Source organism: Drosophila ficusphila, unplaced genomic scaffold, assembly GCF_018152265.1.
Source record: "Drosophila ficusphila isolate 14025-0441.05 unplaced genomic scaffold, ASM1815226v1 contig_198, whole genome shotgun sequence".
NCBI lineage: Eukaryota > Metazoa > Arthropoda > Insecta > Diptera > Drosophilidae > Drosophila > Drosophila ficusphila.
This window is the reverse complement of record NW_025064092.1, coordinates 12,198,817-12,472,964: the sequence shown is the minus strand read 5'-3', so window position 1 is coordinate 12,472,964 and position 274,148 is coordinate 12,198,817. Positions and strand designations below refer to the sequence as shown.

Here is a 274,148-nt window from a genome sequence, read left to right as displayed (position 1 = left end):
TTTGAGAACTCCTCTCATTTTCTCCTCGAAATAAAGGTGTGACGTGTCAGAGGCAGAGGGAAAAGGAAAAAGGGAAATTACCAGATGCACATGCAGACGACCACGTCTCCCATTTGTGAGACATCCGGCACTACATTATGGAGTTTCCTTTGTACTTCATTCCAATCAGGAAAAGTGAAATGTCCCCCGAGGAGACAGCAGGGTTAAAAATTTTGTTGTGCTGCAGCCGAATGCGAATGCAAAACTTTGTGGCAAGTTGCCATTTCAGCTTCCTGCGATGGCCCTTTATCAAAGGCCCTTTCACTCCACCCATGTTTGCTTAACCAAATTATAGTTTTTTTGGCAGGAAAGGAGGAACGTGTGGCCCCACCCCGCTTTGGTTTCCCCACCCTTTTATTCCCCATTTTTCCAGGCCGCAAGAGCCTTCTGCTTAATTAGTTGTAACCGAATTTGTATTCAATTTGCTGGCTCGCTCGGTGGTTGGGGCATTTCGGGGCTGCTCGTCCTGCTCCAGTTCTCAGTCCTCAGTCCTCAGTCCTCAGTCCTCGGTCCTCAGTTCCCATTTCCAGTTCCAGTTCCGCTTCCTGTTGGTTAAGCAACGAAGTACACCTCCATCGCATAACTTCGCTCGGGAGGCCATAAATTATGTTGCCTACGACTTGGCAATTAAGCCAAGAGAACGAAGAGCACTAGATGAAAATAAAACAAACAGGAAGCTAGCTTTGACGACCCAAAACTTGTACTATACCCTATGCCCAAAACTATACCCTTGCAGTTCGAACATAGGTCTATAAAAGGACTGGACTTATTACAAATCTATAATTAACTATTTTTTGATATTATTGGTCCGATCTTTACAAGATCTGCAATAAGGTGGACTTTATAGTCGTCCGATATTTAAGATATTTTTATCTCAATTTAAGAGTCCTTTGAAAACACCATATAATACAAATCAATGGCTTTATTATTTCTTTTTCGTTATTTTTTTCGAAATCTCTTTTAGGACATATATATATAACGTAGTCAAACAATAGGGTATATGTTCTACCTGCCCATATGTCTAGATCGACTCAGATAATGTCGCTGATCAAGAGTATACGTATTTTGTGGGGACTGGAGAAGTGTCTCCTTCACTTCGTTGCAAACTCCTGACTGAAACTATAATACCCTCTGCCACATCAGCCGAGCTAGTGGCGCGTGCCGAACCGGCAGAAATATAGTTTCGAGCCTCCGAAGTGGGATTTCTCCTCCGCTGAGCCCATTAAATTTACACCTAACAAACTTCATAACAAAGTCATAAAACCCACACACACAACCAGGACCATAAAAATGTTAAGGCCAAGAGCAAACAGGCCAAGAAGAGCAGTCGGCATTCAAAGGAAAGGTGTCTAGCGCTCGACATACCCTTTACCTCCACATGAAAAAAAATCTTTGCGCTAATTTAATCGGATTAGTTCGTTTAATATAATTTTAAAGGACCCAGTTTGAATCTTTCCGTCAGAAAATCTTTAACTTTGTTGGTTTGTTTAACAAAACTTTTAAACTGAAAGATACTTCTTATAAAAAATACCTATATGACCATGGGTATGAATAGATAGATTTTTTTTGTGAAAAAAAGATAAGATAATATTGGGGTTTCAGAGTGAAATTGTTGTTCTTCTGTTACTTTCTTTTTTTTGTGTGTAAAACCACAGGCGAAATTGAAAACGAAACTGCAAAAATTTACAAAAAGCAAAAGATGAGAGTTGGTAAAAGCAACAGTAGGAAAACGGAGGCGTTGTGTGGCCAGGAAAAAGGGGCGGGGCACTGGGGCACTTAAAGTGGCTCTTTAAGGAGCCTCTTTTTTCACTTCTCACCCAGGCGGCCCAGAAAATTGCTCACTTTTCGGGGTACGAGCTGAAAATATGCATATGAATATAAAACTATGCGGACAGGATGTGTGCTTACGGTTAAGGGTGTGTGTGTGTATGTGTGTGTGTGTGTGTGTGTGTGTGTTCAAAGTTTTGCCACCATCCTTGACCCCGCTCCCATTTCAGACCCTTCCTTTCAGACAGACAGTTTATGTTTGCATGTCACTGAGCCTGTAATGTATTCTAATTGAATGTTGAACTTGACCATCTCCACATATGCAACTAACTGAAACCGGAAAGGACCTCACACGTACACACCCATACAGCTGACAGCTGCACACAAGAAGCCTACACGGACAGCACACACAGAAAAACAGAGGAAGGAAGCCAACGAGGACAACAACTGAAGCTTGAAATACTGAAATACTCTCAGAAAGCGACCGAAATGGATGGAAATGGAGCCAGTGGTTCAGAGATTCAGCATTTCTGGTGTTTGTGTGCCTGACAGATCTGCACTTTAATTAAAGCCCAACAAATTATTAAAGGTAATTTATTAAATTTAATAATGAGATTCAATGAAAAGATCCAGCAAAATTTCTTTTTACGAAAATTTAAACTAAAAAATCCATGAACACAAGAGATAAGATCACTCTTTCCTTAGCGTATTGTTTAATCTATGAAGCATACTAAAGTATTTATAGGAACTCAGCTATATATTGCATTAGTTTAGAGCTGTAAGTGCTTTTTACAAATGCATACCACGATGCAATCATCGCGCCATCATCAAAAAATCGTCGGTATTCCCAATCCCCTGCTTTGCCTCTTCAGAAGTAGGGTACAAAAAATCGTCGCTACTGATGTCCCCATCAATACATTGCTTTTTAAACTGGAGCTCTGCATCGGTTGACTGCAGAAGTCTCTTCTTCTCAGCCCTTAAGTACTGATGATGTCCCCATACTGCGAGAAAGTCAACCGACAACTGTCTGCCAATCTTTTCAGAAGCTTCTGCATTTGATCGGGATGACGATGATTGGCCAAGGAAGTACTTTCGCTTTCATTTTTTCCAATTAGCTTTTCCATATAGGTAAAGTTAGTGGAGCGCACAGGAGTATTAGCGCAGCAACATTGGCGTTTCTCTCCTAGAACCTTTCCCACATTTTGGCAAAAGCTTCCGGTTCCTTCGGTTAGCAAATCGGCAGATTTCCCAAGGAAATGCGGTTGGCTGCCAGTTTGGGATCTTTGGTTATATAATAACCAACGGACGTTATTATGGTTATTGCGAAATTATTGCGGAATTTGTGCAAAACAAAAAGTGCGACCAAAAAGGGATTGCAATGAAATACCACACAGCCAGGGATGCTACTGAACTATGAGGGGAACAGTCACTCTCATAAATCAATAAAGTTTTTACTGATACTAAATATGTGGTATAATCGTATTAACAAACCATTTTGTTAGCTAGTGTTTATTGTACCAATTCTCTGGGTTTTACAGTTCAAAACGAACAATGCGCAAATCATTAGCATGAAAACAAAATTCGACTTCTGTTCGAAATGCCAATATGCACAATGTTTAACCAAATGGGATCCAGCGCTGCAATTTTATTAAAAATCATTGGCCACACCCTCCCGCTTCATGCTGATTGCATTTGTTTACGGCAAAAAAGCATAAAAGGCAACAATCAAACAAAGATACCCCACATCCGATAGAGATAGAATTTGCCAAGCAAAAATAAAAAAATTTATACGTACACACACGCCAAATGTAATTTCCATTTCAAATCAAATATTTTATGGCCCAAGCCAAATGGCAGCCGAAACATGTCGGCTTTAAAGCAAGCTAGGCCAAATTCAATTCTTCCCTATTGTTGGGAGGTAAAGTGGCGAGGTCCCTAAATCACTAAAATATACATATTGTTTGAATGTCCTTATCTATAGGTTGGTGTTTCGGGGTTGGCGGTGATTCCGCTGGGATCCTCAGAAAGGCAACAATTAAGGCATTTACTGAAAATAATATTTGCTAAATGTCCCAAACAGAATCGTCATAAATAAAACCACATTTCCAAGAGGAGTAAAAATAGAAGTTTGGGATACCCTGGGATGGGATTTAGAGAAGTTTCCTCTTTGAGCTTTTTTGAGTTCTAATATTTACTATTTTCTTACTGTCAATCAAATGTGGTTACCGAATATGTTGAATATCCAAATGTTTGAAATCTGACAACTTTATTTTGCTCAACACTTTAAAATTTGTTAAAACAATGCATATTCAATTAACTTAACCTCTTAGTGGAATTATAAGCAGTAATCGTTCGTCTTATATAATTTTAAGGAGGGTTAATCCCTTGGCAAAAACGATGGTCAATGTCTAAATCGATATCGAAAACTGAAAGAAATCTTTGCGAGAAACTGTGTAAAGTGCAAAAATGGATAACAGTAATGGGAAATATTCGAGACAGGTACTGTGAGTCCAATTGATGATGGTTGAATATGCAGTAAATATGTTGGCGGTTTTATTGGAATCGTACGAGTGAAAAGTTGCACATGTGTTACAGATAAAGATTAATAAAAAAAGTGACTGTAATTTCACAAACAAAATCGAGATGTAAGAAGAATTGTATTGATTCAAAACATTTATTGCGGCAAATGGATGCTAAAAATATTTTATTTGTTTAATTAAATCATAACAAGATTTTAACTCAATAAATGTTAGGGTTTTTCTTAAATGAAACTCAATATCCGTAATTCTTTTTGATAATTTAAGACGCTCAACTAAAATTTTACGTGCACAGATTTGTGATAGTGTACGCATACTTCTAATGGTTGTCTAATTGTTGTCTTTTACTTGTTTGTTTGCTGAAAGTTTTGTGCTTATGTTATTTGTTTTCATTTGGGGAAATGCTTTGAAAGATTTCCTTGCTTAACTTTTAACTAATGCAAACCCAAACCGTCAAGAGCATAATTTTCTTGAGTGCCCGATTTTAAAAATAAATATTTGCTCCAAAAATGGTAAAATGGTTTTTTCGCTGGACAACGAGTTTGTCTCTATCGTGTCGAAAATAATTTTTTGTTTATATTACACTTCGAAGCTTATTCACCACATTACATTTTTAGTGCCAACTCATGTATGTCTGTTTTTCTTTTTATATGTGTACGATGCGGCACAATGCGGAAAATGTGGCAAGAACATTTGCACAAAGCCCGCCGGCGACAGCAGCACCAAAAACCGAAACTAAAACTGCAGCAATTAACTGCCCGGGCAAGGCAATCGGCCAGCGGGCAGTAAGGGGTTAACACTGTGGCAGCTGTGGGTGTAGGGATTTGGGGATACAGGATGCAAAAACAAATCAGGCGAGGCTAAAACTTTGATGCACTTGTTTAAAACATTCAAAGAAGCGAAAAATCGTTTAAGTAAGCCGCACAACAAATACCACAGAACGCTTTCTAGGAAAGGCAGGGGAAGAATCCAAGGGGTCGGGGGTTAACAAAGGTTTAATGGGGGCGGTGGATTGAGTGTTTAGGAAAGGGTTGGGAAGGTTGGAGAAGGAGGTAGGTTGGTAGCGGGTTCTAAAGTTGTTTTTAAGCCTACGCAACACAGTGACCCACAAGCACACCTCTCCGCAGCAGATCGCAACCCCCAGGGAGGCAGTATGTTGTGGCAGCAGTGGGTTAAGCCGAACGGTCACTCCATAACCCATCACCCACCCACCGAGACGACGAAACCCTTTCCCACTTCCGTCCGACCCTCGTTGGGCGCCACGTTTTGGAAATGGGAAATGCAACAAAAACAAAACGCTAAACCACCAAACACCAAATGCTGTCGCTGTCAGACGCTCGCCGGAGGGCTAAGAAGGGGCGGCAATGGGTTAAGGGGTGTGTTAAGTGGGTGGGAGAACTGCAGAGCAGTCGGTAGCCGTTGGCTGGCAGCTGCTAAAGTTCACACGGACACTGCAAAAAAATACACACAAATAATCGTTTTATCTGCATAAGAATTATATATATATATTATATATACACCAGTAAGTGGAAAGAATCAATCGGGGGTCACTACAAATCGCCTGCAATTCAATCAACGACTTACTACCGTAGCCACCGGAGATATTTTAGTTTTAATCCCAACAAGTTCGACTGGTATCCCTTTTATCTTTTTCAGTGAACTTGTGAACAGAGAACCGGAGACCCAGTAGCCCCGAATCCCTCGCGCTGTTCATTTGCGCATCTAATGAAGCTCAGCTCTGCAAATGTGCGTGGGCGGTTAACGGCTGCGGGAAAGTCGGCGGCAGCGTCGTCAGCTGCCGCCATCAACAACGCATTTCGGTGGAAAAAGTTTTTCCGAGCAGAGGAGGAAGCGACGCCATAACATAACGTTTCATTAGAGATGAGCTGATAAACATGCAGGCCCAGGCGGTAACAAAGTCCAGCCGCCCACAAAAATTTTTAAAGCACAACGAATGAACCAATATTATCCCTTGAATTTCTATAAAGTTCGAAATGCAATGAACGTTGTAATAATTAGAACTTATGTTCATTAGGTGCATTGTGATTACCATAAAATCATCAAGATACAATAACAACCTGGTTTTTCGGCATTCAATTTTTGGATTGCAATTATTTGCTGTGTTAAATAATCTTTAGAGAGAGTATACGAATTGCATCCTTTCGTAAGCCGACACATTTGTCGCCTGTTTTACCACACATGTGAGCGTTGTTTTTCTGGCAGATGTTTCCGTTTTTATTTTGGCCATTGTTGTACTTACTTTTTCCTGTTGTTGGTCTGGACCAGCCTTTTGTTTTTCAGTGGTCCTAAAAAATTTCACAGTTTCTTGTTCAGCTGGCAGGGGGCGTGGCGTGGCAGGGGCAAAAGTGGGATGCTGCTGGAATGCCTCATGTGGTTGGAAGCACGACAACAACAGCGCTGAAATTCGAGTGGCCACCAAAAGTGGGGCGAGAGGAGGTGAGTGAGGAGCAAGTGTGGCAGAGGGAGACGGAGATAGTGGTATTTGGCCCGCCAATACAATAACAAATTAAAGGCACAAAGGACTTAACATGTGGCATGGCTTAACTCCTGCGGTAGACCCTCTCGTTTGCGCTCTTTCCTCTGCACTGCAAACAATTGTTGCATAGCATTAAATTTCAATTCGTATTTCCCTAACAGGGAAGATCTAAGACTAAGGGATTATCAAAACTAAATCAACATATGGGTTGCAAGCCTTAACTCCATAACCACTATGTTTTTTTTCGCAGGGTGTGCGTGCAAATCGCGCGGGAAGGCGAAAAGAAAACTAAAATTGCAAATGGGAGCGAAATGAAAATGGAAATGGAAATGATGGTGATGCAGGAGCAGAAGGAGCAGAAGGAACTAAGCCTTGAGCGAACATTACCGGCGATTACCCCGTTAGCGTTCACCGTTCACCGCTCACCGTTAGTGTGACGTTATTTGCCCCTCGAAACAAGCTTTTGCGGACGCGGATGCGGATGCGGATGCGAACATCCTCTTAAGCTCATCAAAGAACCAGAAACTGTAGTCGGAGAGCACCAGAACACAACAAAGTGGTGACAGACTAATTTCGGGGGAAAAAGACTCGGGGTTGGGCCCACAATTAAAAAAAAAGAAGTTTACAAAATACCAGCTTTAAGACAGTGTCACTAGATGAATTCCCTAGTTTAACGCACAGCACAGGAAAATCAATATCGCTGCAGATTCATTATGTATTCCTTGCCAACTTCTCGCAGTGGAGATGCCAATTAGAATGGAAACGCAGACAGCTTTGGGGAGCATTCGCAGGAGCGTGAAAAATCGTTGCCATTCGAATAAAATTTGATTATGCGACTTTAAAAAAGTTATCGCACAATCGAAGCGAACTGCCGTTTAAGTGATTAAGTGAGTAAGTTTCTAAACCATCCAATTACGCGCCAGTCAACTGGCCTGCTTGATTGCTTTACTGTTGATTGATTGATTGATTGACGCACCGACGTTGCGACAGGTGCGCTGAAGGATGGCTTTCAACCACTCTGCCCCACAACACCTCAAGAAACAGGCAACAGGTGACGGCAAAGTGGTAAAAGTTAAATGTAACACGCGATGGCACCTGCTATGCTTATAGTCCACGCATTAATTCGCTTACTCATTGGGAGCCTTAAATCCTTCCTCAAATCCGCCCTCCCGTTTTCCCCGTTGGCATTGTGTTTCGACTGGAGCACACACAGTACACAGGATCCCACTCAACCACACACCTGCTCCGGTGCAGGCTCCCAGGATTGTCGCTAACTGTTCGAGCGCGTTAAATGCAATAAATTGCATAAAACTTTGCACCTTCTGGGGGGATTCTAATTGGGGATGATGGCGTGAGGCGTTGTTATTCAATGTGGAATCCAGTTTGCGTTCGCGTTTGCCTTTGCAAGTATGGGTATGAATGGGGATTTATCACGTATGCAACCTGGTATCCTTGCTATCTTACAGAAAGTAACTATTTCAAAAAGCAATATTAAGTATACGTATACGTATATTAAGTATACGTATATATACCTCTGCAGTTGGAACTTAAATACTTTACTTACTTAGAACTTAAATACTTATACTTTATATTCACTGCGTTGCAATCTTCTGACTGAAATTATAATGCCCTCGAAAGGGTTTATAGAGGACGTCTTAAAATGCGAGCGCATTACGAGCTACTTGCAGCGAAACAATCGATTCTTTAAACTATTTTCATCTGGCAAAGCACGAACCACGGGAGCTAAGCTCATCTCTAATTTCCGCCCATTAACCCCGCAGAAGAACAGGAACAAGCTGGAAATGGGTGGAAGTGGGTGGAAAATGGGTGGAAATGGGTGGGTGGTGGTCATACATAAACTTAAAGCGCCAATGAGGGACATTACATTATTGAGTTGGCAATGGCCGTCGATGGTATGCGGTTCGGAGGATCCGGGAAGGTGCTGATGGAGATGGAAGTGCAGGTGGTGGACTCGTGGTGGTGGTGGCCTGGCGTCCTGGCGTCCTGACTCCTGCGGTGCGAGGCTTGGGCATTAGTTTGACATTTACTTGGGCACGTCGTTAGCAGCTGAGTGCCACATTCACCTACGCACGTGTGTGTGTTTGCGTCGCACTGCGAAACATCTACTGCAGTTCATTTCGCAGCACAGGTAATTATACTTATCAGTCCCATTGATACCTAAATTAAGTAAAATTGGTTAACCAAACCACTTTACTGATTTCCTTGCCACCCTTATCTGTTCTCATATTTTATAGCAAATAATTTCAAAAGCTCAACCTACTTAATTGTGCCGTCTTATCCCTCATCTTCCCATTGTGCCTGGCAGACAAATTATATTTATTCAGGGGGATTTCCTAGGCAAGATAATTTCTTTCGGTGTAACCAGGGAGCGTGTGTGCGCGAACGGCACTCTAATGCTCTTGCCATAGCTCGGCAATTCAAATAGTTGAAATTGTTTGAGCTTGATTTAGGCAGACACACCTCAACACACAAACGCACACACACACACACCTTGGACACAGCGTCAAGTTATTTGAAGCACTTTAGCAGTCAGCCCACCGCCCACCGCCCACCTCCTATCACATTCCACCCACCCAAAGCCACCCACTGAAAGCAGGCAGCCCTTACGCACTCGCTCATAATGTTTCCCCTGCCAGACCGAAAGCACAACAAATTAAGCCTTTTAACAAACACAAAGAAAAGTCCAATTTGTTGCGAAGTTGTGACGCTGTCCAAAATGCAAAGCCGTTAACTACAACACTCTACACAGGGAGAAATGTGAGTGAGACCGAATAAATGAATAAAGAAAATACCTTCTACATATATACCTTCTATTCGTATGCAAAGATTGCAACAGCAATTTCATTTCCTTGTTACTAGTCTCAGTTTTCGCTTTACTGTTGGTTTAACTTCCGTTAAAGCTAATTTTTAACAGTGTACCTCCCGCTCTGAACACACTTCGCACCCCACGGCAGTCGGAGGTGAAAAACTTTTGTCGCTCGCCCCGCCGGCTTCTGTTTGACTTAGATAATAGCGCAATGAAATTTGCGTACACCCCCAATAATTCCTCACGAATCTGTTTCGCCTTTTCGCATCCGCAGCTGATGAAATTAAACAAATTGTAGTGTGGAAAAATTTCAGTCTTGGCGAGCAGCTTTCGTCATGTCTTTTATGGCCACTGGGCATGGTCATGGCCCTCTGGGGAAAGTGCCCGGAACAGGCGGTGCGGTGCGGTTGGGGGAAAGGGGAAAGTCGAGGGGTTTGGATTGGCGGGGCAAAGCTTCTTTTGAATGAACGTCCTCCTTTAGCAGTTTAAATACTGCTTCTGCCTGACAAATTCTTCTTCATCTTAATTAAATACGGTAGAGCAGCATGAAAAAATCATTTCGTGCAAGTGCAAGACAATCCGGATTTCACAAAAGCCCTACAAGAATGTCTCTGGCAAAAGGGCTTTTGGCTTTTAAAATTTAATCAAAAGCAAATAGCACTGTTACAAATCATTTTTTAAAACATATTTAGGATGCTTTGAAAAGCATTTTATGCAAACGAAATGGTACTCAAAATTATTATAATTAAAAGCTATAAATGAAATTTTTGTGACTAATTGATATAATTTTGACTTTATATACAAACCAAAGAGAGTCATTAAAACAAGAACACATCAACTTAGGCAACAAATAGGGACAAATGCTTACGAAGCAAACTATGCTTTTCAAGAAACCTTCAACCGCTCAGATATTAGTCAACAGTACTTTATTCCTTAAAGTCGGCCTTAAGCTCCCGCTGGGGGCTTAGGCTTAGCCCCTACTAATTACTCGTTTTGCCAGATTCTTCCGCTCGAGGCCTGTATAATTTCTATAAAATCCTGATCTATGCCACACGAATCCCACGCGCCCCCACTGTGCCGGCCGAAATTCTGTGAAAATAAATCGCAGCACACGCCAAAAACCAAGCCAGACCAGAGCAACCCGACCAAACCAGACCAGACCACAGCACTAAGCTCCTACATGAGTAATCGTAATCCCAAAAAGTTCTGCAGGGAAACCAACTCATAACCCGTAATCATCGCAATTAGTTTAGCCCGATGACGACGACAATGGTTGCCAAGTCGGCAAATGAAAATGGGAATGGGAATGGAAATGGCGAGCCAGCGTAAATCACAGAGGTTCTGCCATGCCGTCATAGTTGCAAACCAGCCATCAAAACAGGTGCGAATTGAAAACCTGCGAATAGCGACTTTCAAATACCTCTAAACAAATGGATACAAAGTTTTCCAGAAGCTATTTTTGTATCAAAAGGTGTGCTTAGTTCTTAGTGTGATGATTGCTTACGAAACCACTAGGAGTTGTTCTTTCATTTTAAACGAAAGCGAAACTAAATGAAGGGAAGCATTTAGTGGTTCAACAAAATGGAAATATTTGGTGGTTCAACAAACTGAATATATTTAGAAGTTCAAGCAAACACTCCAACTTATTCAGGCATACAGACTTTCCAACAAATCAACACACCCAAAGGCGATTTCATTTAAGGGGAACGACAATCAGTAAACCGAATCACGGTAGGAACAAAGCCTCTCGTTCGCGTGGACAGTCGCAGGCGGAGTGATCACATATACGACGGGGGCCTGATGCTGTTGTTACTGTTGATGATGCGGGCGATAAGAAGCCCATAAACCGCTAAACAAACAGGGAGGCGTTTAATTGTTTTCATGCCTGCCCGAAAGCGGAGGGTCGATGGATGAAAGGCTAATTTCATGGGGTCAGCACTTACGAAGGGAGGCCTGAGACACTAATGAACTCCGCGCGAATATTTCGAGCTAACCATCAAGGCTGGAACTCAGTAGCTCCCCATGCACGTACCAATCGTAATACCTCAGCATGGCTTTTTTCCATTGACTCAAGGGCTGCAAGCAAGAGTGAACTGCTCTTTGATCGCTAATGGCTGCTGAACATACTGTAGGGTGGGGATTCCTGTGTAGGGTAGTCCCTAGTCGCTAGACAATCGAGATCTGCGTTGGCATCGTTGTTTTTCCCCAGTGATTGTCAAACATGAGATGATTTAAGGCCCCAGCGCCGTCCCAAAGATATAACGTATCCGCCCAACGCCTCAAGATCAGTAAGCAGGGGCAGTCCAAGCACTAAGCACTAAGCACGATGAGTGAATCCAGGGAGGCCGGTGAGCCCAAGTTGCCCAAGATCAAGGAGCAAGAGGAAGATCCTTCCCAGAAGGAGGCCGCCTCGGACTTTGAGACCGCCATCGATGCAGCTGGCTTCGGCATGTTCAACATCCTTCTGCTGTTCGCCGCCATTCCAGCGGCCATGGGCACCGTGTACGAAACCTCCACGATGTCCTACATCCTGCCCAGCGCCGAGTGTGACCTCAAGCTTAGCCTTCTGGACAAGGGTATCCTGAACGCCATCACCTATGCGGGCATGATCAGCTCGGCGGTGATGTGGGGCTACCTGGCCGACACGAAGGGCAGGAGGAATCTCCTCATCCTGGGCTACGCTGCGGATACGATATGCGTGTTAGGCGGTGCCTTCAGTCAAAACAGGATCCAGCTAATGATCTTCAAATACCTAGGGGGCTTCTGGTGAGTAGCTGTCTAATTGAAGATATCAATGACTGAACTTGGGGTTTGCAGCATGAGTGGTCCGTTTGCCGTGCTGATGACGTACCTGACGGAACTCCATGGACGGAAGCACCGTCAGCGCATCATGATGGTGGTGGGCATTATGTTCTCCATCGCGACGCTTACGTTGCCCGGACTGGCCATGTTGGTTTTACCCCAAACCTGGGACCTTCGATTCTGGACCTTGTCCCGTAAGTTCCGAGGGCGTGGTTTGAATCTAACTGTGATAAGGTCAGCGATAAGCGAAGATAGCTCCTAACTATAAACCAGATAGGCTACCAGAAAACAGCTGATGACAATGCAGGCCCCATCCCCCATTGTGCAATCAGTCAAACGTTACATGAACCCCACGCTTTTGCTGTTTTTTAAGCCATCTGTGTATATAGCTTTAATCATTCGGAACAGAAAATCAGTAACACAACAACCGATATGGATAAAGTATATGGGGTAGAGTAGTAGCATCAACTGTGTTTAAGATTAGGTTATAAACTTTATAACCAGATATCAAACAGGTGTTGTAGACACCAAAACAAATACTACAAATTACAGCTATTGGCTAAGAGGATCTTACTTAAAATCTCTTATCTATTTCAGTGACATCCTGGCAGGTTTTCGTGGCCATCACTGCACTGCCCAGTCTTTTGAGTTTTATGCTCTTCTTTTTTTCCCCGAAAGCCCGAAGTTTCTCATGTCCAAAGGACGGAATCAGGAGGCAATGGATGCTTTCAAGTTTATGTACTGTCTAAATTCGCGAAAACCCAAGGACTCTTTTCCAGTAAGTGAAAAGTTTACAAAATCGATTAAAGCAATTAAACTCTACTCAATTGACCCCCTAACAGATCAAACTGTTGGCCAATGAAGTTATTGTTCCGGTGAAAAAGCACAAGGAAGGAATTTCGGATTCCTCTGAAATAAAACTGCCCATCAGTAATGGTCAAACTCAGGACCCTGAGAGTCAGGGCTCCAAAAAGAGTTCGGGTTTCACTCAGCTCCGTCCACTGTTCACAAAGCCCTACTTGGGCCTATCTCTTTGGGTCTACCTCCTCAACTTTTGTGTGCTCTTGGGGTAAGACTTCCCACGCTACACAGATAAACATAAAACTAATAAACATATTTTATCGTTTTAGGCAGAACACTATGCGGTTGTGGCTGCCACAGCTTTTCGCATCGATCAACGAGTACGAACAGCTAGCGACCCGATCGGAATCGACGAGTATTTGCAGCATCCTGGAGTACAGTGTAAACCGGACCCAAATTCAGCTGGAAGCTGCCACTAGGAACGATCCCCAAGTGGAGTGCCATGTCAACATAACTGCGTCCACATACACCAACAATCTAATTGTGGCTGCAGCTGGTTTGGTTGCATACATGCTGGCTGGATTCCTAGTGAATTTAGTTGGCGTCAAACGAATCATGAGTAAGTTCTTGAGAACTATGTCGGTATTTAGGCTGTATATGCTTCAATAATGTGATTTATACTTCTTATTTTAGTCATGGGACTGTTTGCCGCCGGATGCTGTTCCATTGGAATGTACTGGTCCAATTCAGCGCTATCGACAGTGGCCCTTGCATCGCTTTTCGTGACCATGGGCAGCATATCGGCCACCTCGGTGATCAGTGCCTCGGTCAACCTGTTTCCCACCTCACTAAGGTGACTTTTGTGCCTTTCCGGCTTGGGTTTTCAAAGACATAATAATTTATTTATTACCTAGGACGATGATCGTCTCGCTGGAAATGATGTTTGGCCGGCTGGGCTCACTGTTGGGCAACATTTTCTTTCCGGCTTTGATGGGATTGGGTTGTGTGCCACCGTTTCTCATGATTAGTGCGTTCATGCTGGGTAAGTGGCTCGAAATTCGTCTGAACGGCGGACTAATCCTTCCTCTTTTTACAGCTGGCTGCCTGATGTCTGCTTTTCTGCCACTAAAGAACAAGGCTGCTTTGAAGTGAGCGCTAATGCCGCCGTCATCACAAGTTTCTTACCCAGTTTCCATTCCACTGCTGTACATAGTATTTAACTTAATTCTTAGTTTAGTTCACCGTGCCTACACTTTTACTCTCTTGCAGGAGTTACAATATTCAGGGAAAAATCTCATCTTCGGTGCAGTCCGATTACATAAAACACATAAAGTGTCCCTTGTGAACCTCTAATTATTTATTATTTAAATCATATTCGGCTTTGCCTTTGGTCGACCTGAATATTAATCGCGATTTCAGTCATTTCAATCTGCAAGGGTATTAAAAATGTGCGGCCAGTCAAAGTCTTCCCTGTTTCCAAGTTATCTCCATTTTTTTTTTTTCCTTTTTTTTTCGTTTGTTTGTATTGTCCTTTTCCCTTGGTTTAATTAACAGTTAATTTATTTTAGATTGGAAGTTTCTAGGATTAAGCAATTTGTATGCAATTTCGTTTTGCTTGTCAATTACACGAACTCCTCTCCATCAATTTCCATAAACCGCCGGCACTTATCAATGCATCCTTGGGTTGAAAAGAGGACTCCGGTTCTCTGATGTCCTGCCACTGACTTGACGTTAAAAGTGAGTGCACAAGAAGTCAAGCAGCAGGAAATGCAGACGGGGATCGGAGAAATTGGCAGCTCTGGCTTATCACGTTTGCCAGTATAACATTGCGACATTCCAGCCAGGATAAATTGAGTCCAATAGAAGGACTCGAGTGTGGCTGGAGTAACCTTTATTCATTGACGAAGAAAATGGAGACCAATGGCTCATTCATTCGCACACAAGCACTTGGCCTTTGTTTTCGGCAGGGTTATTAATTAAATCCATCAAACCCCTCAAAGCTTCTTTACTTAAATTGAAAATCAATCTTTTGCATCTTAAATTCGAGAACTTGAGTATCTCCGTTGAGCACTTAAATGCAATATAAACCTTATGGCAAACGATAGGATTTAAGAAAAATAACACATTTATGTGTCTTTGGACTTGCATTGCTTTGCGATTTAATTAATTAATCCACTCAGTCATAGATTTTGAGTAATTGCCGAACCAGAGAGAATCGCTTAACAAGAAAAACGATTAGTGCCAGAAATACCATCAAGAGCCCATGCCTTTTTAGGCGATGAAGTATATAAAAACAGTAAAGCTTCTTCAACCGACACGCAGTCCTAAGTTAACATGTCTTTAAGTCGAAATAAATAAAGTGAGCAAAGCAACTGCTTTATATCTGGTCATCTCAAACGGCCATTTATCTGCAGGGAACTGGGGGTTTGGGGTACGGAACCTCCACTGTACCATAATCGCCCCCAATGTCCTCCAGCTGGAGGAGACCCCGTCAGCCTTATCTTTGCTAGAAAGCGTTGATATACGAGTGCGCACTCAAGCCAAATGGAAATGCTAATTATCTAACAACGGAGCCGCTCAACTTGAAATCTGAATCTGAATGCGGCGGGGGCGTTTTGGAGGCCCGTCTTCTAGCAGCCGATATGCCATGATTTCACAAATGCCTGAAATCAGACAAGACCCACGGAAAGTTTTAATTAAAAACTTTTGGCTGTGACTTTTAAAAGCCAAGGCGAGGCGGCTGCTAATGCGATGCTAGAGCATCGATAAAGTCCCTCGGAGACCTGAGGTGAACCTCCACAGGTTGTTTTTCCTGAGAGCAACGAACGATTTGCGTCACGCTTACACTCTAAAAAATGACTGAGATTTATGGATTATGGAGATTTATCGTCAAAAATCAAAACCAAACCTTGAATGCAGTTTAAAACACAAACTATAGCAAAAGAGACTTAAAAAGTTTTACATCCCACCACAAATTGATTTACAATTATAACTACCTTCGTTTGCAAATAAATTTTTCCATGAAAATGGAAAACAAATAGTAAAGAAAACCTTGCAAAATGTATACTGCCCTTGGCAATCAACCTATTATTATATGTATTTGAAAAAAAATATAGACCAAAAACTATTGCCAAATACGAAATAATATTCACACTTCTTTTTTGAAGTGCAGATGTAATCTTATCGGAGGCGAGAGCGCACGTCCATAAATTCCGGCCCGCGCGAATTCCGGCTCCAGTGGTTCAAGATGAGTCTAAGCAACAAGGTGGTGATCGTGACAGGAGCTAGCAGCGGAATCGGTGCGGCAATCGCCCAGGTTCTGGCTCGTGAGGGTGCCACCTTGGCGCTGGTGGGTCGCAATGTGGCCAACCTGGAGGCCACGAAGAAGAACCTGAAGGGCGCACAGGCGGAGATTGTGGTGGCCGACGTGACCAAGGACGCGGACGCGATTGTACAACAAACGTTGGCCAAGTTTGGCCGCATCGATGTGCTGGTTAACAACGCCGGCATTCTCGGCAAGGGCGGCCTCATCGACTTGGACATCGCCGAGTTCGACTCGGTGCTGAATACCAATCTGCGCGGTGTTATCCTGCTGACCAAGGCGGTGCTGCCGCATCTCCTGAAAACAAAGGGAGCCGTCGTCAATGTGAGCAGCTGTGCCGGAATTCGGCCGTTTGCCGGTGCCCTAAGCTATGGCGTTTCCAAGGCGGCCCTCGACCAGTTCACCAAGATCGTGGCCCTCGAGATGGCGCCGCAGGGCGTGCGCGTCAACTCGGTGAATCCCGGCTTTGTGGTCACCAACATCCATCGCAGTATTGGCATCGTTGACGAGGAATACAACGGAGTGCTTCAGCGGGCCATCAACTCGCATCCCATGGGCCGCGTGGGCGATGTCACCGAAGTCGCCGAGGCCGTGGCCTTTTTGGCCAGCTCCAAGGCCAGTTTCACCACCGGCGCCCTGCTTCCCATCGACGGTGGCAAGCACAATCTGACGCCTCGTTAAGCGTGCCCTCCGTAATTACGTTTCCTCCATTATTTCCCTCACTTCTTTTTTTTTTTGTTGTAATAAATAAGTTGTAACCACACTGAACAAACTGAACAAAAGATGTGTATTACAAGTGGGGGCAGAAATTTTGCAGGTTAAAAAGTCTGAGTGGGTGAGTTCCCAGTTTAGAGCCAGCCAATTCACCTTAAAACTATAAGTAAGCGTTCAACCTATATATAGTATGCTTGTTTTATTTGAAATTGTGAAAAGCGTTACTGACCTTTCTATGAAAGGTGACCGCAACATTTCTCAGTAACTATGCTTAGTATCAAAAGCAACCTTTATTATTTATTTCTAGTATCAAAAGCTACCTTTATTATTTCTGTTTGGAAAAAGTAACCAATTTTGATTGTTTCCCTAATTGATGTTATATTTTGTTGAGTGCCTGAGTGGGTTTGTTTGCGGGGGTGACCCCAATGACCGCCATGGTTGCTGTGTCAGACACTTGACAGACTTATCGGACCTATCATCAGTCGGCTGTTGATAAGATACGGTGTCAGCAACAGAAGAACCAGACCGCAGAGCTGTTTGTTGCGGTTTAATCAACACCGCCTTCTTATCAAGAAGCACTCGAAGATAACTGGGGATTTCACTACGTATCCGAAGGCATGCAGGGGGTAAGCGCGTGTTCCCCACTGCGGTCAACGTTTTTGTACGTTGGTAATGTAGGTCATAATTGTCATTCACTCAACAGCCCGCGCCCCTTAGAAGAACGTAAGATACGGGACATTGGGACAACTTTGGGACGAGCTTTAAGGGGATTGGTGAAAAGTTCTTAAGCTCGGCAAGAAGATATTAAGCAAAAAAGACTTTTCCAGCAGCTTCTAAAAAATATTTAGTAAATATACCAGAATTAAGTTTTTAAGAATAAACATCGTAGGATATTTTCAACTTTATATAAGTGATTTTCCTGTTGTTTTCAATTCAATACCTTAACATAACTTTAAATTTAAAACCTTTTACCCAAAATTTTAACAAAATTTGTAGTCTTTAAAAAATTCTTTTAAGTGGACATATTTAAGGTAAATCAGAGAACGTCAAGATACGGATATTTCAGAACCTTTAAAACTTTAAAGCCCAGTTAGAAATCTTCTTCTTAAAAAGAAAGCACCAATAGCTTTGAAACGGAGCAAAAACTTAAAAAACTGAAACCTTTTACCTTTGTTAAAAAGCTGCTTTTGGGGTTGAAGGTATGCAAGTTCGAAGCTTTTTCAGCAATCAAGGATAGCAACCCAACCAGCTGCTCTAGAAAAACAGCTTAAAGCTACACTTTCCACCCCCAAACTGCCGGAAAATCCAAATGGAAATGCCTCAAATAGTCGAGAATCGGGAGAAACTAGCAGTGCGTCAGAAGCCGTAGTCGCGCGCTCATCGTTTCAGCCACACACCCCCAAGGAACCCAAAATTCTCAAAAGCTAAAAAGGAAGAGCAGAAAAGAGCAAGGGAGCTGGGCCAGCTGGCACAGAAAGCGGAACAAGCAACCGATTGATTTTTCTCGAGCAAGGGAAACACGGAAAGTCCGAGAAAAACAAGAGGTCAGGTTTCCACTAGCATTTCCATATGGAAATGAAAATGGCGGAGGCGCAGGAAGCCCAGGGGCCGAAGGACTCCTCCCTTACCGCCGAAGGACAGCTGCCAGCTGGATCTGTTTCCATCGAGGACGAGGAGGAAGAGGAAGTGGAGGCCGAACAAGAACAGCAGGAACTTCTGAGCGAGCGATGGTCGCCGCTAGGAGCCAACTACGATGATGCGAATAGCGCCAGTTCTGGCGTGGACTGCGAACTGGAACCGGGACCGAACAAGGTAGAAATGCGACGGGGCAGCACTGGCAGTGAACTGGCACGCTTGCGAAGTATCGAGGAGGAGCAGGAGTTGCTCACCAGTTCCCTGCTGGCGCTGACTTCCCACTTCGCCCACGTCCAGCTGAGAGTTCGCCAAATTGTCGAGGCGCCAGCCGAGGAGCGAGATCAACTGCTCCGCGACCTCGAGGATTTTGCCTTTCAAGGCATACCGGAGGCAGTGCAGCCCAAGGAGTCCCATCCGGAAAGCGACGCCACTGAGAGTGAAAACGAAGCTGTGCCTGCGAACGACAGCCAGCTCATCGAGCAACTGAAGTCCCAGCTCACAGAACTAGAACAAATTGCCTACGAGGCTGGGGAGCCCGGGATTCTGCCGCAGCATGTTATGCTTGAAAAGCAAAAGTTCATCCTGGACGAGCTGCGATCCAAGCTCAATCTCCAGGTGGAACAGCATGAGCTGCCGGCCCTCAGCACGGAGCAGTTGCGCCACCAGGTGGACAACGCCATCGGTGAGTTCGTGGGCCCGCTGAAAATGAAGGAGCAACTTGTGGCGCAACTCAAGACGCAGATCACCGACCTGGAGCGCTTCATTGCCTTTCTGCAGTGCGACGCGGTCGAGGGATCTGTTGGAGATCGCCTAAAGCTTCTGTCCGGAGCGTACAATAGCTACGCGGCCAAGCAGACAGCCCGAAGCTCACAGGCAGGGTCAATTGCTCCGGTTTCGGGGGTGCCCAACACTCCGGCCACAACAGCAGCTCCTCCTCAGTCCTTTGGATTGGGTTCGCACTCCAATTCAACCGGGGAAAGCCTGCACAGCAAGGCGCACGGATTGCTGGACAAAGCCTCGATCCTTATGCAAATGTTTGCCAGCACCCATATGACGAAACCACGCAGCCACGACGATTTCCAGCAAAACTCGCTGAAGAAGACGCACAAGGGCAACCACTGGGGGTAAGATCAACATACGAAATATTTCCTTTCTGTTTATACTAGAAGATTATTCACTGCTAGAAGCTGTTAGATATTTTTCAAACGGGCTTAGATTCAAAATCAGAGAGGTTTTCTTCGTAAAAATAAAAACCAAATCATTATACGTAGACTAGAATATCCCAACAATCTATCCCAACAAATTATAGAGAAAGAACCAACCTGACTGAATATTACACCCGTTTCAGCGACTTGCGGGCCCAGCTTGAGGTGGACATCCAAGAGGTGAGCGCCCTGGCCGCCACTTTGAGCTGTGATCGCGAGAAGTTGGCCAATATTAAGCGGGCTTTGCGTCAGCAGCAACAACGAGCTGTGCCCACTTCCACTTCTTCCTCTACCGCTGGTCATCCGGTTATTAATTCTCAAAATGGCGCTCTGACCACTTTGCCTCCACGCTGCCGGCGGGCGGTGCCAACTGGCCATGAACTGGCGCCATACGCGGCCGGTGGAGCCATATCCTCCGATTCCGACGAGGACATCAGCTACTCCAACTTCGAGTGGGAGAAGGAAGGGAAGAGCCGACGGGTGGCACACATGCGCGGTGACTCCATAGCAACAATTGGCAGAGAACTGGCCACAGTGGTGCGAAAGAACTTTGCTCGCACTCTGCAGCAGCTTATCCAACATGGACTACGCATCCCAGCCGAGTCGGCTGCTTCCAGTTTGATAGTTCCATTTATGAGGTGTCTACATCCTTCGCCTCCGATGGGTTCACCGACAGCTGGCGCAGACTCGCAGTATCTCGGCTTAGGCAGATCCATGCACGCCTGGGAATTGGTACTAGCCTATTATAGGTTGAAACACGGTGAGGAGTACAACAACACGCCTGCCCGCAAGTTGTCGCAGAGTTTTCAGTTGGACATCGTGGACGCCCAGGCGGTGACCGCCAAACAGAGTTTGCTCAGCACTGTGGGTATGATTTTGGCCATGCACCGACCGTACAAAAGGAGCAACAATGCCCACTTCAAGGCCTTCGTCTGCGCCGGACTCAAGTGAGTAGTATTTCGGCAAAGCTAAATTATGGGAAATCATAGGAAAGTTAGTAAAATACATGTTTATCGGAATTTAAAGATTGCTTAACTACCCTTAAACTATGCAACTGTTTTATTCATTCATTCATCACTCATTCAATTCAGTAGATTTCTGATTTTTCGTAATAATGCATAGAAATATTAAGACAAAGACAACTGCAAGAGCTCCACAAAATATGCCCTTCAAATAAATAGTTAAATTATCTTGAAGTCTACTTTTTCCATTTAAAGCATTACAAGGTACCAGACAAAGTTTTAAGCAGAAACCGAATATTTTTGTAAAGAACAGACATTTTCCACTTCAGTAAAAATTAAATTATAATCTTACTTCTCCCATTTGAACCGATTTTTTTCTTTAAAACAGCTCCCATTTGCTGGTGGAGTGGCTGAACCTGATTCTTAGCTGCAATGAGCTGGTGCACACGTACTACTCGGCAGACAGCTATGTGGCCCGAACGGGATTCCGGGACTCGCTCCGCTCCATTGACGCTCTGTCTCGATTCGACTTTGACCTGCCGGTGGACCTTGCCATCCGGCACTTCCGCAACATCTAGGCGTCTGACTTGTAAATTTTTTGGCTTAGACTAGATCACATTATTCAATGTCCAAAGTGGACTTTAGTCCAAATCGTATTCTCTCTCTCACTTATTGTATAAACTCGTGTATATAACTTTAGATATGTCCCATTAAATCAATTGCTAATCCTAACGAAACTGTGTGGTGTAGAACTCGTGCAGGCACTGGCTAATTTTTTCACCCAGCGGACGTCCCAGAGGACCACATGGGATGCCGGAGAGGAGAAGTCTGGCCTGTTTTGGCTCTGTACACTCTTCGTAGGCATCTAGCAGGCAGCGTGGTGTTGGGTATCGCTCCACGATGGCCATGGCTCGCTCGAGGGAGAGAGAATGCAGTTGCAGCAACTGTTGCACAAAGACCTCTCTCACTGTAAGCTGGGCGTTTTTAGCAGAATCCTCGTAGAGGGCTCGGAACTTGAGTAATCCCAACTGGGAATCCAAAAGTAGGCAAGACGATTTGTCTGTGCGATCTACGCTATACAGCCTTTTGCTGGCGAAGATCTGGCCCAGGGAGCGACCCATCCCAGCCAAATAACTCATGGATCGGTAGTGGTTCTCCGTGCGCACAACCTGGATACCAGTTTGAACCCTAGCGTTTGCCAGAGCCTGCTGCAAGGAGTCCAGGGGCAGACCCAGTTGCTCATTGTCTCCGTAATCCTCCACCAGGTAGACGATGTTTCTCAGGCCGCTCTGCTGCAGCCTGTGCTTCTGTTCGTGGAAGCGACCGTCGCGAATACTTGATGCCAGATCATCCATTCGCTTGCGCTCTATAATGTGGGGCAAGACGAGCTCGTTGCCCTTTTGATCCTGAGCTATCCAGAGAAAATCGCCAATGGTGAGACGACGCACTTCGTGACGAACGCCCAGCGACTCCAGGTAGTTTCTCGTTTGGTCTAGCACCCTCTTGTTTTTGCCACTCGTCTCCTGGGTGTCGACTAAAAGCAGTAACTTGAATTCACCTGGATTCATCTCCACCTGGCGCTCCCGCTCCTCAAGGGCCGCCAATTCCAACTGCTCCTTTTTTGTGGGCTTTTTGGGCTTGACCTTTTTATTCTGGACAACCAGTTGCTTCTCTTGTACCTGGCGGACGACCTCCTGCACTTGCTGCTCGTAGTGTTCTTGGACTTTGTCCTCCCGGGGCACCAACTGCAGGCCTCGATGCTGACGCAGCTCTTCGTCGATCAACTGGCAGAGTGAACCTCCAAATCCCCGCAAAATCGAGCAATCGCGCCCACTCGCCAAGGGAAGCGGATAGCTTTTCAGAGACTCTAGCGCCTGGCGGAGTTTGAACTGCGACTTCTGCTGACGCCTCTCCGCTTCTCGCAGCCAGCGTTCAAGCCAGCGGGTAAACAAGGCATTCGGCTCACGCAGGCGCACTTCCAAACGGGTTTCCATCTGCATTTAAACACTATTATTTAGCAATTTAGCAACAATGAAAATTCAAGTCCAACTAAAACTTTCGCGCGTCTTTTTTGTTTTATTTTGGTCTGGCAATGTCGGCTCTATTGATGGCAATTTCTTAACTATCGTCTGGTAATAATCGGAGGCTGGAGAGTTATCGATTGTTACCGCTAGCAGGCGCACGTTTGTTTTGCACCTTGATTCTATTTTGTTTTGTTTTGGCGTTGAAGCAAGATAAACCCTTGTCTACAATGTCTGCCGGAGTTGAGGATATTAAGCTGGAGTCGTTGTCCCTCGATGAGGGCATCCGCGAGTCGCCGGTCTGCATAATTGTGCTGGGAATGGCCGGCAGCGGCAAGACCACGTTTACCCGCAGTCTCATCCAGCATGCCCAGGACAAATTTAATCCTTACGTGGTCAACCTGGATCCGGCGTGCCGGGAGGTTCCGTATGCAGCCCATGTGGACATCCGGGACACGGTCAACTACCGCGAGGTGATGAAGCAGTATCAGCTGGGCCCAAACGGCGGCATTGTAACCGCCCTGAACATGTTCACCACCAAAATGGCCCAATTCGCTGAGCTAGTGCGTCGCGCCGGCCAGCGGGGACACAAATGGTGTGTGATCGACACTCCCGGACAGATTGAGGTGTTCACTTGGTCTGCATCCGGTAATATAATTACCGAAGGACTGGCCACCATGTTCCCTACCATCGTCATCTACGTGATGGACGTCGTGCGTAGCGCCTGTCCCACCACGTTCATGTCCAACATGCTCTACGCCTGCTCCATTCTGTACAAGACCCGGTTGCCCTTCCTGGTGGCGCTGAATAAGGTAGAGTTTCCCTCAGTATCCGTGGCCCGTAGGTAATCCTTTCATCCAATTCAGATCGACCTGCAAGACTGCAGCTTTGTGCTGGACTGGATGACGGATTTCGAGACCTTCCAGGAGGCTCTAGAACAGGAACAGAGCTTCGTGAGCAATCTCACTCGCACAATGTCGCTTACTCTGGACACTTTCTACGAAAACCTTAACACTTGTGGCGTTTCGGCTAAGACGGGCGTTGGTTTTTCCCAGCTGCTCGGAAAGATTCTCGATTGTGAGACTGAGTACCTGCGGGACTACAAACCGGTGTACGAAAAGATGCGCCAGGAGCGACTAGCGGAGCAGGCAGCAGGTCACAAACCAACTGAGAATGTAGAGGAGGCAGGCGTTGCTGTTCCCCTGGGATTGGGTCTTCAGGTGGGAAAACTATTTAAGCTGTTTGCAAACATACTCAATGGCTTTTAACTGTTTAAGGACCCACCCTCAAACTCTGCAAACAGCGTATTCCTAATGGCACCTGGTCTTGTGCCCCAAACCGCCGAGAATGAGCAAGAAGAGGATATAGAGGAGGACCCCAAGGGCACCATGGAGGACCAAAACTTCCAAAGCTTCGTACAGAATCACCTGAACATACAGCAAAGTAAGCGAGATAAACTGCAGCCGGGACAGTCGCAGCCCTAAAGTGATATGGAATAAGTTTTAGTTATAAGCGGTAAAGATCTGTTTTCGTTAATATAGATTCATATTCTAAGAAATGTATAATCGATTTTTTATATGAAAAACCAAGGGGAATTCCTTATCTAAAGATATTTTCCACTAATCCCTTATTATCGAAACATTTCGAACTTAATACCTCTTTTTTAGTTTATTTTTTAAATATTCACTTTAACAAGCAAAAACATTCAATATACTGTGTGTGTTTGTCATTTTCCGCCGGATATCTGTTTTGTATACATGGACTTAGTTTAGCTTTGCAAATTAGTGATAACATATACATATGGAGGATATATCCTGCTCGTAAATGTAAATGCAAGCCTTATACTTTGCGTTACATATTATTGTATATATATATATTCATATATATATATACTTATCTATAATTGTATATATATATTATGGGTGTGTATATGTTGAGCAAATCATTTTTGTGTTGCGAGTGACGCTATATAGTTGCTTCTCTGGATTTGTTTTGTTATTGGTTGTCGCTTTAAATATTACGCTTACAAAAATACAGATCTTCTCAAATACTTGTCAATGCTTCACAGTTATACACAGTTATATAGACATACATTAGTCCCCCGCTACGAACTTTATTCCCTCCTCGGTTTTACTGCCCCATCTGGATTTCCTTGGCAAGCTTTTAGAGTGCTCTTTGGTTACAAGCTGTGAAGGATCCTAGCCCGGATTCGAATCAAGATATAGATCCTTGCCCAGGCGTAAATGCATCCCTCAATAGTTTAGTGCTGGAAATCAATTATAGTCCTCACTTGATACATAATTAGAAGCACTGCTTGCGCAAAAAATATACTCGTTTCTGGACGTTTTCATTTGATTTGAGTGTGCTTTCCTAGGGTTCACACGATCTGGTGACATTTCTAGCTTATATATCTTACGAATTTTCCAAGTAAATTTTTAGCGGTACAATGCGATTTAGAGTTGCAAGGTAGTGTTCAAGGTGGTTTAAAAATTATTCTAATCGCTTTTTGGAGTAAAATGATGTTTAAAAAAGCTCGCTTAAGCTTAAAAAGTACATATTTTAGATGAATTTTGCATATTTGCATACATTTGTATATATATTTTACTAGGACCTTGAAACCCTGAAACGCACTGTACCTGTAGTTCGTTCACTTAACTTTTGTGATAAATGGAAAGTTTTCGTTCCTTAAAAATTTCTGATTTTCCAACTCAAATTATAGAGCTAGCTCATGCATATATTATGAATACTTTATATTTACTTTTATATCCTTATAGATCATGAAATTAAGCTTTCTTACGCACACACACACACATACACTCACACACACACTGAGACGCACACAACAATTGGGCAGGGGAAAAAAATACTTTCGAAAAAAGATTTATCAAAGCAGGAAACATTTTTTGGAAAACTATACAGATTAGCTCGCTTGTGATGTTGTTTCAGAAACAGTCTTCTTCATTTTTGGATTTCTTTTAGTTTTTTTTTTTTTGTTTCATTATCCGCTTGCTTTTTTGGAGAAAGGGATGAAGAAACATAACAGAGAAAGTTTTTGTGTTTCGGGACTGCGATCAGTTTTTTAGCATATATGCTTGGCTTTTTGGACAGCGCTGAGATCCAATATACATATTATAAATTGTGGGGCATTCTTAGCTTAAGATCTAGGTAAATACGTGCCTGTCTCAAAAACGAAAGTGAACAAAATTTCATCAAGCTTCGATCGCTTGAGCAGACCGAATAACAAAATGGTTAAATCGAAGATTAATTGGGAAAAATTTGGGAATCACCTAGACGAGCTTAAATTAATCGTCATCTGACATATTGGCGGTAGTAAGCAGAGTAGCGTTATCCTCGGCGCCCTGCTCCTCGATGTCCTGAAAGAATTGCATACATAATTGGTTAGTAAGGTTTAGTTTTTGTGGTGTTTGTGATTAATCTCAAATTAACTTCTAGACCCCTAGTTCAGTAAAATTCCCAAACTCTCAGTTCGTGTAAATAACCATAATTAATATTCATAACACAAAAAAATAAAATGTAGAAACGCAATATTTTCCTCACCTTCCAAATAAAACTCTCTGTAACCTTTACCAGTTTCTTATACAAAATATATATTTAGCAAATATTTTGTTTAATTCGGTACAATCTTGTTCTTTTTCATCTATTCCCTTTGTTAAGTTCTCTCTTTCTTTCGTTTTAATAAAAAATAGTTTTACATGCAAATAGGACGATCAAGGAAAAACAATTAAAAAACACAGGTTACAATAGTTTTTTTTGTATTTTTTTTTAATTTTTGTGTATATATAAAAATAAAAAAAATTGGTTTAAAAAAATGACGTTCACTTAAAATGAAATAAAACATTTAGGCTAAGAAATAGTTTCTTTTGTGTGTCGAGGAAGTAAATGCAGCAGAAATGTATACAGTAGTAGTTTTGAGCTTAACGAGATTTACAAAAACATGGAGCCGTGGTTTTTAATCGTGGCCATATATCTACTATATACTCAAGGCTCCTGTTATGGTGCTGCTCCATCTCTCATTTGTTTGGGATTGGAAGTGTGCGGAAGATTTTGTTGCTTTGTGTGTTCCCGAACTCTCACTTGAGTTTCTGCTTAATGGGACTTGGCGAAGTTTGGTCCGCCTCGGGCAGGTCGCTCTCCTTCTTGCGCTTGACCTTGTCCTTGGGCGTCTTGGCGGGTTTCTTAGTTTGCAGCGCCAGCTTGGCCTCCCGTTTGGCCTCCTTCTTGGCCTCCCGCTTAGCGCGCAGCTGCTCCGTAATGAAGGAGAACACCAAGTAGCCCTGCAGGGCAATCAGACCGCCCAAGGCTAGCAAGGATCTGACTCCACCAATGCCATAGTACAGGGTGAGCACTCCAATCACTGACGTAGCGAAGCGGATCAGAAAGAAGACGCCATTGTTAACCACTCGCAGCTTGGCCAGTCGCTCCTCGCGATCGAAGACGCCGATCAGCTGGAAGACATGCGACAACAGTTCACTGAAGTAGTGGAGCGTCAGCAAAACCAAAGCCAATCGCTGGAAACTCAGAGTATAGGCCAGGACAATCAAGGTGAAGCCGCTGACCGAGTGCACAATCTTGGGCTGCTGCTCCTCCTTGGTCTTGATCTTCTGGAAGTAAAGCTCCGGCAGCATGTGCAGATAGTAGGCCAGCTGCACAACAAAGTAGAATTTGTGCAGGAAACTCATCGGATGATCGGGAAAGCCCTCCCACAGCTGGGCTACCTGGCCGAGGTAGCCCTCCTTGAGCAAGACATGGGCGCCCCAGACGAAGGACAGTAAATAAAAGGCCACCAGTTGACCGGACTCGTTAAAGCGGGCCAGCTTAAACTTGGACAAATGCAGCTTTTTGCTGATTTTGTCCAGCACGAACTCCTGGATAATTGCGTGCATGATAATGCAGGTAAGGGTGTAGAAGAATATCGCACAGTAGTCCTTGATCCCGGCAATGTAGGTATAGGCCTTGCCATATGGCTGCTCTCTGCTGGGATCCTCGCCGCTGACATTATGATGCAGGGATATAAACGCACTCGCAAACGCTGCCGTCGATTCGTTCATCAGACCAACCACGAAAACCATGGCCACGCAAGATATAATGTCCGCATGGTTTTGGATAACGAACTCGTGGCTTAGGATAGGCGGATTTTTATTGCTGGTCTTGCGACCGAGTCCAGGTTTGATTGCCATCGCTCTGGCAGGTGAAATAACAGGTAATTCAGAAGCTTCTGAAACATGATTTAAATTGGTTAGAAATATAATACTAGTTTCGCACTTTTCGAGTCTCACATGTTCAAAAACTAAGGATCTAAACTAAGGAAAGCTAAGTACCTGAAATATTGTTTGTTATCTATAAGATGTACTGTTAACAGATACTACTGAAAACAGCTTTTACTAAGGATGGTACCTGTTCCATATAAACCATATCCAACAGTAGATACTTTAACTACTCAGCATAAGGTGTTAATAGTAACCGTATTGAACCTAATTTCCTTTTAGCGTATACTGTATTAGGATATTTTGTAATAAATCTGGTGTCAAGTGATATATAGTTGCTCCTATTCGAGTTGTGCCTTATCTTATAACCTACATCTTTTATATTGATATATCCTAGCACGATTAGTGTTAATTACCGCATTAAAATTGTTCCGATGCAACTAAGTTTCGGTCACACGTATTAAAAAAGGATCTTACATCTAACCCACCTTATTTTTTGGCTTGGGATACTGAAGGGATAACTACTGTATTAAAGATGCTCCTCCAACAACAAACACACAATTTGCCGTGTTGGCACTGCACACACATTCTCACAGTCAAGACAGCGCGCCCCCCACACACACACACAGAGACTCCAAAAGACACGCTGGCAAAATTGTTGTTGCATGTTTGCCATTTACTCACAGGATTTATCCGTTTTGGCCAAGACTTCAGGCCAACTGCTGGATTCACAACGTGATATTGCTGACGTAGGCGAGTTGTGCGTTGTGGCACACTGGGTCCGATTCGGGTCTTGATCTGGAACTGAATCGGACACAAACTGAAATGTCTGCTCTGGACGCTCTGCCACTGTTTGGGTTTCACTCCCCCAGGGATGGCGTATCGTGCTCCACATCAGCTCCACTTTTCACACGTTCCGGCACACAATTTATTGATTTTTTTTCATTTTTTATAAAGATTCAATACTGCAGCTTGACTTACACTGCGTTTCTTTGCTCTATTCAATAAAAAAAACCATTTTTTTATTTCACATATTCCAAGCAGATTCCGCTTATTCTAACTTTCGCGCAGCCCTGGAAAGAAATTGCCACGCAGCGAAACACTCTCTCTCCGCTCTCCACTGGTGCCGTCCTATTCGCACGCATGCCGGCTCCTAGCTTCTCGCTCTCGCAAGCGCCACATATGATGATGTGTACATCTAGCTAGGGCTGCAGGGACTGTGACGTTTGGTTGGCGCCAATTCGGTTTTTTTAAACTGATTTTTTTTAAAGAAGGTTCATCCACATATCACTGATTTTCACATAAGGCTTAAGAGTGTTTACTTTTCAGTCAAGATAAGCATTTTACCGAAACATATTTCACTTTATGTGCGTTCAGCCCTGGTTTGTTAGCATAAGACTTTCCATAACCAGGGCTGGCTACGAATCGCATTTTGGGCGCGATATTCAAACTTATTTCAATAACATAAAAAATGTAATATTTTAGGAACAGTCCCATTTTATCTAGGAAGATTGAATGCTAGGGGTAAAAAACGTTTTAACGTACTGAAATATAAAAAAAAAAAAAAATAAAAATTAAACAATTAAACACACTAAAATTAAATTAAAAGGAAACTAAATAAGCTACACAAGAACATAAACATAAACGAGTTTTACTTTTTTGACCGCGGTTTTTATAAAAATCTGCACGGGTATAATAACTAAAAGCATGGAAACGAGCTCAAGGTCACGCTACCCACCGCCCCAAACACCTGCTTCCGGTTCGTTGGCCAAGTTAATTGCATTTTGTACTCACATTGCGATTTCGCTTGCGAACGGAGGACACAATTGTGCGCTTGTTGCGTGCAACCAGGCAAACCGTTATGATCAGAATCACTCCGATGAGGGCGAAGCCCAAAAGAGCGGGCAACAGCACGCTATCCTCATCCTTGTAGCCCTATAAAAAAAAACCAGGTGTTTATAAAGACTGTAAGCGAATTCGCTACTGGGGGCACCCGTTACTCAATCATAAAAACGAATATTCTGGTTACATAAAATGGCCAGAACTAATTTAAATGCCTTTTAAGTTCATATTTTTGGGACTACTCCACCCAGTGAACCGTATGAGTATCGGATAACCCCAACCTCAAAAAATTGCGTGCCACTTACGTCCCACTGAAAGTAGGTTGAGGGATCGATGTAGGGCCAGTGCGTCTTTATCCAAGCGCTGTTGCTCTTCTCGTCATACTGCAGAGTTCCCGAGTCCTGACTCTTCCCATCCGCTTCTGATTGTACTTGCATCCTGGAGTTCTGAGCGGCTCCGTTCTGGATTTGTAGTCCTTGGGCTTTGGCCAGAACAGGTGGTATGATGGGTTTCTTGGCGGCGGATTTAAGCAAGGGGACCTGGATAATTCGCGTCGTGATAGTGGTGGCAGGTGGCATGTATTTTGGAATGGTCACTGCTGGCTCCCTGGTTGTGGTGGTGGTTACTGTTGTTTGAGTGGGAGCTGGCGTAGTTGTAGTGGTGGTGCTGCTGCTGGTTGAAGTGGCTGTCGTGGTAGTGGAGCTACTGGTGGTAATGGAATTCGGATTGGTTTTATTCAAGCGGAGCACAAACTGCTCCACTCCATTGCGGTTGACAATTTGCACATTTCTTCCCACATTCTGCTGCAGCTGAGGTGATCCTGTGGGTAATACGGGATTAGCTGCCGGTTCTCCACCACCTCCCGATCCGCCCCTTTGTGGGCTGTGGATCAGGGCCGCTTTGGTCTTCAAGAACCATTCCGTTGGGTTTGGTAGACATTCGGCAGAAACCAAAAAGGGTATAAGCACTGCTCCAATGATAACGGTGCACACGAAAATAAGGCCCAAGTAGGCAAAGAAGGATCGTCTGCGACGTTGACCCTTGACTTTGACAGATCCCGAAGAAGAGGAGGAAGAACCAGAGGACGAGGCTCCTCCCCCGCCGGAAGCTGAGCGTCCGGAACCGGAAAGTTTGCCCTCGATACGGAAGTCGTCATTCTGCGGTAGAATCGTATACTGCAGACTGTTTTCACCGTGCCTAATGGTCTTATACATGGTGTCCCGTTCTTTTAATCTGTTCCAGAGTCTTCCAGAGCTCCCCTGCTGTTCTGGAGCTTCCCTCACGTATTCTGTTGGATGTTTTTTTTTGTAATTCAGTTCCGTTATTCTATTTTCACTGCAGATCCTTTTTATGTTCGTTGCTTGGTCCTCTTTAGAGGTAATTCCACTTGCTTAGCTTTGCTAAAACAAACACACCAAATGATTTGCCAATGCAGTTTTCTCCTTTATCCCTTTCTCCTTCTTCTTTGTCTTCCTGATGTTATTCTTGTTTTGCTCCTAAAAATGCAACATCTTACACTTCTATTTCTCACTCCAACCTTCGCTCTTGTTTTCTCCCTTTACCTTTCAACGGGTAATACTCAATAATCGCTCACCTATGCTTTTCTGTAGGTCCCCAAGCCAAAAATTCAGTGTCCTTTTTCCACGATTTTGCTACAAATGAATGCTTCGTCCTCTGGTCCTTTACAAAATTTGCTGTGCCTTTTATTAACGTGTCTCGGAAATATTGTTTTTGTTCCTGTTCCTGCTGCTGATGCTCCTTGCGCACTAAATTTTATGTTTTTATTGATTAGGCGTTTGTTGTTTTTTGACGCAAGCGCAGTCTTAAGATTACGTGAAAGTGTTCGAAAGTGCGTAGCACAAAGGACCTTTTTAGTGTTGAGCAGTGAACGCCAGGATTCAAATCCTATTTTTTATTTGTATTAAAAACTTAATTAAGGTAATTGATTTTTAGAAAAACTACCTGAAACGGACTGCTTAAATTATCCCCAATTAATATTATTTGATCAGACATGTCATTAAGTTCAGATCCCTAACTAACAACTAACAGCTACTAGACTCTGCTTCTATTTAAGCAGACTTTGCACCAGAAGATAACAACAACACGATTGTCTAGAGATTGCCCACGATTACTTATAATGCATAGCGGTCCGTGCTAATGGATCAATCAAAAATTGCGTCCGCAGACAGAGCCAGATTTACGAGGTAGTCATATACCAACGGTCGTAAAGTTTCCGCCATTCCATCGATAAGCCAAGGGGGTCGGGATGGGGCTGGTGGTTTATCGGTAGCTTATCGGGGATCGATAAGCTGGGGCCTAAGCAGTTCCTCGCGCAACCTGCATTGGGTTTTCAGTCACGTTAAATAAGCAAAACGGTCAACAATATTTACTGGGAACCTTATATTTTTCTTTGAACCAAAGTACAAAGTTTTTAAAATGGTATTCATTCTGTTCCTTGGTCTGGTCCTTGGGATAATAATAGTGCTGGTGGTCTTGGTGCTGAAGCTACTGGGACTAAAACCTCCATTAATTTTCGATAAATACCCACTGAAAGGTATTTTTTATCGCGTTAAGTTCTGGCTCGCGTTATTGATCCTTCGACACCTGAGATATCGTATATATGAAAGGAATGAGGAGCTACTAGGCTCAACGGAACATCTGGCTAAGATCGACAGACCCCAAGAGCTCAGCAATGATCCAAAAAGCTACGACGTGGTCAGCTTTATGGCTGCCAATAATAAGGGTCAGAAACTGATGGTTACATTGGAGAGAAGAAGGCGGGGAGTTCTAAAAGCTGCCTTGTACCTATGGCTTCCAGAAAGGGGCTTGCTAAGCTCCCCAAATCTGCCCGATATGATTTATTTTACCACTAAAAACGGAGAGGAGAGCAGCGAGTTTCAAGGTGGAGGCTTCCATGTTTATCCGGAGGAATCAATGAAAGTTTGGCGGATTACATACAAAGGTGTGCTGAAGTGTCAAGTAGGAGAGGTGGTGGACAAAATTCCAGTTGACTTGGACCTTCGCTTCAACAGCTCCTCCGCAGAACACTTTGATTATAACAGGGACCTTAGTTCCTCTTTAATAGCTGACTCTGTAGCCAGAGAGGCCTGGAATGAAAAGTTCTACAGCCTGATTCGAGGGGTCAATCACATTGTGGAAAAGCGAGCCCACTATGAGCAGAATGGAGAACTGTCGGGAAAAGTTATCCTCGAGGGCAACGATCTTTTGCTAAAAATGCCTGCTCTTCGGGATCACAGCTTCGGAACAGAACGCTGTCTGAGCTCCATCCACCGATATGTGTACTTTGCCTTGTTCCTGGAGGATGGCACCAGCTTGGTGGTAGGAAATCTCAGCCAGCCCTCCTTTTTCCTCTCTTCCCTAAAGGTTGGCTACGTTTGTACTCCTTCGGGAAAATATCAACCGCTGACCTGGAGCAATTTCGAGCTTTACTCCTACGGCGAAAAGGGAATTCCACCGCAGCATCAGAATTTTATCGTACACACCGAGGACAAGGAGTATCTTATCCAGATTCAAGTGGAGGGATCAGCTTTGCGTTATGTTGGCGGAGATTGGGAGTCCAAAGTGTTCAACCAGTTCGTGTCCTGTGTGGTTAACGGAGTTTCCGGTCAAGGTCACGCCGAGTTCCTGTATAGCCACAAAGAAGGCAGGCCGGAAGATGTATCCTCTAAGGACCCAAGCTGGTACCAGAACATCAAGCGTTTCGAAAGGAACCTGACTTCGCTGGAGGAGGAGGACAGGGAATTTATATTTTAGTGTTTTTTTTTTTTGGTGTCATACGTATATTACAAGAATAAAGACTACGACTTTTTAGTAAACTGTCAACAGAAGTTTTCAAAAGCAAATTAGCTACGCTTATTAAGAAGCTGGAATATGCAATCTTAAAACCCATAAAGATTCAATAAAATATGAAAACAGGTTTATCAAGCGAAGGCCAATAGGTGCAGTTGAAATCAAACCTGTACGATAAGGGAGATTGGAAGACTAGTTGGGCAGTTGGACATTCCTGTGGAGATTCAGAGCACTTAAAACGTTCGGGAAACCCTCGAAAACCAGCAGAGTTAATCGTCAATAAATAAACATGCAGTGGCAAGATTAGTGAAATATTTCGGTTTTTTTTAATAAATAACGGCGTATCGATCGGGGTATATGGGCCTAAAAGACAACGGAGCTATCTTATCGGGTAGTAAAGCTATACAAAGCTAAGACCAGGTGTCACTTACAATCAGAGGTATGTATCTGATTTTAATTTATGGATTCCCTATTATGGACCAGAATATCAATGCCACAATGTCAATTAATGGTTTGCAGATAAGTCCCGGGCATTATGACCCCAGGTATGTCACATATCTGAGCATATACTGTCGATAAGGCAATCGCCAACAGATATTGATTATCGATTTACACAGAATTGGACCATATCGTGAGCTGTTTTTCGAATTAAATTTTAACAAAATCGGATAACTATATCATTTAATGATTTCTTGTCAGAAAATGCAATAAATAAATAGGTTAGGTTGTGACAAATTTCTGATTTCTAATTTCAGAAAAAAGCCTCAAATGCAGTAAATTCGGATTTTAATACTTTTTAAGTAGCTCCAAAGCCATTTGTCATTTTTGGGATTTATTAAAACAACAATATATTGTCGGGCTAACGGATCCTAAATTTCACAGTTGTTTTCATACCAAATTCCGTAATGTTTGAGGTTGAACAAAGTCCGTTGCCCCAGAGGGAAACTAAACCGGATCCGAAGGCAGATGGAATCAGTGAATGTGTGCGTTCTCTGGACACCCAAGCATCCGTTTACAATGCAACGGAATCTACGGAGCCGGCTTTGAGTCCTGCGGATCTGCCTGCCGGAACCCGAAAGGCCTTTCTCCGACACATGATCAGCCAATTGCCGGAATCCGTACAGAATCGAATTAAAGTACTTAAACAAAATCAGCTGCAACAGGTGCGTATTTCGGAGAAGTTTTTTCGAGAGGTCTACGATCTGGAACGGCGATACTACAGTCAGAGTTGCGTCCTTTTCGATACGAGGAGAGATATTTTGGATGGTGTGGTGGAGCCACCCGTCCAAACAGAAAGCTCTTGGCCCGAGGAACCGCAGGATACGTTGCCCCTGGACTTTGAGAACAACGAAGAGCTGCGTCAATTAAAATTGAAATTGACGCCAATAGTGCCAGATTCTTTGGGTATTCCACGCTTTTGGTTGACCGTCTTCCAGAATGTTCCCCTGCTTTCGGAACTGGTTCACGATCATGATGAACCGTTGCTGGAGTGCCTGATGGATGTGCGACTGGCATACGATCAGGATAGCTATACGGTTATCTTCCAGTTTCGACCTAACGGCTTTCTGCACGACTCTTCGCTGCTGCTGACGAAGCGCTATTTCCTGCAGCACTTGGCGGACCAGGACTATCCTTTCTTGTTCGAGGGCCCGGAAATAGTGCGATGCGAGGGTTGCCACATCCACTGGCGCGATGGTTCCAATCTGACTCTCCAAACGGTAGTGAGCCGACGAAGGAACAGAGCCCGCAGTGTCACTAAGGTGATGCCTCGTGAATCTTTCTTTCGTTTCTTTGCTCCGCCGCAGGCTTTGGATTTGTCCCTTGCAGATGAGAAAACCAAGCTGATTCTTGGTAACGACTTTGAAGTGGGTTTCCTGCTGCGTACGCAAATCGTCCCAAAAGCAATTCTCTTCTATACAGGCGATCTGGTGGAGAGCCTGAACGAACCGGATGCTCGCTCCTTGTCCTCCGAAGTGGAGCTGAGGCAGGTTTTGTGAATGCAACAAGTCTTACCATAAACCACTTGTTTACATGATTGTGGTTAGGTTAAATAGTTATCATCTATGATCAACAATATTCTATGGTTTGGGCAAAACCTATACAAATATACAACTTGTTTACAGGATTGTGGTTAGGTTAAATAGTTATCATCTATGATCAACAATATTCTATGGTTTGGGCAAAACCTATACAAATATAAGATAGTATACTTACGATTTTAAATCATGAATATAAAGTGACTTTAAATTTTTTGTCTTATCTTCTAATAGTTTTAATTTTTGATCAACAAAATTTTATAGTTGGACCAAATGCATTACAAACATATTGCTAACCTTAAGCTCAGGGCTACTTAAATATGCTTGTGTAGTATTCCTCCTCCAGGTCGTATAGATCCATTGCCATTTCGTCCCTTAATTTCATAAGCTTTTTATCGCACTCGCTTTGCGTGTTTCTAAACAGTTGGGAATTGTTCGTGATGGCTTCGTTAACCGAGTGAAAATCGTTGAGGATCAAGTACTGCTTAAGGTCTGCCACTAGTTTCATCAATGATTCACCGGCGCGAACTGGAATGAAGGACATATAACAAGAATAACGCTTCGCTTTTCAGGGAAAACTCACCCATATTAGCCGCACGGACCTGCATTTCTAAAGCATCCTGTTCGCATTGCGTAGTCTTCGAAATTTGACTGTGACTTTCCCGGCGTGCCAACTTAAGAATCTCTGGAGCGGATAAAGACATTTATTACTACGTTTTAAGGTGAATTTACAACATTTTTACCATCAAAGTTTTCCAACATGCTGCGAACGTCGTCCTTTAGACGCGCATTGTAAGACTTTAAGAGCGCCTCTTTCGATTGCGGCAATATCGTTGTTCTTGATCCGCTGGCCATTGTCCTGTTGCGCTAACTCTTTTGCCTTGCCTACCTTAAATGCACAGTTTACCAAAGAATTTGTTTATTTGTTAAGAAACCGGCGCCCCTTGTTTTGTTTTCGGTTGAGACACCAGTGGTGGCACCTCTTAAGTTATCGTCAGTGGTAGCACTACTCGTTATCGATAGTCATTTCACTTGCAGTGAATACCAAGCAACAAATATTAAAAAATAGGAAATAAACTCAGTAAGGAGTTTCTGTTAGCAGGACATGTTTTTTTTTAAACAATATGTTGGCTTTCGGTAAATTTATCCCCATTAGTCGAATTGGAATCGTTTTTTGAAGTAGGGCTGCGTGATTTTTGTACATTATCGATATGAAATGTATCGCTCTTGTAGAAACATGTCAAATTGATAAATAAATATTTAAAAACAAATACCTAGAAATTGAATTCCTCATAGCGCCATTAAAGAATTAATGCTACATTCTGATTAATCAAAAAGAAACAAGAACTATCTGGCGAAAAATATTTTTTCGTGTTAAAACTATCGATAGACATGATAGACACTGATATATTTTTCACATCCCTATCACACCTGGGCGAGCGGTTTTACGTATATTTTGTTCGCTTCGCCGTTTTCGACGGCCACAAAAGTGGACGCCTAGTAGTTTGCGTTGGCTCAAAAAAAAGGAGCGACAAGTCTTGCACGGTCTATGCCCCAACATCGGGAAATGACGAAACGCTGTTAACGTCTGAATCGCTGTTTTACGAAGTGTATTCGTGTGTTTGTGTGTGTAAGCTTAGATCTTTTGTTGTACCAAAAAACGCATTTTGTGGAGAAGCGGACAAGGTTTACCTAGAGCCAGGACGACGAAGAACCCTGCCAGCGTGTGATGTTTTAATGCTTAAGTCGATTAGTGGCGGCGTTGGCGTGGCATCCACGGAAAGAAGTGGTGGCGGAGGAGGGGGAGCCGGAGGAGGAGGAGCGGGGGGGCCATCCTCTGGGAGCAGGAGCACCAGCGGAAGTGGGCGTGCCAGTTGTGGGCTGGGCTCTAGTTCGATTTCGAGTGGATTGAGTGCGGTCTGTGGTTTTGTGACAGGCAACGGAGGAGCTGACCGGGATCGGGACAGAGGATTGGCCAGCAGCAGTGGAGGCAGCACTCCCGCCGGGATACCATATTGCCCAGCTTGTGTGGCCACCGCCAACCAACAGAACCCCAGCCAGAACTCTAGTCCCCAGCACGAGGGCTTCTTCTCGCGCAGCTCTTCCAAGTCAAGCAAGCGGAACAAGGCCAGGAAGAGCGCTTCTACTGCCGGCTGCTTGGACGCCCAGCACATCCGAGCGAATCTCCGGATGTCCATGACAAATTCGATGCGGGGCTCAAGGGGTAACAGCAGCAGCGGAGCCGGCTCCTCCTCCTCGCAAGCTCCGTCGAGCAGCAGCTGCAGCAGCAGCGGAGCAGCTGTCTCTGGTTGCGGGCTATCTTACGATGGGGCCAGCACCGCCAGCAGTGGCAGTGGCGGTGGGAGTGGCAAGGCCGCATCGCCGGGAAGTTACAGCTGCAATGCCCTTAATGTGGACTTTACGTCATACACGGCCACCCACCAGTGGACCAGGATGCTCGAGTGTGCCGAGTTTGTGGGAGCCAAGTAAGTGCTACAGCTATACACTTGCCTTTGAAATAAATAATGCAAATTGTTTTCTTTTTGTTTTTGTGAGGCGGAGCAAACACACAGTTGTGGCCTACAAGGATGCGATGTTCGTGTTTGGAGGAGACAACGGCAAGAACATGCTGAACGACCTGATCCGCTTCGGCGTGAAGGACAAGTCTTGGGGGCGGGCGTGCGCGACGGGAACTCCGCCAGCTCCGCGATACCATCACTCGGCTGTAGTGGCCGGAAGCTCAATGTTCATCTTTGGGGGCTACACCGGCGACATCCACTCCAACTCGAATCTGACCAACAAGAACGATCTGTTCGAGTACAAATTTCAAAGCGCTATGTGGGTGGAGTGGAAGTTCTCTGGCCGCCAACCGGTCCCCCGATCCGCGCACGGAGCATCCGTCTACGACAACAAGATGTGGATCTATGCGGGCTACGACGGCAATGCCCGCTTGAACGATATGTGGACGCTGAATCTCACCGGGGAGAATCACCAGTGGGAGGAGGTGGAACAGTTGGGGGATCGTCCTCCCACCTGCTGCAATTTCCCCGTGGCAGTGGCTCGTGACGCCATGTACGTCTTTTCCGGGCAGAGTGGCCTCCAGATTACAAACTCGTTGTTCGAATTCCACTTCAAGACCCGCACCTGGCGGCGCATTTCGAACGAGCCTGTGTTGCGGGGCGCCACCTCAGCACCGCCCTCGCGCAGGTATGGCCACACAATGGTGCACCACGATCGGTTCCTATACGTCTTCGGGGGGCTCGGCAGACTCTACGCTGCCCAACGATCTACACTGCTACGACCTGGACTCGCAGGTGTGGTCCGTCATTCTGCCGGAACAGAACTCGGATGTACCCTCGGGCCGGGTTTTCCATGCCTCAGCCGTCATCTGCGACGCCATGTATATTTTCGGCGGGACCGTTGACAATAGCGTCCGGCGAGGCGACACCTATCGCTTTCAGTTCTCATCGTATCCGAAGTGCACGCTGCGCGACGACTTCGGCAAGTTCTTTCTGGACAAACAGTTCTGCGACATCCAGTTCATTGTGGGAGCGGAGGAGATTCGGATTTTTGCGCATATCGCCTTTGTGGCGGCGCGCTCGAAGTATCTAAGGAACAAGATACTCACTGCTCGCGAGGCGCGCCAGCAGCAGATGGAGAAGGTCTACGGGGTGGGCCAGGTGGATGCACTGGCCCTCAATACGGGCGCGGGTGGGGACCGCGGACCCATGCTGGAGGTGCGACTGGCTCAAGCCTCCCCCGAGGCATTCGACATTATACTAAACTACATTTATACCGATCGCATCGATCTGAAGGACACGTACAGCAAGAACATCATTATTCTCATCACGGACATATACCAACTGGCCGGATTGTTCACCATGCCACGGCTGGCCCACGGCTGCATCCAGTATTTGGACTACAAGATCAACAAGGTCAACGTGCTCGAGGCGCTCTACAATGCTGACAAGAGCAAGTGAGTGGTGTTAATACATTAGATAAACATTTGATAACTTTCGGCCTTAGCATTAAGATCATTAAGGATCACTGCATGCAGTTTATCATCAAGGATGAGAACTACACCGAGGTGGTTATGTCCAGTGAGTTTAGCGATTTAGACAAGCCTCTGCTGGTGGAGATCATTCGCAAGCGTCTTCATCCCAGCAAGCTGGTGATGGACACAAGTTACGAGGCAAACATAGGTGAGCTTGCCGACTTTCTGTCCCATTTTTTCTTTTGCTGAAGAACCACTTTATGCAAGGAACCACCCTGGAGATCGACCTTTGCGCTTTTCTGGAGTCAACCGGCAACGATTTCTGCGACATAAGCCTCGTCCTAGAGGATCATGTGATACCAGCCCATAAGTCGGTTTTGTCATCGCGTTGTACCTACTTTCAGGGAATGTTCAGATCGTTTATGCCCCCGGATAACACCGTCCATGTGAGTGCTGTTTAAAAACTCTGAATTCTGTTTAATTGGCTGCTTAAACTCAATTAATACGTAACTTTTCCCTTTTTCTTAGATCCAAATTGGCGAAATCTCACCCTCGCTGGAGGCGTTCCACTCGCTGCTTCGGTATATTTACTACGGCGAGACAAAGATGCCACCGCAGGATGCACTGTACTTGTTCCAGGCACCCTGCTTTTATGGATTGGCCAACAATCGGCTTCACGCGTTCTGCAAATACTCGCTGGAGCACAATATCACATTCGAAAACGTGCTGCAGACCCTGGAGGCCTCGGACATCACCAAGATCTATGACATCAAAGAGTACGCTCTCAAGCTGATTGTCAAAGATTTTGCCAAGGTTGCAAGGCTGCCAAAAATAGCCGGTTTGTCGCGCGAACTGTTGCTGGAGATCATACGCGCTGTGGCCGATTCGCACGGCGAGTTCCTCACGCGGATCAATATTAATACAGATATCTGAAAACTGGTGCTGCTCCAGCCGGCATTGCAGTTGTTGCTCGCCTGGTTGCAAATCGGACGTAGCACGTAATGCGGCAGTAGCGGTTGGTAGCGCCGAACGACATTATCCATTTACCACTTTTCGGTTCATCCACCCCCTTGATCGTCTACGACTTCACTTGGCCAGTGATTTAAATCGAGCAATCGAGGAGTCGGTATTTATAAATTCATCAGATGTGTTCTATTTATTGGTATGCTGGAGGGGTTAGCAGCTCAGGATATCGAAACCAATTTGAATCTGCACGACTTTTGGGTTTCTGCATAACAATGATATAAAAACTGCTGCTGCCTCATAGCCACAAAGGCCGCACGCACAGTTTACTCACCGTCTACAACCAGCTTTTTATATATGCATAGTTATTATCCTATCTGCACAGCAGTATTAAACCGGAACGCACCTACAATCTATTCGAATGAGATGACATTGAAAACATCCCAGTTAATCGCAATTAATTCGTTGACCTCATCTTTTCCAAAACTCCATTATACTTGTGCTGGGACATTAGAACAGATATTATATTGATTTATGATGGCCTTTTAACATGTTAGAGTGAATTGCGAACTTACACAAGAAGTTATTGTTTTTGAAATTTTAATTTCGGAAAAGGTTAACTTATAAATTACCAGTTAAAAATAAAACACTTCAAGGAAGCCACCAATAAAACCTGGACGGTTTTCAAAGCTCAGCAAAGAATGCTTAAATAAAGCTGGTGAGTAACCACACTCATTATCAAAAATACATAAGTTAATTTAACTTTTTTTCAGATTGAGGGCGCCCTTCTAATTAAACTCAATACACAAAACGTTTTTGAGCAGAAAAAAACAGGTTTTTTTAAAGTTTCATATTCTTTCTAATCTGTAAGTTTGAGCACTCTGGCAAAGTGAAATATTTAAAATGTTTAAATTGTCCTTTTGCTGAACTTAAACTATTTAATATTCCAAAGTCTGGAGGACTAACTTTGCGAGGGACCCTTTTTGTTATACTCCTACCCAAGTACAACCAGTACCAGTTCATAAGGATCTAAATCTTTTAGTGTGTACTTTAATTTATATAGAAGCCGTAAGGTGTATTATCTATGCTAAGGAACCTTTGACCTTGAACCACCTCATTCCTCATCAATGCGCAAATTCTCCTTACACCTACGCAAGAAAAATAATTTAAAGTGAACTTTTATTCGATTGACTTGATTACTCAATACTTGCCCCAAAAGTTTTTTTTTAATTTTTAGTATATGTATATAAATCCTAATTGTGATAAATAACTTTTTATTATGATTATATTGTGACTATTGTTAAGCAGTCTTTGTTTAGACTCTTTAGTTTCATTTCGAATATTTTCGTTATAATTTCGTTTTAGTTGCTGTATGACGAGAATCCAGAATAAAAAATATTATGATACGTATATGCAATCTCTGTTGATGTATGCTAAATGGGAATACGTTGCGGGTTTACCGCTGAACCGAAGGAAAACAATGGAATTCAAGACAAACAAACGGAGCCCACAGTTTTCGGCTGAGTTTTCCCAAGCTGGCTGGGCGTAGATAAATTTATTTGATGGGAATTGAAACAAAACAAAGGCTGCAGCCGAAAGTTGGAGCTGTGAAAGGGGGTGGTGAAACCCAGTCGAAACTGTAGCCAGGAAAATGACGAGGACAGCGCCTCGAGGGTAAGTCCTGCCCAGAGTCGCTTATCAAATGCAAATTACAAAATCAAATATGCCAACGGCAGCAGGCTGGAAGGATATTCTCTTCGATATGGAAATGCCATTTACAGATACATCATCTGACAGTAAGCCGTATTGAATTGAATTGTCAAGGAGCTGGGGTAAATTATTTGGCCATGTCCTGGCCATCCAGGTACACTGGCTCTCCAAGTGGAGCTCATCCCGTTTCGTGTTGCATATTTATGAGGCCATTAGTGCCCGAAGTCCTTCGCATCCTTGGCTTGGCTGGCAGTTGGCAATGGTCAAGGCTCTACTGCAGATTAGTGCAGCTCGGTGGGGGAATTGGTTGTGAATACTCGATTGGCCTATCGGGCACTTGCATACTTAACAGAAACGGGCGTCGGGGATCGATTAGATGAATTACTTTTTAGGACGATATTTGTATTTGGAGTAATAGAATATTCAGGTTATTTTAGCACCATGTTTTGCTATTTACTTATGCATTTTAATGCAATTCGAATTGGGTACGAATATTGATAGCTCATTGGTATTTTTTAACGGCTTAAGATACCATTTATTTTTCGAAGGCCACACCTCGTACATTTATTTTGAAAAAGTTTTGCTTTTTGCCATTTTCCTTGAATGACTTTGCTCCCTCCCTAACATAAAGCTATCGCTTATCATTTGCCAACAAAATGTCAATTATCTGAGCCGGGAAGCCAGGACTCGAAGCCGGCGGCCCTTAAACCCCTTGCCAAATTCTAGTTGGGATTCAACCCTTCTCCGGGGGAGAACAAAACAATCCCAGAGTTCGGAACTCAGGGATAGGGGCTGAACATTCCTAGTCCGCTGTCAATTTATAAGTTCATAATTTAAGCCAACAGCCGGGTCAATCAGCTATATAATACATAGTCAATACGGATGTGAAGTGCCAAGGCAAGGGGCGGAGGGCTAAGATTGGCTCGTTTCATGCTTTTTAATATCCGTTTCATGTGGATTTATGCGCATCAAGTTCACGCTGAGCGACGGCACATAAATTTCATGGCAATTGAAGCAGTTGAGCATCGAAAAAAAAAAAACAGAAAACATTTAATGGCTAGCTGATCGACTTGAAAGTACCTTAAAATATTTTAAGAATTTTTTATTAAGAAAGATATTAGAGTCAAAGTTATAATACTAAAATTAAAAAGTTAATTTTTCCAAAAAATTGTTAGTTTACAGTAACTAAAGAAATATATAAATCATTTGATTTATTTACTTTTACAATGCCTGAAGGTCTCAGTCACCCAAAGTAATGAGCATGGAGAAATAAAGCAGGCAAAAAGGGAAACTACAGCCCTCGAAAAGGGTTAACTGAATTTGGGGGCGGGGCGATTGAGGCCCTGAAAATGAACCGATTTCAGGGTTAGCCCCAAAATTGACTTTTGGCATTTTTCAAAGTTTTTCCCGCATTGCCGCTTATTGATGCCGACCGTTGTGCGGCAACTTCGATTAATTTATAGTGATAAGTATTTGTATCCCGGTCATATGCCCCGTTTTACAGACTACGCCCCTGAATTCGCGTGCCACGCATAAAGTGTTATTTCAGTGGCTCTGATGCCTGATTAAAGTCATCAATTTCCGAATGGAAGGGATTCGATGGGGGATTCGAGGATTGGTGGAGGATTGTACAGAGTGCAACTGCAGCGGTGTTTAATTAAAAAAGCGGCTCCCTCCTAGAGGAGCTTCCCTCGCCTCCCCAGCAATTGGACTTTAATTGGGCGTAAAGACAGACAAAGGTGAAACGGTACAAGGTATGCAAATAAATGGGAATCCGAGTTAATACGGCCTTCGTTAGGCCAGACCTGGCACTGAATCTACGACTTAAACAACACTCTTGAGGTTACTTTATCCTTATGAAGAGTTTAACGGAATAAGCCATCTGGAACCGGGAGATATTCAATAAAACATCAAAACTCCCTACTATTTGTACTACCACAACGAAGAGCAAATACTCAGGAGCAGGCGAAGCGTGAATTAGCCGATATGTTGCCATCGTCCTGGCGATGAAGGAGAAGGATGCGAGGGGAAGCTGGATGCAGGAAGGGAATGCTGATGCCCATGCAGATGCGACGGATGGAAACACGAGGTGGCAGCAGTTGAAAAGTGTGTGACAAATACAAATCCTTTTAGATCTATTCGATGAAATTGTTTAATGATGTCGAAAAGGATTGCCACCAGTTATATTTGTGTAATCGCAATTAAAACTAGCTACTAAATATGACTAGTACTTCCCTTACCGGAAATATTGAATTGATAATATCCTGAATTTCAGTTTATTCCAGTTCTAATCGCTTTTGATTTGGGATCCCTTTTTTATTCACCACATGTTTGAGAACCCCCTGTCTTATGCAACGACTTTGAAATAATGTTCGAAACCGCTGGCGAACTTTGACCCGTTGGTGTGCGGTTCAGCGGTTCAGTGGTTCAGTGGCGTAGGCCGGTTACCCCTGACTTTACCCCTTCCGATATAATCGTCGACGCATAAATCTCAAGACCTGTCCGGCGGCTGCAATTTACGGCACGGCCGTAAATTTTTATAAATGTCCTTGTAAATAAACTGGCAAATATGCTGATTTAGCATATTTCTGATATATGTATGTATGTTTGTGCCCATGTGTGTGCCCGTGTGTGTGTGTGTGTGTGTGTGTGTAGTTGGGGGCGTAGTTCACGATTGTGGTTTATTCCATGTGTTATGTGCGCGGCAGTTTTATTGCAAGGACTTTTGTTTCTGCGCCTGCTGCGTGTCACTTGGGGAATACAAGGCCAGATCGTGTTTTCGTCTTCACATTTCATAATTTTTGAACTATAAAATTCTTAGAGCAAGCGTGTATTATAAGAAAATTGTATAGTATTTGGCTTTTGACCAGACAATGTGGACTAATGTTTTACAGGGTATTCAACCTGTCGACTCTCAAAGCCTTTACGCTCCGTTGTAGTCTCCCTTGGTTGCCTCGTTTTCCCTAAGGGCGCGGGGAAGAAGACAAAAAATAAAACAAGCAAAAAAGGAACAACATTACGTGATAAATAAAAAATGAAAATTTTATGTTGCATTAACTTTCGTTGGCATTGTTGAATCGCATAAACAAAAGCATATGTGTAATAAAATTTATGCATATAAACAACCGATGGCAGCCCACAAAAACCAGCAACAACGACAGACAATGAAAAGCGAGTTAAATATTTGATAAAGCAGCCGTGAAGTTCGCCAAAATGTTTGTTGTTTTATGTTTCTGTCAAAATTTGTTATACGGCTTTTGCTTTTTTGGCTGGCCCAAATGAAAATGCTTACCAGCTTACCAGTTTTAAATAGAAATTGAAGTTCATTTGGGGTGTCTAAACATGTATTTTCAAATCAAGTAACTTAATTAGCATGTAGATAAACTTTAATTGTAATATCAACATCCTTAAACAGATAGGAAAGCTTTTTCCGTGGCGTTTTTAATGAATTTCCCTTATTTTTCATTCAAGTGCTCCGCTGTGATGCGTACGTATATGTGTGCACTTGACATTTTCAATTTGCTGGCAATCAAGCAGCAAAATATGAATTACATTGTTCATGCTATCGAATTCGCTAAGTTTCATAGTTTCTGCACAGCGAGAAAGTATTAAAAGGTTGATATTTCTAAAATCAAATTTGTTTCCATAAGTACTGCAGGAAGATTTGTTTCTACCAAATTTCAAGAAATTTCAAAGAACATATAAGGAATGGTATGACAAACTGGGTTTTCTCTGAGTGGCCAGGCAAAATGAAGTCCTTTCTTCCTTGCAGAACTGGCTCATTTGTCAGGAGCTCTTGCAAGGGATTATTAATGGTTCTTCGGCTGGACAAGTCCGCCACTTTATTCCCGGAACGCCCTTTCTGGTTTGTGGAATATGCACAATTGAACAAAAACGTAGAGATGACCCCCAAATGGCGAAAAACGGGCTTGAAAATGAAAATACATAACTGGCCGCAATAATTTTTATCTCTAGGTTTGCTGCAATGTAAACCGGGCGTATACGTAACGTATTAACGTATACGTAATATTAACGTATACGTAATATTAATGTATACGTAATATTTAGTTTAAATTTTTTATTGTTTCAGGGGAAAAAGAAGCGTTGCGTGTAAACTTGTCAAAGCCATAACATGTGGCACTGTTTTCGAGATATTCAGTTACTATTGCAATTGGTTGCCAAATTTCCTTTGTTTCCTGTATGATCTTGGTTTCTACGCAACGGAAACTGCATTTTCATGCAGCCGTTTTTGTTCCAGTCTTTGTCCGGTTATTGCAGCTTAAAGTGCAAGACGTGCCAGGAGTTTCCTTCAAATTTTTATTCCTTCGTTGCTGGGGCAAGACAAATTCCCATTAGCGCTTCTGCCTCCCACACACAAGCACAGAGCAAAATGTGGTGGCCTTTCCATTTTCATATATATTCACTAATGCTTAATGCGAATTTCTTGCAATAATCGTTTCCACAGTTAAAGCTAGAGGATTTAAATAATTTTGTTGGATGTTTATGGGGAGTAAAATGATAGATATTGCGAGGTCTACGATGTTCCTTGTCAAACTGAAGTACAATTTCTCCCTGTGCACACAGAAAGAAAAACATGCGACCCACCGCCCAATTGCCGCCCGCTTTGAAACTCTGCTTTGCTTTTTTTAACGCTTTGTGGGATAAAGTTGGAGCGAACATATGGCCGACTTCGACTTTGACTATTCATATTTTCACAGTGGCTGTGGATCCCCGCTCTGCCCTCCTCCATCTGGAAACCAACTGTGTGTTTGCATAACAAAACTAACATTTAACAATAACATTTCCAACATTACGATGTCGACGCAAGAACTGAAAGGATAAACATTTCGCAACTGTGTTCTTTGCGGGCGGTGAGGATATAGAAAGGACATAAAAGTCCTCCGAATAAGGCAAAAATTACAGTCCAGAAAACATTTACGTGGGTTCGAAAGTAAAAAATGTAGCTACACTTTTTAAATACAAATTAGAAGTTTCTTTTAACTATTGTGTTAAGCAAATGTATATACACCATAAAGACTATTTAATTTTCATTGAAGTTATGTTTTGCCCTGACGGTTTCAACATATTTTTCCATTTTTCGTCAGCCAATTTTTTTCCTGTTTGCAAGCTTTGATTATCATATTTCTTTCCGCGCTTCTGAATTTTGTTGGCAACGCAAATACTACGAGTAGATATATATATGTGTTTTTCCTATTTGCCTTGCTCTCTCTTTTTAGCTTTGCAGACATTTTCCTCACTTTTCCGTTTTCTAGTTTTTGTGTGCATTTCGAAATGCATTTTTGTATTTCATTTGGCCCGCGGCTGCGGCTGCCTGTGAATAAAGTTTAGCGCAACATTTTGATGCATTTTGATGTCTGACTGCCTGCCTCCGCTTTTCCTCTTCGTTTTCCTCCGCGTTTTCCATGCTTGTTTCCCCTCTGGATACGACGGCGTATGCGTAATATGATTTTGATTGGCTTCGAATGGTGTAAAGCTTTATTTGTCTTTCCCTTTTACTTCTGTCTGAGGGAAATCTTCACGTCGTTTGAGGGCTCTTTGAGATCCGTGTTTTCCCGGCTGTCCGTGTATGAAAATTACTTACGTGATTGATTGGTGGGTTTAAGCAAAGCTTGCTTGCATGCAAACGAAATGAAACAGTTTACAAAATTTAAATTACTTGGAAAACCGTTTAAATGAAAGTAAGAAAGCAGTTTATAACTATTAAGTGCACCTATCGACGTCCGTAGTTATAACTTCTTCCGCAAAAGGACCCATGAATTTTATCCACTTCTGGGCTTTTCCGCCTGAAATCAACAAATATTTTCATGGCATTAAGACAAGCAGAAAAGGACGGGAGAAGTATAAAAAAAAGGAGAAAACGGAAAAACTCAGCGGAGGGGACAGTCATAAAATTCGCCGTCAACTGTCCACTTTTCGTATGTTTTGCTCATTTTTCTGCTTCAGTGGAAAAAGGGCGAAAAGGGGGAGTGGCCGAAGGGCTGGCGGTCCACAGCTGCAATAATAAAATGGCTGCGATCTCCCCGAACCCCGCCCCCTTCTCTCCCGCCCACCAACCTTTGGTCGTTGTTGTTGTCGCTTGTAATTTATGGAGCAACAAACAACATTGTTGACATTATTGACAAGCGACTGATGTTGTTGTTTTTTTTTGGACAACGGAAAGGGAAGGGAATAAAACAATTTGGTTTCTATCTGTATGTGTGTGCACTGAGAAAAATTATAGATCCATTAATTAAAAACGTGTTATCAACTAACAAACTTAACTACCCCGCCTAGATCATCGTTTATCCTTTGCAAATCAATTTGTCCCACAAAAGAATATCCTAATTTAAAATCAGAAATGGTTCTTTATGTCTCTGTGTTTTTTTGTTTTATGATAAACCAGCTGCTGAGTTATCAGTTGCCCCAATACCATAAATACTGATCTTTGGTAAATATTTATAGAGGAGAAGTTAAAAAAAAATGTAAAACTTAAGTTCGTTAAGTTCTTTTTTAAGATTACACGAAATATAATAGATTACAAAGCAAGCATAGACGATGCAAGTTTGAAAGTTTATAGACTTTTTATACTCCCTGAAAAGTGGAAGGCATTTGAGAATTCAGCTTGGCACCTGCTACCTAAATGCAAAAGCCACAATTTTCGGATGGCAAAAGTTTCGATTGGATCGGCTTTTGCTTTTCGGCTGGGGCACATAAAATGTTTATGGTCTCGGCTTCTAATTAGGAACGCACCAGGCGCCCAAGGACGAGAAGTCCTGGCGGCATCGTAAAGAACTCGCAACGAAATGGCCCCGCGACATATTGAATTAAATATTCAATCATAAGAACAAAAGTCAGGAGCCAAGAGTAAGTTTCTAGGCGGCTGATGAGGAGTTGCCCAGGTCCTGCCTTTATTCACCCAAACTCTGTTCTATATCCCCTAACTCCCCACCTCCCCACCTCCCCCTTTTTCCCTATTTCCCCGTAGCTCCCAACAGCAGAAGTGACATTTTATGGCAACGACGTCAGCTGAACTTGATAGACAATTTCGAGTGCGTCATAAACATTTACCGTTAGACGTGAGCCTTATCACTCGAGCCGCTCGAGCTCAGATCCTTGAAATCCTTGGGCTCTCCACCGAGCTCACATAAATTAACTACATTGCCACATACATACGTGGGCGTGAAAAAGGGGGATTGGCATTGTCATGCATGAAGCTGCTGATGAAGTGCCCAAATGAAGATGGTAGTTAGACAGTCAGATGCTCGAATAGTGTGCAAAGGATGCGTTCGTCGGACAAGTTGAACTGGATTTGAGCAAACCAATTGAACTCCACTCAAAGAAGCTAAAAAAGATCCATGGATTCGGTAAGGGGTTCGGGGTTCTCTAAGGAAGTACCCATATTATTATTAAAGACATTGAATAGTTCGATTGAAGATGCCACGAGTTGATTAAATTGGCTTGCACTTATGAAAGTCTTCTCATCTCATCTCGAATGCATAAAACGCACAAATCGGCTGTGTGAATATATACTGCACTATATATGTATACTGATTTTGTGCTGCGAGATTGGACATTTTGTGTGAATAATGTCATGTCTAAGTAGCACAAATATTTACTTAAGCCCATTATGTTTGTTGATTGATTTGAAATTAATTTCGCAACCATAACCATGTTAAGTCCCACAAATAAATACTTGTGAGTGCGAGTGCGAGGGGCTCTTACCCCCAGGCATGTGCATAAAATGGCGAATTTCAGAGAGGAGGCATCCAAGATTAAACCATAATTTGCAATGCATGTAATTATGTGACGCACAAAGGCGCAAGGATATCCGAAATGCTCACTGGTTTGTGGGGCCCGACTCAAGCATCTATCTATCTATCTGTGAGTGCGCTGGGTAATAAGATTACAAATTATTTCGGCTAATTGCCACCGACATAACATAACTAATAACAGCTGCGGCAGAATGGAAAACGGAGGGATTTCCTCAGCGTCTCACGTAGCCAAGTTGCATGTGGCTCGGGGCATTTGCACTGCTGCTAATTGTATGCCATAAAATATTAAATTACATGCCATGCATATGCACAACGTGAACGCTTTCCTACACCCCATCTCCCATCCCCCGTGCCCCACCCCTTTTACCGCCGGATTTCCCTGACTTCCCAAGCCGCTTTTCCCACCCCCTCAGCCTAAGCCTTCGTTCGCCTGCAGCGCAATTCTCTTTGTGGAGAGCCAGGAAAATAGGATTAGTTCTGGGTTTCTAATGGGGAGCAACGTCTATTTATCAGGGACTTAACTTCGCAGCTGCAAGGGGTAACTTCAGCTCCTGATCCCCACACAGAATGCTTGATCTCTTCTCTGAGTTTAATTGGAAATTATTTCATTTGCTTAGCTTTAAGAAATGTTCTCAAACAATCCAATTCACAATGACATCTAGGAAGTTGTTAAAAACCTACTTTTCAAATATAGGGTGCAAGGGCACAAAGTTTTAAAATCAGTTTTACTAGATATCTGCATTATAAAGGTGCCAAGTTATAATACAGATATGTAAAGCTTATTAATGTGCACAACAAATTCAGTGATAAATAAATAATGAAAAGAGTGATTATACAGGCACATGAAACATTTGTGAAATAAATCGAGGAAGGGGTGTTCTCCAGGGACTGATAATCATACAAAATCTGTTTCGTCGGCTCACTTTTCATTTATTTTTTTACATTTATTCGCTGATTAGAAACCGCAACCGCATAATTTGAATATTGTATTTACCATAAGTGGTAGTGGCGTATAAAAACCTATTGTACACTGAATAACATATCATATAAAATTATTGGTTTTTAAAAGGCCGTACAGTTACGTCTCGATAACTTTGCCGATAACTGGGCGAGAGCAACTCAGCAACTTCCAAACCGTTTCTTTTTAATTTCTATTGCCAGCACATCTCGTCTTCGGTAAACTTCCTTCACAGTCAAATTAAATTGCCAAATTAACGGTCATTTACCCGCTCTTTCTAAAGGAGGACGTAAACTGTCTCTCTTTATTAATTTCACATTTTTTTTGCTGACTTCTCCAGTCCTTTTTCCGAGACACTTTAACCTCCGCTTGTCGTCCAAGTTGGCCATAATTTACGTGTGTCTGTCGTATACCATTGGCCAACTCGATGCCCCTTCTGACATAAGAACAGAACCTCCTTTGCTGTGTGTGCAAAATGTCCTTGTCTCTTGCCCAAGAGAACAGATTTATGGCCGAAAGGCAGACGACTCGAAAGGTTAATAAAGCCTTATAATTCCGCTCAAATGTTAACTGCAGCTATCTTAAAGTCGCGCTTTAGTTTCTGGATGATCATAAAGCAGGTGCTTCAAAGGTCGTAAACTTCGGGGCACTTCTATCAAAAATTTATTTTTACTTCACACAAAAATTAAATTATATGGGCAGTCGCTCAACTTGATAAATAAGTAGCCATAAAAAAGCAGAAAAATATGGAAATGAGGATGACGGATGGGGGCAGCTGGACGTCAGCATAAAATCAATCTAATTTCATTAAAGTCAGTCAACATAAAAAACGGACATCGCTCTCTTTCTTTTTTTTTTTGCTGCTCCGTCAAGACAATGGGGAAAAAAACGACGGATGATGCTGGAATGGAGCGATTGACCCTCCAGGGGAATTCCATTTTTCAAGCGCAGGAAAATCTTCAGCAGCTGTGGAAAAGTTCAAAGCCCTACAAGTTTTAAAAAATGTTTAAAAGAGCCGAATTTGTTTTTATAATTTTAAAATTTAATGTTAGGTGATTATCCGGCATACCTCTAAATATGAGTAACAATTTTTTAAAAGACATCATATCGTTTTTTTTATTAACAAAAGTAGGTTTTTTAATCCCCTATTTGTGTTACAATTTATTTTTAATCATTCGATTGGTTGTAATGGATGGCTCATCACAAAAACCCGATCCATCAGCTTCAGTTTCTCCGTGACTTAAGTACAGTTGGGCCCAAAAGGTTTCTAAGTAAGGGTGCGTGGGTGTTTTCTTGCTAAAAGGAAGAAATTTCCTCATGAGCATAATGTAAATCTTGTGTTAGAGCCCCGAACATAACTCACAGGCCGAAACACGAGGCAATAAAACATTTTCCGTTTTCCACCTAATGACACGCCTCCCGCTCGACCGCCCACTCACGAAGGAGTGCAAAGGAGTGAAAATGGGGAAATGCTCGGGGTTCATAAATTCAATTCACTTCGACCACCAGCTGCAGTTGATTTTCAGTTTCGAGTTTCGAGTGATTTTCTTAATGTAGTTCAAAGGAAAATTCCGAGCATGTAGTGCAAAGGGTTTCCCCGCTTTTCTTAAGTGCTGTGTGAGATCTAATAAATTTTCACTACGCCAAGGAGTCAGGGTCTCCCATTTCGGTGGGCGTTGCGAATTTTTGAATAATATTTCACCCACAGGTGGGTTATGCATCATGTGTGTGTGCGTAATTGTCTGAAAAATTACCATGTCTACATGACACGCACACACGCACGCGCCGCCATTAAATCACATTTTCCCAGGACGGATGGAAAGTGGGAAATGGGAAGAAGAGCTCGCAAAAGTGGGTTGCTGGCCTTTGATCCTTGGCGTGTGGGGGAACTACCACTTAGGCTAATCAATCTTTCTTGAATAATCAATAATCAAGAATCAATCTTAAATACTTCTAGTAGTATGTTTTAATTAGGTTGAAAGATTAGGCAATCAAATAAAAGTATGAATACGTTTATATGACCTATGACCTTCATTTGCGGAAACTGCTTTTTGAATATTCCACGCACCCAAAACCCATTTGCAATTTCCGAACTGAAATACACAATCCAACCTGCTAACACAATTTTTCAGTTCGGTATCCGCTCACCGATTTTGTGCAGTTGTCAGCCGAAAGTCGAGGCAAATCTGTGTGTTTATTTTATGTTTGATTGAAACCCTGATTAATTTCAGCAGTCAGGCACGCCGCCCACTCCACAGTCGCTATCCAAAGTGCTGTTTTCAACACCTGGGCACATTCGCTTTCGGCTCTCATTTGTAATGAGTGCTGGGCACACGTACGGCGCATTGGTTACACGGCAGCAGACACGGTTACGGACACGGACCCGGAAACGGATGTAAATGGGTGGTCGGAGGTGGCTGGAGCAGCAGGTGGGAATTGGGGACATCCCCCACGTATCAGGGACAATCTGTCATAAGCTAAGTTAGAGTAAACGCAGCGGGTATATACTAAAAACTGACGAAAATAGCTTTAACTTTTTTATAAGTACAAAAAATGTATACTAAAGTTAATCACAAATGTCTAGGATCTTATAGTGAATAGTTTAGCCATTTAATGATATTTATCTGATTTGATAAACCATTTGAGTGTTTATCAAATTAGAGTATTTAGGTTTTCGCTATGTTGTTTTTCTCCCTGTTGTCTTCTCATGATTATCACTTTGCACGTCCTCTATGTTTTATAGTTACGTTGCCCATCTGGCCCATCTGCTCCTGTTTATAAGCTTTGCGTGATCACATTTGGTCCTGGTCCTGGTCCTCTTGTGAAACACTCCTTGGATCTGACTCGAGGTGGCTCATAATGTGTGGCGACATGGCCGTTACTCTCGTGGCTGAAGGGCCGTAGGAAAGCAGCTAATGCCGAGATCTAATTGCTAGAATCAGTGTACAACTCACCCTATCCCGTGTCCTTCTGCCCACTTTATCTTCCGTCTTCTGTCGCTGCTGTTATTATCCCTGAAAGCTGGCAACACATTGCAAAGGCCATAACCAAGTTAAAAGCTGCTAAAATAGACACCTGGGACAGGAGCAAGGCAAGGAGTTTGCCAGGTGCAGCTGCAGATATCCTGGCACTCGGGCTAAGTAAGTGCACCTTATCCCAACTCAGTTCTCAGTTCTCAGCACTCAGCTCTCAGTTCTTTGGCCAGGATCCCAGCTCCCAGCTCCTCCGTGCAGCTCCTTCGGGGGCCAATCCAGTGCCACAGAATTTATTGACTTTGTCGCTGTCGTGTCCTCAGCATTTTCTCCTCCTTTTTGGACCCACTATAATAGCTGAACTTAGGACTATTTCAAGCAGTCGAGCTGTACACTTAAAACAAAATGTCGAAGTCTTATTTAGTAACAAAAATAATTCAGAAATTACTATCATGCAAACCACAATGGTTATACAAATATCATTTTAGTTTGGTTTAAGTTTCAAATCTTTTCTTAAACCTTACGATTTTTTAACAACGAACAGATTAAATGTTTATTTTAGTGCAACGTCAGAGCTTTTGGTCCGAGTCAAGGACAGGTAGATGTTCTCGGTAATTTTGCACCTGGCTAAATTAAGGGGGGCTTCTCATGTAAAATTTAAAAAAAATCGAAATTTTTTTTTTTTCATAAATCGATAGAATAACGTCTTGAGAGTATATTCCCGAAGTTTTATAACTCAACTCTCAATATTATGGAAAATATCAGTGATTGAACGAGCGCGCTCAAGTTCAAGACCCACACTAACTCAAAACTTTAAATCGTTTTTTCTCAAAACTATGTTTTAAAAAACGCGGTACACGATTACGGAAAAACTACTGAACCGATTTTTGATTTCTAAAAAGTGTTTTGCAGATTATACATTGAACGAGTGCGTGAATATCTGAAATTGTGAAAAAAAGTTATTTTATAAAATTTTCAGCCCAATTCAGCAAAAAAAAAGACGAAAAAATGGCACTTTTTTTCAAGACGTGATTTCAATCTTTTAAAATCGAATTTTTTGAAGTGGCTGACATTCACGCACTCGTTTGAACCTTGCTGCATACAAAAAAATTTTTTTGTTTTTTTCAGATGAAAACTTTTTGCTCCACACTGTACCGCAATAAGTCCCTCAGCCGCGTCGAGCCACACGCGACCTTGAATAAGTCCGCCATTTTGTTTTTTAGAATTTTCAAACAATGTTTTTCTCATACTTTAAACATGTCTTCAAATATGTGCAAAAAATTATTCGTGTAAGTTTTCATTTTCCAAATGAAAAAAATTCCCAAAAAACCACTACTTTTTGGCATGTTACATGAGAAGCCCCCCTTAAAACTGAAGTCCAGGCTATAAATTCAGCAGTGTTCGCCACGAACACACCCAATCACAGATCATGATGATGCCGTTGGCAAAACTCCATCTCAATCTCTATATAGAACGGGCGTCCTGTGATGTCCTGATGGCGTGTTTTGCCTCCTGTTTGCCCTGTTTGACTTCAACAACCCGGGGGCTTGCTTTGTTGTTTATGAGCTCGTGTAATCACTTTGGCCATGGTCCACTTGATGGCCATCAACTGCGACTGCATTTTCTGCAGTTTATGCTCTTCATAAGGAGGGTGAACAGTGGACCATCCCGGGAAAGCCAGGAGTCAGCTTTATAATAAGGCAAATGGCAAAACTGTATGTTTTTCTTAGTTCTGTTGATATTAATATTGGTTGGGTTGGTGTGGGTTGCCAGGGTTTTGTGGCAGAAATTTTTATTAAGGCTTTTAGTGCCGTATTGGATTGTTATCTTCGATTTTGCTTTCCCAGCTCTATCTATGAATCCTGAACCTGTTTCCGTGTGGAGTCCTTAGGTCCTTAAAGTGGTCCCGTTTCCCTTCTTTTCGTTAACTCGATGACCCTTTGATTGCAGCAGCATTTCCACCTGGGGAAATGGGGAAAGTGGTGGGTCACAGACTTTTGGATGAACCGAACCGACACCAACTGGACACCAAACACTCGCCTAGAAGGACACAAACACACGTGTGTAAGCCAAGCGTTCACAGGAATCCTGTGAATTTTTGTGAATTGAAATTTTTGAAATTTCCCGTCACAGTCTGCACTCTGCAGCCGGCCAGACACATCGGAATCCCGTTAATTGCTCCAAGAGGAAGTAGAGTGGGGCGGACCCGCCCCCTTTTTGCACCTTCACCCTGAAAAAGCCTACAAGAGTTTTAAAGGGATGCTCATTTTCATTTTTCACATCACCGGATTATTATCAAAGTGTTCATATAATTTTCACTCAGTTGAAACTCAATTGTATTCAAGTAGAGAATAACACTCAGATCTTCAGTAAGTCAAAAAAAGTAACATAATAATTAGCTAACTCTTTTTTTATTGATAGAAAGGAAAATATTTTTATTAGTTATTTTTAATTTATTTAAATTTGAGTGAGTGAGGGTATAAATCAAATACGATTCGGCTAGCTACGCTAGTTGCGACTGTCACCTGGGAAATATTTAATTTTGTTGCTATTTTTATATATGTACATATTTATTTCCCTTTTTCGCCTTCTTTTTTAATTTGAAATTTTTTTTTATGTTCTAAAAATCATGCTCGTAAAAAACAACATTTTTTTGACAGACAGAAGGACAGACGTATTTAGGTTCAGATCGTAATGCTGCTCAAGAATATATATGTATACTTTATGGGGTCTGAGGTCTCCTGCACTGCGTTGCAAACTTCTGACTGAAATTATATTACCCTCTGCAAGAGTATTAAAATGGTTTGTTCCGTGATTACTTGAAGCAATAGAAAAAAAGTTATTTATTAACCATTACTAGCTGCTGCGTATTAGATTTTTAATCCGTCTGATATACATACATAAGTACATATTTATGTATAAACACAAAAGTTTTATTGAGTTTGATATTCAAACTAGACCAGCTCTCAATTAAAACGTTTTTGCTTGCAAGTTCCACATAGTGGAGAGAACATCTGAGTTAACAGCTGTTAGTTATTTCACTCTCTTCTTGCGCATTCAATTTGTATTCCTGTTAACTCTCCCACAAATGCACTCGGGCGCTCTCTTGCTGTTAACAGAGTCGCTCACTGTTAGGTAACGTCGCTGTAAAATAGCCAAAACATTCTGCCTGTCTCCCTCCGTCGCGCCAACAAGCATAGGCTCTGCCGCTGCGCTGCAAATTTTTGTAAACGTTCAATTCTGTTAATCATTTTCTGTTAAGAGTTTCTGTTAACCAGCTAGGGCACGCACCCGGGTCAGTGAAAAAACATCAGTGCTTTCCAAAGTACTTTGTGAAACTCTAGGAGACAAAACGCAAAACAATTGAAATTGAAAGGAAAAAGAAGCGATGATAGCCAGCCGACAGCAATATGTGTAAATTCAAGCCTCTCTGCGACGGTGAGAGCTCCCGCGAGGAGTGGCGCTTGAACAACCAGCTTAAACCCGCCACGGTTATCGTTTATCTGTGTCTCTTTCTTCGTCGTCGCGACAGGTTCGTTCCGCGTTTTCGGATTCGGCAATCTTACGTTTTTCGAATTTAAACAAATAATAAATAAATATTGTTGGTCGCGAGTGTTAGTCGCGAGTGTAAGCGTCTTTTTTTTATGTTTTTAGCGTGTGTTTTGTTGCAGTACGTAGAAACCAAGCCAAGCCTATCCCAACAGCAACAACAACAAGTGCGCGAGTTCAAAAGCAACAAACGTGTGGCGACAGCTGTTCAAGTTTCTTTTCGGCCAAAATGCAAAGTTAATGCAATGCGGGGGCGATAAAATAAAACAAACAAAAGCCAAAAGCATTTACCGTTGGGCAAAAACAACAAGTGAGCCACCGAAAGACAAAAACAAAAGCAATAACTAAGGAAAAGATAAGCAAAGAAGGCGTCGCAAAAAGAAGAAGAAGAAGAGTTTGCGCAGTCACGTGTGCAGTCGACGTCGGCTGCGGCAGAGGAAGATTCCCATGCGTAAAATTCACATTCGCCATGATGATGGAAAGCGAGACGATAATGAAGGAGAGGTTAAAGAAGGAGCGACAATCTGCAACAAAAACTAACAGCTGTTAAAGAGGGACAGGTGAGTTGTTTTGTGTTTGCTCCTGTTTTGTGCTCTTTGCATGATCCTTGATCACAGCTTCCGTCTGTCCTTTCAATTAGTATGTCAATAGGGGCAAATGAATAAATAAACGAAAATCTCTTAATTTGTCGTCGCCTAATTTTGGAAAACAAAAATAAAAAGCAAAGGAAAGCAAAACCATCAGAAAAAGAAACAGTAGCACAGACTAGGGGAAACGAATAGAAACATTAAGAACAGTATAAAAAATATTTGTTTTCAACCCATATTTCTGTTAAAGACGTCCTAAACCTTTTATTGAAACTCAGAAAATAGTAATAAGTAAGTAGCAAGGCACCGTTAAAGCTATTATTTTGTCCACAACTGTGATGGGTGTGTGGAGTGGCAGGGGAGTTGACATTTTGGGCGGTGTGGGTTGGACTTGGCGCAATATACCAAACAATTCCATTGATTTTTCTTGTGGGAATAGTTGGGAAAGCGACACTGTAGACATAGGAAACAACGGTCTGCTTTTCCTTTGCGAAAAGGAACCATCCCCACCCTTGGCACCGCTTCCGCCTCTTTTGCCCCCCCCTTCTCTACCCACCTTGCCGCCTATTCGTTGTCCGTCTTGTTTTATTTGTTGCCGCTTTCCTTTTGCGTTTGTCTGCTGTCGTTGAACTTTTTGCAACAAGCTTCGACTTCTAGTTTGCCCCCATCTACTCTCCAACCGAAATCCCCAATTTTCCCACCCCTCACCGCCGTCATCAGTTGTGTAAGTAGCATTTTTTACCTTTTGTTTTTCCCTAAAGGAATTTATGTTAATTTGGCGCTACATTTCCGGGCCTCCAAACCCTTCGTAGTTTTCCCTTACGGACTTATTTGCTTGGCTGTTGATTTGATTTTCCCTGCTCGAAGGATGTTGGTTAGGATTTCAAGTTCGGGAATATGCGGAGTATTTCAAATACCTCCTCAGTATCAATTTGATTCGCATTTTTATTTGATCGGATTGAGATGGTTCAATAATGATGTTATAAAAAATGTTTAAGTTGCAATATATTTATTTTAAATTGCCATTCGTTACGACTTTTTTCATAGCTAAACCTACAAAGGAGCTACGAAGGAGTTTTAATTTAGTTTTACATTTAAGCATTGTTTTCAATAATATTTTGCACAAGTGTCAAATTTTCACTGCACTCGTACTCGTTTTCTTGCATTTTTCGCGTCCCGAGTGACAGTAAACTTCGCTATTCAAAGTGCATTTACCATTGGAGTCTCCAGTGGGGTTTCTAAGCTTTTCCACTCCTTGCACTTTTCCATGGGTCCTGCCAACACGTGGATACGTGACTGTGTCGTTTTTCCTGCCGATTTTACCTACAATGTGTCTCTGCATTAGCCCACTTCCTCCCTCCTTGGCTGCTGTTTTTGTCACCAAGTTTTCATTTCAGTTTTATTTTTTCAAGTTGATCGCTTTGTTCTTTGCTCCCTAAAAACATTTCAGCACTTTCAGTTGCATTTTCCCATTCCTCGGTCCCAATCTGAAGTTTTCGCCAGGAAAAGGCCAAACCCGAAATTGGAAATTTGCAACGAATAATTGGTTTTCTTTTCCATTGTACTTCGGTCTGCAGTTGTTGTTGACAAAAGAAGTGTGCAAATCTTGACAGTTTTCTCACGATATGGGTTAAATTTTACACTTAAAAGGTGCAAAAAATTAAGACAGAAAAACCACATGCACTTGCATCGAAACTCAGACCGAAGGAGGTGCACTTTTTTTTGGAACCTCAGCTGAATGCAAACCCCAAATAGCAATTCCATGAACTAAGCACGCACGCCACATAAACATAACTTGGCCCGCACAAAAAAAAAAATCAAGAACTTTACCAATAACTATAGAGAAATGCTGGAAATAGTCAAAACAATGAATACGCTCAAAATGAGTTCCTATAGTAGATGGGGTTATTAGGTTTTCTTTATTGATATCATCTAGTTTTGGAAACTGTTCTCAAAACTGTTTTTTGATGTTAATATATTTAGAAAATGATTTTTTATGAAGACAAAAAACAAAGGAGTTATTTTGCATTTATTTTCTCATATGTGTAAAACTTCCAAGGAAGCAAATAATTGTTTTAAACATATTGAAGCATATGGCTACGAGCAGGGTATCAGGAACTTACTTTAGAATATGAATGGGGCGGGAGAAATCCAGCTCTAGACGATTTTATTTTTGTTTTGTGCTGCAATTTTCTTTGCTCTCGTTCTCGTTGCCTTGGCAGACGTGGCCGGAAACGTAGAAAACTTTAATAAAAACATGTCAAGAGCACTTTTCCCCATGCCCCACCGCAAAACACAACCACTGCACCAACCAGAACAAAAAAAAAAAAAAACAAGAACCCAAAACCACCTACAACCGCAGTTGGCAGTCGTTCAGTGGTTGTTTTTAGACTTGACTAAGTTTATTGCCTGCCATATGCAATTGCCGTAGATTATTTTGGGGCTCTGCCGGGGACATCACCCTCTTCTTGCGCCCATTTTGTGCAGAGATTTGCCAAGCCTCCCTCCCTGCAATCATCCCCACAAAAATAGCTAGCCAGCGAAACCGAAACCGAGACTGTCACTGTTTTTTGCACAGATAGAAAATAAAACGATTTTAGACTTCATAAGTTCATTATATTCCTTGCACATTTTCCTATTGTAGGGATGGTCTGATCAATGGAGATTAAATGTTTGACTAAATGTTTGAAAACAACTTTATCAAGGTATTAAATAGATTCGATCTTGTAGATCGCAATTTTTCTCGGTGTGCGTTTAAAATGCGAATGCCTCTGAAGCTTGCTTGGCAAACGGGGCGGATACGTGATGTTGCCTCACATGGCCAATTTTGGCCAACAGTCCCTCCATGTATAACCAGATATATAGCCAGCCGAGGCTCAAGTGCTCCACGGCACGAAACTCTTGAATTTGGAGCGATTTGCAGGGAGCTTCGGGGACTTCGCAGTGGGGATATGTTGCAGATATCGTTGGGAAACAGGGCTGTGCAGTGTTATCCAATTTGGATTTTAGTGAGCTGCTGTGGTTTTGGGTTCGAGAGCCACGGGCATACTTAAATCTTTAAGTTAATATAAATAGTTCAGGATCCAAACTTAGCCTTACCTTAGATCACTACCTGCGATTGGCTGATATTCACTTAGGGAGGTGCTATCGCTTTCAAATCGTCCTTCGTGATTAGACATTCATCGGCGTCGCCCTTTATTCTTCGATAAAGTTGACAAACTGCCTCGCTGTGTCCTTAGGGCTTCCAACTGCGATTACCCGTCACACAGACTTGCCACGCCCCCAAAGACCCAGTCCGGCTCCTTCAGGAAAAAGCCACGACAGGCCATGACTTTCTTGCTGCGGGCAGAGCGAAGCCAGTTTTCCAAAAACTGCTGCACATTAAATTAATTATTTATACAAGAAAGGTAAACGTGCCAGCAGGCTTAGGGGTATATAGACAGACACGGATACGGATACGGATACAAATGTGAATACGTATACGTATACGTTCATGTTTACGGCGATACCAGACCCTTAACCGTCGCAAACATTTTACGATACATCCTCGCTGTCTACGCCGACATCGTTTTTTGCATAATTGATTAAATGATTGGCTATATAGCTTGGAAGGTGGAACATGAGGGGGGATTCCGGGGGCGGACTCTGGAAGGCGGTAGTGTAAATGAGAATTTACGGCGGAAAGAAATCAAGCATTTGCCAAGAGGACGAAGGATACGGCCAAAGAGGAGCTCCTCGGATGTTGCATGATAGTTATGGTGTTGGTAAATGTTGTGATTATTGGCCAAATGAAAAATACAGGCAATCTTCCTGCCAATTGGGTACAAAAAACATTGTTTGCTATTATCATCATCATCATCATCATCATCATTATTATTATCAGTGTGTGAGTTTGTGCTCTTCTTTTTATTTTATTTACCTGGTGAACCTGACATTGGAATCAATGGAAATACCAAAGGGGGCACCATATCCTGTTTACTTTGCAACGTGTTTTATGAGCAAATCGATGAAACTATATTACTTTAACCCAGTTTATATTTAACTAAGGTTAGTTTTGAGACAGTTATAAGCACGTAAACAGTTCTGCGTATTTCCTTCACAATTGTTAATTTCCAAACCTTTGGAGTTCATTGGCACCTATGGAAAATTTCGCAGACCTTTTTCTTATATTCACGGGTCATTTTTCTTGTGAAGCACTTTGTTTGTTTGTTTCCATTGATGGCCCCGATTTGGCCCATTTGAACTTTGAACCTTTTGCCAGAGACAAAACCACCCTCCTGTGTTTTCCCTGCCATTTCCATCAACTTGGCCGCCTGTGCCAACATTGCACCCCAGCGGCAAATGGCCTCCCTATCCACCCGTTTTTCGCCCATTTTCTTCCCCCCATTTTCCAGCCATATGCTAATGGCTCATGTGCTGGCATGTGCATATATTTGTGTGTGCTAAGTGTATATCCTTTTGGCGAAGCGAGTGCATTTTCTTGTCAACGCTGACATTTCCTGCACTTCGGCCTTGTTTTTCCAACCTCTGCCTCCTCTTCCGCCCCCCCACACCATTTTTCTCTTGTCATTTTTCGTTTAATGAGCATTTCCCTTTTGTTTTCCGTGATGATAAAAGCCAGGAATTATGATTGCTCCACATTAAAGGGTTGTCAGTTACATTTTCACGCCACCTATTGACATCCTTTGCAGAGAACAAAATTTAACATCCATGTTTTTATTGTAAGTTACAGGAATCCAGAGAATACTAAAGTGTCATATCAATAGTATAAAAAATAAACAAGAATGAATTTTAAAATAAAAAATTGTCCTTTTTTATAAGCAAGCGATCATTTATATTGGTTTGTTTGTAGCTATTATCACAAGGATAAAAAATGTATGGACTTTTGACTCTGCCAAATGTTGTATCTATAATCAATAACTAATCAAAAGTTCGTGCTTCCACACTACGGGGAAAAACAAGGTCAGGGTCGTCGCCATCGTCACAAATCGACCATCTTTGTTGGCTTTTTTTTTTCCTTTTTCCCCAGCCGTCAATTAAGATGCCCCACATCAGTATTTCCTCTTTGCCATAGCTTTTGTTATTTTAAAAGGCCCAGGCGCCGAGGCAAGCAAAGCGATTCCCATTCTTGTTTAATCGATGGCGTCAATTGCACTCCACTTGAGTCGCTTTAGTTTTTTATGGCGGCACCACCCACTTCTGCCACCCTTTGCTCACGTAGCTAAAACAATTGCATGCTATTTTTATATAACTAAAAGCTGACTCATAATAAAATGAAATAAATTTGTAAACATTTCTTATTGATTCGGGCGCAAGTTGTTGAATGATTTTTTATGTTGCCAGGCAAAAGCATCTGTACCACCCACTCTTTGGCCTTTTTCCACCAGACCCCCTCTTTTTTATCTGACATCATAAGTCGGCAAAATACAGTGGATTGTCGATTTAAAAAATAATAGTCATATTTGAAATGAATTTAAATTTTAAATTTAATTAAAAATAAGTTTGAAAGTTAACAGTAATTTCGGAAATCAATAATATTTATATGCAATAATAAGTTTCTAATTTTTATACTTTTGAACTGAATGTTTCAATAAAAATAAATCACAAAAAGATGCGGAAGCTATTGAACTATTGTTAATATAGTTTTTTTTATTTAAATTAACAAAAATATATTGAGGTTTCACTGTTGAGCACGAATGAAATACAGAGCTCTGTTAGTCGTTTACAGTCGATTCTCCGCAATGTAACTGATGAGAGCAACTGAGAAAAGAGAGTTACCTTTTCATTTTTGTTTTTGCAGTACATTGACTTTTTAACTGTGGGCATTTTTGTTGTAGTTGTTATTATTGGTGATTCTCTTGTTTGTTTTTGTTGTTGTTGTTGTTTCCTTTGCGCAGTTGTTGTTTTCATTGTTGTCGGTTTTGCCATTTATTATGAATTTTCTTTTTTCCCTCTTGCTCAGTTGTTCCTCCCCCAGTTTTCCTCCACCACCACCAACTTCTTTGTATATTTTTTATTCATAGGCATGCGCCTTGTTTTGTTTATTAATGTTACAATAAAGCAAGAAAAACTCAATTTAAAGTTTGAGTCAAAGTCTTCGTCTGATTTTCCATATCTCGTTGTTTATTTATAGTTATTTTGTAAATAACACTTATTGTTTATGTCTGTGGTTGCTGCATTTTAATTAAGATAACTTTACGTTATGACACATGATTGTGTACACCCCTTCCAATTCAAAGTTCCTATGGGCTGTCACTCACAGTAAATAAATGGAAACGGAGTAAAACGAATGAAAAATGTGGATTCCGATTAGCTAAATCGATTCCAATTGGTTGAGATTGCGGATTGCAGTCAATTCTAGAATTTATTGAGTAAAGTGTATGGGAAATAAAATTCCCAAGTTGTTTTTTCATGATTTAATTAACTTTTTGGTTATTTGATTTGTTAGTTTCTAACTATTATCTGTTATAAAGAGTTTTTAAAAAATAGGTGCGATTCGTTACACTTTTTCTCTTGTTTGTGGTTTGCAGTTGCTTATTCGCTTATGTAACTACCAAACCAATTTTCAAAGGTTTTTACACTTTTATCCAAACTCAGCCGATCCCCATTTTCTCCACACCCTTCCATTCCACGAACTTTTATTCAGTTTCAACGATAATTGGCTTAAATTAAATGCAAGTCGTAAAGTCAACTGTGTGAAGCTCCACGCTCTCCCCCAGCAGTTTGCCCAATTCTTGCAAATTTAATTAAAGCGAATGCGAATCATAAATATTGTAATACCCCCCACACACAAATACCAGCAGACACCAATTGTCAAACACTCGAAACGCTGAAAGCAGTCACAGAGACCTGTGAACAACCCGAGTAAACGGAAATTGAACCAAAAACTCAACGAATCCCAGGTGAATGTAGGTCAGGTGGCCTTAGATCTTAATCTTACTGAATTTTAGTAGATTCGATGCATTTCAACGGCTGTAGTTATTCCGGTATGAGCCTACATATAGTACATATAACCTAGAGCCATTATTGGGAAAATGAAAACTTTAAGCTATGTGGTAAAGATCTTTAAGCATTATTGACATTCAACTTATGTAACAGTCGCCTTATATGTATTTCGTAGCCAAATTTTATTCTCTTCGTTCATTCAAAGTAAACTTCTCTCTGGCAGTTTCTATTTAGTTTTTTTTCGGCCATGCAATTGCAGTCGACACCTCTCCATTAAATGTGTCTAGATTTTCAGGTTGTTCCTCCCCCTCCAAAACACGAATCCATCGAGGGTAAAAAACTGGTCCATGCAAAGGTCGAAGTTGCTCTGCTGGGGAATTGTGCTTCTGGCTGTGGGATCTCTAATATGGCCAACGGTCATGCCTCTTAATTAGCTGCTTATTTTTTGACACTTTTTGTTTGTTGGTTTCTGTTATTGCGGTCTCATTAAAAGCAACATGTTGTTCTTCTTGTTGTTTGTTGGAAGTTTTCAAAGCGGGTGGGAAACCGGTTTGCTTCTCCTTTTTTTTATCAAGACAACACAAGATTCATACCCTTGCAGAGGGTTTTATAATTTCAGTCAGAAGTTTGCAAAGCAGTTAAGGGATACCTCAGACCGCAGGTTTTTTTTAATTTTTATTATAAAACACCTTTCCAAATTTCCAAAAAATGGGTTTGCTAAAAATTCACAAAAATTAGGTTCATAATTTTTCTAATTTGTTTTCCGATTTCAAAATGGCATATTTCAATTCTCTAACGAACTGTATCATTGGGTAATTTTTTATTTTTTGGCCTTTTTTTTTAATTATTAGGATCCAACCATTTTCTTTGGACATTTGTGATGACTGCAAGGGTATATCAGCTTCGGCTCGCCGAAGATAGCCTTCTTTCTTGATTTTTTTTGTGTTTGTATCTTTATTCGGCTGGGTTATAGTTGGTGGGATTTTTTTCTTCTGTGTTGATGATCAGAATCTGGTTAAGAGATTGTCTAATAGTTAACAGTTTGTTTCGGAGCCGCAGTTTTTGAGCAGGTCAGAGTAATAGTTTGATTAGCCTTAAGTTAAAGATCAATTGAGATGATGGTGTAATTTTTAATTCGGTTAATTCGGTCGGTAACAGTTGAATGGTTGAAGATCCTAAAGTAAATAATAAATAAACTCTTATTGCAATAAATGTGTTTTTAAGTTTTTTAACTAATTCATTTTCAAGGCGTCGTTCTTGATCACAAACTAAAGTCCTTTTCCCTCATTTGGCGGTAAAAACCGCATTCGAATGGCAATTGGCATGCATTATGCGGACAGCTATTAAAAACCATAGGACACTCATGCCACTTGTTGGGAACCTATACATACGTGTACAGTTATGGTCATATTAATAGCGCTTTAACTTCAATTTTAGAATTTCGGTTAAAAAAGAGTTCTTAGAACAGCGGAACTAATTGGTTTTGCACGTTAATCGCAGGAATATAGTTCTGAGATGGTGCTAGTATGTTGACCACAGCTGTGTATATACCCTCGCGCGGTGCTGGTAAAGAAGCGTAATATATGTGTGTATGAGCGGAGATATATTCAGTTGATCTAGACCCCAAGTCGTTAGTCGCCAGTCGGTGCTTTGTTGTAAGTCTCTTTGCTTGTCACGTAGGTCATGGTGAGGCACCCGTGACCCCCGAAACCCCCTTACAAGTGCTTACCAACTAGCATAAACAACAACTGCAGAATGACAACCGTTTTACAAGGAGAAACCGCAGACAACGGACTACAAGAGGGGAAGAGCAGAAACGACGACGGACGCACCCAAGAGCTAGGGCCCCCGACCTCCCGACTTGCCTGTAATATATATAGCATATATAGCATATATAGCACATATAGCACATGAGTATGGATGGGGCTTACAGTTGCACGGTTTGTCTGGGCTCTATAGCTTAAAGCCCGCGGCCTCTATATCCTCTTCAAGTACTCCCTTTCGGAGTTACTGTGGCAGCGACCAATTAAAATGCGCGACATCACATGTGCGCGAGCATTTATTATAAATTTTTTGTCGGAATTGAGTGAAAAATAGTTGAGTGAAAGCGCAAAAAAAAAAGAGTAAAGGAAATATACATGCGGGAGTGGGTATTAAAAAATACAACGAGTCGGGGAAAAAGTGTAGAAGTGGGCAATACCCTGGCTTAGATAATTTATTTTCCTTGCCATATAATTTCTATGTTTAAAATGAGGTAACCACAACATAATAGAAGGCTGAGTCCAGTTGTTGTGCTGTAAATTAAGGTGACCTTAAGTTAAAAACTATATATTTACAGTCTGGATTCTATGCAACCTCGATCGTAATAGTAATTCCATTTTCTTTTTTAGCAAACAAATGGCAAAACTGAAAGAATACAAGTATTAACAAAGGAGCAGGGAAGTAAGCGGAAGTAAATTGGGAGGATAACGTGTTGGTGGTGTTGAGGGTGGAATTGTTACTATGTCCGCTTGCTCCCCAACCCTCCCCTCCCCCAGCACACACACACTCACAGACACACACACGCACACAGACAGCAAGTTACTATGTTGTTAATATGACGCTTAGTAGTTATCTCGCACCAACACTCGGTTCCTCTCCATTTTACCCACATTGCATGCATTGACAATGTTTTTCAAATTGACGATGCACTGCACCGCGGCTGGGGAAAAATGGGTGAAAAAAGGGTTGGCGGGTGGATGGAAAATTATTGGCATGCGAACGATGCTGCAGCGTTTATTAAATTTTTCAAGTGTTGCAATAATGGCTGAGGGAGGATACTAGACAACTGAGGGGGTTGTACGAGGTGTACAAGGTGTGTTGTCATGCTGGGAAATTATTTTCGGTGGACTGAGTGTGTTTGGGGGTTTTGGTTGAATTTTATGTTGTATTAATTTTACAACTTTACATTCTGCAGACTACATTGGGCGGTGTCTGGTGCAAAATGTTTAACCACATTTTGTTGATAGATCATTGCGCTTTTGACTGCGACTGTTTTTGAAGTCCAATATTTAAAGTTTAAACTAACAGTTTTTTAGGTCAATGGATTTAAAAGAATATAAGAACTGGAAAATAATAATTGCCATGCAAATTGAAAGTCAAAATGAACACATCTTCCAAAAGATTTTGGAGTGGGGATTATCTCTTCCACATTCTGCTAGAATATTCTTTTTTCCCTGGCAGTGCTGTTAATACATAAATACTTTGTCTAATATTTGCTAAAGCTCCGACTGGCAACTAAAACTGAAAAGGGGAAAACTCCAGAGCGACCGGAAATGCAGAAGGAGAAACCCAAGGAAGGAAGCTTAACTGTCGTCTGGGGTTTTTAGAAATTTGTTTTGCTTCGCTCCATCTTTGTGTCCACCCGCCCCTTTGGCCGCTCCTCCGCACTTCATAGCCAACTATTTGAGTGAGTTTTCCCTTCCACGTCGCCATTCTTGTATTCGGTTTCCCCCCCCCTCCATTCTCCTCCATTAGGGTGCTAAGCAAAAAGCAAACACAAAACAATGCAGTTGGATTTGCAAAACTCCGAAAAATCTGCTCGAGGAGCTGCACTACTACTGCACTTAGCCAAGTTAAGTGAACACGAAGTTGGTTGGAGCGCGCAGTGTCGGTATTCTACATATATGTGTTTAACGGTATCTTCCCGGTTCACTTCCCGAATCCCTTAATTCGTTTCCATTTCCGTTTCCTGTGTTCATTTGTTGCCAAAGTTCATGCTGAGCCGAGTGGCAAACTTGGATATTTTCTACCAAGTTACCTCTTACGGTTTACGTTCTACAGTATACAGTTACCATATGCATATGCAAAACCATATTTGTTAAGCCGCTTACTAAGCGTAAGCTTACATTTAGGCCCTACAACCTCAGCGAACTTCAGTTTCCGCCTAATGCCGGTGAATGAGTTCATTGAATTCCGCAGGCCAGAGTTTCTGTTTTGTTGTACAGCTACCCAGAGTATTGTTTAATTTAATTTTTCAAGAACAGTTAACACAAATAAAATCTAAAATCTTTGCATTGCGAATTTATTGGTGTACCAGCACTTTCAGATTTATAAAATCAAACTAAGAAACTCTTCGATTGTTGCGAAATTCACTTGGATGCACCCAAATAATGGGCTTTTGGAAAATCTGCTGCTCTGTTGTCGAATTTCTCGGGCTAATCAAGTGGCTTGTGGACACTACGAGCTCCCTTGGAGCGGAAAGTACCGGAAGAGCGTAGAGCATTGTTGCCAATTTTCACACAAGCCCAAGCAAATTAGAAACAATTTGCTGTAAAGTGCACTTAATATCGAGAGCAGCAAAAGGAGTAGCAGTTCCTAGTGCTGAGAGTGGCCTGCAGTGGAGACCAGGACACATTTTGTCAAATCAAAAACTGCATTTGAATTTCAATCAACTTGAATTAAATCAAAATTTGCAAAATGAAGTGGGTGCACACACACACAAGAGCTACATACACATCATGCTCTGCGTTCTTATGAATGCGTCTGGCTTGAGTTTGGGTTTGGGTTTGGGTTCGGGTTCGGTTCGCTTCGACCGCAGCCACAACTCCACACAAATGGAAATGGACCCAGAAACGGATTTTGAAGCTGAACGCTTTTAGCTACGAAAAATGCACAGCAAAGAAAGTCCTTAGAATGCCAGAAAGGAATACTGTACTGTATAGGACAGCTGGAAAGGCATTAGCCAGAAGAAGTTCGTGGACCACACAGATGATGGAGGAGACATCGGCATTCCTGCAGCGACTCCAGAACGTCGAATCTGCTGTCTATAATTTAGTGGCATATTCAATTTGCCAACTGCCCTTTTCCTTGGAATTTTGGCCAGCATCTCCCGCTTCGTTCCAGTTGGCTCGTTGATTAAGCATTGCGCACACGTAGAGGCAATTGATGCTCCAGATTCGCGCACCTGTTGGCCAGTTCTCTGGCTTCTACTGGCATCTATCTATATCTACTGTGCAATGTCCAATATCCGCCCTCCACTGTCCACTGTCCACTTTCCACTGTCTAGTGGCTGGGTGTCACTCGTTTTTGTTCTGCCCCATTGCTTTCCCTCGCTTTTCCGTCTGCTCGCATTGATTTCCTCGGCTGGGCACGTAGATAAAGGTGCAAATGTTGAGTGTGATCTGGTAATGTACAATTCTATTGCCAGATTGGTGGATTGATGGATTGCACGACTCGGAACAACCAGACATGTGTAACAAAAAATAAACTAAAATAAAACTGCTGGTCAATATCTGTATAATTGGCAGTAGAGATATAGATAACTCGATTAGGTAGAATATAATTTAATTATCGCTCGAAGGAGACTCGAAACGTTGCCCAAAGTGAGAATATTTTCAGGAAGTCAGGAGGGGAATCCATTCCATTGCCATTATTAGCTCCAGCCAAAGAACCTCTGGAAGAAGCCGCGTCTGTGCTCCGCGGCAGGAGCCGCCGCCGAAGCCGTTCGCGAAGTGGCCAGGTTCTCGGGTCCGTCCGCCGGAATGCTCTCGGTTGGCGTCACCACCGCCGGCGGCGTTGAGGCGCGGCGATCGGCAGCGGGTTGAGCCAGGGGGGCGCCCGGGACCGAAGCGGCGACGGCGGCCGCCAGGGCCAAAGTGTCCGCCGAGGGGTGGGCGGCGAGGGGCACGGCAGTGGGGGACTCCAGTGCAGTGGCGGCCACGGGCGAGGGGGGTCACCTGCGACTGCTGCGAGGCGTCCACCTGCTGCTGCTGCTGCGGGGTCTGCTGCGCGTTCTGCTGCGTGTGCCGATGGTGATGCCCTTTGCTGCTCTTGCTGGACTTGTTACCGCTGCTCGACCTGGGATTCGCCATTGTCCGCGAAGTTATTTGAGATTATTTTTGGTCCGAAACTCGAAAACACTTCTCAAAAAAAAAATTCAAAAAAAAAAAAAAGGAAAATAACAAATTTCGACAGACGAAAATTTCGAAAAGTGTGTGCGGGGCAGTGTCTCCGAAACGACTGAAGGTCTGGTCCAAAAACAAGCTACAACCTTTGACAACCCGACTCCAGGCCCTCTAGATCCCAGAACAATCCAGTGCCAACTAAGACTGCTAAAGATTAACTATATTTCTCATCGTTTTGTTCTTGAATAAATATCTAATGGTTCTGTATCCTTTTTAGCTACCGCGTCAATGTCTGACGAAGTGCCTTTGGGTCGCCTATCGCAAATCTTCGATACGCTCACCAATCTCCAGCAGCAGCAACAGCAGCAGCAGCACCTGCGATCCCAGGAGCAGCAGCATTCGCAACTACACCCGCATCCGCATCCACATCCGCAGCAGTCTCCTGCGGATCAACGAAGAAGATCCGCCTCCTCATCGCCATCGCCATCGGCCAGTGCCTCTGCCTCGACTTCTGGGCGAGCCACGCCTTCCTTGGGCGTGGCCAGCCCCCTGAATACACTGCAATACTACAGCCCCTCGCACAACTACTTCCTGCGGCCGCAAGACGGTGGGATCAGCGGTGGCTACCTGCACACCTTTCCCTCGCACCTCTACCACCACCACCACCAGCAGCAGCAGCACCACCACTATCAACAGCACCAACTGCACCACCTGCAGCAGAGCAGCCAGCCACCCTCGCTGCCCAGCCAGTTGGGCGGTGGGCGTGGCTGTCTATCGGGCTCACAGTCGCTGCAGGGATCACCACTTTTGGCCAAGAGGGCAACCTCGTTCAGTGGACAAATACCTGTGGCTCAGGGTCGCTTTGCCAGTGGAGGAGGTGGAGGAGGAGGAGGAGCAGGTGCCACCGCCTCCACGCCCAACAGTCCCAGGTTGCTGCCCCGACGCATGCCACGCCCACCGCCCATTCCGGCGAAGCCGCATCAAGCAAAAGCGGAACAACAACAGCAACAGCAGCAGCAGCAGCAGAGGGATCGGGAGCCAAGGGAAGCGAGTGGTGCCATCGCGGCTCAGTCCATTGTGAATCCCGTGCTGGCAGCCTTGGATGCTCCGGATGCTCCATGGCCGCACTTCTCGGCGCTCACCGAGCACCTGGACGTCCACCAGGTGAACAACTACGGACAGGCTTTGCCCGAGGTGAGTTGGAATCGCAAAACCACTTGTCAGTTTACCTAAAGATACCCTAGATACCCTTGACTTAGAAAACCCTTTAAAAATTTGATACAGTTGTTAAATGAATGTTTTAAGCTACGCAGAAAATATCTTGCAGACATTTAGTTGGTTTCTTTAAAAGGGAACCAGGGGGGGGTCCCAATGACCTGTAAGCCATTTAGCTAAACTCCCGTTTTGACCTCGTTTTCTTCACCGGCAGATTAATTGGCAAGAACGGTGTCTGGAGCTGCAACTGGAGCTGCATCGATCCAAGAATCAGGCGGGGCGTATACGCGATATGCTGCGAGAAAAGGTAAGTGAAATGAACAGCGAAACGGGGAGGACCAGACAATCCTCAAAGTGGGCCGCTGGAGGACGTATGATGATTAGACCAAATGAGTTAATAAGTAAAAAGCAACACACAGATGCACACACATTAATTACTGTGGGGGTGAGGGCCACGCCCCTCACGCCCCCACGTCTTGTGCTTAATTATGATTTATGGGAGCCACGGTTAAAACATTTTTACGACGTCCCACGCAATTACACACACACATACGAACCAGCGAACATACGAACAAAAAGCACTCGAGTTTCCATTGAGTGGCCAGGACACTTTCCACCCATTTCCATTTTCCCAGAGATAGTGCAGCTGTTGTGCGGAAAATGAGAGGGAAACCCGACTCGTGGTCCTTGCTTATTATAAGCCTAATTAAGTCATTAGGAATTTGGCCAAGAGGCGCTCCTCTAATGCAAAATGTATATGAACTGTACGTATATATTGGGGAAATGTGAACTAGCCGCCCACGGAAATTCCCAGTGGGTTTGGGCTTGGGTTTGGGTTGGTTTTGCTTTCATCGGGCCCTGACATAAACTCATTTTACTTCAATGATTTTCGGTCCATGAATAATGCATGAACAGATACCCCAGGATCTCCGCTCGAGGGGATGACGCCAAGGGGTTAAGGGTTGTCCGATGCAAATGGACTTTTATCGCCAGCTCATTTTCAAGGTCGCTTTGCCTAGTGCGATCAATTATGCAAACATTATACAAACTATTCCGTTTCATGTTTCCATCATCAATTATACAAATAAAAGGACAAACAGTTTTCTACTAGGAAAAAAGTATAGGCTGTCCACAAATAACATATTCCATAAATGGATAAGCACCAATCAATAAACTCCCAAATCAAAGCACAAACAAATCGAGCAAAAGACCACGCTTTCTGCTCAATTGGGAAGTTAAAAAGTAAACTCGAATGTTGTTATTAAAATTATTGGGCACGGCTTTCAATATTAAATTGCCAATTTCGAGCAGTCACAATGGCAGTAAAAGGTCAGCAAAAAATAGTACAAAATATAGAAGAGGAAAAAAAAAAAAAAAAAAACTGCATAACTCGATGGCTAAAAGTATGCAATGAATATTTTATTTATGTTTTATGCATTTTCCATTTCCCATTTCGCATTTCGCCTTTGTCGTATGAGTTTTCGACTCCCTTTTTCCGCCTTCCCCCATTATAGTTCACTTTTCAACTTTTTGCCAGCTGCAATTCAAGTGCATCATAAATTTTAAATTAGGTGCACTAAACTTCCAAATGGCCAGGACCCAAATCACTTGCTTTTCCGCCTTTCCTTGACTTTCGCTCATCAAAAATGCCAAAGCGAGCGCATTTTAATATGAAATATAATTTATAAATTTAGCTGTTTCTTGTTGTTTGTTAAAGAAACCCTCGGTTTTTACTTTAGAGAAGTTTTTGTAGTTCCTTACTCTTGAATTCTATATTCTATATTCGAACATTTTCTTTTAAGGCTAGTAACTTTACTTTCTTGTGCCTATTGGCCTTTAATCGGTTCACGATTCAATGCTGCGTCCGTCCAGGAGAAAATGCCCTGCCAAATGGCATTAAATTTTTAGGTTTGCGAGCCCATAAAATGCAAATGTTTCAGTCAAGCAAAAATGTTGTTTTAGTTTCTTGGTATTTCCTTTCCTTCCCGTTTTTTGTCGGTTGCATAATCTAAAAGTGGAAAGTCGTTGCTTTGTACAGGAGCTGGCGAGGAAAATGCAGAAACAAGGACAAGAGCAATCAGAGGAGACGTTAAGCTTGAACCACAAAATTTCGGCTGGACAGGAGAATACTAAAAACGGGAGGGGAAGCTCGCTCGTCTTTGGCTACAATGTGCAGGACGTTGAAATTATGGCCAAGCATATTGCAACATTCTTGTTGGACAATAAAATTCAAGTTTATTACCAAAGCCATCCGAGAACAACAAGCGGCAGAAGTAAACAAATGGATCGGAGTGAGCGGCCAACAAGGGTCTGGGCCAAGAAGCTGCCACTGTTGCCAAATTTCAGCTCAACAAATATTGGAAAATAAATTTCGCAAAGAGGCAACCCCGAAGGGAGTCCAGATTGAAGTCGCTGCTTGCCAAATTTTTCTTCAAGGACAGTGAATGGTATCGATGATCGGAGATTGGGTTAGATAATTGCTAAGCTATAGAAATTGCCATTGAATTAGAACACTTAAATTTATATAACAGCATTTCCCAAAATCACATTTTAAAGCTGATTTAACATAAAACATATGGAATGCTTTTGCTGTAAGATTTCGTTTCATTTAAAAATCAAGCAACTGAACTAAGAACGGTTTGAGTTGCTGTTAAAAATGCCTTGTCGCATCAATTGACCATAATCCACTCCCGATCCTTTGACGTCATGTGCTGCTCACTTGACTATGCAATTTTTGTTTTGTCATTTCCGCGACCCCTGACCCCTGACCCCTGTCACGCTCCCTAGGGCCCAGCAGAGCGGGGTTTACTCGTCCGATGCAAAAATGACCATAAATCTGCGTGGCCCGCTGTCCATGATTGCACATCGGGTGGCCGTCAAACAGCAAACAGCAATGAGCAAACTCGAACGGCATACGTAAAAGTGGCCACATTAGAGTGCCGCCTTGTGCCATAAGCTCCGACTGGCCACGCCCCCATATATAGCTATCTCTCTCTCTGCGTGTTTGCGAAGCGCGTTAACGCGTTGAAAGCAGCGCTTAGAGGCAAATGACCGGCCGGCTTGTCATCCATTTCAATTTCGGTTGCAAAACGCAAAATCCCAAAAAGCAAACAGCCATAAATGCCGAACTTCACCGAAGTTTGTAATACGCTGCGTTTTGTAGCTTGCAGGCAATTATTAATTGTGCGGAATTTTCAAATACAACTAGTTTGAACATATCTGGAATCCAGAGATTTGCTAAAACTTCACGGATGTTTTTTCCATTCCAAACTTTAAGCAGAAGTGAAGGAACTCTGTATTTATGAAGCGCCTGCCAAACGCTGACAAAGGCAGTTCCATTGTCGATTAATATAGAACGGCTGGTTCCCTCTTCCAACACAGTTAAAATATGTGGCACAGAGATACGAACGAACAGTTGCGAATGTGCGGTATCTGTCAGGTTGGTGGAACTTCCTGGCAACAATGAAACATCCGGCAGATACTCCAGTTTCAGATGTACTGGCAGGCAAAGACCTACACCCAAAAAAATCGATTTGATTTTAATTTCTAGGAGTGAAGTATTTTATGCAAGCAATTTCGTATTTTTATCCTCTGATATTTGTTCTAATTTGTGATTTTAATTTGTGATTTAGTGATTTATGGATTTTGTTTGTCGGTTATTTTCTAAAGTACATGCCATCGATGCTATTGGAATTAAGTAAATTCCTCTTGTTACAGAACTTTTTTTCACCCCTTGGATTCTATCATGCCATCTCCCAAGGATAAGACACGGAATGCCTTCGCCTTTGTGTTTAATTAAAATTTTTGACAACTTCGTGCTCCGGCATTAATTGGGCATCGATGCGGTGGAGCAATGGCCACAGGCTGAGCCTAAAGTTGGACCAACTATTTCAGCAATTAGAGCAGGAATCCCTCTGTCTGCGCAGCAACCCTTTTCGGGTTTTCGGCCGTGTCCATAATTGGTGAACAAAAAATTCGTGGCCACTGTACGGGATGGGAATAGTTTTAATGGTTCTTCATTTGCGGGAGATTCAAATTCTGTTTCAGACACAAGCATGTGCGTAGAGCCTCCTGGATTTTCCTTTTGGAGAAGCCAAGCAAGAAGAAAATGGAAAGCGACTGAAAAATTAATGACCATCAGCCCCATAATAAATGAAGCATTTCTCTCTTTCGCTTTCTGCCCTTTTGTCCTGGCCACGCCCACTACTTGAATGGGGCGTACTCGCCACAATGGACCAGGGAAGCGCACAAGAAAACGCTTTCTAAAAAGTTTTCCGTTTTTCGGTTTGAGGCAATCTCTTTTCCCTTTTTTTCTGGGTAAAGAAGCCAACTCTGTCGCGACAAACTCATTTTGTGTATGCAGCACACATGTTGGCCACGCTCGTTTATTCATTTGAATTATTCCCAAAAGCGCATTTAATTTTAATTATGCGTGACAAAGCCTCATACGCTCTCGTTGCCGCCAAGATTACAGACGACAAGGACTCTATACGTATAGTTGAGGTCCTTTTCCCGTGTTCCAGCTTCGCTGTGCTAAATATTCAGAAAAATATGCTGTGGATGGAAACTAAACAATGGGGGCGAACATTTTCTATGGCGACCAGTAAAGATGAACTTCCACATCTTTGCCGATGCCATTTGTTGCAATCACGAGGAGTTCCAGTTTTGCGTTGCTTACGATTTCGAAGGAAAGTCAAATTCGTAGCCAGCACAAAATTGGTCAGCACAGAAATGCAAACCGGAAACACGGGAGAAGAAGAAGAAGAAGAAGAAGAAGGGGAAGTAGTTGCATAAGTTAGGACTTCTATCGACAACACTGAAAAAAAGGAAAATGTAGTACCAATGTGTCGAGAAATCTCATCCAAACACAATTAATGTACACGAAATGTTTCCTTCTTTTTGTAAGTATTTCCAAATTCTCTATCTGTAAAACTATATGTAAAACGCATACAATTGAAAAAGGGAAAACCGTGCCACACAGAAACAACAATAGAATCAACTAGCAAAATAAAACAAAAGCGGAAACAATAGAAACAAGAAAACAAAGGGAGGGTTAAAAAAACCAAATAAATATTTTAGCTTAAAAATATTTTTCAATATTTGCTTCCGTTGTTTTATTTTTTCATAAATAAAAATATAAATACAAAATATACATACATATTATACGAAAAAATAACAGTTGCCAGAGGGGCCGTTTTGGCTTATACTGTTGACGAGAAAAAATTAATAAAGGAGGGAAGAATTTGCATTATGGAGAACGAGTGGCGAGCAGATGGACAAACAAATTGAGAGTGAGAATGTGTAAGAACGAAATAGGGGCAGCACTTCAAGGACGAAGCGAAGATAAAAACATTTGCCAAAAAAATATATAATATCTTTCAACGGTAATTGACATTAAAATGTTTTCGAAAATGTACAAGAACCTTATAATGTTCTTTTACTTTTTGGTTGTTTTGCTTCCTGATTTTTGTTTTAGTTCTTTGTATTTAAAGAAGTAAGAGCACATGTTTTATATTAATAAGCATTAAAAGCCCGAGCAAATATGTGCGTTAAGCGGTTTCGGTTATGTATTTTTTTAGCCTGGTCACATAAGACATAACTCTGACTTACGCGCACGCAAACTGACATTGCCGGAACAAATGGAATGGAACACTCAATGTAATGCCAAAAAATTATTTTAAGCGGATTACTGGGCGGTCGAAAGAAAGGGAAGAAAGTCTCAAATAGCAAAGGACATGGGAAGTGTTTTTCGGGGAAATGGTTGAGAAATGTATCCCATTCTGGAAATGGCAAAGGGGTTTCACTTTTTAACTGACTTACCATCGATATCAATATTATTTATACTTCTTCTTTGAAAGCTATATTTAAGGCTTTACGAGTATGCCTACTTTAGATGCAATCGTACATTCATATCTCAGTATACAACATTCCGTGAACTTAGAAACGGATCCAAAATCCTTTGCCTTTGCGAAATGAGACAAAGAGGGTGAGAGGGCAATAAAATATATACTTTGTGCATGGGATTAAAAGGGGTATTAGCCAGTGGTTGTAGTTGCCCCACCGAGTTGTTGGGCTGTGGTCAACAATAACAGAAGTCTCCCCACTTGATTCTCCCTGGAACGGAAAACGGGCGACAAACATTCACTTAACAATGCCAGGCACTGCTGTGGATTTTAGGGGGAGTTTCTAGGTATATTGCCTTTGGGGCGTGTTCAGTATGTGATGAAAGCCAAACAATCGACGGCACTGAGATGGTAATTTAAAAGGTGTCGCGAATTGTCGTTCCGGGCTCAATTAAGTGGCCGAATGGTTCATTCGCATCACTCATCACATTTTACTAGGATATGTAATTTATGTTGTTATGATTGTCAATTTATGTTTCTGCCTTACAACTGAAAGCTAAATTTTCAAATAATTCTTTTATATTTTTGTCTTGAAACTGAAAATTTAGCTTCTTAACCTTTCAAATTGAAACTTCCATGCTTTCTGAGCTCCACCGTTTACAATGTTTTCTTGCATTTCCACATAAATAATTATTAACAATGGCGCCTTTTCTTAGCTTTAAGTTTTTACTCTCGACTTCTCTGCGAAAGAGATATACTATAATCCCCAACGAATTGTGTCCTTGTTGTGTTGCGTCCTTGTGAACGTTCAGTTTACATAAATCTATTGAGTTAGTGGGCCTGACATGTTAAGCGTTCTGGCTTAATTGCTCAACAAGTTGGCCTCCTGCTAAGTCGAAGCCACAAAAGTATACAAGGGAATGGAAACCAAACGCAAAATATTTTTGCACTCAATTGTACTATGTTGTATGTATGTTGCTCTGCGTGTGACTGCTTTCTTACCTCCTGCCAGGACATTAAGCAAATTGACAAAAAAAAAAAACGAGACTCGAATTCCTAAATGTAGAAATACTTAAATACGACGCAAGGAGTTAAAGTTTGCTTGACTTTAGTACAAAGATAGTGAACCAAACTAACAAACCAAAGAAAAGTGTAATCTCCTTTATTTGCGGGGCGAAAATTAGGTTCGTTAGCTGTGGAAAATTCCTCTGAGTAAACCTGACACATAAAATCGGCCTTGAAGCCTGCCACAATTAAGGTGCTTTTTTGCCAAAACTCTGACTCTGATCCCGATCCCAAATCCCGCGATCCTGACAGAAGCCTTTTCCGCTCTAATTGGCACTCGGCCGTAGTTTGCAATTCTGTTCCCCTTTTCACAAAAAAAAGGTCAGCCGAAAATCAATAGCAACAGCTAATGCCCCGCCCCCTGCCAGTCGCCGCCCATGATGAGGGGATTTGGAAGGATGGAGGGGCTGCCTCCTTCTTTGGTTTGATGTTGACATGTTGTCGTCATCATCATCGCTCGCTGACGACGACGACGTTTAATTTAAAATTCAAATGCAAACATGTTTGGCAACGCGAACCGTGAAGGAGGAAAGGAAAATCCAGCGGGGGAGAAGGGAACTGGGAAGAAAAACAGTGCAGTTCCCTCCACGGCCGTAGTCATTAAAATTCGCAGGCGGCCAAAACATGTGGCCAACTTGGTTTCTTGGCCGCTTTAAGGTTAAGCGAACGGAAATGCCGCCTCGTTTTTAGCTTCTCCCTTCTTCTTCTTCTTCTTGTGTGACTTGGCTTTAACGTACACAATCTGAGCAGGAAAGTATGCTACAGGATGGTGGCGGTGGTCCTGTGGAGAAGGCGGTGGTAGGTGGTGGCTGGTGGGTGGTGGGAGGAACCAGCAGGCCCGAACCGCTGAGCTCACCACGAGAAAGTCCTCTCGCCGAGGAATACAGGGAAATTTTGCATTTAAAGTTGTTGGTGTTCGGAGCGCTGTTGTTGTTCTTGCCAAATGGCAAATTCCCAAAGTCATACCAAATTTCCGGAGAAATCGAAAATCGTTGTCTAATTTTAGGCATCTTAACTGTAAACTATTATTAAAGAGTTTTATTATTTGTTGAAGCGGTAACGGCATATAGCTTGCTCGTCGTTTGAAAAAGTACCGCTTACAGGACCTTCGTTCTTTATACCGGTTTTCGCACTGGGGAAATTCCCGAATACCGTTGTTGCCCCAGAAACCCACCACTCGCCACTCGCCGACGAACTCCCCATACGAGGACACACACACATGCGCATTCCCTGACAGCTGTTCAGCGGTGTGTGTGTGTTGGTGTACGGCCGTAGCTGTGTGGGTCGGTAAATCACATCCATATATCCATGCAGTGGCACACGGCAATCAGTTTGTCTTTGGCTGCGTAACGCGTTGCGTGCTCCGTGCCGAAACGTCCGGCACTTCCGTTTCCGCTTTTTGAGTGTTCGACGTCCGTTGCGCGAAAAAGTGAAATCGTTCGCAATACGGTTAATTTTTTTTTTTACATTTTTTTCCAGTCTAATAATTATAGTTGGTCAGTGAAATTGCCCGCAAAATTGTTGCATCTCCTCTCGTTTGGCCCAAGAACAGTAAAAATATTCAAGCGAATAATAACAGAATAACATCAAAACGTTCAAAGTAAACACTGTTGGTTTGGGGGAAAAAGAGCCTCTGTTTGTCTTTAATTTTTGCCGGACTTTGGCTTGGCGTTATCCAGAGTTTTTATGTGAGCTGTGTGGCCTATCCGTGGCAGATTTCCCCCAGTTTTTCCCTTCTCCGAAAAAATGTCAAGAATTGTTTTCAATTGTTGCTTGAGGTGCTTACCGTGAAAAGTTCTTATTTAATTTCGTTTGGCAACGAAATTTTTTTTTTTTTTTAACAAAATCACCGCGAAATGATGATGAGATGTAATTTGAGGAAATCGTTTTTTCGTTTTTGCTTTTGTAGAAACTTTTTATAGTATTTTGAACCTTTTTATAAATTAAACATCAAATATAGGAAACACGTTTGTTGTGTCAGCAAATAAATCAGAACAATTTTCTAACTTATATTAAATTTTGCGCCAACAACCTAGTTATAAAATAATGCTTTCTAAATAGAATATTCCTTTTTGCAAGATTAAAGGCTGAGTTTATAAAAATAATCGAGATGGGTTCAAGATTTGCCAGCGTTTTTCATTGGCAGAAAGTGAAATTCGGACTTGCACCGAAATTCAATCGAATGCTTTGCCTGCCAGGCAATTTCGCCGCATTCCATTTTGCTATTATGGAGATTTTCGGTTGCACAGGCTTTAAATTTGAAGCTGGTGTCATTAATATATGCCCACGTGTGCTGGTGTGCGTATTTCGAGGCAATTGCATGCCTCCTGTCTGCCGCACACATACACACACATCATTTAAGCAAGGACTCTCCACTCGCACACATACGTATATGGCGCATGTATATTATCTCGAGTGAACTATGGCCTGGCCATATAGATTCCAAAACGGCTTGTCCTTACAAGAACTGCCACACATGGCTGAAAGCAGGGCGGAGGAGTCGTTGGCCCACCGAAGGGCATCTCCTTGTATATCACAGTACAGCACCCGCTTTTCGACCAGTGTATGTATCATCATCATCATCGGGCATTTTGTAAGTGAGCGTGTGTGTGTGTGTGTGTGGCACACATTGTTAAATGGACGATACAAAACTTCAGACACCAGCAGTCCAGCAGTCCAGCAACAAGGGCCAACATATACACTGGCGCATGGGGGACATGTCCTGGCCAGGACCCCTCCAGGACCCCCTTAGAAAGCACACCACCCTTCCCGCCAAATCACCCACAAATGGGGGCTCTTTTGCTGCTGTTGCTTCTGATGCTTCTGATGCTGTTGCACTGCGAGTCTCCAGTAAACTTCACTTGAAAGCTGATCTCTGCTGCCAGCCAGTTACACGGACCAAAAAAAGTGTTGAATTGATTAACTTGAAAGCAGACTCCCAAAACACTAATCATTTATTATATATTTTTGTTGTGCAAATAGAACAGAAGTTAGAACAGAAGTTCCAAGTTGTTTATCTTAGTTCTATGTATATCTATTCCACTCCTGCTATTCTTCATTCAGCTTTAAATCATGCCAAAGACTGCCGCATAATCGAAAGAGGTTTAGCCACTAATTAGCCGAGCTCCATCTAAACTCTCTCAACTCCCTTCGCCCCACCCCTCCTAATTCGAACTTCACAATCTGTCTCCGCTTTCTGTGGCCCCCAACCTCCCACCGCCCACCTCCCCTGACTTTTCCGCCTTTATCCCCCCTTCACGGAGAATTTATCGATGGCCGGACAGTATTAGCTTCGTTGGTGGGAACTGGGGGCTGGGGGCGTTGGAAATTGAGTTATTTATGCTCTGGAATTGATTGCTGTATGTTGTAAATTGCCAACGCGTCCAACGTCTGGCTCAAGTCAAGCGTGTGTGAAGTCCTGCTCCACTTCCTTGTCCACAATCGCCCAGTCTACCGATGTGCTGGCGAAAATCCTGAATCCTCAATCATTTATTAATCGCTTTAAACCGTTTTAAATCCCATTTGGGAGCGTTATTCTTAAGATAGTTCTTCACTATCGCAAAGAATTTAAAAACAGCGTTTTATTTGTTGTGCAATTTTTTTTTATTTGTTTGAGTTAATACAAATTGGTTACATTTTACCTATGATACACAATTACTTAACGCAGATTGCACACGAAAATAAAACAAAAAAAAAAAAACTTTTGTTACATAAAAAAGAGTCTGATATTGTTTTTATATTTAATTCATCAGGGATACAATTTGGAAATCGATTGAGGCATATAAAGAAGCACCCCTCCCCCTTTTTGTCCAATTGTCTGCTGTCAGGACTCAGATTTAATTTATTTATATTTTTTTATGGCCGCGGCCGTTGTGGAATTCGATTTCCATTCGATTCGGATTTCGATTTAGTCCCATCAAATGGCAAATGACAACAATCTGTTTTTGCGGTTAATGTCTGCCCGCGCCTTAACCCCTCACTGACCCCGCTTAACCCCTGGGGGCCATTAATCATGAGAGCGAATCCTAAAAGTGTTCGGGCCGCGCAATTAAAAAACGAACAATTGCCAGCGGCAACATAAATTTGCATGCCAGACGCGACGAGAGAGAGTGCAACAATTCTTATGCCACTTGCAGCAGAGGTAAAAGTGTGATTTCCGAGTGTTTAATGGGCGCCACAAATAATGCAATGGACGGCGGCCGAGTGTGACCAGCTAGCTGTGAAAAACGACTCGAAAGGAAATCGAACTTTGGACGAAAACGCCGACGAGGATCCGATGGAAGCCTCTGGTTCCACCACACTTCGGCCCAACCAACAAAAGACAGATCGCCCCGTCTCGGGATCCGGAATTGGGGGCTCCACTGCAATGAATCTTCCCGGTGGTGTCGGCACCACCAGCATGGAGGTCACCGTCAGCAGCACCACCACCACCACCATCATCGAGTCCTCCAGTTCGACGAGCAGCACCCTCGTAGAGACTACTTCGCTGAGTCCTGCGGGCGGCTCATCGGGCAGTGGATCGCCGGCCCCCTTCATGCAGCACCACTTGCAGCACCACGGATCGCCGCTGCACCACCTGCAGTTGCACCACCACACGGCGCCGCCCTCCCCGCTCGCGGCAGTGCGAAGCTGTGCCCAGCTGGCTCCTCCATCGCTGGGCAACGGTGGAAGTCCACCGACCGCCTGCCTGGCGGTCTGCTGCTCCCCGGGATCATCGCATCATCATGTGGGCCACGTGGGCCACCCGCTGCCCCACCAACTGCCCCACCCGTCGCTCTACCCGCTGATGGCCGCCGCCCAGCTTGGCTACGCCGGCTCCAGCGGGCCCAGTTCGCTGGTCAATTCGCCCGCATTGGGGAGACGGAAGCGGTACACCAGCAACTCGTCGAACTGCTCCAGTCAGTTCAACAACAACTACGCCGGACTGGACGTCGATTCGCTGGACGACATGTTGAGAAAGGTGAGCTTAACAAGACAAGAAGACAAGAAGGTGTGCCACGCACCATACTCCACACTCCTTAGATTTTCATTTCGGTTTCAGAACGTAAAGCAGTAAAATTTAAATTGCAAACAGCGTATACAAGCTTCGTATCCGTACCTCCTCCTTGAGGATTATTTTAGTTTCTTTGGGAATGCAAAAGCTTGGAAATGAGGCAAATAGGCTCGGACTGTAAAGTCATCTCCCTCCACAAACGAGGGAAATCAACGCTTCGCTGGTTTGGGGTTGAGAGTCTTTAGGCTCAGACTTTCCCCTTTCACTAAACTTTGTGGTTTTCTTGAAGTTCCATTGTTCCGGGCAGTTTTTCAAGGGTTTCCCTCCCTCTTGTTAGCTTCTTTTCCCTGCGTTTTTTTTTCCTTCAGAAAGGCTGTCTGTCTTCGTTTTCTTCGGCTTTCTGTTTGCCTTGTCTGTTTCGACCGCCCCTCGTCCTTTGTCCCTCTGTCCGGTTCGTTTGTCCGTTTGTCTGTTCCGCCTGTCGCAAAGCCATAAATCTTGAGCCTAGTCCGCAAACACAGCGTGCGGTCCTTCTTTTCGGATCCCGTATTCGGATCCTGCGGCTCCTCCGGCGAGCCCCGAAATGTATGCAAAGCTTTTTGCTTGTTTAACATTTTTAAGCCAAGGCGGTGTGCCCGTACCATAACCACATAAACCCGCACACACACACACACACACTATCGCACATACACTCTCTCACACACACAAAGGCATAAAAGTGGGCTTCCCCTATAAATAATATGCGACAAGTTTTGCCGGCCGCATGCGAACAATTTAAATTGTAATGTGCCCCCAAAACCGAGAAAGAAAATGGCAATAGAAAACGGCAATGCAAATGTGAGTGGGCAACCATGTTTTTCATATACTATACGTATAATGTGCGTGTGTGTGTGTGTGTGTGTGTTTGCAGGAGCGATAATGAACTCGACACACGTGCCCAAAGGGGAAAAGCGGAAAAATGCAGCGCTCGGTGCGGTCGTGGTTACCCCTTCTCCCCTTCTCTTCCCTCTCTGTCCATCTCTCTCTCTTTCTCGCTCTCTCTTTCACTCACCTGCGATTGTCGCATTGCCGTTCGAAACACGACGCGGGGAAAACTCGACTGCATTGCATTTGTGGCCGCCATAATGGTGGGACGCTCGATTACTGGTTGGCACAATTCGAAGCGCGTGCATAATGGCAATTTGAGTAATGGTGCCAAATATGCGGACATTTCATTGTTTACCCAACCACCACAGAAAGAGCGGCCCTTCAAATCACCTGAATGGAGGAAGAAAGATTGAGATACAAAATATAACAAAGGAATAGAATATAGGTTGAAAAATACTTTGAAATTCTATTCCAAAAAAGGAGTAGCTCCCATTTAGGATCCCTGAACCACGAACTATGAACTATGACCCGTAGGAACATACTCAGAATCAAAATAATTGGGAACCATAAGAACCCAGTTGGCATCGAAATTAAATGCTTAACTGTGTTGAGTCCGAATTGAAGCAATAACAAGCCAAAACCATAACGAACCTCAAAACTACAATGTCTGTTTAAGGAAAATTCCCGATAAAAAAGCGAGCCCTGAAAGATGGCTATGCCAACTGAAAATATCCGGTCGAAGTGAACTTTCAATAGGCAAGAACCGAACTTAAATCAAAGCAGCGCACACACAAAACTCACAGAATCGGAAACGATGAGAAGAGAACTCCTCTTGTGGTCGCCGAAGCAAACTTTCTTATTTCAAAAACCAAAAACTTTCAAGTGAAACGAGACGGGAAATTGACAAAGAATTTTGAGAGTGCACCCGTGGCTGCCAAACAGGACAAAAGACTCTCCGTCAATGTCGTTCCCAGTCTATTGAGAACCCAACGAATCCGAATCCGAATCCTCTTCCGTTGGTTTAAAGAACTCGAGCGATTGATTTGGTTTCAAAAGAGGCACAGCCCAGCTGGAAATTAATTTTAAGTCTTTTTGTGTTATTTTTTTTTTTTTTTTTTGTGCTTCGATATATCAAAGTTTGAAAAGCAGGATGATTATTTGACGGACACCCAAAACTGCTACAAACTATTTGCACATATTTTCTGTAACCACATTTTGAACATACCTTTCCATTTTTTTTTTTTTTCGTTATTTATCATGGGACCGTGCTAAATATGCTGCACAAAATTGCACAAAAATGTTTGGTTTGTCGAGCAACCCAAAATAATGAATCCGCCCACATACCAAAAGTTACCTATGTCCCACTTTTTTCAGATAAGCAGGAAGGATAAGGTAGGTGGAGGTGGAAAAAGTAATGGGGGGAAGAATGCCCAAAGTGCTCGTTAGCCAACATGCCTGCGTGGCAACAAATAAGCTCGGCCCGCATGGTTTTCCCTTCACTCCAGTTACCTTCTCCCTCCTCCCAATTTTCCCGCTTTTCCCTCATTTATGTGAGTGTGTGAAATAATGTTTTTATAAGTCACCTTTATGTAATGACAATGGGGAATCATTAAATGTCTATTTGAGCATTTTTTATTTCATTCACTGCTCTGCTCCGTCCAATAGATGCGATGTGACTGAGTTATAAGATACCGGCTAAGATCAGAAAGTATGCAAAGATGTTTGATTGAAGGGATACGCAGGGTATTTATTCAGTCCCACATGCTGGTCATACCGCTCGCCCTCTAGGGATATATCCTTGGGTCCTTAGTCCACTTTTCGGCTGCAGCTACGACAAACAAAAGCCAAACTAAACGGAAAAAAAGCAGGCGCCATAAAATGGCTAAGAGCAGGCTAACTCAAAACAAAAACAGAAAGAAGGGTTGTCACTCTCGCCCCGAAAAACAGAAAAACAGTGCGTGTCCATCAGGGGAATTCCCTTCAATTAGGATTAATACTCAAGATACCAAAAGGAAGGCAAAATACGAGCGGAAAAGGAGGAAACGACAGAAAAATCAACCCGAGCAAGAGGAAGAAGTGTCCCTAACTAGGGTAATGTGTTACATGTGTGTTCCTTTTTTTTTTTTTTTTTGAGAAGAGACAGCGAGTGTGTAGGGTTTTCGTTGTGGCAGGAGTGGACAATCCCATTCATCCCTCGAAACCCAAGCCCCAAGCTTCTGGAATGAAGTTCAATTGAGGCATTATTAGTGGAGAAGTTTTACACACTAGACGCAGAGTGAAATTGGGAAATGCAGAATGGAATTCTTGGCCAGAACCTTTTTGGCCCTTTCCCTTAACTTTGACGAGGGACTGACGCGATCCTGGTTTTCGGTCTGTTTGTTTGTTGGCTTTTTTTCTCGAGCTTAAATTGCTTAAAAGTACAATTTATCACAATTGCCAATTGGATGACCTCTCTTGGTCCTTCTCTCCGTTTCTCCGTTTCTCTGACAACAACTTGACCGACTTTTGGACCTCCTACGCCAGTTTTTACCCAGTTTGCCTCACCTCCATCAGTCGTCAGTCGTCAGGATGACTTTTCCTTCTTCTAGTTCTAGTTCCCTCCCTCTGTTTATTTTTAGAGATTGGGTCATTGAAAGTATTTTTTATTTTTGTTGTGCAGTTCTGTGGTCGAGGATATGTTGAAAAGTTTTCAGTTTTGTGTCTGTGTATGCGTGAAATTTATTTGTTTGTTTGCAGGAATGCGAGATGGGCACAATGTAGTTGATTTGTTGTCCTAGTTATTTTTGTGACTTCATTGGTACAGTCCACGCTGAGTTGCGATGAATAATCGATTGTTAACTGGCATAAATAATCGAAGGACCGTTATCAACGCAAGACCGTAAAATGAGTCGGAACATTACATTGGATTGATTTCGGTTGCCTTAAATTACTTGAGATCGTTCTAAAGTAAATCAATCCACACTATAACCAAGGCCACCACATTTGTGATTGTGATTGTCAATACTTAATGGGTATTTTTACGAGCGCCATAAAGCGTATGCAACACCTGTCGCTAACCCGATAACCGATAACAATGTTTCGCACTCGTATTCGCCCACGACGACACTTTCCGCCGACACTTTGGCGCAATATGCAAATTAAATATGATTTTGATTTGGCCAGGCTGCTAAGTCTCTCATCGCTGGTTTCATCCTACATAACGCCAACATGTCATCGTCGTCATTGTCATCTTAAAACTATTCAGAAAAACTGCTATTCCAGCCGAGCCGATGCGATGCTATGCCCTCCCCCATTTCGCCAGCTTTTTTCCCGCTGCTTTTCCTCACTTGCGTTGCATACTTTTGTGCGGAGCCCAGGATTCACAGGACTCGCAGGATTCAGGTTGTCGTGTTGTGCGACTCCTTCCCCTCGCCTCGTCGCTGCCACGTTGTATATTCATGTTCACGTGTAGATTTTATTAAACATATGAATTCATTATGTAAATGTTCTTTCTGAGCAGGGCAGGCACAAAAAAAAAACCAGAAAAGAAAAGAGAAACCCAGGGAAAATTGTATGGAAATTGTCGTCGCCGTCGCCATTTTCATTTCACATCCACAGTTGGGCAACGGTGGGTTAATGGGTTATGTGTTGTGATTTTTGAGCGATCAAACATGCCATGGAAACTCCCCAGCTCTTAATTTCCAACTTAGCAATCCAACACGAACTTTTCGGCTCTTTTGTTGATTTTTATGTAAGGAGCAAATTGGTTTCCCATCGGGAATAGAAAATGAAAAGAATAAAAGGTCAAACTAGTGAAAACGGGAACATTTTTAAAGGCCTGGCAATAAAAGATTTTATTCCGCAATGGAATATTTAGCGTAGCCTTGGCTTACCCGCTCTTTATTTTTACACAATACCATGTAATTTATTAAACGAATTTCCCTTTGCGCCTTGTTCTGTTTTTATTCGATTGTGATTGAATTTTCCTTTGTCTATTTCCTTGCAGGTGAGTCCTCCAGACGTGTTTCAACCATAAATAGCCTTCATTCAGCTGCAGCCGGTTATGTATTACGTGATCCATTTGGCGTTAATATGCTGAGTTAATGGACGAGTCAACCCTTTGACCCTTTCGTCGTTTTCGCCGTTACCCTGTCCAATGTGAGTACGGCTTGGGCGATAAAGTTGCGATGGTAGTGGACGTCCGTGAAGAGGGCGGGATACCGCTTGTCCCCGCACCGGCGAAAGCCAATTGCCAGGCCGCAGACCTCGTCGCTGCTGATCAGGGGATCCCCCGAGTCGCCGTAGCACAGACCTTCCCCCCGCTCCCGCTCAGTCGAGGCGCAAAAGACGCCGGCTGGGAGCTGGGCGAACCAGGGTAGACAGCTCTTGTCCGGCTCCACCGTGACGCTAATCGACTTCAGCGGCTGGTTGATGTTCATCAGGCTCCAGCCTGCGACCACCGGTGGCGGTTCGACGCTTCCTCGCCTCACGGCCAGCGAGCACAGGGGTATGTAGTTGACCGAGCGCGAGAACCCAATGGCCACCTTGACCCTCAGCACGGCGATGTCGTTGCGCAGGGTCTGAGGCGAGAACCTCGGGTGGCGCAGCAGCCCTGCCACCGGCCTGCCTTTGCCGAACTCCCTGGCTATCCGGTCGTGACCCGCTCGCACTGTCAGCTGCTCCGGCTTGGTGTTCTTCCTGAAGCAGTGCGCCACCGTCAAGACGTAGCGCGCACTGAACAGGGATCCCGCCGCCAGGAATCTGGGATCGTAGATCTGCAGCACGTACCCGAAACTCTGCTGCTGCACCGGTGTCCCCAGATGAAGGGCTCTGCCACATCTGATCACGCCTATGAGTAGGAGAAGCTGCACCGACTCCACCGCGAACTCCATCGCTTCGAAACTGCCGGAAAAGTCTATCGGATGCGATCGGATATGGGAGTGCAAGCCGTGGAGATTCGCATTCGATGCGGTTGCAAAAGATCATGGCAGATCATGAGCTGGCTAAAAAATACTAGTCCAAGTTGGTTGGTTGCTTGGTTAGTTTTGTTTTCAAATGAGATGGATACTATATAGTCTATACATACGGGATGTCGTTACTACTTGATTCTGTGTAACCTCTTGAACCACTTATGTTCATACTGTTGAGTATGAAAACAGCACAAGTAAATATCCAAGCAAAACAACCTTTAGTTCCAATCACGGCAGCCTGTCAGCCCCGCCTCCCATCTCAATTCCCCCACCGAATTCCACACCCACGCCCACGCCCGCTGTTATTGTTGTTCGCACACAATTAACACTTGAAATGTTTAACAGGCTTACAGTGTAGAGCCGGAGTGGCAGTCAGTCTCCGTCTGTTTGCGGGTGGCTCTGGGGGTTGCGGGGGTGATTGCAGCTTGGTCATGCGTGGCCACATTCCCACATCCTCGCACGCTGAGGCGAACAAGCAACAACATGCCACTTAATTTCATTTCTTTTCATTTGAGCCCAGCCGAAAGCGCATAGTGGGCCACAGGGGCCAAAGAAGTGGTTGGGACCTCGCTGATATTTCTTCCTTCTTTCCACTTGTATTAATCGCTTGTTATCGCTTCGATAACCTCTTGTTATTAATCGATTAACCTACTCTTGAAATAATCGCTTCCTCTTGTTATCGTACGAATACGTATTCGGTTTTTATTGCCAAATCATCGAACTGTTTATTTCTTAAAATCTTCAGAAACGGCATTATTTGTGAGGAATTGTTTCACAGTGCTTTCCCTTCCATCCACCCACTCCCTCCAGCTTCATCGTATTTGTTCTTCGTCGACATGTATTTTCTCCACTGGTTACTTATTTTTTCTCTCTCGTCATAAAGCGGCGTGAATGTAATCAAGGCGGCTATTATTCTTAGATTTGAGGCGAAAATGAAAACCCCCCGAGCAGAGAGCTCGCCCGTCTTTCTCTGCTCGACCTTTCTCCACACATCCTTTGGCTTGGCAACCCCAGTCTCGGGTTCAATGCGAGTACAAACAATGGGCCACGTATGTGTGGCATATGCGTGTCTTCCTCCGCGAGGGCAGCGGAATAAAAAAAAGAGGCAAACGCGCTGTGGCATACAAAAGCCTCATTGTTTGGCTCGCTGCTGCTGCCGCCGAAATGCTGCCAAAAAGTTGGGGGCTCCGACACATATAGCATATAAGTGTTGTGCTTAAATATGCAAGTCTATTGTGTGTGTGCCGCCTTCCTTTTCTCTCGCCATTTGTTTGAGCGCTCTGCTTTTTGGGCGCCGCACACATTTTTAAGTAACTTTCAAGCCCTCCTTTCACATCCTCACCCACTTTTCACATTCGCCCGTTCATATTCGCACTCACAATTCGCCATTCATTGGAATGAGTGCCCTGATTTGTCATGCAAATTCAATTAGCAGGTCGTCCGGCACAAAGAAAAACCACAGCCCCAAAAATTATGCAACAGTTAATCAGAAAAAGTGCAGTGCCAGGGCTGCACAATTGCCCCCTTACGAGCAACCTGCACGTAGAGAGAAAAACTACAGATTGATTTGGTCGATAGATATTCCTTGATATTAGCACATATATCAAAACAAGAAAGGAAGCTGATAGAGCCTTTTGCAGTTGAAACTTAAAGGTAGATAACGAGTAGACTCATCCAAAATCTATAGTGATTTTTAAAATTTTTCATATTGCTTTTTCTATGACAGCTATTTGATATAGTCGTTTGATTTTGATGAAACTTAATTCGATATTGAAGATCTCTCCAATGAAAGCTTTCTGATATATCCGTAAGATTCAGTCCGTTCTGACTTATGTACTGCGTGTTATAACTACACAACTTTTGAAACTGCTTGGCTACTGAAGTTGTGAACGTTGAAGAGTGTTTGAGTTTTTCCCTGTGTATGCATACACTCCTGCTGACCTCTTTCCACCTGCTGCACCACAGAAATTTTTTAATCGATAATGGCCGCGCCACTTGGAAATGACGATGACGACGACGACGACGACGGCGACGACGATGACGATGACGCCAGGCAGTCTGTTGTGAGGGTTCTGCGGCTCTTTTGGCCTATTGCGCCTGCTCTTCTTCTTGCCGGCACTTCCGGCCGGCGTTCCATTCCATTCCATTCTGTTCCGCAGCCACATTTGCATGGCTTTGGTTTGACTTTTCGGTGGTGTGAGTGGGTGAGTGGGTGAATGGGTGAGTTGGCAGTGTGGTTGCGATGGAGGCGCGTGGAAAGAGGCTTGCCAATGGCAAACAATTGCATTGTCATTTTTCATATGGCCCACGGCTGGCCTCGGTTTTTCTGGCAGGCAGCAACTGCACAGGATATACCTCTCGAAATTGCCTGGTGACGGTTTTATCCCTGCATTTCCATAACATAAATAGTCTATAATATATATGTATATTGATAACTATTCATAATATTATAAATTGCCAGCTTATTTGCGACTATTGTAATTGTAATTTTTGACTCTTGAGATAGTTTAGCATCCTGACTACCCTGCTGACACTAAGTATCGCAAGGTCCTGACGAGAATTTTCGCCATTTTGTTTGTTCCCCCATTTTATGGCTCTGCAACAGCTTCTGTGGCTACTGCCTGCTGCATGCAGTTTGCCCATTTTTTTGTCTTCGCGTCAATGCCGCAAAAGCCACTCGAAACATGTTTGCTTCGCCTGCACTCTGTACGTATATGCGGTTCTCGGTCTCCGTATTTCCCCCACCCGCCTACCCGCCTCCCCCTGTCCTCTTTTTTTGAGCACTCACCCACATGCCGCCCCCCATTGCTGAATGGGTAAACAGAATTATTGAAGCGCGTCGTTCAAAAATGTTTGGCCGATTCTGAACTGAAGCTTTGCTCCTTCCATTTCCGGCTTTTTGGACAGTTTGGTCCTCGTTTCTGACCGCTCCTGTTTGGCCGGTCTACGGTCTACGGTCCACGGGGAGTGGTGTAAAGAAATTAAAACGCAGTCGCTACCAATTTGGTCTACGGCGTTAACTGAAACGATGAGCGATAACAGTAACAGGTTTCCAGCCTAATTGACACGTACAACGTGTTGTCAAGATCATAATTGCTCTTGATTGCTGGGTAAATCCTGTTTAGGTATATTGCATTCTTTGGTTTTAAAGCTTTTTAGTTTTTTCTTCCGCCTGTTGTAGGCCCTCCTTTGAAAGCCATTTGATCAATACCCATTGCCTCGAGCAATTTTGTTCAAAATGACCATCTAACTGGAGGCACTCACTCCACTCTGCTGGCATAGAGCAGAATTTTTGCTTTTGCCGCCCTTTGTCGTTGTTGTGGGCCAACTTTTGACTGCTCAAGCATCAAATCATATTGCTCGACAGCCGTCCCGTCCCGTCCCGTTGACTCGCACGCAGGGGAAACTTTGTCAACAATGTTGAATAATTAAAATGCTCCCTCGGCATAAAGTCTGCGCAAAGAGAGGAGAGCGCCGGCTCCGTTTTATGCGCTCGGAAAAAAGTCGACCCCAACTACAGATGGCTTTAAAATTAGAAACTGTTTTGCTCTAATTCGCTGTTTATTTCATAATGCATCTTCATTTCATTTCAGATGATATGGTAAGACGTATAATTTAGAGGTTGGAAAGCACTTTTAAGAGTAATACCCCATTTTTGTCCAGTGCACGTTGTTGTGAGTTGACAGTTTGCCGAAAAGGCAGGACGGGCAGAACGGGAAACCTGAGCCCGAAGGCAGAGCTCATCAGCAATTCTCAATTGCTATTATAATATTTTTTGCCTTTGTTGCCGCTACAGCGTCTTGGCTTTCCATCTATGTCTGTGTGTGTGTGTGTGTGTGTGTGTGTGTGCCTGAGTCTGGTAAACACCTGATACAATGCCAAAAGGGCAGAGAGTCACACTCCCCTCTGCTCCTTGGCTCCTTATCCCGAAGCTTATCCTAGCCGGGATCCGGAATTCGCTTAATGCGCAGTCCCTGTGCAGCGGCGAAGTTTTGTCAGGCTAAAAATTCATCAACTTTGTTGCATAATATTTCAGTAAAGAGCATTGGGGATGAATGCTGAGGCTGGGGCTGGGGCTGAGGCTGTGTTGGTGTCATAAAATTAAAGCATTCTTTGCAGCGCCGACAGAGTGCAAGCTCCACTCAAATCCGAATAGTGCACTGGGGAGTTTTTTGGGGTAGGAGCCAAAGAGGCCAAAAAGGCCAAAAAGTGCGCCATAGAAAACATATTGTGGAATTTGTCAACATTCCTGGGGCAATGGCAATGGCAAAGGCAAAGGCAAAGGCTCCCTCTGCTCCGCAGGCGGCAAATTGGCTCGTAAATTAAATGAAGCGTACTTTCGCCCTAATAGAATTTTACATTTGCATTATAAAGCAGTGCAGCTGGAGTGGATTGAATGTGGGAGTGGGAGTGGGAGTGGGCGTGGGTGGGCGTGTCACGATTGTTGATTAGAAAACTTTTTTTTTGCTTGTTCCTGGCTGAGGGGAGAAGCGTCTATTTTGTATACCAGAGGCACCTGTATTTATTTTTTTGCCTTGCTACGAGACTGAGAAACAAGTGATCTATACGCTTCATAAGTTTTATAAGCGAAACAAACTGTACAATTTATTCCAGCCTGACACGGCTTTAATTTCATAATCAAGTTTGCCTCATGTGCTACCGAAAAGCCATAATCTCCATCCCCGGTTCACTGTGCTTTATGGAGATTTTCGCGGGCCATGTCCAGCCAAACCAGAGCTTCCGTATAATTTTGTATAATTTTAATCCAATTAAACTTAATTTACTTGTGTGCAGCTGAACGTAACTGTAAGCCAGTCGCCATTTTGGAGCCGCCTTCTGTAACTCCGGCGGAGCGCCTCGTATCCGGGAGTCGTAATTATTACCACTTACGGTTAAATACTCAAGTTTCCTGAATACATTTTTTGCCTGGAAAACTGTTCCTGGGAGAGAAAGTTAGGAGCGAGTGTGTGTGTGTGTGTGTGTGAGTGTGTGGCAGCCGCAGAAATTCCCGTATCATGCAACCGCGGCAATAAGAACAACATACATTCGGATAGGAGTGGAAAGTTTAAGCCGAATTTCGAGCGGGGGCATAAAGTTTTCGCCTTAATGCCGCACCGCAGCCCACTTGGCACACGTTGTTTGCTTTCCGCTTCTGCTTTTGACCACTTTTAGGCGCATAAAATTTATGTTTTACCTTCAGTCGGGGCATAAATCTTTGTTATGCGCCAAAAGGATCGCGCATAAAAGTCCAAAAAGCTAAAAATCTCTCCTGCTTTCCCGGAACTGCGTAATTATTTTCGTCCCTTTTTTCGCAACTCCTCGGCTTCCGTTTCTCTTCTCTTCTATACTTTATTTTATATTTCCCTTTTTTTCGGCATTTGGAAAGTTGGCCAGGCCAGTGAGGTGCATTTCATTTGCTGCTTTTAATTAAGGCCCGTTCCGGAGAGGAAAGCCCCTACGTCCACTGAAAAAGATACTTTAAGCACCAGGATTCCACAACTAGAATTCATAAACCGTTCCAATGACAACATTTCTTAGTATGTTTTGTTTAAGTTTAATTTATTTGCTTTAATGAAAGGGAAACTTTAAAGGAACTGTACTTTGTGGTGCATTAGTTCTGCACCACTTGGTGGTCTAAGTTAATCAATGGTCCCTCCATCACTTCCGCCCCCTCCGCAACAATCAATCAGCGGCAATTGCCTTGACATTAGCCATAAATTACATAAATAAAGCGCTTCGGGAATACGGAATCGGAGCCTCGGTCTCCAGCCGGTGAACCGCATAACAAACTGTAAACGGTTTCCGGTTGCCTCCCCTTTTCGAACGGCCTGTAAATTAAATAATACCCACAACACAAAAGGAGTGAAAAAGGAAAGGAAAGGAAAAGGGCGCAACAAGGAAATCTAAACCAAATGCCGCAGTTTTTGTCGTTGTCGCTGTCAGACAGTGAAATATTTATCGATAACTATTAGCAAGCGATGCATGAAATGCGATAACATTAATTAGCCGGGCCAACGAACCACAAGTGGTGACCCCGATCCCCCAGATCCCCCAGATCCGCTGTGCACATGGCGTACGCATACCAATGCGAACGAGTAGAGCTGCGAAAGTTTAATTGCCAGCCATGGGTATAGTAATAATAATAATAATAATGCCGATAGACGCCAGGCTCATAACTCATGGCGGGAATATAAGCCACAAATAAGCTTCGAACTCGACAGAGATGTACTATAATATACGTAGAGAGATTGGTGCTGGGGGGAGGAGGGATCTCAAAGCTTCCGGGGCAGAGACCCACATAATTAGAGATTTTACTTTTGTGAAGGGACAATTCATATTTGGTAACCCAAAACACCACAGTTTTCTAATGGGTAGGTGGGTAGGTATGTATACTCGTATATCGAAAAGTATCCTTACCCCCGGCTTTCATGTATTCTCACACTCCAGCTTCTCCTTGAGCGGGGAAATAAAAGCAAAGGACATTTAAGAAAGTGCGACTTACGCACACCCACACACACGCATGCATATGCTCGAGTGTGAGTGAGTGACACAAATACGAGGCGACAGATGCCACTTAGAGAAGAAGAAGAAGAAGAAGAAGGAGCACACAGGAAGTGAGGGGTCGGAGGTGAATGAGAGGACGGCCATGTTGGCAGCCATGTCAACACTTATCTTTATGAGTTTCCGCTTTCTGTAAAGTCATTGACATGTATTTTTTTCACTTCTCCCGCCCGATGATACCCCGCAGACGTTTGGCATTCGGGTGTTCCGAATTTGAATACGCCGAAAGCTTATTTTGGAAATGTATAAATAAGTTCCTTAAACTGTAACATGTTATTTGTTTAAGATCTTCAAGTAATCTTTCAATGTTTATTTATTATTTATCAGAGAGAGCGAAAGGTACTTTTCGGAAGAATAATACCTGAATCCGCTCGAAAGGCTTATTTTCCTGTAGTGGGCACTTTACTTTTGCTGCTTTACGCGACTGCTGTTCCCCCCAAAATTGTTCCCAAACTGGAGTGCAGTACGACTTAACTCACTTGTCTATGTTGCCCTTCGAAATCGCAATCGTTGGCATCCCATCTGCCTCGGATTCGAACCCCTCGCAAATAGCCAAAATCACAAGTGTGCTTTTAGGCGTTAAATGCTATAAATTACTTTTCGAATGGCATAAATAACAGTAACGTCATTGAAATTTGCTTACTTTCACATAGTCACAGGCACATGCACACACAAACACACACACACACATCGTCTCGTAATCAGCATATTTCCCTGTGTTTGTGCCGCTCTCCGTGGCCATGTGTGCGTTTGATCCTGCCCTGGGGAGTCACTAAATGATGATTTGCTTTGGGGCCAGACTTGCTAGGGGAACGTCAGTCGGGGGAGCGCGTGAGGATAAACTTTAATTTCATAGATGAACAACCAATAAACGTGTGCAAGTTGCGGGACAAGTGTTTTAAGCTCCGGCAATCAGTGGGCTCTCCAGAGATCTTTTGGGAATCGCCATCTTCTATCTTGTAACTTGTTGTTTGTAGTTTCAACTTAATTGTATGGAAAGGCAATCGCAACTGTCTCTGCCACAAACGGTTTTAAAGAAATCTAGAAACTATGTGGAAGAGCACTGTTCCTGTTTTATTATTTTTGACTCATCACCCGAAGCCTTGGCTGTATTTATACCTATATTTTTATTCTCCCAAAAACCCAATGCGCAACCCACAGCTGCTGCTGCTTCTGCTTCTGCTCAGTTCTGTTCTGTTCTGTTCTGCCCCATTTTCGTCTGTCTTTTTTATAGGGCCTGACAGGCTCTCACGCTTTTCACTTTTATTATCCTTTATGTGCGATTTCACACCTCCAATTGCACAGAAGGTGGCGAGTGCGAAGAAAGAACAGCTTGCCGCACGTAGCAGCAAATCAAAATCTTGAATTTATTCCACATACGAAGCGCATGAATTTCAAATTACTGTGGGAAAACCCCACATATACGTACACGGGAATACTGACCCAGCTTACCCATACTCATACCTCCATACCTGCAACCCCCTGGCTCTTTGTTGGAACGTGTGCAACACGTTATGTGGCAGCAACATACCGCAAGGTGCTGCTGCTGCCCCTCGGTTCCCATCCGCATTTCGTCCAGGATAATGACTGCTCTGCGGTCGTGTCTCAACATTTCGAAAGCTTCAGAGTCGACGTTTTACTTGACTTGGCTTTTGCCAGCGGCATTAGTCAAAAGCATTAGAAAATTATAGAATTCCGTTGGGGTTGGCGAGCTGGTTTGCGGGTGGATTTGTCGATTTTTAAATATTCTTTAACAGAAACTTATTTCTGGAGCTCTGGCAGTGCCAAATAGTGTGCATAGTTACATAGAAACAATACAATACAAAAGAGATAAGAAAAAACAACGAAACGACGAAGAGTAAACGGGGCAAGGCGGCAAACAACTCATTTGAAATTCATGCGGCCACTCACTGGGTGCATAAAGCAATCAAATCAACCATAAAATACCAGCTCCACACACGCACACACACACACACACATATATACTTGGAGATTTTCTCGCTTTTCCTTGGAAGACTTTTCCTCTTGCCCTTTTCGACTTTTCTGGTTTTTTTTTTATTTTTTTTTATACATACACGTTTCACGTTTCGTGTAAATAATAAATAAGCTAAGCAGGCTTTTGTGGCGTGCAAAACGTTTCGTCCGCCCCTCGCTTATCTCCAGAAATCGGACGCTGTGGTGGCCTAAACAACAAGCCAGGCTATCGATTCCAAATCTCAACCGAAAGTCAAAGACGAGAAGCCTAAACAAAAGCGAAAGTTTGCCACTTTCTCAACCCTTGACGATGGCCCCCAGCCTTCTGTTTAACTCCTTCTCCCATGATTTATGCATGACCCAGTGGAGGTCGACCTAAGCAGGAGTGTTGTGTTGTGTTGTGTTGTGTTGTGCCGATGAGGAGGTTGAGGAGGTCGGACAAAGCTGCTCCAGATTTGCATGCGAGTGGTCCTAGTTGCCAATGGATTCATTGGCTTTGGGGCAGATTTGGAACTGGGTTCACCAGTAAATACTTTGTCTCGATTGTCGAGGGCTTGGTTGTGCGGAGTTGGTTCTCTGGCTCTGAAAGCTGAATACCAGTAGATGGGAGACTTAAAGTGACCCAACCTAAAACTTAAAATTCCTTTATGTTTTGGATACCAGTGAGGTATCTTTTCCCCTGTGAATTATATTATTTTTTTTGCGTACAATTGGTTTAGAATCAATCAATTAACAACAGTCGTACTTTCCATTCCTTGTAACTAACGTACTCTATATTTTATATTTTTTTCTGATGCACCCGATTCCTTTGTGTGTGTCAAATCAATTAGCAAATGCAATTAATAAATTGATGAAGCAGTGCACGAAAATAAAACCTCGGTGAACAGTTGAGAGAGACGTGGAGAAATCAGTAAAAAGAGAGCTCTGCTTGGTCAGCTGAGTGGAGAAAGGTGGGAAAAACAGCAGAACCAGCACCCAGCATTTGTCTTTCCATCAAATATTTAGACACAGCTGAAAAAAAATAACGATGATGGTGACGGGGGAAAATGAAGAAAAGCTTGATGATGGAGATGCAGATGCGGGAAAGTGGAAGGGGAAGGAGAAATTCTAAGGAGTAAGAGTGCAGCTAGTGAAACAACAACAGCTTCAGCTATTGGCAGCTAATTAATTGAATTCTGTTCAGTAACGTGTTGCAATTGCAGCAAAACTTTTCCTCCTTTTCGTCCAATGGAAAGGCGGAAATATGGGGTCAAGTTGCGTAACAAGTTTGGCGCATAAAGTCATTAAAGTTTTCTGATTCGATTTGGCGTCTTATCCCCTCGGTTTCCATCCGTTTCCCATTTTTTGACTTCCCGCCTCGCGCAAACTTTCTAAGCTTACAAATTAATGACGCCCGAGAAGGGGTTGCAAAAGTTGAGCAAAGGGACGAAGTCATAAAAGTGCCATTATACCTGGGAACGATCCAATTTTCAAAGGGTTTCACTTGCTTCCTATGCATTATTTATGATTTCTCCGATTAGTCGCGACGGGGACAAAAGCTGGTAATACAGGGGGAGAAGTGGAAAAGCGAATGCTCAGCGGAAAACATTTAAATCGTTGTCAGCCGTACGTATATACGGGTTGCTCACACACACTTTCCCACAACAAGGATGCTGAGCTAGCGAAATTTCCTTGCCAGAGGGGATTGCAAATGGTTTGCTGTTTGTAAATGTAGGTTTCTGTCACTCTTATCAGTCAAAAAACATGCACAGTAACGCCATTTACTCTCACTTAAAAAAGCTATAAACGGTATATAAATTTCAGACGTTGAAGCATTGGATTTAGACCCATTAAAAACTTTAAAAGTAAAATAAAGAGAAAACAGTACTTTATTAGAAAAGTTAACCATGCCAGTTGTTTTGATTTTTTCTATCGTTTTTGGAGTTCTATTGATCTAAGAAACTGCCATAAACAATTTGCAGAGTGGTCAGTAAATAGGTTTTATTCTTGAATTGCTCATTTCAGTTCTGTAAGCCAAGCAAATTGGGTTTGAGTTATTTAATGATTGCAAAGGAGGGGCAGGGTAAAGCATACGTATACGTGGCACTGTCACTACAGCTCAACTTCACCCCCTCAGTTTTCTGCGCTCCATTAATTTAGCAACGTTCGTTCTAGGACGCACACACACAATCGCAATCCCCCTTCATCCCCGCTTGATCCCCTTTTCAGTGCGTCTCTGCCACGCCCATTTGATTGGTCACGTGCCTTGCACGGTTCACCCCCTTGCCTACGTCCCTGCCCCCCCAACGCTTCCCTCCCGGCTTTGGCTTCAATTCGTTGTGATTGCTTTGTATCGATTACAAAATGCATTACAACATTTGCCACATGATAAATAACACTCTGTAAGTGGGAGGAGTTCTTGCGAGGGCGCTGCTTGTGGTGGGCGTGGCAGAATTCCGAATTATCGCGCTCGATACAGTAACTGCTTTGTCGGAACAGCGTCTCATCCTTGAAGAAGATCAATTCTCGCGTTGAATAGAACTTAACAAAATAAATTCTGAGATCTTCTAACTCCTCTCGATATTCTCCTGTGTATCTTAGTTTGCTTAAGTTCGAACTGCTTTTAATGGTATTTACGTTGTCTGATATCCAATAGTTCAGAACGAATGTCCTTGCAGCATCCCCAGCTTACTCACATTGCAAGAACATCAACCTATCCTACACGTGCCGGAAAGTTGGCTGGCCGCTCTTGCTATAGCTTTTCCTTGAAAGAAATAAAATGCAATTGCGTGATTATTGAACGATTTGTATCAATTTACAAATGGAATAGTTTGCGGGAGGGTGGAAAACTTCCATTGCCCACAAATGTTTATTTATGCATTTCACTTGCTTATGTTATTACAACTCTTCTCAGAGTTTTGCGGTCGGGGAGAATGATTATTGATATCTGTATCCATGTATCCATGTATCCATGCATGTCACCCCTTGCCTTTTCCCCCCAAAAACATAAACTTGTGGCATATAAAATCCTCCGGGGAGGATTCCAGCTCAAGACATTTGTCGCAACGTGCGAAAAGTTTTGCGGCACAAGTGGCTCCCCCCGCTTCTTCGTACACTTGTTAGCTTGCCAAGTTTATTAAAGTGGCATAAAAGTGCCATTGGCGTCTAATGGTCAACGATTAGTCGGAACTCGGAAGCCAATCCCAAAGCCCCCCAAACGACACCGAAACTAAGTTCAATCCGTACCCAACCGCAATTTCAATCGCTTCCGGGGAAATCGTTATTGAATACCGGCGACTCGCTGCTAATTGTGAAATTACTCTTTAAGGTAAAAGTTCAAATTTAAAGCTGCTTATATTTTATCTATTAACATTAGTTTTGCGGGTTATCGAGAGTGCTCGTTTCAATACAACATCTTGTCGATATCAAACTTGGCAACTTTAATGGCTCGAGAAGAAAAGTTCTCTCGGGGTTATGGGATCTCGACTTGGGGAAAAAACTTATTGAAAAGTCATAAAAACCATAAAATACAAAAATGGCTTTCGAAAAAGCCAAGGAGCTGAGAGGACATAAACTGAAAGTGCCACCAAATTGTTTTCCCCACCGCGCCACCCCTTTTGTAAATCATTTAACACGCTCTCGATTTTTATTTTAATGTCATCTCGGCAAAGTTGCCCATAATGGCTTAGGTCGGAGCACTTTGGCAGGGACATAATGGAGCCTGCAGATAGATCCTTAAGGTCCTTAAGCTCCCGTTGGAAAACCGTTGGAACCTTCCAGGCTGTGCAAATTTGTTCGCAGGCGTCAAAGGCTGCTCCCGGAGGATGGCGCATCCTGTGAACTAATGCCGTGCGTCCTGTGTATCCTGTGTGTTAATGATCATCATAAATATTCCGGCATTTGTTTGTTTGTTTGCGCCTGCCAGTTTGCTCAGCCAAAATGTTAATATTGGGCCCAGTGCAAAGCTATACGTATGTCCTGCGGCAGTTGCACAGAGAAAACGAGAAAACGAGAAAAAGGGCCTTCTAAATATTTGATTAATTCTCCCGTGTGTGTGTGCGGCGGAATCAACTTAATTAAAGTTAAACAAGCAGCTAATCAAATTTGTATTACCCAGTCTTAGCCGCAAGAATCCTTTACCTCTCTGGCTCCCGCAAAACGTGGCGTAATTTCATTTTAAAAATGCATGCACCAAAGGGGCAACTCGCAGAGGAGCACACGACCAACGGATTGTATTCCTGCACTTTTCCTCGTTTTTTTTTCGAGGGGCCAGAGCGTTTCCTTCGGGGGAAGGCGACTTGGGCAGTTTAAAAAGGAAAAAAAGTGCCCATTTTTGTGGATATTTAAAGAGAGCCAAGCTTATAAGTAAAACATCGCAGAAGCATTTAAGGCATTTCCGAATTAAATTGTGGTAAAACAAGCTATTATAGTATTCTTTGCTTAAAATTCGAGAATCCCAATAGATTTCAATTAAGCAATTCGGTTCGAAGTTCGGATTCAGGATACCACGGAGGAGTGACCGCCCAGCACCTGATCGCTGACGGAGGCTCCCTTGAGCCACCAGGCCGTCCACCGGGTGGGGGTGCGATCCTCGTAGTCGTCCACGTTGTAGAGCTCCTCCTCGCCGGCCCAGGAGCTCAGGGTGCTCGACGTGGCGATCCTGTGGGGCAGGGCCATCAGGCTGGGACTCATGCTGGGCAGCGACGGCTGGCTGGTGGTCACCTGGCTGGACGGCGATGGAGGAGCCGGAGTCTCGTTCAGTTGGATGTTGTCCGAGTGGTGGTTGCTGGTCTGCTGCTGGCAGATCTGCTCCTGCGTTTGTTTCTGTTTCTGTTTCTGTTTGTGGCAGGGCTTCGGAGAGGAGCAGCCACAGCAGCCCAGCGACAGGATGAGGCACATGATCCTATTGGGGTTATTCGGTAGTCAGATCGGTAGAATTGTAATGAAAGTAAAACAAAGACATTATGTACAACACAGAACCCTGCATCGGTTAACTTGTTTCTTTCGCTTTATTATTCTGTTTACCAAGCACCCGATAGTTAGGGTCTCACCTGCTAATTCCCTATTATTTATTTTGATTTACCCACCGCTGCTCGCCGGGAGCCTCCAACTGAGGCGGTACAGCCCAAAGCAGCTGGCTTTTATAGCCGGCAATTACGAGCACCTGGTCGACGAGTGTGTGGAGTGTGTGGGTACAGTTGTGTTCGGTGGAATCCCGCCAGACCAGCGTCAACCTCTCGAAAACTAAACTCCTCTGCGAACAATTGTTTTCGGGGTCCTCCTATTCGTATTATGCAAAATGATGTCACTTATGGTTATTTCGAAAATGCACTAGCCTCCATCCAGGGAATAGCAGTGCATATATTATCGAAATTATCAGCAGGCTGTTCGTCTGTTGGTTTGTTGGTCTGCTGGTGGGGGAAAACGGCAGCCCGAGCACCGACTACCTATTGTATTACCAATTTGCGAATGCAAATCAGAGGCCGCACGCAAATTTCACACCAGTGTCGTATTGAATTCGACGCGCTTGACATACGACGCTCACATCAAAGTGGATTCTGCTGATGACGGTCCTGGAACAGGAGCCGAATGTGTGGCGAGGACTTCAATGGCACCGCCAGAGTTTCTCCTGTTCGTGCGCCGTACAATGGTATCCTGCACCGAATCCGGCCGAAGATGTACATCCGCACAGATGCTTCCCCTTTCCAAACGAGCAGGCGAATGGGAAGCCCTTCGATGAGAGCGGCACCTGGGGTTCCTGCTCCTGCGAGGAGCTAGATCCTTCACCTCTGGCAACTGCTGCTGCTCCACCAGTTGGCCGGCAAAGGACCGCAGATCCTCGTCGCGCCGCCGCAGGCAAAGAACCAACATCAGACACTGGCCCAAGCTAAGCATGTCTCCATAAATAGCGGAGCGGAACTCCAGAGAGCCGTGTTTATAGGCCCGACTCCTCCGCAGTTCGATTGGTGAGTCTCGCCCGACACAACTGAGGGCTGTTTGCTTATCCCACTTTTCGGGGATTTTGGGACCAGTCTCCTCCACCTCCACCTCCGCCTCGAACAACTTCAATTTCAATTAGCATTGCATACTTTCCAACTGGCCCCCGACCAAAAACTTTCTGCACTAATGAGTTTTGTAATTATACGAAAGTTGAAACTGAATACAAAAGCCGAAAAGAAAAATCTCCAGCCATCGCAGAGGGGCGCCGGGGATTTAATTTTACATTCATACTTTTTTGAATGATTTACCCCCAACAGCGGTCCACCCTAAAGTGAGTAGGGTGGTGTTTTAGAACCCAGTTGCCAATTTAAAGCTGTTTGCCATAATGACAAACAGCCAATGACGGGTGCTTGTGTTGATATATATAAACCCAGTTATTTGGGAGTTCAAATTAAAGTTAACTAGAGTTCGTAATGATAACAAAACATGACTGGATTGATTAAAAATATTTGATCCACTTTAAAAAGTAACCAAAACCGATAAACCGATCATGGGTTTTAAATATCCCGAATCCAGAGGCAACCTTCAAGCCATGGCTTTTCAAATGTAAATGTTTACTCTTTCGGGGCTGGCCACATTCCCCAGAACTGATGACTCTGGCAAACTAGAAAAATATCAATGTCATTTGCAGGCCCCTGGCCAAAATTGGGGGTTGTTGCTGGGGAAAACTGCACTGTCCGGCGAGGAGGGGGGGAGTGGAGGAGCTTTGGGGAACCGGGGGAGAACAGACTTTGCTACTCGTGTAATGTTAGATGTGCTGCGGTTGTTCTTGCGGGGAGTTCGGGTTTTTGGGTTCCTAGGTTCCGGGGAGCAAAGCTCTCCGCTTTCCCCTGGCCAGCCGCTTCATTGCGGTTTCAGAACTGAATTTTTAGCTATTCCCATTTGGAGTGTTTGTTTATGTCTGTGCGTGTGTTTGACCGTATTTTGAGAGTTCGGTGTGTAGGACACCCAGTAGGGAAGGTTGTTCTATTTTTCGAAACTGTTCAAATACTTGGAAACTGAAGGTTGCTAAAAAATAGTACCCTCTGCTTTTTTGCAATAATTGCGGTATTATTTCCGGTTATAAAACCTGCTCCCCAGGGTATTTGCTAGTCCTACTATCATTTTTGAAGCTCCCACTTTTTGTTTTGCCTATTTTTTGCTGGGTCTGTATGTAGTTTGCGCTGGTCTCGTGGCTCGTGACAAGCCAAGCGCATAACCGCAAAACAGACGCGTGGAATAGTGAGTGGCAAAGGGGGTGGTGGGCGGTGGGTGATGGTTGGATGGAACTGGGGTGTCTTTGTGGGCGGATGACGCCCCCCACTCACGCAGTTCCATTTTCAATTTGCAGTGCATACTTTTCGGAGCTTTCTCCGTTTCTTTGCCAATCTGCGTTTCTCATTCGCCCGCTTCAATCTCCTTTTTTATGTACCCCACCACCCACTACCCACCAGCCAACCGCCCACCCTCCGTTGTTTTTCCCAGATCCCCTGACAACAATCCTCCCCCTTTTTTAGTCATTCACCCCCCTCTCGGTTTTTGGCCACTGCCCCCGGATTTTGCTTTTGCTTTTGTGGTCATGCCCACTTGATGCGTATTTAATTAACGTTAATTGAAATTGATTTATGTATGCAGCGTGCGTACAGCCCCCTTCGCCTCGAAGCCCTCCTCCCCCGTCCAACCCCCCTTGAAAATATGCTCCGTGAAATCGAGAGGGGTGAGAGGGGCTCGAGATTCGGCAGAGATTCAAGGGTTGACTTAATTGACAAATTTTCGACATATTGAGGCATGAAAAATTTTGCGTTTCGGGTTCATTAAATTGATTAAACAAAGTGCAAACAGAAAACAGAAATGTTTGGGATTGTTTCTGCGAAGGGATGAAAAAGAAATGGAAAAAGCAAAACTGGAGAAAAATATTTTCAAGTGAAAAGGAATTTCGAAATGATGAATCGTTCACATTAAAATTAGGAATTCCCTTCTTGAAAAAGATGTACTCAAAATACAACTTTCAAGGACTCTAAAACATTCGGAAAAGAACACAAGAGGTAATCCAATCCTACTTAGTGAGAAAGGCATTAAATATTTTGCTCCTCTCCTCGTATTTAATGAGAAGCAACCAAAAAAAAAGCACGGGATCTGGAAAAAGAAAAACATTCAATGCGTGTTTGCGCAATTTCCACGTCATTAATTTCGGTTTCTGCCGTTTCTGTTTTGGAGGAACGCATCTCCATCTAATGCTTTTATGTTGATTTAATTAGAGGAGAAATCTTTCCCACTTTCGTACGCTTTTATCCCCGGGTTTTTCCTCGCTTGCCCTTGGCTTTTATTGCATAATTTAGGTGTGTGCAGCCGAAATCGAAATGGTCGAAGAAGTGGAGAGCGGCGGCGGGAGGGGGTGGGGTTGCAATCAACCAAACAGCAAACAAAGAACAATAACAATAAAGCAAAAGAAAATAAGGAAAATTCATCATAAACAGGGTGGAAAAACCGCCCGGGGAAAAGTCTCTCGTCGAAGATCGTAAATTAGAAGCGGCATTTTATGCGTGCGCAAATAAAAATGCTGTGTGAGCGGCACACATTGGGTGCATATCTTTTTGGGTTTTGGGTTCTGGGTTCTGGGTTCGGCGTAAAAAGTTTCCCTTTGCTCCTCGTAAAATTACTCATACGACTTGTTAACCGTTTCAGCAGCTCACAAAGATACACATTGATTTTCCTGCCCATCTCGACTCATTCTTTTCCTCTTTCTTGTTTTTCAGGTGAGTCCCTTGGAACTTTTTCCCGGTACGCAAGTCCTTGGAAATGTGAGACGAATGCTTTTGGTTTCTATTGGCGGCGGGTGAGCAAGAAGTTTGGGGTTCTCCGCTTTCGCGGGTATTAAATGTTCGCTTTGATTCAATGGGGAGTGTAAGCAAATGAAATTTTTTCGCTGCAAAAATCTTGACTCACTCAACCGAAAGTTGTTTGTGCGCTGTGCACTGCAATAGAAAGTGAAATTCTGTGCAAAACTATAGCCACTCGCCCCGGGAAAGTTAGAAAGAAAGGACAATCGAAATTTTGTTCAGTGTGCGCTTTTTGGCTCGCTCCTCCGCTTTTCCTCCGCTCCCAAAACCGAAGGAACAACAAAGGAATTTTCCTAATTATGCGTTCACCTGCACGTACACAAAAAGCAGTTGGGGGGCGCCGGGAAATGAGCTGGGGTGTGGTGAAAAACCTAGCAACACAACAGATTTCCCGCCCAACCATCCCATCCCAGCCTTTGGAAAGCCGAAACCAAATGGACCATGAAAACAAAAATCGCACAACGATTTTTGAAAAATGCAAAAACAAAAGCTGAGAAGGCGAACGTGGACGTGGACGTGGAAAAGTGGGCGGGAGAAGGTGTGTGTTTTTTTGGGAAAGTGAGCGGGGCGGGTGGCAGATCGTGGTTCAACTTTCTGTGATTAACAATTACATAAACCTTTTCAAAATCGCCAGCCCCAGTCCGAAGCAGGAGTCAAAATGGAGTTTACTGTTACCATTCTGCATTCCAAAGCTACCAAAGTCTCGCCCCTTTCGGGTGGGCGTGGGTGGGTGGTTATGGGCGGTGGGGGCATGGCAGCATCCGCTACGTGAGTTTGCCATAAGCAATTTAGCTAATTTAGCTACGAAACAACAAGGACGCCAGGACTAAAGCAAAATAATCGAAGCGGAAGAATAACAAAACAAAGAAGATACAAGAAAACTTGGAATTAAGAAAAAAACAAAAAGGGGGTCATGTATACCTACGTTGGGGATGGGGTCAATGAAAATAAAATAGGCTTTAAAAAGTTTAGGACAGAAAAAAAAGTTAACTAGTCACATAACTATTCTGCAATATTTTTAGAAAATATATTCCAATTTCTTTTAATAAATAAGGAACATGAGTTTATTTGACTCCTTACATATTTTTCTACACATTTTTTTTGCTTTTCCTAATTAAACTTCTCTGTAGAAGAATTATTATATAAGATTCCATTGATTTGCCTACACCAACATTACTCCCCCGTTGCAGCTGCCAAAAAAAAGGAAGAAGGAACAAAGGAAGTGCACGAAAATAACAATAAATGTAATGCAGTGCCAGTCAAAAGTGTATGCACTGGCAATAATAATAGTAATAGCAATAATAATAATAATCTCCAGAGGATGGGGCTCCAGCCCCCGTTCCTTGCCAGACTTTTGCCGGACAGGTCGCCCTAATAACTGTTTCGTTTTATGACCACAACAATGGGCGCCGACGAGATGTTCGGGGAAAACAAAATGAAATTTGCCTGGGCTCTCATTGTGTGATTTCCTCCCATGTCCACCCCCCGAGTGTGGCTCCTCTCGAGAAGAAAAATGCACTTTGATTGAATTTTGAGTAGTCAACAAAGGAGTCGAAACTGTGGTTGCCTCTGTCCGTCCGTTTGTCCGTTCGTCCGTTCGCCCGTTTGTCCGTTGGTACATTAGTCCGATTTACCGGGGGAATCGGAAAGAGGGGATTAATCAAGGGGGAAAATAAAATTCTATTTAACGCACATTAGCATAAAGGTAAATTATGTTACAAACTGCCATGAAATTTTTTTTGTTTGAATTCGAAGAAAACTCAACTTGAATCTAATTTATAAAGCCGTTTAATTCATGTTGCTTTTGGATAGCATTGCCGTTTTCGAAAGTGTTTCTAATACCGAATATTCCTTTCTGCCTAGATATCCCTTTTGATTGTCGTGCTGCCCTCCACCTCCCTCAAGTTTTATGGAATATGCCTCTTGTATCCCCGCCCGGCCTTTTTGGATTTATCTTTGGTCTGTCTATGGGAATCGCTGGTTAATTCACCGCCGGCAATCACGCGCCATGCCAGCCACGCCCCCCCACCCCACGCCCTTAGTCCGACTCCCTGGACGCCCTGGCATTTTGACGCCCCTCCGCCGGCAGGATTGCTATCTCATAATTGCGTAGGCGAGTTTAGTACTCATTAAAAGCGTTAATCGCTCAGCTGCCTTTGTCGATTTCGCTTTGTCTCTGCGACGGGTTTATGTGCCCGTCTTAGCACGGAGAGAAAAGATACATTTAAACATTTATTTCGCAACTAAGAATTTCCTATGTGCAAGTAATGCCAAAAGGATTTGTGTGAAATCATTTAAATGGAGTCAACAATTAGCAAACATTTACAAAGGGGGTTGAAGCTCTCATCGAATTGCTGTTCCAAAAATAGTTGGCGTACCAAGCAGAATTTTATTTACAGTGTACCTGAATGCGGGTGGTGCGTGCTCGCCTTTGTTTCTGCAGTTGGAAACACTTCAGTTTTAATTCAGTGGGCGGCAGTGAAAGGAGATGGCGGTGGTGGGTCAAAAGCGATTTGCATAAATTTCCAACAATGATAGCCGGGATCCGTAGTCGTGTCCATGTCCGGACTCCGGACTTTGGACTTCGGAGTGGCGGGGAACCGGAGTAGCGAAGAGCCGGAGTGGCAGATCCGTCGTGTGATGGAACGCCTGTCATCGCTCTCGGCGCAAAAAAGAGGAGAAGTACACTTAATTAAAATTTTTATTACACGAATTTTGCTTTTGTGTCGATAATTTTATGCTTATCATCATCAGCAGCAGCCACCAACCAAAGTGGGCGGGGCCTTGGTGGTCGGGTGGTTGGGTGGTCAGGCACTAATTTGCAGCATCAGCGTTTCTGCGTTGGCCAGGTGTGTGTCTTTTTGTTGCACAGGTCGTGCGTCTCATACCGCTTCGCCCAGAGGCGAACGCATAAAAACGGAAATTAAAAAGGAAGCCAACGCAGCAGAGTCCTTATGGCCACGCCCCCACCCGCCTTGTTCCTGTCCTGGTCTTGGTCTTAGTACGCTTTTCCGCCTCTTTCCTTTTAGTGCCGTCCCTTTTCTCGTTTCATTTCGCCGCGCGTCGCGATTCGCTGGAAAGTTTCAGCTTAATATGCAGGAAATTTCATTAAAGTTGAATAAACTCCCTTCGGCGGCAGAGTCTTTTCGCTTTCCCTCAGCCATTTTCCCCCAGCCCAGCCCCTCCCCCTCGCCTTCGTTCCCCCTTCGAAGTTGTCACTTGATAGTTGGCTCTCATCAATCTCGTCAATTTTTCATTCACGTTTTCCCGAAGTCTTTAATCAGCATTTCTAGACATCGCTGCTCGCGTTCAGCGATTACGCAATGGATTCATTTAATCGGATCCCCTCGAAAGTGACGGATGGGAGTTTTCCATACTGTAAAGCGGAAATTCAGCTCTTAAATTTGGATATTATTAACTTAAAAGCTATACTTTCATGGATTTGATTTTGGGTAAACTCCTAAATAAGTAGCACTTAATTATGGTAAGTGCATCAGAGTTCAGCAAAACAATAACGATTTTGCTTATGCACATTTTAAGGTGCTTTCGACCACAAATTTAATGCTAAGTAGTGCGGAAAACTGTTGCCAATTTCCCTGGCAAGCCCCCAGGCACCCAACCCCAAACCGCAACCAAAACTAATGAGCCCATCACAGTTAAAATCCAAATCAAGAGCAATACTCGCCCGGAGGACTGGCTGACATGCAATGTTCTTCGTTCTGCGTCCGGACACCTGGATTCCTGCAATCAATTTAACAGGCATGTGGAGGAGGCCACAGATCCTGGTACTTGGCCAGGCGACCAAGGAGTCGGCGGCAAGGAGGTGAGCCGGCCAAATGAGTTTCAATCATGAGAACGACACAATAACGGGCGACCAGTCCCGCCGCCACCCGCTGCTCCTCCAACCTCGAACCTCCAACCTGCAAGTCGGCAAGCGTGAGCCATAAAAAATTTAAGCAATGCGGCATTTTACACCTTCGGACAAGAAGGAGGCGCCTGCCTGCTAACTGAAAGCTGGAGCTGGAGCTTCGTTGTTGCTGTACGAGTGGCTGTAGCTGAAGCCATCAGGATGGCAATCAAAAGCAATGATTGTTGCTCATAAAACGAAACGGTTATGTGTATCTGGCTTGTGCCCAGAAGCGGATATATACATAGGTACCTTTAGCGGATCTCAGTGGAGGAGGAGCGGGAGGAAGTCGGCTAATGGAATGCGATGGAAGCGCAACTCTCGGCAGCCTTTGCCTAAGTAAAAGAAATGAGAGCGCCAAGTAAATATTTAATGACAGCCCACGCTTGCCCTCTCCCTCGCTCCCATTGAGCTAATGGATTCCCCCCACCCCCCGCTTCGCCACTCCCCCTCCGCCTGCCCCGCCCACTGAACGAAACGATACTGGTGACTGGCGGCTGGCTGACTTTTTGAACAAGTGCAAATGTTTTTCATGACTTTTCATTTTATTTAATTTCACTTTTATTATGATTGTATTTCCAGCCGCCTTTTTTCCGCTGACTCGCTCCCTTTTGGCCTTTTATTTTTGGTTCATTTCGGCTAACGATGAAATGACTTAATAAAAAAGTTGTTTCGGACTTTTCGGTAATTGTGGGAATGAGTTAAGCAGCAAATCGGAAATCGAATGCCTGGCATCTCAGGTGTAATTGTGGGTACAGGCCCTTGAACTTCTTCAACATTTCTCTGGCTGCTTTAGATGCCAAGTAAAATCAATTCAGTGGCCTGATTAGGGAATGCCACAGCTACACCTGCTTTAAAAAAATAAAACACAAAGCATACAGAAGCAAATGCCATGAAAATTGAAAATGAAACGTAACACGCCGCACAATTCAAGAAACAAATGGATGCTGATGGCAAGGGTTGAAGATCCGAGATGGGTTTCTAAGTTTGGGGCCATGCTGATGAGGCTGGGGAACTGGTGTGGCCAGGAAAAATGCTCACTGCTCCCAGCCCAATGCAATGCAATTTCCAGCCAAGCAAAAGGCACCAAAAAAAAGCGTGGAGCCAAACAAAAACCAAAAAAAAAAGCACAAAGGAAATAAACGTGCAGACATGTGCGGCGCCAGTAAGCGATAGTCAGTTAGTTCTCTCCCACGGGTTGCAGTTGGGGAGTTGGCTAGAGCATCTATATGCTAGAATAGGATGCTGGCCGGGTTTAACTTTGGCAAACGCTTACGCAACGCAACGCTTTGGGTGAGCCAACAGCAAGTGGGCCAACTGGGCAGGCAGGCGACGAGGTAGTGAGACGGTGAGACAAATGGCTGCGCCAGGGTGGCAACTGGCTGACAGGTGAGGAACGTGGCTCCTGGCTCCAAAGAGAGCGGGGCTCCTGGTAAAAGCACTGGGAAATAACACTGAAAGCTCACCCAGGAGTGGGCGTGCAAATTTACATAAAGCAAATGAAGCTGAAGCTGAAGCTGAAATGGAGAAGCGGAGGAGTCGAGCAAATGGACAGCCTGCCGCATGCCGCATGCCGCCTCGCCTGCATTTCCCTTCCATTGCCTTGACCAAAAAGGTAAATACTTCAATTTGCGCAAAATGTTTCCCCACAGAAGCGAAGGACACACGAGTATGTAAGTAGGTGTGTCTGTTGAAAAATGTAAGATAAATACACTGAGCCACCGACAAGATAAAAAGTGAAATAGAAAACTGCAAAGGAAAATTTAAAAAGTTGACAAACACATAGTGGCCGTTGCCCCGTAATGAATCCGTATGAAGCTGTTTCTTTCGTGTTTCCAAGTCATGATTTGGTTCCGTTTCGCTCCGAGTCTGTGGTCCAGCGGTGTCGTGTTTGCCTACTCCATCGCCCCTACTTCTTTCCCCGCTCCCCCGATATCCTGACACACTGTTGCACATCCTTTTATCTTTGCCTGCCACACGTCAAAGCTCATTGACAGGCCATATGTCAGAAATTGATTCGTTGCAGCCACCTTAGCATCGCAACGTCCCAACAGCCAGCCTGGCATGTGAGCTCCGAGCCCGAGCACTCGAGTGCCTGGGAAGCAGAAATTGAGATACCAAAAACCAAATTACGTGCGACAATTGTGCGGCACGAAGGTCGAGCGGAACGGAAGGAGACGACGACACCCTGTGATGAAGCACTTCCTCTTCCGCCTGCCTGTCCAGCTTTCAGAGGCGATTTGTTTTCGGGGTCTCAAGTGCATCCGCAATTTGTTTGTTATCTCGTGTTTTGGCAAATGCATTCGACGGACATCTGAAGAGGTGCATCTACGTTGAGCAAACGGGTGGCTTTGTACGTTCCCTAGGCGGATTTTATCTAATGAATGTGACTAATATAAAATATCAACTGATCAATGTAGACCACTATTTGGGGTGACGAAAATGTGAATGGTTTCCCCTGTTTTGAGTGTTAATTCCGAAGTCACACTCCACTTTGAACTTTATGGGCTTCAACCCTTTCGTTTCCTCCGAAATACCTTTCTATGGACCGCCTTTTATTTTTATTTTTTCTTTGTTTCATTCAAGTGCTTTAAGTGAAAATCCTTTCAATTTGTATATTGACAGCTGTCACCGCTTCCCAACAGACTTTTCTTCCTGCCAAGCAAAAAAAAAATTAAACGAAGCAGATGTAACAACACAAGAGCGAAAGAAAAGAAGCATTTTAATGTATTTTATTTTTCATATTATTCGGCTCTGTTTCTTTAATTAAAAGAAATTAAAATGTAAATTTCCCGCTTACCTCTCGCAATTTTCCATTTATTCCCTGTTTCTCCGTTTCGTGTTTATATGAGAATCTTATTAAGGAACACGCGCTGGAGGGAAACGTTTAGAGGGGCGAGAGAACAAAGTGCTGGAAAATAAACCAAAATACAAATGTAAACAACAATTAAATGTTCACAAAGCTAACAATAAACAAGAACGAGAAACCTGAGGAGTGAAGGTATACGTAACCATAGGGCGACCCTCTTGAAGTACGCTTGCTTGTGGCAAGGGGCTGGCTGCGTGGCAGGGGGAAAGGCATTAGAACGACCGAACATGCTCACTGACATCTGTGGGTTTGCCATTTGTTACTCGCACAGTTAAAGCAACGACTACGCGGCAAGGCAGAACAAAGGAGTTCCATACTAGTCCCGAAATGGTCTGAAGAAGCCTTTGAAATTTCCAAATGATTCTATAGTTTGATGAAGATTCTAATTTATGTTAAGAGTTTAAGTTACTGAAAGTTGAAGTTCGCTAACAGAATTAGTTGCCCCTGGAAAACAAACAAGTAAAGCAGTAGTCTTCAGAAACTAACATTGCTGATTTAAAAGCAGGCAAAGTCAAATTGCAACTCCCTGAGAATGCATAAAAGATAATGAACCATTCTCCAAACAATTTCAAACTAGCTTATATCTTTACATAAGCCAAACCATCTGCCACAACTGAGATAGTTGCATTCGGGATGGATCGCGGAAACAGCTTTGTAGCAATTTGTTACCAGTTTTCAGAAAGTCCACGTAAAGAATTTTCAGGCAAGAGCGTTCAGCAATTCAGGATGGTAATGCTCTTGACAGAACTTCAGGCCTTTGACAACCAAGTTCCACCCTTCAAGTCGAACCCCAAATGAAAAAATTATGAAAATCAGATGGGAAGCTTCAGATGAAACCAACTCCATTTGTCTCGCAAATTAGTTTGGACATTGATCCATACGACAAGTGCTTTTGCCCAATGCATACCACTTGAAATCTGACCACAGTTTACTGTAAATCCGCTAGATATATCCACAAGTCTATTAAAACTACTCCGTTCTTTACCGCTATTGAAACCTCCCTCTGTGTGCCTATTCCGCTGCTGTGTAGGGTCACACTTGGTGTTCCGATTCCACCGTTCTCCTCCATACACCGGCAATTTGTACGCGACTGCAGCACGTAGCAAACAAAGCGAACGTGGCCGCATCACTGTACAAATCCAATCAGAGGCATTATTTCCCTGTAACACCCCGAGTCTCCGTCTCCTCTTGCATGTATATTGGGGGGTCCTTAACTTGTTTTGCGGTATCATTAACCTTTAAACTTGGACGCAGGCAAGCGAGCGAACTGTGTGCAGAAATTGTAAACTTTTACACTCGCCAAAGTTTCTCGCAGCCGCAAACTTTTTTTACTTCGACACAGAGAACACAGAAAAGAACGAAGGCCAGATACACCCAATAAAACGAACAATTTTTTAACTTTATTTTCGATTTTCACTTGCTGCAAAAATTGTATTTGCAGCCCAGAAACTTAATTTGCGCCAACATCGAAAACGAACGAAGAGGGTGCCGCCGCATTGGCAAAGCAAAACTTTTGCCGCGTTTTACCTGCCTTCCTCCAACTAGTTTTAATGCAATCAAGCGGAAATTGATACGTCACCGCCAGCCAAAGCTGCAGCCCCCGCTCCCCCAAAAACACAAAAGTGTTACCAAATTGTTGCAAATAAAATTGCTGATATGGAAATTTTGTGGCAAGTTTCTCTGGCCTTCACGCGCCGCAAAAACTCCAAAACAAAACGGAGGCAGGTGTGATTTCCTTTTTGTTCTCTGTTTCGCTCGCAGCTATCGGATCAAAAGTAAAAAGTTGGCATTGGCAATGAATTCTGCGTCCCGCGTTAATATATGTACTACTTAGTATCTTTTGAAGTGTTCATGTCAAGCGAATAGAGAAAGAAATTGGTCGTTAGTAAAATGGATAAATAATATTCAACAACTCCCAATTAGATCATATGTTCTTCGTCTCCGTTTCACATTCATATTGCAAGGTGACACTTCACCAGAACATTTCCCATATTCAGTGCTAAATCGCGTAGAAGACCGTGCTTTTTGTTCCAGGACCTTCTGAAGGCTAACCAATCCCCGCAGATTAGCTATCATGGTCCCGTGTGAAGCTCCCGAGATTTTGAGCCATAAAAGCTAGCTTATCGGCTCTTTCTGAAAATAGACAGAAGGCAGCCGAAAAAAATGATCAAATTAAAGTTTGGCCATCAATGCGGCTTACACGCCTCGAGTTCCATCTCATCGACGGAGGAAAACTATGACCCCCAGCCAGACCCCGATTCGTATTTCTTCTGCCACTTCCGCTTCCGTTTCCTGGCCGACTCAAAACGCACATCAATTTGAAACTTAATCTGGCCGCACAAATAAGCCGCACCAAAAGTTAAGACCCAAAACAAATGGGTCTGGGGCTTCGCACTAGGCCCTGCTTTGGGCCATCTTACCTACCACTCCCCTCACTTTCCGTATTGTATGCAAACAATTCGCAGCGCAAATGGCCAGCAAGCGCCGCCGAGGAAGTAGATAAAGTGGAGAGCAAGACCGGAAGGCAGAAAAGTGGGACTGAGATGGGGCAGCAGTGGGCAAGTGGGCGGTGGGGCTGGTGGGGCGTCTCATGCATAAAACTAAAAATGAAATACAAGGATAGCCTGGCAATGAGGAAGAACGAAAGTGCAGGCAATATACGTATATGCCCCGACGAGGATAATTGAAATTCACCTCAGGGCAGCGGACTAGAAAAAAGGGCGCAGTAGAATGCATTGGGCAATACCACTATATAGTCCCTCAACTGAAAAAAAAACGACCTGAAAATTGAAATGGAAATACTCCGACAGAAAAGATTTGTTAGGAGCTTTGCCAGCCTCCTTTTCATCACCGCCCTCTTCCCACTAATTCGGCTTTGCCAATTCTAAATAAAAAGAAAAGCGTTTATGATATTGCTAATTAAAGCAAGTTCTTAGTGTATTTTGGGCTGAGTACACTTGTTATTGCTGAACATTCCTTTAAGTGGGCCCAAGGACCTTCGCAGGCTAGCCAACTATAGTTTTGAAGAAACTGCAAGGACCTTGAGCGAAACGGAAGATGAATAACTCCTCGTGAAGGAACCCAATAGAGATGATTTCGTTCAGCGAAGAGCGGAGCCACAAGCACCTGTCTTACTGCCCACAATTAAGGTAATTAGTTTGAAGGAGGTAGTCGCGGTCCTTTGTTGTGTTATCTGGTGCTGCTGTTTGTGCAATTAACTTGATTGCGCCTATAAATATGCAGCACTTGGCCGTGATTATTGCGCGGACTCCTGTTTTTTGCCTGTTTTTTGCTCCTACTTTGCGCCTGTCCTTCTTTTCCTTTTTTTCCTGCACTAATTGTTATTCGTCGACTGTCTTTGTTGTCCTTATCTTGAGTTGAGTTCGTGTAAGCGGAGCTTGGCTTGGGCATGGGTTTGCTATCCTTGGAGTTCTTGAGACGCCATCAGCTGCTAATAGCTTTGGGATAACTCTACCTTCTAAGTGTTCCTTTCTTTATGACGAATGGCTTTCGAGTACGTTCATCAAATTGTTTGTCACTTTTTGCGCCCAACTCGAGAGCTTAATTTGCAGGGATATTATTTAAGGACGGCAAGATATGAGTGAAATGGTTCGCGTTTATTATTTACTTAGGCTTTCTAAAAAGAACAATTTCGTTGTTCTCTTGTAATAATCTTTTACATGTCGCCTTTCAAGAAGAGCAACTTGTTCGTTGGATATTTTCTACATTTGTATCCCCTGAAATTCGGCTCCGCCCTTGATCGCGTTCTCGTTTCTGCCCTGCCTTCAGTTCACTTCTCACTGCTCGCAATCGGCTTATCTTATCTTACGCTCTTTCCACTTCATGGTCGTATCCAATCTATTCCGTTCCATCCATCAGGGGCACCCCAACTAAAAGGGGGCGTGACGTGAGCAAACGTCTATTGTCTAAGTAGCCGAGCATTCCCTGGGAATCCCGCCTTGTCTGCGCTCCTTTTTGGCATTGTTAATCTTTAACCTGAGTCCTAATCCGTGCGTCATGATTGAAAGCAGCTGCAAAAACGTTGCGTGTCTGCTTCTGCCCCAGCGTTCCCTTGTGGAGCGGAAAACCGAAGTCAACTCGGGATGGGCGGGGTGGTAGTGGGGGGAAAAGAGGAGGGCAGCGTCGTGAAAAGCACATCGCACATGATGCGACGACGACGACATCGTCTAATCTGATTGCCCTGATGTACTTGCCTCATGGCAATTTGTGTCAATTTAGATGGCGCCCGAGCCTGAACACAAGTGCTGTTGCAGGACGCGCAGGCCGCACTGAGTTCGACTTTGCCGCCTAGCTTCTAATTAGTTCGTGGGTCAGGGATGCGGCAGCTGCAGGTGCAACATCCGCCCTTGGCACATTATCCGTAATGAGCAGCCGCCGGTGGCAGTTGTGAAATGCCCCTCTAATGGCTCCGCGGGCTGTGGCTCACAAAGAAATTATTGCAAAGGTGGTGCACACAACGATTTATTCAATATTTTTTCTAATTCAAAAGTCTATTCAATTTCCCCCCACGCTATGTAAATAAGCAAATATTTTAGATGAAAAACCTCATAAAAGACACGGGAATTTTTAACATTTTATAGACTTTTTTTTGCTGTGCATGCATGCAAAGGAAAGATTAAACAGGGAATGGAAATTGCCGCAGGGTAGACTCAATGTCGGGCCTTGCCTCCCATGTGTGTTTGTGGCAAGTTAATGACACACCTTAACCCATGTTAACCTACTTTTTTATGTTGTGGTTATTCTTGTCGTGCTTGTTGTTCTTTCCACTTGACCTAAAGCCAAAAAAAAGAATGCGCAAAGGAAAGTGGAAAATGGAAAACGGAAAACGGAGAGGGCGGTGCGTGGAGGGGCCACAGTGCGTATGGGCTCGGCCTTCATGCAATTGACATGAATTCGGCAGCGGTGGTCGTGGATGGCCTACTTTCGCTCGCACTCCAAACATTTTCACACAACTTGTGCTGTCCATCTTGAAGAGCATTTTCCGCTCGCACTCTCTTTCCTCCCCTGACATCTGACCCCCTTAACGTAACGTTCACTTTTCAAAGCTTAATCCTGGCCAACTAATAAGCGGCACAGAGGACGGAGGTACACGCTTAGCACGCACCAGATACAGCCTCTTAATTATGCACAATGCAAAGGAGCAGGGACCAAGAGCAAAGTGGAAACAATAAATTCAAGGCAAGCGACTATTAAACATATTTCAGGATTCTTAAAGAGAGAAATACGCGATGTCCTTCAAGCTGTGTCTTGTTTTAGAATTAGCTTCCTTTCATGCAGTAATCATTTCGTAGTCAAAAAGTGCTTAACTTTTAAGACAAAGAGGCGACAAGAACCAAAGACAATGCCAATAAAAAATTTCAACAATAACTAAGAAGAAAGGACACCAGTTAAAAGAGCAAATAAACAATGCAGTGGGCTCATACAAAGGGTTGAAAGGTGAGAGAATGGAAGTGCCTGGTTATTAGGGTCTAAAGTGGAGCTCAAAACGTCGGGAGACATGGCATTCAGGTGGGCATTGTGGGATGGCAGTACATTTAATTTGTCACAGTTTTGACATCATTTCACTTTTAATATTGCTCCCAACATGATCTTGACAAATGAGGAGCATTGAGTGTGAAATGTGGATTGAAAGACTGGTGGAAGTCAAGCAACGGCCTTCATTTGTCTTTCTCAGCTGCTGCTTCTTATTCTTCCGCTTGTTAAGCATAATTAAAATCACGGAGCAAGAGAGGCAGAGATGCAGGGGGTAAAGTTGAGAAGGGAGAGAGCGAGTGAGTAAGTGTGATTAAGAGATTGCAAATTGTTTTTGTCCTTGTTCCGTTTCGCAACACACTCCATCCCACTATCGCACTCTCATTCCCTTACCCTCACTCAAACTCTTCTTCTTCCCGTAATTAAATTGACCGTTAAGCCGGGCGGAGAGCTAACGGGATGGCGATATGGGGAAGCGAGAAAGACGCTTAAAAAACAAACACGATGAGCAAGAAAAAATTGAATTGTTGAATGTGCCACGCACCATTGGCCTTGCATTTATGTACCTCAAACAAACCTCTCGCCCTGGATCGACTTTCTATACTCTTACTAAGACTTTTTTAAATTGGGATAAACATAGCTTGGATATTTAATGACATAATCCACAATAAATCGAATAAGCTGAACTTTTAAGCCAGAAAAGAAGGAGAAGGGTATTCGCGCAGCTGTCATTGCATTCGGTCTGCATTCGTGGATTTGCGCAGTTCTGGAATAAGTGGGCGGGAGTGGGGGCAAAGTGGGCGGTCTGCATTCGTTATGCAAATGTTTAGCCCCATTGAATTTGATGGCCGCGCATAAATGTAATTATATACAGAAACAAACATAAATGCATAAGTACATAAATACGTGTGCATATGGCCAGCGGATTACGTAATGCCGTTGGAGTGAATATAAAATAATGCACTATGCATAATACATGATCACATTCCTTAATCAACGCCAAACGAGCGATATTTAATTTTAATATTAATTAATATTGTCATTTGCTTTTTACACCGATGATGATGATGGGTGCGGGAAATCGCCGTGCGGGGTTTCGGTAATCCATCCATTGGCGAATTCTGATTACTCAATTCAGCTGTGAACGCAGCTGTGCTGTGGATTTGTGGATTGTGGGTGTGGACTTGTGGAAATCGAGTGGGTGGTAGGGGGTGGCACCTGGGGAGCCTGTGATTCTGACAGTACAGTACTGTATAATCGATTGAGTGGTGGGGATGTTTCTGGGTTTTTTGGTGGATCTCTTCGGCTGCCGGCGGTTCGGCGGTGATTGTATGATGGAATTTCCCTCCACTCCCGCGATTGAGGAGTCGCCGCCGCCCAAGACTGGAAATATCGTACTCCCGCCCACTCCGCCGTTGACCTTTGAAGTCATCCGCAGTCCCAGGGCTCCCGAGCAGGAGTGCTATGATGACTACGGCTTCGACGATCCCCGACTCCCGGAACTCATCATCTAATCCAACCAAAGCCAAAGCCCACCGCTCACCCTTACTTCGCTTCATTCATTCGGCTTAATTAAAACTCTTTTTGCCATAATCCAATTACGGGCAAAGGCAAAAACCAAATGACAACAAATGGCATAATGTCCAGACAACAAAAACCCGACAAAACCAAGAAAAACACGACAAAACTCTAACAAAGCAGAGCAAAAAAACTGAACAAAACAAAATGCAAACAAACAATGCAATAAAATTCAATTACAACAAATTTTTAATTAACTTTTTGCAATCAAAACGAAAACCAAATGAGGGGACAACAACCATATGAGTTGAAAGCCAATAGCAATGGACGTAATAACAAATCCGCAAGTCAGCTAGAAGGGGGTTGGGTAAACAGCATTCGTCGGACAAAGGGAGTGATTCGATAGGTTAAATTGGTATAAGATTACCTGGTTGCATCATGTTAAGTTTGCAAAAGTCAAAAATAAAGCCCATTAAGCCACAAATTTGTCGATTTTTGCGAGTTTCCACAAGTCGGAAATAATTACGTATACGCAATAAAAAAGTGATTGCTGTAGCAGGAGGAGTATATGCAAATAAACACAGCACTCATCAGCTATGGGATCAGCGAAGCTATGCATATGTTTACGAACTACAAATGGCAGTTTTTATCAGATATATTACGTATACGACGCGTACATCGGAAATATCACGTATACGTCGCGTATCACAAAGTAATTCATTTAAAATTACATTTTTCATATTGTTGATGTTGTGATTTTTTAGATTTAAACACAAAGCCAACTCATGCAAAGTTCGAGTATTTTCTTATACAATATCAAGTATACGTCGCGTATCACAAAGTAATTAATTTAATACTAAATTTATTATATTGTTGATGTTTTGATTTTTTAGATTTCAAACCCGATTTCTTTTACGGGCTAAAACACAAAGCCAACTCATCCAAAGTTCGAGTATTTTCTAATACAATATCAAGTATACGTCGCGTATCACAAAGTAATTAATTTACTTTTAAATTTGTTATATTGTTGATGTTATGATTTTTTAGATTTCAATCCCGATTTCTTCTACGGGCTAAAACACAAAGCCAACTCATGCAAAGTTCGAGTATTTTCCTATACAATATCAAGTATACGTCGCGTATCAGAAAGTAATTAATTTAATACTAAATTTATTATATTTTTGATGTTATGATTTTTTAGATTTCAAACCCGATTTCTTCTACGGGCTAAAGCACAAAGCAAACTCACGCAAAGTTGGAGCAATTTCTTATCGGTTAAAAGTGAATGGGCAGAAACCTTTTTACCATAGATGGAGATCTAAACATCCCTTTATCTTCAGTTCTACCCGCCCGTCCCGACCAACCCCTATACGCATCTACAACGCTACCTCGAGAAAGACAACTTTTAGTGCAACATTCGCCGGCAACTTTGCCACAGCGGGACAAACGACAAACGACACCTAAACCCACTAATGGCCAAAGTCACCTCCTTCGGCAGCAAGCGGTTGAGAGAGCGGATTCGGTGGGCCAGCTGCACCCATTGTGAGCCATTTGTTTGCGGGAATTGCAATCGTGGCTGCAAAATTACATTTTCCGTGTGATTTCGCAGTTCGCAGTTCCCTTTGCTGTTGTTGTTGTTGTTGCTGTTGCGACTGTGTGGCGAAAGTTGTAAAAGTTGTTTTGTTAAAGTGTCTTGCCACGCCCGCAGCACTAAATGCCAAATGTTTCTGCTTAAGGCCGTCGATTGTTGTTGTTGTTGTTGTTGTTATTGTCGTTTCCTTCCAATTAACCCGCCAATCGGCAGGCCGAAACGCCCCTGATTAAGCAGGTGTATCGATAAGAGGGAGCGGAAAAGTGGGAGGGAAAAACTGGTAGATCCGGCAAAACCCCGGCAATCTTTTCACGCACGCAAGACGGGCCCAACTTTCTGCCTTCCTAGCTTTCCATATAATCCATTAGTTTGACTAACTTTTGCAGCATAGTATGCTCACCCCACAGAGTTTTCCCATTCACGCACACAAAAACAACATAATAGTTAACATTTTATAATCGGTAAAGACCAGTCTGCTATCGCATAAAAACTAACACATTTCGTTTAACAGGCAAAGGCAAATCAGAGATGTGACATTTGTGGGTTTATTTTAAAAACAAAGTTTTAGTTCGTCTAGAAGTGATCGGGTATATATTTGCTGGATCTAGATTATTCGGGTTCCGGGACAGGAGCCCGAGCTTCGAGGGAGATCGAAGGAGGGTGGATGCAGCCGTTCAAGGAAGGTGGAAGGGTATCCAATAGGGGGACTTTGGATGTAAAGTTTCTCTCCTGGAGGAGCAGCTCCCTTTGCCGCTGCTGTTGCCGCCTCAGCAGATCCCTTTGGGGATCGGGCGCTTCCTCGTCAACATCTGCGTTATTCCGCCGATGGGTGGTGCTGCTCCTGTCCGCCTCCGAGTCTTCTTGAGCCCTGATGCAGGCAAACAAGTCGCTCAGATTGCTGCACATAATTTTTCAGTTCTGGAGCGTTGTCCGAAGGTTCCTTGGTTTTATAGCGTTTCCCCTGCCCCGCACAGCTGTTTCTTACATACCGAATGGCACAGCCGGTCATTCAAAAAAAAAAAGAGTCTTTGGGTTTTGGTACATATAATCAAGGGAATTATAAAAAGTAAACAACATAAGGTATAACTACCAACTAAAGAGCTTTAACAGATTTACCTTTTAAACGGTTTCTATGGAGCGAACCAGACCTTCGTCTACATTCCCGACAAGCCAAGCTGACGCTTCGGAATCTTCCTGCCACTTCCGCTACTCCATTCATCATCGGTGGTGCCCAAGCCCAAAGAGAAAAGAAGAGCGAAGGAGGCTTCTTCATATTTTGCACAACAATTTGACAGCCATCAATCAATGGGTGGCAAGCCCACTGCCTACCCCACGGCCTCTTGGCTGAGTGGCCACTTGAATGGCATAAAAAGCGGAAATTAATGCACTTAAGGCATTCAAAATAGACGAGAGATCGAGCGCGGTTCAAGTGGAATTCTTAGCGGCGTTTAACCAGCTTCCTCCTTCAGTTCCTCCTCGTTTCCACATTTTTTCCCTTTTACACGGGGTCCTTAAGGCCACTTGTGTGATTAATTGGAAAGGAATTCCTTGAAGGCTTTTCACGAGACCGGCTTTTAACCTTTGTTGATGGCAGGCCATTGAGCAGTTAAAAGCGCGGGATTATCTCCGAGTATGCTGCAAAATGTGCCCCCTTTCCCCACATTATATTAATAGCAGGTGCAACAAAATAGATCCCAACGTTATGAATTGTATTAGCGAGAGAGCATTATCCTTATTAACCGCAAATTGTCTGTCATTTCCCATGATTGATTCATTGATGGATAGATTCCCTGAGCAGATGGAGCTTTCAAGAGGCTTAAGAAAACCTCTAGAAAAAAAAAAACCCCCGAATATACTTTTGACGTCGTCTGTGCACGGTCCACCGAAAGTCACCACGTCAAAAAACAAAAAATACTGGGAAGTTTTTTACGCAGGGTGGTTGTCTTCGCTAAAGCGAACAAGTTTTTAGTTCATGTACCAGCTAAATAGTGACGTCGGGTTGTTGTTTCGGCTATGTCTGTGGACTTTTCCCTCGGAAAACTAATAATAATACATATAATAATAACAATAATAATACTAGCAAAAAAAACATGGCCAGCAGTGAAGGATTTATTTAATCGTGGTCCATGTTATGTAAAATAATAATAATTGAGCTATGTAAAATAATAAGGATATAAATTAAGGATTGTGAATTCCTATAAACGAAGCGAAGGACCTATCAGTCAACGTTTAGTCATGTATAAATAGTGTAATTCACACTTTAGATAAGAAATAAATAATAACTTTTTTTTTTTGAGATTATAAATGATGTCTCCATATTACCTGTCAGACTTAGGGACTTGTTTTAATATAATTTCGGGCATTTAAGGAACTTGTAACGCCAACAACGATGAGTTTTAACAAAGTTTCTGGGCTTTCTTTCTATTTGCAGCTAACGGAGCTGGAACAACGCGTCATCGAAGCGGAAGAACGCGCCGAGGAAGCTGAAGATAAGGTAAGTCGTTAACCGACTGGAGGTCCTTATCGCAGGGGTGGCGAACTTAAAAAATGGCAAGCAGACATTAGAGCCAGTTTATCCTAGACAAAGGGCTGTTCATTGGACGACAGTTTTTAAGGCAGTTTGTCCACGGATTTCAATGACAATGCTTTTTCTGGCGGGGTGAAGAAACTGTAAGTGTAGGGTGTACAGCTGTTGCGCCAACATTTATTGGACCGAAAACCCAAAAGAGTATAAGCAACCCGAGCGGCAAACCAACACTGCGAGAAATCTATACAGTTAGACAGATGTTTTTTGACCAACTTCTTCCCGATTTTTTAGAGACTTTCCCTAACACCTTGTTTATTTATTTAAATCCCTAGAAAAGTGAAAACATAAATTAAAAGCTGCAACCCAACACCTTCTTTTTTTTGAGTGCATATACACCCTATGTGGGTGGAGGGGTGCGGAATGTTCAGCCTGGGCACGGTTTCAAAACATAAATCGACTTCCGCTCAGCGCCCCCGAAGCACCCACAGCTCCCCCGGAAACACACATTAATGCAGGCCCCCGTTGGAGTTCGTGCGGCTGCAAGCGGAACAGAGCTTTACCAGACATTCATTGAGCTCCTTGCTGCCCTTTCCCCTGGGCAGAAATCACCCCCAAGGGGACGAAGGACGAAGGACACAGGCTGTAGTCGGGCCCGTCCCGGCTAACTGCTCCATCCTACCCCTGCTCCTTCTGCTGATGCTGATGCTGATGCTTTCAATATCAAATGCGCATTGTTTGCATTAACAAGTCCCCGGAGGCTTTTGGCTTTGCTTAACGCAACACCCCAAAAAACAAGCGAAATGCTAATATTTACACCACCGCCTCGCGTTTTGCACACTGTTGCTACACTGGGTAAAATCATTCGGTGTCATAGAACAAAGTCTTTAACTTTCAGACTTTCCAATTCACAAATTCTAAGATATCAAGAATGCATACAGCTCAACAGGATCATATTGTTGTCTAAGAACCCTCTTTGGGTGGATTGGCAAGTTTTCTTATTACAAAAATCATTAATATAACATATAAATAACCAAACTATATCATGTATGCCGCGTTCCCGCAGTGTATTTCATCCACCCACTCTTATGACCAGATCATGGTTTTATCTCTCTGAGCTACCGCTACCAGGCAATGTTTGCCTTGGTTCCTTGGCCACCTTTCCGAATTTCTGGCTTCGATTGGTTGTGTGTATTTTTCCGGAGAGGTAAAACCCAAACCCGTAATGCAAAACATGGAACAGCGGCCCAACCACTGTGACAAATTGAATTCTTGTTACTTTGTTTGCGCCGAGATTAAACCCATGTACTAACACGTGGATGTTAACTAGCTGAAAGGGCTGGCCTAAAAGGGCAATAGCCACCCCTAAACGCCTGGGTATCCCTGTTTTAATTTTCCGCCCCTTTAAATTGCAGGCAACCTTGCCGTTTTTGTTTGGGTAGCCAAATCGTTAACAGCCTCATTACTTATGCTTCAATTAGTAGTCGCAGGGCTTTAAAATGGGTTAGTTCATTATAACTATTACTACGGGCTGTTATGGGCCAAGTATGCTGGAAAGCTGTGTGCTGTGTGTTACTAAAGTTTGTGGGCGGCTTCTTGCTAAGCAGGAATTTCTTCAGATGGTTTCTGGACGGATTTTAGCATAGGGGCCAATGAAGTACCTAATGATGCCGGCGGATCTGTTCTAATAAAGTTGCCGCATACCGCTTACTTATAACCTTAGGAAGTGTACGCTTAAAACCAAGGTCTTCAACCTTGGGTAAACGTTTTGACAGGCCATAACCAGTCAAGGGCAGAGGTGGGACTCCCACCTACTCGTTTAAATAGTCATTCTGTCAGGACAATCTGTCGCCCGAGGTCGCCTGACTGTTAACTGAAAAAGGGATCCCAATTCGAAGCCCCGAACCCTATGCTCGCCCTCTGTCGCATTAATTATGCATTAAGAAGAGGAAATATAAACATGAGAACACTTTGGAATGCCTCAACGCGGCCAATTAGGAATTTCAAAAGGGGTTTTCCGAAGGGGTAAGTGTACCCTATTAAAAAAAAAAAAAACGAGAAGGGTGTGTAATGCGAGCACATGGCACTTGGCAGTATTGGAAAGCGCCGAAAAGTCGGCAACGAAAACCAAGCAAAACAAAAACAACAATCTTGTCAAACACTAAACTGTATTTTTGGAGCACTGGCACCCAAACGGTATATTCTAGGGGTTGCAAAGCTTGACAGCTAAGAGAAAATAAATGAGAGAGTTAGCGAGAGAAAACTACCCCAAGAAAAAACAACAACACGGGCAAAAAAAAACGCAAAACCTGAATGGAACACAGGGCACAAAAAAGAAACAGCGAAACAAAAGACAGAGCGTAAAAGTTGTGCAAAAGAAGACTTGTAGCTGCGCGGATCTAACGAAATTCGGTTGTTCTTTTTTTCCACATTTATTACTAACGATTGAAAAAAATAAACCAAGGCGGGCTAGAAATAAATGCACCCCGGCAAAAATTCGTTGAAGTATCTGTTGTTAAGGAATATAACAGTAAAAAGCGCGCGCATAAATTATTGAAAAAAGTTAGTGACAGTGCCAAATTAAATTATTATTTGGTTTAAAATTTTTAAACGATGGAAAAATTCATTTCGATCCCGTTATTTTGGGTTCTATGGAATTTTCACTAGCGATGACAGGAAAAATTAAAGAACGCCGTCGATTTAGGACATTATATTATTGCATTGTACAACACCAACATCAAAGAGTTTGCGCAAAGAGAGCATAAACATTTCTCTTTTCTTGCCTTTTCTCTCTCGCTGTCAATGACAGCTGACTGTCGAAGAAGAAGGAGAGCAAAATTAAAGGTAGCAAAGGAAAGCGAAATGGGGAAGAAGCAGCAGCAGGCAAAAAGGACAGACAAAATACAATAAGAGCAGGAAGTTAAGTAAACTAAGCTATCACGTTTATTCAATAATCGAAACAACGAAAAAAGGCCACGAAGCAAACAAGGATTAAACACAACAAGCATACATATCAAAATTAAGCCAAACAACAACAAAACGTCCATTTACAAAACAGCAAAAACAAGGAAAAAAGGAGCAAAGGAGGAGAATTGAAACATTAAAGTAAGGAAAGAAGGCGAAACGAATTGTTACAGTGAAAGAAATTAGGTTATCGGAAAATTATTAAGCAAGAGAGCTTCTCCTACAACAACAACTGTAGAAAATGCCACTACACGACAGTTAACCTATTAGCAACCGGAATCGGAAGAAGAAGAGTAAGGAATCACAGATATAGGAATATTCCTGTGGAAATTCGCAGTTGCCCCAAAAATGCTGGAAAAGAGCTCTGCGGGAAAGCGTCGTCGCTTTTGCGTCTGCTCTTGCGTCTGCTTTCCTTACAAACAAAGAAAATACCAACAACAACGACTGCAATAACAACAAGATTTGTTAAAGTAACAATAACAGCATCTGTTACTGTGGTAAGAGTTAAATTAACAATAACGGTGGCAATACAAGCGCGAGTGAGAGGCATAAGCAACGAAACAACGGATCTAGGGAGTAGTTATAGTTCCCCCAACGACACTCATCAGACAACGAACAAAACCCCTCATATGAATGGATAACTATAGAAAGAAGGTAAGATTTCTGGATACGTTATCTCCTTACTTAACGTGCAAATAGCCAACACATCGATAGTCTGTGGGTACCTTCCCACTTCTATATTTCAAATGTCCGTTCTGAAAACCCAACAAAAAAATTAAACCAGACATCGGGATCATTAGCGGGTAGCCAACTTTTCCCTCAGATAAATTATGACATAGTAAACATACTCAAGGTGCTTTGCTTCCATTTGTGTAAATAAATTGCATTGCCCATTTACGCCTCCCAATAAGTTCTACAATAATTTTATATGAATTTTTTAAGATTAGACAACACAAACTAGGAGGGGAATACAAATCTTTTATTCAAGTGCATATTATGAGATTTTGAAAACCTGGAAAAAGTATTGCCATGGTGCTCCTATTTAATGAAATGCCCTCACCCAACTGCTGGTAATCCAATTAAACGTTTTGCATTTGAACTTTTAATCTATTTGCTGTTCTGGCGAGTGCCAATCGCAAAGTGGGTCAGCCTGTTGATTGAATTTTTTCTTTAGATCCACTTATCACTGGACCCGTCCGTCGACATCTCTTTGATTGTTGTTCGCATGATGAATAGTGCCCATTTCTATTCCCGTTTTGATTTCGATGCAGCTTTCCACTCCCTCGGCTGCAGTAGCTGCAGTTTCAATTAACGTGCTTGGCATCCGTGAGATACATTCGCATCCGCGACGATGGTTCGGGCGAAGAGCAGTTGATTGATCACCTCGAGACGCCAGAAGCGAGAGCTCTGGGCTTTGGGCACGTGGATCAGCTGTGAAGTTTCCTGCACTGACTGCCCATTAATCTTTGAGTAAACATTGACTAGATGCGATGATTTTACGGATCTACAAAAGCATTCTCGATGCTCAGATAAACTGTAAGTGGGCCAAATTATTAATTGCATTCGCCAATAAGAAGAGTCACCTAGCCAGTTGAACCCACAATACCCTGCATATGCTTAGGAATTCAAGAGTCGCCTTGGGAAGACATCAATTCTTTCAATATCTAAAAATGGTCACTTCTCTTTTAAAAGTTCAAGATGAAGGTTAACAAAAATTGAAAATGCTATCTATAAAAAACTTTTTTGCCATGTAACTATACTTACGTGTAGGGTGTTTCAGAGTCATTCAACTTCCATTGCCTTTTGGAGGGGGCACTTCGGTTATGGATGAAGCTAAGCGTTGGCGGACCTATGTCCCCATTTGCCCCTACTCCTCTGTTTTTGTTGCTATTTAGTTGTTGAACATTGTTTCAGTTGAATTAATGATGCATGCATCCGTCATTGGACTGCAGGCTAGTCGCCATCGTCTTGGTGGCTGTCTCGGTGCCCGACGACTGCCACTTTCGCTCGAAGCCTCCGCACTTCGCCCACACTCCACACTCCACACTCCATGCCCATACCATCGTACTAGATATAGCCGCAGTCCCTGATTCAATGCCCCATCGCCTCATCGCCCCAGCCCCGAGCTCGCCCTACTGATGTGCGTTTGAAAAATGTAATGCGTTTTACGCGCCGCCTCTAGTTGCGCTCCCCCAATATTATCCGTTTTTCTGCATACCCTGCGATCGCTGATTACATCGGTTTATATTGTTTAAATATACAGTTTATTCAAAATTGTTGTACTAACGATCCAAAGATCTTTTACAATTTGTTCGTGATATGCAGCTTGAATCGATTAGTTTCTTGCCGCAAACCCCAAGTGTTGAGTAATCCTCAGTCGCATACTTCCTTTTGGTTTTTTTTTTAGCTTTTTCTCTGGGTTCCCCGGTTTAAGTGGTTTCTGCGTTTTGTAGCCGCCGGCTGCTTTCTTTATTTTAAACTCATCAGCAAGTCGACGACATCATTTGGCGGACTGTGGCTTCTGCAGCCAGCAAGCAGCATGCAGCTACTTCTTGTGCCGCCGATGGAGCCACGCACGAGTCAGAAGAAATAAGTCGCGGGACCGCATAAATATTTATAAAAATAGAGCGGCGAAGTTGCGACTCCGCCAGCAACTCGCCGCGGCTGTGAATGATGTGATGGATATCCGCAAGATGCTTTTGTATCCATCCAGAGTCCCACGGCAGCATTGGGTCATCCAACTCACGGGAGAAGGTGTTACGAAATCGGGTATTTTGGGTTTATTTTATTTACATATCATGGGTATAGAAAACGTTTCTACTCCTTAAAACTCAGATGCAGTTTTTAAAGAGAAGCCCCGATTGTTTGGTTTTTTTTTTAATATCCACTTTTGAGAGAGAAAGTCTGGGAGTGGAGAGTGTCTCCTTCGGTTGGCCGCCATCCAGTCTGGAGATTCTATACCACCATGTAGCCCTGGTTGTTTGGGTTGTCTGGCTCGGTGACTCTGACGGATGACAATGCCACAATGCCACTGACTCATCGGTCTCCCCGTTTTGTGTGCCATTGCTGTTATTGCCGGCCTTTAATCAGGCAAATTGTTAACACCAAACGCAAACAATCAGCCAAAAAGCCAAAGCAACATGTTACATTTATAATGTATACGTACAAAAAGAAGTAGCAAAACATATTTGTACAATGGCAAAGTTGCGGAACAGAGATAAATTGCCTGGCGCCGCTGCTCCGCTTTACTCCAGTGGCAACCACATATGTATATACATATATACACATAATCTGACAAGTAACGAGCACCTGCCTCCAGCTCCTATTCTTCCCTTCAAGGATTCCCCTTTGAGATGGACGCCACATGACACGCACTTTCACCCGACTGATATCCGTCTCCGGCAGAATCGGATTCTTTCTGGTTATTTTTTTTCGGGGAGTCATTGACTTCGTGAGTCATCCAGGGAGGGGGACGAAGGATATAACCCGGCAAAACCTTGGCAGAGAAAAATAGCTTCCAATATCGAAAATAAATCAAGAAATAAGTTTCAGATCCCTTTACATTTATTATAGAAGGAACCTAATTTTTTAGATATTTATTTGTTGGTAAAATTCGACCAACCTCTTTCTCATTTGGTTGCATTGTGTTCGCCGATATCCATTCGCATTTGATTTAATTACTGAAAAATGCACAAAACTCTTGATGACGAAACCCATAGGGGGCAGCCCTTTTCAGATGCGAAGGCTCTAATCCTCAGCGCTCGGGGGATATGGAATACGGGATGTGGTATACTATTGGATGTGGATGTGGATGTGGGATGTGGTGCAAAGACGAACCGACGCGTTCGATGCCACCCCAAAAATAAAACACTCACGCATCGCTGGAACTTCCCTCGGCGAATTTCCCTCTGCCAGCGCTGGCAGCAGAATTTCCTCGAGCATTTCCCACAGTCTTTCCACTTCACTCGGGTTCAGTTTCAGTTTCGTTTCAGTTCTAGTTGGCAGCTCGAATCGTTCACTTCGCCGGTCGGCTCACGATTGTGTTAAAAACCCGCCCCGGTTAACAGCTTGAAAGTTGGAATTTCTTTTTCAATGCTTGGTTTTATTGTGCCCAGTGCCCAGTTCATTTTTTTTTTTTCGCATATTTCTGAAGTGAAGTGTCTGGAAGTGTTCCCAAGAAAGCCGGCTTCTAAAGGACCAAAACCGAAGTTAAATGGACGACTAACCCTTCGCAGGGGTATAAAAGTTTTCGCTCGCGATCGGTGGTTCTGCCACCCTCAGCGGACCCCGAAACCGGTTTCCCCTCTGCAAATCCACAAACCCAACCGACTTCCCACTCCCAGGTGGTTGTGTAGGTTTTTGTTTTCGAGAGCCTCATGCCGAAACCAACCCCAAACCCAAACCCGTAAGCCCACACTGAACCCCTGTGCGGCGCTCTGTGATGGCAATGAACCTTTGCCCGATCTTATAAGAATCTGTGAGTTCCTAATAACCCCAGTGAAAATGGCGAAAATCGCGAAATCAGCGAAAAAGGGCCAGCGCACAGGATGTCCTCAATGTATGTATCTAATGAGAGTGCAAAACTATAATAATAAAGTAACGAAAGGCAAATTGTGAATAAAACTATTTAAACTTATAAAAATTTTCATAACGAAGGTGAAGTTTCTAAAAAAGTTGGGACACTTCTACCTTGTCCAAATCGCTCCTTAAAAATCAGCACTTAGGGGCCTTGAGAGACATGAGACCCATAACTTATCCTTGAGTACCACATGATTTCACTCCCGCCTTTGGATGTCTAGATCTCGCAGCTCTCGTCTGTTCACAAAGGGCAATCACTAATCTCCAGTGCGTATAATGAACTGAGAATATGCCTGCTGGCTTCTGGCTGCTCGTGAACAATACACTCGTCTTCTTCATGATAAATATCTGTTGTCAGTCCTTGTCCTCTTCCTCTGAACAAAACCCCTCGCATGGAGTTGAGTATCCCCCTGCAATTTCCAGCGTCGAATGTCTTTGAATGCTTTTTTACGTGTTGGGGCCCCAGCTGTGAGCAGTCGTCGCAAATGCTTCATAAAAATCTAATATTTATGAGTCGGAGAAAAACTGAGAGACATCCAGAGCAGAAAAGAACAATTTTCCCCAAAAGCGGAAAAGGAGGAGCGGAGAAGCTGGAAAATGTTTTTAATTGCTTGCAAGTTTCGCTCTTTCTCTGGAGAAGATTTTGTTGTCCCTGCTCTTCTCGTCGACTGCTTCACGCTTAATTGGTTCGACGACGGGGCAGGGAAAAGGTCAAGTTAACGAGTTTTGATCGAAGAGCAAAGTTTCGTTCCGCGTATGCAGGACAGATGGGGACAAACACGGAGCACTCCCCACTCCCCCAGTCTCCCCCATTCCGTCCGCACTTCCACTTGAATGCACATTTTGTCATTGGCCGTGCAAAGTTTTTTTTCCTCCACCCCGCTCCTGTAACAAAAGGCTTTCTGCAAATTAAAAAAAATTAGCAGGGAATGGGTGCATAGCGGCGCGGCTCGACTACATAGATACTCCTTAGGAGCTCATCTCCAAAGAACTGTATCACCTACTTCGAGGAGTTCAGCGCTAGCGGTTTCACTTGATCAGGGTTTTAATGTCCATTGTTCAAAGATCCTCGCCAGTCTTGGGTATACCCTTTTCCAGGGTATAACAAAAGCAAACCAAGAGACAGCAGACTGCAATTTGAAGCGACGGGTTCGAGCTTAATGGGGTTTCCATAATTAAAGCCAACTCTCTTTTTTTTGTCCCTCAGACAATCGGCAGTTGCCTAATCAATCGAGTGGGCCAGAGTAGAGGAAAGCCGCTCGAATTGAAGCACCGCGCGATCGGAATGGGAAATACGGATTTTAGAGTGGGTTCTGCTCAGTCAGTGGAGCGGAAAAATCATCATTGGCACCCCCAAAAAGCTGAGAATCCAAAGAGGAATACCAATAATGCCAGACCCATTTCTTGGGCCGTGTCACAAACAGTTTGCGTTGATTCCCCTTCAAGACTCTGTCTGGGATTCCATACTCTATGCTTTTTTGGGCTGAATTTGCCGCTGGGAGCGGCACAAAACAAAATGAGGAAAGTTATTGAGCAGAGCTGAAATATCGCGGTGCATTTCCATTATTTTCATACAGCGCCAGACATGGCCACTTCTTTTGCCTCCCCCAGAAACTCCAGAACCCCGGAACTGCAGAACCCCAGAACCCCAGAACCTGCCCAATACGCCTCCTGCAGCTGCTTTCTCTGGACATTGTTTGCCTTTTTGCATTGCTCGAGTGCAGTCCTTGACAATGTGGCAGCCCAGTCAAGCTGAAGAGCGAGGAGAACGCAGCTGTGAAGCTGGAAAATCTCAAGATCCTCGGGGGCGCGGAAGTTTCTGGAGGTTGGTACGAGTCTAGCGACAAGTTAAAGTGCCACCAGCAGTCGCCAGCTGTTGGGGGGGAATTTTAAGGGCAACTTCAAAGTACGGCAAAAGCACTTTTAAAGGCTGTAGCAGGCAGGGGGGCCGAACCAGAAACTGAAGCAGGCAAAGAACTAAACTTTACGCTCCGGGTGCTGAAAAATTTAAGTGCATGGACAACCACCAATCAGCAGCAGTACTGCTACTAATATTCAGTCCTAATTGCCCCACCGGAATCTTGCCGGGATTCATGAATACGAACAATCCACAAGCTAATGCATTATCCATAACTGCTTGGCATTATCAAGCCCCAGCAAGCCAAACGGTGAACAAGAGGGAAACTCAGCGGAAGAAATGAATAAAGGGTGGCCTGGGAGGCGACAAACTTTTATCAGAAGCGCGAAACTTTCGTTTTAGTTTACTGTCTGGCAGCTGGCGTGGCAAACTTTGCTTGCATCTTTCTTGCAAAACTGATTAAGTTAAGCCGTTCTGAAAAGGGGCAAAAGGGAGTTGAAGCATAGCAGGCAGGTATCTGCATTTTAAATCAGTTTAAGAGGCTCCCAGTTGACCTCATCATATATAACTGGGATAATGCATAAGCAATGATTGGAGTGGAAGGTTGAAATGGATAGCCCTAGTTGTCAATTAGTTTTGCTGTCTTCCGTTGAAGGGAAATCATTCTTAAGAGCCGCAACAGAGTGGGCAACTCTTACATTTCGGGGTGAAGGAAAGACGAGAGGCTCTTGTAATTAATAGGAAACACAGACATCACCGTTCGTGGAGCATTTTCCTGTTTTTGCCAAGTAATCTTGGGTAACATTGGGTATATGCAATAGGCACACCGAATGACACTTTAACTACGACTATTCAAACGCCTAATCGTTCGATCAACTTTAAATAAAAATTAAATTAAAGTGCTGAAAACCGAATGTTAGTAATAGAACTGCAGGTATTTTCCATTCGGGATCACGTACCTAAGCTCCTCTATCTATGTGGATTTTTAATTTTTGTTGCATGACGAAGCAGTTGAGGGAGCAGCTGGACAGAGAGGAGTTTGGGGGGCGAGTTAAAGCGCAGCCGGGCCAAAAGGATGCCGAGCATTATGGAGTTGCCATGTAACCACGTTCCGGGATAATATGAAACATGAACATTTTCAATTTCAAAGCTGCCAAAACATGCAGCAAATATTGACATTGACTGTAATGGGAAAATCATTCACAGCAGACTCTCACCCTTCGCAAGAAAAGCCTTGGGGGAGGTAAGGGTTGAGCGATTTCCCAGCGCCAATAGAGCATTCCCCGGCAAAGAGGATAACCGATGTAAACGATTATCTAAGGAGTAAAGGCAACCGAAACAGGTACTGAATGTGCTGAAGAGCAGAGTTAATCCTTGTTAGGATTAGGTTTTGTCCAACGCCTAACAATATCTAGAAATGTGGTATTGATATATCTCTCCAGATATTCCTTGTTTTAAATGCGGTTTCCCCCGATTTCCCCCTCATAGCTTTGTAAACTTGAAATCAATTTGTCGTTTGGGCTTCCCCTTCTCCAAAGGAAACCGTACCCTGTCTGCGCCAAACATTCCGAGACCAAAGACGACGTCTGGAAATAAAGATATTCGAATGCGCTGCAGTTAACGATATCCCCTGATATTGGGGGAGTTCCTGGAATGGGGGATACCAGATACCAGATACCTTATACCAGATACCATGTACCATGTACCATCTACCATATATAATACCATGTAACAGATAAGTGGCAGTTCTCCCAGACTGTGGGACGACCGAAGCAGCATAAGAATAGGAAGGAGATGGCGCGTGCCGAGGAAGGGCGATGCAAGATGGAAGATGGAGATTTTCCCTCTCATATTTTCGAGAAACGAGGGGCGGCTACAATGTTTTATGGAGTGTTTTCTTGAGTGGTTCTGCTGTTTTCCCCCTCCATTTTCATGCTCTTGTTTTTCTCGAGCGGCTGCCGCTTTGTTGACTATAAATAACAATGAAATCATGACTCCAAATTAAACGTCGCAGAAAAAAAAAGAAGGTTGAGGTCGGAGCAGGAGGCTGTTTGCCCAAGAAGTCAAAGAAACGCAGGGAATGCGAATAAAATTAATTTTTCTCAATTTCAGTTTGTGTGGCAGGGATGTAAGCAGAAAAGCAGAAAGAAGTGGCCCCTGTTTTGGACTTTCTAGAAATATTAGCAAATTGCCCGGGCGTAAAAGCATTATGTACTGTGCTGATATAAAGCATATACTTGGGCTCATATATTCATGGCAGAGTCATTATATCATCATCAACTCAAAGCCCATTTAGCAGGCACAGCTTCCAGGCAGAAGCCGCAGTGGTCTTCATTATAAACAGATTAATCATCTGTGCAGAGGGGCTGCACTATTCGGAACCCTTTTAGCCGTGAAGTGAGTCACCACAGAGTGGCACCTCCGCTTCCTCTTCCCGCTTTCTTTCAGACCAACCACAATAACCGGGTGTCGTTAGTCATCTGCTGACTACCAGAGGATAACCCCCAGAAAACCCCACATCGATCGCCCAACCCCACTTAATTGCGTCTGCTCATTTAGTCATAAAAGCAGGATGCATGCTTGGCCAGAGAAGTAGTGGTGCCATTATATACATACATACTAAATATATATGAAAATATATATATAGCAAGGACTGGAGAGAATTCACTCTACGTTGCACACCAAATTCAATTCAAATTTTATTCAAATGCTCGATTATTCATTCATCTTTTTATAGTCCTCAGCTTGTGGAATTTATTTATTGAGCGCGTTTTTCTGGCATTTTCCACCCTCTTCGCCGTTTGGAGATTTCTCAGTCTGGCATAATCCGATTGTGCGTCGTGGCAAATTATTATCGGGGATTTCGCTTTATCTTCTATATTATGCATTTCCTTAGAAGAGAACTACGGCAATGTGTGCGATTTATGTTAAGTGACAGAAACTGCACCATTTGTTAAAGGCTATGCCCTGTGTGCAGTGAGCAATGAAACTGTCACTTTGCAATGGCATCAAATTCGTTTTCTTCGCTTCTGGCGACAGCTGCAAGCTTCCCCTTTTTGCTGCTCGGACACGAATGCAAAAACTATAAATTCAAAATTGTTTTAACCACGTTTCCAACACCAGCGGACCAGTAATGCTAATTTCCATACGAGCCATGGACTACGGAAATTCGTGTTGGAACAGGCCGCCGGGGTGCTTCATTATTTCCACATCCCAGAAGTGGCTCTCCTATTTCCCACACCCCATTGAACTGTCTGGCATGCGCCACCCTCTTACAGATCGCAAATCCAATAACGAAAATTGCCGGGATTTGGCTGTCTGGCTGACAGGACTGAGATACCAATGGATTCCCAAGCAGCTGCGTCTGCAAATCCAGAAAACGCATTTAGATAAAGTCAACTTACTGTCTTAGCGTCTCTCCTCCGTTGCCTTGGCGATTCCGATTTGTTCTTTGTTTGTTTCGGGGGCTCAAAGTTTCACACGCCTAAATGCAGGCAATTCACTTGATGAATGGAGCAGCCGCCCAATGCACAAGTTTTCCCCATCTGAACTTTGCAGCTTGAACCATTAAATATAGCCATTGCCAACGGGCTTTTCCCCTCACCGTTCCAGCCTACGTAAAGAGTTTTAGTTTTGGCGGTTTAGGCGCAGCCAGATTTTATGGCTCAAGTTTTCCGAAAGTTGATCTCCGGTTTCTGATTTCGCCTTTTTGATTCGTCCAGGCTATCCAAGGAAATGCCGTCTACGTCTTTTGGCTAGACTTTGTTATTTATCCTTCTTTTGCCGCTGCTTTTCTCATCGGAATTGTTCAGAGTCAGCTTTTTTTATACGAGTACTTTGCATATCCATAACTCTTGCTGTAGTTGATTTCGCGAATCTAAGCTGGTGCACATATCGTATCTTACTACATAAGAAGTAAGCGGACAGTTAATGTAATAAGGGACCTAAACTTTGGCGTTTTATTTGCGACTTTAACAAGGGATAAGTTATTCCAGGAGGTGGTTCTACACTCCTCATTTTAAGGCTGCCTATTTTCGACGGATATCTATTTTTAAATGCATGGCATGCGGCAAGGACCCCGATTAAGTTCCCGCTGCCATCTGCTCTTTAAAGCCAAACCTAACACACCTCCCTTAACCCTCGGCAGGATTGCCTAATGCCAGGCAATTGACCCATTTGGGGTACACATCCTGGCTGACAACTAATAGTGCAATAGGTGCCGACACGGTTGCCACAAAAGAAGGAGGCGAACCGAAGGGGCGATTCTGCTGTTAACAGCACTCCATTTAAGGCAGGGAGATCCAATTTTTCTATTTCCTCTTGTGATTTTCGCTACCTCTGCTGTGCTGAGAGCTGTGCACTACCCATCTGCCTCCTTTATCCTCGCTTCGATTGCCTCTTTTGCTGCACGGCCTCCCCAGTCAGAATGGTCCTCATTCCACAGTGCCACAGTGGCACTTCTTGGCCCTGTGAACCCTGCCCCCAAGTAGCCGGAAGCTTTGTTTAGTTGTCAGTTCGGTTTCCTGGCGTGCCAAATAAAGTTATTTCTTGCCTGTTTCCCTTCTGGCCTTTCCCTTCTTGGTGGCCTTCTGGCCACCCTCAGCTCCACTGGCAGTTGCATTACTTGCAAATTGTTGTGTACCCATAAAAATACTTATTTCCTGGCGCGATGGCATGTGGCAAGTACATTCCTTGACCACTTCGCGTACACAGCCACTGCTATTCTCAGTGGCGTTGCGGTGGGGTGTTAAATGATTGCCTCGGTCTTAATTACAGAATTACCTCGCAAACCTTTAAGCCACAGAAGCATCAAGTTGAGCTCACTTCCAATAGCCAGTAGCCAGGCAAGAAAATATTTAAATCAAATGCGATGCCTGCAACGATTGCAACATTGATTATGAAACAGTTTAATAAAAACCACAATCCATTCGTACTATTTTGAGAAGGGCTCCAATTGTCTTGCTGCCTTGGCCAGTTAAGAAAACATATTCTAGCAGTGCTCCTGCAGGACTCCCCATCCTGTCTGCCTGCTTCACTACCTACCTTCACAGCTAATCCCGCGGCGGGGTTGCCCTGAACATTGTCGTGGCTTAGTGTGAATTTAATTAAATTTTAATTCGGGCTGGGGAGAACTCCCTCGCCGTAGTAGCCGTTTTCTCATTCCATCTTATCTAATTTTCTTCTTAGGTGCGTGCCATGGAGCAACGGCTGAGTGAGTGGCCCAAGCAGCCGCCCCAACAGTCCCAGCATCCGCATCCCCATCCGCATCCGCATCAGGCAGGAGCCAACCATCCGCAGGAGCAGCAGGCCAGAAGCAACAGCTCGCCGAGTCATCAGATAGGCGGCTCCACGGGATCAGCAGCGTCGGCCGGATCAGGTGCCCCGCCCATCCAGGAAGCGGAGAAGACCATCACCTCGTTGGAGATTCAGGTGGAGGAGCAGAGACAGCTGCGCCTGCACGACGCCCGGCAAATCGAGGCCAAGGCCGCCAAGATCAAGGAGTGGGTGAACAACAAGCTGCGCGATCTCGAGGAACAAAACCAGCTGCTGCGCGAGCAGAACGTCAAGTGCAACCAGCAGTTGGAGCTGCTCAAGAACCACATAGCCAACCAGTCGCAGCGGCACAGCATAGTTGGTCCTGTGCGAAACAGCCTCAGTCTAGACGTTCAGGACTTCACCGGCTCGGGCTCGAATCCCGAGCATCGGAGGAGGAGCGAGAGCCTTGATCCCCAGGAGATCATCGGCCGACCCCTGACCAGCTCCTATCCACACCACCAGCACCGGCGAAACCTCTCGATGGAGCCGCAGGAGCTGGAGAGAAACCTGGTGGCAGCGGTGGACGGCCTGACCCTTGCGCCTCTGTCCAGCATCTCCAGCAAGGCACCCGGCGGCAGAGGAGGCTCCACGGGAGCCGGGGGCGTTCCCAGGCCAGATAGCTCCGATACGGACACCGCCCACGACTATGCGGAGATCTACACGCCGTCTTGCGAGAAGCTGCCCGCCTGGATGAAGAACAACCCGGCCCTGATGGCCAGTGGCGGTAACTCCAGCACGACCACCACGACGACTAGTGAACTGGGCGTGCCACGCCCACCTACACCGCCGCTGCATCGGTTCCCCAGCTGGGAGGCCAAGATCTATCAGGTGGCCAACGACGGACTGGCCGGAGCGGGAACGGGAGCCAGTACCGCCGAAAGTACGGCCAGCCAAGAGCCGGACATCCAGGAGGGAACTGCAGCTGGAACTGGAATGGCAACGGGAGCGGGAGCGGGAGCGGGAACCAATCTCTCCAACGGCCGACGGCATGGTCATAGCCATGCATCCGGAGATGGACACGGCACGCTGGGCAGTACGCCGGGAACCCCGCTGCCACCGTCGAGGCAGCAACAAACCGCCAGCGGCGGCTTCTGTGATATATCCGTGCCCGTCTACGCAACGGTCAAAGGTCGAGCCTCGCAGATCCGCTCGATGCCGTTCACGGGCGACTCGAGCGACGACTCCAGTGACGGCGAGGACCACGCGGTGATGCTCACCCACCACTCGCACAACTCCTCGAGCACGGACAACACGGAGACCTCCACCTCCGGCAGCGCCTCGAGTCCCTCGAAGAGCCTGAAGACCTCATCCAGCCTGAGTCCGGCCAAGCGGAGTGGCTCGGAGAGCCCCAAGAACGCCAAGGCGCGAGGTACGTACCATGAGTATTGACTTTGCCTCAAGACCCTTGCAGATTACCCGCCTGGCGTAGTGTAGACCGATTAGTCTGTTGCTCCTTAGGACCATGCAGGCTTCGAACTCAATCTAACCGAACACCGAGCACCAACTAATTCCTTAATCCAAATTGGCGACCTTAATTCTATTTTAGTAAACTAAAAATTCAGTTGATTATGTTTTTTTTTTTTTTTTTAATGTACTCCCCCATTGGTTCTCCAATGCATCCCGCATCCGTACTAGAACTTATTACCTCTGCTCCACCTAGAAGACCGTAACCACAATGATCAAAGATACTAATTGTGTGCTCTAACAACTTGCGAAACTAACCACTTTTGTTCATCAACCAACCATTGCCTACCGAATAACCAAATAACCGCCGTTAACCTCTAACCCATCCACCGCAGTCCACCTCCAACCACGCGTCTCCACCACCACCACGCCCTCCAGTCACATCAACCAGCATCTCCAACCACAACCACAACCACAACAACCGCACCACCAACACCACCAACACCACACTCTGCCCCACCTCCACAGTCATAACCACCAATTGGGACCGTACACGGTGGCGCCGTCGAGTGGGCAGATAACGCTGCCACGCCCCCGTCCCGTCAACGCCCCCTCCCCCCTCCTCCAGCACATGCGAGGCACAGTAATTTCAGATCTCTCCTTTGAATCAGGCCTCTCGGACGACTACGCCCTGCCCCCCGACGCCGTCTCGGAGTCGACGTGCATGGACGCCTCGATGCCATCGCTGCTGATGCGCCAGTCCTACGTGGACTCGCCCAGCAAGAAGATTGAGTCGCTGGAGAAGGTGGGTGATCACACACTCACTCCCTGCCAGAGACCCCCATTCCACTCCTTACAATTTCTTTTCGTTATTCGCTTCAGATGGGCCACCTGGCCAAGCTGGGCGGCAAGCTGAAGACCTGGCGCAAGCGCTGGTTCGTCCTGAAGAACGGATCGCTTAACTACTGGAAGAGCCAGCACGACCTGCAGCGGAAGCCCCAGGGGCAAATCCTACTGGACGAGGCCTGCCGCATCAACCGGGCGGAAGGCGCCTCCACCTTCGAGATCGACACCGGCAAGAAGGTCTACTACCTCACGGCAGACTCGCACGCCACCATGGACGACTGGATCCGGGTGCTGCAGAACGTGCAGCGGAGGAACGCCACCAAGCTGCTGCTGAGTCGCGACGACCAGAAGCCCACGGTGCAGGGCTGGGTGACCAAGGTGAAGAACGGTCATCCCAAGAAGTGCTGGTGTGTGCTGCTGGGCAAGATGTTCCTTTACTTCAAGGCTCCGGCCGAAACGGTAAGTGGCAGAAGGAATTCCATGGTGAGGTCCTGCTAATTATGCTGATTTGTTATCCCATTGTAGAACCCATTGGGCCAGATAAATATGCGCGATGCTCGAGTAGAGGAGGTGGAACACGTCTCCGACTCGGATTCCGAGGAGCGGGAGGATGCCGCCCAGGATCAGGCTAGACTCACGGTTGCCATCTATCCAGCGCACCAGGGACCAACCTACCTGATCCTTTCCGGCAAGCCTGAGCGGGACAACTGGCTCTATCACCTGACTGTCGTTTCTGGCGGCGGTCCAAGTGCTGGCACGCAGTACGAACAGCTCGTCCAGAAGCTCATGGAGACCGATGGCGATCCTAGTGAGTCCTAGAATTCTTTCTCATATTAGCCGAGCTAACCGTGAAACTCACTCCTCCAATTGCAGACTGCGTGCTGTGGCGCCACCCCATCCTATTGCACACCAAAGACACCATCACGGCCCCGCTGTCGTCTATGCATACGGAAACCATGCAACCGGAGGCAATTAAGCTCTTCAAGGCAAGTGGTCTTTGGTAGTTGGATGCACTTGAGTTCGGTGTAACACTCAATATTTCTTGCAGAGCATTCAGCTGTTCATGTCGGTGGCGGTCAACCAGCCGGGCATCGACTACCACGTAGTGCTCGCCCAGAACGCGCTCCAGCATGCGTTGGACATGCCCGAGCTTCAGACGGAGATGATCTGCATCCTGATCAAGCAGACCTCCCGGCACATGGGCCAAAAGCTCAGTGTCGGCGTCCAGGTAAACAAGAAGCTGGGCAAGCAAACGCGCGTAAGTTTTTTAGTTGCAAAGCTTCTTATGTCCCCGAAAGTCCGCCCTTTCCTAACCTGCATCCCCCGGAAATGTTTAGTTGAATGTCCTTGTTTTTGGTGTAGAAACTCCCCCTTAATCCTCACTAACAACTTGCAAGAACAGCCCAAGAGAGAGTCTGTACCGAAGATAAAGTCACCACCCATGCTCCCAAATAGGTATTATTTACTTTGCGTTCATTACCAGCCAAAAGAGCTTTGCTTAAGGAACAAGCTTACGAACGCTTTACACGAAATATCAATACAAAGCTAACCTTAAATCATTTCAAACATATATATACCGAACACTATCAATAGTATCATCTATATATATAATATATGTATGCATGCTAGCCTAAGTTAACCTCTTGCCTAATCTAACTATGTATAGTTTGGTCAGTTGAAATACCTCCGTTTGGTTTTGAGTTTTCATTAAGTAGCGAACAGACAACAAATTTCCCCCATAACTGTCAGAAATGTTTCTGTATATACATATAGCTTTCAAAACGTTACTGTACAACTCTATGTGTATCTCTATTTATTCATAATAAAAAAGACAATTAAACAGCTCATTGTAAAAAGTATTTGCTGTAAATTTTACAAAACCAAAAGAAAAAACAAATATACCACTAAATCACCAATATCAGTGAGCCACTGGAACACAGATCAAGCATAACACTAAATACAACCGTGTTTTTTAAACTCTCAATATTTCTTTATGACATTTTCGAGCACTAATCCGGCTATTAATACTGGCAAATATTGCTCTCTTGTGTTTGTATTTTTTAACCATTTCTAGAGTTGTTATGGTTTTGCTGCTTCAGTATCCTTATTATTCGCTTTGAATGTGCTTATTGTCTTTGCCTTGGTCTCTCGTTATCCATTGCATTTCGCATTTTAACGAACATAACGATGCGTTACAAAACGTTACAAAACACTGCCAACAAAAAAACAGATAAACACATCAACAACCAAACAAATAAAAATCACACCGCCAATTAATGAAGAGTAAAAAATTGATCCGAAAATGTTCTCTGGCTTTTTCTTTTTTTTCTCCATCTTTTTTTGCCTTGCGTTGCGTTTTGAACGTTGCGTTTCCGTTGAATGTGTTTCGTGTGTAACCGAACCGAACCGAAACCGTAATGTTTTCCAACACTGTACGAACGACCGAACCCGAAATTTACAGCAACTACTGTTGTGTGCCACTCAAAGCCTGTTCACCTGTGATACCCAACAGGCGGGCCACGCCCAAGCCAACGGCAGTTCGCCCACCTCCATACAGGTATGCGGGGAAATTTATGGTCTCTAACCGTTTTACAATACCACTCTACTTTTCTGTACTGTACTGTAACATTCTTTGTTGTGCGAGTACAGTTGCGTTCGATTTCCGTAGTCACGTAGTCAAAGCTCTCCTAACCTCACTTATACTAACTAATTACTTTTAACCCCCGCGACATCGATTCATTTCCAAACTGATCTCTGAATGATAACAATCTGTAGGCTCCTGCTGCCACACCCATAATCGACTGCAAGAGCAACCCGCCCGCCTACAGCTTCGTCCAGGGCTGGCAGCTCCTTGCGCTGGCCGTGTCGCTCTTTGTCCCGCGCTCGAGTCGTCTTCTCTGGTACCTCAAGCTGCATTTGTCCCGGAACGCTGACACCAAGACGGAGACGGGCAAGTACGCCGCCTACTGTGAGCGGGCTTTGGAAAGGACCCTAAAGAACGGGGGTCGCGAGACGAAGCCCTCGCGGATGGAGGTTTTGTCGATTCTGTTGAAGAACCCGTACCACCACTCGCTGCCGCATGCGATACCCGTGCACATGATGAACACCACTTACCAGGTAAGCCGAGCAACCCAACGTTATTGGAAGTAGTAGGGGTGGAAGTGCAATCAATTTTACAATCACAATCCGGTCCCCTTCAGGTGGTTTCCTTTGATGGCTCCACCACCATCGAGGAGTTCCAGGCCACTCTGGCCCACGAGCTTGGCACGAGGGATGCCACCAATGGGTTCTGCCTGTTCAGCGACGATCCGATCGAGAAGGATTTGGAGCACTACCTGGAGCCGCTGGCCAAGCTGTGCGACGTAATCAGTAAGTGGGAGACGGCGCTGAGGGAGAAGGGATCGGGCAAGTTTGAGAACTCACGAGTGATCCAGCTGAGCTACAAGAACCGTCTCTACTGGAAGCACACCATCAAGTGCGAAACGGACAAGGAGCGCCTGCTCCTCTGCTACCAGACGAACTCACAGATTGTCCAGGGCAGATTCCCCCTGTCCAGAGAACTGGCCTTGGAGCTGGCCTCGCTGATGTCGCAGATCGACATGGGCGACTACTCGCTGGAGAAGTCCCGAGACGTCGGCGTGGGGCTTAAGGGGCTGGACAAGTTCTATCCGTACCGATACAGGGACGCACTGGGAGCCGAGCAGTTGAAGGACGTGCAGGAGCTACTGGTCTCCAAGTGGATGCTGCTCAAGGGACGCTCTACCCTGGACTGTGTGCGCATTTACCTCACCTGCTGCCGGAAGTGGCCGTATTTCGGCGCCTGTCTGTTCCAGGCGAAGCCCCGCCAGAGTCCGGAGTCCAACAGCGCGGCGGGCACTTCTCCGGTTGCCTGGCTAGCGGTGGCGGAAGATGCCCTCAATGTGCTCGAGCTGTCCACAATGGCGCCGGTGGCCAGGTATCCCTACAGCTCCGTGATGACCTTTGGCGGCTGTCAGGACGACTTTATGCTAGTGGTTTCCCTCGACGATGGCGGTGGCTGTGAGCAGAAGCTTCTGTTTGCCATGAGCAAGCCCAAGATCTTGGAGATCACGCTGCTCATTGCCGACTACATGAACGCTCTGGGACACACGGTCCCCGGCACTCCGCAGATGAACTCCCTAACTCGGAATGGCTCGCATCGCTCGCTGAGAGCTTCCCAACGTCCGACTTTGGGCGGTGGATCGGCGGTGGCCACCGGGTTCTCCACAAACGCCACCACCACGGCCCACAACACGCTCAATTCTCACGCCACGCACACTCTCAACTCGAACCACTCGCACACGCTGAGCAGTTCTCACCACGCGGGCGGAGGAAGTCAGCCGGGCACCCTGAGCTCTGGACACCATCCGCACCACCATCACCAGCAACACCACCAGCCGGACATACTGAAGAGCACGCCGGATCATCAGAGGATCAAGTAGAGGAGAGGAGAATCGAAGAGGAGGGATCGCTGATTGGAGGATTACCTATATGATGGGCATTGCCCTCATGGACGGAAAAAAGAGAGGGAGGATCATTGTACATAAAAGAGGATCACAGCTGAACACCAGACATATACGACTTAACAGATACATATGCACCAGCCTAGCGGCTACAAATATACACCTAATGCTAGAGAGTCAAGATAATGATAGGTTGCGAGAACGAGAACGGATGGATAGCTATAGGCGACGTAGCTTAAGCGGCCTGGGATGGACCTTATTCTCCTTGCGCACCACACACTAAAGTTCTTTATTAAGCTAACAATGGTACTCTAAACTTAATTTGTACACAGCAGCAGCGGGCATATATGTATATATAGTATATACATATATGAGATATTTACTTTTTTTTAATAGTCCTAAGCCCAGCGTACTCCAAGTTGTAAGAGGTACGCGAACAAAACTGAAAACAGAACTTGAATTGTTCTTGTCTTATATTTATTTTTTTTTTTGTTAACCAACCAACAAACAAGCAAACATACCTGTAGGAATGTTATATTCGAGTGTTCTTGCTCTTCGATGCTTTGTAATGAATCTCAATTTGTAATTGTCCCTCCATGCGCGAAACTGCCTTTTAAATTTGTAGATGTCGGAGCCAAGAACGAGAAAACCAAACAAAACGAAGCTAAAAACAAGCGAACTAGCATTAGCAGAAACTAATTGAAAACAAAAAACAAATATTTTCTAAAGGATTTTTCAAGCCCAGTGCAGGACGAGCATTATAACCAAGCATCCCATCTATTCATAGGTACGCCTTGATTCGTATGGTTTCCGCTTCCGCTCAATTAGCGAATTTACCGACCCCAAACATTTATTTTTAAAAAGTTTTAAGCCTGTTCCGTGTCTAGATGTGGAACCAAAATTCATTCGCCAGAGCTTCAGCAGAAATCTTATACCAAAAATTAAGTAAACCAACACTCGCCCCGATAAATTATTTTCCACTTTTTTACACTCCCCAAAAAAAAAGCATATGCATTCATATATACATACATATACATTTATATATATATAGAGGTATATTGAAAGCGTATACATGGATTCGGATTCGATATTTAACAAAATTTATACACACCAAATTAACGATTTAACAGTGTAAATGCTAGAAGCGCATTTTTTTCCTAATTGTAAAGATTTGATATTACAAATTTATATGCGCCGAGACGCAACGAAAACAGAAACTAAACGAGAGAACCGAGCATCTCATTGGAAAGAATCGAAAATCGAAGGCTTGCAAGCGAATATAAACTATATAGGCGAATGTATCACACTCCAGTGAAACGAAATATATATATAAATATATATAAAGGAAAATTATCTATTAAAAATAAACCAAAAACAAACTGTCGACTTCAATCTTTCAGATTTTGGGTATTGCAGCATTCATTTAGAGAGCGCACGGTTTTTTGCCCATTTATTAAACATTGTAATTTGCCTTAATTTTATACATATAAATTGCCTAAAACTGTTATCATTTCTTTATTTTATTTTCTTGTCTTATTTTTCGTTTTTCTTGCTATGCTTTTGCAGTTTGTTTCAATCACCACGGCCGGATTCGCTATGCAGACAATCCTATCGGCACAGCAATTTCATCTACAATCTAGATACATATTTATACACAAACACACGGATTTACAGATTAGGATCGGCGCCGCAGGACTTGGCGCAAAGGTCTAAGGGCCTAAACAAAACTCGAATCGTAATCAAAAATGCAGAAAACCTGCGCAATAATCAGAGGGAGCAAGGTGAAAAGAAATGTAATGAAAGACCCGTGGGGCCGGGAGTTAATAGTTAATGGAATTCAAGACAGTTAACAACGACAGGGGTAAGTTAAAATTAGAAGTATAACAAGCCTCGGAAGCAGGGCGCTTGTCGAAAGGTGTTTTGTTTCTCGGTTTTTCGCCTGATTGTGAATCATATATGGGTGCGCAGTTAGTGTGTGTGTGTGTATATTCTGGGGTACAGGTCTACGCGTTATCCAAATGTCTTTCGGCCTTGCGTCTTTGACGCTCGACATTTGACTAAGAACGCACCGCTCCATGTGGCCAAGGGCCAGACAGTGGGCTTGAGCTGCAAGCGAATATTACAGAACCCAGAAGTACAGGATGAACACTAGGAATATGATGCCCGCGGCCGCCGCCTTCACGTACATGGACTTGCGGTTGAGCAGCTTGGCGTCCTTCTTGTACTTTTGCGACATCATTGACAGGTTCTGGGTCTTGGTGTCGAGTTCTGAAAGCAAAAACAAATAACCATTAGACATGACTTTATGGCCCATCGATCCCAGACAAGAAATCAGCAATAGGATAGGAAACAATCTGAATATGGTATATCTTATCTGATAGTTACCCGCCAGCACTGTGCCACGTTGGAGCACATCGTCAATGTTTTGCACCATGATCCGCTGCACATCCTGCAGCTGTGTGTTAATGCTGCTGATGTTGCGCCTCCGGTCCGTCAACTGCTTTTTCGCCTTCTGAATGTACACGTCGAACTCAATGAATGCGTAGGGCCGCGTCACCGAGTTGACCCGCCTACCGTAGTTGGCATGGAACTCCTGGGCTAGGTCTTCCAGGTAATTAAAGGCCAGTCGCTTCGAGTACATCTTGTCCACCATCACCAGGTAACAGACATCGTTTTCGATTAGATAGCTGCAAGGGAAAAGGATTAATCATTTAATTGAGCTGCAGATTGCATCATCTGGGGTCGGGAATTTCATTTATTTTCTAAGAAAACCCTAATAGAAAACGCATATGTAGCTTGTGGGGTGAATGAATGAAAATGATGAAATGAAAAATAAAAATGCACGAGCGCCGTGAAATGATAGGTTATTGACAGAAAGGCGCCCTCCTTGTTTAGGGATCACTTACTGGAATAGGTAGGGTCCTGTCTCGATGCTACTGCGTGCTGGTGAATGAGTGCCCAGCTTGCGAAAGAGCATCTTGGCCTGGTTTTGATAGTCCAGTATACTGCGACCGCTCTGAAAGAGAAAGTGCGTGAGTTGCGGAAGCGGAACCAGCTAGAAAGCGACGGTGGCTACCTGCTCGTCATCCTGCATGGTCCCCACCAGGGGCAGACCGTCGATGACTCTGGCTATCATCGTGAGCAGTGCCATGGCTCCGGTCCTGGTTAGGATTCCTAGCGGGATGGAATCTCTGTCGTTTTTGCCACGGCGGCACTTTGCCCCTCACTTCCTATGTGGCTCCGTTCCAACCCAGTCTCACCCAACGGATGAAGTTTGAGTCAATGGGTCCCAGTCCTAGTCTTAGATCTCCCTCGATTTCACAACTCAGCTGATCGCACTGTGGCTCCTGGAGTTGGACTCAGGGTGCTCCTTCGCTTTGACTCCCCCGGTTGCTGAATGGTGTCTGCCCGGAATTATTCCCTGGTTCCTTCGCTGGTCATCGCTTGCGGTGAAAACTGTGTTGCAACGGGCGGATTGGAGGTTTCTCTGAATGCGGTTGGTGTTTGTTGTAACCACGTCACTGAGTACAAAATACAATCGACATTGGCAGCCGCGATTCGCTATCGGGCGGGCAATGGTGGGTGCTTGAGGGGGTGTCCAAGCCGATTCATCGATGGACCAGCTCTTCCTGTATATCGATATGTTTTTTTTAAATTTTGTTACATTTTTAAATTGTTATGTTTCCTATTTCCTCAAAAGTGAATGCTAAAGTTTATCCCGTAAACATGTTTTCAAATGTTGGGCTTAACAAACCCGTTTTACGTTCGATATTTTTTAAGGTATCCAAATTTACTTTTGTAGTCCATAACATAACTTATTTAAATTTGTTTCAAAAGTGGGATACCTCTAAAAGATTTAATTTAAACTAAAATTTAATTTAAATTATCTTTTATAATAAGACAGATTTTTTTCATAACTTTAATAAGCGCATTTCCGGTTTTTACTGCAACAAGAAGTCATCCAAAATCAAGTCGCATTTTGAACTGGCATATGTACCTCAAAATGTTTGTGGTCCAACTCCTTAAAAATATGCATTGAATATAGTAAACATTTGTGTTTATTTAAAAATTGATTTCTTAACTAGCCCAAAACCAGATCAATTGAGATACATTTAAGGGGGAAATTCGCTAAATGTCTGATTGATTAATAAAAAACAACTGAAATTCTGGTCGGATCGCACTAACTTCCGAGCCTCGTCTGCTGCAGACAATTGCGCAACTCGCTCCAAATCTGCTGCTGCGGATATAGGAAGTGCGCCTCGGCCAAACGCAATGATCAGATGCTTCCTCGATAGTGGACCGCTCAGAAGTCGGTGACCAAAGTGGGTCCGACGGGTTTTATCCGACGAGCCATCCACATCTATAGTTTTCCACACCCAGGCTTGGCCCGAAAAGGAAAAGTGGTTCGCCCGCGAAACCGGACTTTGAGCAGGGACTTTCAGGCTAGGCAATTTAATTACCTGTACTTGGAGGTGCGTGTGCATTTAGAGTGACCATCGCTGCGGGGAGGTATGTTTTGTTCACTGGAAAAAAATATTCAAAATCATATTCTTTTGAATATTAGTTTAGCAAGCTACCAGCTGCCTTTATAATTTTTTTCTCAATAATCACATTTACAATCGTACGAAATCCTAATAATTCATTCTAACAATTTGTATTTAGTTTGTGAAAAGTAATCCAATGCAGGATTAAATAAAACCTATTTTCTTTTCGTGTATCGGTTCACCCGCCATCAAATACAGGCACTTCCGTTTTGTTGCATTTGGTCTTCTTCCTCTCTCCGATGGAACGTGAAAGATACATATATAAGAGTGCTCCGCCCAGAGGCTGTACAGTCGAAACTTAGTCATGGTTGGGTCACTTGGTGCGAAGCTGCTGACACTTCTGATCCTCCAGATCCTGTGCGATGGGCTAGATGGTCAGCAGACGCTCCCCGCGCGTTCCCAAAGATCTCTCCTTGACTTGCCGCACGTAGAAAGCCTGCCGCCCCTGGGCTGGAATAGTGTGGGCGGGGGATTTGGAGTGAGTGGTGGACTTGGAGTAAGTGGAGTGGGCGGGTGGGCCTACAATCCCGTTGGCCTGGGCCACATGAGCAAGGATGAGCTGCTGACATTGCTGGAGGCCTGGAAGGAGGTGGAGCAGGAGTCTGCCACTAAACCGGCCATTCCGCCACCGGAAACCACCAGTCAGAGGCCACCACCTCCTCCTCCTCCACCAGCACTTTCAGCCCCCCTCCACGACCCATTCCCATACCCGTTTCCCTCCCTGGTCCGGATCTTCCGTCCACTCCGCCGCTGCCTTCCGGATCTCCCATCACTGTCAGGCTACCGGCTTTTGTGCCAGTCCGTCTGGCTGCAGTGTTTACTCCGCCCGCCGAAACCGGAGCCGGTGCCGCGGAGGCTGGAAATTCTCCCGGAGATACTGAAGACAACATGACCACCGACGGAGTAACGGATGAGCAAATCGCTCCGCGCCTTTTCCGCTTTATGTCTATGCCAGTGGTTCGCCAGAGGCCGCAATCGAATCCCCTCTCGCAATACGTGGTGAGAAACACCCTAGACAGCGTGGATGCGGACACCTCGCCGGTCCGGCACTTGGTCAAGCCCGAAGTCAAGCCCAAAGCAGAAGAAGCGGCAGCTCCTCCGGCTATTTCGAGGGCATCTGGCCATCGGGCTCCGTTCTTCCGACCCAGGTAACAAAACAAAATCGATCACATTGACCACACCCTGTTGATTTTTGGACTTTGACGTGCCCCTCCAGATTTGGTGTGCCCCCGCATCTGGCCAACGCACGTTTCGAGCTGGTGCCCTCCTCCCAAGTTATCGGCGACTGGCAAGAGTGATCCCTGGAGTCAGCGAGAGAAACTGTTGCATTCCACTTATATACCAAAAGAATAGTTCCCGCAATGGAACCGAGCAACTTCTGACAAAGGCTTCCATTCTAGACTAATTTTTTTTTTGTGTACCCAAATATAATATAATATATAAAGATAGTCATAGGTTACCAACGTTCTGAGCTGTTTTGAGGGAGCTTTGGGAGTTTATATTTAATATTTCCTTAATTTTAAATTCGTTTAAAAAGAGAAAGTGTCCGTAAGAAAGAATACAGTCGCTCTGCGATTTGTTGAGCAAAGGTCAGAATAAGTCATCGATTGTGGGTCAGTAGGAGCAAATGAAATTGTGTACTATTTACCATTCAGAAAGAGCCTTAAAACACAGTTTCTTAATTATAAATTTTGATTGATAAATCCACAATATTTAAATTTGAAATTATCGATGAGCGATAACAATAACCCTGTTGACCAACACTGTTGCCCAGCTGGGTGTGCTGCGGCAGAGTTGCCAGACTTTGCAGAACCAGGAACACGTCGAGGAGGAATTGCGATTCGCCAAGTGATAAAAGCGAATATAAGACAGTGAAAAGTGCTTACCCTCGGTGGACGATATCGAGGGATATTGGCAACTCTGAGCAAAAGAATCACGGCTGCAGAAAAGGGAAAACTCCGCGGGTAAATTGCCTGTTGTCGCGCCCGACTGGCAACCCTCGCCGCTTTCCCGCCTTTTTCTATGGCGAGACATATAGTAAAAATTTAGTTAAAAAGTTGCATGTCCGTGAGGAGCGAACAAGGAATCGTAACGCTCGCCCACAGTTCGTCTAAAAGTCAGCCCAAAGTCCTGCGTGAGCACAAACCCCAGCAGTCCATTCCGGTTTGCAACCCCCCTCCGCCCACAGCCACGCCTCCCGTTTCCAGGCTGCTGACGGAAGCAGCCGGAAAATCAGGATTATTCCCCGGACAAACGCTACGTCCGCAGGATGAGCGAGTCGGAGCCGCAGGAGCTGGGCGCCGAGGTGGTCAGCGGATCTGTGGCAACCAGCGACGATAGCCAGGAGTTAACTAAGGCCAAGTTCACAAGTCTGTGTCAAAAAGTGAACATGGATCACCAAACGGAGATTCAGGCCTACAAGATGTACCTTGAAGTGTCCCAGAGGTGCTCCTTAGAGGTGAGTTGCAAGCAGAGCCCCGCGGCATGCCCCCCAAACTAACCGCCACCTCTGCATTTTAGGGCGATGCCAACCACTGGCTGTGCTGCGCCCTGTATGCTGCCTGCCGAAGATCCAGCACCCCTACAGTGGGTGGTCATGATGCGGTGGTCAGGGGCAACTGTGTGTCCTTGAACAATCTTCTGCGTTGTTGCCAAATGGGGTGGGTTCCAACGTGCATCCGGTAGCATTCGGTTCTAACAAATCTCTCATTTGTCATCTCCCAGCATCTACGACTTCAAGACCAAGATCAAGCTGTGGTGCGACATGGCCAACCTGCCGCAGGAGTTCGTCAACGAGATCGAGGTTCTGGATCGCAAGTTCAGCATCACATTCACGCTGTACAAGCGCTACCGCACCATTTTCGACATGATATTTTCGTGTCCGCCCAACGAGAAGAAGCACTCCAAGTACATGTGCGTGTCGTGATGCCGTGAACCAGAGACTTGTTAATCTAAACCTAAATCCTTTCATTAACAGCTCCCTCCATGGCAACCATGCCCACGGCAAGTGCTCCTACATCAAGCTGGACGACATCTGCTGGCGTTTGTTCCTCTGCGCCAAGAACCAGAAGCCCAGTAACACTGTGGACCTGGTCACCTCCTTCAACCTGATGATCTGCTGCATTGATTTGATTTACAACAATGTGCTAGCCGAAAAGCGCACCGATCTCATCAACCCTAAGTTCGAGGGCCTGCCAAGCAACTGGACGGAGCTGGACTTCTGCCAGAAGCAGCACTGTATTCTGGTCTACTTCTGCGACATGACCGAGGAGGCCGAGGCCATGAAGGCCACCACCTTTCGCGAGATCATGACGAGCTTCTTTCAGACTTCGGTAGGTTTCCAAAGTGGTCTCTGTGCTCCATGTAAATGTAAATACCCGGCTTTTCATTTCAAACAGACCATCTATGGCGACAAGGCAACAATGCTGGGTCTGCTGGCCAACGAGAACTTCGAGCGCAACCTCAAGTCGCTCAACATTAGCTACGAGCAGTATGTCCTGAGTGTGGGCGAGTTTGATGAGCGCATCCTGAGTGCCTACGATGCCGGCGACCACACTGGCCTTAATGACCAGGCCTTGCGTCCGCCGGTCACTCCACTCACTCGCAAGCAGGACCTTCCCGCCCAGCCGGCGATGGCCGGCGACAAATTCGAGCCCGTCCGCAATGCCACCAACAACGTAAAGCAGTTGTCCGCTATCGGACGGATCACCGAGCCCACCGACTTCGTCAAGTAAGCAAAACGGGTCTCGGGTTACGAGTTGAATAGAATTTTCGTTGGGATCTCGTATTTATTGTATCAAATTTCTTTATTTGTTTTATCTGCCCAAGCTGTAGAGAAACCCCATTTTTATAAAAACTTGCGGCTCTCTTTTAGATTAATTGCTATAGCACAGTTTGTAATCTGGTCATTTTTCTCTACAGGAAAGCAGGGGAAGAGGTGATCGCCAAGCTGCTAAATATCATCGAGGAGATTAAGCAGAAATTCCTCGCCAAGTATCCGTCTCCGGAGGCGAGGAGTCGCTTCCGACTAGCCAAGTCCTTTTACTTCTACCTGCTCGACAAGATCCTGCAGGCGGAAATCAGCAACAAGCCCGACTTTGATCTCAAGCGACTGCTGGTGCAGAAGATTTCACTGGTCATATTTAACATCACGTTGATGGCCTGCTGCGTGGAGCTGGTGCTGGAAGCTTACAAGACAGAGCTGAAGTTTCCGTGGGTGCTCGACTGTTTCAGTATTAGTCCGTTCGAGTTTCAGAAGATCATCGAGATCGTTGTGCGTCACGGCTCGCACGATGGCTGCCTGAACCGCTCGTTGATCAAGCACCTCAACACAATCGAGGAGACGTGTCTGGAGCGGCTGGCCTGGGCGCGGGACTCGCCCGTCTGGTCCATGATCGCCTCTACCCAAACGCCGCTGCCCACTTCATTCGAGGTGAGCGGCGACCGCACTGCCGGAGCCCTGCAGATCTTCCTACGCAAGGTGTACCTTCTCGGTTGGCTACGCATCCAAAAGCTTTGTTCGGAACTTAAACTCTACGACAAGACGCCCGAGTGCATCTGGCACATCTTCGAGCACTCGATCACCCACGAAACGGAGTTAATGAAGGACCGCCACCTCGATCAAATTATCATGTGTGCAATATATATCTACATTAGAGTGAGTGTTACTGCCTTAATGGTCTGTCTTTTTCGTTTTCTCCACCCATTTTAAATTGTATATATTTGTTTAACCATACACAACTATATGTATTAAGCGTCGGTTCTACATGCAAATAAGCTTCCGCCATTGTTAAGAATATGCGATCCAGGCCATGTTTTCAAAATTTAAACAAATTTGGTTACATGTCAAAATTATGAAATCCCACTTACTATTTTGTCCCGCAGGTAAAGCGAATGGAGGACCCCAAGTTTATTGACATTATGCGGGCGTACCGGAATCAGCCACAGGCAGTAAACAGAATCTACCGCGAGGTGTTTATTGGGATGAATGATGACGGCGAGCCAAAGGTGAAAGACATCATCCACTTCTACAATAACAAGTATGTGCCGTTGAACCGGCAGTTCGCCATCGATTACCTTAACGTACCGCCGGACGTGAGTGGCCGCGCCTCGGACCTTCTCCTCTCCCCGCATCCGAAGGAACGGGCCGCCCAGCCCAAAAAGGTCACCCAAAACCACTCGCTCTATGTGTCGCAAATGCCGAAGAACGAGATCCAGCAGTCGCCCAACCAGATGGTCTACATGTTCTGCCACAGCCCCGCAAAGGTTAATATAATAGAAAACCAGCAGATTATGATGTTGAAGACAAATAGAACTACGAACTCTATATTCGTATGTTCGTATTTGATTTTTCTGCTCGTTTGTCCTGGAGTTACTATAACGGCCATAATTTAATGCTTTCGCTTGTCTCCCACAGGACCTGCAGCGGATGAACGAAAAAGTACGCGGTGGCAAGCGCATGTTGAGCTTCGAGGACGAGTCCCGCTCGGGTGGCGTCACAGAAACGAAGCGCCTTATCCGGGACCTTCCGCCCCACCCCATTCAGATCGAGGCAGTGATGGTCGACCGGGAACTGCAATCCGCCGAGCAGCGGAACACCCTGCCGGCTGAGGGGTGCGACCGGGAAACAGGAGGAGGAGGAGAACACGAGACATAGACACGGGGCTTCTGGGGGCAGCTTAGACTTAAGGTTATTACAAAACGAAAAAAAAAAAAGAAAATCGGCGCCGGCGGCCGCTTTCTCTTTTTACGCCGTTTTCTTCGGCGCGCGCTCGACTATTTTATGATTGTTTTTTTTATTAAACCCTTTTAGTTTGACATTTTAATTTAAAAGTAACCACAATATTTGTACGCATCTCTTTTGTAGTTTTTTTAACGTCAGACAACCATATAATTCATATGCTTACCATACAATATACACATACAACACCACAATCCTTGCAAGGAATTTTAGAAAATACCTGTACCCCACACACATCCATAGGTCGCAAGCTACTTTCCGTTCTCCCGACCCACATTAAGGCTTCGGGGGGAATTGGGATTCAGATGCACTGCGATCACAAACAAATCAAATTAAGGCAACCCCATATTATGTATTCACACATATAAACAAATACACCCTAAAAATGTATATTGATTGCGTTTTGTTCTGCGGGAGAACATTTCAAGCTTCTTTTAAAATTTGTGGTCAAAGCTGACCACGAACACCCGTTTTCTTTATATATTTTTTGGTTTTGGACACCAGGCCAACAGAATCGGCAGTACGCAAACGCTGATAAATTTCGGACACCCTGGACCACCCCCCAGCGTCGTCACTGTGCATAAGAGCCGCTGCTGCGCATTCACCTACCTCGAATTTCTGTTTTCCTGGTGTTTGGTGTCCCAAACTCACTCGATTTTGCTTCCCAAATCGATTTGAGACACCAGGCCAACATAATTCATAGCAGGTTGCAGCTGGTAAATCTGATCTTACTCAAATAACGGCTCTTTTTTAAAACAGCTGTCCTTGGCACGCTTCCCCTCACTGTTCCCACCAATCAGAAGCCATCTCGCTGGAAAGAACCGTTACTTAAAAGTAGCATCAAACGTCGATCAGCTGATCGTTTTCCACTTTCTAATCGGTTATGTTGGCCTGGTGTTTCAATTTATTTCCTCACAATTTTCTAGGGGAAATTGTTGTTGTTTTACACAAATCAGCGCTGCTGCACATTCGCCTACTTCGCATTTCTGTTTTCCTGGTGTTTGGTCTCGCAAACACAGTCGATTTTGCTTCCCAAATCGATTTGAGACACCAGGCCAACATAATTCATAGCAGGTTGCAGCTGGTAAATCTGATCTTATTCAAATAACTGTTCTTTTCATAAGATTGCTGTCCTTGTTACGCTTCCCCTCCCTGTCCCGACCAATCAGAAAGCTATCACGCTAGAAAGAACCGTTACTTAAAAGTAGCATCAAGCGTTGATCAGCTGATCGTTCTACACCTGCTAAGCGTTCCTGTTTGCCTAGTATTTCAAATCAAAAATTCCCCAACTTGCCCAAGCATTAGGAATTTTAAATAAAATTGAAAACTCGGATTTTACTAACAAAGTTTTATGGGTATGGTTTGATGGTTACGGGTCCAGCCGGAGGGAGCTCGTGATGAAGACTAAGGCGCAGCGCTGCTGAGTGGTGACTTCCGCCTGGAGGCGCTGCTCCAGCAGAGAAGCACAAGTGAAGAGCGGCGCTGATCGCTCGGGAATAATGCGGAAGGCGACGCGCCGCCACGTGTCCCGCACCTGCTCCAGGAAATCCCCTTCGAGAGACTCTCGAATCGCCGGCAGATCGCCACTCTTAGCCAGAGTCAGCAGGTGAGCGATGGCCAGGCAGAGTTGCTGCTGCAGTGCGTCCCGGTGGTTGTACTCCTCGAAGCTGTCCAGGGCATTAGATCGTTCCAGAGCCTCAAGAAGCGCGCGCCACACAGTAGAAAAGTGGCCGCCAAAATCCTGTCGCCGCTCCACCCGTAACAGCACCCCGGCGGCATTGGTGCGCACTTTGAAATTAATGTGCTGCACCATAAGCTGGCTTAGGGCGGGGAACAGGATCCCGGGCAGGTTGCCACTGGCAAAGAAGCCCCTATGCCGCACCAGATTTCCGATGGCGTGGCAGGCGTTCCATTTCACCTTTGCGTTGCCCGAGGATCTCACACAGTCCAGCAGCTCGGACATGGCCAGCTGCATCACCTCCTCGCTCCCGGCGGGCTGAAGCTGCAGAATCTGCAGTAAGTTTCCCAGAGCTCGCACCGCATTGGCCCGCACCTTGTCGTGGTCGCTGCAGCTCTTCGTCGCCGCCTGGATGAGGCGACCCAGCAGGTCGGCCGATATCCTCTCGGTTTGGCTGGAAATGCCAGCCACCAAGGCGTCGCTTATGTTGCCCAGCGCCCAGGCGGCCTTGATCCGCACGACCAGCTGGTGGTCGTCGATGATGCGCAGAGTCAGCTCCGCGGTGTTTTCCACGAATCCCAGGTCCGTCCTCAGCGAGGGGTGGAGCACGTAAACAGCCATGGCCCGCAGGGCTGCTCCCCGGACCAGTGGCTCCTCGTGGTCGTCACTGGCGCAGCCGCTTAGGAACGCCAGCAGGGCGGTCCGATGGCCATCCGATAGCCGCTCGAAGCTGAAGGCGCCCATGTTGGACAGGGCGTCGCAGAGGGCGCACTTGAGCGGAAACCCGGCGCCGTCGTAGGCTTCGTAGGTGGCGGGCAGCAGACTCAGCCAAAACGACATCTGCTGCTCCCGCTCCGCCTGCTCCGGCAGTAGCCTGCCCAGCTGATAGCCCACGGAGTCCAGGCAGCGTGCCGCGTAGAGCTTCACATCGGCGACGAGATCCCTCAGTCCGGCGGAGATCACCTTGGCCAAACGCGCTTGGTGGCCGCGCAGAATACCAATGTGTATTGCCATCGCCTGAAGTACCTGGAAGCACTCTATGCGCACCGTGATTGGAGTTCCCAGACCCTCCAGATAGCGGAGGACCAGCCTCAGAAGCCAGGAGTTGCGCGGAATGGATTGCGACAGTGCGTGGGCGGGATTAAGCGATTTCTGCTGCGCCTTCGGCTGCTCCTCCTTTTCCAGATCCGCCTCCTCCTCGAGTTCCACCTCCGGGTCAGAGTCGCACAGCTCCTGAAAGTCGTCTATCGCGTCGACCTGATCCAATCGTACGTTCCTAAGATCGGGAGCCAGGCCCACCGAGCTGGCAATCTCCGGAGTGAGCTTGGTCGTGGCCACCAGCATTTCCATGACGAGAAGGGCCGACACGGCTACTGGAGGGTCAGCACTCTTGGCCAGCTTCTTTACGTGGCACACGAACTCGTAGACGAAGCCCATTTCCAACTGATCAAAGGGCGTGGCCTGGACCAGAACGGCCAGACATTTGAGACACTGCGTCAGCACGGGTGGAGCGAACTCCCGCTCCAGGATGGCGCTTAGGGTGCGGTACGCGGAAAGCACGGAGCTGGCTAGGCTGACTGCGAAGGGTGTGAAGTTGCTAGGTCCGCGAGAGCAGGCCTGGCTCAGGAACCCCTTGGAGCCGTACAGCAGCTGGGCGCCAAGCTGCAGGGCCAGTGCGCGACAGCGGGAGTTGGTGTCTTTCTGACCGACGAGCAGCAGATTGCGTCCGCCGGCCGAGTCGCTGTCGGGAAACAGGACGTGCCAATAGCTGTACAGGGAGCGGCGTGGCAGCTGCTTGGTCAAGGATCCTAACAGGTGCAGCGCCGAGATCCTTACCTTGGCCTGCAGATGGCGGAGGTGCTTGGTCTCCGGCTGCTGATCCGCATCGGAGGTTGGACAGTTTTCGCCCGAGTCGCCGGTGAGGCAGCCGTAGTCTTGATTGCCTACTAGCAGCAGGCGCTCCCGCGAATTGGTCTCCTGGGAATCGCTGGCCGCCTGGTTGCGCTGCTTGGCCAGTGACCGCATCTTGCGTACCTTGTTCTTTCGGCCGCCGGAGCGCAACTTCTGGCCGGGCTGTTGGTGCTCGTCCTCCAGCCCATAGGCGGCTGACTGTTGTGCGGCCGGGAGCCTGCGGGGCATTAGAGAAGTGCTTCCCTCTGTCTCGCCGTACTGCAAGTAGCACTGGACTAGGCCAATCAGCTCAGGAATCTGATGCTCCGCGTAGTTCGGCTGCCGCGCCACCAGCTTCTGCAGCAGCTCCAGGCTGAGGGCCATTAGCAGGGCCATCTGCTCCTCCGTCTCCTTCTCGACTTCCAGCCAGCAACCCTCAAAATGCATGTGGACGAGCGAGTTGGCCAGGCTCTGGCTATGGTCAGCCTCGTCGGGAGACTCCTTAAGCTCGTTCAGCACCAGATCCTGGCACTGCAGGAGCAGCAGGGCTGTCTCCACGTTCCTCATTTTGGGCAAAGTAGTCAATCTCGGCCAGTACTCAGCCAACTTTTCCTTCGGCGTCGTCTTTAGCAGCGTCAGAAGCAGTTGGAGCTCTGCAGACGATGAGTCCGGCTGCCCTGCCTCCATTAGTTCGGCCACCAGCAGGTGCGACCGCACTAGGATGATCCTCCTGGCCAGGATTAGCTCGTTGAGCCACAGCTGCCACCGGCGCAACAGGTCGTGCTGCCCTCTCTTTCGCACCTCCATTATAAGATGCTGAAGACGTTCCGCCGCCACTCCCACCGGGACTACCAGCTGGTGGTGCAGCTCGTTGATGAGCTGCAGGTGCGCCTGGCGTGCCTCCTCGTCCTGACCAGTTTCATGTTCCGCCTGCAGAAGCTCCTGGAGCAGGGCGTCGTGGGTCTCCATTTCCGAAGCTTGTGGTTGCCAGACTTAAAAAAGCTATCTCCAAAATCATAGCCATGAAAATCCGTTGTCTCTAAATTTCCCGATCAAAACCTTTTCTTCAACCTGCTGAAACATTGGTTCGCGCCTTGGAGAAGAGCGCGAAGTTATGTTTAAATTCAAATCAAAGCAATGAAATATACGCCAAGCAAGCCATCATATACATAAAAATATATACATTTGATAAGACCTTTTTTATAGCCTTCTTTTCAGCAAAATCATAAAATATATACATACATTTAAGAAGTACATTAACTGAAACCTAAGAACAAATTTAAACATAAAAAAAAATTGTAGACATTTTCTTTTCGAATAAATTACTTATCAATAATATAAGAATAACATATGTTTAAATTAAAATTATGTTTAAATTAAAATTATGTTTAAATTAAGATTAAGTGGGGAAATAGCAAAAGTTGACACCAGTTATTTTTTTAATTTGAAACGTCTTGAATTTTCTCCAAGTCCACTCGTAAAGAACTAGTTCCCACTCAAAGTTCACATATACTTCGATAATACAAACTATCAAGTTCAAACTTAAGAAAACCTGGCACACTTTAAGGGAATTGCTTTTTGTAATGTATCTGCTTTGCTGATGTTTTAAGAAAACCTACCACACCTATATACATATGCCGCATTACTTAAAACATGTCATTTATTTGTAGTTTGTATGTCTAGTTAATCAGATAGTACATGTACAAAAAACCAGTTTAGCCTATAAAACTCAAAAGAGTTCGGTAAAAAGGTCGCATACCATTCTTCTTTACATTCTGTTCCTGTTTCTCAGCTTTTTTAATTTCTTTCTTTTACTTTTTACTACATTTATCAGTACGTAGTAGTGATAAAAATGGGTTACCTTACACCTAGCCAAAAAAAATAGTGACAAAGATGGGGATTTAAGGAATTGAATACAATGTACAAAGCAGTCGAAGCCCGGATTTTCAAAAAAAAAAAAAAAAAATGACGGGGAAAACAGCAGTAGTCTATGGGAAGGGTGCCTAATATGGGGGTGGGGCGAAAGGGTCATGGGACATAACATGGACATCATTTTGGCATAACAAGTCTTTTCGAGTCTGTTGGTTTCTCCTGGAAAGACATTCGCTCTTAGAGGTTGCGGTTCCGATTCTGGTTGCCGCCACGCTGATTGCGATTGTTTACATTACCAGATCCCCCTCCTGGAAAATGTCTGCCGCCCCCATTGTTGTTGTTCCCATTGTTAAAATTGTTAAAGGGCATTCCCATGTTGCCCATGTTGCCCATGGAATTCATTGCTGCCCCATTGCCGCCCGCTCCGCCAGCAAACGGATTAAAGGGATTGCCATTGGGCATTGGTCCAGCTCCTCCTCCTTGGTTTCCCACTCCTTGGTTTCCACCATTGCCGCCTGGTAGCATTCCCAGCAATCCTGCTCGTGGAGGTGGCTGATTGAAGGGCGGACCCAGGTTGCCCATTTGCATCATCATTCCGGACATGCGCATCATCCGTATATTTGGCGGCGGTACCCTCAGCATTTGGGCCAGGTTTGGCGGGGGTTGCGATAAATTAGGTAGCACCACTCCGCCCACTCCATCTCCGCCACCGTTGTTCTCCTCGGGCATCTGCACCACTTGACCATTGTCGTCCACATAGATGAAGAGTTTTGCAAAGATTTGCTGCAACGTTGGGTTGTTCACTATAAAGCTGACATCAAATATTTTTGGAGCATCCTCGGGCTGCTGATGAAACTTCTTTAGTTCGGTGAACACCAGGGCAAGCTGTTGGTTCACCATGATCTTGTTATTGCTGCCCAAATTCTTGTACCAGTTTGAGCTTTGCATCAGGCTGCGGATTTCGGAGATTTGCTTGCTGCCACCGGCGGCATTGGCTTTCGTCGAAGGTGTGGAACTAGCCGTGCTCGCAGCCTGAGCTGGAACTTGAAGATGAGCCCTCCGGGGATCACGACGCGGGTCTGCGCGCACAGTGGGCTTTTCCAATTGCAGATTCGGAGGCGGTACACTCAGCGACGGCGGGGGTACACTCATAAGTGGCAGATTGGCCAACGCTGGAGGCGGTGAGCTGGGCGTGGCATCACGGAGACTGGTCTCCGAGTCCGGCGAGGCTATACACGCTCCGGACCGACTAAAGGAGTCGCCCGACAGAGAGCTCCCTCCCGCAGCAGTCGTCGATCCCATGGCTCCACCATTGTCTGGCATATCTGGCAGACCTAAAATACGACGCAAGCGCGGATCCCGCAGATCTCGCTGTTCCTTATGCAAAGCACTGGCCCTGATCTGAGCATAGCTGGTCTCCTCCACCGACACCTCCTGCAACTGCCAGCGGAGCGGAGTGTGCGAGAAAATCGCCGCATCAATTTCGGTGGCGGGTAAATAGTGTTTCATCGGCTCGAATGGCAGTCGCATGTCTGTGTCGCGCTCGTCCTCCAGGAGCTTTCCCTTCCGCCGCTCCTGCAACTCCACCTTGGCAGGGTCAAAGTCGTACATAGAAGGACGCACGTAAAGCGAGGGAGTGGTCGGCGGCAACGCTGGCGTAATGGCAGGCAATTCCGGCATCTCGTGATCCTGGTCCACCTGCTTGGGTGACTGGGATCCTGGCTCCGAAGTTGGAGTCGGTGTTAGTGACCGCGAGTTCGAGTTGGAGTTCTCATTGCTGGAGTCGACATCTCCATCGCCGCTGTGCGCCTTAAAGGGATTGCGGATAATGTCACGGTAGAAAGCTGCTCTTGCCTCGGGATCCGGTTGCTTATCGCCGAAGATAATCCGGCTAAATACATTGGACGTGCTGCCGCTGGCGGCTGCTTGCTTGAGTCCCGCATGATCTACTCCAGCCAATGCCGGCACATCCTGGTTGGGCGATGTGGCACTGGCTGGCAGCAATTGGTTTGCTGAGGATCCGTGGCCCAGCATGTTGCTCATAAAGCTGGGCAGATCGTAAACCGAAGGCAAAGGCACCTCCTCGGTGGCAGATTCCTGGCGAGAGGCTGGCGCCGCCTTCGAAGGTTTTGGTTGCTGTTCCTCCTCGGCGTTTGACTCGTTGCCGTCGTCTATGACCAGCTGTTCGTCATCATCGCGATCGTCGTCCACTAAAAAAGGAAATGGCAATTATGCACCAAAAAACGAAATAAGAATGCATTCGATTACTTGTACTCGTAAGAAAAACCCCGTTTGGAAACCGTTTGAGATCTTAATAAAGCCCACCCTACTCACGCGGATCGTTGCCAGAAAAGCTGACATGCGCATCCTTGAGATACTGCGTGTAGTCCACCATGATGAAACCGTTGCTGTTCGAGTTGCTGTTGTTAGCCTCCGTTTCCGGCTTGGCAACGGGAGTACTGCAAGACAAGGTTCGAGTGAACATGGAGAATTGTACACAGTACATTATTTTAAAAGCCTAATGCCCACCTGACTGCCGTATCCGGTTTGGCTTGCGGCTTGGCCTCTTCGGCTTTCCGCTGAATCTCCCCGATCTCGACCAACGTTAGACCCGCTTCGGTTAACTGCCCAAAGGGTACCTGCAGCATTTGCTTCAAGTTCGTGATACCCAACTTGTTCAGCTTTGCCATGTTTTCGGCACTCAAAACGTGACTGAGATTGACTAAGTCCAAATGTGGTGGCAACGACTTGGTAGACGGCGATGTGCTGCCCGCTTCTTGAGAATCTGATCCTGCGGCTGCCGCCTTGGCTGCTGTTTTATCAGCCCAGCGGGACTTGCGTTTCTTTTCCGGGTGCGGGGGATTGATGACCATGTCCAAAAGTGAGGGAATGCTGCCGCCGGCCTCCGCGGACACCAGTTGTTGCTGTTGCAGTTGTTGTTGTTGCTGCTGCTGCTGCTGCTGCTCCTGTTGCTGCTGCTGCATTTGTTGCTGATGCTGCTGCACCTGTTGCTGATGCTGCTGCTGCATCTGAATGTGCTGTTGTTGCTGTTGGTCCTGTCGCCGGCCCATTCCGCCACCTACCATCATGCTCCAGGTGTTCTCCCGCTTGAATTGCTCGCACAGCTGCTCGTGTCGTCTCGTCATCTGAACAAGGGCAATGTCCCTCGATATTCGCTTGAAGTCCCCGAGGATCTCCTTCGGCGCCGTCTCCATGTGCTTGAGCAGGATGTTACGTAGCTGCTCGGTCAGCGGTTCGCCGTGGTGAAAGAGGCAGTCGGCGCCGGCGTAGCAGTCCATGCCCAGATAGTAGTACTTGCAGGGGAACTCCTTGTGCATGTAAGAGCACTTGTCCCGCTTGGCGCAACAGTCCATCAGGTAAAACTTGCAAAGCTCCAGCTTGCGGGGCTCAATACGACCGCCGCCGCCGCCGCCCGTCTTCTCCTGCCCACCGCCACCTCCCTCCCCGGAATCGCGGCGGTTTCGCTTGGCCCCGCCTCCGGCCCCACCGCCCTCATGACGATCTCGCTCCCTTCGCTTGCGATTATTGGCACCGCGCTGCGGCTGTTCCTTCTCCCTATCTCTTCGCACCCGGCGCCGCTGATTTATGGGACCAGGTGCCGGTGCTGCCTCCTCCTCGGAATAGGAATCGTAGCTGCTGTAGGGATCCTGTTGAGAGTCATAGCCTCCTCCTCCCGCGACGCTGGAACCCCCGCCCACCGCTGGACCTTCAGTCATGTCCCAGTCGGCGCCACTGAAACGCTGACCACTACCGGATGCAGGTGGTGCTATTCCTCCGGGCGGCGGACTGCCGCCCCGCACGTTCATCATCTCGTATTCGTCCATCTCATCGCTGCCGACACCGCCCGTTACACCGGAAATATCTTCTTCTTCTCGCCGAGATCGTTTCTGGAGAGCATGAAAGGTGAAGGATCAATTAGCAAAATAAGGTTTCATCTTATTTGGGGGCTAGACAGAAAATATTAAGCTCCAAATTTATTCAATAACCTGATTTAAATTAGGCACAATTTTGATGGTCCTTTTCTCATTACAATTGGGTTTTCCTCTGGATATACCCATGTCTATCATTGAGACAACAAACCTGAACTTATTGCAAAAAGGTAAGTCAAAGCAAGACGGTCATAAATAACGAACTTAATGCAGAAGGAAAAGAGAACAGACACGAAAAGGAAAACAATTCGACACGGATTTTGTCACGGTAGCTAAGCACTTTCAAATAGTTTGCCAATATCCCATGTTCTCAGTTTCAGTATACCACTAAGCTGCCACAGGAAAATTATAGAAAATGTATTTCCTTTTCAGGAATATTAAAAAAAGGGGCGCTTGGTTTATAGTTTGAACGATTTTTACAGTGCAAAAAGACCATTAATTGCTACACGACTTTATAGTCTAAATCATTAAATAATAAATAAAAAAAAAAGTACGGTTAAAAAAGGTGGAACTTCTCAAAAAGAAAGGGGTTTTGAGTTGGGATGGCCTCACCTGGTGCTCCTTATCCTTCTTTTGCTCGCGCTCTCGCTCTTTTTTGCGCTTTCTTCGCCGGCTGCTGCGACTTGGCTGCTGGACTTGATTTCCGCCGCCAGACAAACCCTCTCCTGGTCCCTCCAAGGACACATCGCCAATGTCCTGGTTAGACGATCGCATTCTGGGCATTGGCGGCTCTATGCCCTTCTTCTTAAGGGCATTCGCAATGGCATTCTCAATGTTGCTGGCATGATCATCTAAGAAATATAAGCCACAGGATATAGAAAGAAACATCTAGGCAAAACCCGATCCCCGCGATTCTATGTACCTTCCAATGGCCTAGCCTTCTTGGACTTGCTGCTATTGTTATTGTGTGTGCCAGCATCGGCTGATAATCCCATAAAGACGACATCCTCGTCAGCAAGTTTGTTCTTGACCTCGATACCCACAAATTGAACATCGTCGTCCACCGAGGAATCATTCTTTTGGACCTGGGTCTTTGGTAGCAGCTGTTGTTCCTCCTCCTCGTCATCATCGTCGATCTCACCGTCTTCTAGATCCTCCGCCAAATCAATCACCGGCGAATCCGCCAAAACTGATGACATTATGTCTCAATGAAGCTAAATCTCGGTGTAAGCTCGTAAGAAAAAGATTCTTTCTGCTGGAAACAAAGAAGTATTTTGGAGAACCTCTGGATGATAAAGGTCATGGACATGGAAATCGTTGTCTATATAGTTTTCTACAGTTATGTGTATATATATCGAAATATTCAGAGGTGAATGGGTTTCCCAACCTAACCACATATGCGATCGAAAACTTAAAAACTGAATCAAATACTATCTGGGATTGGTTAACACAAAAAGCAAACGTTCCTGATGGGCTAAATTGGGGAATGTGATCGTAAAATTTAAAAATCTGAAAATTAGTTTTTCAAAATGACAAAATTAATATAAAATTGCAACTCATTGGTTTAAAAAATACGGTAATGTTTTTGCATTTCAAAAGATTTACTTATTTGCTACTAAATTCATACAAGAAAATTAAATAATTTAAAATATTTTAAAAAGAAAATATAATTTTTGAATGAAATTATCAATGAACCAAATGTTGATATCAAAAATTTATTAAAGACGTTGATTAAAATCTTAGGAAATTAAATTTCTAATAATTTCCTGAAAAATATTATTCAAATAAAAAATTATGAATAATATTCAAAATTCCTGAAAACTGAAAAGCGAAAGGAAGCCAAAATTAGTGGTCTTGAAAACATTGTTTTTCTCATCGTGCGAAAAGGACAACAACCTAACGTCGCACGCACATATGTATGTATATATTTTTACTTTGTCTTTCATGATGATGTGCATCCTTAAATGAACTGATATTTATGCAATTTCATTAATGAACTTTTAGAAAAAAAAAAAATTACTGATCGTACTCACACGCGCCCATTAAGAGCGCGTTTTTATTTTGTTTCGAGGCTTTGTTTATCATGTTGTCTCGCTTGTACACCCATGTGGTAAGCAAGGCATTCATACAAACGAGACAATGTTTCCAGTGTTTGGGTGTGTGTGTGACTTTAAAAGAGAATGTGTTTAATTTTTTTTATGTTTATATGTATGTGTTTAAAAAATATAAAGCTTTTATAAAAACACTTGAGGCAAACGATGTTTTCTTAAGTTCGCTGTGCAATTTTTTTGACTGCGACTGTACATACGCCAAAGTACATGTGCATGTACATACATATGTATGTACATGTACAGCGAAAGTGACTGTATGCTAAACACATCTGCGCAGTTTGCGGCTATGTACATAGAAGGCAGAAAACGAAAAATCACGCATTTTGCTTATTTTTTTCTTTTTGCTGGCGTTCCAAAAACAAATGCATGTACTTTTCCAATAATGTTGCCATCTGTTCCTTTCTTACACCCACACACAAAGGTGGTGGGAGGCGTGAACGCTGAGCAACATACATACACGTACATAAGTACATACAGATATTTCGGAACTATGCCAAACATACAGACAAGTTATTTCTTTGATCTTACTTTTTTTTAGCGTGATTTTACGTGCGATTTGTTTTTTTGTGTGGAACATTTAAAACTTTTTGGTATTAGTTTATAACATTGCTGTTCGGTTTTTTGGTTTATAGGTACGTTTTTTACTTCGTTGTTTTTCTTTTCGCTTTTCAGTTTTCTTGTTTGGGGTTTTTTTTGGCGTCGCTGCTTACATAATGTGGAAGTGGTACAGTAGGTGAATAAAGATTTATATACAGGCATATATGGCATATAGTATTGGCCACACATATGTATATGTATATATTGACATACATCTGATGTATTCGTATTTGATGACGCAGCGGTGTGGGTACATATATAGGTATGAAAAAAACTTAAAAGTTTTCGCAAGTCGAACAGCGACCTTTTTCGGACTGTTTTTTTCTGATACTATATATATGTACAGCTCTATATGTGTGCAGGCGGCGAGCGCGCGCTATCTCGCTCGCACCCACTTTCAGCTCGCTTTCGCCCTCTCTGTCTCTCTGCCTGCGGGCCCTTATCTCAGTATCTCTCTCCCTTCCTCTTTTTCTGTCTTTGTTACGCTTATGGACAGAATACAATATACAAAAACATTAAATTAATAAACTTTTCGTCCAAAACATGAGATTCAGGAGGCGTGGTTGTTAACAGTTCAAATTTCTACTTAAATGTTATCGATAGTGTGGCCGCGTGCTCGGTAGAGTGTGCGACCGTTCCCGGAAAACACAAATAGCCACCGAAAGCAACTCTGCTTAGATGGTGAATAACTTTGCTTCGAGAAAGTAACGGTTGATTAATGTTTACTTTATTTTATTTTAATTATTATTTATTCATGTAATGTTTATTTCAACACGTTTTCTTGTTAAAGGAAAATATCCTAATCAAAATGTTTATTGATAATAACCTATCAATTTTTTTTTTATCGATCATGACAATTTCTCGCGATCAGCTGTCGCCGGCCATCTCTATTGCGTCAACAAGTTTGTAAGCGAAATTGAATCCTCAATTTGGTACTTTCCCGCATTGAGCGTCGAAATGGCAGGGTCGAATCTTCTAAGCCATCTCGACTCCATCGATTTCAACGATTTGGTTCTTTTGGAGCGGGACCTGAACTTTGCCCAAAAGGTGCGGCAACTCCGTTAAGATTACTTAAAAACCAATTACATTTATTTTTATATGTGATCTTTCGTCAGGTGGGTCTTTGCTTCCTGCTTTATGGCAACAACCACTCGGATGCTACCTACATACTACAAAAACTGCTAGCCATGACGCGAACGAGTTTCGTGCAGAGTGATCTACTTATGCAGTATGCCAAGCACAGGCCGGACACCTGGCAAAAAAACCTGCTGGAGGCTCTATGCATTGTTGGTGCACGGCAAGTGCTCCGCAAATTGGGCTTCCGTTGGCAGGAGCTTCGGATGCACTACTTGCCACACGTTGGTGGAATTGCCCTGCATGTGCATCCGCTTCTGAAGAGCCTCTACATGATCTGCGAAGAGTTGTCATTGGCGCAGAGTGGCCGCTTGGTTCTGGATGTTAGTGAAAAAGTGGCGCGGCAACAGCCTGGAGATCCACTCCGTTTCTATGATGCCACCTACTTGGAGATATTCCTTCTGGACTGGTTGACCAGAAAGGCTATACGTCTAGGAGACATTAATGCCATGGGTAGCGATGTTCAGCTGCTAATCGAGCATTTAAAATTTAATGATTTGCAAGAACAAGCCAAGTTGCTTATAGACACGATCAACAGCAATGCTTCTGATGATCAGATTCTAGAGGTTGTCCCTCCACTTGCCATCAAGCGGGAAACTCAATCGGATAGCCAGCAGGTGCCGTTGAGTGCCACATCCACGGCGGCCGTCCCAGCTTCCCCTCTCCGGAAAAAAGATGCCCTTGAGTTGAGTCGAGAAAACGCAGGAATCGCTTTAATAATCAACCAAAGGGAGTTTCACAGAGATGTCAACGAGGATCTGAAAGTGATCTTTGATATAATATCTGGTCGATTGTAAAAAAAAACTCACTTTACCTTTACAGAAATATCTAGCGCCAAATACTCCACGCCGACGCGATGGAACGGACGTCGATGAACGGCGACTCACAGCAGTCTTCTCCGCTATGGGTTATAATGTGGAGTCACATTCAAATGTGGATCACCTAAGCATCGTGCAGCTCATCCGCAGTGCCTGCGACAGATCGCTTCTGCGGGACTCTCTAGTGGTCTGCATTCTGACACACGGCTTCGAGGAGGCCGTCTACGGATCGAACAGCATCGCCCTACGCATCACGGACATCGAAAACGTAATGTGCAGCTACGATTCCCTTTTTAACAAGCCCAAGTTACTGATCATTCAGGCGTGCCAGGAGGAGGCCCCCAAAAAAGGAGAGGAGAGTCCTCAGGGATTGCCCGTAAGTTGTTTTCGATCAATAGTCGGCTTAAAAGTGTATTGTATCGATTGGATTCTTATTTTCAGTTTAAGATCGATGTTATCACCCAGTCACCCGGCCAGCACGTGAATATGGTCCGGGCCATGTCCACGGTGAACGGATTTTCTGCTCTTCGACACACGCACTCGGGCAGCTGGTTCATCCAGAGCCTGTGCGACGCCATCGAGCAGCATTCAGCCAGGTAACAAGCTTTTAGAAAATAATAAGCGGTTGATTCAATTAAAATTCTTTCTGTTTGTGCGTAGTGAACATATTGCCGACATTTTGACGATTGTCACTAACAAAGTGGCAGAAAAGCGGGGCAAGAATGATGAGTGTATGGTGCCCAAATTTAATAGCACATTCCGCCAACACGTCTACTTCCCACCTCGCCTGTGATCGCATTCTGAGTAATCTGTATGCTGTGGCAGCACTTAGACTTAAAACACTCTTTAGTTGTCAATCATTTCGTACGTGTAAATGCCATATGAATTAAAAGTTCTTCCGAAGTTGAATTTCATTTTAAACAAGGGATTCCATTTGTTTGTGGGACCTGCATTTTTCGCCTAAAAACTAGACTTACGCTCGACATGGCCCTAACCAAATAAAGATTCAACAAAAAGTACCTGGCTTGTTTTAGTTTATTGTATGCTCGCTTCAACACTAATTTAGCATTTAACAGCAAGTAGTCCCTAAGATGGTAAACTTAGTGTTATTTTAATATTAAGCTGCTTTATATATGTAGCGCCTTTAATTATTTTTTGCAGCTTTTTTGTTGGTCTTCTTGGACTTGTCCTTCTTTGTGACGTTCTCTGGCTCCTTCGCTGCTGCCTGTTTCTTATTTAGATTCGTCTGAATAGCTGTCTTTTTCTCCGGGTGAGGCTTTTTGGCCAGAGCGTTCACCTTCTCCAACAGCTTCTGCCGCTTTTGGCCACCCTGGGCCAGAATCTTTTGCAGCAAATTTAGTTCTGTAAGATGGCCAGACTCCGCCTCTAGTTGCTCCACATATCTGGCCAGTTGCTTTTCAAATTCGTTGGATGCCTTGGTGTTATCGTTCAGAGCGGTTTCCAGCCGGCGAAACTGCTTACTTAGAAGCTTTAAAATCTGCCCGCGGCGGAAGCTGCGGGTTTTCTGTATATCCAAATGGGATGCCAAAACCACCGACAATGGAGCAATTCCCTTCCATTGACCAGCCTGGAATAGGGCCTCGTAACTGGCCAGCGATAGGCGACTACGACGATTGGTCGCCCACAATTCCAGGAACTCGACGAGCAAAGGCCAAACGGCACTGTCTTTGGGGTCCCCAGCTGTCGAACCTTGACTGACCAAGTAGGCGAAGCACTTATCCCTCCAAATTGTGGCCTCTGCCTTGGCCTGTCGGTTAATGGTTTGCTTGCTGCCCTCGTGGTCCTCCTCCGACTGCTCATCCCCAGTGGACATCAGTTGCTCAATGGCCTCCAGAATAGGCGTCCTGTCCTGGTTTGCTTCAAAATCAATGTTCTTCGCAAGCAGCTTCTTAAGCAGCTTTAAGCTAGCTTCTCGTAGCGATTGAAGTTTGGTATCGCCGCTGCAATGACGGTACACCTGGAAGACGCAGAGTAATACGTCTAGGATTACAGATTGAGTTGGTTTCTTGGTGATAAAAAGTTCAAGCAAATCCAAGGCGCGAATGCGGAAGTGCAGTAGACTAGTGTTATCGATGCGCTCCGATTTGGTGGGGCGCTCCTTGGCCTTGGCTTTGCGTGACTGGGGTCGGAACGCCTGAAAAGATCGCTCGAGAGCAGCATTTAAGCGTTCACCCTGCTCCTCATCAACATCGTTCCAATCCACACTGCTGGCGCCATCTTCATCGGCTTCGCCATTGCTAACTAATGCCTGACGAACACTTTCGCGAATCAGATCCAAATTTGTCGGGCCATCCTCATCATCAACATCCATCTCATCCTCATCATCATCGTCTGCGCTGTCCGAATCATCGCTGGAAGCTTCCGACTGCTCCTCCATTTCCTCATCGCTTTCCTCTTCTTCCTCTCCTTCGTCTTTCTTGCTCAAGGGATTTCTGTTCATGTTAAGCACCTCAAGAACCTGCTCAAGGTTAGCAGGCTCCAGGTGGGGAATCAAGGAGTCGGCCACTAGGTTAACAAACTCGCGCCAGAAATGACCTGTTTGCAAGAGCAACTGTAGCAGGGCATCCGTTAGCACATCTTGCCACTTAAGCTCTTCGTTAGCCTATCAACAAAAAAAAGATGAAAACAATTAGCTACAGCGATAATAAGGTAAAAACTTGGGCTCTTACGTCTTTCTTGCTCTTTTTAAGCGCACTTTTCCGACAGATGATCAAATCCTCTAACACGGCAACGGATAGGGTACTCTTTGTGCACAGGGCCAAAGAAACGAACAGGATAAGTGCCTCGAAGGATAGGCCAAGGACATCCGTTTCATCACTGGGCTTCGCCAGCAGTTTTTCCACCGTTTCCCACGGTTTTTTGAGAGCCTCATCTCTTGGTGAGCGCAATTTGCTCTCCGCACCCGGTTTACCTAGCTCTTTGTTAAGAAAACTCAATGTCTTGTTAAGAAGCTGGCACAGAGCTGCCAAACCCGAGCACTTGTGCACCAAGGAACCCATAAAGATCTCCTCACATCGAGCCGAGCAATGGCGACTGAAAGCGCTGGCTTTAGCGGCCTCACATGGTTTTCCGGCGGCATCCAAGTGGAACAGGCTAGCGAGAATCAAGAAACGCAACTGCTTCGTACGCCACTTGACTTCCTGATCGAGTTTTGAGTGCTGCAAGATGAACTGCATCTGGTTTAGGCAGTGCATTAGGCTCACTTTATCTGTGTCCTCTAAAGAGCCCAGCAGCTTGGTGTAGTAATCGTAGAGCTTCTGAAGACTCTCGACACCCAACTGATTAATCAGCTGATGGCTGAAACGAGGCATGCTAATGACCGAGTCCAACTGCAGTTTTTGGTCAAACAACTTGAGCAGCAGCTGCAGCTTGACCTCGTCGCTTTGTAACTGCTTCTCGAAACTAAAAAGCAGGCATCCCTCGAACTTGAAGCAAATTTCACGCAGTTCTTTTTGGGAGCGTTTCTTAGTTTCGCTTTTGTCCCCTTTAGCGATTGACAGTTCTTGCAGCAGAAACTGCACACAGGTGGGTGTGAAAACATCAAAAATTAGTTGGGCTTCCTTATTCTTCATCTTGAGAAGTAAGTTTCCCAGTACTTGAATAACACAGGCCTTGGCTGCATTCAATTTAAGCGGCTGCTTGGAGTCGATAAACTGCTGCCAAGCAGCGAGTAGGTCTTTTCCGCCATTGGCCAGGAATATTGCTAATCTGGAGTACACATCAGAAGTGTAAATGGTGGACCCCGAGATATAAAGCTCGAAAAGCTGGCCGTACTGTGGTTTCTTCGGCCACAAGCTGGCAATAAGTTCCTCTCGTCCCAGAATTGTTGGAAAGTTCAGATGCACGGCCAACAAAAGATCAAATGTATTCACCTTTAAGTCACTTAGTGGCTTCTTTATTTGGGGTTGCAGAAGCGGCCACAGAAGCTCCTCGAATTCGGCCGTTGTTATCTGTGAAAATTGAATACATAATATATAAAACATAAGTTATTTCCAGCGAAGGACCGAAAATACCCACACGAACGAAGCTATCTGCGAGAATATTCGCAGATATTGACACCAGGTACTCCTTCCCCTTTAGGTGTTCCACCAGGACTTCCCAGACTTTTGCCAGGGGTTTTGGCCTGGTCTCCGCGAACTGCACCGTTCGTAGTACGCAAAAAACAGTGACCAATTGGCCCACTGCGGCCAGTGAGTCCTCCTTGCCCCTTAGTGAGCTACCAACTGCCAGATCTTGCTTTAAGGTCTCTAAAACCTCCAGGGCATCGATGGAGAGAGTGGCTCTTAGGATGCAGGTTAAGTAGCCGGCGGCTACGGCCACTGCCTGGATGTTATCTGCTCCTGTTGAGCGAATCAAACGCTTGAGTACATAGCAAGTAGTGGCAGTGCGCTGGGGGCAGGGAAATCAAAGAATTTGTTGACGAAAATATTTAAATACTTAAAACGGCATCTACCTGTTCGTCATTCGTGTCATCGCGCAGCAGTACCACCAGCGAATTGATCGTCTTTTCAGTTGGCTGGCTGTCCTGAATTTTTTTAAACACAGCGAAAACGGCTTTGTTGATCTGTGACACCTTTAGGGGAGCATTGCTCGGAGTGTTCTCCTTTTCTTCTTGCTCCGATGGCTTCTTTTTTGAAACCTTGGGAATCTTGGCTGGTGGTTTCGTTTCCACATCCTCGTCGGTTTTAAGAGTATTTGTGTGTTTTCGTTTTTGTTGAACGATTTTTTTCGCCTCTTTACCGTTGGTTGTGATTTTATCCACCTTGTTCTTCATTTTTCGGCCTGTGCTTTTTAGGGGATTTTAAATGTATTTCGTTACAATATTTTAAAATCTGCTCCTCGTGTTTTCAGCTGTTTCAAAAAGGGATGACACTCGCGAGCAGCGCTTGCTTTATAACTATCGATAACCGAGGGTATTCAGGTGAAGTCGAAATTTTCAAAAATATTCTTCGATTAAAATACTGTTTGTTACTAAGGTAAATTTGTTTAAGGGGCACAACTAATGTGACGGCCTAAAAAAGGTGTTTTTTGGGAATTTTTATTAAAAAAAACTACTTTATCAATTATTTCTAAATTTAAAGAATGTATTTATACATGATTTAAGAATATAAAGTGAAATTTTTGAAGAAAAATATTTAATATTTTTTAAGTTATAGTCGATCTCCAATGGCGCTAAAAAAGCCCTTCACTGCTGCAGTGAATCCGCCCTTCTCCGTAGATGAAATAAAAAAAAAAAGTTATCGTTAAACTAGATAATATTGTCTGTACCTATGACCTACTATAAAAAATATCAAAAATTCACAAAATGGCGGCGTTTAAAAAAAATTCGAATTTTGCCAAAATTTTGGTCGTACGGAGAGCTATATAATATATATATATATAAAAATTCGATAGTGATCGGATCATTTGTTTTTGAGTAATCACTGCAGTAAATTCGGAAAATGCTGTTTCGAGAAAAACTCGTTTAAAGATGATAGCACTGTTATAAGAGCGGCTGCTTTTTAAATTGCTATAACTCAAAAACTATTTGAGATATCGATTTGAAATTTTAATATGTTATTTGTAAATTCGGTAGATTACCGAAATATGAATATTAAAGAATCAGAATTGCTTTTTTTGAAATTTCACACTAGTTGTCCCCCTTAAATATTTTATATTGTCTTTTATTATCATAAGCCTACCGTTAAACGGCTCAATTTTTATTATACATTTCAAATTGCTTTTATTTCAGATATAATATAATAATTTATAATTATTATCTAGAGCTATGCACATATGTAAAAAAAATGCACCGATATTTAGCGAGTAATTTATGTATGTATATGTATAATATGGCAATGTTTGGTCGGGTTCATATGAGTATAAATATTCGAGTATTTAATAAAAATTGCACAACATTTATACTGGGTTAAGTTTAACTTAACTAGTAAATACTACAAGTACATAATCTCAAAGATCTTAAGACGATTCATTAAAACTACTAATTGCATATTAAATACTTCGAAATTAACCCTTTCTTCTTAACTATTAAGAAAGACTTAAATCATATTGGAAGGTTTTACAATTTTATAGCTCATCAACCCAAATTTTTTTTTCTTACAACAATTGAGAATGGGAATATTTATGAATATACAGATTACTACTGAGTAAAAATTGTATATTCGCTGGGTTTGAGGGTTTGAGCAGCCTTTTATAAATAAATTAAATTAAATGAAGGATATTAAGGGTATGTGCTGTTTGTGATCAGCGTTCAGGTGAGATCATACGGCCCGTAAAATTCGGGTTGCACCGGATCTCACGTCAACTGACGCTACTTTTGTAGCTCAATTTGTCCCTCTAGTGTTTTGGCCAAATATATAACCAGCAGCTGGATGAGAGCGATGCATAGGGCCTTGCCGGCAATAACGTACAGATTGTGCTCTGCCCAAACCCTGACGACTTCAATACAACCGCTGGTCCAGATTCGCTTTCTGGCTTCTGGCACCGGAGTCTCTTGGACGCCGTAGCCACACATGATGTTTACCAGCCCGGAGGATATATCGGTGGCATTTATGCAGCAGCTGTAAGGCACTCCGCACTTCTCTACCGATGGTGAGCTGCAGTTAAAGTAGTCATTTTTACCTGAAAATAAAAAAACTATTCAGAGATTGACGAGACTGAAAATTAATACATATTTGTTTGTTGTTTTAGATTTTAGACAACTATAAATAATGCTTTGCGTCTCTGGATACCATAGTCAACGGTATTCTCAACTTACTCCAATCCTGGTAACCGGAGTTACTAAGGCCACAGCACTTGAACTCCTGTTGGGCAAAATCAATAAAGTTCTGCAGGTCCGGATCGTCGCGATAAGAGTGGATGATCTTGTCCGTAAACTGTTTCTCTAGGAAGGTGTTCATGTATTGTGGGAACACAAAACATATAATGGCTGCAAAGGTGAAAAATTAGTGAGAGCTCTGATATCCCCATTGGTGTAACCATGACACACCGATGGCCATTTCCATGAGGAAGAAGAACAGCAGGCACATGGAGTAAAGCTTCAGCAGAACGGTGTTCTCTCGTAGTGCTCCCAAACATCCGAAGAAACTGACCATAAAAATGACCATGCCAGCCAGAATCATCACCAGAGAGATATTGAGGAACACGTCGTAAAAGTTCTCCAGCCGCACCGAGCCGTTGGCTTCTTCCCACTTGTCCCTAAAGGCATAAATCCCGATTCCCAAAAGCAGGCCTCCAAATAACCAGAACACAAAGTTCAACAAGAAGATCTTGTATTTGACGTACTGGCTCACGTATGTGAAGCGGTGATGGATCCCCTCGTGCACCTCTATTCCGCAGTAGCCACGCCCCCCGGCCATACCACCACCACCGACACCGCCCCCCTGATAACGGTAGTTGCTCATGCTCGGATTTTATCTTATCTGAATCCTTGTCTGTGGATGTCCTTATTTGTTATTAATCTAATCTTCAGTCTCGGTTATTCGCATAGGCAGTGTTGTTGTTTGTTTTTCAATAACTGCCATCAAGATATTTTACAAACTTTTAAATTGCACGAAAAGCAAAATATACACAAAAAATAAATTGTACATAATAAAAACAATCGTGTTCAATCGTTTATCGATAGCGGGGAACAGCTGGCCAGACAAGAAAGCACTGTCCAGCAAAACCGTGCAACAAGTTGACAAAAGTGCTTGTTAGGTTTGAAGTATTTGAATTTTAAGGAGTATTTTTTTTAGTCAGTCAGTGGTACTCTTAAAAACCATAGTCTTTCACAGATGTTAACTTTTCATAATGATAACCATTAATCAATTAGAAATGTAATAATATTGATAATTGAAGTAAATAATAATTGTTAATTGAAGTAAAATGAGAAATTCCCAGGAACCAAACTTGGGCCGAATTTTACTTTCCTGTTGGCCAGTTTATTTTTTTCGCTATCATTCTGAAAATAAAATCATTTTAGCACTGACCTTTGCTCGATGAGCCGGTACAGCGTCTGGAATCGCCGTCGAAATCGAAATGCTATATGTGAATCAGCCGATAAAGCCGTAGAACTATGCAAATCTTCAGAAATCGTGAATCGATAAGCAATCGGCGCTGATAGCACATAAACAGAGTAATTGACGGACTTAAATGCTACTCGTTCCAGTTGCACTTGGTGTCCCACTCCGCCATGAACTTCCTGCTGCGATTTTTTGTCTTCTGCCTGGATCCTCTTGGCCTAGGGCGCCGATTTCTTATCCGACCGGTCTTGAATCTCGGCTGGAACGTATACGATCGCGTCCGGAGCAAGGCCGATGAGAAGGTGGGCACGGTGCGCGAACTGGTTCTCCGGTTGGGACTCATCGCCTTCGCCGTGGTGCTCATCATCTGGCTGGCGGTCTTCATGTACGCCGCCTTTTACTACATCTACATGCCGGCCATATCACACACCCGACCAGTACACATGCAGTTCAAGTGAGTACGAAAAGGATCTCAAAAGGGCACGTAACCCGATTGAAATGTACAATCCTTAAATGTTCACCATTACTGCCCAGCCTTGAAGCCTTGAATATAGATATATAGATTAAAAGCTGCAATGTTGAAACCATGGTTATCTTTTATTGCCAGGTCCATAAATATAGCCATAATCTACAAGTTGTTTGACTCATGATCAACGGTTTTAGACTTAGTACCCAATTATATACAATTAGGTGATACTAACATTACCTTTTTCTGACCTGCACAGAACCTGTCTTGAGACCAGCACGCCCTGCACCTTTCCCCATGCCCACGTCTCGCTGACGAAGAAGCAACAGCTCCTGATGGTTGGCCAGGCTTACAAGGTAATTGTTAACATCGATATGCCGGAGTCTCCGCAGAACCTTGAGCTGGGCATGTTTATGGTCTGCGCTGAAATGAGAGACTACGACTCGATGCTGAGGGGTCACTCCTGCCGATCGGCAATGATGCGATACCGATCACCTTTGATCCGCATGATTTCCACTTGGGCCTTAAGCCCACTATACGTGCTTGGTTGGAAGGAGGAGTTCCAGCATGTCCCGGTAGAGATTTTTTCACGTTACCTGGAGGAGCGACAGCACCCAATCACAGATGTCTACGTGGAGATACAGTCACAGAAGATCCAGTTCTACACGGTTACTCTGCACATTGTGGCCGATTTTACCGGTCTGCGGTACATTATGTTCAACTGGCCCGTGCTGTCGGCCATAGTGGGTATGTCGGCACATTGCCACCGGTTCCGCGGCAGAGAATTCCCGCTAATCCTGTTCTTTACATTCCAGCCATTAGCACCAATCTATTCTTTATACTGGTCGTCTTTCTGCTCAGCTGGTACCACTGGTCCGACGCCAGCTGGCTGCACAGCCTGCAAATCAAATATGCCCGGCTCACGAAATCGCTTGAACCCGGCGTAGTCCGCTCCAAGACGAGCAGCCTGCGGGACGACGACGACGACTTGGTTGCTTTAGGTGATAAGTCCGATATTGTAGACGTGGGCGGGGACACAATTAGCGACGCAGATGCCGATGATTTGGTGTTGATTAGGAAACCAGGCGGTGGCAAGACGGATTCAAAGGATGCACTGCGTAAGCGACATCCGAAAAAGACCACTGCAGACCACTAAAATCAGCAGGGACTCAGATAAGAAAGGGAAGGAAGGAATCACCACCGAAGACGAAACCACCGCCCATGCGACGCTTGAGCCAAAGACTAAATATATTTAAGGACTAAGTTAGTTAACACAGTTGCTAAATGAATTCATTCCATATATGTTGAGGATGCCAGGGGTCTTCTTTTCCAGTGGAAAAAAGCTTTGCTTGGATGATCATAAATATGTTATTTTAAAAATTGTTTAACTTTTTGAAAAAAAAAAAAAAATTTTTATATTTGAAGTCTTATTTTTAGGCATGTGCTTCATTTTCGTTCTTAGGTTGATCTTCCTTATTTTTTTTTGTGATCCTCCAGCTGCTTCCGGATCTGTTTCAGATTCATCAGAATTATCCTCTTCATAATCCTCAAACAGGATCATGCTAAGCAACTTAAACTGAGTGTTTAGGATGTTACCAACGTTGATTATCCTTTCGCCACGATCTTTATGTTTCAACTGGACTTCTTCATCTTCATCAGATGGCCGTTTGACAACCCGATTATCACCTGTTTGTTTGCTAAGTTGCAGTGCCCTGTTCGCGTCCATCACATTCAGTTTCCGGTTCACATTCTGTGCCACTGTGCGCTTATTTCGGACGTACGCTCGTCGAAAGCAGGGTAAACTATGGATGCAAGTAAAGTATCTTGAAAACTCAACGCGCAGAAACTGGAAAAAATTGATCCGATGGTCCTTCTCAGAATGGTCTCTTATGGTCTTGGCAACAGTAAAGTAATCGTTGATTAAGGAGACAAATACATTAATCAAGAGGACGATAATAACAAAGGCCAAAACGCCATATAGAAACATGCCCAGCCATTTTCCGCCGTAGAATAACTCCGATGGCTTCACCTGGGCACTAAAGCCGAATGAAAAGCACATGCACATTACCATGCTCTTGACGAAGTTGGTAAAGTTGTCACTATTATTCCCATTTATGGTTACTACGGCGAAGCAGAAGCCCATAAGGAAAATCATGATAGCAATGGCGGTGCTGGCCACCGCAGCCCAGGCCAAATAGAGCGTCCTGGTGAAGAGTTCAAAGATACTGGAGAACTGCATTACCCGCCAAAGTCTCAGCGTTGTTACGCATATTAGAAAACCAACGGTAATCGTGGTCAATTGATGCAGCCGCGATGGACGCCGGAAATCAATAAATTCCATTTTGCTGGCACCCTCGACCTTCTTCATCATACTGGCCACTAGGGCCTCGCGAAGCACCACCAGCACAACCACCATCACATTTAGCAAACAGATGAAAAGATCCAACCTGTTCCAAATGCTCTTCAGCAAATGCGGTTCGTACCACAATTTCAGGGCCAGCGATTGGGAGAACTGAATCAGAACCACCACGTAGATAAGCAGGGCTAGTAGCCCGGTGTACGGCATTTGATCCACATCCTCCAGGAGCTTGGCGCTTTCCACTTGAACATCCGGAACTGTGCCACCAAAGGGAGTTTTCTCCAGCCGCAAAGTGCAGATGCTAAACAGATTGACGTCCACGTTATACAGCGTAAAGTCTATAAACACCGCCGAGGTGTTTAAGGTCAACCAATGATACTCGTGAAGATAATCCAAGACCTAAAAAACCGTAAGTGAAGAATTTAAAAAATGATTCAACAAATTTAAAGCCTAGCTTGAGGGAAGCTTTTTTTCCCCCGTTCCCTCTTCGAGTTTGGGAGGTTTAAATAAAAATGAATCACCTTTTATTAACAATGTACCCACCTTCATGCTGTTTGCCGTGCTTCTGGCCAGCAGGCTGACGTATCCCGACAGCTCTGGATAACTGGCGAGGCGGCCCACATGATCGAAATTCATGAGCAGGCCATCCAAAAACTCGAAGCTTACCCTAATGGGGATCCAGGGCTCGTAGATCCGCCAATACTTATCCGCGTAGTACAGTCGCCGGTATGGCAACTGCCAATCGGGCATATAGTACATTTCCGAGAACTCCGGTCGGCTCAGGCCGATATCTGGACTAACCACGCGCAGCTGGCGCAAGCGAATCACTCCTAGGAGAACCGTTTGCTCCGCGTGAGCCCATCCCGTGGAGGTCCCGCCACTGAAATTCGTATTAAAGGCAATCACCAGAGTGGACTCAATAAAGTCGTACAGCTGGTTCAGAAAGTACACCTCCTTCAGGCCCGTGTAGTCCGTGTGGTTGTTCATGAAGAGCTCCTTAATAATTCGAGTGTTGTGGTAGAGGGTTTCATCCCGAGTAACCAATACTAAGCACATTAGGCAGAGATAGTACTGTCCATAGGTAAACAGGTCATGGGCAATCACCTTGTACTGCTCGTTGAGCTTCCAGTTCCTATACTGCGAGGATATCATAAGGTTGGATTTTTGGCTCAATAGGCGTTGCTTCAGAAAATCTCGGCGGTCGTGCTTGTAGGACTTATCACTAAGCGGCGGTATGTAAAGTTTCGGCGGCCAGAGGGCCCGGTCCATCGCAAGGATCACAAACTTTATGGGATCCCCGATTAGGTACTGGAAAAGCAGCGCTATTACAATGCTGACCAGCATGGTTTTGAACTTAACCACCTCGTGTTTGAATCCCGCAAATATGGTGATTGCGATCATACAGACTGTTATGATTCCGAGCGTTATTGCGCACATTGCCCTATGGGCTTGTTTCGCCTTCATTTCGTTGGGTCTTTGAATTTTCTTTGCTTTCAATACTTGGGGATCTTCAAATCAACTGGATTTGTTTCTTATTTAAACATCAAGTAGCACGCTTTTCAGGGCCTACTTAGTAAGGTTTTTGCAGTTTCTAGTTCCCAAATTTCCTTTTCTCTCCCACACATAAAAAATAAAGCGAAACGTTTGGTAAAAGCCTTCGACGGTTATTTTTGTTGCTAAAATTCAAATGGTTATGGTTCAAGAAAAAGCTTATTTTAGTATTTTTTCAAGCGACACGGAATTTTTTTGGTAGTGAGCGCTGGTCACACTGGAGGCAAAGTAAAATAAAAGGAAATAATTTAATTTAATTTTTCGCGTGCGAATTACGAAAATGACGAACGCCTAGCTGATTTGCGTGAGACAACCAATCGAATCAAAACGAACGAACGGAGGAGCAGGTGGTCACCAGTTAGTGGGGAGCGGAACCGGGAGCGATGACGATGACTGCCTCGGATAAATACACGTACCAGCGAACCGTTTTGTGTTTGGCTCGCGTTCTGGCTGGGATTCAGCCCACTCCCTGGGAAAAGGTACACATCCTTCTGTTAATTTAGCCCTGGGTCCTGTCCAGAAGTTCCCTCTGGCATCGACTTTTCGCACTGACCTTGAGCAGCGACCAAGGAACAGACATGCGTGGGTGCTCAAGGGGCGGTGGTGTGGGGATGGCCCTCCATTTCGCAAAAACCCCACACAAAACGCTTCTAATTAGAGGAATTATGCTTCTAAAAACGATATTAAACTCATGCTGATGCAATGCCAGTAACCTGCTCTATTATCTATCAAACTTTTATAATCCTTACTTCATAAATTGCGCTCAAAAACAAAAATAACCGAGGTGTACGTATGTGGACCGTGATAATTCAAAAATACTTCTCATACCAGGCATAACATGCTTTCATAATGTGATTCAAAGTTATTTGACGCTAATGTCTATTATAAAAAAAATTAATTTAATTTAATTTAAAAAATGTGTATTAAATTTTTTGTTTCGGAAACTTCAGTTTCTTTGAGTTGGAACTTCTATGGACATTTGGGAAATTACTTAGAAAGACCCCACTAATGCCTATGGCCTCTAATTGTCTCCTGCTCACAGGTGCAGACCCTGTTCCGGTATTGTCCGCAGGAGAATGCCGCTGGAGTGTTTTGTTTAGACACGCGGGCCCAGGATGCGGTGATCGCCCTGGGTATTTACTATCTAGAGGGTGGCTGCCAGCACGAAGGTCAGATTGTGCCCTACTTGCTCCGCCTGGCAAAATGTCTGCCCAAGGCCGTATGGATTGACGATGCTCGGAGCAGCAAAGTCGAGCGTAAGTGCAAGCATATAATACGGAGAAAAACCAACATTGCTAATACAAGTTACCATTGCAGGCGTTCGCATTCCCTCGGCCGAGAAATTTAGCTTTTGTCTGAACACCCTGCTTTCTGATATCGCAGCGAAATGCCCCGATTCCCGCGAGGAGATCATCCTAAACCAGGTGGAAACGCTGGGTGCTCTTGCAAACATAGTCAAGTCGAGCAGAGACAGCAGTTCGGCGCCGCCTCCCATTATCCTGTGCAAGGCCACCGTACCGCTTCTCTTTGGCCTGGCTCGCTCGATGGGCCGCTACGCCAGCAACGACCCTCCTCTGTTGTGCCGCATCTTCCCGCCAGAGTTGCTCCCCATCCAGAGAGGCGGAGGCCGCGATGCCACCGGATCCAACAGCAGTGCGAGTGGAACTTGTGGCGGCTCCTTTAGCAGCAGCGAACGACTGGCGGCAACGCATCACTTCCGGCCCATAATACCCCGCTCCATGTCGGGCAGTTTGGCCCAGGCCCAGAACTTCAGCCACGACGATGCCAGACAACGGTATACGGGCGGAAAGCACAGCAAGCCCTCTCTGCACAGCTACTTCTCTGTGCCGTACGACCCACGGACGCACTTCTTCACGCGATATGGCTCAAGCTTTAACCAGTTTCCGAACATGCGCGTCTGCGAATCGCCCACGAAAGGAGGCCCGCGACCCTTGTATCGAGTGCCACCGTTTCCCATTCAGCATCTGCAGACCATATTCGCGGTGTCTAAGAAGCTGCTAACCAAGGACACGCTGGAACATCTGGATGAGCAAGCCAGCGACATCTTTTCGCTGCACCAGATAAAGGGCTATTGCTATAAGAGCTTCTCGGAAACACTGAACCTGGTTCTGGTCACCTTGCTGCGCGAATTGCTGCAGCATCAAGTGGACCTGCCCACGCCGTTCACCAAGGATGTGCAGGAGTTCGTCAAACGACTGTTCCTCAACGGGCAAACGGAGCTGCAAAACAAGCAGCAGGATCAGGAGCGGGAGCGACGCGAGGAGAATGGCATCGCGGTGGTCAACAAGTACAAGGTCAATGTGATGGCCAATGCGGCGTGTGTCGATCTGCTGGTTTGGGCCATTCGCGATGAAACGGGTAAGCGAAGATCCTCTGCGCGGAAAACTCGATCTAGACTTCCAGCTCAACGCTACGGCATTAATGCAAATGCAAAATGGCAATCTAAGCAGCTACATAAATGTGTATATTTATTGCAAAAAATGTGGAAAGAAAGAAAGAGGGAAGAAGTTTGGTTTCCAGTTAGAGGGGGATGGAAAGACACGTATAAACTCAATGAATTTGATTTTGATTTTATCATGTTAATATCATCTTTATTCAAGGGTTTTATTTTGATGTATTATAATAACGAAAACTATAACAAACTATCATTGAAAGTTCAATACGTTAGTTTGTTTTTATTTTAAATTCAAGCACATTATTTGGAACTGGGTATAAAAAAATAGTAAGAATTTATATTGCACAATTAAAAATTGGAAGATGTGGTGGGGAAGGCGGTTTTGCTAGAAAATTACTTTGAGTTCAACATGGTTTAGTTTATCAGCTCCCTCTCTCTTTCTTTCATAATTTTTCAGTTACTTACTTTAATTTCTTTTAGTTTCTTATAGTTTTTTTTTTAATTTTTGTTTTTTGGTGGCCGGAACCCGGAATATGGTTCAGTTGATGTCGACTATAATGTGCCATCCCTGCAGAATGGCTTACAATTTTTATTGAAGAAAGGTCAACAGCAGTGTAATCCCAACTAGTTCTTATACCCACAAAACTGATCGTTAAATAGGGAAAACCATTAACAAAAATATGACGTTTCTTATTGAATTTGCTTTGAACAAAATTTCTTAAATCGTTGCTGCATTGGGTTGATTATAGTCATTTAGTTAAACAAAACGAGGATAAACCTGTATTTTGATATAATTGCTCACAAATGTGGTTTCCCCTCTTAAATTGATTACTTTACAAGTTGGTTTTGTGGTTTATTGTTAATTGCCTGGCCTACGTTCGCTGCATGCTGCAACAGATCCACATCCTCCTCATTCCCTTGTTGCTCCTTGTTTCCTTGTTTGCAAACTGCTAGACTGTATCACTATGAAGTACGCACTAATCTCTGAAAATCACCCAAAACAGAGGCGGATAAGCTGTGCGGTCGGCTGTCGCAGAAACTGAACTTGGAGCTCAGCCACAAGATCGTCATGGATCACATGCCGCTGCTGATGGTTTGCCTGGAGGGACTGGGCAAGCTGGCCCAGAAGTTTCCCAACATTGCCTGCACCTCGATCTCGTATCTGCGCGATTTCCTTGTGGCTCCCAGCCCGATTCTGGGCAAGCTTCACGACCACGCCATGCAAACGCTGGCCCAGCAGAAAAAGGAGAAGGAGCTGACGCCGTTCAAGATCGCGGTCCAGCACTCGGACTCGCGGACGGCCGTTGTGATCTACGGGGACAACCAGAAGCAGACGGGAAGCGGAGCCGGAAGGAGTGGTCATGCTGCGTTCGAGTCTCTGCGCGATGCGGCCATCGAGAATCTGTCGATCGCCTTGCGTGCTGCCCACACGCTGGACCAGTTCTGTGTCCCAGCCCTGGTGGCCAACGTGTCCAACCGACTGTTCACCGCCGAGAAGTCAGGCAGGTGGGTCAATGAGCATCTCAAGGGGAATTTGGGGGGAATATCTTTGTACAACGTGTAACCCATTCCATTCCCAATTGCAGTGAGTCGCAGGGCGAGTGCCACAAATCGAACCTGGTGAGCCTGAACATCATTGTGATGCTGGGCCATGTGGCCGTCGCGCTGAAGGACACCTCGAAAACCACCCAGAACATCTTGCAGTTCTTCATCCAGCGGTTCTGCAAGGTGCCCTCGGAGCAGAACGCCCTGATAGTGGATCAGCTGGGCTGCATGATTATATCGCAGTGCGAGACCCATGTCTTCGACGAGATCATGAAGATGTTCTCCCGCGTCACGGTGCAGTCGGCCTCCCTGGCCTACACTTCGGACCCGGAGCACCGGAAACAGTTTCACCACGTCTCGGACGCGGTGGTCAACGCGCTGGGCAACATAGCAGCCAACATCCAGGGCGACTCCGAGATGCTGGAGCTGCTTGGCAAGCTGCTGGAGCTCTTCGTGCAGATCGGTTTGGATGGCGAGCGCAGCTACGACAACACGCCGGGCGCCCAGAAGGCCAGCTCACGCGCTGGCAATCTGGGCATGCTGATACCGGTGATTGCGGTACTGGTGCGCCGCCTGCCACCGATCAAGAATCCCCGCCAGCGGCTGCACAAGCTCTTCAAGGACTTCTGGGCCTACTGTGTCGTAATGGGCTTCACAAATGCCCGCCTCTGGCCGGCGGATTGGTACCAGGGAGTCCAGCAGATTGCCGCCAAGTCGCCGCTGCTCATCTCGCAGACCGCCCACAAATCGGACATGCGGGAGCTCAACTACACCCTGGCCATCAAGAGCGATTCGGTGAACGAGCTGCGCAGCCAGATCCTGGTGCTCCTGGAGCACTCCTCGGACAACGTGGCGACGGCCATCAACAAGCTGTCCTTTGCCCAGTGCACCTACCTGCTGAGTGTCTACTGGCTGGAGATGCTGCGCGTGGAGAACGCGGACGAGCCCAGTCTGGAGCCGATCATGAGCTACCTCTGCGACACGGCGCTCCAAAGGGACAAGACGGGCATCTGGCAGTGCGTCAAATGGTGGGCTTACTTGCTCTTAGTCTAGCGCTGGAATACCTTATCTATCTGTAACTTCCTCTTACTTTCGCTCCAGCGTTGCAGACCAGGTCTTCGAGAAGTTCCGCAACGTCCTGTATGCGCACGACGAAATCCGCGAAAAGGTGCTGGAATCGCAGGCCACCCTGCTGCTGGTCTACTTCAACCACATCCACAAGCCCATCCAGGTGGTGGCCGATCAGTACCTGTCCTTCCTCGTCGACCGTTTTCCCCATCTGCTGTGGAACCGCCGGGTGCTCTGGTGCATGCTGGACATCCTCCAGCTGCTGGCGTACTCCCTGAGCCTCGATCCGAACGAGGAGACGCCCACGTTGCGGGTGGTTTCCACTCCGTACACCCTGCAGCTGATGGATTCGCTGCCGGCGAGGGAGCTGCGCCTCAAGGACTTCGCCGACCGGTGTCAGGGCATCGTCAACGAGGCCATGAAGTGGGCGCCGCGGTCCACGCGCTCGCACCTGCAGGAGTACCCCAACCAGATACCCACGCCCGTCCTGGCCCACCACAGCGGGCTGGCCCTGGCCTTCGACTCGGTGGTCAGCAGCAGTGCCTTGCACACGGGAACCATGAGCAAGCGGCCGAGTTGCGTCAACTCCGACACGCCTCGGTTCGTGTCGGTGCTGTGCCTGCGGAGCAAGTACGCCGGCGAGATCAGCGGTCTGCTGTCCGTGCTCAGTGAGAAGGACAAGGCCGGGCTGGCGGAGCGGTTGGTCAGCGATGTGTGGGAGGCCTGCGCCGAGAAGAGCGATGCCCGGCACCGTGGAGCTCTGTGGCGGGCCACAGCCTACCTGATCATCTGCTCGGAGATCGACAGGAAGCTGCTGCACGCGGTGGCCAGTTCGCAGCTGGAGCTGTTCACCGAGTCGGCGATGGAGACCGCCGTCGAGTGCTGGCAATGGGTGCTGACGGCCCGGCAGGATCTCGAGCTGTGCTTCATCCAGGAGATGGTCAGCGCCTGGCAGACGACCTTCGAGAAGCGGATGGGGCTGTTCGCCTGGGAAACGGAGGTCACGAATCCCCTGGCCGCCTACGAGGGCTGCAAGCTGGTCAGCAAGCCCATACTGATAGCCCCGCACCTGATTTGGCTGCAGCTGCTCTCCGAAATGGTGGACACTGCCAAGTACTGCAACCGGGACAAGGTGGAGATGTTCTGCCTGCTGCTGCACCGATGTCTTCCCATTCTCAAGAGCAGCAGGCAGAACCGCCAGGTGTCCACGGTGGGCTGTCGCTTCAAGCTGCTGCAATGCGGCCTGTCGCTCCTCCAGGGCAACACCATACCCAAGTCGCTGGCGAGGAACATCCTGCGAGAGCGGATCTACTCCAATGCACTGGACTACTTCTGCGGACCGCCCACGTGCCCGAACCAAAGCAGGGAGCAGTTGCTGGAGGACATATTGATACTGCTGAAGTTCTGGCAGACGATGCGCAGCGAGAAAAAGCATCTGGTCACCTCAGAGGTGGGGGACTACGACCTTACCAACGCCTCGGTGAGCTCTACCCAAATGCTGGCCGTGAGGAACAATCCGGAGACGGCTTCCCTGATCAGCGGCAGCGGCCTGGCCAACGACTACACGCGCTCCATGAGCGCCAGTGGCAATGCGGTGGGTGCGGCGGGCGGTGGCAGCAGCAGTGGCTGGTACAACACCATCCCGCACTCCACGTCCACCTTGTCGAAGCGATCGAACCGCTCCAAGCGGCTGCAGTACCAGAAGGATTCGTACGACAAGGATTACATGAAGAAACGCAACCTGATCCTGGAGCTGCTGGCCGTCGAGCTGGAGTTCCTTATCACCTGGTACAATCCCAACAGTCTGCCGGATCTCGTAGTGCCAGGTGAGCCAATTTTATTTTCCGATCTCGTAGCTCGACTTTAATGGCATTCCTAATTCGCTTTCAGGGGAGGAACAGATCACGGAGTGGCGCAACCGGCCGTACAAGCCGAACGTGTGGCGGGACTACGCCCGTCTCGCATGGTGCTACAACCCCACACTGGCCGTCTTCCTGCCGCAGCGGATCAAGAATGCCGAGATCATCGACGAGGAGGTGTCGCGACTGGTCTGCTCCGATCCCATAGCGGTGTGCCACATCCCCGAGGCGCTGAAATACCTCTGCACCACCAAGAACCTGCTGCAGGAGAGCCCGGACCTTGTGTATATCCTGTCCTGGTCGCCGGTGACCCCCATCCAGGCGCTGGCGTACTTCTCGCGACAATACCCGTCGCATCCCCTGACCGCTCAGTACGCCGTGAAGACCCTCTCCTCGTACCCGGCGGAATCGGTGCTGCCGTATATTCCCCAACTGGTCCAGGCACTCCGGCACGACACCATGGGCTACGTGGTGGAGTTCATCAAGAACATCTCGCGGAGATCGCAGATCGTGGCCCACCAGCTGATTTGGAACATGCAGACGAACATGTTCATGGACGAGGACCAGCAGCACAGGGATCCCAATCTGTACGAGGCGCTCGATCAGCTGTCGCAAAGTATTATCGCTTCGTTTTCGGGCGCTGCCAAGAGATTCTACGAGCGGGAATTCGACTTCTTTGGAAAGATAACGGCCGTGTCCGGTGAGATTCGCTCGTTCGCCAAGGGCATTGAGCGAAAGAACGCCTGTCTGGCGGCGCTCAGCCGGATCAAGGTGCAGAGCGGCTGCTATTTGCCCTCCAATCCGGAGGCCATGGTGCTGGACATCGACTACAGCAGCGGCACGCCCATGCAGAGTGCGGCCAAGGCGCCGTACTTGGCCAGGTTCCGGGTGTACAGATGCGGCATCACGGAGTTGGAGACGCGCGCCATGGAGGTTTCCAATAATCCGGTGAGTTCTTGGGCTCTTCCACTTCTGGGAACTTCTCTTAAACTAGATAGTATGTGTTTCCGCACAGAATTCCCAGGAGGATGCGAAAATGACGCTGGGCGTGGAGTCGTGGCAGGCGGCCATATTCAAGGTGGGCGACGACGTGCGCCAGGACATGCTGGCCCTGCAGGTGATTACTATCTTCAAGAGCATCTTCCAGCAAGTGGGACTCGATCTGTTTCTGTTCCCCTACCGCGTGGTGGCCACCGCTCCAGGGGTGAGTTTATTTCGACACCGTTTTCTCCTGGATCTCGTTCAAAACTTCTGCTGTCGCTTAACGAATTGCAGTGCGGCGTGATCGAGTGCGTGCCGAATGCCAAGTCGAGGGATCAGCTCGGCCGACAGACGGACAGCGGCCTCTCCGAGTATTTCCAGCATCAGTACGGCGACGAGAGCTCCAAGGAGTTTCAGGCGGCGCGAGCCAACTTTGTGAAGTCCATGGCCGCATACTCGCTGATTGGCTATCTGCTGCAGATCAAGGATCGTCACAACGGAAACATCATGATCGACAAGGATGGCCACATCATTCACATAGGTGAGTGGCAGAATGGCCAAGATTAAGACAACCAGGTAACAGAAATGGTAATGATGATATTAAAACCCAACTATCTGCAGATTTTGGCTTTATGTTCGAGTCCTCGCCAGGTGGCAATATCGGCTTCGAGCCCGATATGAAGCTAACCGATGAAATGGTCATGATTATGGGCGGCAAGATGGACTCGCCGGCCTTCAAGTGGTTCTGCGAGCTGTGCGTGCAGGCCTTCCTTGCGGTGCGTCCGTACCAGGACGCGATTGTCTCGTTGGTGTCCCTGATGCTGGACACCGGGCTGCCCTGTTTCCGGGGACAGACAATTAACCTGTTGAAGCAGCGGTTCGTGGCCACCAAGAATAACAAGGAGGCAGCCGCCCACATGCTGGCTGTCATCCGGAATTCGTACCAAAACTTCCGCACACGTACCTACGACATGATTCAGTACTACCAGAATCAGATACCCTACTAAGCCCCAATTAGTGGCGCCTCTTGTTCGTTGTTGTTGGCCAAAAGACACTTAAGAAATCCCCAGAACTTCAAGCTGCTACAGAAAATAACTCGTAACCCTATACGTATTATTGTTTCGGTGCCGCACCCATATGTATTCCCCCTTACCCGTATTTCCAAGATGTAATTCTTTTTTGTTTCGCGTACTTATAAGATGTTGAACTTTTTCCAAGATTTTACGACGCATACATACGTTATACAATATTTAATATTAAATCAATTATAGGGCAATATGTTATACAATGGTAAATATCTGTTATTAATGGGAAGTGAAAGTAACTTGTTTATGGTTCTAACTAATAAATTGTATTCCCGATCGATTTTTCAAACTTTTTTTTTGCGAAATTAAATATTTCTTTAATTCTTGGTTGATTATAGTGCAATAATGCGTCCCACCTGAAAATAGAAAATATAAAAAACAAAAAAATAACGGTTGACACTTAGTAGATGTCGAACTTGATTAAGTAGGTTTTTGCAAGTGGGGAGATGGTTGAAATCTTGAATTGGGAGGCTGTACCCGCTAAAAATGGAGGGTGCACTCGCTAAAACAGAGGCCTCTGCCAACAACAATCGATAACCGATAAGTAAAAACCAACGAGTAAGATAGAGCGAGACGGAGAGAGCGAGAGAACGCCAAGAGTGCAAAGTGCCAAAAGAAAACCGAAGAAAAACCGATAAAAGTCGAAATATTGAAAACGCACACGCGTTGTAGGTAAAATAATGTCCATTTGGCAATAAAAGCAGCTGGAGAAAAAGTGCTTAAACGTTATCGTGCAAAATAGAAACACAGCGAATAAAAAAGTGCCGCAACATACGGGAGTTTTTCACATTTTCGTCGCCCCCCACTTTTTTTGTGCGAGTGTGAAAGGTACATATATACATATATACGGAAGCAAGGTGTAGCAAAAGACGAAAAAAAAAACCAGCAGAGCGTGTTTGTGAGTGTGTTGAGTAAAAGAAAGCAGTCGAAAAAACCAAGAGCAGCGTATACATAAAAGCAAAAAACACAAAAACCAATCTACATTAACAATTTTTGAAAATAAATAAGCGCCGCTCTCTGAACGTGTACACATGTATGTGTATGTATGCGAGTGTGCGTTCCTCTTTTTTTCACCCCATGCGTGTTTCTTTTTTTGTGTGGTGTGTGCGTTTGAATTACCAAAGAAATAATGAAAATTCCCTACAAATGAATACTGGAAAATTGCGATTTATATTTTGTAGTTTATTGCACACACGCACACCTCGAACGGCGAGGAAATTGCGTTACACAAGCACACCCGCTGCCGACATCGCTGCCCAGAACCTCCGCTGTGGTGAACAAGTGTACGTGTGTTCGTGTACTTGTGTGTGTTTGTCGCGTGTCTCTCTCTGCGTGTGTGCCTGTGTGGGTGTGCGTGCTTCAATAATCTAATAAATTTTTTTCGAGTGTTGCAAGCCAGCGAAATAAATAACAAATAAAACAAAAGTAACAAGAAAAGAAAGAAATTGTTGCAAAAAGCAAACAAATACATACGCGAAAAGGAAAAACGAACAAAACTGCAGCGAAACTGCGCCTCTACGCCTGCGTCGACGTCGACCGAGCAGCCAGCGCGCAGTGGAGCTTGATGGCAAGTAAGTAGATCAAAATTAATATAAAAAAATTGTAAAAAATCTATTTACTATTATGCTCTTATTTTTATACTTTATGTAAAATATATTTATTTATAAAATGTTAAATATATATTTTAAATATTTTACTTAAAAAATTTTATACAAAACAATTTTCGAAATGACTGCAAGTGCAATTCTAAAGATTTGTTTATTTTGCATTTTGTCAGACAAAAGTTTAATGGTTAAAGTTGTATTTTTGTAATTTCTGCTGCAAAAAGTGGCCACCACACAGTAATGGTAAAGTGGATGAGAAAGTAAAGATAAAATATGACTCGGTCAAAGAAGTACGGCCACTGTTCTTGAATAGTGGGATGTTACCCAGCGCGATTTTTGATTGCACAGAAAAAGTTCCGTAAGAACCGTTTTGATATTTTTGAAACACTAAGAACTAATTATCTTCGCTTTTCCATGCCTATAGTTTCCTCAAAATAATGAAATTTTTAATCTACTTTTTAATATCTTAAAATTAGTATTGCATTTATTTTGACCCACTATGCTTGAAAAAGTCGGCGTCTATGGCGACGTTTCCATAAAATTAACAGTCTGCCGGTCAAAGGAATTTAAATTAAATAAAACCAAATTGGTGCGAAAACTCTTTGTGTGTCGCGTTGTGTCTTATTGTGGTTGTTGTCTTGTTTCGATTTGTATCGGGTTGTACATACATACATAAATATAACATTTTTCTGACTGCAAAGTGCAACGTTTGGATAGAAAGTGACATTCAACTAATTGAGGTTGTATAGTAAACTGCTGTTTTCCAGGATTGCTGAAACTTATTTTTTATAGCTAAAAGAGGCCAGGGTAAAACTGGTCGATAGTTTAATAAAAAAAGTTTAGAAAAGTAAATTTGCAATCCGTTCAGTCCCTTAGACAATTTGACTGGATTTGTTAAAGCAAATTCGTTTCCAGAGATGATAGGAAGAGACACAGGGGGCTTATGCATGACATCCCCACTCACATACACACTACCGCCCACAAACTTTGCAGGGACGCGCACACACGTGCAAACATTCACAATTTAATGCCAGAGTTGTCAACTTCCTGTGCACGTGTCTCGCCTGGCAATGCCACCAGCAAAAAAAAAAAAAAAATTCAGAAAACAAAAAACGGTTAAAGAAACGATTTTCAAGTCGTGCTTTCGTTGCACAGCTGTTTCCTTGCCACATATACAAGCACATGTTTGTTCTCGTTTTTGGTTTCGTTGGCAACACTTATATACGTCTGTCTGTTAGTCGATTATTGTGTGTATGATGTCCTTCGCCTGCGCGTGACATTCCGATACTTTGTACACAATTTGCACGCCGCCAAAGTCTTATCGATTATCCGTTCGTCACGTCAATATGTTCAGAAGTGCTTTCCAACTTTGAAACACTGCTATGACCATTATACACAATTCCTTTTTAAAATTGTTAACTAAATTAATATTTGTTATAGTATTTATATGACGAGGTATTTTAAGTTAGAACCATTTATTGTCCATCTCGATTTGATGATGACTTGAAAAAATATTTAAGAAAAGATTTAAGGAAACAATGGAATAGTAATTTTAATTGTCAATTAGTGTTATAATTTTCCACATATTTTTGGCGGGAAATAACAGAGTTGACACTGTTTTGGTATCGTTAATCGATGGCAGTTGGCGTTTTGGAATTGGCAGTGTTGTTTAACGATAGCAGCAGCACTAGTTGCGTTGCGTCGCAGTCGCTGCGCAGCTGACTTCGACGTTGACATCCTTGGTGCTCCTGGTTGTGTTCCTGCAACCGCCCTCTTGTGCTCGCTCTTTGTCATTCTCTTTGGCGTTTTCTTACTCTCTCTTTCTCAATTTTTCTTAGCTTTTCCCGATGGGTTTGTCAGTCCAATTCCACCAGCAGCGGGCTCCAAATCAATGCGAATTTTCCGCGCTGTCGTTTTTCTCTCATTTTTTACAACTATGCTCGGTTTTTTTTCGAGAGGCTTAACTCACTTATTTTATGTATTTGGTTTACTATTATAAACTCGTTTATATTGGAAAAATCAGCTGATTAGCATTACGTAATTGTGTGTGTGTGGGTGTGTGTATTTGTGTGCGTCACGTGAGTTGCTCTCCCAAACTGTGTGTACGTCGAAAATTTAAAATTTATATTTTTTTAGCCAGCAGCTAAAACAGAAAAAATAAAAAAAATATGGCATACGCCCATATAGAAAAATTCTGCCCAGAATATTTTTTTGGTTTTTCTTAAGTGTGTCACGTACCGCATACAACGGCAGCACATTGACAACTTAACAAAGTAAGTTTATGAACGAAGTATTTCATATAAAATGCGTTTTGTTTCCATGTTTTCACTTATTTGTATCTTTGAGATTTAAATCCCGGTTCACTCAAATAAGAACCAACCAATTCCCTATAAAGTAATCTATGAACACGGTTCGCTATCTACTGATACAATCGAACTGAATATGGCTTATTGTTCTTGCTTTTGTTTCAAACTGTTTCGAAACGAAAGATTTTAAACTCTAATACATACACTTATACTGAGGCATACGGACGATAAGATTATGATTGGGTTCTTTGTTGCTGAATTTAATACAATCGTGTGTGTGTGTGTGTAAAGAGAAGAGAGAATATATAGAAATGACTAAGAACTTCTTTAGCTGATAGTTTTTACAAATCGGAATCGGGTAGATCAGTAGATAATCACCATAACTGGTAAACGTGTATTAAATAGCCCTCTCCGTATTGAGTGAGGAATTTGGTTTAATGACAACAGCTAAAATCTAGGATAAACTTGGATAAGTTAAAACAAGGGCAAGTAAATAATGTAATAAGAATCAACATGCAAATGTCATTTATACGATTTGATAAAAAATTCTTTCGTTGTGTGGGACGCGTGTATCAATAAATAAAATCCACTAAAAATACTTCTGAGAGGCACGCGAAAATAGCCGGCAAATAGCAAAAACAAATTAAAAGAGAAAAGTGGGGGAAAAATGCGGTAAAGGCGAGAAGAAATTATGACGCGTTTGTTACTTTGTGCGAAGGCGTTTGGACTCGATGGACCACGCCTTCTTTTGCCAAAAATAATTCACACTGGCGACGGTTTCACTGGGTCGCCGCGAAGGTGGAGTAAAACCAACTAGGGGAAATGTAACCCGTAGAACCCTTCCAGAAGAATGGAAAATGGTATAGAATTCCTTTTAACTCTTGGGAACTAAGCTTAATGGCTTCAATAACTTCAATGGAACCTAGAACCACCAAATGTATTGGGTTAATAAACTAAAAAAAAAGGATTAAAAAAATATGAGTAAGCTATCACATAAAAATATTAGTATAATTAAATTCACAGGACATGAATTCTCGTATGTAAGCTTTTGAGCAAAATAACATCTTAAAAACTCTATTGAAATTAGAGAAAAAATTAAAAAAAAAAACCCAATTTCAGTGGAGGACACTTAAAGTTGAAACTAATGGAAAACAATTGTTTAATTTATTAACTATTTATATTGCGATTTATCCTAAATTTTTATTAGCTACGTCAATTAAAAGAACTCTGAAAAGGACAGGTTTCAAAGAAGGGGTTCTTGTCGACCGCTCACTGTATTTTCGGGCCCCTGATACCTTGCTTGCCTTTTGACGCTGCCAAAATGTTTGCCTTGACGCTTTTAACCTTGAATGGATTCGCTTTTGGAGGCGGTGGGTGGCAGAAACGTGCGCGAGAGGTGGGCGGTAAATTATTTGCTGCTAGGATTCCGTAGCATACTTTCTGGAGTGCGGCCACAAACGCACACTTAACCAAACATTACACCCCTCGGGTGTGCATTGATTTTCCTATTTTCATTATTATTATTATTTTTTTTTTTTTTTTTTTTTTGTATTTAGTCATCTTTTTTGGGTTGCCTGGCAGCCGCAGTGCTCACAATATCCCTCTTTTAGCCGCCAACCCCTCTGATCGATATTTTGTAAAACCCCGAAAGCATCCTTGAATAAAAGAAAAGGTTCTCAGTTTTCAGTTGACATATGTCAAAATCTTTTTCTTTTATTTATTGGAAAGTAAACTTCAATTAAACTCAAATTCAATTAGATAATGAATGTTTTTATATTAATAAAAATAAAAACTTGGTTGATTGAGGTTCGCATGCAGCAAGATTAACATTAAAAGAGGTAAAGGGGCTCAAACTCTTAATTGTCTGAATCGAGATGGCATCGCGCGAATTTACCTTTTCAAAATTGATTTTCATGGGTTTTCTGCACATTTTTCCCGCTTTTAGACAATTTTTTGAATGAGCTAATTGAATAAATGGAAATGAGCTTACGCTTTTTACTGCATGGAAACTGTGGGATTGAAAAATGGGAGGCGTGGTGTGTGGTGGAAAATTCGGGAGGCGTTGGGTAGGAAATTGGAGAATCTTTTCGGCGCTGCGGCATTTGGTTTTGTGGGTCAAATGGCGGCAGTCGCATGACGACAGCCATGAAACCGACGAAACGTCCTCGTAGTCATCGTTGGTGTGTCACCACTAATTCTCTCTCTCTCTCGCTCTCTCGCTGTGTTTCTTCTTTCCCTTATCGTATCTCTTTTATCCCGAGACCCTCTTTCTCTTGAAAGTCATTCTGGGCTGCCCTTTGACCCCTTTCCCCACCAACTTTCTTTTCTTGACCTCCCAAAGCCCTGCAATTCGTCTCTTTCTTTTTACACATTTAGTTTATTTGTGCCCTTTGCAAAGGGCTTTTGCATTTTTAACAACCACCTTTAAGACACTAAAAAGTTAAAATTAAGGACCAGTGTTAAAGGACCTAGTTATTACGGAAACAAGACAAAAAGCAAGCAAAAAACAGCCTATTTTTAGAGACTTTTTAAAGCTCTGTCAAAATTAATAACGTGTTTGCTAAACAGTTTGTTGGGGGTAGGGTATTCTGAGCCTCAGTTTTAGGCACGTTTTACTTTTCTTAGCTCGTACACGTCCTTCTATTGGTCTCTAATTTATTGCATGCAGTTTGGCCATTTGCGTGGTGGCAAGTCATAAATTGGTGGCTCTCCATTCGTCCTGCCTCGCCTCGTGGCGCCTCCCCTCTTGGGCGCCTTTTGTTGTTGATCTATTTCAAATAAAATGGTGTCATTGTCAGGCGGTCGCAGACAATTGCAATTGCCACGCTTCTCTGTCTCTTTCGCCGCTCCCTAGCTCTACCTCTACCTCTCTCTCTCTCTCTCTCTCTCTCTTTCTCTTGCGGGACACTTAATTTAATCAAAGGATTTGGGGGGAGGGGGTCTCTCTGTGCCCTAATTAAATGGCTTGTGCCAGCCCCAAGCTACAGCTATCCTGGCATTAATTCAAACATTACTAATACTAATGCATACGAGTTAATCGGATATTTTATTCTTGTTAAGTTGCATTTTAAAGCCCTTCTACTGGACCGGCAATGCGTTCCGAAAAGGACTTCAGGTGGGTCGAGGATTTGGGGGTAGGCTCCCCATTCGGGTGTGCTCTCTAGGGATGGTCACTCCAAATAGGTCAATTAGTTTGGGGCCACGCCCTTACCTTCGCCCCTCTGTCTAATGCAACCGCAGTCACCAACCCATCGTTTTCCCAGTTTTTATTTCTTTTCCGCCAAACTGACCTTAGCTGTTTTGTTTGCAGTTTTCTCAGCTGACCCGTGGTCCTCCTCCCTCTGCCAACTTTGATTAACATCTGTTTGTGAATTACGAGCAATTTATTTTGTTCACACCGAGTGGAAAAGAGAGGGGCTACCTGCGAGCCCTTTTGCCGCTTTTCCCCCCTTTTCACCTTTCAATTTACTTGCAATTTACACACGACTAACTGCCAATTTCTCTTCTTTCTTTTTTTAGATTGCCTGTTGTCGCAGTCTCTTTTTCCACCCACTTGAAGAGCTGCCAATAACAACAGGAGGGGACCTACGATTGGATTACTCCTTGTGCATTAAAAAATATATCTAAAAAGTTTAATTATTAAAAATAACAACAAAAAGCAATCGCTGTCGTGCAACTCAGGATACTGAAATAGTTACAAAAATCGGCGTAAAGAAAAAAATGTGTATGTGTGTGAATGAGTCAGAAGTAAACAATAATTGCACTTGCTACAAACAACATAAAACAAATCGAAAAGGTCGCAACACGACCATACTCAGTTTAAATAAGACCTAATATACCTTAAATATTTTTTTGAAACCCAGAAAAAACCGATTGCGCTCGAAATATCAGTTTGGTTTGTAATCTCTTTTTTTTATTCGAAAATTTAAATTAATTTTCATGTCTCTTATTCAATGTCAATTATGTACTTATTATCTTTAATAAACCTATTCCTATTTTTGGCGCATTTGGAATAAATTCTGGTATTGCTTTTGCAGTTCTGTTGAATTAATTCAAGTTTTTTAACAATTACAGCCATTAAACAATTGCAATTGTTGAGCCCTTGATGAGATTGTGTGTGTTAAAAACCGCAAAGATTAAAACTGAAAAAAGTTAGGAGATTTGCAAAGGCTTATTGGAAAATTACTGATACAGCCCCTGCTTGCATGCCAATGGCCTTGCAGTGCAGTAAAAAACAGCAGCAGCCGAAGAAGAAGCAGAAATATCAACGCAAACAACAACAAAAGCTGTAAAACGTTGTTTTTTTTTAAATACTCATTTTTTTTGTTGTGCTAAATAAACTTAAATTGCAATAGCAACACCACCACGATAAAAAAACACTTTCGCGGGAAAAATAACCAAAGCAAGGCAGCAATTAATTAAAATAATTAATTTAGAAGCAATCACGGACTAAAACACAACAGTAGAGTAAAGCGGTAAAAGAAAGCGGTAAAAGCCGAGCAGAAGTCGAGGAACCGAAGTAAGGAGCAGCGGCAGCGGCAGAGGCAGCATCAGCGTCACGATGAGCGGTCGTCCAAGAACTTCCTCCTTCGCCGAGGGCAACAAACAGTCGCCGAGTCTGGTGCTGGGCGGCGTCAAAACATGCAGTAAGTATCCATCAGATACTCAAGTATCTGCAGATATTACCCAAACTGTAAACGTATGATATTGCAAGTTGTTGGCGTCAGCGAATTCAACTTGTAATTTTAATGTAGTATTCCGAAGATGATCTATTGAAGTCGACTACGGTCACCTGGAATGAAAGCCTTATTAGAAGATTGTTTTATACAAAATTCGATGCTTTATCTTTTATGCACAATGTTTTTAGGTGGCTTTAACCCTCCATATACATCAATGTGTACATTGTGTTCATAACTTGGTTTTTGAGATGCTTTTTTTTATCATAATACATCTTCTGGTGATTGTTGATTTTCTATTTTTAAATCCTAAAGGATTCAGCTTTTAAAAGTTTACCTTGTAGGCTTAATAGAGGAATTTTATTTGTTTCATATGTTTAATTAAAGTCTATTGTTTCTCTACTGTTTTTCACATACGGTTGTTTTTAGCCCTCAATACGTGAAAAATGCCATCGTATTATCAGTGCTTACCCCGCTCTATCTTTTTCTTACCTTCTTACCACCTGCGTTAATTGGTAAAAGCTTATTTATTAATATTTTCACTCTTCGATTTTATTTATTTACTCTATCAATCTCTTAAAGAGAGTTGCGAGAATTTTTTTGCCTCTTCTACTTCCCCAGCAGTCAATCGATTAGTGTGGACACGCATACACACGTTAAATTACTCACCACACTAACCGTCGTATGTGTGTGTGCATTTCACCTCGATTTCGCTGCTTTACTTGTGCTCTCTCGCTCTCTGCCTTTTTCGCCGCATCTGCTGCTGCATACAGCGCTAAGGTTCTGTGCTGGTGTGCGTGCGTGTCTGCTGTTTTCTGTTTTGCACATTTTTTGTGTTTTTTGCTTGGATTCCGCAGCGAAAGGCAAGCTTTTAGTAGCACGAAATTCGTGGCGAGAAGAACAAAACGCTGTGAAATCGCGCGCCACAAAAAAATTTGAGTTCTCTGCGCTCTCCGCTTCGAATTTGATACCGCAACTTTGCACTAAATATGGCAGCAAAAAGAAAAATGATACAAAAAATCGTGCAATAAACGCAAGGAAAGAAGCAGAAAAGGGCAAACAAAGCAACGAAACTAAGTCAAGAAAGCAAAAAACAAAATCCCAACGTCACTTCAATTTTGTTCTGTGTGCGTTCGTGTGTCAGTGACTCTGTGTGTGTGTGTGTGCGTGTGTGTATAAGTAACTGCTGCGCTGCGGTCGACAGCGCAGTGACTGTGACGCCGACAGCGCTGCAGAAGTTTTCGCCAAAAGAAAAGGAAATAAGAGCAGAAAATAGCAACTAAAAAGAAGGTCAACATTTGAATACTTGGGCGATACCGAGTTGAGCAGAAAGCCGATTACGGTAAATAAAAAAATTCCGAGTTGAGCAGAAACGATTTTTGGACATAAAAAATGAACGTCCGAGTTGAGCAGAAACGATTTTTGCACATAAAAAATGAACGTCCGAGTTGAGCAGAAAACCGATTATGGTAAAAAAAAAAAAAAACATCCGAGTTGCGCATGAACGCCTTTTCCACATAAAAAACCAATGTCAGAGATGCCACAAAATCATTATTAATTAAATAATTTAATTTTTCAAAAAAATGGTTCTTTTTTCAGTTTTTAGTTTAGTTTTTTTTTTTTGAAAAATTACTTAATAATCATATAGCATATGTATCAATGCAAAAGTGCGCGCGCACTTATGCATTGATACATATGCTATATGATTATTAAGCAATTATTCAAAAAAAAGGTTATGTTTTCTGTTTTTAGTCTTTTTTTTTTTTTAGAAAAATTTTCAAAAAAAAAAGGTTATTTTTTCAGTTTTTAGTTTAGTTTTTTTTTGAAAAAATACTTAATAATCATATATGATACATATATGATTATTAAGTAATAATTATTTGCAAATAAATGAATAATAAATATGTAGTAATTATATGAATAAGTAATGATTTTGACGCATTTCTGACATTGATTTTGCCCAACTCGGAGGTTTTTTTTTTTACCGTTATCGGTTTTATGCTCAACTCGGACGTTCATTTTTTATGTTCAAAAATCGTTTCTGCTTAACTCGGATGTTCATTTTTTATGTCCAAAAATCGATTCTGCTCAACTCGGATGTTCATTTTTTATGTCCAAAAAGAGTTTCTGCTCAACTCGGACAATTTTTTTCAATTTTCTGCTCAACTCGGCTAGCCCCGAATACTTCAAACCACCACCCTTTCTCTTCGCTGCCCACGCTGACCGCGGCAGCGACTGCGCCTCCCAGCGTTTTTCGCTTTTCCGTTCTTCGCTTCTCTTCACCACAATTCAACAGCGCTTTTCCGCTCGTTAATATCATCAAGCATGCTGATAAACCGCGGCTCCCTTCTCGAAGGTAAAACAACCGATAAACACAATTGTTAAGAAAAACTTGAGAATATGAGAAATAGTCCTTATCGCACTGATAAAACATCCGTGGAGCTACGAAAAATTCCCTCCGATTGTTTCTTAATTAGAATACCATTTGTAGCACTGTGGTAATGCCAAGTATTATTGATAAATAAACTCGAACAGAAACGAAAAAGAACAGGTGTTACATCTAAAAACAATAACTATTACTTATTAATCGTTATCAAAAACAATGGAACGCAATCTATTCTCCACGCGCGGTGATAAATCTAAAAGAGTTTTGAGAAACTTTACAAAAATAATAATAAAAAAAACGGCATGATTGTTTGTTATCTTGAGTTCTTTTTAAACTTTATTTTATAAACTAAAAAAAAAGTCTTTAAAATCTTGATGAAGTTTAGTGGTAATAATAGTAGTAATCTTTTTGAAAAGTGTAATGAATATTTTGGGATTATTATGAAAAATCAATTTAGTTATCAATTTAAAAAGGGACAGATTCAGAAAATAAATATTTATATGTTTAGCCTTCCGAATTTTCCTTCATTTTTATTATTTTGGCATTCAAATCGAATTGATCAAGGTAGCCATCATCTCATCTTGGGCTGCTATTACAGTTTGCAAATGGAATGAAGTGATTGCGCCTTACCCCGTGGCCATCTCCAATTGGCTTTCCCAGTACTGGGACGCACCTCCAGTTGCCTAGCATCACTCCGCACCAGTCAACACCCACCACCCACCACCCACCAACCCACTCAATAGATTTCGATGTAGCTGGAATGCTTAAATCCAACTTAAGTTGGCCACTCACAGCCTCTCCCTCATTTGAATTGCACTTTCCATGCATTAAAGTTACAGTTTTGTTCATCATAACTTGGACTAATATATAAAAACGTTAGTAGTAAACCTATGCACTAGTAGTTCGATGGATCCCGCTCCTCATTGGCGATCTATAGAATACGATTACTGTGCTGCGTCATCGACGTCATTGCGGCGTAAACAAGATAATGACCCACATAGTGAAAGGCGCAGAAGGGGGCGGAAGGCGGCGGCAGGTGGAAGACCCCGCATACCAAGTGCAAATGCAGAGAATCGTTTTCAATGATTTGCACTGCCGTTGCCTTTCGGCGGTGTATCTGTTTCAGTTCGATTCTCCTATGAATATTTATTTCATTTTGCGGCTGGGTTGCTGCTATTTTAATTTTGTTAATTTATATTTTCATATTTGTAGAGAGATTTGCGAGCCATTGACACGATATGAGTTTTTTTAGACATGCCAGTCTGTCCGTTTGATTTAAAAATATTTCGCTGAGAGTTTATCAAGAGTCTACTATCAGATTTCCTGGGAAGCAAATCTTGTTGAATCTCTGTCCAAGTTCTACCTGCAATAGAGGGTATTTGAGCTTCGACCTAACGAATCCTCTAATTTCTGTCTTTTTGTGTGCTCGCTGGCGAATGGCAACCCCCAAATGCGTTTTTCGACTTTTATATTGCGTGCACTTGGCGCTAGTCCAAATTCGCAATCCATAATTTATCAATGTTAATTGTAAATGAAGAAAAATAAATAAATAAAATTAAACATACGTGTATAATACGATACAAAATCCGTCGAGCAAAAAAAAAATAAGATCAACAAGGGCACAGACCTGAAGAATATTTATACCACAATAAAATATATTATGTGGAATGTTTGTAAAACATTAAATGGAATGTTTGAAACACTTGCAGAGGGTATTATAATTTTAGTCAGAAGACTTCATAAAGTATACATATTCTTGATCAGCATTACGATCTGAATCGTAATCTTTTTTTTTTTTGTAAATTAGTCTCTCAGTTTCAAAGCTATCCTGCTGAAACTTTACCAAAAGTTGTGCAATTAATTCGTCAGTTCAACATATTCAAATATATTGGTACTTCTTTATTTATAGTTTTGAAGTCGTAATTTTTTTCCGAATTATCGAGAATATCGAAATCCAAAACGAACTTAACCTTTCCTGCCTTTTATGTCAAAATTCTCTTCCAAATCCTTCGTTAAATATTTCGTTGTTCCAATTTGACGCACGCGCTCGCCTTTTAAGCCATTCAATCAATATTTATAGTGATTTGCACTGAATATTTTGAAGCAGCTGGTGATAGTCACCGGTTTTGACTTGAGGACAAGTCGCAGAATCAGTTAAAATAGCGACCAACAAGAAGGCGGTTAAACAGAGCACCACCCGCGATGTAAAGCTCAAGAGTACCGCCCTTGAAGGCCACCCGAAATCGGCTCCGGATAAACATCTGGAACGCCAGTTTGTCCAGTCAGTAAATAGTTAGTGCCCTTAATTTATAGAAAAAAAAACCCTCTAATATTTGTAATAATCCTTACGTTTTGCATTTATTTCTTTTCAGGTAAGTTGACCATTACTTTATTGAGCTATAAGCGGGTTAACCGGTAAGCAAAAGAAGTTAATGAAATAACAGCCGCAAAGAACGAAAATCTTGTCATATTCATACTTTAATTTAAGTGTAATACAGGGTACTCGATTTGACCTCCGTACGTTGGTGGGTTAATTCATAGGTTGGTTGTTAAATGTACCTGAGGGAGAAAAAATATAGCATTTATTAGCTCCTTAAATCATTTAAATGTTTCTGATTGAATGCAAAGATAAACCTTGTTTGTCATCCTGGATCCACTTTTTGGCGGTCATTTAAGGCTTTGTCTCTTGCATAATTTTAGGCGTCGGTTGTCTATTAAGCGCGGCACTTTTATGCATGAAGGGGCTTTTGCCGTGCACCTTCTACTTTTACGCCGCCTACTCTGTTTTGCACTATTTAACCTATTTTTGTTTATTATCGACACGCGCACTCTTTTAGTTGCTCTCTCTAGTTCTTTCTCGGTTACCTAATTTTTGCATAAGCTGCCGAACCATGAGAAATTCCGGTGCAGTTCACATAGATACAAACACACACAGTAATAAATATTGCCCGCACAGGTGCAGGTAACACACAAATGTATGCAAATGAGCTTTCCGTTGCCTAGAAATTCTTTCGCGCGCGCGCTCTTTTTTGCTCCCCACCAACCGCTCCCCGCCTTTCACTCCCACCGATTTTTGTTCTCTTTCTCCGCTCTCTGCCGCTCTCATTCAATGCGAAGATCTTACGGATCTCCACAACGCACGGTGGGTCATCGGATCCCAATTGTTTTCACAAAACCATTTTACGTATGTTCACAATTCAAAGATACAAACATAAGCTATGTGACCACTGTGCAACGTTCAATGCTCCGATGCTTTTACAGCCACGATTAAGTCGTTAGGAGTCTTTAAAATTAAGCTGTACTCGAATCTTACCTTTTTTTAACTACTCACAAAATAAAAAAATTAAATTAGAGATCAAAAATGTATTTTTTTACGATTTATTAATAAACTAAAAATCATATCAAATTAATATACTTTACACTCTCAGCCCGAAATGCAATAGTTTAATGTTTCTTAAGGTAGAGATAGCTAGATTAGTCAGGCAGTGACATTTATTAAATTCTCTGCCATGCAATTCGATTAATGTGGTTATATAAATTACTACTGCTATGCTTTAAAGGCGCCAGCTTCGCCGCTGCTGCGCTGCCGGCTTCACTGCCGGTTGATGGTAGTGTTGAATGTGAATGTGATGTGGATGCCGATGCTTCGACTCGCTCACTCGCGTTGAATCCATCGAGCAGGCGCGTCGTACTCTCCTCTCGCTTCGCTCCGTTCCATTCAGTCGTTCCGCGACTCTATTTACTTATTGTTTTTGTGCTTTTATCAACGATTAAAAAACGAAAAAGAAAAAATAAATTAATAAAACGTGGAAACAAAAAAATCGTAACGCGCCTGATTATTTCTTTATTTTTTGTGACAACAGTGTGTGCAGTGTAATGTGTCCCAAATAAAAAAATTAAATCGAGTTCAAAATGCATTGAAATCTATTTTGCCCCATTGTTGATTTTGCTGTTTGACACCATTAGAAATTAATGAAAACACCTTCAAGCGGCAATTAATTGGAGTTATTTCACGGCGTTGTGAAATCTTCATCCAACTTTAGTTTAAAACGCGAACATGTTTGCTTTCGTATTTTTGATGTTTTTCAGTGGAAGAATGTTCTGGAAAGCTTTTAAAAATGTTCACTTTTGTGTGCTTTTTTTAAACTTATCGCCCGATCATGCACACATCTAAAATATACGCGAAATTTGAATGCAGCTTCACCTTAGTGAATTGAAGAGTAGCTAAAAATTTATCAATGGAAAAGTTTTTGCAATATCCCTGTCTCGCTTACCAGCTGGCCGTCTCCGTCTTGCACCCTCACTGTCTTGGCCCCTCTCTTTCCCCCCCAGGCGCACAACAAGTGTCGAACCGAACCAGCGTCGTCTTCAAACCAGTTTTTTGTATTATGGTTGTTACTGTTTTAGCGTACACAGAAGAAATTGTTTAGATTCCTCTTAAACCTTTTTTGTTTTTAATTTTAAAATAAAAATGTCACAAAAAAAATTAAAGATGATTTAATTCAAACGCTTTGCTAAATTTTAGGCTTATAAGTTTTTCAGTTTTAATTTGAAGAAGATTCGAATTGTTCTCTGTGTAGCTGTTACTGCGTTAACTGGTGTTGGCTCTTTCTTCTCAATACCCGTACTTCTCAAACTCTATCTTTGATTCCACTGATCAACATTTGCTTTTATGGGCAAAAGTTCTTCAATGAGTAGTCAAAGCTATTATGATCCGAGGGAACGAGGTTTTTGCAATCGCCGCAATACGTGTATGCAATTCCTTATTGGCGACAATGTTGAAATACGCGCCCGGTTGCAGTCAAAACACCAACGCTCAAAGTAGCAGTTCCAAATGCTGGCACTATTTTTATTTTTTAAATGCTGTTTAAATGCTTTAATAGTTTAAATAATACCAGAATTGCATACCTTTTTTACTATATTATTAAGTTGTTTGGTGAACGCAAGTACATACATATATACGCGTGAGATTGCTTAAAATGTCATTTTCCAGTGCCTATTTGTGTGTACGCTGCTGTTCAAAGTGACTTGGGCCGAAAGTGAATTATTCATGTTGTTGCTGCTGTCTCTTTGCCAGTGGAAAATTCCCAAAAAAAATTCGCATGAACTGTGCCGGCTGCTCCTCCTTCCCCTCTCCTCGCCCTGCTTTTTTCTTCTCCTCCACCTCCACCTTCTTCGCGTGCTTCTTGAAGTGCCCCCAAAGGCAAAAAGTCGGAGTCGAAGTTGCTTGATGTGTCGTTGCTGTTGTTGCCTGCTCTCTCGCTTTAGTTTTTTTTCTTTTCTTAAACATTTTTTTCTTTTTTAAAAATAGCACAGACGAAGAAATATTTGCACATACAGACACACGTGCCTGTGGTAGTATTTGCTAATTTTCTTCGTTTTGTTTCGCTTGCTTTTTTTTGTTTGTTGATTTTGCGCTACAGCTAGCTCCCTTTTCCCTATTTTCTTCCGTTTTCAATTTCGTAGTTTTAATTGTGTGCTTTCGCCATTGGCAAAGCAAAACAATTTATAATCTTAAATGTTTCAAAGATCACTTTTCTCTCTCTTAAGTGTCCCTTTCTCCATCTCTTTCGCCGCTCTTTTGCTCACCCACACCTAAAATGTGTCAATGGTTCAAGGCAGACGAATGAATAATCAAAGAAGAATAAATATGAAGCTTTTCACTTGAAAAGCTTCTTAAAGGGGAGCTTTGCTTTCGTCACACTTTTTTCGGGGGCCAAAACTGCATGTCGTGCCACCTAAAACAGTAATACTGTTCTATAGTAATATACATTCGCAGAGATCTAAATTGTTCAAGTTATGCAATTTGAATCAAAGATATCTTTTATATATGCAAATTGAAATTCTGGTATTTTTCTGTGTTTCAGGGTTATGCTGATTTTCTGTAGTCTCAGCTAATTAAACCTGAATCAATCTTGTTAAATGCAGTTCTTCATACTATTTTTTATTTGATAAGAATTCAGCTGACTTACATGCATGTGTATGTATGTTCCACATTAGCCACGCGTTCCACAGGATCCTCTTATAAATATTTTCACGTATCGATTTACATTAATGCTCTTTTTTAAGTGGCATATGACGCTAATGATGACGCGCTCAAAAAACGAACAAAAGTCGGTTCGGTTCGTCCCCGACAACTTCACGCCCATTTCTGGAGGTAAATTGGGGTCTTGGCATTTTTGGCAACCAGAAATGTCGTTTTGACTGCAAACAAAATACGAGCAAAAAAATTAAATCCAAATACAAAATACGGCCAATGGCACAAAAACCAGTGCAATCACACAATAACAATCTTTACAAATGCGAGTTCAGTGTGTTTCATCATCGGCGGGGGGAGTACAACTTCCGGTTTGTTTGTCATCTTTGTTGTTTTGTTGGAGCTTAAAAATTTGTGCTCTATTGCTTTCTGAAATATTTTAAAGTGTTTGATGTTTAAGAAATTTTAACTGGCAGCAAGAGTTGTAAGTGACCGTTTATTTTATGTTCAAAGATAAACTGATTCTTCAGAATAATTTGCCGATCCGCACTGTATTTTAATAACGCACAAAAAACGTGGTTGCGTTGCACTGTTGTTATCGTTCAATTACCCTCTTTCACTTCAATTTCCAATAAAATAATACGTTTAAAAATAATTACTAAGCAGCGGCAGTCGAATAATAAAAATAACGCTATCGAAGTAAAATAAAACTTGGGTGGGACAAATAGGCTGGCCAAGAAGCCACACGACTCATAAAAATGTGACAACCGCCTTTGCAGCACGCGCTGTTTCATTCCGCTTCCATTCCATTCCGCTTCGAAATAGCCTTTTGTCTCAATTAATTAACTTATTTTTATTGCGTACAATTCTATTAAGTGAATGTTGCCAGTTGATTTGGTTGTTGGGGTGGTGTATGGGGCAAACAAATCGGTTGGGAAATGTGGGCATCTTTAATAGCTTAAACACACAAAGAAAATTTGCTTTCGTTTCTATAAATAAAAATGGGACATTGTGTGGGTTACAATTGTAGGAATATTAAAGACCCGGTGATTTGTTTCGTTTTAACAAACTAATGTTTTATTTAAAATTGTTTAACATTCCAGAGTTTCAGAGAAACTAGAAAGAAATCGGGTTTTAATAAAAACTTGTTCAATGATATAAAATAAGAGACTAGGATTTTTCCTGTTTAGCGGGAATTTTTGTTGTCGATACCAATCGTTGATTGATTAACAACTGTCATTATTAAGTTTTGTTTTCAATGGTATTGATTGACAGCAATTGACAAGTTGAAACTAATCTGCTAATTCGTTTTTATATGGAAATGTCAATTAAGGGGTGTAGGTGCTAGGGGGTTGTTGCCCCAATACATTGCCGCTTGTTTTTGTTTATTGTGGCCGCTTTTTGCGGAAATTCATGGAACAACAAAAATGCACTTAATGTATGCGAGAATGTGGAAATGGCGGAAAAGCATTCGCCTTTGTGCGTTTAGCTCCTCTTAATATTTATTTGTGCAGGTGAATGGAAAGCATTGTATCGTTCTATGGATCATTTTTAGCGTATGTGGCCTTAAGTGCGCTTTTAACCTTTGCGGCTTACAAGCACGCGAAATTAAAAACGAGACTTGGATTTGGCTTTGGCCATTTGCGGTTCTTTGTTGGTGGATTTTTCGGTGTGCGAGGCCAGTAAACCACATTGAAACCAGTTGTGTGTTGTCGGCAACTCCGCCGCCCATTCGTCTCCATTCCATCGTTCCCGCCCCCATTTGGCAAGGCCGATTATCGACCGCTGGTCGAAGGCTGCAGAGAAAAAGCTAATAACAAAAAGTTAAAATGTTTAGAAAGTTACCAACTGTTAAAGTTGCCTTGATTAATTTGTTGAGCTTGTATTTCCTTGCATTCTGTTGTTGTAGGTAAACGATCGTGTCTAAAATCAAAACATAGAATGTTTTACTGTTCTCTGCTTTCGAACCCTTGATTTTAAATGTCTTTTCTCCCCTTTTGTTACTTTAAACATATTGAATGTTTTCTAAACTTATTTTGGGTGCAATCCCACTGTTTTAGTGGAACGGTTACTTGGCCTTGGCTGTTCGAGGTTCATTCTGTTTCATGCCTTTCATCTTGAATAGTTATATTTAGCACTTAGCCAAGCGTCTATCAATTGATCAACAATCGAAATGCTTCCAGTCCAAAAATAGAATACCAAGCGTTTATCACCTGCCTATTGGCTATTTTTAATGCAAATTTGTTGGAAGATAAAATAAAATGGGAATGGGAATGGGGAGCTAAAGACGTTTAATCAGCGGCGCGTGGCGTCTAACGAAATTATCGCATGACCAACTAAATCGCAACCTCCTCTTCCACCGATTACACCGAGATTTTTCACCACTTGCCAAAACTTTCCAGTCTGCTGCACAACAATGTGAAACGGAACACGAAACGTTCCTTTTTTCATTTAAAAATGTATATGTATATGTGTTTTCTGCGTTTCGTTGCGAATCTTTTTGGTGCAATTAGCGAGCACAATTAGCACATCTCTAGCACTGATAGCGCCGTCCCTTTCCAGCTTGTTTGCGTGCAAATTTAATTAGCAGCCTCAGCCCAAGTCAGAAAGAGACGGAATGAAGGGAAGTACTGTATGAATATTGCATGGAAATTGAATGGCTTCGAGGTGAAGTATTTTGTCCGCGACTCTCAATAATTGATTAAAAAAGAAAGACGCACATTTTTCCAGTGGTTGATTTGCAATTAGCACTTCGTTATTTATGCGCTGAATTCATTTTCCGTATCGCCGTTTGTCCGCGGTAAATATACGATATTGAAACTAGCATTTAGCGTAGTTCCACCAATAATTCGCGTATCACGTGCTTCCCCAAACGCCCCCGATTGTCTATTTGAGATTTTGGCAGTTGTAATCCAACCAAGTTTTTATGTCTGGTCCATAGCAAATTTGTTTTAACTTCTCCTGTTCCGTGGTTAATTTTCAGTACACTAGAACGTGGGCTTTTGGAGTTTCTACGACGAAATCTTATCACTACCATACACCCATACATATACTGCATGTTGGCTGCATTATAATACCCTCTGCAAGGGTATAATAATTAAAAAAAATCCATTATACTTGGTTTGCACAATACAATTTGGAAAACATCCTAAAATTTTTCCTGAAGAAGTTTCTAAAAACTTGCATTTTTTCGTAATCTTTATAATGGATGTGTTGCTTTCGATTTTAAGAAACAAAGGGGAAAAGCACAATCAAACTTAAACAAAAAGAGAAAAAAAGGCACACAAAGGTCTTTTCAAAAGAGAAGAAAAGAGCAACAAGAAACAGAAACCTCAGCACTCGCCTGACGTAAATGCCGCCACGCATTGCGTCATTGGGGGAGCGAGTGGGGCAAAATTGTGGGAGCGAGATACCATAATGTATGAGAGAGAAAGCTGATTTGTGCTTTTAAGAGAGAATTTGTCGGCTTTTTCCTGCTTATTAACATTTCAATTTTTGTTGTTGTTTATTTTGTGGTTTTTGTTGTTTTTGTTTCTCTTGTTTTTATTGTATTTGTTGCTGCTGATGACACATGGTTAACTTATTTAATGAGGTAGGGTGGGCCAAAAAACAAAAACAAAGGTAATAAAGTGCGGGGGGTTGTCTATAAATAAACCCAAATTTCGGTAAAATTTACGTAGTTCAAGCATGCGACCTCTTTTTTTAAATTCATGCGTAATTTTGTGAACAAATCGGGTAAAATAAGATTAATCGAAATTTAAGTTTCTAAATACATATGTAAACTATATGTTTTCTATCTCTAACGATCGCTTTTTAAATCGGCTGATGAAATTAATTAGTGGCATTGCATTCAACTGTAAACTTTTTCTTTTAGTTTTGTGCCTTGCTTTATTGTTTTGGGGGACAACCCAAGTACTTGGAACTCCGCGTTTAGTCAGCGCTCTTTTTATTCGGTTTGCCTGTTGTCTTGTCTTTTGTTTTTGATTGGCTAAAAAATATAGTGACTAAGCTAATGCCAGTGTAAGTGGCTTGGCCAGACAATTTAGCATATGTACATATGAAGTTGTTTCGGTGAGTCATAAAAAGAGTTGAAACAGTGACAAACTTGGATTTAGATTTTTATGTATAAAAGGATATCATAGGACATTGTTTGGATATAACATTTAAAGAATGCAGAGATATACTTTAAAATGTGCGAACATTTTTTTTAAGCTGACTCATTTTGTTGTTGTTTGATAAGCTAGTTGTGTTTGGTTTTATTTTTACCAACGCTGGGAAATTCACCCATTGTCAAAATAAACAAATATATTTCGTAATTGTTATCGACATGTTGCCTTGTTTATTGTTTGCAGTAAGCAATACGACATTGTTGTTTGTCTTGATATTATGATAATCAAGTGCAGTAAAATGGAAACAAAGGACTTGGCAACAAGAAGGGATTTTTGAGGGGGTTTTTGTATGTGCAGGGTGAGGCTTTTAGAGTGGACTGCAGCTTATCAACTTAAGTTAATCTTTGCTCGCGGTTTGTATGTGGCATTCGTGCTTTATGCACACTCTAATATGACGGGGTCATATAGATAGGCGATACAAGACTCAAGTTGCTATAATAAAACTCTCTGTGCCATTCCACTCTGTTCCCCGTTCCCCATTAACAGGGAAAAGTACTTAACGCACACATTGAGCAAAGTTCACTTTCGGCTAAGCGTTTTATATTATTTTTGATTAATTAGGCAATTTGCTGGAACTTTTGTTTTTTTTTTTTTTTTTTTGCTTTTATTTGCTGATAAGATTCGGGCATGAATTGCGGGTATGCACGTGTGGTTTTGGCAGTTTTGAGTAGTCGAGTCCCTCCCACTTCCGCCCACTGGGAGCAAGGCCACTCGACGTTTATTGGTTGGATTTGGCGACAACCCGACTTTTTGTTGGTTTTTGTGGGTACCTAATTAGCAAAGTGAGTGGAACCTTGAATAGGGTCATCTTTCTGCAATCAATAGGAAGCTTGGAAATTGGTAAATTGTAGTTTACATTGCAGAAAGCCAGAGGGTCTTTGGTAATGGTAAACGTGAAGAGGGAAAACATTTATTAACGTTAAAAAATAATGCAAATCATTCTAAGATTATTCAAATGTGTTCAAGTGTAACCTCTTATTTCGAGTGTATTAAAACTACTGAGATCTAATCATTTGTTTATGAAATCAATTTCAATTTTGATCTTGGAACTTGGAACTTAACTATATATATAGTTCACGTTATTCTGAGTTCCTTTGTTTGTTGTTTTGCGTTGTTGGCTTAGTTAAATAAGTGGGTTAAATAATTATCATATAATTGCCGCTCTAATGACACAAGCAATCACCTACATTCAAGTCTTATCAATATTGATTATTCTAATTAATATATATATTTGTTTATAAAGATTTCTCAATATGTGTATTTAGATATTTTCTGTGTAACGAGTGTTACGGAACCTCGGATATTTACCACGAATTATAGCATTTATAAAGACGCAGTTCGGACCTTTGGAGTGTGTCGTTTCGGTTTTTACCAGTTTTTGATTGCTTCTGTTACCAGTTACCAGTTAGAACATGAAACCGTTATATATATTAATGTGGGAGGTGGGAAGTGGGCGTGGGTGGTTGGGTGATTGGGTGGGGGTTGTTAGCAGGGTTGGGCATTCACTAATGGCGTGTTGGCTTTGGTACCTTCCCCCATCTTGCCCCAATCTCCCCCTTTCTAATATTTGCTTCGTTTTCCTCGGGCTTTCCAGCTTTTCCTCGTTCACCGACGGCGCTCTCTTTTTGTCTTTGCCTGTTTACCACTTTGACGATTTTGTGTTGTTGCCCTTGTCGTCTATATATTTCCTTTTCTAGTTGATTTCCCATTGTTTCTTTATATCGATTTCCCGAGCAGTTGGTGCCAAACAGACGAGGCAATCAATTAGGAATATTTGATTAAAAAAAATAATATTTATGGAATTAAATTTTTTTTATTCTTTACTGAGATTTCTTTAACCAGTTTGCATTGGTTTATCGGTCATCGTACCACTAAAATCGTTCTACAGCGGCTGTTGTCATCGAAGTCATATGCCTTTTGGTTGTTGATCGACGCTGGTGTGATGTGATGTGCAGTCTGTCATGGGTTAATTGCCTTGGTCAGCTCTAATTATTGATTGCCGACTCGGTCATTAGCAGCTGGCGAAGGAAGCGCCGCGATAGCGATAACAATGCACAAGCCGCTTCATTAGCTTCTTATTTGCTTTCAAATAAAAATGTTCTTCTATTTTTGCCGCCTCACAAGCTACCGTTGGCCACCCACGAACCTTTTAGATGTAATCTTTTTGTGATAAGAAAGGAAAGAATTCTACTCGTCTTGTTTAACAACTTTTTGCCTAATTTTTAACCAAATGAAATGCACTATACCTTAGCTTTGTTCGTATTTTCCTCTTCGTATCTTCTTCTTTTCTATTAAGTGCTATTCTGTATGCTCATGGTTGTACTTTCCCTTTCAAATAGTTGATCGCGCAGCCAACAGATGGCGCCGTCCGGCAAGCAACAGGCGGTGGCGAAACAGTGGAATAGGAACGTACCGATGTATTTAGAGTCATTTTTTTTTTATGTTTTTATGTGTTTTCTCTGTTTTATTTGTTTATTTATTTCAGTTTCGATGCCGAGTGCCGCGTCTCATTTTATTTTTAGTCTTGATTCAGTTCGATAGCCTAGACCCCAAAAAAGGGGCACGAAATAAATGGGAAAACATGTTTTACGTTGACATTTTTCCCACATTAGGAATCAATAATTCCCAGCTAGTGAATTTCGCGTGTATAAACATGTCTTGGGGCAATTACATTATTGGTATTACTACCAACCACGGCAAATGTCAAAGCACAATATCGGCATGCAAGTTAAGTCCAAGACCAAGTAAATAAGAACCACAACCTTTAGGCTTACAGGCACCCCACAAAGCCCAAGGACCCAGCTCTTCCTTTCGCTGGAAACCCCTTAAAAAACGTATAAGGTTAAAGGTTATAAGTATAGGCTAAGTAAAGTAACTCTATGAAAGCTACATATTTAGAAGCTAGCAGGATAGAAGTATTAAGTCGTAGCTCAATGTCAAGTTATTAGAAAAAATGACGCAGTGTCGAATAAAAAGGGATTCGAAGGTTATAGTAAATATGTTTAACCAAAAAAATATTTGAATCGGGGCTAGAAAAATATATTATTAGAATGACAACTGAATATTAATTATTCTCGGTTTTATTTACCAATCATTTATTGATGGAAATTCTACTATAAACTCTTAAGAGGTGACACCTATTCGAATGGGGGTTATATAGGGTGTGGTTATCTGAATGGAAATTGCAAGTCTAGAATCCCTGCAGTGAACACCCTGTTTAAACTGTACCACCCTGTTGCATGGTGCGAGTGTTTGCTTTCTTAGTTCGTCCCCCCTACTAGCTGGGTTTTTTTTTCATTAATTTTTTCTTGTTTTCCTTTTGTATTTGCGACGTTGCATGACCTAACCAACTAAGCCAACAAACTGACCTAAGCACCCTCGGCAATGCCCTGCCTCGCCCCTTCGTCAGCCCCTCAACGCCCTCGAACACTTGTCATCTTCAGCAAAACCGCTTTCAACCTGAAATCGTACACCGTATACCATATACGGGGTTTTGGATATACGGACGGAGACGACGGTGCAGTCATTTGCCATAATGTGTTGTTGTTTTAATGGGGCTTGCCTTTGGTCTATTGCGCACTGTCTGCTGACCAGTGATGGTTTTTATACCCTTGTAGAGGGTATTATAATTTCAGTGGGAAGTTTGCAACGCAGTGAAGGAGACACCTCGAGCAAGGGTATAGAAGTTTCGGCTCGCCGAAGCTAGCTTCCTTTCTTGTTTCTGTTAATGTTTACCCTTAGGTTTACCGTTGTTCTTTAGGTGGTACTTTCCTTGGCTAAAGGTTTCATTTCATTATAATTTGACTTGCTGACACTCCTTATTTGCGCTACTGCGACGAAGTCCTTTGTTCTTGAAACACTTTCTCCTGGAGAACCCTTAACGCTTTCTTATACAGTCATTATCCTGTGGCTGATTGCTTCGAATAAAATTCAGTAAACGAATAAAACGAATTTAACGTCGAGCACTCTTTGTTCCCGGCGAATGTCATTAATAATCTATTGATTTGTGTATTCATTCGATAAGATATGGTTGTTCTTCAACCTTATACATCGTTGGTTGAAATATTTTAAACCGATCTTACCAGCTACTTAGTTTGTTTTTCATTTGCTTTTGATTTGAGTGTGATTTAACACCTCCGCATTCTAGCACTCTTTATAATTGCGTGCGCTTGTAAATTAATGGGCTCGGCAACCAAAACAATGCTTACGTTAATAAATGAATAAAATGCGCTGTTACTTTATGAATGTTTCTTTTTCTCGATCATAAAGGTTGTATTTTTAATAATGATAAGGAACGATTTTAAAGTTTCGATAAGATTGTGACTTTACCGCTAGAGCTATAAAAGAAGAAAAAGCCTTCAGAAGCTTATCACTTTGGGAAATGCTGTCTTTCTCGCACCTCAGTATTGCAGCTGTGTTTCATTCCATTACGTCTTGGCCTCCGTAGGTGTTTCAATACCGAGCGTTGCAAATTTCACTGAGAAAAGCTTGCTCTCTATCTCGCTCTGGTCACTTGGCCCCTCTCTTTCACTGCGTGCTTGTGTATCGTTTCACTACCAGAAGTTCCTTTGTGTATGTGGTGTGTGTGCGTGCGTCAGCAAAAATAATTTGGAATTTGAGTTGCCGTTCGCGCTCTGTTTCTGTTTCTCAGTTTCGTTTGAGTTGCTCGAGTTCTCGTTCATTCGCGAACTCAACGGCGGCCGCACATGTTGCACGCCGAAATAAAAATACCAGAATTAAATAAGCGAAATAGGCGCTATACTTTTGAAAACCACAAAGATCTCTCTCAATATATATAAATTTTTTTTTTTGGTTTTGTTCGTGTGAGTGCGTCTGAACTTAAACGATTTTTGTTTGGCTTTTATTTATATTTTGTATGGTGTTTGAAATAAGCAAATCACAACCGATGGTCTAAATTTAGCCAGGGAGCCAAAATTGAAAGTGTTTTTTAAAATGCAGCAAAGTCAACAAAATTGGAGTAACCAAATCAAAAACAAGCAATAATTGTTTTTTTTTAATTCAAATTAAATTAGGCAATGTGACTGTGAAGCGCCAAGATAAACAAATTATATCAAAAAGATAAAGTGATTAAAAATACATAAACTCACGAAACTGTGCCACTTAAAGACACTTGATAACTTTTAAAAACAAAGAAATACTCTAACCCCTAGAGTATTTAACACAGCATTAAAAACCTGATGGCAACAATAACAACAGCAACGCAGGCAGCAGGAGCTGCACCAGCTCTCAACTTATTGCCCGCCAGCAGTAATGATATAAATAATACTCTTAACCACAATAATAATAATAATAATAATAGTAATAATAATAGTACCAACAATAACAACAACGTAATAAGCCAGCCAATTAAAATACCGCTGAGCGAGCGCTTCTCATCACAAACGTCGACGGGTTCGGCTGATAGCGGAGTAATTGTTTCCAGTGCATCGCAGCAGCAACTGCAGTTGCCACCACCTCGCAGCAGCAGTGGCTCATTGAGCCTGCCGCAGGCGCCACCTGGCGGTAAGTGGCGGCAGCAACGCCAGCAACTGCTACTCAGCCAAGATAGCGGCATCGAAAATGGTGTCACCACCAGTCGGCAGTCGAAGGCCAAGGCCTCGCAGGGTGCGGGAAAGCCCAACCACATTTCCATCAACTCAAAGGAGTCCGGTGGACAGTCGAACAGCAGCAGCGAGAGTCTGGGCAGCAACTGCTCCGAGGCGCAGGATCAGCAGCAGCAGAGAATAAGGGCTTCTTCTGCCCTGGAGCTCAGCATCGCGGACAATCCGGTTGCCGTGGGCGTGGCGAGTGTGGGCAACAGCATCGTGCGCAGCCGCATCAAGTACAAGAGCACCAACAGCACCGGAACCCAGGGATTCGATGTGGAGGATCGCATCGATGAGGTAGATATCTGTGATGATGTGGAGATCGAGGAGGAGGACGACGGCGTCAATGTGGACGACGACGTCGAGGAGGCCGACAACCAGTCGGACAGCCAGTCAGGCATTATAATAAACCTCAAGGGCAAGAGCGAAGTGGACGGTGAGGCCAAGGAGGTCGAGGAGGCAAAGCCCCACCCCCGACTGCTGCCGCCCGATCAGGCGGAATTAACTGTGGCAGCGGCAACAGCCCGACGCCACGATGCCAAGAGCCTGGCCACCGACGGCCACATCTACTTCCCCCTGCTGAAGATCAGCGAGGATCCGCACATCGACTCGAAGCTGATCAACCGCAAGGACGGCCTCCAGGACACCATGTATTATCTGGACGAGTTCGGCAGCCCCAAGCTGCGGGAGAAGTTCGCCCGCAAGCAGAAGCAGCTGCTCGCCAAGCAGCAGAAGCAGCTGATGAAGCGGGAGCGGAGGAGCGAGGAGCAGCGCAAGAAGCGGAACACCACCGTGGCGTCCAACTTGGCGGCCAGCGGTGCGGTGGTGGACGAGACCAAAGATGATGAACAACAACAACAGCAACAGCAACAGCAACCACTCTGTGATACTAGCTCTAGGGCCAAACTTAACTCGGTACCCAATCCGAACCCCAGCGACCTCCATCGAAACCACAACCATCGTCATCCCGCTGTCGATCTGGAGGAGGATGTGGACTCCACCGGCCACGTGGACGACGGCGCGGTCAAGATGCGCCGCCACAGCCACGACAACCACTTCGACCGAATCCCCCAGAGCAATGCAGCAACCATCACCACCACCCGCCCCAAAAATGATTCTCAGTCCCTGGACGCCGACTACATCGAGCAGGGAGCCGAGCCGGAGTTCGAGGGAGACGCGGACAGCGACGAGAGCGGCGAGAACGTTAAGACTGCCAAATTGGCCAGAACCCAGTCCTGCGTCAGTTGGACCAAAGTGGTGCAAAAGTTCAAAAATATATTAGGTAAAATACGATGATTAATGAGTAGAAATGATGTTATTCTAGTCTAAGTTATTCATAAGAACAGGCCATGTCATATCAAACAATTTAGTGTTCTACTTTCACCAACATGAAATACAATATATTTCGAACCCTTTGCCTACCTATTAATGTAGAAATTTTATCAAATCAAAATCTAAATAAGATAAAGTCATTATTATGGTAGTTTACATTAATTTAAAGTAGCTATGAAATATCAGGCACTAAAAACCCGAGGGATTAAGTCAAGGGTATAGCATCTTGTAGCGAAACATAGCACTCCTTGAGTGTCAAAGATCATTTACTTATCAAATGGCAGCCCTAACGTTTAGATAATGTTCTTGTGCATTTAAAACTAAGTACTTTAAGATCCTAAAGGTTCAAAAGCCCTATACAGTACCACCAAGTACTATAAAATGTGTTATCATTTGTTTGAGACTGTGATTTCTAAAACTTTCCATTTCCCTTCTTCTCTTTGTAGGTAAGTGTTGGTTGTTGATTGAATCGGAACCCAAGTTCCTCGAAACTTCCGAGGGCTATCGTATCGGGTGAGATTGTTCTATGTACACACACACACATATATACACACACAGATAGTATTTACTGCTATGGAAAATTTTCGGGGATTTAATGAAAATTGATAAACCTCTTGCTGTGGGAAGTATAGAGGATACAGTAGTTATAAAATCCAATCCTAATGGGACATTGCTGAGTGACATTCCACTCGAAGTAAGCTTCCTGGAGAAATATTACTTTGTTCTGTTTTTGTTATTCCCCATGCAGAAGATGGGTCAATGAACCAATGCATTTTCCTGATAGCTTCGTGGAGCCTTTTCTTTCTTGGCTGCGATAAATATACGGCAGAAATCCGCTTGAGCGGAAACGTTGGGGGATAAACACATCGCATATGTGCGATTCATCCTTTTATTTCCATATAAAAATCTGGGCTTTATACTGTAAAAAAGCAGGCGGCAGGCGGCAAGCGATAAGGGAAAGCGGAATTTTCTTGTCCATGATCTACAACAGGCCATATTTCTCTGTTGTTCTCTGTTATCTTTGGCGTTGATAAGGGAAATTCAGAGCCGAGGACGGAAGAGACTGGGTACTGGGGCTCTGATTTACGCCAGCTGGCTCTGATTGCTTCACCTATTCGCTTACACATTATACTTAATGGCTGGCAAACTCGGGATTAAATTTATAATATTTTTACTTGAGCGTACAGCAGTATCTTCTAGGTCGAAACAAAGGCACACCAATTGATACAAAGTTGAAGATGTGATATTCAAAAACGAGAACTCAATCGTCTGCCTTTCGATATTTGTTTGCTTTTGATGCAATCAGGCTATGGTTATTTCTTTCATCACTTGATACTGCAGCCAGCCCTTTGTTCCCAGATCCAGTTACCATTGGATAACTGCGAGGCAACAGACACACTGAGATTAAGGCAGTAGAATGCACGGGTGCAGGGTAAACAGTTTACCAGTTGCATCACTCTGGAATATGCACCTGGAGCTGGAGCTTAGCGGAGCGTTAACGCTGCTGTGCGAAAGGTAGCAGGTAGCAGGTATCAGTCCCTTTATTACGATTGTTGCGACTATTACGAGTGTACCTTGTGGAAGGCACCGTGTCACAGCGTGCTTGGCACCTCCCCCACCTCCACCACCACTAGCACCACCACCTCCACCTCCACCTCCACCTCCATCAGCACCACCGGATCATTCCCGGCTTAAGGTGACGCCTCAGTTCCCACCCGTAATCCCGAGTCGTATAAGTGATTTGCAGCCCTCGCAGATGTCGCCTGATAAGGAGGAGGCTGACAGGGCCTTTGCCTTTGCCTTTGCTAATCACATATACTAGTTACACAGGCGCCAAAATTAGTTAACAACCACTGAAAGTATTCGAGACTTTTCAAAACAAGTTAGAACCTTTCTTCTGAGCTTTGGCTTTTGATAAAGCTGAGGCTAAGGCAAATGCTGCAGGCGTGATCGGAGATCAGCAGTGAAAGATCAAGAAACACGCGGCTATATTGCTTACAGCTCTCATTATATATAGCCATGTGTGTATATATAGACCGACCCGATCTGATCGTTGGGGTGGAGAGGGAGGCGGAGGCGGAGGCGGAGGAGGAGGAGGTTGGGATGAATTGGGGATTCGGGAGCAGAGATTACGCTGCCTTAGTTGTTGTTGCTTGTGTTTGTGTTTGTATTTGTATTTGTATTTGTATTTGTTAACGCTCGACAATCACGCGCTCGTCTCATAAAACGGATGACGAGCAAAAAACTTTTCCAAAAATATCAAAACCCAAAAGCATGCATATATTGAGAAGCTTCTACATTTTTTAGAAACAAACCAAATCAGCGATATATATATATATATATATATATTTAAATAGATGTGCACACATTCATCAAAACTGTGACCAAAACGGAGGCGTGTCTCTCGTCTTGTTAATGTTATTAATGTTTTCTAAGGCTATTGTTGTTTTGCATTCGCCCTTCCCTCCCCCTCCCCTCCCCCTGTTTGTGTTTTTCACAAATATGTTATTGCCCAGTCGCTTGGAATTATACTACATATAGGAAAAATATGCCTTTTAGACTTTGCTGGGGAGATTGGGGGCTGGCAACAGCTGAAAGCGGATGACAGCTGTTTATCGCCACAACTTCTGTGTGTTTCGCATCCCCGGCTACTGTGTTTATTAATTTGTGCCAATGGCAAGTTGTTGTTCTGGTTGATATTTGCATACTGCATAGATTATAAACAAAGAGAAAATCACCAAAACAGTGACGAGTGAAATTATTGTTATCGGGCTGATAAGTGATTAAACGTAAATAAATATTACCTATTACCTGTAGTTATGCACATTTGATATTTATGGTAGGCCAATGATTTACTTTGTAGGGACTCTTGAATTAATAATTATTAGATGTGCGCTAAATGCAAGGGTATTTGAGCCTCAGGTTGCCCAAGCTAGATTCCCTTCTTGATTTGTTTTATTTTATTTTTACTAGTTAATTCAATACCTGTTTGCTCAGCTGCGGAAAAGAGAAATTTTTTGTGGAGCACACTAGCAGATCTCTTCATGATCCACTTCTCTTTTTATTGATTTCTCTTCGACCCCCCCCATTGACACTAGTAGTTCTCTTCATGATCCACTTCTCTTTTTATTGATTTCTCTTCGACCAAATGGCTTCTTCTTGCCTGGTTTATTTGTGTTTTCTATTCTTGCTTTGCTTTTTTCACTTTCCTGGCACATTGGGGTCTTCTTGACGAGCGACTGAAAGAGATACAGACAGAGATAAAACACTAACTTATTTCTCGGGGGCATCCAAAAGTATGCAATGAAAAGTCGCACATGAAAATAGTGCGCTATAAACGGACGGGGTTTATCTTCGCAGATAATGATGCAGTTGATAATGATTTCCATAGTGATGCCAAATTCTGCACACCGCGGGGCATCTCGTGATCTCCGCCCGCGTGGTGTCGCGGTGTCGTCATCTGGCCATCCCTCTTCCTCCCCAGCGACTGTCCAACTCCCCTCTCTTTCCCCCCAAAGCGTGATCGACAGGTAGCCTGCTGAGCCAAAAAATAAAATAAATGCAATCGATTTAATTAAATAACAAAAAAAGTAGAGAGCAGAAATAAAGGGACGTTGGCACGCCGTAAAAAATGGCATTGATAGGGTATATTTATACCCTGGCAGAGGGTATTATAGTTTCATTCATAGCCCCTTAGACCCCTATATATATTCTTGATCAGCATCACGATTCAGTTCAGCTCGCCGAAGCTAGCTTCCCTTCTTGTTTTTAATTTCCAGCTAACAGCAAGGTCAAGTTGTGCTTGACTGATTTAATGGCAATAAATACCTGAATGCAAGGAGTACTCAGTATAAAGGATAAAGACTATGGATCTCAGATTCATGGACGAAAGTCTATCCGATTCCGATTCCGATAGTAGCTCTTGAGTGCTACTAATTACAATAATCCACTAGAATGAGATTGCTTGGGAGTCAAAGGGTTCTGCGTTGCTTTTCCACGAGTGAACAATTCAGTTTGTTTGATAGAATTGCCTTCACAGGGAGGTTTGGAGGGCGTGGTCGAGTTTAATTTTAGCCAAAGGAGTTTTGTTAATTTGTATTTGGCACGACGGCTTCTGGAAAAATGGTAAAGTGGTATTTGAGGGGTAGATCGGCTTGTTTTTTCTATTGCTCCATTGGTCTGCTGTGGTTTCCCTCCGCTCCAAGGGGGTTTCACCCCAGTAACCGCCCACCCTCTACCCTCCTCTCCCCTCCTCTCCCCTTCACTTTGTGCTGCGTCATACCGTTTTGCATGCCACATCAACAACCACATCCACATCGACAGTCCTTAACCGCCCACGCCCCCTTTTTGTGGTTGAGTGGTGCCAACTGCTTGTATATCGATTAGTTTCTGTCGACGTTGGCGGCCCAACAAATTGCTTTCCCATTTGCGCAGCTCCAACTGTTCCACTATTCCACCACCAGCACCACCCCCTGCCACCCCTCTGCCGCCATTCTCCCTCTTTCTGATATAGTTTTCAATACTTGTTCGAGAGTGTGTCTGTCACATTGATTATTTGATTGATTTTGTCGCGTAAGTCGCGAAACAGACGAAAGTCCTGCTCGAATTTAATTCATTAATGTGGGAATGTGGCGGAGGAGGAAGCTAAAAAAGAACTTTGTACAACTGGTGAATCGATCAAACTGACAAATGAAAATCGATTTGTGACGCCAATGAAAGGGGAGAAACTTACGTTTTAAGTCCGAAAGCCCAAAAGTGGATACATGGCTGGAGAAAAGATAACTAATTCCTTTGTTTTTTGCTTAGAACGTGTTTTATTGTGCAGAACTATCTATCTATCTATATATCTATCTATCTATCTATATATCTATCTATCTATCTATATATCTATCTATCACCTAGATAGATAAGAATCACCTCTGTTGCAGCGGCAATGGGAAACAATGTCAATGTCAGAAGCTGGTTAAATCTTCGCGACCCCTTTTTGAATTCATTTGTGGTTGCTGTTTTCATCTCCGTTGAGCGCGGGGCTCTAATTGATTCATTAAAATAAAATATATTTGATTTGAACTCACTGCGTATATCCCTTGATAGCTATTCTGTTCTGCGCCTGTTCTTCGGGCGGACTCGGATTCTTCTTGCGATTCTTCTGCCTGCCTGCCTGCCCGCCTGCTCTTCTTTCTCCGCTTCACCTTCTTCTTCTCCGCAGCATTGAACTGTCAGTCGGCTGTCGTCAGAAAGGCGGAGGTCTCAAGGGGGCGTGGCTATCGCATGCTTGACCACGCTTGGCTGCCACTGTCTTTCTTCTGACTGCTGGGTCTTCAGTCTTTCGCCCGTCCTCTCTTCTTCGGCCTTATCGCAATTTACCTGCAATTAAAATTGTTCCCAAACCGCAACAAATTGTTCGTGATAATTATGATGGGGATGATGTCTAGGCATTTATTTTCTAAAGCGCGTTTTAAACGATCGGGAAATGTGTGTGGACCGTGGATCGTGGATCGCATCTGTGTGTGGATCGAGTGTGAAGCCGATCGGCCTTCGTGTGGCACTTGTGCGCTGCTCACCTGCCTCTTCGCCGCCGTTCATGTTGTCCTTAGCCCGTTAGTCTCGTCGGGTGCAAAAGAGTTCGGGTTCAGTCCGTTCTCGTTCGTGTGGCTCTCTTGGAGAACTTAGCCGTCTGGACTAACGGTGTCCAACCGATTAGGAACCGATTGTTAAGTCTGACTAATAACCAATAAAGAACCCGAGTTTCCAACCCCTGTATTGAAGGGTGGAAGGGGGGAGGGACCTGTGGTACGAAATCAAAAATAAAAGAAGGGTACGCTGATCTCTCACGAGAAATCCCCCCTTCACTCGCACTCACTGAGGGTCCAATAATGGACTGACGGACCCGTTGAGACTACCCCATACTGATGCTGCCATGGTCCTCAGCTTATTCCGTTTTTTTGTGGCCAATTGTGCAACGGTAGTTCGAGCGACCGGATCGTTGGATCGTTGAATCGAAAGCGGAGCGGAACGGATCGGATCTTATCGTATCCATCGCCCCGATCGGAACAGATCGGATCGGATCAGAACCACCCAGTACCCACCCACCCCTCGTTTCCCTCGAAGAAAAGAAATAAGCACCTGCGAACTCAAAGATCGCACTATTTCGGTTCCCCTCTATTTTTTCTTTGCTGTGATACTTTATTTTGTTGTTTTTTCGATTGTGCCGCGTGTTTGCATTTTTTGCTATTTGAAGATCGATCGATCGATTGATCTGCACATAAAGCGAACGGAACGTCAATTGACCGAAAATAAAACTAGGCCAAAGCCTGCCACCGCACACAGAGAGAAAAAGTGTTGAGTTTGTAAGGCAACAAAGTGGATCTAAAACGTTCGAGAACCTATTTTTGAATCGATAATAAAAGGGTGTCTTCGTACATCTATATGTACCTTGAAATATCACAACAAAAACGTATAAGCAATTTCAAAAGAAAATTTATGTTCCAAAAAGTAAGCTTGCCTTGAATCCAATCCAAATCCAAAACGAAATTTATTAAACTAAGTTTACTAAATTAATCAAAAAAGTATCAAAAGTCTATCGATGTATTAGGCCTTTCGGTTATCGAATTGACTCTACTTCTTGCTCATACAAACTTAAGGAGTTTGCTTAAATCGAGTTCAAGAGTGGGTGGAGAACAACACACGGTTATCGAATTGACTCTACTTGTTGCTCATACAAACTTAAGGAGTTTGCTTAAATCGAGTTCAAGAGTGGGTGGAGAACACTTTCGAAAGCATTTCTGCGAACAAAGCAAAAAGTTAAAAGGCTTCACCGATTTGGCTCCTATTTTTTTTGTGCGGTTGGATCAGTGGATCGGTGACTCAGTGGATCAGTGGAGGATCACGCCCACTCAAGGTGGATAAGTCACAGGTGGTGCCCGTGGCGGGGCCGCGCGGTGTCCGCAAAGTGGTGCGAGTGGTGCGCAAGAAGAAGCGGCCACCCGGCAGCGGCTCGGTGAACGAGGCCAGCGAGTCGGATGGAGCTGGCTCAGGCACCGCCTCCTCCGCCTCCAGGCAGAACTCCATAGACGCCACCGCCACCAAGCCGCCCGCCAAGGTGGCCAGGAACAAGAAGGGCTCCTTCCGCGGCGGAGCGGCACCACCCATTCCACTGGGCGCCAGGAAGAAGGGCAAGCCACGCCGCTCCTCCAGCGAGGAGAGCACCAGCAACGAGAGCCCCACCGAGTCGGAGCCGGAGTCCGCGTCGGGCTCCTCCTCCAGCGCCGCCAGCGGATCGGAGTCCAACTCGGACTCGGAATCGGACAGCGACTCCTCCGGCAGCAGTGGCTCCTCGACCTCCGAGTCCTCCGGCGGTCCTGCAGGTCGCAAGGCGAAGGCCAACGGCAAGCACAAGCCGCTCTCGGCGGCGGCCAGGGCGGCCCAGTCGGCCTGCTCCTCCTCCCTGGTGGTAGCCGCCGCCCTCAAGAAGACCAGGCCGCCGAACAGGAGCGCCAGCGGGGCCAGCATTGCCAGTACCGGCGGTGGAGGAGGTGGCGGTGGAGGAGGAGGAGGAGCAGGTGGCAAGCAGTACAAGGATCCAAGTACAGAGACACGAGCTTCCAGTAGTCATGTGCACCCCATGCCCGACATCCCACGTCCCACACCCTACATCCCACATTTCCAGACCCCAAAATGTGTGTGACCAGGTGCAGGGATAGGCTGAGCCATTGGCAGAGGGCGGTCACACCATACGCGATCGTAGGTGAAGCATGAGGCGTGTGGCAATTACAGCGCAACGAATTCGGTGGCTCGACCCCCATAAATCAAATCCACAGTGATTCGAGGGGCAGTAGCAGCTGCTACCAGATAATCATTATCATTGCCATCGTCATTATTGCGCTCGTGGCATCGGCATCTTTGGCGCCAATGCCAAAATTAATTAGCAAAAAAATCTAAGGGATATATTAGGGAAAAATCAGAACTATCGCTTCGATGGTCCTCGGGCATCATTTCGTTGCCCTGCTTTTGATGCGATCTGCGATCTGAATGTCACTTAAGTGTTCTCTTGGCGCGATCTCTTTGGTGAAGATCGAGAATATCACTAGGGATATTTGAAAGGTCTGTAATTGCGTTTCTTTCCTTTCAATATTCCTCTACTTATTGCACTTTCTCTCTTAGTTTTGGGTTACCTAACCAGTCTATCTATAATCCACGAACAAAGTTCGAACAACTGAACTTTCTCGGCCGAAGTCAGCCAGCTTATCTTATCGCTGTGCACTATTCTTTGTTAAAAACTCCACCTTTCATTTTCGTTTGTTCCAAGCTCTGTTTGATTTCCGTTCCCACCCGTTCCCTATGTTGTTTCCGTTTCGATAATCGATAACCGATCACTGATCACTGATCAGTGATCCCCTGACTCTATTCTGTGTGATTGGTTCGTCTGGTTTGTGTGCAGGCATGAAGCAACTGATCGGCAAGCTGAACGACTTGTGGCCCGAGCACAGTGTTGCACTGTCCATTCCAAAGGAGGTCGATAGGAGCAAGGAGAAGCTGGAGGGCGCCTGGGAGACCACAGGTGTATATACCTATCTATATCTATATCTATTCATACGAGTTAAACCTCACTGTGTACAAATATATTTATGTGTGTGTGTGCCTAGGCTGAGTTGGGGTGGGCTAAGTTGGAGTGCCGCAGAACTATCCAGCGATCGAACTAACGTATTGCCTTTCTCATCCCATTAATGCAGGTCGCGATGGATCCAAAATCACAACAGTTGTGGCAACTCCCGGCCAAGGCACCGATCGCGTACAAGAGGTCTCCTATACAGACACAAAGGTCATCGGCAACGGCAGCTTCGGCGTCGTGTTCCAGGCAAAGCTCTGCGACACCGGCGAACTGGTGGCAATCAAAAAAGTTTTACAAGACAGACGATTTAAGGTGGGTTAAGATGGGTCACTATCTCCAATCGAGTCCTAAAACCGAACCGAACACTTCTTCCTTGCAGAATCGCGAGTTGCAAATCATGCGCAAACTGGAGCATTGTAACATTGTAAAGCTTTTGTACTTTTTCTATTCGAGTGGAGAAAAGGTAAGTGGCTCGTGACTTGTGTGGCTTGTCACTGGTGACTGGTGACTGGTGGCTGGTGGCACTTGCCACTTGGTGGAGTAGAGCGAATCCCGGAGCCAAGCCCTGGATTTCGTGGGGAGGTGGAACGAACGGCTGAAGTTGCCAGCATCGGTAATCACTTAATGCGGATTGCCCTAGGATGTCTGATTTCTGGAAGTGATCTTCATTTCCGGATGCATATTCCGTACTAAGTTTTTATTTTAGGTCTAATTTTATTTAGTTCCTCGAACCGAACTGTGAACAGAACTGAACTGAATTGAATCTCTTTCACTTGCATATCGATACTGAAACCGAAACCGAAAACGAAACCAAATCCGAACCTGAATCGGTTGCTAGCTGGCCGAGTTCCCCATCGATTTGGGCATTTTCGCGAGTGTGCTCAAGCCGCAGGTATCCCAGATCTCTTCAGTCTTCAGTTCGCTAGCTCAGCTCAGATCATTCAGCAACTTGCTCCCACTCGATCTCAATCTCAATCTTGATCGCTATTCCGATCTCGATCTCTCTTCTATCCACCATAAACGACTCGCTATGCTACATGTGTATGTATTAGAGAAAGTACAGTGGAACGTACAGAAGACCGCACCGCATGGTATACTTACCTATGAATCCTACGAATCGAATCGAACCCTGCTGCTATGCTAGTTGCTAGTTGCTACGTTAGTTTGCGTTGAGTGTGTCGCCTGTCGACTGTACGTATACTACAACCCCGAACAAAAACAAAAACAAAGCGCATGTTGACAGCTCGCAACTTCATCGGTCGTCTTCCCCCGAACCCTCGAACCACCGATCCACCGATCCAGCAACCACCGAATCCCCGACTGACTCCCAAACACATCCATCCATGGATCATGTGCGCCCGAAGCTCTGAACATCCAGAAACTAATCTCGTTTTTTTCTTCTTTCCCTCCTTCCAACTTTCGGACAACGCAGCGCGACGAAGTATTTTTGAATTTAGTCCTCGAATATATACCAGAAACTGTATACAAAGTGGCTCGCCAATATGCCAAAACCAAGCAGACGATACCAATCAACTTTATTCGGGTGAGTACCTCTGAGAGTAGAAGTGAATGTGGATCCTGGCTAACTCGCTTTCTTTTTCCCTGCGTAGCTCTACATGTACCAGCTGTTCAGAAGCCTGGCCTACATCCACTCGCTGGGCATTTGCCATCGTGATATCAAGCCGCAGAACCTTCTGCTCGATCCGGAGACGGCTGTCCTGAAGCTCTGCGACTTCGGCAGCGCCAAACAACTGCTGCACGGCGAGCCGAACGTCTCGTACATCTGCTCCCGGTATTACCGCGCCCCCGAGCTCATCTTCGGCGCCATCAATTATACAACAAAGATCGGTGGGTGCACCTTCCCAGTTTCCCACTTTCCCAGTTTCCCAGTACGGAATGCAGAATGTCGTGTACTCATCCGCTTTCCTCTCCTTCGATTGCAGATGTGTGGAGTGCCGGTTGCGTCCTGGCCGAGCTGCTGCTGGGCCAGCCCATCTTCCCTGGCGATTCCGGAGTCGACCAGCTGGTCGAGGTCATCAAGGTCCTGGGCACACCGACAAGAGAACAGATTCGCGAGATGAACCCCAACTACACGGAGTTCAAGTTCCCGCAAATTAAGAGTCATCCATGGCAGAAAGTAAGTGGCGTTCGCGGGAATGTGAAGCCTTCGTTCGTTGGTGACCCCTCGCGCTTTCCGCTCATGTGGCCCGGCCCCCAAACCCCCCTTAACTCTTCACTCTTGACTCTTCACTCCTCACTGATGTCCGGGTGAACGCCATGTCCCCCAAGCCACTGTTCGTCACTTCTCCACAAGTGTTTCTAACCGAAAATGTGTGTACATAAATACTCGTTGCAGTCACTACTCGAACGCACCCAATTTCCAAACGCCCTTAACCAGAAACAACGACTGAGAGTAAGCCAAGAATCGAAAACATCAACCGCGAATGTCAAATTTTCAAGCAAAATTACACGATTCCATTGTCGTTTGAAAAAGTTGCCAATTGCCATAATGCCAACGCAGCTACATTCGCTACTATAACTCATGCAGGTGCTGATTCAGAATCATAGAAATTGATTTCCTCGTCCGACTGTCCAAATGGTTTTGGGGTTTTGGGTTTGGGGAGATGTCCACCTAAACTAGAATTCATTATATGGTAACTTGCATTGGCATTAGAAGAGCATTGTTATTATTATAGTAAGTATAGTTAGTAGGGACTCGAGCTTAATTGAAGGCGGGTTCAGTTGCTTTGCGAGGGTTGCTCAAATGGCTGTGCATAGTTCGCGGGGTTTGCTCTTAATGGGTTGGGTTTCTGTGCAGGATCAGGAGCAGTAGTTGGCTTATCCCGCTAGGATGTCAATATCGGAACAGAACCAGCTATGGACTAGGATTAGGATGCAGTTTCATGGCTTTGAGCTTCATGCGCCCTGCTTTTCGCCAGCTCTCTCGGCTGTACAGGAGTTAAGCTCTGGCTGTTTGATTGGTTTGCTGGATGCTCGATGGTTTGCAGTTGAATTTGCAGTTAATTGATTTAATTGGTTTCTTGCCCTGCCTTCCGCTGACGTTTGTTTTGACCCGTAAAGTACTTTTACCCATTTGGTTACTTGGTTACTTGGTTACTTGCCTTGTCAATTGTGAAACCCGCAACTGGAGGAAGGTCCCATGAACTTGTGTAAATACGAACGCTTCCTCTGTGCTCTCACCTGTGTTCTGTGCCCTGTGTCCTCTGTCCAATCAACTTGCAACTGCATCGAGTTGCCCCATCCTTCACCTCACCTTCTGGCCAGCGAGTCCCGTCCCGTTTTTTTGTTTTGAGAGAAGCTCCCTGTCGCAGGATCACGTGCCCACTGACCGAGTTGTCTCGCCCTCCTCCGCAGGTTTTCCGTATTCGCACTCCTACAGAAGCTATCAACTTGGTGTCCCTGCTGCTCGAGTACACCCCCAGCGCCCGGATCACCCCGCTCAAGGCCTGTGCACATCCGTTCTTCGACGAGCTGCGCATGGAGGGCAACCACACCTTGCCCAACGGCCGCGAGATGCCGCCGCTGTTTAACTTCACGGAGCACGGTGAGTTGATCGATGATCGATCCCCCAATGGTGGTAATAGCTAATCCCAACCCTCCGATCCTCCTCCTCCTCCGCAGAGCTCTCGATTCAGCCCAGCCTAGTGCCCCAGCTGCTGCCCAAGCATCTGCAGAACGCCGCCGGACCGGGCGGCAACCGGTCCTCGGCCGGCGGAGCGGCCTCCGCCGCCGCGAGCGGCTCCACCAGCGTCTCCTCGACGGGCAGCGGGGCCTCGGCGGAGGGATCCGCCCAGCCGCAGGCCCCGACAGCGGCGGCCGCGGGATCGGGCGGCGCAGCAGCAGGCGCCGGCGGAGCGAGTGCCGGCGGACAGGGCCCCGGATCCGGCAGCAACAGCAGCAGCGGCGGCGGAGCCTCGGGAGCGCCGTCCGCCGTGGCCGGCGGGGCCAACGCGCAGCAGGGCAACGCCGCCGTCGTCGGCGGTGCTGGTGGCGGAGGCGGTGGCGGCACGGCGGCCGCAGCTGCCACAGCAGGCGGCGCCATGGCCGCGACCAACGCCGGCGGCGCCAACGTAACAGGTGAGTAGGCGGTTGGCCAGCCAGCGGTTTCCCGCTCCCCTTCCATTGCCCTCCTCCTGCTCTCGCACCTCCGACCACCGATCTCCGATCTCCAGCAGTGCCATCGGAATCGTATTGCAATTAGTGAATTCGAACGAAACTCCTCTACTTTAGAAGGAGTGGCATCTTTGCTACTGAAAGCTGCTAATTTCAATAGGATGTTTCGATGCTGCTGGCACTCTGATCGCCCCAGACAACCTCAGATAACTTCACTTCACTACCATCGCCTCATCCGCATCCTCATCCGCAATCACATCCCCATCCGAATCCTCAGCTGGCGTCAATCTCATGCTGAGGCCACCGCGCAAGCTGCCGCTGCCAGGGAAGCCGTTCCTGCGCAACCCGGCCAACATATAAGTTCGAACAGCTCCCATCCACCAGCACTCCAAGTCCGAGTTCCCTGATCCACCCACTATCTCATCTCATCTCCAATCCAATCCAATCCAATTCAATCGAATCCAAGTCAACCCGGAAATCTAAAGAAGGGAAAGAGAAGCAAAGGGGAAAAGCCGCGATCCGAGAAAACGAACTTTGAATAAGAAGTCAACCATCAAGGAAGCTAAATGCAGTCCCTAGGAAATTTGAGAAGTGGCTAACGATTTGTGTTATTTTTTTTTTTTTTTAATTCGGCACATTCGCAATTTGTATCAGTTTAACCAAAATTATTAATTATAACGATACAATACAAAGTGAAGAATATCAAAATGTCAATGGGTCTCTTCAAAGGGGCTTTCAAAGTATTCAATCGAAGAGGGATTGTTAACCCATAGTTGATTTTTTTTTAATCGAAACAGATTGATTAATAGTTCCGGAGCTTTAATAAGAGCATGGGTCACACTAAAAACACATTTCCTAGGGCCGGTCACTCCATCATCTATTGCGAATCCCCGCCCGAAAAAAGGTGCCTTCCATTCTTTGCTTTATTGTTCAGGAACAAAAGGGTTGATGAGATGCTTTTCAGAAATGTCTGTGTTATCGTTCGTTAGTAATATGGTAAATTGCTTGATTTCATTCGCTTTCATCGAGCCAACATTTATTTTCATTTTGTTGTCATTAGTCGAGCTACAACCACACATACTTAAGTTTTGATTTTAATTTTAATTTTAATTTCATTATTGTTTCTTTTGATTTATTTACTTACAGATTCATAGGGGCAATAGTAACATACATACAAACACTTATATATATCCCCGTATATATATATAGTACTAAATATATATAAAACCTACACCCAAAACAACAACAACAACAAGAACAGCATATAGCAACCAACAAGCATATATAATAACTGTAAACAAGAACGGAGAACGCAAAACCAGCAGCAGCAACAAAAATTAAAACAACAAAAAGGCCTATATACACAACAATAATTGATAACTCTAAATAATGCAATTGAACACAAAACAAAACAAAACAAAAAAACAACAACAAAATCAAATCAGCAACAGAAACAGAAAGAGAAAATACGAAGAAGAGCGTCAAAATAGCTGAGAGAGAAAAGCATAAGCAAAAAGTTATAACAAACGAGAACATTTTACGTAGGTAAAATATTAAATTTATTTTAAATCTAAAATAAAACTAATAAGCATAAAGTTAATAAATAATAATGGTAAATAAAAACACAATAATTATAATAGCAAAGCGCTGATCGATCGATTGTCATTTCGCCAACACTGTGCACTGTGCGTGGCGATATATCTTTTAATTATTATATTATTATAAATATTCTCTCCTCCCCTTCCTTTCTCCCCTCTCACACTCTCTTCGTTAAATATTCGTTATTTCCGTTATTTTTCGACGTCTAAAGGAATAACTATGTATATGTATATTGAACAGAGTCATTGCATATTTTTTTATACCACCTTATTTAAGTATAATTAACTGATAAGGAGTCAGAGGAAAACATATAAACATATAATCCAATGGAAAGCGAGTTTTGTGTAGACTTAAACACAGCAGACATTTTAATGAAATTGAATAGATTAAAGCAAACGCAGTTGGACACACACGACCTTAAAAAGAGGAGAAAGGTAGAAGAGAAGTTGAAGATAAACATAATGATAAAGATAAAAATAAAGATAAAGATGAAAAGGAGGAGACAAAAAAAAAAAAAAAAGAAAAACAAAGCCCCGAGCATAATGTTAATGTTATGTTAAACCTAACCTTAATGGAAATTATTAAAGCATAAACAAATGAAAAAAATCCACAAAAAAACAAGCAACAAACAAAACAAAAAGCGAAACTGTTTAAACTATACATATATAATATATAATCTTTATGAATACAAATCCCTATTTTTTTTTTTGCAACAGGCACTATGTATACATACATATTAAATAAATAAATTATTTTTATTTTTATTAAATAAATATTATTATTATTTTGTAATAAATAAAGCAAATAATTGGTTGACAACAAAAAAAAAAAAAAAAAGAACAACAGAGCGTGCACGTTGAGAACCTTTGACTTTGACCGTATATATTTTTTTGACCGAAGATATATATGTACAGATATCTAGATGGATGTATTATTATTTAGCCAGTAGTCGAGAAAGAGAGAGAGCGAGAGAGAGAGAGAGATAGAGAGAACGATAGAAAGAGAGAGAGAGAGAGAGAGAGAGAGAGAGAGAAAATTGTGTTTGGACGAGTTATAGTCGAGATATCGGATAAAGAACAGAAAATGCAGAATGCAGACACAAGGATGGTAGCATCTGAGATCTGAGAACCGACGGCTTAGTTGCAATATGTAGATAAGGTCCAATTATCGGGTTTCTGTAACTGTAACTGTAACTGTAACTGTAGAGCTGCATTACCTTTTGCATGCATAGTCAGTGTCGCCTTTCCTCGCCCCCAAAATATCCCCCCTGCTCCCGTCTTTCCACCCAGAGCTGCTACGGAATATTATTATTTTCCCTCGTCAGAATGGCAGAACTGTAAAAAAGAAAGAGCTGAGAAAGCCGCCTGAGCTAAGATGAGAAAAAGGAGAGAAAATAAAAATGAAAAAAAAGCGAAACACTTATATTTATTTCTATAGTTTATTATAACCGACCTTAAACTAATTATTACGCTAATTATAAATACACACGCAGAATAAAATACATTTTTCCTAGTAATTTAGGCACATACCACACACAAATACAAATGAAACCCTAAAAATAAATATAAAAAAAGGAAAAGAAAAGAAAGAAAAGAACAAAAACTAAACACATTTACCTTAATTTTAAATTTGCTAATTACATAACATACACACACACAACCGCAGAACGCAGACACACACACACACACAAACGCAAAACACACACGTACACACGTACATACGCATACTCTGACAATTGTATATGTAATGCTGTAATAATCATGATAATATATAGATTCGTTGATGATAATGAGCAAAAGAGCCGTAATGATAATGATAATAAATGATTAAACAAATCCAACAAATAAAAAGAGAAACAAATACAATATTTAAACGAAAGTGAACCGTTTCTTGTTGCCTTTCCTTTGAAACCATCAACGGCTCAACCGTTTACCGTTCAACCCCCTCATTTTGTTCAGTGTGAACTTTTTGTTTTTGCGTTTTCGTTGGGCTTTTGGTGGCATCCTCATTTTCCCTCCGGAAGTGCTCAGAATCAATGGGATCTTGTGGGATCGCTTGGGATCGTTGCAAGTTTGAAGTGGGAACCCGACCCGAAACCTAACTTAAGTAGCTATGACATCCTATGATATCTTGTACTATGATATACATATGTAAGAATCCGAATCCGAATCCGTATCCGTATCTGTGTTCTCGCCATCCGGTCACCCAATACCACCAGAAATCCACATCTCTATCTCTCTCTTTTCTTGGACGCCCTCTGTCTTCTAGGCTCGCAGTCGAACAGCGCCCTGAACAGCAGCGGAAGCGGCGCAAGTGCCAGCGGAGAGGCCAATGCCTCGGGATCCGCATCGGGAGCGGCACCGGGAGCGGGATCGGGATCGGGATCGGGAGGCGGCAATGGCGGAAGCAACGACGCCGGCGACAGTGGAGCAGCCGGATCTGGAGGAGGAGGAGGAGGAGCAGCGGAGACCGAGGCCACGGCCACGGCGTCGGGCTAAAGCGGTTGGGGCGCTCTGTTAACGTAGTCCTGGTTGCTGCTCTCCGCTCGAGAATCCTGGAATCCTGGAGTTTCCACTTTCGGCCAAGGGCGAGACCACGAAGCAACACCACCCATACACCCACACACCCATACACTCAGACGCGTAGACCACACGCAGCAACACTGGAAAAAAGAAGTGGGGAGAGAAGTCCCCTCGGAAGCCAAGAAAAATTGATAGACAAAAGGAATTCACTTCACAGAACACCACCCACCCAAACAACACACAAGAAGCAGAGAGAGAAGCAAGTATACAACACCCTCCACTCCACACACACACACCCCGTACACACTACCACAAGAACACACATGTATGTATGTATATCTAGCTATATGCATTGGGCGCAAGCAAATATTTAGCATAAACTCGAAAGAGCAAAACAAAATGAACTTTAAACTATGCATAAATAATTAAAGTAATAATCTGTATTATTGAGAAACAAGAAATACCGGAAGTAATCGGAATCCTCTCGTCCCCTCACCCCGCGTCTCCCCTCTCCCCTCCCCCCTCCAATATAGTAAATACATTTGACAAATAGCTCGCGAAACGTAATAAATCTTAAGGCGAACACAGAGAAGGAGACATAAAGGAGATCTTAGTGAAATAAATCAAAATTTTTTGCCCCATTTAACGTTTATATATACGCGGTTATACAAATATAAATCGATCACAGCAGTTTGCAATCCATAGTAAAGGTAAAACAATGCGACAAAGTGCGGAATACTAGCGAAAGGAGAAGCCACATTTACTACACTCGCGCAAGTGCATCTATATGTGTACGATATAGATATTATATAAACATAGATATATATACAAGATATTACCGAGACATTCGTAATCCTAGTAGAACCCGTACCCCGTACTCCGTACCCCGGAAAGTCCCGAACAGATCCCGAACAATCCTGAAACCCATGATCCAATCGCCTAAAATCCTGCTCGTAAATCCTACCAGGTTATACATAGATAACACTCCACGCATAGAAACACTTTCCGTGGCCTGTTCTTAAGTAACGTCTAGCATTAACTACGATTATCTAAGGAAGCGATCGTCAAAATGCAATATACACTAAACACTATACATAAATACAAAGAATATAACAAGTTGAGCAAACAAGTAAATGATTGTATGAATGAGGAAAACGCTTTTAGCGCGCGACGCCACCCATAAACTAAATTAACGATGCAAATAACGACGAGGTAACGGTAACGAGATGGTAAAGCCAGGACCCTTCCTGGTATATGTAAAAGTAATCGACAAAACCATTTAGCTGCAATTGAAAACTTAAAATAATTTAATACAAATTGAAGTAAAAATACAATGAAACCGATGGTGGTTTTAGAATGTAAGGCCTTAGATCAACCGGAAACTCGGAAAAACGGAAACTCCTGCTCGACTACAGTACTACCCTCGGTTTGATTTGTTCAACTCTCTTTCCCTATCCTATGGAAGCAACCCAGTTAAACTGCTTAGATCTCGTTTTGAAAATATGCAATTATTTTCCAGCACTTTCAGCCCTATAAAACAACTAATTAAACAAAACAAAATAAAAAAGAAATGAAAAGAACACAACAGGACAGAACAGAAAAAGCAAGTCTATTTGTATGTATTTCCATAGAACTCCTTATATATTATATGAAAACATATTTTTTTTAACTAAATAAATGATACATTTATACAATTAATGAACGTTAAGTTTTGCGGCATCAAAACTAATTAAATTTAACTATATACATATATGTACACACCCACACAAGGACACACGTACATTCAGACATACTCACACGCACATAACTCTATAATTTCAAATAAATTTAAAAAAAAAAACCGAAGTTTTTCAACTAAATTTCCAAAACATTTTAGTAAATAATATAGGTAAAGAGCAGACAAGTTATATAAAACGCAAGAAACACTCACTCACAGTTTAATTTGTAATTGAAAATTTCAACAGAAAAAAAATAAAAGCCCTAAACAATATATATACACACACATATATATGCATAGAAAAACATACTTATATATGAAAAACAATTTCAGCGTTTCGCTTAAATTATGAGGCAACAACCACATGAGAAATCCAAACCAAACTTAAACTTAATTAACAAATAAACACAAACCTAAACTAATTGCAAAAATAACAAATGGAAAATCCAAATTGAAAGAGGAAATGATAATGAAACACGAGACAAAAGCGTAAAGAAAACATTAATTTAAAAACAATAAAATTACAAACAAAAAAACATGCAAATGCGTTTTAATATTGTGCACTGCAGTAAGGTTATTTTTTTAAACATACTTTTGCGATATTCATTACATAGCAGGGCTTCAAGTAAGTAATAAGTAACATTTTTAGGTGAGCCTAAAAGCCAAGCAAAGTATAGTTTTCGAAACTAGGAAAGCCCAACAATCTATTTAATTTAATGCAATTTAATTGCCATTTATTTGATCCTTTAATCCACCTGCGTCCGCCCCTGATAAAAAGAATAACATTTTCCGCAAGCAAATTGCGGCGAACTGAATTGCAAGCACCAGGCCAACATAACTGCTTAGCAGGTGGAAATCGATCAGCTGATCAGCTTAAAATTGGCTTGTTCAGTGTTGAGCGCGTGACAAGTTATTCTTGTCACGCCAACAACAACAACATGGAAATTAATTAATTATTCGTGCGCGGCGTGCCATTTCGTGACACGCACAAAGAATCAGCGTGGTTTCGCATCTCTGGTCTGATGCTTACTTTGAAACAACGGTTTTTGCCAGCGTGATGGCTTTCTGATTGGTCGGGACAGGGAGGGGAAGGGTAACAAGGACAGCTATCTTATGAAAAGAACAGTTATTTGAATAAGATCAGATTTACCAGCTGCAACCTGCTATGAGTTATGTTGGCCTGGTGTCTCAATTGGATTTGGGAAGCAAAATCGGCTGTGTTTACGACACCAAACACCAGGAAAACAGAAATACGAAGTAGGTGAATGCGCAGCAGCGCTAATTTGTATGAAAACAACAACACTTTTCCCATACACATTTGGATGTTTCTGAACTGCAACACCAGGCCAACATAACCGCTTAGAAGGTGCAAATCGATCAGCTGATCAGCTTAAACTTGGACTATTAGTGTTGAGCGCGTGACAAATTATTTTTGTAACGCCAACAACAACCACATGGAAATTTATTAAATACTCGTGCGCTGCGTGCCACTTTCGTGACACGCACAAAGAATCAGCGTGGTTTCGCATCTCTGGTCTGATGCTTAGTTTGAAACAACGGTTCTTTCGAGTGATACGGCGTTCTGATTGGTGGAAACAGTGAGGGGAAGTGTGCCAAGGACGGTTAACTTAAAAAAGAACGGTTATTTAAGTAAATTCAGTTTTACCAGCTGCAACCTGCTTTGGATTATGTTGGCCTGGTGTCAGAAATCGAATTTCATATTGAAATTGGCTGGTTTCAAGATCGCAAACACCAGGCAAATATAAAGGCTTAGTAGGTGGATGCTCAGCAGCAGCCTTTATGTATAAGGCAGGGGCGGACGCAAAAAAAATTTGGGGGATCCGATCGAACAATTTTTTAGTTTGGCCTGGGAGTTCTATCAAAAATTGATTTAGTTTATATGGTTGACGGACCGTGTGCTGCAAGGGGTTTTGAAGAAGTCTGAGATTTCGGGGGAGTCCGGACATCCCGGCTCAACCCCTTGCGTCCGCCCCTGATAAAAAGAATAACATTTTCTGCAAGCAAATTGCGACAAAATAATTGCAAACACCAGGCCAACATAACCGCTTAGCAGGTGAAAATCGATCAGCTGATCAGCTTAAAATTGGCTTGTTCAGTGTTGAGCGCGTGACAAAGTATTTTTGTCACGCCAACAACAACCATATGGAAATTTATTAAATACTCGTGCGCTGCGTGCCACTTTCGTGACACGCACAAAGAATCAGCGTGTTTTCGCATCTCTGGTCTGAAGCAACGGTTCTTGCCAGCGAGATGGCTTTCTGATTGGTCGGGACAGGGAGGGGAAGGGTAACAAGGACAGCTATCTTATGAAAAGAACAGTTATTTGAATAAGATCAGATTTACCAGCTGCAACCTGCTATGAGTTATGTTGGCCTGGTGTCTCAATTGGATTTGGGAAGCAAAATCGGCTGTGTTTACGACACCAAACACCAGGAAAACAGAAATACGATGTAGGTGAATGCGCAGCAGCGCTAATTTGTATGAAAACAACAACAATTTCGGCTAGAAAATTGTATCGAACTGTTTTGAAGCACCAGGCAAACATAACCGATTAGAAAGTGCAAAACGATCAGCTGATCAACGCTTGATGCTACTTTTAAGTAACGGTTCTTTCCACCGAAATGGCTTCTGATTGGTGGAACACGGTGAGGGGAAACGTCCCAAGGACATCTATCTTAAAAAGAACCGTTATTTGAGTAAATTCAGATTTACCACCTGCAACCTGCTACCGAGTTATGTTGGCCTGGTGTATAAAATCGATTTGTAAGCAAAATCAGCTGCTTTTGGGACACCAAACATTTTTCAGCGGTTTAGGCAAAAAACAACTTACAGCCAAACAAAGTATAGTTTTGCAAGCCAGAGAAGCCCCATCTATCTATGCCACCGAATGCAATTTAATTGTCTTTTAACTTATCCCTTAGTTCATAGAAAACTGATTTGGAAAAGATTAGTTCGCATTTTTGATGAAACATCATAATTTTTTACAAAAAATGGCCTAATTTCAACATTTTTAGGTGTGAATGCCATCGGATTCTGAATTTTTATGCGAATTCAACGATGTATATATGCCGAGAGTACTTTCTGAGATATTTTGAGCCATTTTATATAGTTTTGGGCAAAACAACCATTTTGTAATGGTAATTTGTGTGCTCTTTAGGCAAGCAATTCGATTGAATGCAATTTAATTGTACTTTAACTAAAAAAAAAAAAAGTCTATAGCTTTCAACAATTGTTATCCGAATTTTTCTTGCACTAATAACTTTCAAATTTATTTGTTAATAAAAAAAATGTGTATGTATAGGAGAGAAGTGAACTATTTGGGAGTCGCTCCGGTCGCTTCGGCAGAGTTGACGTGCGTTTGTCGGAAAGATTGCATCTTCCGGGGAGGGGATTTTCTAGGTCCGGCGGCGTTTGCCCAGGCTGAGATCGGTGGCCCCGCCCTCCGACTTGAGGCGTCGCTTGCTGCTCCGACTGCCAGCCGCCTTAACGCCGGACATGCTTCCGGAGATCCGGGACTCGCCCATCGGCAGCTGCGTCAACTGGGTTGGATGCGTTGGATGGGAGGGCTGGGAAGGGAGCTGGGTGCTCGGGTGGCCGAGCGGCAGTGGCGAGTGGTGCTCCAGGAGAAGCTCGCTCTTGATGATGGCTCCCGGCGCAATCATGAGCAGGTCATTGCCTCCGTTTCCGTTTCCATTTCCGTTTCCGTTTCCAATTGCGTTCCCGCAACCGTTCCCTGTTCCGAGCCCGTTCCTCGGCAGCTGGACGTCGGCGCGCTCGCACTTGATCTGCCGACAGGAGACGTTGTCCAGCTCCCCGTCCGCCGCGTGGCCGTTGACCGTCCGGTTGTCGTTGTTGTTCGGCTCCAGCTGCTGACCGCCACCAGCCGGATGGGTCGGCGCCTGGTGCTGCTGCCACTCGAGGATGCCCGTCAGCAGCCTGATGTACTTGATGGCCGAGCGCAGGATCTCGTTCTTCGAGAGCTTCTTGTCCGGCGGGTGCGTGGGCACCAGCTTGCGCAGCTCCGCGAAGGCGCCGGACACGTTCTGCTGCCGCCAGCGCTCCCGCGTGTTGGTGAACACCTTGCGCACTCCGCCGGTGGCCCCCGCCACTCCTGGCACCCCCACTCCTGCTCCTCCTCCGCCGCCGGAAGCGTTCCCCCCGGAGGCGTTCCCCGCCGAGGCGCCTCCGTTGACAGAACTGCCGGAGCTGGGCGGCGCGGTCAGAACGCCGTTGCGGGAGTGGCTGCGCGGGGAGCTGGACAGGGATCGACTCGCTGGAGGGAAAACCAATGCAATTGCAATTTTAGGGTACATAGTTTGGCTAGAATCCGCTGCTCAACTGCTCAACTTTTGCAACTGGGCAATCCAACTCACCATCCGCCTGGTTCCCGTTGAGCACGATGTAGTCCCGCAGGTCCTCCTCGTCCTCCTCGGTGTCGTTGAGCGAGAAGTCGGAGAGCTCCGCGTCGCCGTCGCCGTCGCCTTCTCCGTCGCCCTCTGGGTCGCCGTCTCCGTCGGAAAGGGACTCCGTCTTGGGCTGCAGGTGGTGCAGGGGAGTGGTGTGTCGCAGCAGGGCGGGCGGTGGTCTGGCGACTCCGTTGCCAGTGGCAGTGGCACCTCCGGACCGCGGGGACCCGTTGGCCTGACTGTGGCCGGAGGAGCCGCTCGAGGCGGTGCTCCGCTCGTCCGCGTTGTCCGCTCCGTTCGCGCTGCTCGGTAACCAGGCCATCTGCTGCGGATCAGGGAGCTCAAGGATGCAGGATGCCAAATGCAGGATGCAGGATGCAGTACGTCGTTCAATCGCACAATAGTTCTGTCGCTCTGTCGTTCTGTCGCCAACAAAGCACCGCAGCAAAGTGAGCAGTCGGGCTGTGCAACCGGGATTCTGTGACTCTGACTGACTGTGATTCTGGCTGGAAAGCAACCCCCGTGTGGAAAGGGGCGGGGCTAAGGACGAAGCGAACCACCCCGGACGAGGCATACACACGAAAGGGGCGGACTCACCACTCACCGATGGGAGGAGCTGCTGCTGCGAGTGCACCCTGTAGTTGAGAACACACGGGGGATACTCCATATGGTACTACTCTGGTTTTTGGTTTGACTTGGAACATCCTTAGACGTGACGAGAGTGTCCTAAAACAGGAGGCACCTATCTACCTGTCAGCGGGGCCTCCTACGGGGGGTTGCTGCCCCGCGGGCCAGCCACACTCAGCCGCTTCTTGGGCAGCGTCGCCGGGGGCGGGGAGGGGCGTGCCACGTCGCCCACCTGCTCCTCGCCGCGCTCCTTCGGCTCGACCCGGCTCTCCGGCCTCTCCAGCCTCTCCGGGCTCTCCGGGCGGACGGGCGGGAGACTGAGGCTCTGCCGCATCGCGGGCGGCGGGTTGATGAAGATCATCTTGTCGTGGAGCTCCTCGCTGATCCCGCTGTGGCCCTCGCGCACCACCCGCGGCCGGAAGACGTACGAGGTGGGGGACATGCGGGCGTCCGCGTACTGCACCTGCACCTCCACGGGGAAGTCGCTGCCCAGCACCTCGCTGATCTCGAAGGGGGCGCTGTCCGCCACGTGGAGCCGCAGCGGCAGGCGCGGCGACATCCTGAAGGTGACGCACCGCACCAGGCTGGAGAGGTCGCCGCCGCCGTGGCCGGCGCGCAGGTAGACGCTCCACGTGGGGTCGAGCATGAAGGGCAGGTCCGGCTCGCCCAGCTCCATCCGGCAGCCGAGCACGATGTCCTGGCTGAGCACACAGCGCCCGGCGAGGTTGGTCGCCGGCCCCCGGTTGCAGCTCACCCGCTGGCAGTCGTCGACCACGTTCTGCTGGCGCAGGAGGTTCGTGTAGCTGCTCATCTTGTGTTCGATTACTTTCAATTTGTAGCTAGCCGAGAAGTAGTGTTGTGTTTCAACGAGATTGCACGGAGCACTGCGAACGCTTGGGAAGGGGCGCCCCGATCTGGGATTACAGGAGAAGCAGCCGCCTGCTTTTCTCGGGTTCAAGGGGTTCCCATCGTGCTTTCCCTTGAGTGCCTTCACTTCTCCTTGCCACGATTTGCGTCAACTAGTTTGCGGAATTCAGAGCACAGTTTACCATACAAAAGTGTTTTAACTGCAGATAGGGAAACGATAAAGGAAAAAGTATATTTGTGGAACTCAGCGAGCTCTTTTTAAGCTTCGTGCCATGCCCCTCAAACTTTTACTGCGGACGGCTAATAACCATTGGATGTTTGCACCCCATTCAGGTCATCTTTCTGCGCCTTTTTATGGATGCCAATGCTAATCCCGCCGAAGATTGGGGTCCAGAGAAAGTTTCCCCAGACCGTGGAAATTTCAACGCCTTGAACATCTTCGAAGTTTTCACGCTCCAGATCGAATTATCTAATTAACGAGCGGGGAGAAGGAGCTCCAAATGGACAGGAGAAGTAGGAGGAGCAACTGCGCCAGAGGCGGGACAATGCGCAGGCGCAGGAGGGCGGAGCTCAATCGAGAATCCAGGGGTTGTTCCGGCCCATCCATTTGTTCAGGGACGCCAGAGAACTCCACGACGTGGGATTGACCGGGAAACGGCGACCCTGGAGCAACTCCACCTGCAGTTTCTCCTCCAACACTCTGCCAACTAGTCGGTCATCCTGCTCCGGCGTCTCGTGCGGAACGGTCAGCGAGAAGCTGAGGACAGGACAGCCAGGAGAGCCATCGCCATCCGCTGCACATCCATCCGCTGGTCGCCTCTCGGATGGAGTCTCCTCCTTCTGCAGGGAACCGAAAGGGCTTCCAGTTGGCCCAACCCAATTCAGGTGAGTGAGCGTGCGAGTGTATCACACATATCATATCACCTACTGCACTTACTCAAGTTAATCGTCGATTAGCTGGATGTGTGGGAACTAAACGCCGCTCCAGTTGACTGGCGGGGATGCCTGGCTGGCTGGCTGCAGTCGGACCACCTGACGCGCTCCTCTAATCGCCGTCAGCATTCACGAGCAGGTCCTGGCTAAATGGTCGCTCGGGCAGCGGGGGTTGGTCCTGGGAACCCGGCTCTAATCCGGCTCACAGTCCGCCGCCCAGGCAGAAAGGCGATAGCCGAAAGCCGAAAGCCGGAAAGCACCCCCGAAATCCGATTAGCGGCAATCAAATAATATCACTTTGCATCAAAACAACCCGCGAGAGGAGGAGTGGGGAAAAGTCAACAGTCAACAGTCAACAGTCGAGTCGCCAGCATCAAAATCAAATTAGCGGCAGTTTGGTGGCTAATTCGAATTGCGAATGCTCTTTATCATTCCGGGGCAGGCGCCGCTGCCTGTGGCACGTGGCATGTGGCACGCCAGATAAGAGCTGCGTTTGCTTTGGCAACAACCCACACGTGGCCCACAATGGCGGTCGGATGGAATGGAGTGGAGTGGAGTGGGCCGCTCGAATGGATTTTCACACCCACTCGACGACCAACACCCAACACCCGAAAGCGGACGGGTGCAAAGCCGCCAATTAATAAAATTCAATTACTCCGATTTGATCAGCAGCCGGATGGAACGCGCCGATAAAAACTAGTGGCATCCTTCGGCACTTGGACAGGATTTGGAGGATTTAAGGGAGTTCGTGCATCATCGAGCCAACACAGCAATATGCGGGAAGTCCCCGTGCTTCTCTCTCGAACTCTGGAACTTTTAGATATGAGATTTCCACTTGTAGCAGTGAATAGCAGTTGGACAGGAATCAGTAACTCCCAAGGCACCTGATGGACCAGCCACAATGTTGCTAAAGCAAGGAGACAGCGAAGTAGTAATAGTTTCGCAATCGCACTCCACAAAACGTAAGGAAAATCCGCTTGTGGCGCCACCTGTGGGCTAAAGCCCAAACCCGCCGCCTTTTAAATCGCAGTTTCCGTTGGCAATCGACTGCGGATTTCAGATTGCGGATTGCGGAGGAAAGGCCGAGCCATGAGTACGTGCCACGGAGCACAGGGAGCACACTTGTCTGGTGAAGCTTCGCGGGAGGAGCGGGGGGAAGGAGGGGAGCGGCCTGGGGGCGAAAAGCTCGGCGCCACTTTCACTAGCGTCTCTGCTATGCGACTTTCGCACTCTGTGCCTGTGTGTCGCTGTATGTGGGTGTGTGTGGCTGTGTGTGGGTGAGTGGGTGAGTGATTCGTTGCGAAATGCCAGCGTCTGTACGCCAGAGTCGTCGTGGGGCAGGCCCGAGTGCAAAAGCGGCCGAGAAAGCCGTAGGCTGTGAAAGGCCGTCGCTCACGTGGCGCAATGCGTGATTTTCCCCGCCAGTCCGCCGTCCGGAAAAGAGCCCGGAAAACGTGCTGCCGGCCCCCGAGAACCCACCCCCGGCGGCCACCCGAGCAGCCCCAAAAGGCCAGGGGACTCCACAGCTTTTCTTAACCTCCGGTTGGCCTCCGGGGTTTGCTTTTCGCGATGTCGCTGGTCGCTGGAAAACCAAAAAAAAAAAAAGAAAAAGAAATTATTTGTGTGTTCTTATTAAGTAAAAAACAAACTAAAATTAGGATCACGAGATCAACTTTTTTGGAGTATTAATTTTAAGTGGAACAAGGGATACTGCATTACTTTTGAATTAGATTTAATGTTTTCCGAAACATAGGTATATAATATATTTATTTTTATTTTCGGATAACTAGCTGCAGCTCAAACAATTGTTTAAGCTTTAAACCTTCGCTGGGATCTCGATGCCTGCGAATTCGATGCCTGCGAATTCGATGCAAAAGCTCCGCCGAAGGGTTAAAGCCGGAGCCGAGTGTTTCGGCCGAGCGATTCTACCGAGAGTAGCGGGAAAATTCTGAGAAGGCGAACGCTCGGTGGGCAGATAGCTAACTCAGTTAGTATTCGTGCGAGCCTCCAGCAAAAAGGTTGACTACGCGCTCGTCGGTAAACCGAAAAAATCAAAAGAACCAAAAGAATCGAAAGAATTGCCTGGAAGAATCTAGGGCCAAACTCGATAACAAATACACCTTTTTTTTTGAAGCCACAACACTTTTTGTGGCAGTGAAAGTGGCGGAGCTCAGCCGCAAAAGTGATTAATAATTGCAGTGAAAACTTGAGCCATTGCATTACCCCTGGATTACAACAACAAAACCTACACCCAACGGGGGATCGAGAGAGACAGAGGCAGAGACAACGAGGAAGAGAGACAGAGAGCGAGAGTGTGAGTGCAATTGTCACGTTGTTGCAGCAAATAGAACAAATGAGCAAGAGGCGGCGGGAGAGAGAGGGCGATTATCATATTGCAAAAAGCAAAACAAAACAAAGCAAAACAAGTGGGGCCAACTTACATAAAGAACGCGGTTCGTAACGTCCATATGTATGTATGCATTGTTTATTAGTAAGTGCCGACCGCTCAGTGCACGTTGCACGTTTAAGAGAGCACTGTTCTCTGTGTCGCTCGGTTGCGGCGTAAACAAAAGCTGCGAAAAAGCTGCGGAGCCATTACTGACCCTCCTAAACGTGGTTTGTCTGTGGAATTCAAATACAAATGCCCTGCAGCCTCGCGACCGTTATGATAATTTGCCTTCACTACGCGTATACTTAATATAGCGAACGAATATTGCGCATACGTAGCGTGGGCCGAACAATCTTTGGATTCATTCGCTTTCCTATTTTGAAGGCACCGGCAGTGCTCTTTACAGCCCATCTTCCTCTGTTATGCTTTCATAATCAGCAGCCACAGTCCAAATGCATAATCCCAGCCTGCTCCTCCTGGTCAGAAGTAGTTATCCTTCATCTGTTCGTCCTTCGAGCCATTGTATAAGATCCGCGCGAGTGACGCACGACCAGGTGTAATCCCGCCACCCGATCCCCCTCCTCCCCCCTGATTATGAATATGATTCAGGGTGCGTTTATTTCTAATATTAGTTCACCAGTTAGATGTTGCTGAGGGTTGGTCCCTGGGTTTCTGTAATCACTGGCCATATACTGATAAAATAAATATATATGCAACCTGTTGTGTTTCCCCTTGAAAGCCTCAACTCAGGTTCGGGCTTGCGGTAGCTGAACTTGCGAAATTCCAGCGGAGATCAACGCCACGCCTTCCATTTCCATTTCTTTGGCGCAATATTGGAAGGCAAGCAATTACTTAATCCTCGAAATATGAGCTGCTTGATTACCGAATAATCGCTTTTTGGTTACGCGGCACTCTGCGCTTCTGGAATTTCGAACGACTCAGCGGATTTCGCGAGTGCGCACTGTGCACACACTGTACCTCGTGCATGTGCACCTATGGGCATACCCATTCGTGTACGTATATGTGTGCCAGTGTGCGGGTGGGTGGTGCGAACCTGCAGCTGTGTGCGTGCGACTGCATAACGGCTTAAGCTTGAAAACAACAACGAACAGTCGATTCGTCTGCAACGCCTGCAGCTGCACGTGAGTGCATCTCCCGCCTTCTCCCTCCCACAGCAGCCCCCTTGAGGTGCAGTGGAGCCCCGCTAAGGAGAGCTTGCCCAGCGGACAAGTCAGTGATTAGCACCCACCCAAGCGGATTACCTTTCATACGAATCATTCTACCAACACCAATACAAATACCAACACGTGCATTTGCATCTACCACTTGGAGATGTTGCTTCCATGCACACAAATCTCTCTGGCAACGTGAATGAATTCAAACGCATTCTTTGGACACGCAGAATACGCAGTAAGGGAAGCTGCAATCCAGATGTGCAGATTTCGTGGACTATTTCGTCATGTGCCACATGGGGAGAAGCCACATATTTCGCAATCGGTCCGCGTTCGCTGTTTTGAATGGGATGTACTCCCAGTCGATCCTGCACTGCAGTTGGGCAATCCGCAAATTCAATTTGGGGGAGAGAAGAGCGGCACTTGAACTCCAAGTGGCCAAGTAACCATATTCTCGCACTTGTTCCTTCCAGACAGACCTCGCAACATACCATTTGGACAGTCGGCAAGCTGGAGAACCTAAGCACGATGGAGGGCGGCGAGTCCACGGAGTCCACGCACAACACCAAGGTGTCCGACTCGGCGTACTCCAACAGCTGCAGCAACAGCCAGTCACAGCGCAGGTGAGTCCCTCCTAGCAGCAATTCGAGCACACTCTGGGTATATCCAATATCCAATATCCTCATCCCTTTACCGCTACCCTTTCAGCGGCAGCTCCAAGTCGCGCCTCAGCGGCAGCCACTCCTCCGGGAGCAGCGGCTATGGCGGCAAGCCCTCGACGCAGGCCAGCAGCAGCGACATGATCATCAAGCGCAACAAGGACAAGTCGCGCAAGAAGAAGAAGAGCAAGGGGGCCGCCCAGGCGCAGTCACAGTCGCAGCTGCAGGCGCAGTCGCAGTCGCAGGTGCAGTCGCTGATCGCGGCGGCGAGCTCCCTGGAGGCGGCGAAGGAGGAGAAGCCGCGCCCGAGCGGCAGCGGCTGCGGGGAGGCGCAGATCCTGCAGGACCAGCAGCGCGGCGAGGAGCACAGCGAGCCCCAGGCGGCGGAGCAGCTGCATCCGGGCTCCCCCGACGACGAGGACGACGAGGAGGGGGAGGAAGAGGAGGGGGAGGCGGCGGAGGCGGAGGCGGCCCAGAGCTTCCCCCTCCCCAGCCCCTCGCCGCTCTCCGTCTCCATTGTGCCGCCCTCGATGGGCGGCGGGGCGGACGGTTGTGGCGGCACGGGCCACGCCTCTGTCCTCGACGGCGGCCTGGGGAAGTTCGAGAAGGGCTGGGACGCGGCGCCCGGCAAGCTGGAGGCCATCACGGGCGTCAGCGCGGGCGTGGCCGTGGGCGGAGTCGCCGGCGTTGGCGGTGGCGTGGGAATAGCCGCAGGGGCGGGAGCCGGCGGACAGCGGGGAGAGCGGGTGAAGGAGGAGAGCTTCTGCTGCGTGATCTCGATGCACGACGGCATCGTGCTGTACACCACGCCGAGCATCACCGACGTGCTCGGCTACCCGCGCGACATGTGGCTGGGGCGGTCCTTCATCGACTTCGTGCACCCCAAGGACCGGGCGACCTTCGCCAGTCAGATCACCACGGGCATCCCCATCGCGGAGTCGCGGGGCAGCACCCCCAAGGACGCGAAGAGCACCTTCTGCGTGATGCTGCGCCGCTACCGGGGCCTCAAGTCCGGCGGCTTCGGGGTCATCGGGCGGCCGGTCAGCTACGAGCCCTTCCGGCTGGGGCTCACCTTCCGGGAGGCCCCGGAGGAGGCCCGGCCGGACAACTACGTGGTCTCCAACGGCACCAACATGCTGCTCGTCATCTGCGCCACTCCGATCAAGAGCAGCTACAAGGGTGAGTTCGCTATCCATTCTGACCTCCACTCCATTTCACTCCATTCCATTCGATTACTAATTCCGATTCGGTTCGATCCAGTGCCCGACGAGATCCTCTCCCAGAAGAGCCCCAAGTTCGCCATCCGGCACACGGCCACCGGGATCATCTCGCACGTGGACAGCGCGTCGGTGAGTGCGCTGGGCTACCTGCCGCAGGACCTCATCGGGCGCAGCATCATGGACTTCTACCACCACGAGGACCTCTCCGTCATGAAGGAGACCTACGAGACGGTGATGAAGAAGGGCCAGACGGCCGGCGCCTCCTTCTGCAGCAAGCCGTACCGCTTCCTCATCCAGAACGGCTGCTACGTCCTCCTGGAGACCGAGTGGACCAGCTTTGTGAACCCCTGGTCGCGCAAGCTGGAGTTTGTGGTGGGCCACCACCGGGTGTTCCAGGGTGAGTACCTCACCAGAGGCGGAGGAACCACTGAGAGTAACCGAGAGTCTCTGCCCAACAGGACCCAAGCAGTGCAACGTGTTCGAGGCGGCGCCCAGCTGTAAGCTCAAGATCTCCGAGGAGGCCCAGAGCCGGAACACGCGCATCAAGGAGGACATCGTCAAGCTGCTGGCTGAGACCGTCTCCCGGCCCTCGGACACCGTCAAGCAGGAGGTGTCGCGCCGCTGCCAGGCGCTCGCCAGCTTCATGGAGACCCTCATGGACGAGGTCTCCCGCGCGGACCTCAAGCTCGAGCTGCCGCACGAGAACGAGCTGACCGTCTCGGAGCGCGACAGCGTGATGCTCGGCGAGATCTCGCCGCACCACGACTACTACGACAGCAAGAGCTCCACGGAGACGCCGCCCAGCTACAACCAGCTTAACTACAACGAGAACCTGCTGCGCTTCTTCAACAGCAAGCCGGTCACCGCGCCGGCGGAGCTCGACCCGCCCAAGGCGGAGCCCCACGAGCCGCGGGCCACCTGCGTCAGCGGTCCGATGAGTCCCGTCCACGAGGGCAGCGGCGGCAGCGGCTCCTCGGGCAACTTCACCACGGCGAGCAACATCCACATGAGCAGCGTGACCAACACGAGCATAGCGGGCACCGGCGGAACTGGCACAGGAACTGGGACAGGAACAGGAACTGGAACCGGAACTGGTACTGGTACAGGCACTGGAACTGGCACAGGCACAGGAACTGGAACTGGAACTGGTACTGGGACTGGAACTGGTACTGGGACAGGAACTGGAACGGGCACGGGCAACGGAACCAACTCGGGCAGCTCCTCCAGAGGAGCCTCCGGGGCGGGAGGAGCGGCCACTCCACCCGTCACCCTCACCGAGTCGCTGCTGAACAAGCACAACGACGAGATGGAGAAGTTCATGCTGAAGAAGCACCGCGAGGCGCGCGGACGCACCGGCGAGAAAAGCAAGAAGTCGGCCAACGACACGCTCAAGATGCTCGACATCGGCGGCCCGGGCCACGGGATCAAGCGGGGCGGCTCCCACTCGTGGGAGGGCGAGGCCAACAAGCCCAAGCAGCAGCTGACCCTTGGAGCGGAAGCGGTGAAGAGCGGTCCATTGGGGGTGGGAGCGGGGGCAGTCGGATCTGGTGGGGCGGGCGTGGCAGGCGGAGGAGGAGGAGGCGGCGGAGGCGGTGGCGGATCGGGTAGTGCGGCAGCACCGGAGGGCCGGACAGCCGCGACCCCGGGAGGGGGGAACCCTATAGGAGGAGGAGGGTCAGGTGGAGGAGCGGGAGGAGGCGGAGGAGCAGGAGTGGCGGGAGCCAACTCCTCGGTGGGCAGCTCAACGCCGGGTCCCGCGAGCTACCCCTCCTGCACGCAGAACATCAACCTGTGGCCGCCGTTCTCGGTGGGCATCACCCCGCCGGTCCACTCCACGCACACGGCGATGGCCCAGAGCAGCTTCTCCTCCGCCGGCCTCTTCCCGACCTTCTACTACATCCCCGCCTCGCTGGCGCCCAGCAGCCCGACGCGCTCGCCGCGGATGCACAAGCACCCGCTGAAGGGCGGCGTGGAGCTGCCCACCACCTCGCAGCAGGCGGCAGCGGGGGCCGCCCAGGCCGTGCCGCTCCAGTACATGGCCGGCGTGATGTACCCGCACCCCTCGCTCTTCTACACGCACCCGGCGGCGGCGGCCGCCACGGCCATGATGTACCAGCCGATGCCGTTCCCGGGCATGGCCAACGCGCTCCAGCTGCCGGAGCAGCCGCTGGGCGCCCAGTCGGCGTACAACAAGACGGTCTACGCGGTGAGTCCTCCACCGGGAGTGTCCCATTGTTTCCCACCCAACCTAACAGCTAACACCAGACACTTAACGCCAGACACCTAACAACTGAATCTTAACCCACAGAGCGCGCCCGCGACGCTGGCGAAGAAGGTGCCGGGGGCCTTCCACGCGGTCACCTCGCCCGCCCAGGGACAACGGAGCTCGGGGCAGCTCCAGGGGAGCTGCAGCTCCGTGAAGGCGGAGCCCGGGGGGTCGCAGGCCACCGCGGCGGCGGTCGAGTCCTGCCAGAAGGAGGTGCCCGACTCCTCGCCGCTGCCCTCCGTGATGGGCGACTACCACTCGGACCCGCCCTGCAGCAGCCACCCGGCCATCAACAAGAAGTACACGGACAGCAACGGGAACAGCGACGACATGGACGGCTCGAGCTTCTCCTCGTTCTACTCGTCCTTCATCAAGACGACGGACGGGTCGGAGAGTCCGCCGGACACCGAGAAGGACCCGAAGCACCGCAAGCTGAAGGTAATTAGGGGTTCTCCCCGTAGTAGTGCTCCTCACGCCGAAGCCACTCAACCACTCAATTGTCACACTAATCCGCAGGGCATCAGCACCCCGGAGAGCAAGATCATGGAGCACCCGGAGGAGGACCAGACGCAGCACGGGGACGGGTAGGAGCCGCGGCCGCAGTGGCTGCTGATCTCTGATCCGACGAGCACAGCCGGGTGCGTGTGTCGATCCCTGGGATCGTGTCGAGCCAAGCAGCAGACACCGACGACTGGCGGGGCTCCAGGAAGCGGGTGAGTGTCCGAGAGTCCGTCTTCACCCCATGATCCCCCGGCTTAGCCCCAAGTTTCTCTCCATAAAGTTCTATGACCTTGTGACTGTATCCGTTGGATACCACCTACTACGGATTCAAGGGAACCGCAACCGAAACAGCAGATGACTGGTGACGCCTTCTCCAATACCAACCACCAACCACCAACCACCGACGAGACGACGGTCTCGAAAGATCCCCAGCTCCATAATAACCTAATAGATCTCAAGCCAAGCAAGCACATAGGAATCGCATCGTACCGTATACCTGAATAAACAATAGTAAATGTGTTACAATCCGTTGGAGTTACCCAAACCACCTGTTTCTCAACTTTTGGGACGTAGTTTAATTCGCTCATCAGGATTTGAGTTTTGAACTCGTATTATGATATAAATAAACCCAGGATTTGAGATATATACTTGTACATATAATTATATGTATGATGCTGCTGCTGCGTCAAATGAGCGCTATTCCGCCTCGAAGAACTCGTCGTAGGGTATGTTGTTCCACAGACTCTGCAGGACGGACCTGAAGGCCTTGGAGATGGCTTCGTTGATCTTCGGCTGGACATCCAGGGCCAGGGTGTCCCACTCCTGGTTCAGCACCTTCAGAGTGCTCTCCCGCAGCTCCACGTTGTCCTTGAACAGGTTCGACAGGTCGAACTTCCCTCTGCAAGTACCGTTGAATATTGGTTGAACTGGGGTAGACATACGAGTACTGGGCAGACACTCACCCCTTGACCTTGGTGATCGCCTTCAGGTCGGTGACCGCAAGGTAGGCACGGCCATCGGCCCGCTTGACCGGCTCCGCCACGATCCTCACCTTGGTCTGCACATCCTTCATCTGGATGAGGAGGTCGCCCTTGCTGACGATGGGCAGGATGAGCAGCTTGCCGTCCACGTCGTACTTGGAGCGCACCTCCAGCTCGGGGGCATCCATGAGCACGGTGAGCTTGAGCGGCTTGCCGGGGTCCTTGCCGAAGCCCTTCACGCTCTTCACCACCACGGAGTTGGCGAAGTTGTGCAGCTTGCCGTCGCTCATCACCAGCCTGAACTGCAGCGACTCCGAGTGGCCCCCGCTCTCCACACGCATCGTGCCCAGATCGATGGGCTCCAAGCTGTCCACCTGCCGCTCCGGAATGCCCTTCTTGAAGGTCCTTATGAAGGTCTGTGCCTGTGCTACCAAGCACGCCTCGTCCTGCATCTTGCAGCGCTTCAGAGGCGACGCTGTTGCAGACGATTCGGGAAAGAGCCACATTAATTCGACCGGAATATACATTTTCAGCGGACTCAGTTTTGTTTTTTTGACTTAATGATATACCACTTCGAAATCTGACTTTAAGATTACAGTTTGGTAAAAAACACTATATTTTCAGTGGTTTTTCTATTGTAATAAGGCAGGGGCGGAAGCCGGAAATAATGTTGTGGGTCCGATCGAAAAGATTGGGGGGTCCGATAAAAGATTTTTTAATTTATATGGTGAAAGACCGTGCGCTGTAAGGAGATTTGAAAGAGTCTACGATTTTGCTGGATTATGGACCCCCTGAACACCCCGCTGCGTCCCTGATAAAAAGAATAACATTTTCCGCAAGCAAATTGCGACGAACAGAAGTGCAAACACCAGGCCAACATAACTGCCTAGCAGGTGCAAATCGATCAGCTGATCAGCTTAAAATTGACTTGTTAGTGTTGAGCGCGTGACAAGTTGTTCTTGTCACGCCAACAACAACCACATGAGAATTTATTAATTACTCGTACGCGGCGTGCCACTTTCGTGACACGCACAATGAATCAGCGTGTTTTCGCATCTCTGGTCTGATGCTTACTTTGAAGTAACGGTTCTTGCCAGCGAGATGGCTTTCTGATTGGTCGGGACAGGGAGGGGAAGGGTAACAAGGACAGCTATCTTACGAAAAGAACAGTTATTTGAATAAGATCAGATTTACCAGCTGCAACCTGCTATGAGTTATGTTGGCCTGGTGTCTCAATTCAATTTGGGAAGCAAAATCGGCTGTGTTTGCGACACCAAACACCAGGAAAACAGAAATTCGAAGTAGGAGAATGTGCAGCAGCGCTGATTTGTATAAAACAACTTTTGGGACTCCAAACATTTTTCAGCGGTTTAAGCAAGAAACAACTTACAGTCAAACAAATTATAGTTTTGGAAGCCAGAGAATCCCCAGTAATCAGATTGCCAATCTATACGATTGTATTTCGATTCAGATCGTGATGCTGATCAAGAATATATGTACATACATAGTTTATGGGGTCTGAGGTGTCTTCTTCATTGCATGGGATTTTGGTCATTGAGGTATGCCACTTTAAAATCGGATGGAAAATTTGGAAAAAATCATAAAAAACTTTAAAAACTTAAAAAAAAAAAATAATAAATTAACTAAAGATTCAGTTAGGCAATTGGAACACACACTCTTAGCTAACTTAAGCCAAATTTCTTAAATGGTTTCTTGAACATTTCCGCAGCGAAGCTTTCGAATATTTTGGACACTCACGAAACCCATTGGAGGCCTCAACACGATAGGCAACCAGGCCCAGGAGACCCGTCCAAACCAGGAATATCAAGGAACAGGTTAACTGCATTTTTCCGTATCCGTAATCCGATTTGTTTATACCGATTTAGCTGAGCGATAACTGACAAACTTCAACCCAAAGCCGGGCCTATTTATGCATCCTCTGAAAGCCAAGTGCGAGTTCAAGTGCGCTTCTGGGTCCGGATCGAATTGATTGTGACTGAACCGACTTGAAACTTTATTTTTACACGGAATGAGATTTGAGTATTCATTGAGATGAATTTCAGTTTAAAAGTAGTCGAACGAAAATTGTATTGGTACAAATTTTCTGAATCAAAAAAAAATTTTTTTTAGCTAGTTAAAAATCACCAAATTAAAAAAAAAAAAAGCTCGTCATCGTCTCATATTTTACTCGACCAATAAAGTTTAAGTGTTTCCTTGTCGGTGCTCTAGGTAACAAAAAAATATTCGGATTCGGCTAATAAATCGAGTAAATGAATATGAGTGAAAACTAAATGATTCTCAAATTGGTTGCAACGGAGAACGGGTTTCTCTTCTCCATCTCTCTGAATTTAGAAATGCTCCCATATAATGTGCATAAATGTGGAAGACCCTGAAGATACTGCTAGTCAAAGTCGCTATATAAAAATAAATACACTCAAAAAAACTCCTGCAAGAACTCCGATACAAACTACATATCACAAAAGCTTGAAAAACAGATCGCACTTGGTCATTATCTGAGTATCTTGCGGATAAATATGGATATGGGCCAGCAGGTGGGGCGGTGGACTCCGGCTGCCATCAGGTGACCGTCGGATCGGTCTCTGGGTGACTCTGACTGTGACTGAGTGTGCTTATCCAATTGACAGTGCGTGTCAGGTTCTAGGTCAGCGTGGACTAGTGTGAAATTAAACTTTGATCTCCTGCCATGTCGGTGCGATGACGCCGATAAAACACACGGCTATACCCTCATCGAAGGGGTATAAGCTGTCGATACAGGCAACACACGGTCTATTGATTATTTCATTAAATTATAATGGTGGAAACTAATCTTGACTTTATTCCAGAAATCGTGCTATCACCTTTATATTTTCACTATCATTTGAAAAATGGGTACGCGTTAAATGCAATGTAAAAACAATATATTTCCTAAATACATTTTCGAATATATTTCTTTCAGTTCAACAAAAAATACATAACAGATTTCTAGGGGTTACTGGCACTAGAGTTGGACAGATATTTTCGTCCGGTAGTTAGAAAACGCCTTGCCAGCCAGACGCGGCTGATTAGCGGGCAATTAGGTAATGAACACGGCCGGGAGTCATTTAAAAAGGTAAACAACTTTATTTACATTTAACGAACATGAACCAATGGCGGGCAAAAGGTGAGCGACTCGGGGCACGTGGTGTGTGATGAACAATTGCGCCTCTACAGCTGTGCGTCTCAGGCTTTGGTGGCGTCCGCGTCGCTGCCCAGGTTCTTCAATGACTGCTCGAACTCCACGCCGTCCACTTGCCGCTTGCCGATATCGTACGGCGGCGGTCCAATCAGCTCCACCACCTGGTCGTAGTCCAGCGTTTCCTTCTCCAGCAAAGCTTCGGCCAGCTAAAATGTGCCGAGACTATAGAAAAACAACACAAAATAAAGCAGCAGCACCAACAAACCTTTTCCAGCTTATCGCGGTGCGAAGTGAGGATGCCCTCGGTGGTTTGGTAGGCGCTGGCGACCACATGGCGCGCTTCGTTGTCGATCAGGCTCTCCATGGCCCGCGAGAAGGGCTTCTTGCCGCCGCTGCCCAGCGCACCTCCGCCCTCCGTTTCATCTGCGTCCCGGACGTAGATGGGCCCCAAGTTCGCGTTCATGCCAAACTTCTTGATCTGCGAGTAGGCAATCTTCGTCACCTTCTCCAGATCGTTTTGTGCGCCCGTCGTTATGCGATTGAAGACCAGGTTCTCGGCCGCGCGACCGCCCAGCGCCATGCACATCTTGTCGAAGAGCTCCTCCTTGCTGTACAAGTGCTGCTCGCTGGGCGTGTACTGGGCAAAGCCCAGCGCCAGGCTAGTGCGCGGCACTATGGTGACCTTCAGGAGGATGTCCGAGTTGGGCAGCATCCAGCCCACCAGAGCGTGTCCGGACTCGTGGTACGCGATCACCTTGCGCTCCGCCAGCGACAGCGCATGCGAGCGCTTCTCAGTTCCGCCTAAAAATGTTGACAGTCAGGGGCTGTCCTCGGGCGCAGCGGAGATCTACTTACCGACTAGTCGCTCCACAGCGTACTCCAGGTTCTTGCTGCTGACCTCCTTCTGTGTGTTGCGCGCTGCGTGCAGGGCTGCCTCGTTGCACACGTTGGCAATGTCCGCACCCGAGAAGCCGGGCGTGAGACGGGCCAAGCGCTGGGAGAAGGTCGCAGGCGGCGACTCCAGTTTCACCGACGACAAGTGCTTCTCAAAGATCTCTTTGCGCTCCACCAGCGTGGGCAAGTCGATGAGGATGTGGCGATCAAAGCGGCCGGGTCGCAGAAGTGCCTTGTCCAGAATGTCGGCGCGATTCGTGCTCGCCAGCATGAGCACGCCCTCCTTGGTGGCCATGCCATCCATCTCGACCAGTAGCTGGTTAAGCGTCTGCTCCGACTCGCCGGAGCTGCCCTGGCCCATGTTCTCCGTTCCGGAGCGCTGACGACCGATGGCGTCGATTTCGTCTATATAGATGATGCACGGCGCCCGCTTCTTGCCTTCCTTGAAGAGATCGCGCACGCGTGCCGCCCCCAGGCCGCCGATCATCTCGATGAACTCGGAGCCGTTCATGCTGAGGAACGGCACCTGGGCCTCAGTGGCCACCGCCTTGGCCAGGAGCGTCTTGCCGCACCCCGGCGGACCCAGGAGCAGGGCTCCGCGCGGCACTTTGGCGCCCAGGCGCTGGTACTTCTCCGGGGACTTGAGGTAGTCTACGAACTCCTTCACCTCCTGCTTGGCTTCGCTAAGACCAGCCACGTCACGGAAAAGCACGCCGCGTCCGCCGTCGAAGGGATCCACCAGCGTGAACTTGGCCCGACCCATTTGGTTCTGGAAGGAACGAGAAAGTCAAGCCACGAATTTCCCTTTCTCGGAGCTCCACTCCACCACTCACAAACGAATCCATGCTTAGCGGGCTCTTAATGCTCTTCATGCGGGTGGCGATGGACATGAGCAGGGCGCAGATGAGCAGCAGCATGAGGATGCGGCCGGTGGTGTCCGTCTGGCGATCGTAGGTCACCGGAACGCCATCCTTGATGCCCAGCCGCTTCTCCACCTCACGCAGCTTCTCCTCAAACTTGTTGGCATCGGCCACTGCCATGTGGAAGATGGTGGAAGTCACCTTGCGGCCCTTGATAACGGCCCCCTCGTGCAGGATGATGGTGACCATCTCCATGTCGGGCCGTATGATCAACTCCTTGACTTCGCCCACTGCTAGCATGTGGTGCACGAACTCGTTCCAGGACACGTAGCGCGTTGAGCCCTGTTCAGTGGAAAAGAGTAAGGTAACTGACTTTCTTCAGTGACTTTCTTCTTTTGTCTTACCTCTGGCCGTTCGGACCGCGGTGTGATCAGCAGGGAGAAGAAGGCTACAAACATGTAGATGGTGAAAAGCCAGAGTACTGCCTTGGTCAACACGGAACGCATCTTTTCATCGTTCTCGTTGCTGTTCTTGTTGGGATCTTCTCCCGGCTCGCCGGCGGAACTACTGGAACTGGGATTAGGACTGGGACTACTGGAGGCCTCCTCGCCTGGAGCTTTGCTGCTCTTCTCAGCTGGGTTCTGCTCCTCCTTCGCGTTACCCTCTCGAGTCTTGCCTGGAGCCTTTTCCCCCTTGTCATCTGCGGGTGTGGGAGGTGGTTTTTGCGCCGAACTCAGGCTGCGCAGGTGCATCAGACGCACTTCTCGCGGCGTCAGTTGCAGGGAGCGGGCTATCACGCCTACAATCGCCTTGTACTCCGCCTGCAGCTGCATTACCTAAACAAGACAACAAGACATTATATGTGTCCGAAGGAATATTGACCCAGTTTACACACCTGTCTCCGGCTAAGTTGGAGGAGCGACAGCTCCTGGGAAATTCTGTGGGGCTGCCCCATGGCACTGCGGATCTGAGCCATCTGATGGCCCCCGCGCTGCAGCACATTCCGCACTCGCCGCAGACCCTTCAACATCATTTCCAAATTGCAGAACAAGTGCGACTACGTAACTCCCTCGAATACGTAACTTTTATTCGTTGACAGTTCCCGATAAAGTCAATAGCTTTATGAAAAACTGATTTACGGTCAAACAGTCCACAAATTCTCGGCCGCGCTTAAGCCCAGCCCCAAAAATTTATGATTTAATGAAAATAAAAACACACGAAATTTAGTTTGCCGCAAATAGTGGGCACGAAGTCTTTGTTTTTCCTAATACCAAAAGGCCCTAATCGCCAACGTCCACACTGAAACTATCGTACGATGGAGATAATTTTTTCGGCCGTTAAATATATTGTGAAGAATATACTTTATATATAAATATTTATTTTCTTTATAACCGTCGTTCAACAAAGAAACCTTTTTTCCTATTTAGTAAAAAAAATATTTATTGATATATATATAAACATATATATAATCTTGGCCGGTTCAATAAGTAAAACAATTTAAAGCGCCTATTCAATTTTCGTAAATAAAAATAATAATAATAGTGCTATACAAATATTACTTCGTACTAGATAATAATAATGTCACTGAATTGAGTAGCTAATTTTGTTAGACGTTGTTCTGTTCTGTTCTGTTCTGGATGGCATTTCAGTAGTTGTTGTTCACGGGTCCGTCGAAGGGGCCCATACTCTCACCGAAGTCCTGCATCTCCTCCTCCATAGCGTCGTCCAGCTCGTCACCTATCTCGCCCTTTGACTCCGGGCACTTTCGACAGCGACTCTCGTTAACGCCGTAGTTAATGCACGTGGAGCCCACGCACTCGCAACAGCCATCGTGGAACCATCTGAAGAATTGGCAAAGGAATTATTATGACACATATCACAACTGATCCCTTGGACCCACTAATGTTTCCCACCTCGTACTGCTGGCGCCTGTCGTTTGACAGCTGGTGCGGCACTTGTTCCACGACACACACTGATCCAGATATATAACCGTGCAGTTGACGGTCACTATATTATCCCGCTCCTGGATAGCTTCGTCCAGGTTTTTATCGTTGGTTCCTTTTTAAATCAAAACCAATATAGGGATTAAGGGCGCAAGCTGTTGTGTTCGACACTCACTCAAGAAGTAATGACCGTCCTTTTCCAGCTTAGGACCTTTCAAGTACTTGTCGAAATCCACTTGAAATGTGAACACGTTCCAGTTGTAGCCGAAGCTGTCGCCCTCATCCGGGGTGGCTACGGCGTTGAATAACTCTGGCACTCCATCGAAGTCCTCCACGTGTGACTTTTTAGACAGCGAGTTGCGGGTATCATTGGGTTTCGGGCAAAGTTCTACAAAAATATGTATTGATTGTGATGAAGATTTTGCCAGAAAACTAACTATTATAAGCCGAATAACCAAATAATTGCAATATGCGGTGGTTTTATTTTTAGAATATATACTTAGTCGTAAAATGTTTTTTCAACTGAAATTATACTTTGCAAAATGCACATTCCTTTCGTTTATGTAGACTGCGTTTAATATTTACGACTAGTTTTTTTTTGTGCATCTGATTATTGAAATGATTTATTTTTATTCCTTAGGAAAAGACATGCTTTCCTATTCCAATCTCGTGTGCATATTTGTTTTCATCGTCATGCTCGATTTGTTTATAAACAACATCATGTGGGCCGAACGTAAATTGCATTTCAAGTAAGCCCGGCCGGGATGATTTCAATCCGATTATTTATTTATTTCCACCATCAATAAACATTTTTTCGTGGCTCATAACTTAAATTGATATTAAGATGACAGACAGTTTCATATCTTTTAACCCCAGGTAAGCATTGCAAGGCTTACGTTTGGATCATACTAAAATAAAATTTCTGAACAACCCTAAAGCTAATAATTAATTAAATTTAGAAAATTAAATAAGCAGTGTTTTTGCAAGTCTAACCCTTTGGCCAGTGTTAGGGTTAAGGCAAGCTCGATAGCCAGCTTAAGCCAGTTATCGATAACAAGTTAGCACATCGCAGGCTCCCCCCGCACACACACTTGCTCAGACACACACGACCCGTTTGACAACAACAAAAACAAAGTAAATGACCATCACATCATCACTGGCGATCATCTATAGATGCATGACCACCTTCCACCACGCAGTGCTCCCAGCCCATCCGATGACCTTCCTTACCCACACAACTGCAGCACTCCTCGTAGTTCTTTCCCAGACACTTAAGGCACTCCTTGCAGCAGGAACAGTTCTTTAGCTCACATTTGCAGCTCTGGGTGAGCATGCACTTGGAGACGATGGAGGCACAGACGACCTCGTTGCAGGACTCGACTGTGCCGTAGAAGCAGATGATTCCCAGCAGCACGATGGTGCCCACTGTAAGCGAGCGCCAAATTTCCATGGTGTGTCTGTGTGTGCAGGGATTGGAATGCGCTCTTTTCCGTGCTTGTATATGTGTACACTGGTGCGAGTGCGATTACAACAAACAACAATTGCAGGCACACAGCATTTGCTTGACTTTTTGCACTTTGTATAACAAACTATATATATTGTGATCTATATCAAAAACGAAATAGGAATCGGAACAGATCAAAACAACTCTCCACAGCGAACACTAAACAGCAACAACTAGCGAGCGGATCGACGACTGCGCGCTGCGGCTGCGACGTCGACGGTGGCAGCGGAGGCGACTGCGCGGCGACAATGTCTCTCTCTCGCGTTGTTTTTGTTATTGCTAGGGCATTAACTGTCTTTTTCTTCCCCCAAAACAACGACAATAGCGCCAGGCTAGACACAAACACACACTCGCGAATTAAGCGCACGCACACTGACACAAACAGGCTGCTGCGGCTACCCGCACACAATCATAGTCCAGCTTAGAAAAACGAATCGATGATGCCGTCTTATTGTTGACAATTCCGGTACGATCGGATCGGAATCTGAATCTGTATTTGAATCGGGAGAATCGGATCGGATTGGAGGTGGGCGCACGCGTACGCCAACTGAATGAACAACTAGCAAAACCAACAACGGGGGTCGGCTCTATACACACACACGCATATTGATCAAGTCACTAGAGATGAGCGCAAGTGGTGTCCCGTGATCAAGTTACGAAAAGTCACGGCTAAAAGTAACATTGCAGAACTGTCCACGTATATAATACATTTAGCTGATTGTATGACTAGCTTTTACAATAAAAGTTTGAAAAAAAAATTAAAAAACCTGGTATGCAACGTTTTTAAGGTGCTAAAAACAAAGCTCAGGACCTTCCCCATTTTGACTTTTGACTGTGTTAAGCCGAACTAAATTTTGACTTTTGAGTGTATTAAATTTTCGAAACATGGGCGGCATACCAATATGTTAACAAAATAGCCCTTATTATTTACATAAAATTGTGACAAAAACTTTCATAATTATTAAACAAAATGTATGCAAAATATTGGAGGATAACACACCCCGCGTTAAATAAACTGATTTTTTTTACTGCTTTCCAGGGGCTTTACAAAAAAATTTAATTGTACATTTTTGAGTTGTCGATATCGGTTATGATTTGATTTTAATATCAGTTATTTTATTAGGACACATTTACAGCTCAATGATATTTGGTGAGATCATCTATAGATGCATGACCACTAACTATGTATCTTCCACCACCGAATGTTATGTGTTATAATATTTGCCATCAATATTTTGGATATGTAATACAAATTTTTACGTCTGTTTCTTTAAAAACACAAAAAAAGCAAATACACTCATTCCTTTTTCTTCCGTAAGCCAACAAATATAAATTAAATCTATCGGTTAGGGTCTGATGCCGATTACCCTTGTCCTACTCAAACTACCGCCCATCCATAGCTCCGCGCTCATCTCTAGCGGAACGCTCATCTCTAGGGGAACAACAACAAAACTGCGACATAAACAGAGATATGAAAAACTAAAAAACGACGATGTTTATGTTCCGAAACTGCGCTGTTTTGCTTGTGCTCGGCTCCATCTGTTGTTTCCTCTACGGCCTGTTCCACTTGTACGTAGAGGTGGAGCCCAATGCCTGCCGGATGACCTACATGTTCGGCGAGCCTATGTTTGCGGTAAGTTTAGTTGAGTCGCGAAAAAAGGCTTCTACCAATTGCTTATTTCACTCGATTTGCAGAAAGTGGGGGTCAAGGGAGGCGATCAGTATCCAAACTATGGCCTGTACTACTACTACGAGGGCCTGCGACAGCCGCTAGATCCACTAAAGCGACGGATGACGGGTGCCCCGGTGATTTTTGTGCCCGGCAACGCCGGCTCTTTTAAGCAGGTGCGCTCCCTGGCCTCCGTGGCTCTGCGCAAGGCAATGTCCAACGACGAGGGACTCCATTTGGACTACTACACCATCGACTTTGACGAGGAGCTGTCCGCTCTGTACGGAGGCTATCTGCCTCGCCAGCAGAGCTATCTAAAACTATGTATCCGCACCATCCTGTCGATCTACGAGGGCCACGCTGAACAGCCCTCTATCGTGTTGATCGGCCATTCTATGGGTGGTAAATTGGCACAGTCGGTGTTAGTAGACCCCGCCATTGGGCAGCACATCAATGCCATTGTCAGCATCTCGACGCCGCTAGATCAGCCCGTGCTCAACCTGGACGCCAAGCTGGACAAGTTCTATGTGCAGACAGACACTGCGCTTGGCAAGCTGCGGACTGCTACGGTGCCAACGATGACCACGAATGTCTGCGACAGTTTGCATCAGCGGCCGCCGAGTGTGCATCGAATGGCTAGCCAGGACAGCTCGGCGCGGCTGGATAACGTGCTGCTCATCTCCACGGGCGGCGGCAACAGGGATCTGCTGGTGCGCCCCGGACTTACCAGTTCGCGGTTCAACGATCTGCACGCCATGGTAGTCAAGTGACTAATTGCTCTCCAGAATCGAGGTTACTATATATTTGCGTTGCTTTTCAGACCTCAGCTATACCCAAAGTGAGTCTGAGCTGCGACCATCTGTCCGCCGTGTGGTGCCTGCAGTTCATGCAGGCCATCAACCGCTTTCTCTTCAGCATTGCCTACATTCCCGAGGACCGCTCGTCGGTAGTCTTCGGCACCAACAAGCAGCGCAACCTGCATGCGGCCCTGTCGACTTTTGTGGTAGGTTCCTGCAATCTGAGGTGTTTATACCAAACTTAAGGTTTATCCACAGAAGCCACGCAGGCGTCAGCAGAACACTGTGGGGCTCGGAAGCGCGGGAAACTGGCACGAAGAGCGCCGTCTGGTGATCAACAAGTACTTTACCAACGGACTCAAAGGGACCTTCTTCGATTTAATTGGATTGCAGAGGCAGGAGCGGTACAGAAAGGCTGCCATCGAGGCCTTAAACGTGGATGACGAAGTCTGGCTGTTTGGCTGCTCCGCCCAAGAGAACAATAAGACAGGACAGCTTTATTGGTGCGTTGCTCATGCCTCGAGAGTTTAAGGGTAGGCAGAACTAATGTGAACATTTATCTTTCCAGCGAAAAGGCCACCTCACTGATGCACCTTGTCCAGAGGCTGCCCAACGAAGATCGCGATCCCCGGAGCATCGCCATCTTGGATCTGCACAACCTGCGTAAGACCTACGAGCAGTGGACCCATGTCCTGGTGCGCCTGCCACCGAGCACCAAACGAATCGGCTACAACCTGGACATCTATGACCCCCGAGAGCGGGTCACGGACATCAGAATGCCTCGCTGGTACACCATGGCCAAGCTGCCGCTCGTAAACGAAACTCTGCAGGGCACGCTGCATCATAAAGTGCGCATATCCGAGATGGTGGATCCGTACCAGAGCATTCGGGTGATTCTGGAGCCATTGCAGTGCATCAGTTCGGAGTTCAGAGTGACCGCCCGGATATGTGTCCCCTGGGCAGCGGGCTTCGAACGTTTCCAAACTATTAAGTAAGTGGAATATAAAGGATTAATGGCTCGCAGTATCTTATCCCCGCGCGCTTTGTCGTTGCAGATCGTTTGACCAGAAACCGCAGTTGTATGTTAATGTGCCTACTCTAGTGCCCCGACACTACAACACTACCTTGAATCCCGTCACCCTGGATCTGTATCTGGATCCCACTTGTCGCTATCGCATCAGGTAACTATTCGTGCCATTTCTATCTCTTTCTTTTTCAAATACCATATCGTTTCGTATTCTTAGCTATGAATACTCATACTCCTCGGCTCTGTCTCGACTGGTGCTCGAGTTTTACGGCTGGTTGCCGGCTCACCTGGTTTGCGTGTTACTGATTGTGCTGCGGAAGCAAGTCGAGACCTTCCACGAGGTGGGAACATTCCGCAGCCTGCGACCGTATGTGGGTTACCTGCAGTACACCTCGCTCTATGTGGTCACTGGTTGGTTTTCGAATTGATTACTTTAATTCGAATATTATATACATGCTACTGTATTACAGCTTGTCGTCTGCTTAAAAAGCTGATTATCACCACCCGCGTGCTGCCGGAGCCAGAGCCATTGGACTACAGCATCAATGCCTCGATTGTGATCCATTGCGCCGCCATCGCCTTGTCCCTACTGGCCGTCCTGGGCACCTGGTTGGCCCTGACGCTTTATGGCAACGCCTTCTACCGCCTGGCCCTGCGGATCACACGCCTCTCCCAGGCCACCTCCAACGTGATGATCTCGATCATGACCCACTTGCCCATCACGTACGGCATCCTGACCATTGCCACAGCCATCGGAACCTGCAGCGGAGTTGGGCTCCTCCTGGCCTTTGTCTTCTACTTCCTGATGCTGTCGAATGCTTACAAGGACTATCTGGAGGACTTTCTGTGGCAGAAGGCGGCGAATTTGGTGCGTGGAAAACCTGCTTCTGTGGCTTCCACGGAGTCCTTAAGCGGCGAAGAGGCAGCAGGGGCGGAAGTTGCTGAACAGGCGGCGCTGGAGCCGAAGGACGAACAGCAGCAGGAGGAAGAATCTGAGGACTGCGTGGGCCTGCAGAACTTCTCCTTCCACGTCACTTTGCTGTTGCTCCTGCTCGTGCAGCTGCTGCTCAACGGTCCCAGTAGTTTGGCCTGGGTGCGCAGTCGTCGGTAAGTGCCAGCTCAGAGCTCCAAATCCTTTTACCTAAAACACACTTTCTTTTCCCCAAGAAATGCCATTGACCTGCCTGACCCGAGCTTGTATCCGACCATAGTGGTCCTGGGATCACTTAGCTTGCTCCTGCAGCTGCGGGCCCCCCAGAAATGGTAATCATTTCAGCCTCATCCCGCTTGGTTATTTTGAATTGACGAAAATTAATTTTAGCCAGGGCTACTGGATGCTCTCCATCGTGTTCTACGTTCTGGCCGGCGTGGTTCTGCTCTACTGCCAGGCGGCCATCTACAGACTGACCTTCGTGATTGCCGGCACCTTCGCCCTGCTGGCCGCCCATCAAAGCCTCTGGATCCTGTGGCGCCGCCTGTCCTAAGCCCAGTTTCAGCGTTTGTCCGCATGTGTTAATTTGTTATTTATTGCTACGTTAGTTAATTCAATCCGAGTTGGGCGTCGTGGCCACTGGCTTATGTAAGCCGGCTGGTCGCGAGGCAAATAAGCCCAGGTCGGGATATCTGTTGGCGGGAAGTCCAAACTGGGCCCGAATGGGCGTTGCTCTCGATTTGCCTCGATCGCACATTACACGCAGTAAACGTTTGACGCCTTTCGCCGCCGCTTTTGGATAACGATACCTCGTTATCTCGGGAGGCGCACACGTCAATCGCCAATTGGGGTAAATGTGTGAAAATGACCATAAACCGCAGTGCCGGTGGCCACACTCTCCATCCAGATTCTTGTTTCCTTTTAGCCAAAGACTTAACTCATAGTATTTGTTTAGCCCCCTTCGACATTATTTTGCCTGAGATTCCGAGATATACATATCTGTTTTTTGTAATCCCCAACAAACGTCTGATAAGGTTGTGTAAAGTTTTTTTTATATATCAGTTTCCTTGAAAGTGAAGACAATATTTATTATTTGTAGGTTTTTAATTCGTCCACTAATTGTATTTTAAACAGTTACTTCCGATCAACTAATGCACAAGAGCCAATATAGAGCAATATATATATTGTAAATGTTCTCCCAAGTCATTTTAGTTAGGCAGTTATTATATGCAAATATAATAAAACAGATTTGCAAACTTAAAATGATTATAACCGATGTGTGGTGACCAGTTTAGATGGGCGCGTAATCACGAGTTCATCTCAGACTCCAACTCCAACTCGTCTTCGCCCACAAGGAGGTCTTCAGCGAGCAACTGGATGCCGATCGAATCCAGTTTGGGTTCATCAACACCATCTACTTAATGTCTTATTTGCGCGCTGTGGCAATCTGGATCAGTCGGTGGATCGGTGGATCATAACACCCAGGGGGCAGGGGCGTGGCAGAGGCGGCACGCAAACTGGGTGAGGCCATTCCATTCCGCCGAGTACGGTGCCCATGGGAGTCGTTCGGAGCAGGCGCGGCGGGGCACCATCTCCCGATAAGGATGCGCTCGTGCAACATAAACATCCATTTGTGGCACCGACATCTGTCGGCCAATAAGACGTGACAGGAGTTGCCAATATGCGAGACACTTGTGGCACAAGGAAATGGCATATTGGTGCACAAAGTACGCTAATATCAGCTTTACTGCCTGTTTCAATATCCACTTAAGTAGCTCACTTTGCAGTAGCATTTAAATGGGGGAAAATGTGGCTAATGGAGGCGAAAGATTTGCAGCGTCCAAATCAATTAGCCAATCAATTAGGATTGGGTTGTGCAACTCTGGCCGACTGCGTATTGCGTATGGCGTTGATGGGGCTGTTAATATCTTAACTGTTCGTTGAAATTGGAAGGATGTTCAAAATCATTATTATTATAAGGATCTTGGTTTGCCTATTTGAATAGAATACGGATCATTGCAGTAGTTTTTCATACGCAAGCCATTGATTTATGCTCTATTTATCTCCTATTATAACTACACAGATCTCTTCATTCTCTATATATAATGTATATGAAAGTGCAAACATACATCCTTCCTTCAACAGAATGCAAAACATTGTTGTTTATTGTTTGTTAACATATTTTATTGGCATATTAAAAAAAAAACAAATCCGAGTTGTGAACAGGCCTCGGCATCCTATGTACACATTCGCGGAGTACTATAAAACATAACTTTGTACGGCTTTAGCTTAGGGGAGTTGGCAGTGCGGATCCAAGACTTGGAGGCGAGAAGGGACTATTGCCAGTAGGCGGGCACCAGCTGGACAGGACCCTGGACACTGGCCGTTTGGTAGGGCGGCGGGGCCATTGCGTTGAAGCTGAAAGAAAGTGTGAGTGAGTGATGGAATATGTTCCACACTTGCACAAGATTCAAAGCTGCAGATCATGGCACTCGTCCAGGATGATCCGGAATACCCACCGCATTGGCTCCGCGTCGCGGTAGAAACGCGGCCTGGGCGCCACGTAGTTGTTCGAGGTGAAGCTGCGCGGATTGGCCACCGGGAAGCGGATGGCGGGCTGGGCATTCGACGCCCGTCCGCCGATCCTTGCCCTGGCCCTAGGGCGAGCCCCTCCGGACCGTGCTGCAGCAGCCGCGGCTCCGGCGGCCGAGGATCCCCCGCCTCCGGCAGCCGCAGCTCCCGCCGATGCCGCCGACCCGCCTCCGAGGTTGTTCAGGGCAATGCCGCCGCCGAAGCCCAGGCCGCCGAGATTCAGTGGCCCCAGGCCGCCGGCAGCTGCTCCGGGCGCCGGCTGCTGCCACATGGCCGCCAGCTGGATGGGCACGAGGGCGGGCAGGGAGACGGTGACGGGAACGCCGGGCGGTGGTCCGGCCGGCGCCTCCGGTGCCGGAGCCTCCGGCTCGTCCTCGTCCTCCGGTGGTGGGGCCGCCGTGGTCTCCGGCTCGGGTTCGGGCTCCGGCTCGGGCTCCGGCTCCGGTGCCGGCGTCGTCGGCTTCACGGCCACATCCTTCCAGGCGGCCAGCAGGGCCAGCAGCTCGTCCTTGGTCACGTGCGGACTGGAGGGTGGCGGCAGGGGGCTGAACTCGAGGCTCGGCCCGCTCCATCCGTGGCCGAGGCCGCCGCTGCTCCAGCCCGGCGGAGGACCTGGCCCAAAGAGGGATCTCTGCTGGCGAGGAGCGCCTGACTGCGGGCCCGGAATGAACTGGCCGGTGGCCAGGCGGTCGAGGAGCAGGAACACCAGGAGCCCGATCCCGACCAGGCAATGGAGGCTACTCTGATTCATGGCCATTACGTGTCGACTGGAGGAGCTGTGCGCGAAGTGTGTCTGGGCGCTGGATCGATCGCGGGGTCTTTTATACTCCTATCGGGGATCTGATCCCCGAACTCCGCTCGTGAATTGGGTTAACAATTGGCTGGAACCGGACTAGATCGGCTGGACCCGCTGACCGGAAGCATCATGGAGCTGGGGAGCCGAGACAAATCGTGGCATCGAGGCATCGGAGCATCGAGGCAACGAGGAGCAATCGGCATTGGCATTTGGCCAACTGGTTCAGTTCGAAATTCGAATCAAATCGCTGCTCACGCATTTCGGCCTGCCTAGGAAGCGTGCACCATTTATGGCCAGCAATTGCATCACATACTTATACTGGATTACCAAAGTAAATGGTCCGCAAATGAAAATAAAAACGAAAACACGAAAGCCAAACGAAAACGCCAACTGATGTGAAAAGTGGAAAGCGCGTGCAAAAAGCGGGCAGTTGGAAGCTGGAAACTGGTTCCTCCGCGGACTCCTCGCAGCTGTGTAGCACAGTGCTCGTGCGGCTTAATTTCTTGTAGTCATTATCATTTATGCTACCTGCTGCCCAGATAACTAATTAAAAATGATATATCCAAGGGACGCAGTCAGTGGTCATGAATATTAGGGCTGTGCAGTAGTTTGCCTTGAAAAAACAAATTTACAATGTTAATAACACATTCAAGATATCGAATTATATGCACAAAATAGTCGAGCGTCATTACGTCCTCAAACGGGCGCAACACTGCGTATGAGTGATACCGATACCAAGTAACTTCGCTTAGTACTTGCTTAGCGGCCAAAAGTAGGCCACAGAATATTTTCAAGGGGCTTCAAGTCTAGTTGAAACTGGAGGCCGAGCAGTCCCATGATTTTTTGTCCTCGTGAAACTGGATGAGCACCAGTTCGTAGGTGGCCACCGTGCCCGCCATCTAAGAGATAAAGCATGCCCAGATACTCTTTAGTTCTCGGTTCTCCCTTCGGGGAGAGCTGCTCACCGCCAAAAAGAGCCTCCGGGTGACGTTGAAGAACTTGAGGCCCGTGAGCGCCACCTGGTCGCTTGCCAGCTCTGCGGCGAAGCGAAAGACCTCCGGATGGTATCCCTCGAGGGGAACGAGGCGCAGCAGGCGCAGTGGCTCCCGGGCCTGGTCATTGATCGCCGAAACGAAGAGGAGCACGGCCGTCGACCGGCTGAGCAGGAACATCAGCGAGAAGTAGAAGTAGACCGCGTGGGCGGACGAGGGCATCGTGCTGGCTCCCAGGATGTGCACGTTGATTAGGTGACCTAACAGGTGGGTACTGATAGGTGGCACTCACTTGATGCTCTTGAGCAGCTGCAGGCAGACGAAGTACAGGTTGCTGCCGAAGGATATCAGCATTATCCCGGACACGGCGTCGTCCACCTCCCGGATGAGCTCCACTATCGAGCGGTAGAGGGTGCGCGACCAGGTCCAGTACGCCTCCGGCACGGGCTGTGGGCAGAGCGTATTGGACGGACGTCCTGCCAATGTGCCACCCCCCACCAGTGGAGCACTCACCTGTCGCACCTGCAGCGCCATGCTGCGGTTGAGCCTGGCCAGCATCTCGCTGAGGCCCATGCCCAGCATCATGAGGAAGATGTCCATGTAGCTCCAGCCGAAGGTGAGCAGGAAGTTCTGCACCTTGCCCAGCCAGCCCAGCCAGTTGGAGTAGGGGAACACGGCGAACAGCTGGGCACTGGTGCCGTGCAGGTACGACTCGACCGGATCCTTTCTCCGGGGACAGAAGTCGTAGTAGACCACCGAGATTATGCTCAGCAGGTGCTCCACTGGAAAAACATTAAATGTCATTTGGCAATCCTTGGGAAAAGTAAGACGTATGCGGAACGGAACTCAGGGAAAGCGCCAGCAGCAGGAAGGCCACAAGTCGGAGGCGACGGGCAGGACGAGCGCGGCTAAGACAACAGGAGTAGCCAGGTAGCCTCTGCTCCACGGCCGCCCAGTGGCGCATCAATCCCGGCCAGAGACGGGCCAGGTTCAAGAACTGCCAGGAGGCGATGAGGATGCTCACGTGGAAAACTATGGGCTCTGCAGAAATCACATCACTTCGACATTTATTTTCTGTGGGACTTCGAAGGATCTTCCTCACCCACACTGCGCACATCCAGAACACTGTGCGTCACCTTGCGAATGCTGAAGGCCAGATCCACCGAGGTGGAGCAGAGGTACAAGACACTGGTCCAAAACCGCCAGGTGCGTCGGCGGAAGCTCAAGCCCTGGCAGGAGGAGGCACTGATTCCGCTGACAGGCATCAGGCAGAAGCACTGTGCCACGGCCAGAACCGGAGCCACTGCCTCGTGGAAGGAGCCATTCAGCAGGAAGCTCTTTCGCGTGCCGCGCACCTGAGTGTCTGTATGAAAGAAGGACGTTATTGTGTTCCAGGACGCCATCGACTCCGTACCCCGCCACTGGTCCAAACCCCTTGTTAGGTGCTCCAACCAGATCCCTCCCCGACTTTTTAACTGGCACAAACACTTGGTAGCCCGGTTTGGGCGTGGAAATCGCCTTTTCAGTGGTTGTTTCATGTTATAACCTCGATCTTTGACTGAAAAGGTAAATCCAAAAATCCACCAAGAAGGGAAAAAGTCCTTTTGTTTTCAATTAATGACCTGTGATGATGCCAAATTTTGGTACCAAATGGATATAATTTTTTCTT

General features: G+C 45.1%; 38 protein-coding genes across 68 annotated transcripts; 17 read left to right on the top strand and 21 right to left on the bottom strand.

The window, feature by feature from the left end:
* The first annotated feature begins 11,970 nt into the window (after positions 1-11,970).
* Positions 11,971-15,260, top strand: LOC108097386 (synaptic vesicle glycoprotein 2B). Its single transcript, XM_017199637.2, is given in 9 exon segments — positions 11,971-12,433; positions 12,485-12,663; positions 13,067-13,129; positions 13,132-13,247; positions 13,312-13,538; positions 13,600-13,889; positions 13,964-14,123; positions 14,185-14,312; positions 14,367-15,260. Coding segments are annotated over 9 exon segments (1,659 nt in total). The 5' UTR covers positions 11,971-11,993; the 3' UTR covers positions 14,423-15,260.
* A 1,235-nt stretch (positions 15,261-16,495) lies between these two features.
* LOC108097296 (3-oxoacyl-[acyl-carrier-protein] reductase FabG) lies at positions 16,496-17,369 on the top strand. Its single transcript, XM_017199510.1, has one exon. It carries the CDS (start codon positions 16,518-16,520, stop codon positions 17,271-17,273), a length of 756 nt encoding a protein of 251 aa, XP_017054999.1. The 5' UTR covers positions 16,496-16,517; the 3' UTR covers positions 17,274-17,369.
* Positions 17,370-18,564: 1,195 nt separating this feature from the next.
* LOC108097294 (RUN domain-containing protein 1) lies at positions 18,565-21,689 on the top strand. Its single transcript, XM_017199508.2, has 3 exons — positions 18,565-20,065; positions 20,290-21,093; positions 21,497-21,689. The coding sequence occupies exons 1-3, from the start codon at positions 18,876-18,878 to the stop codon at positions 21,684-21,686; spliced, it is 2,184 nt and encodes a 727-aa protein (XP_017054997.1). The 5' UTR covers positions 18,565-18,875; the 3' UTR covers positions 21,687-21,689.
* Positions 21,690-21,836: 147 nt separating this feature from the next.
* LOC108097295 (crossover junction endonuclease MUS81) lies at positions 21,837-23,184 on the bottom strand. Its single transcript, XM_017199509.2, has one exon. It carries the CDS (start codon positions 23,106-23,108, stop codon positions 21,837-21,839), a length of 1,272 nt encoding a protein of 423 aa, XP_017054998.1. The 5' UTR covers positions 23,109-23,184.
* Positions 23,185-23,271: 87 nt separating this feature from the next.
* Positions 23,272-24,691, top strand: LOC108097261 (GPN-loop GTPase 1). Its single transcript, XM_017199451.1, has 3 exons — positions 23,272-23,941; positions 23,996-24,349; positions 24,407-24,691. Exons 1-3 carry the CDS (start codon positions 23,360-23,362, stop codon positions 24,611-24,613), a joined length of 1,143 nt encoding a protein of 380 aa, XP_017054940.1. The 5' UTR covers positions 23,272-23,359; the 3' UTR covers positions 24,614-24,691.
* A 105-nt stretch (positions 24,692-24,796) lies between these two features.
* LOC108097262 lies at positions 24,797-31,974 on the bottom strand. 3 transcript variants are annotated; one of them, XM_017199453.2, is made up of 4 exons: positions 31,791-31,974; positions 30,502-31,716; positions 30,149-30,289; positions 24,797-26,503 (listed from the first exon to the last, which is right to left on the bottom strand). In XM_017199453.2, exons 2-4 carry the CDS (start codon positions 31,408-31,410, stop codon positions 26,432-26,434), a joined length of 1,122 nt encoding a protein of 373 aa, XP_017054942.1. In that variant the 5' UTR covers positions 31,411-31,716; positions 31,791-31,974; the 3' UTR covers positions 24,797-26,431. The 3 variants fall into 3 exon arrangements, with proteins under 3 accessions (XP_017054942.1, XP_017054941.1, XP_017054943.1); XM_017199452.2 differs by having other exon boundaries at positions 30,502-31,692; XM_017199454.2 differs by lacking the exon at positions 24,797-26,503 and adding an exon at positions 29,254-29,898 and having other exon boundaries at positions 30,502-31,692.
* LOC108097260 (translocating chain-associated membrane protein 1) lies at positions 26,713-29,216 on the bottom strand. 2 transcript variants are annotated; one of them, XM_017199448.2, is made up of 2 exons: positions 29,039-29,216; positions 26,713-28,362 (listed from the first exon to the last, which is right to left on the bottom strand). In XM_017199448.2, exon 2 carries the CDS (start codon positions 28,325-28,327, stop codon positions 27,221-27,223), a length of 1,107 nt encoding a protein of 368 aa, XP_017054937.1. In that variant the 5' UTR covers positions 28,328-28,362; positions 29,039-29,216; the 3' UTR covers positions 26,713-27,220. The 2 variants fall into 2 exon arrangements, with proteins under 2 accessions (XP_017054937.1, XP_017054938.1); XM_017199449.2 differs by having other exon boundaries at positions 26,713-28,365; positions 29,039-29,153.
* Positions 31,975-32,555: 581 nt separating the features above from the next.
* On the top strand, positions 32,556-34,039 carry LOC108097374. The gene has a single exon (XM_017199622.2). The coding sequence runs from the start codon at positions 32,633-32,635 to the stop codon at positions 33,968-33,970; it is 1,338 nt and encodes a 445-aa protein (XP_017055111.1). The 5' UTR covers positions 32,556-32,632; the 3' UTR covers positions 33,971-34,039.
* Positions 34,040-34,824: 785 nt separating this feature from the next.
* LOC108097375 (nucleosome assembly protein 1-like 4) lies at positions 34,825-36,250 on the top strand. Its single transcript, XM_017199623.1, has 2 exons — positions 34,825-36,051; positions 36,142-36,250. The coding sequence occupies exon 1, from the start codon at positions 34,912-34,914 to the stop codon at positions 36,001-36,003; it is 1,092 nt and encodes a 363-aa protein (XP_017055112.1). The 5' UTR covers positions 34,825-34,911; the 3' UTR covers positions 36,004-36,051; positions 36,142-36,250.
* Positions 36,251-36,253: 3 nt separating this feature from the next.
* On the bottom strand, positions 36,254-37,032 carry LOC108097377 (mediator of RNA polymerase II transcription subunit 22). 3 transcript variants are annotated; one of them, XM_017199625.1, is made up of 3 exons: positions 36,786-37,032; positions 36,626-36,727; positions 36,254-36,570 (listed from the first exon to the last, which is right to left on the bottom strand). In XM_017199625.1, the coding sequence occupies exons 1-3, from the start codon at positions 36,895-36,897 to the stop codon at positions 36,353-36,355; spliced, it is 432 nt and encodes a 143-aa protein (XP_017055114.1). In that variant the 5' UTR covers positions 36,898-37,032; the 3' UTR covers positions 36,254-36,352. The 3 variants fall into 3 exon arrangements, with proteins under 3 accessions (XP_017055114.1, XP_017055115.1, XP_017055116.1); XM_017199627.1 differs by having other exon boundaries at positions 36,455-36,570; positions 36,645-36,727; positions 36,786-37,031; XM_017199626.1 differs by lacking the exon at positions 36,786-37,032 and having other exon boundaries at positions 36,645-36,727.
* A 427-nt stretch (positions 37,033-37,459) lies between these two features.
* Positions 37,460-42,348, top strand: LOC108097298 (leucine-zipper-like transcriptional regulator 1 homolog). Its single transcript, XM_017199512.2, is given in 7 exon segments — positions 37,460-38,528; positions 38,599-39,295; positions 39,297-40,018; positions 40,069-40,244; positions 40,304-40,482; positions 40,565-41,717; positions 41,773-42,348. Coding segments are annotated over 6 exon segments (2,997 nt in total). The 5' UTR covers positions 37,460-37,779; the 3' UTR covers positions 41,039-41,717; positions 41,773-42,348.
* A 15,317-nt stretch (positions 42,349-57,665) lies between these two features.
* On the top strand, positions 57,666-148,704 carry LOC108097018 (uncharacterized protein CG43867). Of its 13 annotated transcripts, none has more exons than XM_017199031.2 (13): positions 57,666-58,520; positions 71,655-72,571; positions 72,807-72,899; positions 125,452-125,514; positions 140,132-141,629; positions 142,060-142,469; positions 142,547-142,969; positions 143,036-143,318; positions 143,384-143,496; positions 143,559-143,768; positions 144,972-145,067; positions 145,286-145,627; positions 148,558-148,704. In XM_017199031.2, the coding sequence occupies exons 2-13, from the start codon at positions 71,666-71,668 to the stop codon at positions 148,702-148,704; spliced, it is 4,584 nt and encodes a 1,527-aa protein (XP_017054520.1). In that variant the 5' UTR covers positions 57,666-58,520; positions 71,655-71,665. The 13 variants fall into 13 exon arrangements, with proteins under 13 accessions (XP_017054520.1, XP_017054508.1, XP_017054507.1 ...); XM_017199019.2 differs by having other exon boundaries at positions 57,670-58,520; positions 143,559-143,738; positions 145,711-148,675; XM_017199018.2 differs by having other exon boundaries at positions 57,670-58,520; positions 145,711-148,675.
* LOC108097029 lies at positions 70,753-71,510 on the bottom strand. The gene is given in 2 exon segments (XM_017199046.2): positions 70,753-71,202; positions 71,204-71,510. Coding segments are annotated over 2 exon segments (438 nt in total). The 5' UTR covers positions 71,345-71,510; the 3' UTR covers positions 70,753-70,905.
* Positions 89,150-90,324, bottom strand: LOC108097026 (trypsin alpha-3). Its single transcript, XM_017199044.2, has one exon. It carries the CDS (start codon positions 90,229-90,231, stop codon positions 89,452-89,454), a length of 780 nt encoding a protein of 259 aa, XP_017054533.1. The 5' UTR covers positions 90,232-90,324; the 3' UTR covers positions 89,150-89,451.
* Positions 103,208-103,948, bottom strand: LOC108097030. 2 transcript variants are annotated; one of them, XM_017199049.1, is made up of 2 exons: positions 103,911-103,948; positions 103,208-103,726 (listed from the first exon to the last, which is right to left on the bottom strand). In XM_017199049.1, exon 2 carries the CDS (start codon positions 103,720-103,722, stop codon positions 103,321-103,323), a length of 402 nt encoding a protein of 133 aa, XP_017054538.1. In that variant the 5' UTR covers positions 103,723-103,726; positions 103,911-103,948; the 3' UTR covers positions 103,208-103,320. The 2 variants fall into 2 exon arrangements, with proteins under 2 accessions (XP_017054538.1, XP_017054536.1); XM_017199047.1 differs by having other exon boundaries at positions 103,875-103,923.
* Positions 121,186-121,884, top strand: LOC108097032. Its single transcript, XM_017199051.1, has one exon. The coding sequence runs from the start codon at positions 121,186-121,188 to the stop codon at positions 121,423-121,425; it is 240 nt and encodes a 79-aa protein (XP_017054540.1). The 3' UTR covers positions 121,426-121,884.
* LOC108097031 lies at positions 123,578-124,100 on the bottom strand. The gene has a single exon (XM_017199050.2). The coding sequence runs from the start codon at positions 123,924-123,926 to the stop codon at positions 123,630-123,632; it is 297 nt and encodes a 98-aa protein (XP_017054539.1). The 5' UTR covers positions 123,927-124,100; the 3' UTR covers positions 123,578-123,629.
* Positions 148,705-148,783: 79 nt separating the features above from the next.
* On the bottom strand, positions 148,784-150,563 carry LOC108097028 (vesicle-trafficking protein SEC22b-B). Its single transcript, XM_017199045.2, has 4 exons — positions 150,068-150,563; positions 149,898-150,007; positions 149,377-149,678; positions 148,784-149,259 (listed from the first exon to the last, which is right to left on the bottom strand). Exons 1-4 carry the CDS (start codon positions 150,140-150,142, stop codon positions 149,111-149,113), a joined length of 636 nt encoding a protein of 211 aa, XP_017054534.1. The 5' UTR covers positions 150,143-150,563; the 3' UTR covers positions 148,784-149,110.
* A 1,030-nt stretch (positions 150,564-151,593) lies between these two features.
* Positions 151,594-152,994, top strand: LOC108097025 (histone-lysine N-methyltransferase 2B). The gene is given in 3 exon segments (XM_017199042.2): positions 151,594-152,214; positions 152,217-152,683; positions 152,752-152,994. Coding segments are annotated over 3 exon segments (924 nt in total). The 5' UTR covers positions 151,594-151,839; the 3' UTR covers positions 152,834-152,994.
* Positions 152,995-153,319: 325 nt separating this feature from the next.
* On the top strand, positions 153,320-157,665 carry LOC108097023 (retinoblastoma family protein). Its single transcript, XM_017199040.2, has 8 exons — positions 153,320-153,993; positions 154,056-154,195; positions 154,260-154,448; positions 154,513-154,867; positions 154,934-155,265; positions 155,457-156,192; positions 156,420-156,800; positions 156,952-157,665. Exons 1-8 carry the CDS (start codon positions 153,805-153,807, stop codon positions 157,189-157,191), a joined length of 2,562 nt encoding a protein of 853 aa, XP_017054529.1. The 5' UTR covers positions 153,320-153,804; the 3' UTR covers positions 157,192-157,665.
* A 925-nt stretch (positions 157,666-158,590) lies between these two features.
* Positions 158,591-161,908, bottom strand: LOC108097022 (HEAT repeat-containing protein 6). The gene has a single exon (XM_017199039.2). It carries the CDS (start codon positions 161,810-161,812, stop codon positions 158,645-158,647), a length of 3,168 nt encoding a protein of 1,055 aa, XP_017054528.1. The 5' UTR covers positions 161,813-161,908; the 3' UTR covers positions 158,591-158,644.
* Positions 161,909-162,414: 506 nt separating this feature from the next.
* LOC108097020 (protein suppressor of sable) lies at positions 162,415-169,917 on the bottom strand. Of its 4 annotated transcripts, none has more exons than XM_017199033.2 (6): positions 169,427-169,917; positions 167,528-167,860; positions 167,218-167,456; positions 165,245-166,623; positions 165,050-165,174; positions 162,415-164,925 (listed from the first exon to the last, which is right to left on the bottom strand). In XM_017199033.2, exons 2-6 carry the CDS (start codon positions 167,802-167,804, stop codon positions 162,953-162,955), a joined length of 3,993 nt encoding a protein of 1,330 aa, XP_017054522.1. In that variant the 5' UTR covers positions 167,805-167,860; positions 169,427-169,917; the 3' UTR covers positions 162,415-162,952. The 4 variants fall into 4 exon arrangements, with proteins under 4 accessions (XP_017054522.1, XP_017054521.1, XP_017054524.1 ...); XM_017199032.2 differs by having other exon boundaries at positions 167,528-167,857; XM_017199035.2 differs by having other exon boundaries at positions 169,527-169,917.
* Positions 169,332-172,174, top strand: LOC108097024 (caspase-8). The gene is made up of 6 exons (XM_017199041.2): positions 169,332-169,348; positions 170,185-170,360; positions 170,429-171,211; positions 171,270-171,641; positions 171,707-171,861; positions 171,926-172,174. The coding sequence occupies exons 2-6, from the start codon at positions 170,271-170,273 to the stop codon at positions 172,056-172,058; spliced, it is 1,533 nt and encodes a 510-aa protein (XP_017054530.1). The 5' UTR covers positions 169,332-169,348; positions 170,185-170,270; the 3' UTR covers positions 172,059-172,174.
* A 108-nt stretch (positions 172,175-172,282) lies between these two features.
* On the bottom strand, positions 172,283-176,160 carry LOC108097021 (myb-binding protein 1A). The gene is made up of 4 exons (XM_017199038.1): positions 175,740-176,160; positions 175,304-175,675; positions 173,956-175,236; positions 172,283-173,888 (listed from the first exon to the last, which is right to left on the bottom strand). Exons 1-4 carry the CDS (start codon positions 176,058-176,060, stop codon positions 172,410-172,412), a joined length of 3,453 nt encoding a protein of 1,150 aa, XP_017054527.1. The 5' UTR covers positions 176,061-176,160; the 3' UTR covers positions 172,283-172,409.
* A 982-nt stretch (positions 176,161-177,142) lies between these two features.
* Positions 177,143-178,921, bottom strand: LOC108097309 (tetraspanin-33). Its single transcript, XM_017199526.2, has 3 exons — positions 178,275-178,921; positions 178,044-178,214; positions 177,143-177,907 (listed from the first exon to the last, which is right to left on the bottom strand). Exons 1-3 carry the CDS (start codon positions 178,687-178,689, stop codon positions 177,597-177,599), a joined length of 897 nt encoding a protein of 298 aa, XP_017055015.1. The 5' UTR covers positions 178,690-178,921; the 3' UTR covers positions 177,143-177,596.
* A 301-nt stretch (positions 178,922-179,222) lies between these two features.
* On the top strand, positions 179,223-181,179 carry LOC108097308 (seipin). The gene is made up of 3 exons (XM_017199525.2): positions 179,223-179,743; positions 180,015-180,502; positions 180,571-181,179. The coding sequence occupies exons 1-3, from the start codon at positions 179,460-179,462 to the stop codon at positions 180,909-180,911; spliced, it is 1,113 nt and encodes a 370-aa protein (XP_017055014.1). The 5' UTR covers positions 179,223-179,459; the 3' UTR covers positions 180,912-181,179.
* Positions 181,140-183,658, bottom strand: LOC108097307 (polycystic kidney disease 2-like 1 protein). The gene is made up of 2 exons (XM_017199524.2): positions 182,658-183,658; positions 181,140-182,513 (listed from the first exon to the last, which is right to left on the bottom strand). Exons 1-2 carry the CDS (start codon positions 183,576-183,578, stop codon positions 181,140-181,142), a joined length of 2,295 nt encoding a protein of 764 aa, XP_017055013.2. The 5' UTR covers positions 183,579-183,658.
* A 218-nt stretch (positions 183,659-183,876) lies between these two features.
* LOC108097004 (phosphatidylinositol 4-kinase alpha) lies at positions 183,877-192,899 on the top strand. Of its 2 annotated transcripts, XM_017198992.1 has the most exons (11): positions 183,877-184,144; positions 184,708-184,921; positions 184,983-186,044; positions 186,624-186,683; positions 187,086-187,587; positions 187,668-188,654; positions 188,728-190,520; positions 190,585-191,501; positions 191,569-191,757; positions 191,829-192,075; positions 192,156-192,899. In XM_017198992.1, exons 1-11 carry the CDS (start codon positions 184,049-184,051, stop codon positions 192,539-192,541), a joined length of 6,453 nt encoding a protein of 2,150 aa, XP_017054481.1. In that variant the 5' UTR covers positions 183,877-184,048; the 3' UTR covers positions 192,542-192,899. The 2 variants fall into 2 exon arrangements, with proteins under 2 accessions (XP_017054481.1, XP_017054482.1); XM_017198993.1 differs by lacking the exon at positions 186,624-186,683.
* A 273-nt stretch (positions 192,900-193,172) lies between these two features.
* On the top strand, positions 193,173-235,659 carry LOC108097006 (protein kinase shaggy). Of its 7 annotated transcripts, XM_017199002.2 has the most exons (11): positions 194,063-194,190; positions 200,049-200,253; positions 200,604-201,175; positions 229,408-229,598; positions 229,666-229,749; positions 230,719-230,829; positions 230,897-231,134; positions 231,230-231,423; positions 232,662-232,851; positions 232,929-233,384; positions 234,567-235,659. In XM_017199002.2, exons 3-11 carry the CDS (start codon positions 201,091-201,093, stop codon positions 234,572-234,574), a joined length of 1,557 nt encoding a protein of 518 aa, XP_017054491.1. In that variant the 5' UTR covers positions 194,063-194,190; positions 200,049-200,253; positions 200,604-201,090; the 3' UTR covers positions 234,575-235,659. The 7 variants fall into 7 exon arrangements, with proteins under 7 accessions (XP_017054490.1, XP_017054489.1, XP_017054492.1 ...); XM_017199001.2 differs by lacking the exons at positions 194,063-194,190; positions 200,049-200,253 and adding an exon at positions 193,173-193,291; XM_017199000.2 differs by lacking the exons at positions 194,063-194,190; positions 200,049-200,253 and adding an exon at positions 193,181-193,447.
* A 6,861-nt stretch (positions 235,660-242,520) lies between these two features.
* On the bottom strand, positions 242,521-244,052 carry LOC108097009. The gene is made up of 2 exons (XM_017199008.2): positions 243,653-244,052; positions 242,521-243,552 (listed from the first exon to the last, which is right to left on the bottom strand). Exons 1-2 carry the CDS (start codon positions 244,005-244,007, stop codon positions 242,675-242,677), a joined length of 1,233 nt encoding a protein of 410 aa, XP_017054497.1. The 5' UTR covers positions 244,008-244,052; the 3' UTR covers positions 242,521-242,674.
* A 49-nt stretch (positions 244,053-244,101) lies between these two features.
* LOC108097014 lies at positions 244,102-245,229 on the bottom strand. Its single transcript, XM_017199013.2, has one exon. The coding sequence runs from the start codon at positions 245,121-245,123 to the stop codon at positions 244,452-244,454; it is 672 nt and encodes a 223-aa protein (XP_017054502.1). The 5' UTR covers positions 245,124-245,229; the 3' UTR covers positions 244,102-244,451.
* Positions 245,230-245,995: 766 nt separating this feature from the next.
* On the top strand, positions 245,996-254,863 carry LOC108097005 (period circadian protein). Of its 3 annotated transcripts, none has more exons than XM_017198997.1 (8): positions 245,996-246,064; positions 250,147-250,296; positions 250,382-251,511; positions 251,593-251,949; positions 252,011-253,758; positions 253,861-254,256; positions 254,335-254,531; positions 254,600-254,863. In XM_017198997.1, exons 2-7 carry the CDS (start codon positions 250,202-250,204, stop codon positions 254,404-254,406), a joined length of 3,798 nt encoding a protein of 1,265 aa, XP_017054486.1. In that variant the 5' UTR covers positions 245,996-246,064; positions 250,147-250,201; the 3' UTR covers positions 254,407-254,531; positions 254,600-254,863. The 3 variants fall into 3 exon arrangements, with proteins under 3 accessions (XP_017054486.1, XP_017054485.1, XP_017054484.1); XM_017198996.2 differs by lacking the exon at positions 245,996-246,064 and adding an exon at positions 248,052-248,426 and having other exon boundaries at positions 250,151-250,296; XM_017198995.2 differs by lacking the exon at positions 245,996-246,064 and adding an exon at positions 248,052-248,426.
* Positions 254,864-254,874: 11 nt separating this feature from the next.
* On the bottom strand, positions 254,875-257,207 carry LOC108097012 (circadian clock-controlled protein daywake). Its single transcript, XM_017199010.2, has 3 exons — positions 257,058-257,207; positions 255,282-255,774; positions 254,875-255,217 (listed from the first exon to the last, which is right to left on the bottom strand). Exons 1-3 carry the CDS (start codon positions 257,143-257,145, stop codon positions 255,016-255,018), a joined length of 783 nt encoding a protein of 260 aa, XP_017054499.1. The 5' UTR covers positions 257,146-257,207; the 3' UTR covers positions 254,875-255,015.
* Positions 257,208-258,395: 1,188 nt separating this feature from the next.
* Positions 258,396-261,510, bottom strand: LOC108097008 (paraplegin). The gene is made up of 6 exons (XM_017199007.2): positions 261,124-261,510; positions 260,633-261,064; positions 260,202-260,570; positions 259,330-260,137; positions 258,740-259,275; positions 258,396-258,680 (listed from the first exon to the last, which is right to left on the bottom strand). The coding sequence occupies exons 1-6, from the start codon at positions 261,259-261,261 to the stop codon at positions 258,519-258,521; spliced, it is 2,445 nt and encodes an 814-aa protein (XP_017054496.1). The 5' UTR covers positions 261,262-261,510; the 3' UTR covers positions 258,396-258,518.
* A 166-nt stretch (positions 261,511-261,676) lies between these two features.
* LOC108097013 (protein twisted gastrulation) lies at positions 261,677-264,275 on the bottom strand. Its single transcript, XM_017199011.2, has 4 exons — positions 263,402-264,275; positions 262,347-262,559; positions 262,142-262,286; positions 261,677-262,069 (listed from the first exon to the last, which is right to left on the bottom strand). Exons 1-4 carry the CDS (start codon positions 263,619-263,621, stop codon positions 261,874-261,876), a joined length of 774 nt encoding a protein of 257 aa, XP_017054500.1. The 5' UTR covers positions 263,622-264,275; the 3' UTR covers positions 261,677-261,873.
* An 813-nt stretch (positions 264,276-265,088) lies between these two features.
* LOC108097007 (GPI inositol-deacylase) lies at positions 265,089-269,362 on the top strand. Its single transcript, XM_017199006.1, has 10 exons — positions 265,089-265,308; positions 265,371-266,102; positions 266,165-266,347; positions 266,400-266,644; positions 266,710-267,132; positions 267,197-267,322; positions 267,386-267,579; positions 267,639-268,275; positions 268,336-268,431; positions 268,490-269,362. Exons 1-10 carry the CDS (start codon positions 265,168-265,170, stop codon positions 268,650-268,652), a joined length of 2,940 nt encoding a protein of 979 aa, XP_017054495.1. The 5' UTR covers positions 265,089-265,167; the 3' UTR covers positions 268,653-269,362.
* Positions 269,363-270,258: 896 nt separating this feature from the next.
* On the bottom strand, positions 270,259-271,448 carry LOC108097011 (translation initiation factor IF-2). Its single transcript, XM_017199009.1, has 2 exons — positions 270,619-271,448; positions 270,259-270,517 (listed from the first exon to the last, which is right to left on the bottom strand). Exons 1-2 carry the CDS (start codon positions 271,446-271,448, stop codon positions 270,436-270,438), a joined length of 912 nt encoding a protein of 303 aa, XP_017054498.1. The 3' UTR covers positions 270,259-270,435.
* A 551-nt stretch (positions 271,449-271,999) lies between these two features.
* Positions 272,000-273,948, bottom strand: LOC108096999 (gustatory receptor 5a for trehalose). The gene is made up of 7 exons (XM_017198987.2): positions 273,894-273,948; positions 273,582-273,842; positions 273,326-273,520; positions 272,993-273,261; positions 272,772-272,926; positions 272,453-272,705; positions 272,000-272,386 (listed from the first exon to the last, which is right to left on the bottom strand). The coding sequence occupies exons 2-7, from the start codon at positions 273,742-273,744 to the stop codon at positions 272,294-272,296; spliced, it is 1,128 nt and encodes a 375-aa protein (XP_017054476.2). The 5' UTR covers positions 273,745-273,842; positions 273,894-273,948; the 3' UTR covers positions 272,000-272,293.
* Positions 273,949-274,148: the final 200 nt, after the last annotated feature.

Excerpts from the sequence above, each read along its gene's own strand:
- LOC108097296 (XM_017199510.1), top strand. The coding sequence starts at position 16,518 with ATGAGTCTAAGCAACAAGGTGGTGATCGTGACAGGAGCTAGCAGCGGA.
- LOC108097294 (XM_017199508.2), top strand. The coding sequence starts at position 18,876 with ATGGAAATGAAAATGGCGGAGGCGCAGGAAGCCCAGGGGCCGAAGGAC. Across the intron at positions 20,066-20,289 it reads CACAAGGGCAACCACTGGGG|CGACTTGCGGGCCCAGCTTG; the intron begins GTAAGATCAACA and ends CACCCGTTTCAG. Across the intron at positions 21,094-21,496 it reads TTCGTCTGCGCCGGACTCAA|CTCCCATTTGCTGGTGGAGT; the intron begins GTGAGTAGTATT and ends TCTTTAAAACAG.
- LOC108097295 (XM_017199509.2), bottom strand. The coding sequence starts at position 23,108 with ATGCAGATGGAAACCCGTTTGGAAGTGCGCCTGCGTGAGCCGAATGCC.
- LOC108097261 (XM_017199451.1), top strand. The coding sequence starts at position 23,360 with ATGTCTGCCGGAGTTGAGGATATTAAGCTGGAGTCGTTGTCCCTCGAT. Across the intron at positions 23,942-23,995 it reads TCCTGGTGGCGCTGAATAAG|ATCGACCTGCAAGACTGCAG; the intron begins GTAGAGTTTCCC and ends CATCCAATTCAG. Across the intron at positions 24,350-24,406 it reads CCCTGGGATTGGGTCTTCAG|GACCCACCCTCAAACTCTGC; the intron begins GTGGGAAAACTA and ends TAACTGTTTAAG.
- LOC108097260 (XM_017199448.2), bottom strand. The coding sequence starts at position 28,327 with ATGGCAATCAAACCTGGACTCGGTCGCAAGACCAGCAATAAAAATCCG.
- LOC108097262 (XM_017199453.2), bottom strand. The coding sequence starts at position 31,410 with ATGTATAAGACCATTAGGCACGGTGAAAACAGTCTGCAGTATACGATT. Across the intron at positions 30,290-30,501 it reads CAACCTACTTTCAGTGGGAC|GGCTACAAGGATGAGGATAG; the intron begins GTAAGTGGCACG and ends TTTTTTTTATAG. Across the intron at positions 26,504-30,148 it reads TTCGCAAGCGAAATCGCAAT|GACATCGAGGAGCAGGGCGC; the intron begins GTGAGTACAAAA and ends CAATTCTTTCAG.
- LOC108097374 (XM_017199622.2), top strand. The coding sequence starts at position 32,633 with ATGGTATTCATTCTGTTCCTTGGTCTGGTCCTTGGGATAATAATAGTG.
- LOC108097375 (XM_017199623.1), top strand. The coding sequence starts at position 34,912 with ATGTTTGAGGTTGAACAAAGTCCGTTGCCCCAGAGGGAAACTAAACCG.
- LOC108097377 (XM_017199625.1), bottom strand. The coding sequence starts at position 36,897 with ATGGCCAGCGGATCAAGAACAACGATATTGCCGCAATCGAAAGAGGCG. Across the intron at positions 36,728-36,785 it reads CATGTTGGAAAACTTTGATG|AGATTCTTAAGTTGGCACGC; the intron begins GTAAAAATGTTG and ends TATCCGCTCCAG. Across the intron at positions 36,571-36,625 it reads GGTCCGTGCGGCTAATATGG|TTCGCGCCGGTGAATCATTG; the intron begins GTGAGTTTTCCC and ends CCTTCATTCCAG.
- LOC108097018 (XM_017199018.2), top strand. The coding sequence starts at position 71,666 with ATGTCTGACGAAGTGCCTTTGGGTCGCCTATCGCAAATCTTCGATACG. Across the intron at positions 72,900-125,451 it reads GCGATATGCTGCGAGAAAAG|CTAACGGAGCTGGAACAACG; the intron begins GTAAGTGAAATG and ends TTCTATTTGCAG. Across the intron at positions 143,319-143,383 it reads GGAGACCGATGGCGATCCTA|ACTGCGTGCTGTGGCGCCAC; the intron begins GTGAGTCCTAGA and ends CTCCAATTGCAG.
- LOC108097026 (XM_017199044.2), bottom strand. The coding sequence starts at position 90,231 with ATGGAGTTCGCGGTGGAGTCGGTGCAGCTTCTCCTACTCATAGGCGTG.
- LOC108097030 (XM_017199049.1), bottom strand. The coding sequence starts at position 103,722 with ATGTGCCTCATCCTGTCGCTGGGCTGCTGTGGCTGCTCCTCTCCGAAG.
- LOC108097032 (XM_017199051.1), top strand. The coding sequence starts at position 121,186 with ATGTTTCTGGGTTTTTTGGTGGATCTCTTCGGCTGCCGGCGGTTCGGC.
- LOC108097031 (XM_017199050.2), bottom strand. The coding sequence starts at position 123,926 with ATGTGCAGCAATCTGAGCGACTTGTTTGCCTGCATCAGGGCTCAAGAA.
- LOC108097028 (XM_017199045.2), bottom strand. The coding sequence starts at position 150,142 with ATGGCACTGCTCACGATGATAGCCAGAGTCATCGACGGTCTGCCCCTG. Across the intron at positions 150,008-150,067 it reads CCATGCAGGATGACGAGCAG|AGCGGTCGCAGTATACTGGA; the intron begins GTAGCCACCGTC and ends TTTCTCTTTCAG. Across the intron at positions 149,260-149,376 it reads ACGTGGCACAGTGCTGGCGG|AACTCGACACCAAGACCCAG; the intron begins GTAACTATCAGA and ends TTTTGCTTTCAG.
- LOC108097023 (XM_017199040.2), top strand. The coding sequence starts at position 153,805 with ATGAGCGAGTCGGAGCCGCAGGAGCTGGGCGCCGAGGTGGTCAGCGGA. Across the intron at positions 155,266-155,456 it reads GAGCCCACCGACTTCGTCAA|GAAAGCAGGGGAAGAGGTGA; the intron begins GTAAGCAAAACG and ends TTTTCTCTACAG. Across the intron at positions 156,801-156,951 it reads TCTGCCACAGCCCCGCAAAG|GACCTGCAGCGGATGAACGA; the intron begins GTTAATATAATA and ends TGTCTCCCACAG.
- LOC108097022 (XM_017199039.2), bottom strand. The coding sequence starts at position 161,812 with ATGGAGACCCACGACGCCCTGCTCCAGGAGCTTCTGCAGGCGGAACAT.
- LOC108097020 (XM_017199033.2), bottom strand. The coding sequence starts at position 167,804 with ATGTCATCAGTTTTGGCGGATTCGCCGGTGATTGATTTGGCGGAGGAT. Across the intron at positions 166,624-167,217 it reads AGAAGGATAAGGAGCACCAG|AAACGATCTCGGCGAGAAGA; the intron begins GTGAGGCCATCC and ends CATGCTCTCCAG. Across the intron at positions 165,175-165,244 it reads AAACCGGATACGGCAGTCAG|TACTCCCGTTGCCAAGCCGG; the intron begins GTGGGCATTAGG and ends CTTGTCTTGCAG.
- LOC108097024 (XM_017199041.2), top strand. The coding sequence starts at position 170,271 with ATGGCAGGGTCGAATCTTCTAAGCCATCTCGACTCCATCGATTTCAAC. Across the intron at positions 171,212-171,269 it reads ATGTCAACGAGGATCTGAAA|AAATATCTAGCGCCAAATAC; the intron begins GTGATCTTTGAT and ends TTACCTTTACAG. Across the intron at positions 171,862-171,925 it reads ATCGAGCAGCATTCAGCCAG|TGAACATATTGCCGACATTT; the intron begins GTAACAAGCTTT and ends GTTTGTGCGTAG.
- LOC108097021 (XM_017199038.1), bottom strand. The coding sequence starts at position 176,060 with ATGAAGAACAAGGTGGATAAAATCACAACCAACGGTAAAGAGGCGAAA. Across the intron at positions 175,676-175,739 it reads ATGACACGAATGACGAACAG|CGCACTGCCACTACTTGCTA; the intron begins GTAGATGCCGTT and ends CCCTGCCCCCAG. Across the intron at positions 173,889-173,955 it reads TTAAAAAGAGCAAGAAAGAC|GCTAACGAAGAGCTTAAGTG; the intron begins GTAAGAGCCCAA and ends TTTTGTTGATAG.
- LOC108097309 (XM_017199526.2), bottom strand. The coding sequence starts at position 178,689 with ATGAGCAACTACCGTTATCAGGGGGGCGGTGTCGGTGGTGGTGGTATG. Across the intron at positions 178,215-178,274 it reads CCTCATGGAAATGGCCATCG|CCATTATATGTTTTGTGTTC; the intron begins GTGTGTCATGGT and ends TCACCTTTGCAG. Across the intron at positions 177,908-178,043 it reads CTCCGGTTACCAGGATTGGA|GTAAAAATGACTACTTTAAC; the intron begins GTAAGTTGAGAA and ends TTTTATTTTCAG.
- LOC108097308 (XM_017199525.2), top strand. The coding sequence starts at position 179,460 with ATGAACTTCCTGCTGCGATTTTTTGTCTTCTGCCTGGATCCTCTTGGC. Across the intron at positions 179,744-180,014 it reads CCAGTACACATGCAGTTCAA|AACCTGTCTTGAGACCAGCA; the intron begins GTGAGTACGAAA and ends TGACCTGCACAG. Across the intron at positions 180,503-180,570 it reads CGTGCTGTCGGCCATAGTGG|CCATTAGCACCAATCTATTC; the intron begins GTATGTCGGCAC and ends TTTACATTCCAG.
- LOC108097307 (XM_017199524.2), bottom strand. The coding sequence starts at position 183,578 with ATGAAGGCGAAACAAGCCCATAGGGCAATGTGCGCAATAACGCTCGGA. Across the intron at positions 182,514-182,657 it reads GCACGGCAAACAGCATGAAG|GTCTTGGATTATCTTCACGA; the intron begins GTGGGTACATTG and ends ACGGTTTTTTAG.
- LOC108097004 (XM_017198992.1), top strand. The coding sequence starts at position 184,049 with ATGACGATGACTGCCTCGGATAAATACACGTACCAGCGAACCGTTTTG. Across the intron at positions 186,684-187,085 it reads ACAATTTTTATTGAAGAAAG|AGGCGGATAAGCTGTGCGGT; the intron begins GTCAACAGCAGT and ends CACCCAAAACAG. Across the intron at positions 188,655-188,727 it reads ATCTGGCAGTGCGTCAAATG|CGTTGCAGACCAGGTCTTCG; the intron begins GTGGGCTTACTT and ends CTTTCGCTCCAG.
- LOC108097006 (XM_017199005.2), top strand. The coding sequence starts at position 218,936 with ATGGCAACAATAACAACAGCAACGCAGGCAGCAGGAGCTGCACCAGCT. Across the intron at positions 220,626-229,407 it reads AAAGTTCAAAAATATATTAG|GTCGCGATGGATCCAAAATC; the intron begins GTAAAATACGAT and ends CCATTAATGCAG. Across the intron at positions 231,135-231,229 it reads CAATTATACAACAAAGATCG|ATGTGTGGAGTGCCGGTTGC; the intron begins GTGGGTGCACCT and ends CTTCGATTGCAG.
- LOC108097009 (XM_017199008.2), bottom strand. The coding sequence starts at position 244,007 with ATGGCCTGGTTACCGAGCAGCGCGAACGGAGCGGACAACGCGGACGAG. Across the intron at positions 243,553-243,652 it reads CAACGGGAACCAGGCGGATG|CGAGTCGATCCCTGTCCAGC; the intron begins GTGAGTTGGATT and ends TTTTCCCTCCAG.
- LOC108097014 (XM_017199013.2), bottom strand. The coding sequence starts at position 245,123 with ATGAGCAGCTACACGAACCTCCTGCGCCAGCAGAACGTGGTCGACGAC.
- LOC108097005 (XM_017198997.1), top strand. The coding sequence starts at position 250,202 with ATGGAGGGCGGCGAGTCCACGGAGTCCACGCACAACACCAAGGTGTCC. Across the intron at positions 250,297-250,381 it reads AACAGCCAGTCACAGCGCAG|CGGCAGCTCCAAGTCGCGCC; the intron begins GTGAGTCCCTCC and ends CTACCCTTTCAG. Across the intron at positions 251,950-252,010 it reads CCACCACCGGGTGTTCCAGG|GACCCAAGCAGTGCAACGTG; the intron begins GTGAGTACCTCA and ends TCTGCCCAACAG.
- LOC108097012 (XM_017199010.2), bottom strand. The coding sequence starts at position 257,145 with ATGCAGTTAACCTGTTCCTTGATATTCCTGGTTTGGACGGGTCTCCTG. Across the intron at positions 255,775-257,057 it reads TGAGGCCTCCAATGGGTTTC|CGTCGCCTCTGAAGCGCTGC; the intron begins GTGAGTGTCCAA and ends CGTCTGCAACAG. Across the intron at positions 255,218-255,281 it reads GCGATCACCAAGGTCAAGGG|AGGGAAGTTCGACCTGTCGA; the intron begins GTGAGTGTCTGC and ends CGGTACTTGCAG.
- LOC108097008 (XM_017199007.2), bottom strand. The coding sequence starts at position 261,261 with ATGATGTTGAAGGGTCTGCGGCGAGTGCGGAATGTGCTGCAGCGCGGG. Across the intron at positions 261,065-261,123 it reads TCCAACTTAGCCGGAGACAG|GTAATGCAGCTGCAGGCGGA; the intron begins GTGTGTAAACTG and ends TGTCTTGTTTAG. Across the intron at positions 259,276-259,329 it reads CGCTGTGGAGCGACTAGTCG|GCGGAACTGAGAAGCGCTCG; the intron begins GTAAGTAGATCT and ends CAACATTTTTAG.
- LOC108097013 (XM_017199011.2), bottom strand. The coding sequence starts at position 263,621 with ATGGAAATTTGGCGCTCGCTTACAGTGGGCACCATCGTGCTGCTGGGA. Across the intron at positions 262,287-262,346 it reads GGACGGTCATTACTTCTTGA|GAACCAACGATAAAAACCTG; the intron begins GTGAGTGTCGAA and ends TGATTTAAAAAG. Across the intron at positions 262,070-262,141 it reads ACAGGCGCCAGCAGTACGAG|ATGGTTCCACGATGGCTGTT; the intron begins GTGGGAAACATT and ends CCAATTCTTCAG.
- LOC108097007 (XM_017199006.1), top strand. The coding sequence starts at position 265,168 with ATGTTTATGTTCCGAAACTGCGCTGTTTTGCTTGTGCTCGGCTCCATC. Across the intron at positions 267,133-267,196 it reads GAACGTTTCCAAACTATTAA|ATCGTTTGACCAGAAACCGC; the intron begins GTAAGTGGAATA and ends TTGTCGTTGCAG. Across the intron at positions 267,580-267,638 it reads CTCGCTCTATGTGGTCACTG|CTTGTCGTCTGCTTAAAAAG; the intron begins GTTGGTTTTCGA and ends ACTGTATTACAG.
- LOC108097011 (XM_017199009.1), bottom strand. The coding sequence starts at position 271,448 with ATGGCCATGAATCAGAGTAGCCTCCATTGCCTGGTCGGGATCGGGCTC. Across the intron at positions 270,518-270,618 it reads CGCGACGCGGAGCCAATGCG|CTTCAACGCAATGGCCCCGC; the intron begins GTGGGTATTCCG and ends ACTTTCTTTCAG.
- LOC108096999 (XM_017198987.2), bottom strand. The coding sequence starts at position 273,744 with ATGCCTGTCAGCGGAATCAGTGCCTCCTCCTGCCAGGGCTTGAGCTTC. Across the intron at positions 272,706-272,771 it reads CAGCTGCTCAAGAGCATCAA|CACGATGCCCTCGTCCGCCC; the intron begins GTGAGTGCCACC and ends CCTGGGAGCCAG. Across the intron at positions 272,387-272,452 it reads CCCGGAGGCTCTTTTTGGCG|ATGGCGGGCACGGTGGCCAC; the intron begins GTGAGCAGCTCT and ends TTTATCTCTTAG.